This window comes from Aspergillus thermomutatus (assembly GCF_002237265.1).
Source record: "Aspergillus thermomutatus strain HMR AF 39 chromosome Unknown NODE_5, whole genome shotgun sequence".
NCBI lineage: Eukaryota > Fungi > Ascomycota > Eurotiomycetes > Eurotiales > Aspergillaceae > Aspergillus > Aspergillus thermomutatus.
Window position 1 is genome coordinate 40,723 of NW_020798053.1, and position 224,951 is coordinate 265,673.

Here is a 224,951-nt window from a genome sequence, read left to right on the forward strand (position 1 = left end):
TCCTAGGAAATGGTCCGTGGAAGAAGAAGTAGACCTTGTTGGTGGTTTGTTGTAGTGGTAGTAGTAGTAGTAGTAGATGTTGTTGTTGTTGTTGTTGTTGTTGGTGTTGCACTGCCTGATGGAGAAGCGCGTCCAGAACCCACAGGGAGATTGGTCCGATGATGTTTGGGATGAGGAAGAGATGTTGGATAATTATAGGAAGGGTTGACTGTTAAGGAGAGAGCCGATTGAAGAAGAGAAGATATATCCAAAATAATATGACAAAAACACAGAAGGAAAAAAAGAATAATACTAGCAGAAGGCCACGCAAACCAGAGAGAGAAGAAACAGAGATGATGAAGGGAAGTATAAGGGGAAGAGGGGATACGATTTATGATGATCAGGACGGCGGAGAGGCGAGAAGAAGAATAATAATAATAAAAAGAATAATGATCAATAATAATGCACTAGCATAGTAGCGCTAAATGTGTGGAAATAACACTTGTTGATTTACAGAGTAGAGTACCTTAGCCTTAGGGAGTACAGGCTCCAGGCCTCGTGGTCTAAACGATGCGTTTAATACCTAGTCAGTTAGTCACAGGTTAATAGTGGCCACATCCTTTCCCCCCCTAAAGAATCTTCGAATCAACAACCAACAACCAACAACCCACCCCATAACCACCGCCGCTAAGTCTAGATAACTACTAATAATAATCCCAGATAATCGCAGGCGTTGGGTTAGCTCGAATAATACGACAAGAGAAAGGCAAAATTGATCAACCAAACATTAATCCCAGACTTCCCCCATGTAAGAGGGCAGTTACATTAAGCGCAGGGCACAGGGCGAACGCTGATTGGAGAAAGTGAGTTGAGATGTGGGGATTTGTCCCCACCAGACTAAACATGTATGATGCTTAGACTAGGTAGTAGTTTAGGGTCCAGCTACAAATAGGAGACTAAGGAGAGGAAGGGGTGGGAGCAATCACTGTCTCCAGCCTTGATAACTAAGGTAGGTAGCTAGTCTAAATAGGTAGGTAACTATCTGGGAGCGGGCCAACTGGAACCGACCAGTCCGGGTCCCTCCTTCAGCACCAACAGAACTCAGAAGGCAAATCTGGTTCATGGAATCATCCAGCCGGGAAGGAAGGCGCTACTTATCCAAGTTCAACACTAGTAATGCTTCCAAGTTCCAAGATCTGAGTCTACGAACGATTGCTAGGGAGAAATCAATCAGGAGAGGGAGGGACAAAGGTGCACAAGTGCGTGGCTCAATGATGATGTCCTGAGGCGTCACAAGGTCTTACTGATTCTCTCTGCCATTCAAGTGCCATCGCTTCGTTTAATCTAGTAGGTAGATACTACTACTAAGGACGATATGTTGGGATATGCCTGCACCTATCGAGTCTGAATGTCTCTCATAGGTTGGGACGACCAGAGATGGCCAGCCTCCGTCTGGATCCGAATGATGGCAACAACACCGGTTGCCGTGGCTGTACAGACTCCAGAACCACAGGAAGACTCGATCCGCAGATCCTCTGATTTGCTGTTTGGGCTGATAATAGCCCGGGATGGTCATGATGGAGGCGGTGAAGGGTGTGACAGGTACACCTAAGCTATGCAGAAAGCCCCACCCATACCTGCGGTGGCGCAGCTCATCATTGGCTGAATGCGGAACCCCATGGATGAATACATCCGCGCTGTGTGTTGTGATTGGAGCGTCATCCAGCAGGATGCAGTGGCGATGGTAATGGACGGAACGCCCTGTTGCCTTTTCTTTTGCAGGTCATACGCAGGAGTCTCCTACTAGTACACTGCGTTCTTTGGCAGTTGTCTCAAGGCTTCAGCCTTCAGCCTCACAGATCACCATAGTGATCTCATTGCTCTGGATTTCTGATTAGGAGATATGTACTCCGTACTCCTTCAATAGGCGCTCCTTTAGTGAGACTGAGATTGGGGTTGACCCACTCTTTAATCTATGATGATGAAGACCATGCTCATAGCCTTATTTGATGATCATGCTGCAGCCTCGTTGGGTGTGAGATACTCTTTTTGTATCTGTACATCAACTTGGACGTACCACTCGAGTACTACAGTGTACGAACTTGCGGTCGTTGCCAGCTCAATTCCCCACAGTCACGGTCGAGATTGAAGACTGGACTCCGTTAGCAGGTCTAGAGTCACTTATCGACTCGCGTGTCAATCGGGATGAATGGAGACTAGCAGAGTTGAGATAGAGGAGATACAGAGTCAATCCTGTCAAACACAAATCAGGTCTGCTCCGCTGGGGCTACTGTTATCCACCGTCCATGACAACATATCCGTATCCAAGCCAAGCAGGCATGTCCTCCTCCGTACTTGGATATGATATGCTCTCATAATAGCATAATTACACAATTAGCTGTTGTATTTTGCGGTGGCCAATTCTGAAGTCATAAAGGACAGACAGTGGAATGATGATGAACGAGAACGAGACTACGGAGTATCAACCTTCCACACACCGTCTTTTCCGTTCCGATCAACGACAAAGAAAGACTAAAACCCCAGCATTATGAAACCTTGTTCCTCCTGGTTGAGATGGACTTGGACTTGGAAGTCGGTGGAAGTAAAGTGAGGCAATCATGGAGGGCCGCCTTGACCAATGATTAGCCCAGTTCGTCCGCTTCGAGAACGCCTAACCCCAGCGAATGACAGCCAGCAGAGGCGATGATTGGTTCTTTTGTTGCCACGTTTGCTGTTTGAGAGTTGCTGGTGGAGACGCCCAGATCCGAGGAGTGGATCACATTGGCCCTAGAGCCCACCTGAGTCTGGGTCCACCTCGATGCGGAAGTTGTCAAAGCAAGGCGTCCATTCCGTGTCTGAGTCTCTGCACGGGCCAAATGACACACTGGAAGTTTGAATGAGTTTGAGTCAATATGGAGTATGGAGTACGGATAATAGGATGGATCTTGAGATCAATTGATGGCAGGCACTGGCAGTAACCTTACCTACTACTACTACTACCTTACTGTATGCACCACCCAGTATCCAAGGTACTCCGTTGTCTAGGTACTCCTGTATGATATGATTCTGTCCTACCACCGGACATTTTCTCATTGGCCAAACAACCGATCTATCTGCTGCAGTGCTGCTAATCCCATTCTGCTTGTCGCTGTCGATCCTGATACAACTCCAGTCTCAAATCAAGTTTATGTTACTATCTTTATGACCGGTATCACTAAATCCCCCATAGATTGGCGCTGGATTATCTACCCCTTAGTATCAGCTTTAACGCCAGGGCCAGACAATCTGATACACCAAGTATGTCCTCATCAAGATCAGCTAATTTCCAGCCACCATCCATGAAATACCTATTCTATCTATGGAGCCCAGAGCAATAACGTACCCCAGACGCTCATGCATCACCTCCGTACATGCATACATATCTCATACTCCGTAGTCCGTACAGTGTCTGGCCTCATGCAGGCCTACCTAGGTACATAGCCTAAGTACATACGTATGGTACTGCTTGGTAGATTCTCTCAAGACAACACAGCAAGGGCAACATACCAAACGCCACAGAATATCTCCAGCTTGATTCAAACAACTATCTAGGTAGTCGTCTTCACTCTACGAAATCATCATCCAGAACTACAGCGTCATCATCCCCGTAAAACGCATAGCATCTATCTGGCTATGTATGTGCTCTGAGTATATTATATGTAGTCTCATAAGTACATATGTCTACTCCTTTGCCTCCACATACCACAACTCATACTGAAAACGGCCACTGGACGCAATTGCCTTTTGCTTTTTGTCTTTTGCCTTCTGCCTTTCTGCAATTTGACCCCCTTGATCAACTACTAACTAGTACATTAGGTATGAAGAGGCAATGTGCTTCGATCGTCTGCTCTGCTCTGCTCTCGAATGTCCATGACATGCCTGCCCATGGTTTGCCACCGCCCCCGATATCAGAGTCATCATCATTCCTCCGCTGCCTCACCAAATCAGATGGAGTTTCAATTCTTATCCCGTCTATCCGGGGGGCAGGGACAGCTAGGTTTCCCAATCTATAGCATCTCATGATCTACATGTTTTCCTCGAATTGGTGACCCACGGTAAAGCATTGCAGTGGCAATGGGCGAAGACCATAGTGCTGCCTGATCGGCCATGGCTTCCCGGTCCTCAAATTCCCACGTTGTAACGGCTATCGAACCTAGATTTATCGTCCGATCATACTACTCTGATTCGATGATCGGGATGCTCGATTGAATGTGGATGCCTACTTATGCCAAATTCATGCCAGAAATACCAGGTATATACAATCACGTAATAGTATGTTGCAGTTGTGACTCCCCTCCCCAATAAGCAGCTGCCTATGCCTTGGGCCGCGCAATAAACGGATGCTTTAACGCCTCAGCCGGCGTGCACCGCTTCTCCGGGTTGAGACTCAGACAGCGGTCCAATAGATCCACAAACAGCGCCAGTTCCTTTGCCTCACCATCCGTCATTCCTTTGGCGTTCTTGCCCATCAGTCTGGTTCTGAGGTCGCGCGTGGGTTTCTTGAAATCAAGGACTTTCGTAACCAGACGACCCGTAATCTTATCCTCTTCCGTGCTATGGAAATTGAGCATATCATCAAAGTGCTGGTGCGTCAGCGATCCTTTCCGGAGAAGCTTGGGAGGGTATTTGCCACGACATTCCATGATCGAGCGTAGCATCTGGTTGTTATTTCGACCGGTGAACAAGATCTTGCCTGTGTACAGTTCAAATAGCGTACACCCTATAGACCAAACATCGATTGCATGGTCGTACGGAATCCCAAGGATGATTTCCGGGGCCCGGTAGAATCGACTGACCAGATACGGCGTGATTTCGTTCTCCGTCGCCGGTGACGCCGATCCCAGGTCACACACTTTGAGTACGCTGCGCTGCTCATTCACGAGCAGGTTGTCCGGCTTCAAGTCAGCGTGAAGGATATTGCACTTTCGGAGCAGACTGAGTCCAAGGAAGATTTGCTGTGCATACGCTCGGATGGCGCGTAGATTCAAGCCCACATCCCGTCCGAATTTCTTCAAGACTTCTCGTAGGTTCATGCTGAGATTCTCAAAAACCATGCACAGATGCCCCTTGTGATCGAAATGTCGTTCGAATCGGATGACATGCTTCTTATCCTCCGGGTCGGCCTCGCGAAGCTGCTCCAAGATGCCAATTTCCTTCAATCCCGCTTTCCTCATGGTGTCGTTCTGGCGGATGATCTTGATCGCTACAAGACCGCCGGTTCTGGCGTCTGTTGCGCGCACCACAGATGAAAACATTCCCTTGCCCAAATTCTGCTGTACATGATATCGTCCATTGATCAACTCACCCAGCCGGACATTATAGTACCCTTCTGGATCGTCCCAGTTATCCATCATACTAATGTCGAGCTCTTGCGGCTGAGGCACCGGCACGGCCGAGGCATGTGTAGGTTGCATAGTTTCCTCCTTATCTTCTGCGAACATGTCATCGATGTCCTCTGCGAACATATCATAAGGATCTTTCGCTTTGACTTCGGGTGGTTGAACTTGGACGGCATCAGGCATCAGAACATCCTGCTTGGCGGTCTGCGTCTCATCGTAGCGAGCCGACGAAACGTCTCCATTCGAGTCTCCTCTGTCATGCCTCTGTCTTTCTGCTTTCATGTCAATGGTCGGATCGTAATCCGCCGCAGACGGCTCATCTTTGTCCGCACCGTCCGTAGGTGCATTGTGATTAGCTATATCAGCATCATTTCCAAACTCTGGGAAAGAATCACCAGCGCTATCGTTGGGTGCTTCGGAAGCCGACCGTTGTGGAGAGACTATTCATACACCAGGATTAGTTCAACAATTCTCCAAACCATCCTATGATTCCATGAGAATACAAGGGAAGGACCCACCTGAAGCAGCTTTGCTAGAGGGCATCGCATCCAAGCTCGGAGTCGGCGTAGACGAATCCGTATCAGCACCAATATGAAGTGCTTGCAGACGCAGAGGCGTCGCTTGACCTCTATACTTTGCCTTGATAGCTTCGCGTCGTTTGCGGCGAGCTTCTAACCGAGCTGCCTCATCGAGCGTTTCAGCAGGTTCTTCTGCAGTGTCTTGACTTTCTTGTACTGCGGGCATAGTCGCACTAGAGTCCGAGTCAGCTATTTATGAATGGCCAAAAAAAGACGTCAAGTAATACCTGTCTTCAATGTGTGAAGGAGCATAAGAAGGAACCTGCTGCACCTGATTCTTTCGAATTTCAGCATCTTGTCTAGAATCTTGAGCGACGACCCGAGGGTTCCCTCGTTCGCTCACTAACTGTTCAGTAGATGACCTTCGTCTTCCAGTATCCCAGGGAGCCACGCTTCCCTCTCTATGAGAATCCCATTCGTCGCCCGAGTACTGTTTGGGTTTTCGTATTTCTCGGTAGGGTGATCGGCTTCGCGTCCGGGGTCGCTTATCCCCACGTCGATCATAGTCGTCCGTGTACCGGAGACCACCACCGTAATAATCGTCTCGGTCATAGTCGTGGTAAGGTCTAGAGCGTATGTGGGAAGCAGGGCCTCGATTATAGTGTCTGTCATCGGTATGCCTGGGACCTCCGCGTCGAGGTGGTTCGTGCCGATAACGCCTCTCGTCATAGTCATCCTCGCGTCGACGTTTCTGCCCTCGGTAGTCTCGATAGGGCGAGCGAGAGCGGGATCGCGAACGCGAACGCGACCAAGTCCTCGTCCTGGACCTCCGTTGGCGTGGCGATCTGCTTACAGATACTGGAGACCTGGGGGCGGACGATGTACTGACTCTGGTTTGACGGTCAACGCTGGTGCCATTAAGAGGAAGTTGCGACGTAGTTGCCTTCGTCTCTGAACCTGATTCGATGATCTCACCCTCAGAAGGGGTCGATGGAGACCTCGACCTACGTGACGCCATTGCCAAAACGGAGCGCTCACGGGATTTGCAAGAAAAAGGGCCTGAGAATTTGATCGTGGCTTTCACGCGCAGCTTCAGAGAGAAGAGAGAAACAGAACTCCGGTTAGCAAGGTTGCTCCAGACAATCAGTTAATGGAGAGAGTGTATTGAGAAAGTCCAACCGGCTAGTGATGCCACGGCCTTTGCCAACTTGACTACCGTTTCGCACGAAGCATGTGCCTTTAAAAAATCTCGCTTCAAAGAGCACTCGGAATTCTAAGATTCAAGCTGAAGAGAATGAGAAGCTTAATAGCCTCTAAGGATGAGAAAAGAACTTTGGAGAGATGAACAAGAGAGAAGAGACAGGACGTGACGGAGAACTGTCAGTTGTTCCCTGACGCCAGGCGGTGACTGACTCTGACTCCGAGAGGTTTTCCCCCTTGGCTTGGCTTGCTCGGGCGCTAGTGCCACCCCGCCTGCCGCTGATAAGCATCTCTCTCTTTTTTTTTTTTTTATCTCTTCACTCCCCCACGTCGCTGCCATCTCTGTCTTTCATCTCGTTCTAGCGAATACTTTCATCTGTTTCTCCCTTAAGACATTCTACACAATGGGTGGTGCAAGCAGAGAAGGTATGCCATCCCCCCTTGTGGATCATGCGATACAGTCAGCTAACTCCTCTGCTTTCCAGGCGGCAAGGCCAAACCCTTGAAGGCTGCGAAGAAGGAGAAGAAGGACCTCGATGAGGATGACTTGGCCTTCAAGGAGCGACAGAGAGCCGGTATGTTGTTCTCTTGTGTTGATTCAAACCGCGCCAGGCGCATTTGCTGACTGTTGATGATGAACAATAGAGGCCAAGGCGAAGAAGGAATTGTTGGAAAAGGCGAAAGGCAAAGGCCCGCTGAACACTGGGCAGCAGGGCATCAAGAAATCGGGAAAGAAATAAATTGTTTCTCAAATGATCTGCGAATCATCGTTATGATATACAACGAGCCATGATGATCTACGACCGCACCAGTGGCGCGCATCCATGTTGGCATTGATTATGCAACTCTTTTTACCCGAGCATATTCGCTTCTTGAAAGATAATTATTTCAAATCAATGCATGTGCATAGCATAATATTGGACGAAGTGCGCATCATTTGCTTTAATCTGCAGAATGTATGCCGAGCCATAGGGCGCAGGCAAAACACAACACCTGATTTTCGAGATCACATATTCTTATCAGCATGGAATGGGTATCACTGGCGCCCTTTTGAATAATTGCAGGATTCAACCTAAATGCTCTGCCAGCAGTGTAACAGTAACGCGAAGAGCGAATCTCCCCCGACTGAGTCGCGCCAATAAAAAGGGTATTCGCAGAACGGAAAGGGGTATGGCTCAACCAACACACGTTCAGAGGCGGTGTACCGGAAATCAAAAGGAACATTAATTAGAAAAGGCGAAACTTGACCAACGCAAGCCGAATCATAGCAGTCGGAAGCAGAAATTCGAAACCGAAATTGATTGAAAAAAGGCTTTCCTTCAGCTGGTCACCCGCTTCACCCATAAACCGGTGTCTCCACCATACAAGTCTTGCTCGTCGCGTTTCTTCCAAGCTCTGAATAGTTTCATGCCGATCTCATGCTCCTCTCTCTTGATATCGGCTAATTCGTTGTTGAGACTGGTGACAGTCTTCTTGACCTCATCCCGGGCAGCCATGTCGTAGGCAATGGAGCTAGGCTGAATGACCTGGGTCAGTTCGTGAATAATTGTGTTAATGTTTGCCCTACGCCGTGCGAGGTTGTCCCTCCTTGCTTCCAGCATCTCAATGCGGTTTTGAGCTTGTTGTTCTGGCGGACATTGGGGAAGGTCCTTGCTATTGTCAGCCTGCGACGGGGTAGGCTTCCTTGTTGGCTTCTTCCCCGGAGCCACGGCACTTGGGATGGGTCTTTTGCGGGACATGATTGAGGGGGCATTCTCTGTAGACTGGGAAGCCGCATCAACGCTCTCGCGACGGCTAGGTGTAGAGCTACCGCTCTCGGTTGTGGCGAAGGTGGTTGCACTGAAGCGACTGACGGGTTCATGAACCTGGTCTCCGGTGGACAGCTTCAACTCAGCGAGGGTGGCTTCCAAAGTAGGCCCTGGGAGTTCGATACGGGGTGGAACATCGCTTGCCGCACTGACGGGTGCAATCGAGTTTTTCGGAATTGACGGTTGCTGACGACTTTTGCTAGGCTGGCGTTTGTCCGGCCCGGGGGTATTATCTGCGCCCCCTGTAATGGTTGTGACCACAGTCGGGACGAAACCGAGGTATGCATGGTCTGGAGATGCACGGTCGCTTTCCTCCGATCGATCGTTGCGATTGTTATTCTTCGATTGATGGACACGTGATGACGATCTCTCCCTTGGCCTCTCCTGGATCGGATTTATCATCGGAGATCGCCCACTTGGACCCTTCCAAGGTTCACGCACTGCTAGCGAAAAGGGATTATCATTTTCTGATGGTGACCGTTGCCGGCTCTCTGTGTACTGTTCTTTTGAATGACCATGGTCCTTGATCCATCTAGAGGCGTTGCGTGATCCTGTGTGTTGTGATTCAGAGGAGACATCTCTGGAAAGGTTCGGTGCGAATTTATCTGAGTGGCTTGTGGTCGGGGCGCCGGAGAAATCATCCCATGGTGTTGTGCGATTCTGACTTGGGAGACCTTGCGTCGACGGTCTGTCGTCTGGTTGCGCAGAGCCCGCCCGCTTACGCGGGACTGGCAAGTGGCTCGTGAACTTCGTGATGATATGTTCTCCGTTGGACGTCTGATTTGACTCAATCTCGAGAGAAGAGACGCGCGAACTGCCTCGACTGTGGTATGCGCGACCAGTAGAGATGGGCGAGTCCGGAGGTGAAATCTCTACACTCAGGTTTTCTGAGGCAGTTTCGGGGCCTCGATAAAACCTGCCTTCGTTTTGATGGTCCCAGGTGACTGAACGCTGGCGACTGTGGTCGAAAGTGTTCCGAGAATAAATGGACGAAGTAACACGATGGCCTGACTCTGGTCGATTTGCAGAAAAAGCCGAGTCTGATGAATACCTGTGATTGTCAGCAGACGATCCACTAACCTGAGAGTCACTTGCACTTTGCACTTACTGTGGTACAAACGGTAGGCCTTTGGGGGGTTTCTCGCCGTGTTGAGCACCGGAACCCGAAGACTGGTACACATTATCAACTGAAGATTTTTTGACCAGCTTGGGGGTCTCAGTTACAGGTTTCCGCGAGCGATGAAATGACACCTTTCCCCACATTTTGACAGAAGTTTGAAGTATTCTGATTGATTGGTCAGTGTTCTCCCCGAAGTAGTTATGATTGTGGTGATCCGCTTAGGTCAATCAGAGAAATATGAGAGAGCAGGGATATTCACTATGACATACCTCTTATCTATAGAGTCCGAGAACAAGGAATGAAGGCAACCAGCTTAGGGAAGGTAATCAGCCTGGTCTGACTGTACGCATGGACATGCCCGCATGTCACCGAATGAAAAAAGAGTCCAATGCAGCGGGAGAAGGCTCGAGCAGCTCCAATCAAGCTGGCTGGAAATGGAGTGAATTCAAGAAAATGCAAAGAAAGAAAGCAAGGAGTGACACAATATGAGAGAGCCTGAAAGAAAGACTGAGGCGTGATCAAGAAAAACCAACGAAAGAAAAGGACAGAAAGAAAGTAAGAAAGACAACGATGTGCTGCTGAGCACAGCCAACAGAACCCCTCCACAGATGATGAAAGCAATAATCAATTAATGAATCAGGAAGATGAAAAGAAGGAGTTGGTGGCAGAGTGAGCATGACAGCACTGAGCACATGCTTCTCTGTCGGCACTAAGTAAGATGAAGGGCCCTGTTTCAGATTTCAATGTAGTTTAGTCTGATCTCTGGCTGTGACAATAGTTAATTTTGAGGTGGTTATTATTAGGATCATCTATGCCCAAGGGAGTAGAGTCCGAGAAGCAAGATAGTTTAGGAGTCACTTGGCTGAACCCCATATCTTGCTTCAAATTTCAGTTCTAGACTTCAAGATAGAAATACATCCGTCTATTGAAGCTAAAAATAAGTGGCTCCTCAATTCAATAATGAATCAAGTCTACAGAAATCAAAGTTAGGAACATTGCTTCCTCAAAAATCAGGCCGCCACAGCCGGTGGTATTATTACGCTTGTAACAGCGGGCCGATACCTTACCTAACTAGGTAATCTCCGCAAATTCCACGGTCGGAACCCGAAGCTGACATCCGTCATGACGGCTTACTCTTAACTTCTGTACTCCGAATCATCATCATCACCATCATCACCATCATCATCCCGTCTCCACGTCGACTACTTGTCCCTGGAGTCATCCCAGAACTCAGATAGTCGCTATCTACACTATATAATGGCCTCAGCAGGTATTACTCTCATCGAAATTTGAATACAACCAAATGCTAACCATTCCCAGGAGACGGTGCGGTTCCCCCGCCCGCGGAAGTGTACGTTCTTCCCTCAGCACCTCTCAAAAAGCCCTGAACATGTCTGACATCTCCATCGGTCAAGAATGTCAATCGCGACCCCCATCAACCTCATCCTCCTGTCTCTCTTCGGAATCCTGGTCTACATGCAACTTCGCCCCAAGGCACCCGTCACCCTCCCGCAAGCCCCCCCACCCGTCGTCTTCCGCACTTTCACGCCAACAACCCTCCTCCCGTTCAATGGCGAAGGCAATAAACCCGTCTACCTGGCCGTCCGTGGGCGGGTCTTCGACGTGACCCCCGGCAAGAACTTCTATGGTCCTGTATGCTTGCGCCTTAGACCTTGATAACTCAAGACCGGTCAACTGACAACCGTTGTCTACTCCAGGGCGGACCATACGAGAATTTTGCCGGCCGCGACGCATCGCGTGGTTTGGCGCACCAGAGCTTCGATGTCGAGATGCTCACTCAGGATCTCAAGGGTCCTCTGGACGACCTCAAAGATCTCAATGAGGAGCAATTGGAGAACCTCCAGTCCTGGGAGGAGCGGTTCCTGGAGAAGTATCTCGTTGTGGGCAAGTTGGTTGCAGAGGGTGATCCAGAGGCGCCAAAGTCGTGAACGATATCTATCACTATTGTGGCAACTTGAAGAGTAACGTGTCCGGCTGCGCAGTTGCCCTCTGTCTGAGGTGTTGTCGCGTCCGGCTGTCGACAGGACGATACGAAGCGGAGGACAGGTGAAGTAAGTGTTTGGATCTCATGTCTAGTAAGGGATCTTCTTGGTATGATTTATGAAGTATGCTTGTTTTCAATCACTTTTCTCCCTTCAGCTGGCGGATGGCACTATCAAAAGCAAAGGATTATGGGCTCAGAGGCACTTGAGCTATAGCTCAACAGAACATCGGTCTACATAGTCTTTCGATAACTTTTCCTTGTCATTGGACTAAACATTGCATGGTTATTGTGACACTATAAAAGATTGCCCCAAAGATTATTTCAGAATCATCGTGACCTTCATAAAAACAAGACAAACTTAAGAAAACCTCCTATTCCAACATGTCCTGCAAACCTCATAAATGAAAGAAAAATATGCATACATCATTCATTCAGAAATCTAGAGTTCCGAGCGGACCTTCTCGGCTCCCTCCTTCACCTTCTCAGCGGCCTCCTGGCCTTGAGCTCGGCCACTCGAGGCTCCAATCTTCAGCTGGTCCATGACCCACTGGGACCATTCCTGGAGCTTGGAGTAGAGAATTCCCTGTGGGCTAGTGGTTCCGTATCTGAAGTATTGGGCATTCCGTCTGGCTGCGGCGCGGAGCTCGTTGACGCTAGAACCCTGGTAGACGGGGACGCCATAGGAATCAAGGTATGCCTTGAGCTCGGAGTGAGACCAGGTGTCAAATGTCGTGTCCTTGGCTGCGTCAGTGGCTTGAGCCATGTAAGAGGTGGCAGATGCCAAGCTCGCTCCTCCAGACTTGGAGGCTTTGGCGTATGCCTCCTGGGCCTGTTTCATAAGCTCGTCGCGGGTGATGTCTGCGCGGTGAGCAGCCTTGGCGTTCATGGAAGACAAGTATTTCCTATGAGCGAAGTCAGAAAAAGGTGATTTGACTTCGGGAAAGGGGGTTTCTTACTTCAACTGGTCGGTGTTCCAGGTGTCAAAGGTCCAGGCAGTCCATCCGGTCGCGGCCTTGTGCTTGTTCAGTCTCACCTTGGCAAGAAGCTCATCGCGCTTGCTCGACTGAGGAACAGGAACTCCTCGTGCGTCCAAGTAGGCCTTGAGACGAGAGTCTGACCATGTCTCAACAGCCGCATCGAATGCATCCTGGGCCGTCAAATGGGCTTGATCGGTTGCGCGGGCGTATTGGTTGCCAGCCTTGGACGTAGCAGCGCCGATCATGCTCGTCACGGACTCGGAAGCGGTCTTGGAAGCAACGGAGGCCTGACTCACAAGAGAGGCACGGTGCTTTCTGGCCAAAGCAATAAGCTCATTGCGCTTGGAGCCCTGGGGCACCTTGACGTTGTGCTCATCGAGGAACTTCTTCAAATCGGAGTCAGACCAAGCGTTGAACAAAGCCTCACTCAGGCTCGACTGCGCAGCTTCGGCTGATTTGGTGGCGGAGGCCGCAATGCTTCGCGACTGCAGACTGGCTAGTCTGGCATTGCGACGAACAGACGCGATTAGCTTGTCCCTAGTTGTTGGCTGAGGCACAGGCCAACCACGCTCATCCAGCCACTCCTTCAGATCGGACTCGGACCAGTGCTCGTAAAGCCAATTACCGGGGTAGTGCGCAGTCTCGCCAACTTTTCTCGCGATGGACTCGTAGTTTTCACGAGCAGCCTTGAGAAGCACGTCACGCTTGCGAGGCTGAGGAACAGGAACGCCATGGCGATCGAGGAATGCCTTGAGATGGGAGTCAGACCAACTATGGGCGTGTTAGTAGAGGTTGTTGCAATACTACGTCAAATCAAGACTGCAGCTACTCACGTGTCAAAAATCCATTCTTTGGCATGATGCCACTGGTCAGCGCTATGTTCGGCTGCATGTCCCAGAGGCTTTTGAACTTTCGAGTCCCAATTGGCCTTGACCAAGTTTTCGAGATCTCTTCGGTCGGCAGGGGTGGGGTAAGGGATGTCTGGATCATCGTCAGCCGCGTGTATGCTTGAGGCATCGATGAGAAAGATGCGAACCATGATCGGAGAGCCATCGTTCCAATTCAGTTTCGTGCCATTTGTTATAAGCTAGATTGACATGATTAGCACGAGAGTCCGAGAGAAGGTCAACTGAGATTAAGTGGAAATGGATTGCCTCAAAACACACCTGCTTTGCTGAGCCAGTTGAACGCTCCGACCGCCTGTGTGGTCGCGAGGAAGAACACTAGGCTGGAGCCTAGATTAAGTCTCATCCTGGTGGTACTTCCTCCTATTCACTCCTATATGATCGCAAATCTCGATCCGTATAGATCCTGTGTGGCGATGTTAATAGATTAAGCTCGATGGCGTTGAAGCTCTAGTTGAGGTATGAATCAAGGGGTGTCGCTTACAGGGAAAGACTGGGTGTTTCTCTTGAGGGAAAGAAACGATCAAAATGTCATGTATCTTTCAGGGATATCAAATACTTAAATCATATGAGAATTGAGGTTGGAAGAGTAACTGAGAGCGAGCAGATGTTGGCAATATGATGATGCATTTGAAGTAGATGATAGACGAGTGACGTAGTGCTGCTGGGTGGTGGCCGGTTTCCATGCTTCTGTGGTGCTCAGTACTGGCGTCATCGACAGAGCTTCCTTTGAGCTGATCGCCTGTGGATTACAAGCCTCATTGAGAATCAGATTGTTATTCTTCCACGGCTCTTTGCTTTTTAGGACCCGCTTGGCTTGATAACAACCGGTAAATAACTATACAAAATACAAATTATTTCTAAGATAGAGAGCGGCAGACGTAGATATGCACTAAAAGTCTCAAGTTCTCAACCGCCTAACGGTAATACTACTGATCACAATTAAGCTAGGTACCTTAGGCCGCCAGCTACTGATTTAAGTTAGCGTAGTGGATTGCCTCTCTGTGAAAAGCGGAGACCTCTTGCGATCACCATCTATGTTGATCCGCTGTAAGGAGTCCCCCTTCGTCTGCACCAACAGATATCACAACTATCATGAACTTTTGCTATTGGGATGAGCAAGAAGCACTGAAAATGATTATCTAGCTAGCTGCCTTATCCCAAAGGAAGTCGTCAACTCATTTAGATTTCTGGTCAGCAATGTGCTCTCGATACACTTGATCAGCAAGCTTGCAACTCTCCAAAGATAACATCTAAGGAGTCAAGCCTTACGTTACTCCACATTCGTCTGAACTGCTATATATTCTTCATCCGAACACTTTGAGCCTGCTGCGCTCGCTCAAGAAACATGGACACCACCGATCTCGAATGCAACCATCTCATCTCACCAGACTATAAGAACTTCATCCTGTCTATGTACGATCCCGAAAATGCTGCACTGGCTCCTGTGAGCTTCAAACTAATAAACCCAGTCTGATTATCTTCGGAATTCTCCTGTCGTACCTCCCTCAGCATATTCGCATAATCAACCTCAAAAGCTCCTTCGGGATCTCCCCATACTTCGTCCTTCTGGGAACCACTTCAGGAACCTCGGCGCTCGCAAATGTCGTGACACAACAACAGAGTTTACATGATGTGACATGCTGCAAGAATGTCAACGGACTAGCTTGTTTCGGGGGACTACTCGGCATCTTCCAAGTCGGGACACAGTGGCTCTGCTTTGTTACCATGTAAGCCCACCTACTCTGTGTCCGATGGATAGTGTTCGCGTGGCTCATGCAAGATGGTTTACAGCCTGCTTCTATTCGTCACTTACTTCCCCCGAGCCACCTCTCCAATCTCGCCTACAGAATCAGAATCTTCAGTGAGAGATGGCCCAACATATAGAACAGCCTTGGTCGTCAGCGGCATTTGTATACTCCACGCCCTAGTGATGTTCATCATCACTGTCGCACTCGCAGTCAACCGGCCATCTCAGCTCCAGGCATGGTCCAACTTCTCAGGGGTAATCGCTGCCATCCTCGCTTCGATTCAGTACTTCCCCCAGATCTACACTACTTTGAAGTTGCGGTGTGTGGGTAGTCTGAGCATCCCCATGATGTGCATCCAAACTCCGGGAAGTCTTGTGTGGGCGGGCAGTTTAGCTGCACGACTGGGACCAAAGGGGTGGAGCACATGGGGCGTGTTGATTGTGACGGCATGCTTACAAGGCACACTCTTGGTACTGGCCATCTTTTTTGAATATTTTGGCCCCAACAAGCAGCGCAACCATCGCCATGGCAAAGATCTACCTCCGAACGATACTGGAGAAGGGACAGAGGAAGGAGACCATGAGCAGCCGTCTGAGGAAACACCACTTCTCCAAGGTCAATGATCTATATCCCGCAGAGTCGGCCTAGCTTCCGCCTCAGGAACGGGCAACTGTCGACTCGTTTTGCTTTGGATTTTACCTAGACTGTATCCAGTTCAAATACTGGTCCTCCTCTCCAAGGCTGCTGAGCAGCTCGGACTGCATTTTGTTGGACGAAGGAGAGATTGTATCAGCGAATCAATTTCATGTCTTCTGACATGAAGAGTAGAAGTTTCATCCACTATATTCATTTGACGAATCAAAAATAGAATAAATGCGATTTCGGGTGCAGGAAACATTTGGACAGCCGTTGTGCGGCATCCATTCGAAGGCATGCCTTAGCTTCTCGCGTATTCAATATCGTAATGTGACCGTTTCCCTCCGACCACCAAGTACGTAGTACTTGTCCAGCGCCCCTACGGCCAACCCGCGATCCTTCCCCTACCAATTTCTTTACGCAGGGTAGATGAGTCGGAACATGTCGTTGAAAACGTAGTAGCTCTCACCCTCAGGAAGAAGCTGGAAGGTCTGAGAGTAGCTCATGGGCTTCTGCTCCTCATCGACCTGTTTGACATCAGTGACCACGACCCTACAACAACGAACCAACCGGATAAGGCCTAACGTACCAGCAGACCACCGGTGACCATGACCATGATACCGCCCTGCGTGTTCGAAGGTTGAGCATCGAAGGTCGCGATCTGGTGCTGCACCTTCTGGAAGGGAAGAGACTGTCGCAAGATTAACCCTCTTCTCCATCACCGAAACACACGAGAGGGGAGAACAAACTGTCAGCTTCTCGAGAATGCCGTTGACGCCCTGGACCGAGGAGGTTTCGAAGGTAAGCATCGAGTGGTCACGCTATAGTTTGTCCGTCGTGGTCAGTTTCCGCAGGATAGTCATTTTCGCAGATGGCGACTGTGATGCGGTGATCATACGTAGAGACCTGCTAAGGCCTGACGGTTGGTGTCGAAGGTCTGGTAGTAGAATTGCACGAACTGCTCTGTTGATTTGAGGAGGGGAGGGGTCAGAATCTCCTGGTTGTGTTTGTGCATCGGGAGGCAACAAGGGAATACGTACGAGCAATGTTCTGGAAGTCTAAACATTTGTGATAAGTTAGTCCACATTCTCTCCTAATGTATGCCTTGTAAAGGATTGTGGTCGTGCTTGCGACTGGTCTCAACCGCTGTGGAGGGGTTCAAGGAGGAGGGGCAGCAAAACATCAAGCAAAAAATATAGCCATCAACAAAGACATGACACAATCAGGAAATGTTGCGCGACAAGACTTACCGGCCATTTTGATCAATATACTCTATTCCGAGTGGACAAAACAAAAAAGAGGAACAAGAATGAGATCTTTTGTTAGCCGGAGAAGAGATGCTGGACGGATCGCAAGTTGATATTTGAGCCCGGGAGGGGAGAGGGTGTGGGCCCTGAACTGTGAGGCTTGGAGTGTCTTTTTATTGCCCACCCATGTTCCTGCCTGAACCTCACATAGTACCTACTATTATTACGGCCTTCTCTACGCCGCTAAATGCTGCCTACGAATAGAAATTGCCCAACAATGACACACAATATTTGGCAGGTCTACGAAGATAGTATGAAGTTGACACATCAATGATCGTCAATGCTACATAACCGTACATCACTCCGAGTCGGAATCCGCAAACATGTCCTCTGCCTTCGGTCGCGGTTTTCGAGCATGAGGCCGCGATTCGAGCTGAGATGGCGCTTCAGATTTGTCGGGCACCTCTTCTTTCGGTTCGGTCTCCATGATCGAATCCTCCTCCAGTGGCTCTCCATCTGGTGCTTCTTCTAGGTCGCTGTCTTCCATAGGCTCTCCGTCTATATCACTCATCGGCTCTACATCCAGGTCACCTCCCGTTGCGGACACGGCATGACCTTGGTTGATATCCATCCTATTCTGATCTGGTTGAGCAGGAGGACGCGAAGGGTCGAATTTCCCGGCTGTTTCGTCCTCCTCCAGAGTCTTCCAGCGACTCTTGCCCTTGGAAAACGCCCCAGCAGCCCGATCCGCCTCTACCTTCGCCTTTTCTTCCCGAAGTTCCTCTTCTGTAAGCGGCGGTTTTTCAAATACACGAGAGAAGTGTTCCTGACTCGACTGCGGAAACACGCACCACCCTTCCCAGAGGTGCAGCAGTGAGCCTACGCTTCGCTTCCATTTCTCAGCTCGTAACCGTCCCCAGTTCAGGTCTTTTTCGAGCCTACCAAGGTGCTCAAAGACTTGATGGGACTTTAATGCCGATTCAAAGAGCTGTCGATAGCGCCAAGCATGGCGCACACCGCTCGTGGCAGAGGACGAAAGAATGTCGGAGACAAGGTAAAGCCCGACCAGCTTGGCGGAAGATGTATCCATATTGCTTTTGGACGATGATCGGGCTTCCTCACCTGAAGCGTCATTGGATTCATTCTTTGTGGCTTCCTGCCGAGCGAGACCCTTTTCAATCTCGCGGTCAGGATTGGCCCCAGTGTATGCAAAGGGGTTGATGATGTTCGACACAATCATTTCCACCACTTCGTCAGCGCCTGCGCCAGCATGTCCAATGGCAAAGGCTGTGACACGCGCAACATCACCTTTCCGTAGCTTCGCATGAGTGGTCGGGAGCCGAGCAAGCAGGTGTGTGAGTTTGGCTTTCTGTAGCGGGTTCATGTAACCGAGTCCTTCGTTACCAGTACCCACTCCGTCGGCTGGCGGAGCGCCCCCTAGGTGTCGTCTCTCATCCTCCCCGTCTGACATTTCTTCGTCGGACGAATTGTAATCCTCATCGGAAACAAACTCATCCATGCGTGTGGTATATTCGAACTTGATGCCCGTCTCCGTCGATACCCAACTTGGGCCTCCGTCAAATAGTAACGATGCATTCTGACTCCTACCGCGGTGAGTCCCTTTAGGGTGGCTGTTAGTGAGGATATCCCACAGTTTCCAGCGATAGTACACTCCTCCGGCACTTCTTGAATCCCACAGCCACGCCCACTTCTCATCTCTTTGAACCTCCGGTCGACTCATAAGCAGAGCCTCAAACTCTGGGCCGTAATTCAATAGATTCTCCAAGGTCTTGTGTATAAGCCTCAGCTGCTTCAGATCCGAAGGCGTTTTCACCTCCACCTGCGTGACGGGTCCACTGCGACCATATGCTGCTCCATACGAGGTCGGGGGCGCGAAGCCACCACGGTGAGAGCCAGGTGGTGGCGCACGGTTCAAGCGGCCTCCATACTCCGGGGTAATGGTCTTCGCACCGAATGGAAGAGAGCTTGTTGACGACAGACCCACGGTGACTGGCATCGAGGAACTGATCGCGGCAGAGGAGAGATGCCTCGAAATTGAAAGATAGTATCCCCATCCTAGGTATCTGTTCTGTAGTGCACTGACAGTAGAGTCTATATCCGAGGCAGCCGATTCATTCGCAAGAGTGACGATGGCGGAAATCGACTTGCGATCGGTCGGGGACTGGTTGGAGGGGCGGAGGATTTTCACATTGTCGACAAGTAATACCGACGGAATGAGCGATTTGATTGCAGAAGGAGAAGTCCCTGGTGGTAATGAAGCCAGATAAAGCGTAGGTTTTGCCGCTGCTCTCTCGGCCTCTTTCGCATCCGCTGCCCTGTCCTCCTCCTCGTCCGAAGTGCGAAAAGCCGACGCAGCGGGGGACGATACTGAACCTGCATTTTCAAACCCCAGGATGCCCTGCGCTGACTCTCTATTCCTCTGGAACGGTTGGAATCCTTCATGAGTACGTTTGCGAGACAGCGAAGACGGGTGAGGTCCTAAAGTCCCCGGGCCGCTGCTTCTAGGGCCCGAACTGGTAAAATGGCGTTTCGCAGGTCCACCTCCAAACGCGGCGCTTCTTCCTCCAAAGTTGTTCAGTCTACTTCCGGTTGTGGTTCGATCGGACGGCTGAGAATCATCCTCAAACGACTTGACAAAATCCTCATAAACAGCAGCAGTCTCTGCTTGCTCTCGGGCACGCTTGGCTTCGGCTTCGGCCTTTTGACGTTCGAAGAGAGATTTCTTAGGGAGGGCGGAGAGTTTGGCCGAAATATCTGGAAAAGCCTTGGACTTTGCGTCATCAGGCATCGTGAAAGAGCTGCCGATGCAGCAAATCACTTGTCGTGAGCTTCACGATTAGCGGATGTAGTGTATCATACGGAGTAGTGGCTCGCAAGTTGCAATCGAGGAGAGGCTATCGGAGCGGAGGCGGAGATCGTTGCAGCCTGAGGCAGAAACAACCAAGGCAGCTTGAATCCGACAGTGCGATACGATCTTAAACAACAATTACTCTCATGAATAGCATCAGTCATGGCTACAGCTGAAATACAGTCTCTGCTGCGGTTTTTGTCTCAAGATGCCAAGGTACCATTGGCGTCTGCCATGGGCAAAGTCATGGATCTCCAGAAAGCCAACCTAATATCGTATGAGAACCATTTTGACTCTCTCCATCAGATGCAGCTATCTAACATCTGAGCAGCGTGGAGCAACTTTCAAAAGCAGACATGAAGTCTCTTCAGGAGATTTTCAAAGATGACAAAGTTGCTAAACAGGTGCTGAACGCTGCGAAGAGGGCCTCCAAAAAGCGTCAAGCGCCAACTGGCAATTTGGACTCGCCGCAGAAAAAGGCCAGGGGAGCAGCTCGCATTGATACCACACCATACGAGACTGAATCTGCACTTTCTTTGCCTATCTCGTCGGCGCCGGAAGATGAGCTGTCGCGGATCGTTCTGCTTACTAACAGGGCACCTCTCGTGCTTGCGTTTGCAGTCTGTGCCTTGAAATACACGATGCCAGAGCAGCCAATCTCCAGCAGACTCAGCCTTGCTCAAGCTGTGGTCAGTGCCAACAGCCGCTCGAAGGCTATCAGCCTAGGAATCGAAAACGGCAAAACCGCTGAGCAAGAGGGTTTGGGTGAAGGCCATCCTGTAATCAAAGTCCTAGGGCGAGAGATCAAGGTGTTAAAACGGTGGGATTATAATCCCAGAGAAGGCGGACCAACTGAAGAATCAAGCTTAGAGCAAGATGGTGGGACCGCTGCCGCCGCTTCTGCCGAGATCTTGGGCAGAGGAGATTCAGAGAGCTCAAACACTTCGCCCCCTCTTTGGGGCGTGGACCTTGAAGCCTTACGAAGTGCTCAGGGCAGCCCTGCTACCAGAGTCAATAAAAGTCTTCCAATCTTCACGCCGAATTCTGCAAGATCATATCTCTGCAAATCCTTTACTAACGCAGCTACTGAGACTGACAATGTCTCTAGCAAGACGAAACGCAAGTCGGTCAAGCAATTGGAAGCCGAGAAAGAGACTTGCTTGGGCCAATTACTGCAAGCTATCGACCTGGTCTGCCAGTCCTGGGCCAGCACTCTCAGCAAAGAGGAGCTGGATAGACGTGCTTGGGCCTGGTACCTTCGCGTGAGACCGGATGTTCAGAGTGGGCCAGGAGGTTGGGGCGAAAAAGGGCAAGTGAAATTGTCGGATATCCTGGCGCTCCGAAGAAATCCTTGAACAACGTGCCAGCGGTCACCAATCTGATGAAGATATGTCTTCCAGTCAAGCAAATGCTCGAATGCGGACAGCCGTTGCCGCCAGAAGCCAAGCGTGCCGCAGAGGCCAGAGCAACTTCGTCCTATCAGGAGAACCGCCCATCTTTGCTCGTCCCAAAGCCTCTGCAAAGCAAATCTTCAGGTGACGTCCGGACAGCCCGAGGACTCTCACACCGGCGTTTATATCTCCTAATCCCTAATGAGGCTAGCGATTCATTACTCAGTCGCGTTGAATCCTCCATTCCTGCAATCCATCGTGAGCAGATCCGAGCAAGGGCTTGGACTTCTATCCCAGGCCCTATTCCCTGTTTTCCTCATTGCCAACTTTTATAAATTGCAAGGAGGAGAGTGATCCCTAAAAGGGTTAGAAGGTTGAAATTTCTGCCTTCTCTGTCTATCGATAAAGACTTTGAGGACGAGATTCGATCTCCAAGCTCAATTTAGACAGTGACAGGCTCTGCTGGGAAAACGTACAAGCATCCTTAAGGTACTCAATTAATTGCATTTCAAGGTAGAATATTTCTTAATGGTTGAACCAGACTCGTTGGAAGGCCTCACGTTCTAGACTTGTAGAAAGGTGACTCGGTACTGCGTAACTGATTCCCAAACACTCATATTTGAAGAAGCAAAGAAAATACCGACGAGGTGGATCAAATGGATCAACTTTCTTTGAATTATGTTCTTATCCGGAGGAGCGAAGAGCAACACACAATGCCATTGGACAGAAGAGTCTGTTCCTGTGCGAAGCCCTCCGAACCACATTGTGAACTCTCTGGCTCTTATGTCCAGAACTTCAGAGTCCATGCCCTGATCCAATGAGGTTTCTGTCCATTTGATGATGCTACCCGGTACCTGAGGCAACCAAGTCACCGACCCTCGATCATCGGGTACATTGCCCTATGTAGATTGTAGACGGGGGTATTAGCCTTCCAAGATCTAGGTATATGCTTGTCTGGTGGGATAGTATTCATGGTTCCAATTGATTTTTCGTAACGCTCTTTACTGTCCCTAGGTAGTCTCGAACCCATGCGTTCACGCAGACTCCTGTATGAGAGATTCGATGACAGCAATTGTTAGGCTCTTCTGTCAGCTATGCACCCTTTTCGACTACTGTATCTTATTTGATGGATGATCTTGATGAACGACAGATTAACGGACAATTGCATTTCGCAGAACTTCCGCAGTGTCCCACTGTCTACTCAGATCCAGGTAGAAAGAGTTTGCCGTTCCAGGTTGGGTTCCACCAAAGGCCCAAAGAATCGCCCATCAGTTCGATTCTGGAAAATTAGTCTAGATAAGGTATCTAGTTCAGTTAGGCGTAGTCTGTTCTAGTGTGCTGCTTTGTCCCCTTCTTTTGTTCTTTTCCATGCCTTCTATGGAAATTAAACCGGGCCTTGAAAGTAGTGGGGGCTGGGGATAGGACTGTAGCGATCTTGCGAGAATAATCTCTCGATGCGGGTGTCCGTACTCTGTATTTTTCAACATCACCAAAAGCTGTCAGGATTCAGAACTCAGGAGTACCCTCTATAGATATCTTCAGACTGAAGAAACGTCGATCGGAGGAAGATGCCATAAATAGTATGTATCTCGTTCATCTTGTCATCATTGCAGGAAACGGACATCCGGGATGGTGATGCTCGATCCTCATAGGGTGCTATTTCCATGGCGTATTTTAACTTGTTTCAGATTCGGATGGTCAGGCTTGTAACCTAATTACAGCTTGGCTTCGTCATAATTCAAGGAGAGTAAGGTAACGGTGAAATCAGAGTCTGTACTCCGCGCACTTTATGGTATGGCTTCATCCTAGTATTCCTGAGGGTGGATAGTCTAGTAGAAGGCTAGAACCAACAGAAAACCAAGGATTGTTGGCTGTTGTATGATGATTTGAGCATCCGAAGCGGAGGATGTTAGAGACTAAGGAGGGCAGAGAAAGTGTCACAAGTGGCGAGTCTCCGCAAATTACCACGCTGTAAGGTATCTACTAGCAGGTTTTGATTGTATTCGTGTAAGAAATAAGAATGGATGGTCATCATCAGCAAATATCTAAACAACTACAGAGTACTCCGTAGTAGTATCATCAAAAGCGAGGATAGAGTCCTTCTCTGTAAGATAACTAAACTAGATAATTCATGGAGCCTAAATTTTTGTCTAGGCCAGAAAAAGAGCCCACATTGGATGTTCTGCGCCCCCCAAGACCCCGTCCCGCTCATTACTAGTAGTTAGACTGAGTCCCTCTTTTGCAGTCAACTCCCTTAGTTTAGTGTGTCTGGTGCGCTAACCTAACCAGTACCAAGCAGTAGTACCGATTGCCAAGTCTCCCTTCTCGCTCGCTCTCCCTCTTTCTCCTCCCAGTGAAACCCTTCAACACCACTACCACTAACACCACCACCCACCATCAACCTCAACATCCCTCGTTCCTTATCTTAATTGTCATAAACTTCCCTTTCTCTGGAGAAATTATTCATTTCTCCTTCTCGACGCCCCGACTCTTCGCTTCAGCCCGCTCTGATTTGTTCCTCTCCGTCATTCATCTGCCTAGATTCCAGTCAACCCGGAACAGTCTCGTTCAGGTGACTGTTTCCACCCCCCTCTCTGGCAGACTGACTGGACATCAGAGGAGGCCCGACAGGGCTGTGTAACGCCATGTCTGGGCGTCTCTCTTCCGATCACTCGCGTTCCTTTTCGCAATCCTCGCAGTCGCTCCCCCAACGACACTCTCAAGGGCCCGATTCCGACTCAATGCATTATCGTTCTCCCTCCGGTCGCTCCTCGAACCTCAATGTCTTTTCAGATGAATACTCGCTGGAACCGATTGACTATGAACAGTCTACCCTCACTCCTCGCAGCCCATCAATTTCGTCGACCGCTTCATCTCACACGCTTCGTTCAGCTCCCCTCCCCCAACAGAAAACATACAACACCGTACCCATTGATCCTCCAGATGTGACCGAGAATCCATTTGGCGACGAAGCTAGGGTCTCCTTCGATGACACCCCCCGTCGATCAAGTTTACCCCAGAAAGGGGGATTAGATTTTTCTACCCGCGACTCTACTGCGTCCAACAACACAGATGCCTCCGTGGCTCAGCGCAGTCAAAGTACATCCTCGCGTTTCTCCTTACCGCCTCGCGCAATGAGTCCTTACACCGGAGCCACTGGTCCCAGTCATCCCTATGCGATGTATCCGCAAGTCGGTGTCAGCCGATCGCCCAGCATTGCTACTACATCGACTGTACGACCGATGGAGCGACCGTTAGGCGATTCAAGCGCGCCCCAACACCCATATGCCATGTATTCGCAGGCTGTCGTGCCGGAGGAGGGATTGGATACCCCCATTCATGATCCTGTGATCCCGCTCGGGTTTCCCGGACACGAACAAGCCTATCAGCGACCCCCTGGCCGTGCTGATGACGATGTTGGGGATCTCATAGGGCCTGATGGCCATACCGAGCAGCTTCCTCCTTATTCACGGTACCCTGACGGGGTCGTACCGAAGGAGGCAGGGACCTTGGAGTCTGGAGTTGGTGCTGGCATCATCACAGAAGAGACAGCGCATAGTACGTCCCGAGAGCCTCCAGTGTCAGAAGCTTCCTCTGGGACGTTAGTGGCCGAGAATTCTGGAAACTTGGCGAATGGGAATGGGAATGGGAGTGGCAACGGGAATGGGAATGGGCATTCTCCTGGAGAACATGAGGAGCCGCCCGCTACAGGCGTTATGGCGTTTGAGGAAAAGTTGAAAAGCAAAGGCAAGAAGAGAGTTTGCTGCGGATTGCCGATCTGGACGTTAGTTCTTATAAGCATCGTTATCTTCGTGGTAGCATGCATTGCAGGTGTCATTGGGGGTGTTCTTGGGGCGAGAAAGGCGGCGAGCGAGGAGAGCTCGAAAGACAAAGGTCCTCACATCGTCACAGTGACAGCTACCCCCAAGGCGGATGCGACTCCCATCTCATCGATGCCGGCGAATGTGTTGCCTGTGCCTACAGGCGAGTTCGTCATTCCAGCCAGTCCCAAGAACCAGTCGAAATTTTGCATTGCTAAGTCGGATTACACGGCCTCATGGGGCTGCATGTCTCGCGGCAACATCCCGATCCTACTTCAGGGAGAGGATGGTCATCAGCACAATATCACTTTCGAACACCGACCCCTGAGCTCTTCATTTTCTTATGGTGCCCAGGCACCGATTCTGTCCCAGACCCAGGAACTGACCCCGGCTTATGATTCGGGCGACATGGCCCTAGGCCCTGCCCTTACTTTCTTCACCTTGTTTGACAAGCTGGTTATTGTCCCCCAGGACACCTTCTCTTCGAATGCTGCATCGAAGCGCTCCGTCTCAGAGCGCGACGTCATGGCTCAAGCTTTCCAACGCAAACAGGCAGTGAAAGCAGGCGATCGGCCTTGGTTTTGTTGGTGGAATGGCACCATGATAGAATTCTTTTTGTACACGAATCAGACATCCAAGGATGCTCGGCAGAGCTCGACGGCTTCATCCCCACCAACCGAAACGCCAACGGCTCAGAATGGGAAGAGAGGCACGACATCTCTTGATCTTTTACCTGACTATCCCCGCCGGATCAAAATGGACGAGAAGCGAAACCACCCAGGCTCCCGATCGCCCTACTGCCAACAGATGCAGGTGTTGGACGACGGATCGATAGCAACGGCTTCCCCCGAGACAATTGAGATCAAAGAAGTAGAACCAACACCGACAACGACCCTTAAAAGCTATGGCAGTGCGACTCAAACCTATACAGCCAAGGCACAATATGAAAGTGTGTGCTACTGCGCATCATTGACCGATTAGGTCGGCTTGTTGATATGCAAGTCTCTTATCATGAAATGTGTCTTTCGGTCGAGGCGTTGGCGTTCTCAAAGGTGGAGGTAGCTGTGTCATGCATGATCTTCACGACTTAATCCGCCAGGGGCGATTGATCCCAGTTTATTCTCTGACATTGGCGTGCATTTTTATTCCTACGAGGTTTCTTTCTTTTTAACCTGACGCGTTCTCGGTTTAGTCTCACTGCCACAGTGTTCTGACTCGACTTCTGTCTCGAATATCCCTTTCTCTTCTAGCATTTCTTTTCTGGGGAGATCATTTAACGGCGTTAACACGGAGGTTATAGTGCGTAAAAGGCACCACCCTTTCATTTATGCTTTGGGCTAATCTCTTCTGTCTATGCTTGATCTCCATGTTTTTTGTTGCAGCTACTGCTCAAGATATCTGGGTTACAGCGATATGGTATGATGGCAATATCATTAGGAATTGTCCTTTCCAGCGGTTAAAGTAGGGCAATTTAAATAAGCCTGAAATTTGATAAATTCTAAATTTGGAGCTCTGTATGTTTTTAATGTGTTGAAATTGGAGAGGTATGGGTTGGTTGGCCGCATTCAGGTGAACCGGCGATCAGCAACGGAGATGACTCTGTTCAAACGTCATTGTCCCCAGTTGACTTCTTCCAAGCAGGAGACGACACGCCACCGTGACCGGTATGAAATCGATCTCGATGGCAATTCCTTGGGAGGTTTAGCGATGATATAACCGCTTGTTGATGATCAGTTTCTTAATAAATGCTTGCCCGGGTACCTTACGCCAGTGGACTCCGACTATTTTTACAACAATTATCTGTAATATACTCCAATATATACTACAACAATGAATCCAATCTTCCGCAGTAGCCTCTCATCGAAGGCAATCAAATCCTCGACTCTTCCAATCTGCCGCCAGAGGAGCGTCTTCCCTCAACCATGGCGATTCTACTCTCAGAGCTCCTACGGCGAAGCTGAACAAAAACCAGAAGGTAAAACAGAAGCTCAAACGAGCAAGGCTACGCGCGATATCGAACACCCAGGTGAGTTTCCCACCTTTGAAGTACCTGAATGCTCTGCTCGATTCTGACCGTGGCACAGGACCCCCTCCCCCGGACGTCAGCAAGGGCAAGGGCTCGTCTTCACCTTCATCCGGCTCTGGCTCACGCTCTCAGAACCAACCCCCATCAGACGAGGAAACCCGCCGCAGCAACGACGGTGCAGAGGTCTACCCGCACGTCACAAGCAGGCCGTCGAATAACGCCCGGCCGACCCTCAACGACGGACGGTCGCCCAACGTCGACGAGGAGGGGAACCCGCGTCCGGACGTGCCAGAGGACGTGAAGCGGCATAATGCCGAGATTGAGAATCGGCATGACCGGGCGTATAATAAGATGGAGGATGATGGGAAGGTGCAGAAGGTGTCTTGGAAAAATCCGAAGTAGAGGGGCTGGGGTGGCTTGGTTGCTTGTTGTATCGGGGATGGTTGGTTGGGGCTGGGGGTTGGATGCTGATGGCGGTTGAGTAGTTCGTTGACTGATTACCTTACCGGCATGAGTCCGTGGTTTTTATGTGATGTTGGATACTTGTAGATGGCCCATGTTGAAGGTCATCGCAGAGGACACAATGTGCGCTGAATGACGTCTGTACCAGAAGTCTGATTTGCATGTAATTGCATATTGATGATGATGACTTTCGCGTATCCACCGACGATGTGATATTTGTAATTCCAGACTGGCTATCACTGTCTATGTTGATTGACCAACATTCGAGGGCGCATTGCAGTGGGAGTCGAGCCGAGTCCTGGCCTAAACAGCTGAGGCCACTTGTATGATTAGATACCGACGAACGCGGAGCTCCCGCACCAGTTCGAGTCTAATTTACAGCCTCTCAGGGGATTCGACAACACCATTTCACTCTCTGCATTTCGTGCTCAATTCCGGTGTTGATATAATTCTCGGGTTCTTATCTTTCTATTCGATTGTTCGTTTTTATTTCTTCAGAGTAAAATGGCCGACACAAAGAACAAGTACTCGGTCATTCTGCCGACGTACAATGAGCGCAAGAACCTCCCTATCATCTGCTGGTTGCTGGAGCGAACATTCCGCGAGAAGTGAGAGACATCTTACTGGCCCCCTCCTCAGTCAATCGCATGCTGCTAACTTTCTGCTCCTACAGCAACCTCGACTGGGAAATCGTGATCGTCGATGACGGCTCCCCGGACGGCACCCTCGAAGTCGCCAAACAGCTCCAAGCCCTCTGGGGCCCCGAACACATCAACCTCAAGCCGCGGGCCGGCAAGCTAGGTCTGGGAACAGCCTATATCCACGGGCTCCAGTACGTCCGCGGCAACTATGTCATCATCATGGACGCGGACTTCAGCCACCACCCCAAGTTCATCCCCGAGATGATTCGCATCCAGGCGGCGACGGACGCGGACATCGTCACGGGCACGCGGTATGCGAGCCGCGACGGCATCAAGGGCGGTGTTTATGGTTGGGATCTGTTCCGGAAGTTCACGTCGCGGACGGCGAATTTGATTGCGGATGTCATGCTCATGCCTGGCGTGAGTGATCTGACGGGGAGCTTCCGGTTGTACAAGAAGAGTGTGCTGGAGAAGGTCATTTCCAGTACACAGAGCAAGGGGTATAGTTTCCAGATGGAGATGATGGTGCGGGCCAAGGCGATGGGATTCAAGGTTGCGGAGTGTCCGATTACGTTTGTCGACCGGCTGTACGGGGAGAGTAAGTTGGGCGGGCATGAGATTGTCGAGTATCTCAAGGGTGTGATGAATCTGTGGTTGAAGGTTTGATCTCTCTCTCGCGCGTTCGTTGTTCGCAAGGCTTTTCGGGGGTTCTCTTCACGGTCGGCTTTGACCTCGACATACTTCACCATACCCTTATTCGTCTCTTATGTCTCTAATACTGCTACTGCCATGTTCCTTGGTTATTTACTTGCTGCTCTGTCTTCGGCCTGTGTGTGTACAATAAAACGCGAAAATTATGACATGATTTCATTCCACTGCCATCTCACATCGAGTGCAAAGCTAGATACCCTTCAGATAGCGAGTGACGCGCTCAACGAGATCAGCCTGTCCCTCATCCCTGACATTGTGGCTTGCCCCGGGTATGATCCCGCTATTCTGATCCCATGTCCCAGCCTTCCCAGCCTCAGTCGCCTCTCTCCACCGCGCCATCAGCGCCTCCTTATCCACCCACGGCGCCGCAAACTCATCATTCCCCGAGTACAGCACCAGCAGCTTCGACCTCAAAAGCCCCCGCGTCGCCACAGCCCCAAACGTCTCGCGCAGCCGCTGATCCGTCAAATCCGAGCTAAACAGATCATCCTCCGCCGGCCTCGCAGGACTATCCGGACTCGCCAGACTCAAGAACCGCCGCGCACTGACAGGGTCCGGGGGTAAGCCAACCTTGCTGCTCAGATTCAACGGCAGAATGATATCAGCCGCGGGAGCCTGACGCGCCAGCGAAACCAGCTGCTCGAACGCGCCCTTCGCCACGGAACCCTCCGCGCCTGGCTTGCGCGTCTCCGCGAGCATGGCTTCCCGGTCGGACACGGGCGCTTGCAGGATCGCACCGTCAACTACAGGCCAGTCCCGGTCTCCCTGAGGAGAGATAGAGTACAAATAGTGCAGTACGTCCTGGCTTCCGGTCGAATGGCCCATAATGACGATCTTCCCGGGTGCCGATGCCGTGGCGGCCGAGGCCTTGAGGCTGCGGACGAAGTCGACGCATTTCGCAATCTCCTCGACATCCTTGTCGAGATTGCCGGTGCCCCAGCCGCCGAAGGAAGAGGAGAGCTGGGCTTGGAAGACGGACCAGTCGGTTGGTTCGAGGGCGGCGGCGAGTGGTGCTACGTAGGGGACGGTGCAGAGGCCATCTGTCAGGCCGCCGATGAAGATGAGACTGTGTGGTTTTTGGGGCGTGGAGCTGGTGAATTCGAAGGCGACCAGCCTTGGGGCCTTCTCTTCAGTTAGCTTGTGCTTGATCCGTTGATGCGTTGATCGATGTTTATGCTTACGTATTCATGCAGTGTTCCTGGGTGTGATTTTGACATGATGACTAAAGTCTATCTTTCAGATATATAAAGGATGAACTAGCGAGATTCTGTCCTTGAGGGGAAATCTAGGAGATTTAAGTCTTCTGAGGAAACTGATCATCAGTTACTGTGTAGATATTGGTTTGTTTGTGGTAGACAGGCAGGTCTGTCATAGAACCGATGATATCAGGACGCAGCTCCACTATCCGTAGAGCGGGGCCTACTGAGTTTCAGTCCTCAACATGCACTGTTCCCAGGATAATGATCAATAAGAATGAATTCAGTCTTGTCTCAAAAATAGCATTCCTTCAAACATTTTTTTCTTGAATTATAGATATTTGTATTGTGATACGATCTTAATGCTGTGGGGTTATCAGATGTTGTCACTGGCTGTTTTGAGGAGTAAAATTACGCCAAGACCTCATCCAGCTCTTGATACGGAGGATCTGTTTTATATCAGATCAAACATTGCGACTGCATTCTCAGTCCCATATGCCATCACATTGATCGGACTTGATGGGTAGGATCAGTTTCGCCACTTGAGAGGCTCTGATAGCATGAAAGAGCTATTTTATCCGATCATTGGAATCGTCAATTTTAACATCATCCCAAGAAGCCAAGGGTGGTAAGGTAATATCGCCAGATGCCTCGTACACGCAGGTCCAACCGCCTATCCGGGGCGAGAACCAGATACACAAGCGATCCCTTTGAGATTGCGGGAGTCAGCGATGAGTCGGACTCTAGAGAAGGACCCTCTTCCTCTCGACGAAAAGAAAAGGAGCCTGTCCCTGCAGATGATTCCTCGGACGAGGAGTACAACGTTGTTCAGGACGAACAGGAGGAAGAGGAAGAAGGCGAAGATGAAGACGTAGAGATGCTCGATGAACCCGGCGACGATGATGAATTCGTCTCCGACAACGAAGACGGAACTGATTCAAAGAAGCCCATAAAGGCCGGGTCCTCGCGAGTCAAGAATCTCAAGCGACGGCACCAGGACGGCACGGTCGCTATTGCTGACGATGAGATTCACTTCCGGGGCACATGGAACCCCGGCGAGCATGTGGGAAAGGTGACCCACATGAAGGTGACCTTTGGTACTGACGAGAGGGATCTACTTTCCATGGCGTATACACGGGACCGATGGGCCAAGGGCATTGATGCGACGTTTCCTACGCGTTCTTCATTGAATGAAGCTCAGAAATTTCCTGACTACACGTATGGCGCGACCTTTGGCGCTGAACCGGAGGATGTCAGGAAGGAGAGTACCCGTGGTTGGGACTGGTACTACGCTGATGATGTTGGGGGGCTCTTCCGCAAGAGGCAGCGAGTTGAAAAAATAGACGAGGAGGAGGCTCGCTCACGGTATATGGCACAGCAGCAGCAGAAGCAGACGGTATTAATAGGGCCAGTGGACGTTCAGAAAAGGTTCCGGCTAGGGCAGAATGAGTCGGTCAATTTCGGCGAAGCCTGGAAATCTGGAGAGAAGAAGAGCGCGGCAGGAAAGAAATCAACAGAATCAAAGAAACCGCGACGCGAAGGGTGGCTGCTCAATCTGGGGAAGAAGATTCAATGCATGGCTTGGGCACCCAATCAGTCCGGTCTCACGCAGTACCTTGGCGTCGCGGTGCCCATCACCAAGGAGCAGAAGGAAAGTTACCCAGACCCCTTGAAGAATCAAGCCGGTCTCCCGTTCAGATCTTCTGCTCCTTACCCGTGTGCACTGCAGCTGTGGGCGTTCAAAGCCAAGCGAGACGACAGCTTTACGAAGACCCTTGATATGAGCTTTAAGCCGAGGCTGCGTTTGGCTCTTTGCACCGACTGGGGTGACTTGCGACGAATCGCCTGGTGTCCTATGCCTCGGGCTGCACGGGACGAGGATGACGAAGATCCTTTGAAGAACCTGGGACTCCTGGCTGGAGTCTGGGGAGACGGCTATGTTCGAGTTATTGACGTCAAGCTGAGCAGGAATCCGAATGCGACAGAGTTCAGTAAGTAGACTACAGAGCGCAATTGATGCTCCTTCGGCTGACGATCTGTAGACAAAATCTACACTCCAGTTTTCGAGGCTAAGCCCCCGTCGACCGTATGCACATGCGTGGCTTGGCTTTCTCCAACTGACATTGCTGTTGGCTGCGCCAACGGCTTTGTTGCTATCTGGAGCATTCTACCTTCAGAAGAAACCGCGTCAGCCTCTCTACCTTACTTCTACGAACCAATTCACCGCACTTACGTCCTGAACCTGGCATCGGCCTACCCAACCCATCCTCATCTGCTGTGTACGACATCTATGGACGGAGAAACCCGCCTGTCCTCAATCGTCGATTTTCAGAAGGACACCGTGGAAACGAACCGAATGCGAATGGCGTCGCCCCATGTGGCCTATTCTCCCTTGCTCCATGCATTCCTCTCAAGCGACGAGAACGATTTTGCTCGACTCCTCGCCGTGCGGCGCTTCTTCACCACAACGGCCGTGGCAAGACTACCAAGTACGGTCTCCGCTCTTGCGCCGTGCAGCTTCTGGCATCCAAGCGTCCTCCTGGGCTGCGCAGGCGGCGAAGTCGTTGCGACAAGCCCCATCCGCCGATTAGTGCACCCCAAAGAGAAACAGTGGCAGCAGACCTGGTTCATGCATGAATGGGCGCGCGGACAAGAGGCCGACAGCGCAGGGACAAGTCGATTCATTGACGGCTACCGTGCTGAAAGCTTCAGTCTCTTGCGCAACATGGTGGGTGATCGTAGGATGGTCAACGGCACGATGATGATTACCATCTTCGACGAAGCGACACACATTACTGCACTGACGTGGAATCCCAACCAGCTGTGTGCGGGATGGGCCAGTGCTGGGTTGGGATGTGGATTGATTAGGGTAGAGGATTTGGCAATCTAGATGATTCCGATGTGAAATGACCCCTTGAGATGGACAGCTGGTAGTTGATACAGGAAGGAATCCGCTAATCTTAGCTTATCCGGTTGTGACCAAGGTTGGAGTAGTAGTGTGGCCATCTAGAGCCATTGCAGCTCTCGCATCAGAGTATGGCTACGAAATACCTCTCTACCTGAGCCGGGAGTAGTCTAGGCAGACAGCAACAACCTATAGTTGCTGCTCTTTGTCGTAAGTCCCTGCGCTCTCCAAATTAATTCACTGGATCAAAGTTGCTGATGACATCAGATAGCATATTCACATATATAAGGTAGTTCTCATAGACGGTATATTCACATATTCTCTGCCGGCAGGAAAGATTAGCGGTGAATCTGTTGCGTGTTCCTGAGATGCTCTTTTGGTCGTCTTTCTCCTTCGCACCCGTCCGTGTATCCATAGACCTCGAATATCAGAATCAAGGCCACCATGAGTTCCAAGGAGGAATAAAAGGAAGCTCAGTGAGCAGCCTCTGCCTGCAGTCCAAGTGAAAAGCCCCCAGATAGTCGCTGCCAGCGGTCTATCCGAGATCTCTACAAATCCATCAGAACTATCTTGGTCAGAGTCAGAACCAAGAGCTAAGGAACGGATTCAGGCTTATCAGCTTTCGAACCGGAAACTGAAAGCTGAGGAGTTCCTGAAGCATTGTCTTCGCTCCTGTCTGGAATATTTACCACAGGACGGCCGAGGATCGTTGGTGAGAGAAATTCTTGCTGCGTCGACCGATCAAGCTCGACTGTCTGGAAGATGTGATGGCCGGAGATCTAGAGGGCACACATCATTCCTTATGCTTATGGTCATGGAAAGGCAGATCGGTATAAACCCCCCATGTCCGTATTTCCACTGATATGCTGATCCTTCATCCAAAAGATCGTACTACCATAGTTGATTCGTTGTCATCGAATACCATGTCAATCCATATCCCCGACCGTGCCGGTGCCATCAAGGCAGCTGAGAATGAGATCGTCCGTTCCCTTACCAAAAGCCAACGATCCTGCATAGACCTGCTCGATCCTGTTCGCAAACTGGATTGGACGGCCAAGAATGGAAAAGAGTTGTGTAAGGAGAATAAACATCAATCACATCAGGACGCTCTTCTACTTCAAGTTCGGGGTGACTCCAGCAGCGAGCCGTGTTCGCAATGCTCTAACGGTACTGGAACATTTCAAACCTGTGGAATGAGATCCCAGATGCGGTTGATGTATGGACGATTTTCTATCAATGCTTCCCAGGTGTACGTCGAGCTGGCATGAGCGTGAGAACTTCAGCGAAAGATTGGGATCCGATGGACGTACGCCCTTTTTTCATCGATCGCGTTATCGAGCATAACACGCCCACGCTGTGTCGGCAGCCACCACACGCTTGTTTCCAAAGTGTTTGCCACTACTCGCCTCTCCCACTAGAAGTTCGGTGATTATCAGTCATCTGCAGGGCCAACGGACATAAGTCAAGTACCTGATATCACGATGTTCAACATGCAGGGACCACCTCGCCTAGTGGCTGTTGGAGAACTCAAGTCTTTCTGGACAGTTGAACTTGCGCACTATTCTATTCGTGAAGGCTACATGGATTTAATCGGCGTCGAGCATCACATTGGTAAGTCCAGTTGAACCTGATTCATGACCGTGTCTGACGTTTCCTCAGGGCAACTCGTCAAGTACATGCGCTCTAGTAACCTCAAATTTGGGTTCTTGTCGACATACAAGAGCACTGTCTTTATTCGGAGAATGGGCCCTTGCCGTTTTGAGATATCATTACCTATTGGTGAAGGCGCAGCCTCCACTGCTCCCTCTCGCCGTGGTCGAGGCCGTCCCGCTGGTCGCGGTGGTCGTACGACTCGTGGCCAGCAGGGCGGTCCCCTAGCCGTCCGCGTGCCGCCCCCTCCGCGCAGCGTCACTCCGCCTGCTGCTCCTGCTGCGCCTGTGTTATTTTGCTATCAGTGCCTCCAAGCGCCGACAGTCTGCGTAATGGGGGTGCTTCCCCCCTGTTTGGGATACTCCCCGGCAGGGAAGAAGTACTCCCGTTGCGCGGGGATGCACCAACCCTGCCTCTTAGTATGTTGGTTTTCCGCATTTCTTGCTTGACGCATCTGCTAACTTTTGCTCTCTGGCAGTTCCCAGCCGCGGCTCTGCCGCTGGCATGTTATGTTGTTCTTTTGTCCCATGCCGCCGACTGCGCGCCCACTACCAGCAAGGCTGCGTCCTTGGCGGCCGTCATCACCGCGGCCCGCTACCTTGAGGGAGTGCTCCAGCCTCTGTTTGCCTGGCTGCCCCTGCCGTCAGGAACATGAACGATCCTTCCAATGGGGATCTTCATGCCTAATTTGGAAATTCATAATGGCATTCAAGTCAAGACCAAGAGGCTAGGGTGATCACCCTTGCCTTAAACCACATGACTCATGATCACATATGTCTTAACTTTTCTAAGAGTAAATACACCTCTTACCCCCTTTCGGCTTCTCTCCTTCTCGAAGGCGGTCATGGAAGTTGCTTATGACATCACATCACATGGATGGTTATCTGCCGGCAGAAAATATTAGCGGTGAACGTGCTATTTGTTATTGATACTAAGTAGTATCTTGCTCGCCTTTCCTCTTCATACACACACGTGTAGCCACAATTATCCGAGATCAGGATCAAGGCAACGGTGAGTTCCAAGAAACATAAGTGGAAACCTAGCGATCAGATTTCAGGGGCTTCTCCAAAGAGCCGCCGATCCCGTCGCCTGGCTGGACAGCCAGAGGATGACCAGCAACCTCTGCCAGCAGCTTTGTTTCAGAGCCCCCAGATGGTCGCAGCCCGTGGTCTGTCTGAGATCTCTACTAATCCATCAGAACTATCTTGGTCAGAGCTAGAACCAAGAGCCAAGGAACGTATTCAGGCTTATCAGCTTTCGAAATGGAAAGATGAGCAGTTCTTACAGCCTTGTCTTACCTCCTGTTTGGAATATTTGCCACAGAACGGACGAGAATCATTGGCGAGAGATATTGTTGCTGCGATAACTGACCAAGCTTTCTGGCAAGTTTACCATAGGATCTATACTGGCTTACTTGGTCCTAGTAAGTGTCCAGAAACCCACTTACATTTGTGCCTCTGACAATTAACACTTTGACAGTCAAAGCCCACAGCAGAACACCATCTGTTACGGCGAGTCCGCATGCAGATGACGAAGCCCAATCAAGAGACGAGGACTTCAGAAATGCCTGTCTACAACGAGATGGGTATCGTTGTGTCGTTTCCAATGTAATGGACGCCGACCGATGGAAAGAGCGCGGCTGTCTGGAAAATGTAAAAGCTTCGGATCTAGAGGGGGCACACATCATTCCTTATGCGTATGGTTCATGGAGATGGACACAGGTAGAGCACTCTCCATATCCGTGTTTCAACGGATATACTGATGTGAAATAGGGACCGCCCCGGAGTGTGGTTGATGTGTGGACCGTTCTTTACCAATGCTTCCCAGAAGTACGGCGAGCTGGCATGAACGTGGAGAACATCTATCATCCTTCCAATGGCATGATGTTGCTTCCCGATCTTCATAAGCAATTTGGAAAATTCCTAATGGCTTTCGAGGCCACAGTGTGTACTACTTAGGCTGGCTATCACAATACCCACTTTCTGATGGAATCCGTCTGTATAGGATGTACGGCACAAATACAAGTTGAAGCTTTACCGACGTTTCCGTTCCTATGCTCGAAACGCACTTCCCGAAGACGGCACCGTGACTTTCCGGAAGGCGGGGGGAGCCGAGAATATCCCTCTGCCAAATCCGGTCTTGCTCGATTGTCATTTTCGGGTTGCTGAAATTTTGAATGCGTCCGGAATGAACGAGTTCATAGATCGTAAGATTCGGGAGTGGGAAGACTTAAAAGATGGCCCCGACGCCGCCCAGCTTCGACCTGATGGTTCCACAGATGTTGCTCGTTACCTGAGGGCCGGCTTATGGGACTCTGTGGCAGTTTGAAAACGTGTTTCGTTTGTCCTCCCTCACACCGAACCCCTTCTCTCTGCTTCGTTTCTCTATTATCTACGGTAGGAAGCTGTGCACCCAACTTTCCTCTTAAGCTAGGTTCTTACTCGCCGTTGGAATAAAGTGGAGAGACAGTACCCGGAACATTGTGAAGGGCTTTGGATTACGGGAAGGCCAACTCAACGACCGCCAGCTGGCGTGAAGCAAGCCAACTACATGTTTATCACGAGCATAAAGGTCATGGTACACTTTTTTGACCAGGTGAGTCGGATGCACCTCATTCTTGAGGGCCAGCGCATGATGACAGTCTTGATCCGCAAGTCTTCCACCATGCATCATCGACTCCAGGATAGGAGGTTTTGGCCTATGGCGATTGCTACGCTCGTGTTGAGAGCTAGGATACTGTTGTCGAGGGAAAGTCAGGCGGCCTTGATCTCAATTCTCATACATGCAAGGGCGATTTCAAGACCAGTCTGTTTCCTGCGGCCTGTTTTCTCTTGTTGCTTACAATTTTAGAGGACAATCAATCGCAGATTCTGGATACAACGCGCCAGTAACACTTGTCAGGTGGTATAATTTGACTTGATGATTGTCCTCAGCATTCAAGACAGATGAACACCAGAATTCTTCCTTCACCGTCTGGCTCCTTATCAGCTCCATAGCTTCTGGGTCCCATCCAGCCATGGCGACTTAGTACAGCTGAGCGCACGGAAGTTCCGTCGTCATACTCAGTGGTCATATGTACTAGAAATTGCGTACATTAATCTGGATCTTGTGAGGACGATTCTGCTTGCTACATTTTCAACAACTGTTCTTAGAGCTATGTCATAATTACCTCTGCCTTGTTGCATACACCTCTGCTAGACGCGGCCTGAACAGCTGGGTCTTTTCTAGGGCTCATCATATTGTAGAAACTGGATTGCGCTGGCTATTTCTGGGTTCTGATATGGGACTGCCGAGTCGATGCGGTGAGAACATGCGAGGCGACGATCAGCTCCAGCCCTCTTGCAGAACGGTGAAGCAAATTGGCTGCTGCCTACCTCTCTATGATACTAACAATATCACAACTAACGTAATCGGACACCGAACGGGCCACGACACCGAGCGGGCCATCGGAAACCACGATTTTGATTTTGGCTGACGCCCAAAAACCATAAGATATCTTACTACCACACAGTCAATTTAACAGAAATTTTCGAATTATCTGGATCTACTAGGGCAGCTGGTTCTAATATGACCAATTTGATGGCAGTTACTGCATCGTGGTGGCGCACGCTTTCTGGGAACTGATTCCACCAAGTCCATTGCCTGCATGGCTTCTTGAGCAAGTTGCTGACCTTCGGATCCTGTCAGAACACCCCCAGTAGCAATAAAAGATCTTGGGGCTGTACACTTCCATTTTTACTTTTCATTCGCTGCGCGAAGCTCAGTCATCTGGTGTCGTAATAGAATGACTTCATGCATAGTGGATTCGGCTGCTTTTGCCAGCTGACGAACTGCTTCATTTGGCGGGCTTTCAGAGTTGCAACTGATAAGTTGTTTGATAAGCTGCATCTACTTTTGTACCTCAGCAGTAGTATAAGGAGTCTTTACTGTCCATTCCCTGTCTCCATCTAAAGGCCCATGAGCAGTAGAGGGTGGTGTGATATGCTTAATGGTAAGCCTATCCAACACCTGTTGACGATTCAATGGAACTAGTCCAGAAGCCCTAAATCCACTGCTGATATTGGAAGGTGATAATGCTTTTCGTGCTCCCTTGTAGAGATCCAGAAAGTTCTCTTTATTGATATAATGAATGCTATTTTGAATACTGCGCATCACCTCTGCACTATATGCCTCCTTTAGGGGTGCGAAGCAGCCAACATCAAGTGGCTGTAGTTTATCAGACGAATGGGAAGGCATATATAAAGGGATGATTTGATGATTCTTGCAGAATAGGTCAAACTTTGCAGATTCATGGCTAGCATGACCATCAAGTATCAGAAGCCGATATTTTCCTTATGCACGCGTCACAGTATGCTTCTCAAAGACTTTTTCCAACTATAATAAACTAAGCTCATTATTGGTCCATCCATTATCGCTCAGACCAATCAGCCAGTCAGGGTCTATGTCTTAATACCATTGAGATTAATGGACCTTGCCAGAGAAGATGATCATAGGGGGCAGAGACCACCCAGAAGCATTGATGCATTCAACAACAGTAACCCATTCGCGATTCCCCGGCTGTACAGCTCATACGCGGCTTATTCAATGGCAGGATGCAGTAATGACCTTTGCTGTATAGACCACACCCATTTAAAAGCCAGTCTCATCAAAGTTGTAGATATCCTGTTCGAGAATACCATATTTTACTATGGTATTCTGAACAAGATCAAACCACTGGTTGATGATCTCAGGATCCTCACATTTTGCGCGTTGATAATCATACTTGCGAGTATACTTGGATGTGAGCTCGTCATGTCGTTTAATGAATCTAGTAATCCATCTTTCACTGACAGATTCCCCATTTCTCTCATGTAGTAGTATATCCGCCATCTTGCATACCATAGCATGAGTAGGTGGGAGACCTCGCTCATCCATATCTAGAATCCACTTCTTTAGGGATGCTTCTTCTAGATTGGTAAGCTTCTGGCAGTTTGCTTGTATATTAACCCGTGCTTTTCAACCACTGATTCGATAGGTAAGGGTAGACCTTGGTATGTCGTATACTGCTGCTGCAGCTCGTATGCTTTTAAACTGGCCATTTTTATATGCTTTGACTGCAAGGCTGATTCTATCTTCTAATACGAGCGCTGATTCTTCTTGTTTTGATGCCATGTTGGATGGAAAAATTGATTTAGTCGTTGGAAGATTCAGGGGTGGGAGAAGTGGCCCGCTTGGTGTCGTGGCCCGTTCGGTGTCCGATTACGTTAACGTAATCCACAACCGAGCAGCACACCCAGCCGAACGGCACACGATCTTGACCATGGTTGGAGAATCATGAAATATCTTACAACTACGCAATAAAACGAAAGCCTTTTCTCAAACATAAAAGAATTGTATTATCTACTTGGGCAGCTGGTTCTAATATGACCAATTTGATGGCAGTTACTGCATCGTGGTGGCGCGCGCTTTCTAGGAATCGGATCCTCTAAGCCCATTCTCTGTATTGCTTCTTGAGCAAGTTGTTAACCTTCAGACCCTGTCAGAACGCCCCCAGTAGCAATAAAAGATCTGGGGGCTGTACGCTTTCGCTTTTGTACTTCATTTGCTGCACAAAGCTCCTTTACCTCCTGATCTAGTAGGAGGACTTTATGCATGGTACATTCAGCCAATTTTGCTAGCTGACGGATTGCTTCATTTGGAGGACTTTCAGAGTTGCGATTGATCAGTTGTTTAATGAGGTGCATCTGCTTTTGTACCTCAGCAGTTGTATAAGGAGTCTTTACAGTCCATTCCTGATCTGAAGGCCCATGGGCAGTAGATGGTGGTGTAATATGCTTGATAGTAAGCTTATCCAACACCCGTTGGCAATTCAATGGAACAAGACCAGAGGCTTCAAATCCACTGCGGATATTTTTGGACGATAAGGCCTTTCGTGCTTCTCTATAAAGTGTCAGAAAGTTCTCCTTATCAATATGATTAATGCCCTTTCAAATGCTGCTCATCACCTGCATGCCGTATGCCTCCTTTAGAGGTGCAAAACAGCCAACATCAAGTGGTTGTAGCTTATGAGATGAATAAGAAGGCATATAAAGAGGGATGATATAATGATTCTTACAGAAAAGATCAAACTCTGCAGATTCGTGGCTAGCATGGCCATCTAGAATCAGAAGCCAATGTCTCCCTAGCGTACGCTGCGCAGTATGCTTTTCAAAGACCTTTTCCAACCATAATAATCCAAGCCCATTATTGGTCCATCTATTATCGCTCAGACCAATCAGCCATTCAGGGTCAATATCTTCATACCATTAAGATTAATGGACCTTGCCAGAGAAGATAATCATGGGGGGAAGAGACCATCCAGAAGCATTGATAGATTCAACAACAGTAACCCATTCGCGATTCCCCGGCTGTACAGCTCGTACGCGGCTTATTCAATGGCGGGATGCAGTAATGACCTTTGCTGTAGAGGCCACACCCATTTAGAAGCCAGTTTCGTCAAAGTTGTAGATATCCTGTTCAAGAATACCATATTTTACTATAGTATTCTGGACTACATTGAACCACTGTTTGATGATCTCTGGATCCTCACATTTTGCACGCTGATAATCATATTTACAGGTGTATTTTGATATAAGATCATCATGCCGTTTAATAAAGTTGCTGACCCAGTTCTTTCCAGTTGATGTGCCAGGTTTCTGATGAGAAAGTAATAAATCTGCCATCTTGCGTACGGTAGCATGAGTTGGTGGTAGGCCGCGCTCATCCATATCAAGGATCCATTTCTTCAAAGAAGCTTCCTCAAGATTGCTAAGCTTCTGGCAGTTTGCTGGTACATCAGTCCGTGATTTTCGACCGTTGATTCGGTATGTAAGTGTGCGGTAGGGAACGTCATATGCTGCTGCTGCGGCACGAATACTTTTGAACTGGCCATTCTTAAATGCTTTTAGTGCAAGCTGTATTCGATCTTCTGATTTGATCACTGGATCTGCAGTCTTTTGTGGCATGATAACTAATGGTTGTCTGGCTCTGCGAAGCAAGTCAGGGGCGAAGGAGCTGAGGTGGCCGAAACTGTGTGCCACTCGGTTGGGTGTGTTGCTCGGTTGTGGATTACTTTATATAGCTATGCTGACCGATCACCCACCCTGACGAATCTTCTATCAATAGCAGAGTAGATAGAAGACCCACGAGGTTCGACGCCGGAGCAGCAGTAGTGGATCCCGCCAGCCACAACAGCCGTCCGTTGATGCTTGGCGGTGTGCAGCACTGTACCACAACGTTAATGCTGAGGTCAAGTCTACTGTTCAGTCGATCATTATAGTGCCAGGCTACTGCCAGCAGGATCAAGATGCTCAAGATCGGCAATCAATTAACTGCTCATGATGATTGAAAAGTCGAAAAATATGACATGACAGCTCAGAATCATCGTGGCTGGGCCAGTGCGATGCGCTGCTGCCTTTTCCCAGCCTCCTTGTGCGGATCTCGGATGAGTGGATTCACTCGATTCCGGCCGTGATGGCAGCCAGCCTGCATGAATTTTGGTCTTTTTTTCTGTTCAATCTTGATGATGAATGTGTAGATTGAGTTTGGCTTTTTGTGATATATATCGTTGGTCGCTGGAAGGTGTAGCGGACTTTGAGTATCATCAACGAAATCTCTTTTGCACATATCTTCTTCGCAACGGCCTCAGATTGAGAACATTTTGTCCTATCCTGTTTTATTTTGAAGGATCTATCTACCCCGTCTCAATATGCATTTCTCTCCTGCAGCCATTCTCTTCATCTCTGTCCTGGGTACACAAGCAGTACCCCTGGCCCTCCCCCGACAGGCAAACAACACCCTCGTGCGCAGACAGGAGGAACCCTATTCAGTTGTGAATGTTGGCGGCGCCAACATCAACGGAATCGAGACCAGCTCTGCGATCGAGACCGCGACCGAGACTGTGACCGCTCCCAGTATCCCTCAGGCTCCCGTGACCGTGACCGTGACTGATATGCCAACATCGACGTCGACACCAGTCATCACACCGTCTTCATGGGCTACACCGTCGTCCAGCTCCTGCATTCCATCATTGAGCAGTGTACCAGCTTGGCCGACGCCTTTGCCGGGGGACGACCATCCCGTCTACCCTCGGAGCTTCAACCTCACTCACAAATCTCCTCTGCCTCCTAAGAGCTTCCGGAGATCGCTCTCGAGCACCAACAGCACCGGCCCTCATGTTTTCAAAGCTCGCAGTGACAATGCAACTGAGACGGTGCCGATTTCAGCTCGCACATTGTTGAACGGCACAATCGCAGCTGGCAGCGGCCTCTTTGCGCGGGCTCTCAACCAGACAGGCCGTGTGTACTAGGCGATTTGCTGCCCACCTGCTCGTCCGCTCGAGGAAGACCAAAGGAGAACCCTGTACGAGTCTCTGTCGAAACAGTGGACTCTTCTCAAAGGCTGATATAATGACGAAAATGACTACTCGGATTGACGAATTTTCACTTGAATGTGTCCATTTGCGAATTCCGGACTTTGACGACTTGATGTGCCACGGTATATTTGAATGGACATACGACTTTCAGAGATGATCTCGGTTCATAGATTGTCCATTGTATTCATTTGGTTTCTGCATAAATAGGTATTTGTGAGATTGGATTTGTTACATAGATAGCGTCAATAGATAGAATGTGATCAACATAGGAGAATATCAACCACATTTCGGTTATGTTGTGCAAGTACTTGGAGAACGAGTCACTGGGCAATACGTCAGTACCTGCAGTGGATCAACTGCAGATGGGGAAGAGCGTTTTATATCTCGCATCGATTTTCCAAAGTATTGGGTTGAGATTAAAAAGTACTTGAAGATTTCTCAAGCAATCATTGAACTATCAACATCTGTAAATATATTCAGTTGATGTCTGGTGGATTCAGCCAAACATCTCAGAATAGCTCTGCCTAGCCATCCTCAGTCAGCGTTGGCAGCCTGAGGCGGAAAGAAGCTCGTGCGACCCGCAATAGCCTCTTGATCTTCTCCATTCACAAACACTTTCACGGGGCCAGTCATTCTGCGGTGGTCTCTTCTCTTTAAATGGACTGACTAACTCATCGGACTTTTTATAAACATCTATACAAGTACTTTATCCCCGCTACCGTCATTGAGGCTCCTCCTCCGCACCCCCTCGTCCTCTTCCTCGGCCAGGTGTTTACCGCCTGCATCCAGCCACGGAGACAGTCCCCTCATACACCTTTCGAGTCTAACCAGTCAATTCCGTCATGGCCAGTCCAGTATCCCCTCCTGAGGACCAAAGTCGCCTCCTCGAGGAGGCCCTGGGAGTGGTCCGACAGCAGTCGCATATGATGCGAAAATGCTTGGAGACTCCTGGGAAACTGATGGATGCGCTCAAATGCGGGTGAGTCGATAGAGGCTCCCCAGATATGAAGCGGAGTCCTAGAGCGACATGGCATAATTCTGCAATGGTAGAGCGTACAGATCAAGCTAACGGCGATCGTCAATTGCTCCAGGTCGACGTTGGTTTCCGAACTACGAACGCCCAGCTTGGGCCCCAAGCAATACTACGAATTGTACATGGCGGTTTTCGATGCGCTGCGCCATCTCTCCGTTTACCTGAAAGAGAACCATCCCGTCAACCATCTAGCTGATCTGTATGAGTTGGTCCAGTATGCAGGCAACATCATCCCGCGGCTCTACCTGATGATCACGGTCGGCACGGTGTACATGTCGGTGGAGGATGCCCCGGTCAAGGAGATCATGAAGGATATGATGGAGATGAGTCGAGGAGTGCAGCATCCCATCCGCGGGCTGTTCCTGCGATACTACCTGTCCGGACAGGCGAGGGATCATCTACCCATGGGCTCCGGGGACGGGCCCGAAGGCAACCTGCAGGACTCGATCAACTTCGTTTTGACCAATTTCGTGGAGATGAACAAGCTGTGGGTGCGGCTGCAGCACCAAGGTCCCTCGCGGGAAAGGGAAAAGAGGATGCAGGAGCGCCGCGAGCTGGAACTGCTGGTGGGCAGCAACATTGTCCGGCTTAGCCAATTGGTCGATCTCGAGCGCTACAAGTCGGGGATCTTGCAAGCGCTGCTGGAGCAGGTTGTCCAGTGCCGCGATGTCCTTGCGCAGGAGTACTTGCTGGAAGGTAGGAAATCTATGCTGGTGCTGTGTCTCTTGGGCAGTGAGCTCATGCTAAGTCGCTCTAGTGATCACCAAGGTCTTCCCCGATGAATTCCATCTCCATACGCTCGATCTCTTGCTCTCGGCTATTTCCCGTCTCAACCCGCACGTTGACCTGAAGAAGATCGTGATCGGACTCATGGATCGTCTATCGGCCTACGCGGCTCGGGAGACAGAATCCACCGCCGATCCGGAAACACGAAAGCAGAATGAAGAGGAAGCCCTCACGAAGTTCCTCGAAAATCTGAAGATCGCGGAGGAAACCAAGAAGGACGAGGCGGCAGCGACCCAAGAGGCTCCCACAGCCACAGCTCAGGAGAACGGCGTTGAACAGCCGTCACCCGAGCCGTCGAAGGAACCCTCGAAAGACACAATCGAACCAGAAGCAGAGCCCCCTAAAGGCGAGCAGATATCGAATGCAAACGGCGAGAGCGATGCCAAGCCTGGCGTCCCGGCGGATGTCAAGCTATACGCCATTTTCTATGACCAGGTGGTCAATCTGATCAAGACCCGGGGTTTGCCAATTCAAGATACCATGGCATTATTAGTGTCTCTTGTCAACCTGGCGCTGAATACCTACCCTGACAAGCTGGAGTACGTGGACCAGATCCTCGAATTCGCTACGCGTGAGACAGCTGAATACGCTGATCATGCGGATCTGCACGCGGCGCCGACCCAGCAAAATCTCCTTCATCTTCTCCTCGCTCCTCTTCGCTCTTACGTCTCGATCTTCACAGCGTTGGCATTGCCCAATTATCTCCCGCTCCTGACTTCTCAATCCTATCCCACACGACGATCTGTGGCGGGCGAAATCGCCCGGAGTCTGCTCAAGAACCGAACCCTGATCACGACAACAGAGAATCTCGACCGCGTCCTGGGGGCATTGAGAGTCCTGATCAAAGAAGGCTTGCAGCAGGCTGTCGGCTATCCTGGTTCCCAGCGACGAGGCGGAGAAACGGACGAGACCGTTGAAGAGCAAGGATGGCTCGCTCGGTTGGTACATCTGATACAAGCGCCGGAAAATGACGTTCAACTAAAGGTACGTTTCTCAGTGCTAGATTGAGATCGGTTCCACCGCTGACTGTTCATAGCTCCTTCAAGCCACCCGCAAAGCGTATGCCGACGGCAACGAACGCATCCGATACACAACACCGGCCATTATTACTGCATCCATTCGACTGGCGCGTAAACTCAAGTCTCGTGAACATTACGACGACAACTGGCAGTCACAGTCCTCCGCACTTTATAGGTTCATGCACCAGTGTGTAAACAACCTCTATCAACGCGCCAATCCTGGGTGCGCTGACCTGGCACTACGCCTGTTTGTGATGTGCGGCGAAGTGGCCGACCAGACAGGATTCGAAGAATTCAGCTACGAGTTCTTTGCTCAAGCATTCACCATTTACGAGGACTCCATCAGTGACTCGCGCGCCCAGTTCCAGGCTGTATGCATCATCGCAGGAGCGCTCCACGGCACCCGGGGTTTCTCCAAGGAGAATTACGACACCCTGATCACCAAGGCCGCGCTGCATGGAAGCAAACTGCTCAAGAAACCCGACCAGTGCCGTGCAGTGTACCTTGCAAGTCACCTGTGGTGGGTAGTCGAGAACCCCCAACGAGGCGAAGAGGACCCCAAGAACGTACGTCCACTCCCTCTCCCCTTTCCATCTTCATCGCAACTAATCTAGTCACTCAGCTCTACCGTGACGGCAAACGCGTCCTTGAATGCCTCCAGCGCGCCCTCCGCGTCGCAGACGCCTGCATGGACACCGCCGTCTCCGTTGAGCTTTTCGTCGAGATCCTCAACCGCTACGTCTACTACTTCGACCAGCAGAACGAAACCGTCACAACCAAGTACCTCAACGGCCTCATCGAGCTCATTCACTCCAACCTGCAAAGCAACGAGGATGAGCCGAATCCCAGCCTGGAGGGTCCCAAGCGCCACTTCCAGCGTACGCTGGAGTATATCCGCTCCAGAGACTACGAGGGCGTAGTCACGGACCCGAGACAGTGAATTGTCCCGGGCACCTTCGTGATTTTGGCACCGGAATGATTATATCATGTATGAATCGTGAAAGCGTGGTTATCTGTTTCTCTTCTGTATCCGTTTCGCCGTTTCCTGGCAGCTTTGATCAGTCGAAGCTTGTACTGAATGTGAATGTGAATGAATCCCGCGACGGTGTGTGTAGTGTAACATTTCCCCCTGGCTGGTTTGTTCTGTTCTGTTCTGTCAATATAGGTACAGCGTCGTTTTGACATGGCCTAGCCTTTCCTTTTTATCTTGTGCTAGGCGATTGAATGAATTGTCGCGGTAGACCGTCGAGCCCTATCAGAGTCCACTGTACGTTTACCTGGCGGTTACACACTGTGGGCAACTACAGCTATAGTTAAGATAGGAAATAATGACTTATCGATCGAAGCCGACCATGCAATTGTTTTGGCACGGAGGATATGTGTGCTCCATGGGAATCGCCGCATCATGCGCAATAGGACAATAGGACATACATAACATAAAACGCCCGTGGACGAAGAGGAAGATAAAAGAAAATCGACTCGGACAAACAAGAGGAGTATGAGAGAGACAAAGGTCCAAGACCCGAACAGAGTGAAGACGTGAGACATGACATGACGCTTGACAGACGCGGAAAGTGGTCATGAGAATGAAGATGATAATGGCGTATGATCAGTGAGTAGAGGAAAAGGAAAAGGAAAGGAAGAAAGGCATTTAGTCAGTTAATCGTCCAGAGCGCAGAAGTCCGATAATGATGATGATGATGATGAAAGTGGAAAACAAACATGAACCCCATTTACCGCCCCGTAGATGCTGGACCCAAACGCCATTAGAAACCCATTGGTGGAGAAGAATACTGGCGCAGCACTGATGGTGTACCAATGCCGCCAAACGCTGGCAGACTACTGCTCGGAACTGGGCTGCCAATCTCCCCAGGAACGATGCTGCCCCTGTGACCTGAGGTGGCACTGTTGTTGTCCGGCTCGAATTTGACAAACTCCCCCGTCTCGTCCTTTTTGGTCGAGAAGGTACCACCACCATTCTGTGTGTTGCCTTCCGTATCGCAAATGTCTAGCATCTCTTTCAAGGAGATCGAGGGCTCGTTTTGTGGCCTCAGCTGCTCAACCTGGTGAAGAACGAGGTTCACGTCATGATAGCCGTCGGCACCCTTGAAGGGACTCATAGTATTGAGCTGTTTACAGGCCTGGATGACCAACAGCCGAATAGCAACAGGTCGGGATGTGTGAGCACGGTGGTGACCTCCGGATCCGAATGCGTTGTTAGACCAACCGCTCGCTATGACCCACGTCAGTATTCGCTTCCATGGAAGGGCACAGGATTTCGCAGAGCAACTGACCATGTCCGGTTCCCCAAGTCTGAGCACTGGGAAAAGCAGACGTTCCGAAAGGGATCTGTGCACCCCATGTGCCACCACTTACTACAGGACTAACCGAGAAATTGGCGTGTTTCGATGCTACTCGATTTGTTAGGGCGCCCTGTCACACTACACAGTTTCAAAAGATATTGTGGCCTTATAGCAGCAGAACTTACCACTGAGAGGATCCGGAAACAGCGATGGTCCACCGAAACTGGCCCGCGCCGGTCCTGGAAAAGACCCGGGTGCTGTAGCACCGGGTAGTGACTGCGACAGATTCGAGGACAAAGGAACATCAGTGTCATCAAGGAGAGCACTGCTGCCTAGATGGGCGCTCAAATCATCCACATCTCGTTGTGTGGTCCCCTTCTGCTGGTCCTGTTGAGTGCTCGAGGGTCGTTTGATAGGGCTAGGTCGAGAAATTGGCATAGGCTGTGTGTGACTCTCCAGAGGTGACCTCTCAAATGAGCCGGAGGGTTGCCTGGAATGGCGGTGTGGCAATCCGCCCTGCTGCGTGGAGAAAGCTCCAGGAATCTGCTGCTGGCCATGGAACGCAAACCCATGTCCCGGCTCAAGCGGGAATCCGCGCCCAGGCGGCATTGGACGTGCTCCGTTAATACCTGGGGGTGCGGGAATTCCGTTTGGTGCTGGGTAGCCACGGAACTGACTGATGAAAGGTCCCGAATGCGGCGGATAACTGGGCAGATCATGACCAACGGGTGGTCGCGCGACCATTCCCGACAAGCCCGGGGGGTTAGGTGGTATTCCATTGACGCTCGAGAATCCAGGAGGAATGGACCTGCCTAGGGGAGACAATGGCGCAGAAGGCTGAGGTTGATGAAGCATTGCATGCAGTCCGTGGCCTTGTTTCAAATTCACACTGGCAACTCCCGATGACTGAGACACGGGCATCGAACGGGGAGATAGTGAGGCCTGCGATGGGTCGGTGCTAGGGGGTTGGGAGTGTGGCGAGGAGGAATGAGAGTCTTGTTGGGATGGCTGACGGGGTCTGGCAGGAGTAGGAGCTTTAGGTACGACAGGTGTCGCGGACTGGACGTGCGGCGAATGAGCGACAGCCGGGGAAAAGCCCTGAGGATGATGCAAATTCGACGGAATATGGACAGGTCCCTGCTGCGACAACCGTTTGGCTTGGTCATCACGCTTCTCATGATCCTTGGCTTCCTCTCCGCCCTTTGCTGTATCTTTCCTGGCTTGTTCCTCCTGAGCCTTGCGGTCCCGCTCCTCCTTTGCCTTCTTTTCCTGCAATTCGCGCTCTTCTTTTTCTTTGCGCCGGGCCTCTTCGCGTCGTTTCTTCTCCTCGCGCTGCTTCCGCTCCGCTTCGGCCTGTCGCTCTCGTTCCGAACGCTGACGTCGAAGCTTTTCGGCCTCCTTGCGCGCACGCTCCTCCTCTTGGGCCTTGCGTTCCGCTTCTTTTTTCTTCCGCTGCTCCTCCCGTTTCTTTCGCTGTTCCTCAAGCTTCTTCTCCTGTTCCGCTTTGGCAGCTGCTTCCTCTGCGGCCTTCTCCGCTTCCCGGCGCGCGCGTTCCTCTTCCTTGGCCTGTTTCTGAAGTCTCTTTTTGTCCTTCCGCTTCTGTGCTTCCCGAGCTTTCTTAGCATTTCGTTGTTCGTTCCGAGTCTCCTCCTCCAGGAGCTCTTCGATCAATTTCTGTTGCCGTTGCTCGGCGACCTTTTCCCGGTATGCCGTCAGGACGCGTTGCTCGAACATTCGGGCCGCAAATATTTGAAACATCCGTCGGCCTTCTTCCATGCGTTGTTCTTCAGTCATGGCATCCTGGAGTAGACGTTAGTAGTGAACTAGACTAGCGGCCGAATACGAGGGGGGGAACAACTCCAGGGCAGACCATTTCATCTTCCTCGTAATCCTCTTCCTCTTGACTATCATAGTCCTCGTCTTCCTCGTCGTCGTAATCTTCGTCGTCGAATGGACCATGATTGTGACCGCTATGAAGGGATTCGTGCGCAGCAGCTATGCCGTACTGGGTATCTTCCTCGCGTTGCATTCGACGTTCGGCCAACTGCTCCATCATGTCGATGAAGTGTTTCCCATCATTCTTCAGTAAATCGTCTGCAACTGTAAGAATACCATCTATCCCGGAGAGCGAGGGGGAAAAGCAAGAAATCAGTACAGGATTCGTTGGAATATTCGAAAGCTGGCGGCACATCAGCCTTACCTTTCACAGTTAAGCTATTGCCGAAGGCAAAGAAATCTGCGCGAGCTGCACGAGTTTCCTCGTCTTCTTCGTCAAGTTCTTCATCACTGTAAGGCTCATCATCCTCCTCCTCCTCATCGTAGTCCTCCTCCAGATCATCATCATCTTCTGTCAATTCCTGAATGCGACCTCGTGAAGGATGGAATTGGCCTTGCGTTCGGGTATGTTGACCGGGAGACCGTAGTGGAGGCTGGTACAACCGTGGAGGCGGTACCATCGGGGAACCTTTGTCAAACGATCCTTGATTGTGATTGGCGTACTGTTCAAGCTCTTCATAGTAGGCATCGTAGAGAACCTCGAGCTCCTCCTCGATAGCGGTTCGCTTTCGCCCACATACCGTACAACTGCACGAATGTCGTTGTTGCTCCTTCATCTTTTTCAGAACGGCATCCTTTTCCACTTTGACAAGCTGCCGACGCTCCTCTTCTCCCAGCTCGAGCCAGAACGTCTTAATATTCTCACGTTCTTCCTGAGTCGATGTATTCCAAATACTGCGATTCTTGGCAGGCTTCAAAATGCTGCGAGAAGCGAGATGTGGCGGGAGAGGCGGCGGAAGAGGGTGTGACATGGAAACGGACGGGGTGGACAAGGGAGTCGAGGTTTCGTCTCCTGGCGCGTGAGAATCATTACGCCCTTTTTTCCCTTTCTTCTTCTTCGATTTGCGGCCTGTCGATTTTTGAGAGCTCTCCGTGCCGTTGCTCCCTTGGGGATCTTGTGAATCAAGATGTGCGTCCACCGAATCCTGACCATCCTTATGATATGCGTCACCGTTCGTGGGCTGTTCTTGGTCGGCATCGTCAGCGTCAGCATCGTCGGAATGATAACTTTCTGGATTAGCGTGGCTGGAACCGTTTTGAGTAGCGGCATCTGTCGATACATGTCCGTTTGCTAGCTGACGTTCGACGGCCAGGCGAGCTGCCTGTTTTTGTCTGCGTTTCTGCTTCTTCCGGTTCACTGGTGTGGAGACTGTGTCTGACGGAGAGGGAAGGCGATGTTCTGTCGGCGCGTGAACGTCACCATTCATGGTGGGCGCTGCATGAACTATTGTTGACGAACTGTTCGGCATTGTGGAGTTTGGAGAATGTTGTGTATGCAGCGCAGGAGCCATGAAGATATCTGCTCCCGGAGGGTAAACAAGGTCGTCGAGAGGTGGAAAGGGTCGAAAACCCTAGATGTCCTTGATACTTCCACTTCCAAAGCCAACAACCTTACTAGAGCAAGATCAGAAAGGGTAGGGTACAGACGAGCAGAAAAAGAGCTCACCGGCGAGCAGTAAGCGGAGTAAATTGCGATCAAGGAAGGTGAAAGAAGAGGATATCCGATGTCAGGAGTCCCCAACAAGGGTGAGATACTTGCGAGTGAGAGGTGGAGAGTTAGGATAAAGAGAGGGAAGATCCTGGGCGGACAAAATGGGGAATATTGAGGGCGGAAGAGGGGTGGAAGAGAACCCTTTGGCCGCACGCAGGGGAGGCGGGCAATGTCCAAGGTGGGCGACTGAAGAATATTATATTGGAGGTCGCTCCGGGGTGAAAGGGAGAGGATCTCGCTGATTATTAGGATCTAGATGGGAGTTGGCGAACGAACAAGCGCAGCCAAAGCGGGATGGGTTTGAAAGGCTGGCTGCCACTGGAGAATGGAGATGGATGATTGATGGGCTTTGGATGGTGGATCTTGACGCCGTTTGGATGGCTGGCGTGCCGCTGGCCGCAAGTGGATAGCCGCTGCAAGCGAGATGGTGGCCTGAGGATTTGGGCATGAAGTTCTGTGCCTGAGGTATCCGTTACAATGGCTCTTTCCATCTGTTTTACTCTGTACAGTATGTAAATTTCAACCCCTACCTTACTAGGTACCTACCTAGGTACCTACCTACCTTAGATATCCCGTAAGGTAGCCAAGAGCTACCTTACCTGTCCATGGCAGACAGGCTAGAAGCAAGGCCTTGTAATCTAAGTGTCATATAGCGTACTAAGCATTATAAAGCAAGGAAAGTCTTGGGAATCCTTCTGGAACAATCTCCTTGTCTGTCAAATTCATCAGTGATTGTTCATTGTTGCTAAGATAGGTAGATACTGTATTATTGTCCACAGTGGTTGAGGCCAGTCCCTTCTTTGCTCTAGGCCCTATATCTAGAGGTACTAGCTCTGAAGTCTATGCGCATATCACCCACTTCTCCCGTCTCAGCTCTCTCTCCACATGCATCCATTTATAACAACAGTCATCAATCAAATGGGGGATGCTATCACCTAGTGTAAGCCGTTTGAGACAATTCTTTAATGAGGCCATTATTTGTGGGAAGATATGGGGTCTCTTCAGCTGTGCCACCTACGGGTCGATCCCATCCTTTGCTTTGATTAGCACTTCATGAATCAGCGAGGCTTTTGGCGGGCCACCTTTGTATAATTTAAAAGCGTTTCTTCCTTCTCTTCTCTTGACTTTCAATGTCTGTTCTTATTGTTATCAGGCTCATCTTGTCTCCCTATTTTCATAGGTCAGTTGTGGAATAGGCCTAACATCTGTACTGTACTATACCATCGGTACATTTGATACCAACCTGGTATTACCAAAACAGTAATCCCTCCACCAGAAGAGAAAGTGGTAAACTCCTCCCACTTCCCCCCCGTGTTGGTCGATCACCAATTGACTTAAAAGTCCATCAGCCTCACGTCGACCGCCTTCCAGAACGACTAATCCTCAAACTCGTCATCATCCTCCCTGTCACTCAGCAACCTAGGGGGAGGGGATATTATTCATATCGAAAGAAGCAATTTCACGCCCTCCTTCCATTCGTTTGGTCGCAAGCCGTCCAGTCATTCCGCATTACGGTCAGATCTTACGGTTGCCTGATTCCGCTAAGTTTCGATATCAGCCGGGGCTGAACAGTGAACAACGCCCTCCCCTTGTCGTTTCCCCATCTTGAATACCTTCGCTCGAATTTCTTCCACGCTCTCATCTTCAAGGGGAGCCGTGTCTCTCAGTCATTCGTGAGAAACAATGGCTCAACAACAGAATGACAATGTGATGCGGAGGTATGTACAAGGCCCCTTCTGGTTGTCGGGGTGGATCTCTGTCAAGGTCCACGTCCAGGTCAATCCAGGCGGTTTCCGGCCTCGTTAGTCGCACCATCCTTGTCCTGATTCGGAGGAAGCAAGATTTGATTTCGAATTGACATTCGCTCAATGACACAATATGCTGATTTCATATTCAATGCAGAAAGCTGGTCATTATTGGGGATGGTGCTTGCGGGAAGACCAGTTTACTGAGTGTATTTACGCTTGGCTATTTTCCAACTGTAAGTGCCTCATCTGGATGTTATCTCAAAAATTGATACTGGTTTGTGAACCGTGGCAGCTAATCTGTTCCGTTCCCAGCACTATGTTAGTACTCACGCATCCTCACTGCGCTTCCCTTTCGACCAGAATATAGCTTCTGACAGTATCACCAGGTTCCCACAGTATTCGAAAACTATGTTACGGATTGCAGGGTTGATGGTCGATCTGTTCAGCTGGCCTTGTGGGATACTGCAGGTCAAGAAGATTATGAAAGACTGCGACCACTCGCATATTCCAAGGCGCACGTTATTCTAATAGGATTTGCCGTGGATACGCCAGATTCCTTGGAAAACGTAAAGCACAAGGTCGGTTCATGTTAGAATCCGCCAAATTTCGTTACTAGTCAACTCACCGGTTCTTCTGCAGTGGATTGAGGAAGCAAACGAGCGATGTCCTGGAGTTCCGGTCATCCTTGTCGGATTGAAGAAAGATTTGCGCGAAGATCCTCTGGCCATTGAAGAAATGCGGAAGAAGTCCCTACGCTTCGTCACATCCAAGGAAGGAAGCGAAACTGCCACGCAGATCGGCGCCAGGAAGTACCTCGAATGCTCGTCGTTGACAGGTGAGGGAGTAGACGACGTTTTCGAAGCCGCTACACGAGCCGCCCTTCTTACATTCGATAAGCGGAAGAGCTCATGTTGCATCGTGCTATGATACTTGACATCCGATGGTAATACGACTCGAGCTACCACGGACTCATCGATCCAGATTTTATTCTGTCGGATCTCTCAAAAAGAAGGGGAAGAGAAGGATCATTTGATGGTCATTGATTGATCATCGCAACTTGCATTACTGGCGTTTGGGAGGTTCTCTGTTAATATTTCTCTCTTGCGTTGTCTTCTCTAGGGTACATCTTCCTGGGCACACTCTCCTTTACATGAACACATGCACTCCGGATTCCCCTCCTTTGGTATGCTTCCTTCTCGACTTTGGAGCGCTTTGTTTCGTTATGACTCTCACTGCACCTCAGTTTGCCTCCTTTTTTTTTATACTTTCCTATATTCATTCCCTTTCTGATGCCGTCTAGCGTCTTTTGCACTTCATCCATGTCTTATATCTAGCATTTTGACACATACTGAACATGCTGATGTCAATCCCGGCTGTACGCCATGCTCATGTCTCGTGTTCAACCTGAGCAACAGCGAGGGCGGAAATCACACAATATAGTTATTGGCTTAGGAATAGTCTATACCGGTGAATCAGATGTCCACGAACCTAGACACTCAGAACAAAATGACCTATAGTATAGTACATGCCAATACATACAAATGGACTCAACAAAATACCAATTCCGGGGAACCCATGCTCTCCATTGACCGCCCACCAACGCGGAAAAAAAACATGACTTATTTCTTCTCCATGCGCTTCCACTCATGATTCCACCCCTCCTTACTCGGGCCTTCGGTCTGCATCCGCCCATACTCAATCGGAAACATATCCCTATACACCCCGCGCTTATTCATCGAGATCCGGAACAGCTTGCCTCCATCCCCGGCGCCCGTACGGAGCTCCTCGCACGCGGAGTTCATCGCCTGCCACTGGCGCTGCAGCTCGAGCTGTCTCGCGCGGCGCTGCTGCGCTTGGTACAGTTGCCAGGCGCGGTGGATGGTCCAGTGCCGGAGGTAGCGGGTTCGAGAGAAGCGGAGGGGTCGGGGAGTAAGGGGGTGCCAGAGGAAGTAGCGGATTAGCGCTGTGATCCGTTAGCAACAGCGTCAATTCCCCGTTTCTGGTTTCGGTTCCGGCTCTGTTGGGGTCGGTGCTGGTTCGTAGGAAAAACTCCGAGGGTGGAACAAGAACTTACTGATTCTTTTATCGCCGCGGGGAGCATTTTTGCTGCGTTTCAGTAGTGCGCTTGTTGTCGAGAAGGTCCGGCTTCCGATGACTGCTGCTGCTGCTGCTGGTTGAACGGGTGCCGGGACGGGAGTGGTGGGTTTTCGTGTTAAGAGGTTGTCACTGAGCCGGCTGATGGCTGGTCGCGCGGGTGTTTGGGAGAGAGGGATTCTGAAGACGTTCGCCAGGGAGGCGAGGACGGGGAAGAGGGGTCGCATTGTGCGTGGTGAGGGTTGGATTGCGTGAGGTAGATGGGCTGGTGAAAGTGATGGAAGGCCTTTTGGTTTTCGGGGAATCGATGGCGGAAAGTTTGATTAGCCGCGCGCTTAGTCCGTATTTAAGTCTACCGACCATCTACTCCGAACCTACAGTCGAGATTGATCACGTCTCCTTTATATTATGGCTTATGCCATTATATTAAATCGATTGCATAATTCGCAGTTTTTGATATTGCCTGCAACAAATGCCATTGAGGTGCCTACCATGTGGGAATCTAAAACTCCTAAATCTTAGAAAAACCTTGGCATCCGTTGAAGATCCGAGTGCAATGAGAGTAAATCCTTCAGGGTAATCCCAACCAACGCCGGTGAAATGCATCGTCGTCATATCCGTAGTCATGAGAGTAGACAGAGCAGAAAGCGGAAGTGCCAATGTTTTAAAAATTTCGAAAACGCCAATCAGTGATCCACGACTTTCTTCTTCTTCCGGTCGTAGTTCAGCACCTTTCGTTTCCTGTGTGTCTGTGCAAGCTTCCAGCGGCAGTAAAGTACCAACGCATCCTTCAGCAGCACAAAGACGCATCCTCCGATGACACTTCGTCCCCACCGCGTCTGCAGCAGACCAGGTCGTCCGCGCTCCAAGGCTGACGGTGCGCTTGTCCACGACTTGGGGAGGATATACTTGAGCAGACCTCCCATAGACGCTGATATCGCTGGAAATGCGAGAGCTCCAAGAATGATATCCGCAAGATTGCTTGTTTCATGTATGAGGTCGTCTCGCCGTCCTAATCCCAGATTATTTCCATTTTGCCCGTCACCTTGGTTTTGCCCGTTGTTCTGAGCGTTCTCTCCAGCATGGAGACCTAGAATACCCTGGGCTTCATCATTGCCCATTCCGACCTGAAACTCCAGATCAATTTCCATCAATATCTGGCCATTCCCAGCATCATTTCTTCCCTCCGGATGCTCAGGTGGCGCATTATCATCGAACTCATTGATATCTGCTTGGCGCGGCTGCACTTCAGCAATCCACTTCCTTTCCAGCTTGCCGAATAGTCTCTGATAGATTGCGGTGTAAAAGCTCTTGACATAGGGAAGCGCAGCGAACGTCATGGCAGCACTGGGTGGCCAAAGGTCAAGATCGAGTTCTTGGCCCGGATTATGCGTCGCGAAGAATAGGACTGGGATGGCAGGTAGAAGACCCTCGGCATAGCGAGTCCGTGAGAAGATGAGCACTAGCGGAATCAGTGGCAACCCTAGATTCAAACTCGAGTTCCATGTGCCATCCGCTGTCTCTTCCAGAATATGTCTCGCTTCCTCGGTCCCGAAGACGAAATACATCGAATAAACGCCGTGTGCACAGCATCCCGCCCAAACGGTACCCGCCAGCGTAAACACCATACCCGGTAGAACCAGCCGTCCGGCGAGCCGTTCGAACATCCGAACGACGTCGACGATGTAGCTTCGCGGACGAGAGACTACAATTTCGGATTTACACTGCGGACACACCATCTTGGCTCCGTGACCGTTGCGTCTGCGGGATCGAGGGTTTTCGAGATCAGCGAGCCAGTCCAAGAGGCAAGCCTCATGAGCCGTCAGGGCACAAGGACACGGCGAGCGCCATTCGGAGTTCAAGGGCGAATCTTCCGTCTCGTCGGTGTAACAGATCCAGCACTTGCGCGGTTCTTCATTCGAGGATTCAGCGGCGGTCGAGCTCTGGACAGGAGATTTGCTGGCGGTGGCGGAGGCGGAGGCGGCAGTGTCGTCGTTGTTGCCTGACGCATCCTCGCTGGATGCAAGTGGTTTGTTGAGCAGAACTGTCTCGTTGTCCTCCATGGATTCTGTGGGTGAGGCAGTTGTAAAACTGCTTGTGTCTGCGCCTGAGATAGTCACATCTCGAGTGGATGTGGCATCTGATGATCGAGCTCTGCCAGTAGTGGCGGGATATCCGGGGACAGAAGCCATGATTGCGACAGAGCGTGGTGAAGAAGACGGTTGAGAGAAAGTATAATTCTAGAAGATGAGATGCGTGTCTAACATCCTGCAAATCGAGGTTGAAGCTGAGTCACAAACCAAACTACAGGACTGTTGATGATGGAAAGCGGGGAGATAGTTTTATCATCACTCAGTCGTCAACTGGAGGGCGGAATCAATCTAGCGCTTCCTCGGATACGAACCGCGGCTTTCAAGGACGAGGCAAACAGAGTGATGGCCTGAGGAATCACCGACGTCAGGAAGGGTCACGTGAGGCTAAGGGTATCTCGGCCCTCTTGGCATTGATCTTGCACCCGATCACCTCACTGATGGCGGATATGGTAGCATAATGGTGAGTCCCGTGCCTTTAATATCATTTGATGGGGATCGACAGGCCAATCTCAGTGAGAGAAAGAGATAACAATGGATGTACCCAGGCACAAGTACACAGACTGTTGTCCCAGCCATACTCCGGACCCCTGGTAAATTTAGTAGATGTACAAATCTTCGGAGACAGTTCGTGACTTCAATTATCGATTCGCCCATCCTTCCCTAAGACATACATAAAGATTTCCAACCTAAATAACGTTCAAAAGAAGTAATGATAATGTGCATTATATACAAGCTAATGTCCGACAGAAACCGGGGCAGATTTTTCGCGAGCCAAGATTACAATTGACATGCCAAGAGAACGCTGCTCAAAGAAATCGGACCAAATAGAGTGTCACTTTTGAGTCGCCTTACGATCTTTTTCCACTTTCATCAGGAAGAAGATTATGTGTGAGGCTGGATGTCTTTTCAAGCATACATCTCCGCCCAGTTGCGTTTTAGAACCCGCCAGAAACGCCATGGATATCAACAGAAAGATGAAAGATCAGTAAGCAACGTTGCAGAGCCGAAAGCGTCTGCATGATCACTTGTGAAGGTACTCGGGGGCGGTTCTGCTTCTCAGCAGGGCCTTTCTCTCCTTCTCCTTGGCTTCATCGTAGACCAGGAACTCGTGCAGGGCACTACCAGCGGGAACCATGGGGAGCACGGGCACCTTGCGGTCAGTGAAGACCTCAAGCAGGGCAGGACCATCACTTTCGATCAGCCACTTCAGCTTATCCTCAACCTCAGAAGGCTTAGTGCATCGCTCAGCGGCGACACCCATAGACCGAGCCATGGGCACAAAGTCAGGGTTCTTCTGGTGGGTATGTGAGTACCGGTCCTCGTAAAACAGGTTCTGCCACTGTGTCACCATGCCCTGCTCTTCGTTGTTCAACAGGAGAACCTTGACACCGATGTTGAACTGAGCAGCCGTGGTAAGTTCGGTGAGGGTCATGTTGAACGAAGCGTCACCATCGATATCAATGACAAGGCAATCGGGGCGTGCGACCTTGGCGCCGATAGCAGCGGGAAGACCGTATCCCATAGTCCCGAGACCACCAGAGGTAATCATGGTACGGGGATGGCGCCAACGGAAGTGCTGGGCGGCCCACATCTGATGCTGACCGACACCAGTAGTAATGATGGTGCGGTCTTTGATGGGGGCGGTGAGATCGCTGAGTTTCTCAATCAAAGCCTGAGGCTTGATGGGGCCCTCCGGGGTCTGCTTCTCGTAAAGAGAGAAGGGGAAGCGGGCTTTCCAATCGTTGATCTGAGCAAACCATTCTGGTCTTTCGGGGACCGGCTTGACATGGGGAAGCAGGAGGCGAATGTTCTCGGCACAGTCGCCCTCCACAGCCTCGTTGGCTTGAACAACCTTGTTGATGTTCTTGGGCATGATTTCGAAGTGAACGATACCACCACGGTTCTCGGAAGCAGCCAACTTGGCCTGGGGAGCGAACTTGAAGAGGTTACCAGTCACACGATCGTCAAAACGGGCACCGACGGCAATAATCAAATCAGCTTCCTGCATAGCCATGTTGGCGTAGGCAGATCCGTGCATTCCCAGCATGTGAAGAGCCTTGGGATCAAGCTCATCAAAGCCTCCGAGACCCTGCAGAGTGGTAGTGACAGGAATACAGGCCTTGTCCGCCAATTCCTTCAGCACTTTAGGACCATCTGGGTGAGCGAGAAGACCCTGGCCTACATACAGGACGGGCTTCTGGGCAACGTTAACCAGGCGGGCGACACGATCAATGCTGTTCTCGAGCTGCTTCATGCTGAGCTCACGAGCAGCCATGGTAGCAGCACTGGGGAGGGAAGGAATGGTGCTGTTCATGGGAATGGGCTTCCGAAGGATACCAGCGGTGATGTCCTTGGGAAGATCGACCAAAACGGGTCCCGGGCGACCGCTGGTTGCAATCTCGAAGGCCTCCTGGATCCGACGAGGGAGCTCGGCAACAGACTTGACCATGACATTCCATTTGGTGCAGGCTCTCGAGATACCGATGACATCGGCCTCCTGGAAAGAATCGGTACCGATCGAGCTAGTGGGAACCTGACCACAGAAAACAACCATTGGGGTACCGTCAGAAAGGGCGTCCTGCATAGGTGTAATAACGTTGGTGGCTCCTGGTCCGGAAGTAACAAGGACAACACCGGGCTTTCCAGAAGCACGTGCATAACCTTCGGCCATATGTCCGGCACCTTGTTCATGGCGAGGGAGAACGAAGTCAAAGTGCTTAGAGTTGTAGATGGCATCGAACACGGGGAGGATAGCACCACCGGGGTAGCCGACTAGTTCGCGAGTTCAGTTATACCGTCCTGTGGATGGGGACTTGACAAGAAGATGGTATGCGAGGGATGACTCACAGATGTGCTTAACACCAAGTCGGAGCATCATCTCGTGGAAGATCTGTCCACCACTAAGACCGACAAACCTGATCATCGAGATAATTAGACGTTTTCTGAACAATCAATTGAGGTGACGCCTGTGAATTGACATACGAGTCGTCCAGCTCGGGTAGCTGTCGATTTTGCAGAGGTGAGACTTCATTGCGATGTGGCTCCTGGTTGAAGGCGGGGCTAGGGATAGATCTTGAATTTCTAAAGCATTGAGATGTCAATATCTGTCGGCAAGAACTTTCTGGGAGTCTTATTCCAGAGAGAAAACTCACGAAGCCGGAGCTGTTGCAGTGCTCTGGTTGCGCTTTTGAGCAGAAAAGCGGTGGGGCGAAACAGTACCGGCCACGGACGAAGAGGTGAAAGGTCTTCTACCGGCAGCAATGTACTTCTGGTAGTGGAAGGAGCGCAGAGCGCTTTTTGATGGTCTTAGAGGCATCATCTTGATGGCGGATGACTGCCAGGCCAAAATAAGAGAGGAATGGAGGGTTTGGAGAGAGGAGAGAGGAGAGGAGATGGAATTGCTGGACCGGAAATTCCACAAGGGAAAAAGACGCCCAAAAGAGGCCGAGTGAAGAGTCAGACTTCGGGGAGAGCGTCTGGACCAGCTAACCGACAACGGCCTAGCACAGTCTAAGACCAATCACCTCGAGGCCATTATTGGACAGCGACTCCGATGTTCGGCGTCCATCCGTTCGTTTGTACATCACCTGATTGGCAGCATCCTCGGGTCCATGTCGTTTACTCATAATGCGGAGTATGTACGGAGACGGAGTACAAGTACGGAGTACTTTGACTCTTGCTCATACGCAGCTTGATGCTTGTCTACATATCACCTGGGAACATGTACACTTATCCCTGGCCATACAGGCCGAATTACGGAAGACAATTGACAGACGCACGCAATATATCGCTGGTACAGCCAGCTTAGCTTTGGAAATTCTTTGCACACCAACCATAACCTGGAGGAACGAGAGTCACCGCATTGATCAATTGAATTTCTGTCTTTCTGTGTGCGGCTTACCGTTGGCAATACATAGAATTAGCACTTTCGAAGGGCATGCTGGTGGTTCAGCATCGTGAGCTCGAGGATATGTGGCCTTCTGCGTCGAATATGTCGAAAGCTGTAGCCCTATTGACATTGAGTGTCACTCGACGTCTATGGCCCTTGGTCATTCTTGAGCTTGTAATGATTGTAACGGCAAAAGCCATGTTCCGAGAAGTGTTCAAAATGCCACGACAACTGATGAGCTGCGAATATGCTCCTCAAGACGGAATTGTGCAGAACCGCTGCATCAGCGGGGTAGATGCCTGCCTGGGTGTTCCTCGCGGATTCATGGCATCAGGAGAAGCCTTTTGGTTGCATGAAGGTATATCCATATCCACCACTGCTTCAATCCATTGAAAGCCACAAATGTACATCCTAGGTACTCGACCGTTAATAACTGAAGTTCGGGTCTGCGTCTCGAGCATGAGAATGTATTGGCCAATGCTACTCACCGACGCGAAGCTCGTTTCTTACTCAAGGGTTACAACTTCAGGATATTAGACATGCAGTCCAATATCAGGCCAGGCCATAATAGTTTAACATAGCACCGGTGCGGCCTGGTCATTCACCCAAAGTGGATCAATGTCTGACTAGGTTGAGCTACTCGGCGTAGCTACCGAATACCTTCTTCGAGCCCCGCATATCAGCTGTCATCGATAATTTCGCAGGTTGATTGATCGCTCCTCAGTAGTATTGAGTATCGGGGCCAATATATTTATAGGGCTCTTTCCGGCTCTTATAGCCTGAAGTACCTTCATGGTCATAGAGAATGAGCAAGCGCATGGTCTGACTTGGGTCCAAATAGGGGCAGAAGTGAACAGAGAGAAGAGCCTCTTCCACATCGTGGTCACCTTTTCTTGCCATGTACAAGCTTGCCAATGCCTCTAACGCCAAGCCGAATAATGGCTTCGATGTCGTTGATCCAGAGTTCTATTCGCTCTACGAGGGAAGCTTGAAAATCATCTTAAGCCTTGATGGGTACAAGCTTATTGGAGGCAATTACAAGAGATTTGGTTCAACTAAACAACAAATGTGAAAATCAGGAATTTACAACATGTCATTCTCTTCATTACTAATCTGTCTTGTTTAAAAAACAGGGTCCACAATTTCCCTAAACATCTGCGAGGTGATTATAAAATCCCTTTCAGTGGGACCAGGGGGCCGTTCGTACAGGGCCTCAAAAGGAAGAATCATGGGATCATCAGTGACAGTAGTCTCTGTCACTATCACTTCGTGCGCGGAGTAGGCGTATCGGTTAGGAGGAGCTTGCGTGACGGTTGGGGAGTGCTGCGCCGGGTTCGCCCTCAGCTGGTTGATGTACGCTCGTGTGACTGGCCTTGGGGCATTCTGCGGAACGAGCTGCCACTTTTCAAATTTGACATAGGCTCGTCCTATAACTATCACAATGACGATGCGGACATCACCTAAGGAGTTCGCGAACCACCACTTCGCATCAGCCTGAAGCTTGGTATACGATTCACTGACTCCGGTTTCGATGACCAGAGTAGGCCATCCTCGGATGCTCGCATGACGTGGCCGACGGGAGCCTGGGACGAAAATCTGGTCCGCCTGTTTTCCTGCTGCAGGCTGGGGTTTGTAGGTGGTGGTACCACCCCAGGCTCCATCGGTCATAGGAGTTCCCATGGCTGATAGCTGGTCAGTGATAACGGTAACAACGTTCATGGTAGTAAACTCAGGTGCAGCAGAAGGTTGGATCTTGATTATTCCAACAGAGCCGTCCCATTGAAACCGGTAGGTGACTTCAAGACTGGATTTGTCATTATCAAGTCTCTCAATAGCTGGCTTGGTCAGGCCACGGACAACAAGGAACTGGTTGCCCTGGTCTCCGTTCTGTATTAGAGTATTCAGGACATGGAGTGCGTCTTGCTTTAGCTTTTTCATCTGGGTGAATGTCCGAGTTTCATATCCAGCGGGCAGTGCTTCAAATATGTCGTGCTCCATAGTCTAGTAGAGGTACGGAGTAGAGCTTGATGTTTTTGCGCCGATCTCTCCCTCCTAAGCTGCATGCTAGGGTCTAAAAAAGGCTGAAGAAGTCCCGAGGAGACGGAGAAGTAAGCGAAACGGAGTAGTGAGTAGACAAAAGTACGGAGGAGGAATGGGATAATCTCCAGACTGATTTCAACTTGAGATGCGTCCAGTTTCTTGAAGCCCAAGGTCACCCAGTGGGAGCCACGTGACATCCGGGGCACTGATGCTGGCCTTACTGCCCGTCATTTCTGGCATCCCCGCCCTAGTAGGCTAGCATCCAAGGCATTAGAGAGGTATTCACTGTGAGTAGTAGTAGGTAGTAGTAGGTGGTAGTAGTAGTAGTAGTAGTAGTAGTAGTAGTAGTAGTAGTAGTAGTACGGACTACGGAGTACCCCTCTAGGGCTTGATGTTGTTTGCGCCGATCTCCTCCTAAGCCGCATGCTAGGGTAGGAACGGGATAATCTCCGGGTTGAATTTAACCGAGATGCGTCCACTTTCTTGAAGCTCAAGTTCCACACGACAACGAATTTCACCCAGTGGGAGGCACGGGACCTGGGCCTGCTGGCCTTGCAGTTGCTGCCGATCATTTCCGGCATCCCCGCCCTCCTAGTAGCATCCACCTCCAAGGCATTATTCTTGAGGCATCGCCGTGTCAAAATGTCCCGCGATTATTTTGTGGTCTCTGCCCCTCCCCACATTTCCCCCCTATGACATAGATTAGGATGGTAGTTTTCCCACCCAGGCACTCAAGCAATAATTTTGTGTGTCAGGTAGAGAGGTACACATATTTTTCTTTCTCTGCTCTCTTCAACTTCCATCTTGCTTTTCTTCTTTTCCCCGAACACCACCTCTGACGTCTTTCCCCTGATCTTGCACTCAGCTACCCCGCCATGGCAACCCCCCAGGAACTCGTGCCTCAAACAGACTCCATAGCTGAGGTCTACGCTACAGACGATGCCTCTGCTACCTCTGCTGCCTCCGAGCACCAGTTACGATTCAATGGATTGGTTTCTCAGTTCAACAAATTATACGGCCATCGCCCAGATTTCGTAGCACGCAGCCCTGGCCGTGTCAACATCATTGGAGAGCACATCGACTACAACCTGTACGACGTCCTCCCAACAGCTGTAAGCGTCGACGTGATTATCGCTGTCAAGGTGGTTCCTCCCGCTGGCTCGGAATCATTTGTCAAGATCTCCAATGTTTCACCCGAAAAGTTCCCCTCTCGCGAATTCACCGTGCCTCGGGATACCGATATCGAGATTGACCCCAAGAAGCATGAATGGGTGAACTACTTCAAGGCTGGTCTGGTGGGCGCGTTGAAGTTCCTGCGCAAGCAGAAGGCTGATGGCTCGTTTACGCCAGCGAGCTTCGAGGTCTTGGTGGATGGTAATGTGCCTCCAGGCGGTGGTATCTCCAGCAGCGCGGCCTTCGTCTGCGCAAGTGCGTTGGCCGTTATGAAGGCCAACAACCACAATGTTTCGAAGCAGGACTTGCTCGACCTGGCTGTTGTTTCGGAGAGAGCCGTTGGTGTCTACTCGGGAGGGTAAGTCATGAACCGCGGTGACATGTCGTATTGTGATCTAACTAGCGTCATGCTGTAGAATGGACCAAGCGGCTTCCATCTTCTCACGTCGCGGATATCTTCTCTATACCCAGTTCTACCCTAATTTTGCCGTTCAGCATGTCCCCATTCCCAAGGCGGATGAAGAAATCACTTTCCTCATGGCCCAGAGCTTCGTCACATCAAACAAGGCCGAGACGGCACCCCGTCACTACAACCTGCGCGTGGCCGAATGCACTCTCGCCGCTGTGGTACTGGCCACGCAGCACGGCATCACCTTGGCCAAGGACAACAGCTCGCTGGGATACAGTCTGCGCAACTTCCACGAGGAATTCATGCGCAAGGAGGGCCGCCTCGGGGATCCACTAGAATACCAGATCGACTCCGTGATCCAGTCCACTATGGAGCTCCTGACCCAGGAGCAGGGATACACCCGGGAAGAGATCGCTAAGCTCCTCGGCATCACAGTCCCTGAGCTCGAGGCCAAGTTCCTTTCCGCATTCCCGGTCCAGGCGGAGCGCTTCCTGCTCCGCCAGCGTGCCCTGCACTGCTTCAAGGAAGCCCGGCGCGTGCTCGACTTCAAGGCCTGCCTGGCCAAGGCCCACACCCTGGACGAGAGGCGCATCCACTACCTGGGCCAGCTGCTGAACGAGTCCCAGGAGTCCTGCCGAACGGACTACGACTGCAGTGCCCCGGAAGTCGATGAGATCTGTGCCATCGCCCGGCGCGCCGGGACCTGGGGAAGTCGACTTACCGGCGCTGGCTGGGGAGGTTGCACGGTCCACATGCTGCCGCAGTCTAAGGTCGAGGCCGTCACCAAGGCCTTGAAGGAAGAGTATTATCTGAAGAAGTTCCCGGATATCAGCGAGGAGAAGCTAGCACAGGCCATGGTTATCAGCAAGCCTTCTAACGGATCCTTCATGTATGTATACCCCTTGTCTGGATAATGTCTTTACGGTTCCAAGCGAGGACGTTGACTGACTGACTGCTTTCCACCAGGGTTACGGGAGCTGCCATCGCCAATGTCAAAATTTAGGAGATATGTGTCACAAGAAAGAAAAGAAGGAATTGAGCGATTCTGTAATGTTCACATTGATCTCTATGTTGATTGGGTTGCCCCCATCAAAATCCAGATTCACGAGTATATAATACATAAGTGTCTGTGACATCTATTGAAGCTAGGCATGATTTGAGTATGATTCCTTATATCTGACAATTCGGCACAGAGTCCATGCGTTCGGACAGCGACCGGTCGATACGTTGCATGGGTGGATCTGGTTGTGTAGCAGTATTGTCCTCAACCAACAGAAGGGTGTGGACTGCAAGCATGAGGGCGAATCATGCTTGGAATATTGCGCTTGTGAGGCCTAAAAGCTTGCCTTGGGACTGAAATATAGGACCCACGCTTGGTCTAGCGCTTTATCAGACTTCTCGAAGTCCGTACCAAGGAATGGCTTTCTTCTGGCTTTGCGGATGACTGAGGCTCTACCTTCCGTCACGTCACCTGCTGGGAACATTGTCGCGGTTGAAGCAGCTATTCAATCGTTGCGATAAAGCGAGAAAAACTCAAGATTTCTTCTTGGGCGCTGCTTTGGTGAAGAAATCACTCATCTTCTTCATTCCCGTAGTATTGACCTTCTTCAGGTCTCTCACACCGCGGGATTCTCCGGCCTTCTTCTTCTTCTCTTCCTCTTCTTTGCGGCGCTTTTTCTCGGCGCGGGACTCTGCAGCTTCGTCATCGTCCGCACCGCGCTTGCGGCTGAAATCCCCGAGCGATCGAGATGCGAGCGCTTGCGCCCGCAGCTCGGCTATATGCTGAAGATGATCTTGAAGTGGTTTGAAATCCACGGGTGTTTGAGGTGTAGCAAGTAGCTCATCTAGTCTAGCGCAAAGTGGCGGGGAGATATATGATTCCTTGATGAAGGAGAGGACGGTGGAGATTCTCAGCAGATGGGCCATATTGTCCGTGGTGGCGGATTCCAGAATTGATTCAGCGGAAAGTTCTGTGGCAGGCGTTGAGACACCTGAGGGTGTTGAGACAGAGGCAGTCGTTGTTGATTGTGTTTCCTGTTTATCTTGGGACTCTCCTTCGCCGTCATCAGAAGATGACGACGTGCCTTTGATGATGGTCTCCTCACGTTTGACAGACATCAAGGGTGTAACCAGTGCTTGATGCACAAATCGCTCCTCCAAGCTCGCTGGAAGGCCCTGAGCCACCATGCGCTCCGCTTTAGCGATCAGTTCCTGGAGAAGTTTGACCTCGTTGAAGCGGAACATTTTCTCATCCCCTGCCACGACCGAGTCACATACCGCCTCGACTCGCGATTGCAAGACACTGCGGAAATCCTCATTGTAGAGTAGGTGCCGTAGATGACTGGGCAAATAGTCCTGCGAATCAATGATATCGTCGAGCGGCTGGAAAAGCCTTTTGGCATGGGTCGATGTGGTTGGGGCCAGCAGAGGTATCATGAAGAACATGACATCAATTGGCGTTGCAACACACAGTTCGGCGAATTTGGAGATAGTCCCCGTGGCTTGGAAGCGTTCACCCTCGCTATTGGAAGTTTTTGTGTTCGTTTTGGAAGTGAAGAGTATACTCCGTGGAAACTGCGGCGTAGACCCTACGACGGTAAACTCGTATATGCCAAGTTTCGGGCAGAAGAAATAGCGATTGGGCTCTCCAGTTCGCGGATTGGGCAATTTTAGAAATCTGGCATCATCACTTGCAGCTGAAGGGAGAATAAATGTCTTGCTAGGAGTCTGCGCTGTAGTCGGCGCTTTGAGATTCTTTTGTTCAGTCTCGGGCTGCTCAGATGGAGCAGTTGATCGCGTTCGCATTTCGGCGGTATATCTCGAAGACGAAGTATCTATTAATTCGATATCGCTACTTCACATCGCAAGACAATAGACAGTTGGTAGAAAGAGCGCGTACAAGCTTGCTGCGTGATGGAAGCTCCAAGGGTTGCTCTCAACGCGTCGGAGCTTCAGTTTAATTTCCGTTTTGCAGACGCGACACGCGCAGGACCTCCTCGGCCAATCAGCGCTGTTGTTGCACACAACCAGTCACACTGCAGCAGAAGAATCAATTTCTCGTCTTGTGCCTTGCTGATGACAGGGGATCATCATAACAAAGAAACTTTTTGTTTTTGATTTTGGAACACGGAGTATTATTGTTATTGTTGGCTCACTGGATTCTTCAGTTTCTTGGTGTCCTCACGACCGGGCTCTCAATTCCAGATTCGACTTGGCGCTTTGATTCCATCCCCGCATCCCTACTTGAGCTGTCGAGATACCAACATACCATGGCCACGGTCAGCCAAGGAGCGTAAGAAACAGACGGTGACACAGTCACTCTGCCTTTATCGATACCACTTGACTGGGAGAAAGTCAGCAAGTAGATGTTGCCATGACCAGCAGTGAGTGCAGATCCTGTTTGTTACCAGCTTCTTCCATACTTGCGACGATAAACTAACCCAAAATCACCGCAATTGTTCAGTGGTTGAGACCTCATGGCCGCCGAAATCTCCTATGGAGGCACTTTTAAGCTCTCCCGATGGTCGGAGGAAATATCAAGATATGCAACGTCGCCAGGAGAATATGGGATCGCCCTTGAAATACTCGAGGACTACTCCGAATCTACGAGCAAACCAACTACTGAACGACGGTGTTGATGACCTGGATGACGAAGACGAGGACGAAGAGACGCTACAACTCAAGCTTGCCGCCATTGAAGCACGACTGAAGTTGAAGCAGCTTCAGAAAAGTCGCGCACGCTCAAACACGTTGGAATCGAACGATACACAGTCCAGACCAGCATCGGCAGTTAGCTTCTCGTCGCGGCCCCAAGAGCAGGTATCGAGACTTAGGAGCCCCATTCAAACGACTCGCAGACACGAGCCGGATGATGTCCAAGTCCCTTTGTCGCCTGTCAGACGAGCCGCTCCTCCAATTGAACCTGCATCCCCACGGAGATACCTTCTCGGCATCGACAAGGGTCTCAAAGGCAGCGATGTTTGTCTAAAACGTCCGCCAAGCTCCCGGTTGGGGACCCGGCCAACAAGCAAGCATGGGACTCGTGAAGCTGCCACGTCTCACTCCGGCGATATCTTCGCATCCCACGCACAGATGCTGGCTGCAGAAGAGGGTGGGAAACGGGGCAAGACGTTTAGTGAACGGATTGCTGAAAGCCGAACAGCTGAAAAGTCTCGCAGGGAACGAGAACTGAGACTTCAAGTCAATCGAACCTCCTCGTTCCAGTTCGACAAGACGGAGATGGAGGCCTTTAAGACAGCAGCGGCTGAGGCGAGAACAAACCCCCTCCCCAGGTCACCGACGAGAAGCCGTCAAGTCGAACCCTTCAGCAGAGATGATGTCATGCGATCGTTTCACAATCTCAAGCCTTCCCTCAAACGAAGCCAGACTGCGCCCAGTGTGCGTAAAGACGCAGGCTCTGAGGGATCCCGACCATTCTCCCATAGGCGACCCAATCAATCCGACACTGGACCGGCATCCTCTCAGTCTCGCGGAGATTCTTTCTCCGACCTTGACAACGGAACTCGAGACGAGGTAACAACGAAAACACCAGATTCATCCAAGTTTGAGCCGTACTCGTCGCTTCACTTATCGAATCGAATACTGCCACACTCCTTTTTGACTAGAACCCTCTCCGACAAGAAGATACTTCGAATTCCAGACCTTCTGAGGACAGTGAAAGCGCCAGACTTTGAGCTTCCCGAGGAGATTGACGGAGACTACGTTGTCTTCGGCATAGTTGCCTCAAAGTCTGAGCCAAAGCAAATCAAGGATACCAAAAATGTATCGGCAAAAGAAGTTGATCCTTTCGATGATGGGCTGAACAACAGCAACAGGTATATGGCTATCACGCTCACTGATCTTAAGTGGACAATTGACTTGTTCCTATTCGACACTGCCTTTCCTCGATATTACAGGTTATCGGAAGGCATCCTTATTGCCATCCTGAATCCTACCATCATGCCGCCTCCCAAAAATAAGACAGACACCAACAGGTTCAGCCTGTCTATCTCCTCGTCTGATGACAAGATTCTTGAGGTTGGATATGCCCAAGACATAGGCTTTTGTAAGGCTGTCAGGAAGGACGGCAAGACCTGCCAATCATGGGTGGATGGTCGAAAGACCGAGTTCTGCGATTTTCACCTCGATCTCCAGGTCCGTCGCGCACAGTCACAGCGGATGGGAGTCAACAGTGGAACAGGCATGTTTGGTCCTGGTGGCCGTTCAGGCCCACGGACTGGGGCTTTCGGTGGTGGGAAGATACCAGGAAACAGAAACGGTCTGAAGTCAAATGGTCCTCAATATGATCTTGGGTCTCAGTCCTTGTACTACATTGCACCCGCTCCCAAGTCTCATGGCGGCGGCGGGCAATCTTTCCACCACAGAGCACCCGGCCAATCTGCCGCCAGTCTCATCGACGCCGACGACGAAGATCCGTTCATCGCAGCAGGCATGATGGGCCGTGGGGCGGAAAGCAAGGAAGAACGCTTCCGGAGACGTCTTGTGGAGCAGCAGCGCGAACGAGACATTACTCAGAAGCTAATCACCTCTCGAGCTGGCAACGTGGGCGCCGAGTACCTTCGCGCAAGAGCAAACAAGCCGGTAACATCCTCTCGTCCCGAAAGCGCCGCCTCATCTTCACAAGAGAAATCAAGCTTCGAGGCCTCCACCCCTGTTTCTGCGACCAGCCTCGGCCTAACGGGCTTCAGGAGAGCAAACGCTGTAAAGCTCAGTCCACTGAAGCGCGCCTACGACGGCGACAGACAGCACAATGGCAGCGTCAAGAAGACTCGATTCATAACGTCAAAGGGTATCAAGGAAGCCGGACGGGACAGCCTGGGCGGCAACTCTGATGCCATGACAAAACCTAATGATGATGATGACGATGACGATGAACTAGACATCATCCGATAAATGAACCACATAGCATACTGTGCACCTCATTCTTCTCCCACACAGATACGAACTAGATACCCTATCCACACTCTCATTACTCCCTGCATCATTTCACTTGTCTGGACAAACAAAAGTCACACTGCCTTTCTTGTAATAGCGCACTGTCCAGGGTACATCGCTTCAATTCATACCTAGGAACGCTCATGGAGAGTTTGTCTTGTAAGCCACTATCTGCACTTTTTGTCGTTGGTCGTGTCAGTCATTCCTTCTTTGTAATTTTTCGCTTCTCCTTGTCATGCAGATTGATGATTCGGTGGTACTTGTAGCAGGACTACGGAGTACTATTCGATGTTTTATGACTTCCCAGCAATGATTGATCTTGGGCTTAAAGAGCCCTGAAATTCAAAGTGTACCTCTGTACTCCGTAGTTATCTGTCATCGGATCTACGGCACAGTATTGAATGTTTACGTAGATCAGCAGAGATGCCTAATGCCTGACTTTTGAGCTGTAAGGCAAGTTTACTTTTCAAGGATAAGTGACAATCTGAGTTCATGTTCATTGGGATATCTAATTCCGACTAGTTCAATCAACGCAAAGTGGAATCGACGCGCCCGAAAAGGTGAAAAAAGCAGAATAACTCCATCCCGCCAATCCTCAAGCGAGATTCCAGCCAAATAACGTACCCATGCTCCCATTCCTGCTCCAGAAGTTCAGCAGGCAAAGAAAGACCGATCTTTCGAAGAGACGAACATCAAGCGGAGACCATGAAAACCAAGCGCGTAGAGAAGAGATAATGATTCATGATTCAGGCAATGCGAATGAGCTCACAACGCAGGGGTAACTCTGTTCCCTCTCGTCTTCTTCATTGCCGGGCCACCAGGACTAGCAGCTGCGTCCGCGTCTCTCTTCTTCGCCTTGGATCCCGCATTCGCTGGAGTCTGCTTCTTGCGCAGCCAACCAGCAAATGGACTGACGCGCTTTGTATTTGTTTCGGACGCATTTGGTGTTTCGGTGTGTTCTGCGCCCTCTCGCTTGCCTCGAGGTCGCAGGGAACGTACAGTAGCACCTGGAGACGGAGGTGTCGCAACCATTGACTTCGGTGGGGGAGTCACCGGTCGCTGTGGCATTTCGACATCAGTGGCCTGATCGGCGTCATCCTCAAGGTCTTTGTGAAGCACGTGCTCGTCAATGTCGGTGGCCGCTTCTTCGTCAGCGTCACTCATGTGGTGCTCTGAATGACCACGGTCATTGGCGCCTGGGAAAAGTACACGCGGCTTGATGGATGAGCGGGTCAAGGGGCGAACGGTGGTGTTGATGGACGAGTCCATTAAGTCCGGACGCGCTGCGAACAGGCCCAAATCGTTCTCGTCTTCTCCGTCACTTTCGACGTCTTCCGTGAACCTGCGGAACATCTTCTTGCCTCGACTTTTAAGAAAATTAGAATAAGCCCAACGAGTAAAGCGGAAACAGGGTAATACTCACAATACGTAGACCATTCCATCCTCCCGTTTGATCGCCTCATCAACTTCCTGATCACGCTTCATCTCCTCCCTTCTGCTCCTTCTCGAAGCACGTGCAGTCATATGGCTAGTAGATTCCTGACGGTTGTGATTCTTGTAGAAAGGGTTTCCCTCACTTTCGTCGATCTCTGGGATTCGATCACGGGAGTCGGTGTAGATCTCAATCTGCGAAGCTCCCCGTGTGGCATTGTCGATGAAACTGTCCAAAGAGTAGGCAGTGTCCTTCTTGGTTTTCTTGCTTCGCGAAGACGCCGAGCTCTGAGCTGGTGGAAACAGGGTGCGAGCAGTGTCTCCGATGGCACCAACTACCTTCTTTCGTGGCGTTTTGGCAGGCGTGGGTAGCATGCCGTCAGTCATGGTGGGTCGGTATTTGTGGAGAGGACGTTGTTGAGTATGTGAGAGTTCTGCGGTGATGAAGGGGTCTGAGCTGTCTGACACAGAGGGGTCTTCCAGTGAATGTGTTGCAGCAGACGTTCTGGTCAGGCTCGAGTGCTTCTTCCGGGGAGAGCCGAAAACCGATCCTGGGGGCGACAAGGCCTCAAACTCATCGTTGCTCTGCTTCTTCGCGCTTCTGAGGCCTGACTTGGTGTGAGCGGTCGGGAAACTGGGCGGAGGAGTAGCACGGGATTCTCTTGAGGCTCGCTGACCCGCTAATCTCGTCGAATATCTAGTAGAATACGGTTCATATTGATCATAGCCTGCTCCATGTCGAGGAGTAGGAGGAATTCGCAAAGTAGAGGGCGGGGGTGGTGTCGTCGCCATTGTGTGTTGTGTGAGACACGTCAAATGACGGGGAACTTGGTTCCTGCAGTAAAGATGTAGAGATACACCAAACGTTCCAACAAGATCTCTATGACAATAAATCTGGATCAATGACTATCTGTGTCGCTAAAACGGAGAACCGTTGGTGGTATGATCGAATAATGGCTCGATGGCTGGATCGAAGGAGACAAAGGGAGGAAAAACGCGCGACTTGCAACACGCACAACACAACCCAACCGAAGGAGCGTCTAATCAACGAGGCTTTCTGACTGATAACGCGCAATAAGGAGCGGAGGAAGCCTTTAAGTTGATCAATCGATCAATGGATGTTGATTATCAAAGATGAGATAATGAGAAAATATACGATAGAGAGGTAGAAGTGAGGATTGATTGCAACCCAAGGGTGGATAGATGGTGAAGGGGGAAGGCCGCCCAAGAATGCCCGGTCGGTTGGTTGACGTCGACCAGCCACCGCTAATTATTAGCATCACAAGGGAAGAAAAAGAGGCTGAACCAATTGAATGCCCCACCACCACTAAAACAATCGATGTACGGAGTACCTAGAGAGACATTGATTCGAGAGCCTAACACAATAAACATTATCGCCCGAGAGATTATCGTTGTGTTTATGCAACCATCAACTTGCGATCTACTGCCAAATCACTTCACCACAAACATCAACAATTGTCTCCCCGACACGTTCAATCCCACTTTCGACGCGAGTTCCACATAACACCGGACTTTCTACAGGCCATGGCAGTACGCAGCACAGCGGAGGAGATGGACAGGCTGCAGCTATCGGATGACGATTCCGATGACCTCTGGAACTCTCCCTCAAAAAGGCGAAGCAACAAGCCAACTCATCATCACAAAGTCCCAGAGGAGCGCAGCACTACACCCGAGACCAGGCCCTCCCACGATGGGGAGACACTTTTCGATCGCCAGGAAGCGCGCGAAGCCGCGTTGCGACACGAATTACAGACGGTCCGAAATATCAATCAAGTGATCGAAGGACTACTGGGGAGTTTGGATCGTGCAAAAGGGAATATGGATGTATGTCAACGCACTTCTTCCTGTCGGTGAATGGGAAATTCTTGCTAATATAGGCCCGCACAGACTGTTGCGCGCACCGTTGACTCTGCTTCAACTCTACTGAACACATGGACCCGTATTCTCTCTCAAACCGAGCATAACCAACGACTGATACTCAATCCCAACTGGCAAGGCGCCATCCAGGATGTTGCGGATATGGAAAATGAGGAGCTTCTGCGCCAACAGGCCGCAGAAAGACGCGAACGAGAGCTACAACAGCAGAGAGAGGCAGCAGCACGAAAGGCAGAGGAGGAAGAGAAGAAGAGAGCTCTGGCAGCCAGCGCTAGAGGGACACGTGGGACAGCTTCTAGAGGTAGAGTTGTCCGAAACACTGGCCTGGGAAGAACTCCGAGCGTGTCCTACTCCGGAACCAGCTCAAGTACAACAAGAACTACAGCAACCCGAGGGGGAACTTCTACGACGACATCTACGCGCAGGCCAGTCAGTGGTATCGCAAGAGGAACTGGGGTCACGCGTGGACGCGGGAGAGCATAGAGCAGATGTCTGATGATCCTATTGCTTCATGTACTATACTTTTTGAAACGAGTAAAAACGCAATGACAGAATATGATACCCTAGCTCAATGGACAGATATATGTGCCTATTTATCAATTGCAGTCTGTTGCGACAGAGATCGTGTGAGGGGAAGAGCCATGTAAATAAAAGACATTCTCTGCCTGAGGCGCCAAGACACCAATACGAGCTTCCGATAAGTACGGATAAACAGGTGCATCCAGCAGTCCGATAAGAAGTTCTTTGATTGTGCTTCCTAACCTGGCTGCACTCCGTCTGCAGACATAATGAACTTCGCACCCTATCAGGATGAGTCGCCTGAGGTCGAACGAGCTCTTTCACCATCACTAGGCGACGCAAATCGCATCAAATCGCCTATTCTTCAGTCCCCACGCGGGTCTCCCCCGATCCCCGGTGTGCAATCAGGCGGCCTTCCATCCCCGAGTCATTTCGCAGGCGGAAATCAGATCCACGGCGGACAGGGAAACCCTGGGTATGGACGAGATGTTGAGGGTGGAAGATGGAATCTAGGAGCCTTTGAAACAAGCCTCCCGATCCGTATGGACGTTGAAGCTATGCTGGCATATCTGCTTCTCCCTCCAGCGGGTGGGGTATTCCTGTTGCTGTTGGAGCACAAGAGCGACTATGTTCGGTATAGACGCGGTCAGGAGTCCATCAGATCTGTGCATACAGCTGACATATGGCAGTTTTCATGCTTGGCAATCGAGTATGCTCTTCACAGTCATCTTTGTAAGTACCCACATACTCCTGGTACGATCATAGCACTCATCCCGGAGCAGATTATCCATCTTATCTTCTCATGGTCGAGCTTTCTTTCCTGGCTCCTGTTTATTTGCGACCTCGGCTTGATCGGATTTCTGAGCATGCACGCCTATCGGGATGGTGAGTCCTCACTGCGAATCATGGCCATCGATAATGTACTGACAGAAGCTCAGTCGACACGCTTGACTACTTCGAGGTTCCCATATTTGGGCGTCTTGCAAACTCCTTTGTGGATGATGAGTAGAATGTCTTGCTTTAGCGGTCTTGCATATCGTGTTGTAATACCCTTTTGCGTTCTCTCTCTCTCGATGCCGCGGAATCTGAGTTGCCTGGCAGAAAGTGAGGATCTATGTACAGCCCTTGTTTTGTTTCCTGTTGGTTTGTCGCCTGTCCTCCCTCAATGTTGCGATACTTCTGTTCTGCTTTGGTCACCATTTCCAGCGTTCGTTTGACATGTTCCTCCTGTTATTATTGGTGTACATTGCATTGTTCAGTCTGTAACACTAATGAAGGACATTTCTTGATATTAACAGGCATCTGAAAGTCATTCACGGAATCTTTATCCTATTTATAAGAGCATACTTCCAGACTAACAGTCTAACATGCGCTGACATGAGAGCATCTCGGCGCAGATTCAGGCCACAACGTGCCTCAATCAACCTTCTCCTTACCATCTCATCCTTCCTTCAACCTGTGTCTGCACTGCTTACTTCGCATTGCTCAATGTCCATCACAGATTCTCTGCATCCAGGCGTCATTACCCTTCACGCGGATGCCCAAGCCGAGAAGAACTCACTTCTCCATAAGAGATTCATCCAATCTTTCCCTGAAATCAGTCAGTCTAAAACCCTCTATCCCCATCCCATCCACACTGAGACCCCTAACCCCTAACCCAAAGAACCCATCCTACCAGCCCTAGTGACTCCAGCATGTGCCAAGTCCACCGCGTAACAAACACCTGCGGCCACCGAAACGACCATGTCCTCATCTCCTGCCATACGGCGAAATCCATCCTGGAATCCTCACCGGATTCTCCCAGCTACAGCCACAGACGCAGCCTCCTCGCCATGCCTATCAGCAGACGCCTTCTGGACGCGGTGAACGCAGGATCGATCACCATGCACGGTGGTTTCCATGCTTGCACTGAGCTGTATTGTAGGAGGGCTATAGTGCGGGAGTTGAGATCGGCCGAGGGCTTTGTGTGTATGGTTCCCGGGTGTGGGAGGGTGGATTAGGTGTGAGCGTTGGGGGTTTGGCTGGGATTGTGTCTAGCTGCACGGGTTGACTGGATGGTTCTTTCTCTTCTCTTTTCTGGCACTGCCAACGGGCGTTTTCCGGGTGGGATCAAGGACAAGGAGTTGGAGGAATACTATCTGTCTCACAGATTGGGGGTTTGCACAGAGTTTCTGCACAGTCGACTCACTTCATCGCGCAACTTGTGGAAACGATGCTGGCCTTATGGTTTATGGACATAGGCGGCGTTACCGGCTTTACTAGCAGAATGAATGAAAACAATCCATTGCTGCTTGACCTCGGCATAGTGCAACGCAGAAAGTTTGATATTATTGAACTTGTAGCATGGTCAAGCATATACTTGCCCGGGCATAGACACAACCTCTGGAAGGACAATCTCGTACAGAAGACAGACATAGTAAAGCGGGAAGGGAAAGTAATGGCTGGATTATGAGAAATAACATGGTGAAAAAGGAAGACCGACAGAAGATTGGGCCCAAGAAGAAACCATCATAAATGTCACATTTGCGAGTCAAGGGATAGAATCGAAAGTTTGTTCGTAAAGAGAACGAGCTGGGAAACGCAGGAGACAAGAATCATCGAGGCACAAAAGATTGGTATCTTCATCATTAACAAAAACATAACCAAGCATAAAGGGTCAAAAATCGTGGCTGCTCGTGAGATGATTATTCAGATGATTTGAAGGTAGTTACTCGGCACCAAACCTGTGCGGCCCCGAGTGGTGGTAATCTCGGCCTCCCACCAGCCATCGTCCTGAAGCCGAATAACGGACAAGACGTCTCCTTTGGTGAATCCGAGCTCTTCGGGTATGGCGGCGGTATAGCTGTACAAAGCGCGTGCTACGAAAAGAATGAAAGTTAGCTCAGGACTCTGTTGTCGACTAGAGACAGGTCTGGTTGCTGTAGGCACTTCACTACTTACCAAAATGTAGAATTGGACGTCCGTCCCGGCTAAACTGCCTGCTAGGGTCAGCAACAGCCACAGTCCTGCTCCTGGATCTGCCTCCCTGGCTACCACCGTCGCCGTAATATGACATAGGTCGACCAGAGTCCCTGCCCCGAGAGCCATAGCTGTCATAACTGGTGCCATACATATCCCCACTACCGCCCAACAGTTGCAACTCCATACCACCGGCGCTGGAAGGCCTGGTCCGCTGTCTGAATTGCGGTTGAGGAGACACGGCACGTGCCGCCGCCGGGTTTGGAGAGCTTCGCCTAGGGAATTCACGCGGGGATGGCGCTGCATCAACAGGACGCTGAGGAGGGGTAGAAACCGAAGGTGATTGGCTATAGCGGCTTCTGACACTGTTTGTCTGGTACGTACTCGGGCTTGGACTCGCGCCCCGACTGTAGTGGCTCATCCTTGTCTCCACACGAGCAGGCGCAACCTGAGGGCTGACTGGCTGTGGACTGATTACTTGGGGACTTGCAACTTGTGGGCTGGCACTGCGTCTCGGAACAGGTGACTTCGCCCGAGGAACTTCCTGTTTCGCTCGAGGAACTTCCTGCGCCGGGGCGCTGTTTCGGCTTGCCAAAGCTGGGGTATTACCACTTCCCCTGAGCATACTTTGGGTCTGACCAGTGTATTTCTGAGTTGTTTTCTGCATCTGCGCAGAAGTAAAGGCGGGTTGTGGTGCATCAAGTCTCTTGATCGACGTATCATTATATGCAGGAGGGGGAGTCGCTACAGGTGCATCGCTGTAGTTGGAAGAAGGAGCTGACGGCACGGGTGTGGCAATGCCATGATACCTGTCTGCAGACACTCTGGTCATGGACTGCTTTCCAGCGCCTTTCAAATCTGCAAGAGCACGGGCGATAGGGTCAAGCTCCTCCTCTCCAGCCTTGGCCTTTAAAGCAGCCTTCCTGGATGTGTCCTTGTCTGGGGAAGCGACATCAAAAACGTTGTTCCCAACATTAAGTTGGAAATTCGCCCTGGGGTCTACTAGCTCAGGACTCTCAATTGGCCGATCATTGTCAAGGACGGGCGCTGGCGGTGGCTGAGGCTGAGGTACCTTGACTGGAGTGACCTGCTTGGTGGGAGACTCCCATGTGCTGCGAGTAGGGGGGTGTGAGGGGCCAGAATTACGGTCCTTATCATGGCGGCTCTTGCGGCGGAAGGGGCTGTTGCTAAAGAAAGCACTTCTTCTCTTCTGGATCTGCTTGTCTCCACCGAGACCTGGGAGCGCAACCCCGTTGGTAGGCTTTGTTGGAGATTGCTTGGCGCTGGGAGCCTCCTGGCTGGACACTGAGGTTGGATTTGAGATCTCACTTTGTGAATCACGGCTCGAAGGCCGATAAGCACTGTTGCTTCCCGAGCTACGTTCTGAAGGGGGTCCAGTGCGGCAAAACATGGTCATTCCGTCCGTCGGATATGCATTGTGCGGCACCGTCCCAATCTCTCCGTGTTGGTTAGGGTCATAGTTGGGTGGAAGATGGCCTCCCCGACGAAGATCCAGAGGGGCGGGCGGTTGCGTTGGTTTTTGCGGAGTGACCGTAGCTTCCCTGCTGGCAGGCGTTGTAGGGCTATCGTGATCCAGCTTTGCTGCCAGGTCAGACCGCAGCTCATGATGAGATTCGTAAGTTGACGGTTGCGGAGAGGAACTGCGGAATGCTGGATTGATGGTACGCTGAAATTGAGCAACAGAAAATCCATCTTCTTCAGACAACTCCGAGCTCGTGTCGTTTACATCGCCCCGGGCGAAATTGATGAACTTGGGCGGATCCGGAATGTCTTGTCCAGTCCCTCTTTCCTTGATGAAAGAGACAATGTCTTTCTCAACTTCGCAATTTTCCAACGCGAGACGAATCTTCTCACAAGACTGATGACAGTGTCAGCTCCGATCATGTTAATGAGGAGGTCCCAACATACAGCGTCGTCGCTAACGCACACAGTCGATGCAATATTTGCGTACGTCCAGAGGCTGCTCTTGGTGAAATCGATTCGTTCCTCTTCGAGATCTTGAAATTTCTGATGGTCGATTAGCATCATTTCCCAGTAAACGTTTTCAGAGCCGGACGTACATCGCAGGCTGCCTTCCACTCCTTATTCCAACGACCGGTAGTCTCTTCAAGAATTTTGACAGCGGCCTCGTATTCGCTGCTGCTGGTTGCAAGCTGGATTTGTGTCTTTTCAAGCTTGGCCTTATTTTTACGCTCCTCCTGCCCCATGACCATATGTCCTTGCGCAAGGTAACCCTTAATCCTCAAACAATCCTGCTCGTATCGGTCTCGTGTCTGGGGCCTCGTCAATCAATGTTCGTTTACATTGGCATCTATTATGAAAAGAGCATCGTCGTACCTTGTTCACCGTTTGGGTCTGCTGTATCTTGGTCTTGAGAAGGCGCTCAATTCCTGTCTGAATGATCTTCCTTCTCTCCTTCGATCCGCCTGCGAAAGCAATCAATGGCTCCTCAAGTTCTCTCTTCATCTGTGATGCAATTGCAGCGTGAGACTTGGCTATCGATTCCGTCTCGCCACGGACAACATCGAACGACGACCGAAGAGAGCCCGTTTCGTGTGTTCCTAGCGGCTTCCGGCAAAGTGCCATAAGCTTCCGAGAATATTCATCTTCGATCGCGGCGCGGACTACACGGTGCGTTAGTTAGAAGTTGATCGACAAGGTAACACCTGCTAGACATCTCTAACGCACTGTTATAGAATGTCTTGAGCTCATCACAAGTCACTTTCGCGCCATGCATGCGATCTAGCATAGGCCCAACACCAGCATCCTCTTTGCCCCAAAAATTGTTGGCAACTAGGTAACAAAGTAGTTAGCCTCCGATGGCGCCAATGATGAGACTGCGACGCGGATCATACAGGATAGGGACACCGATGGAGTCTCTGCAACTGTTCCTGGCATTTTTGCAGACAGCAGTCCGTCAAATCACTTCTAAGTTTCTTTCATTCAAGCAATCTGTTAAGAAGGAATGGGACCGGAAAATAAAGTCGTGAAGACGGATATCACAATGCACGAGATAAGATATCAGACACCACGAGGAGATAAAACACCACCGCAATAGAAACCGATGCCAAAAGACAAAAACCAAACACTAATAATGATAAGAAAGAATAAGAGAAAGAAGACCTTCTGAAGACTTCAGCAGAACAGCACAGTTGAGCTGATCCGGACGAGTTGATCGTATTCGTTGCATCCAGAATGACAAGTGCTGGAAGGTTGCTATGTTTACTACTCCACGTCTCTCGGGGCAACCGGCAGCTCATGCAGCCCAACCATGATGGCTTCAGTCGGGTGTCTCTCATATGCGTAACAAGGGGGCGATTATTAGCCGCCCCAAAGAGCATGATTGGTGTCTTTTTCTACCCTGCTTTACTATTAGTATCTATGAATTTGTGAAAGCCTGCATAATATTAATGGAACCTCCCTGGCAAACTATCCGCACAATAGGGTCTCTTCTACCTTATCCCTGCATTCGTGTCTCTCTCACCCTTCTGTGGATCAGACTGACCCACGAAAAGCCGACAAAAGGGCTGCCCGTCCTTCTTATTTACCATAGATGAGATTGGTTTGATGATTACTTCCATGAGACTCACGGGCTCATAACGAGATCAGCTTGATGTCACGTGTGATCCACGGGCCACATAACCACGGTGTATCTGAAAAGACATTCCCAGAGAGAGAGGGAAGTTCCCAAACTCCTTGACTCTAGCCGCACCGCCTCTCTTATTTGCTCGTAGAACAGTGGCTCAACTGGGCTATGGGAGTTCCCAATTCACCTGCACATTACTCCGCCAGATGTGAAGCAATATCATGCTACTATGAAGTTACCCGATGATACTCCATACCACCTCTATTCTGGCTGGATAAAGGAAACACTAAGCCAGGTTGGGTTGAGGGTGACTCAGACATTACATCAGCAATTATCAAGAAGTAGCCACATCTGTCACGTGCTCTCTCGGAAACACATTCACTGTGGGGTGTTGCAGAGGGACGAATTGTTTGAGTGATCATGATCTGTTTGATGTGAGAGACTTGTCCTCATCTGCTCACCAGACTGCCAGTAGTAGCATTGGTAGTTTCCTAGGGTGTTTTTCTCGTACATGTTGCCCAATTTGCCTTGAGCCCTAGATAGTAAAAGAGCTTCAGCCTCCCTGTGGCCAAGCTAGTGTACCTCAGGCATCTCCACCTAACCGTCCACTAAACCTCGCTTTCTCTGCCCGTCGCTAACTCTCTATTGGAACTTCCAACCTGTGCCACGAAGCGACACCTTTCCATTCACATCTATCTTGCCTCCTCTGCCAGCGCAAGGTATTTGTCCTTAACGAAATCCGCCTTTGATATCAATATACTCGGTTTTATAAATCCTGGTCGTCGTCACGAATAAAAAAAAATTCTGTTACTCGCCTTACAGATCAAATGATCGCGTCTCCTAGATGACCTTCCCTCCCCCTCCCCCTTCCTCCCAATCGTCGATTGCTTCTGGCACCGATAAATTGTCTTCGAACAGGCCGGTAAGGACACAGCAATCTGCTTGGGGTCTCTCCGTGTCCCAGTCCAGCATTCGCCGTGGGTTGACTCCGCTTGCGACCAACAACCTTTCGTCGTCATCGTCGATTCCGTCTGCCAACTCTCGAGGACCAGTTCAGTCGGCTAGTCCCGCTCCAGGTGGCTCAACCTCTTCCCCTTTGACCTCTTCCTTCTCCTCCGTTCTGAACTCCGTAAGGGGTCTTCCTGGTGGACGGAGCGTACCCTCACCTGCCTCAACACCGTCACCTTTTGCCGCCTTCCAATCTGGCTCGCAACAGCATCAGCAACCCGGGCAGTCACTCTCATCTCCTAAATTTAGGGCTCATACCCCGTCGTCACATCTGGCTTCCGCAGCAGGCTCTATCGCGGGTGGTGGAGGCTCCGGGGGAGGCGGTGGTGGGACGGGACCTTCCAGAGGCGCCACCTTCTCTCCGTTGTTGTCCGGCAACACCGTGAATTCACCCACGGGGTTTCCCTCTGACAAACCGGGCTCAGCAGCTTCGGGCGCTGCAGCTCACGCAAGCCAGTCCTCGTTGACTAAAATATCCATTGCTCAAGTCTTTCTTCTTCTTGACTCTATCACGGAGAAAGAAGGTCGGGAGAAGTGGGAAACAAAAGCCGCTCAGATACACAAGGTAGGACAACCCATCATCCTTTACCTTGGTTTCGTGCAAATTTGACATGGAGTAACGTTGTGTAGCTTGTCGAATCGAACGGGATGGAGGTCTTTTCTAAGTATTTCCGGCGTCTTCTGACGGGCAACGCCCCTCAGATCTTTCCTGGGGTCAACAAGTCTGTGGAAAATGCTGGCAATTATCCTTTGTTGGTTCAAGAGATGCAGAAAGTCACTCAGGACATAGAACAGGCCCAGAAAATCGCGGAAACGGTTGATGCATCTGAAGGCGACATATTCCGGGATTTCGATCTTTCTACGTTCCTCGATCATTTTAAGCTGGACCCTGTCGCTAAGGTAGCCCTTGCGCTGGCCTTCAAAACCGCTAATAAGTCGGACTTGCGTGCGAAAGGTTTGTGCCCTCTCCGAAACTTCTTTGACCAGCATTCACCATCTAATGTGTGCTACCACTTTAGCCGATGCAATTCTTTCGAACTCCATCACGCCTTTCCTTCAAAGTTTGGCGGCGCCGTCTGAGGCAACTAAGGATTTCAAAAACTCCTTCATTGGAATGACGATTGAGCGTTTTATCCTCTACCCCCCTCGCAACTTCACCGACGATGTGAAAGCCAAATTGGTGTACGCAGCGAATCTACGCTACCAGAAGTTGGGTGTGGAGATGCCGTTCGAGGTCGCCTCTGCTCTACAAATGTTCAATTTCCTGAATCCAAGGTACACATTGGTCCGCCAGCTCCACTCGAAGGGACCCCGAGCCACATCGAACGTCGACGCTGTGAATGAAGCAGTCAATTCAGCTGGGCCTGATGCCTGGAACGAAGAGCATATCGCCAGCGCCCTCCTTTTCTTGGTTCTTTCTCAGTATTGGCAGGATTTCTCGTTGGAGACTTTCCTCCGAGCAGTCAAGTCACATTACGGTGACAGGCAGATTAATTGGTCTCTCATTTTCCGAAACTTTGATCGAGAAGGCCTGCGACTTGACTCGAAGCAATTCGCCAAACTTTATTCCGTCCTGCTGTCGGCGGCTGCGGATGATTCCACCTTGGACATCCAGAAGCTTTGGGGTGGAGATTGGGAACATCGGGACACACAAATGTCTTTCTTGACGGCTTTCATTGTTTCCCGAACCGATGTCTCTCAGATTCCCAATCTTCGAGCTACCTTCCCGGCGGACTTCTTCGTTGACGGTCCCGAGCTCGTTCGATTGCAAGGGGAGCGGGCAGCGAAGTCTCCGCTTCGTTCTCTGGACGCAATGAAAGCCATCTTTGACATTGCTTTGTTCTCTCAGGCTGCATGGGCAGCTGCGGAAAGCCAACTACTCATCAAGGCTGTCGTCCAGTATGATCTTCCTGTCTTTCTGTGCTCAGCTTTGGCTCTTCCTCAGCCCTGGACCAGCGTTCAGCAAAGCTTCGTTCTTCGGACGCTCGTTGTCTTTATCTTAAAACAAGAAGAGGGATATCAGCTTGCGCTTCATGGGGCTTGGCGCCAGGACCGCCAGTGGGTAGCTGAGCAGCTATTCACTACGTTCACTCAAGACCCAACCTCAACAGCCGCAATCTACGAGCATGCTGTCGAATTCAATTGGCTGGACTACTTGCTTGGCTACACAAACGGTCTTGCTATGGATCTGGCTTGCTATGCTCATCGCAAGGGACCCTTTGACCTCGAGCAATGGGTCCGCAACGCGGCTCAAAAAGGACCAATGGACATGGGTAACTTGTTGTCTAAATACCTCAGGATTAAGGCAGAAGATGAACTGCATGTCCAGAGGAAGGAACAACCCGCCCCTCAAATGGTCAGTCTTTCTGTGAAGACTGTCTATACATTGCTATCAGTTTTGGAGGAATATGTTGGCGATCGTGAAAATCTCACGCCGGTGCAACGAATCTGCATCCAGACCTATCCCCGGCTTATCAACTACGGCGAAGGTTTCGATGATATCATCGACGCGAATGGCGAAAACGGCAATGCGCTACCCGAAGCCATTGACAAACAGATGCAGGAGCTTTTCGGCAAGATGTATCACGAAGAACTTTCGTTGCGGGAAATATTGGAGTTGATGCGACGGTACAAAACATCTCGCGACCCGGCTGAACAAGATCTTTTCGCGTGCATGGTTCATGGACTCATCGATGAGTACCATTGCTACCATGAATATCCCTTGGAAGCTCTCACAAAGACAGCTGTGATGTTCGGTGGTATTATCAACTTCCGGCTCGTCGACGGAATCACACTGAAAGTTGGCCTGGGCATGATTCTAGAGGCAGTGCGAGAACATGACATTCACGATCCCATGTACAAGTTCGGCGTGGAGGCGATTGAGCAGCTGATCAGTCGTCTCCCCGAATGGGCTGGCTTTTGTCACCTGTTGCTTCAAATTCCGAGCTTGCAGGGCACGCCCATTTTCCAGAAGGCTGAAGAAGTGCTACGCGAGCAGGGAAGTCAAGTGAGAGATTCTGATAGTGGCAGGCTAGAGAATGTTACTGGTGCGTCCATGACCAACGGTAGCCTCGATGAGACTGCACCAGACGGGCCCACCCGCAAGTTCCTCTCTATCCATGTCGACCCACCTTTACGACCCGAGATTTACCATGATCCAGACGAGGAGGTACAGGACAAGATACTGTTCGTCCTAAACAATGTCTCGGAGCAAAATATTGAGGAGAAGCTGCACGATCTCACCGACGTACTGCGAGACCAGCATCATCAGTGGTTCGCATCGTACTTGGTGGAAGAACGGGCGAAATTGCAGCCAAATTTCCAGCAACTCTATCTTGATCTTCTTGACCGCATCAACGACAGAATTTTATGGGCTGAAGTTCTGAGAGAAACCTACTCCAGCGTGGGCAAGTTGTTGAATGCAGAGGGAACGATTAACTCGTCCACAGATCGCGGCCATCTCAAAAATCTCGGCTCATGGCTCGGTTCACTGACGATAGCGAAAGACAAGCCTATAAAGCACAAGGATGTGTACTTCAAGGGTCTTCTCCTGGAAGGCTATGACAGTCAGCGTCTGACCATCGTGATTCCATTCACTTGCAAAGTGCTGGTCCAGGCGACAAAATCCACTGTCTTCAAGCCGCCAAACCCATGGTTGATGGATATTCTCGCTCTTCTGCTGGAACTCTACCACTTTGCTGAACTAAAGTTGAATCTCAAATTCGAGATTGAAGTACTGTGCAAGGATCTTGAACTGGATCATAAGACAATTGAACCCTCCGTCGTTATCCGGGATCGCTCGGCTCACATCGAGGATGCACTGTCGACAGCAAATATCCCTGAAGGCCTCGAAGCCTTCGAAGACATGGCTCTCACCAGCATCAACCAAGGGATGCGGACAGAGAGATTGTCTCCCGCCGCTATCATGTCCACTCTTCCAAGCTTAGACAAAATCCTTGTTCTACCATCTTCAGCAAGCAGCATGGTTGACCCTAACGTCCTCAGGCAAATTGTCCACACAGCCGTTGAACGCGCCATCGCGGAGATAATCACCCCAGTTGTAGAACGCTCCGTCACGATTGCATCAATCTCCACTGTACAGCTAGTATCCAAGGACTTTGCCATGGAGCCTGACGAGGAGAAGGTGCGACATGCCGCCGGCAATATGGTGCGACAACTTGCTGGCAGCCTGGCCCTGGTGACTTGCAAGGAGCCCTTGAAGGTTAGCATGACAAACTATATCAGGATGATTCAGCAGGAGTACTCCGAGCAACCCATGCCTGAAGGCTTGATTTTGATGTGTGTCAATGACAACCTTGATGCCGCCTGCGGAATAGTCGAGAAGGCGGCAGAGGAGAAGTCTCTTCCTGAGATTGAAAAGGTTATTGAACCACAGTTGGAAGCACGCCGGCGTCATCGGGCTGCCCGACCTAATGAACCTTTCATCGACCCGTCGATGAATCGCTGGGGCTTGTTCATTCCTGAACCCTACCGACAAGCCCCAGGTGGTTTGAACAAAGAGCAGCTGGCCATATATGAAGAGTTTGCTCGTCAATCGCGTGGTCCAGCAGCAACTCATGTTCAGAACGTATCGACTGATTCCGGTCGACAACTCGCAGATGTTCTCCAGGATTCGTATGCGCAGATTCCTAACCTCTCTACGCCTGCGGAACAGCCGGCCGTACCTCATAGAACTCCACAGGCTCAGCAAGACTCGCGTCTGCAGCAAACCGGGCTCGTTGGCGCACAACCGCAACTGAATGGTTTTCTGGAGGCGCCAACCCCTCGTGACAAAGTCGATAGCATCGTTTCTGATCTTCAGCAAGCGGCTCGCAATGCACCTGAGGAGCGCGTGAAGGACCTTGGTAGAGATAGTACTGTGTTGCAGGAGTACAACCAGGCTTTACGTACTATCCTTACGTCTCCAAGCGGCGAAGAGCTGGCAAGATTGACATCGCTGAAGATCTGCACAACCTTGTATTCTCAGACACCGAGTAACCTTGAGATCGAGGTCCTCGTGCATTTGCTTGCGAAATTGTGTGATATGTCCTCACTTGTCGCAAGATATACCTGGGTTGTCTTGTCGGAGGTAGATGACGAGCATATATTCAATGTCCCGGTCACAGTGGCACTCATAGATGCTGGACTCCTGGACATTCGCCGCGTCGATATGAGTCTCACCAGGCTTATCTGTCAGAAGAACACGGGCGCGCTCGAAATACTGGCCAGTCTGATGGACCGAGTGCTCTTTAACGAAGAACCCTCCGCATTGCGCTCTGATTTTTCAGGTAGTCTCGAAGCGATGAGCCAATGGCTTGCAGAAGACGCAAATCTTCCTCCTGCAAATGAAATTATTCGCAAGCTACACGAGTCTGGTATCCCTGAAGTCGTCAATCCTCTTCTCAGCGACAAAGCGCGATCAAAGCGCGATCAGATGGAGTACATCTTCAGTGAGTGGATTGGTATTTACAAGGCCCCCGGCGCCACCGACCGTACCTATCATTCCTTCCTGAAGGACCTGCACCAGAGGCAAGTCATGGATAATCAGGAGGACTCTGCTTTGTTCTTCCGTCTCAGCATTGATATCTCCGTCGCGATGTTCGAGCATGAATCGCAGAATCCAAACGGTAGCCTTGACGAGGCTTTCCTCTATATCGATGCGCTTGCAAAATTGGTCATTCTGCTAGTCAAATTCCAAGGAGAGAGCGCCGGCTTGGCCAAGACCAGCAAATCCGTCTACTTCAACTCGGTTTTGTCGTTGCTCGTGCTGGTGTTGAATCATCACCACGTTATCAGAGGAGAGGCTTTCAACCAGCGCGTATTTTTCAGGCTCTTCTCTAGTATTCTGTGCGAGTATTCTTTGAACGGACTTCAGCAGAGTGATCAGCACCAGGAAATGATGTTTGCTCTAGCCAACAAGTTTCTATCGCTCCAGCCCCAGTACTGTCCCGCTTTTGTATACGCATGGCTCTCACTGGTGTCCCACAGATTCTTCATGTCAGGAATGCTGAACATGCCGGAGCGCGCTGGTTGGGGACCCTACTGCGAGATAATGCAGGCTCTCCTCTCGTACATAGGAGAACAGCTCAAGCCAGCAAACATCTCTTATGTTGCCAAGGACCTCTACAAGGGAGTGCTTCGTATCTTGCTGATCTTGCACCATGACTTCCCCGAGTTTGTGGCGGAAAATCATTTCCAGTTCTGCAATGTCATTCCTGCCCATTGCGCTCAACTTCGCAATCTTGTTCTGAGCGCATATCCGTCGTCTTTCCACAAGCTTCCAGATCCTTTCAGGGAAGGTCTGAAAGTCGAGCGCCTGGAAGAGATGCGTGAAGCTCCCAAGATTGCCGGCGACATTGCTGCTCCTCTACAGCGCGCCAACATCAAAGGCGTTGTCGATAGCTCGCTGCAGAGCAATAACCCATCAGAGGCGTCCATCCAGAAGATTTGCGATGCCATCTACAACCCTGTGAACAAGGATACTGGACTCTTCTACACTCCCATCAATGTCAATGTCGTCCTAGTGAACGCGTTGGTTCTATACATTGGTCAGGGTGCTGTTTCTGCCGGCGGGTCCAAAGGTAACACCCGCGCCGCGTTTGACAGCTCGCCTCATTCGGCGCTTCTGGAGAGCCTCGCCAAGGTGTTACGACCTGAAGCGCGCTACTACCTGCTCAGTGCGATGGCGAACCAATTACGCTACCCCAACAGCCATACTTACTTCTTCAGCTTTGCCATTCTTCGTCTCTTCGGCGTGGACAACTCCGAGCAGGATGAATTCGACATCCGTCAGCAGATCATCCGAGTCTTGTTGGAGCGGCTGATTGTCCATCGCCCCCACCCGTGGGGTTTGATCATCACCCTCCAGGAGTTGCTCCAGAACCGAAGCTACACTTTCTTCCACCTTCCTTTCATCCAGGCTGCGCCTGAGGTATGCCACTTTTTGGTTTGATTAGTGTCTTGTGCATAAAGCTAACGAACCATTGATCTACAGATTGGTCGTCTCTTCGATGCTCTTCTCCAACACATTCAGCAACAAAGCCCTAGGGCAATGCCTTAGGTTTCTTGAAAAGGAGATCGCTTCTCTCGCCATCTCCTATTAATATGAAGCATTTGATAATGCTTCGATGTCCTGCATTCGGCGAAGATGTCGTTTTCTCTCACGGTGTACTTGAAATGCCGCTTACGACGTTAGAAATTCGGTGCTCCACGGGGGTTTATGTTTTTAAAAGGAATTTTGTTTTCTTTTTTATTCTCAAACTTGTACTGTTTGTGTCCATTATCATTCTTACGGTTGGGTTTCTGGGGGTAACTATGCATTCTACGACATGTCAGCGCAGCATACAGTCACATGGAACCAAATGCTTTGCTTTGTATTGCTTTGTTTTCATTCTGCTAGATGTTTCTGTTAATTTACACTGCAAATGCAGTGCTTTGTAACGATATGTTTAAAAAAAGGGATGGGTAATGCTGCCATGAATTGATATCTGGACAACTCATTGAAACACACAAACGGCATGTTCAGTCCTAATACTTGTGAAAGAAAAGGGTTATAGACATAAGATAAGCAACAACTGACTGACTAGAGTACCTTATCCTTCGTAATAGCTGCACATTTGCTTCTGGTTGGGGGACATAGAAAAGGCCTTTGAAAGCTGTCCGTGGAGAAGCAAGCCTCGGTGACGTCGACGCGAGCTGTTGGAGCTCTCTGAAAACACAACTCTCATCACCCGTTCCCATTCCTCCTCAACCCCGCACCAAGCTTGGTCGCCGACATGTCGGAGCTTGATTATGCGACAGATGAGGATGTGGAGGATGGCAATGCCTTTTCCTTTTGGCCTACAGTAAGCCATCGCTCCATATTTCACTGATTCCAGCAGCTGACGGTCCGATAACCTCCAGGACGCGCTGGCAGCGTCCTTTCGCGCCCTTGTTTCGAAACAAGCACAGAAAGCCTATCTGGGAACTCTGTTATTCGTGATCACTACTATATGCATGTTCTTTGTTTCGTCGGTTGCATATGGGATATTTTACTATTGGTTCATCCCGCAAATTGGGCTTGCGCGACAAGTGCATCTACAGTTTGGGTAGGTCAACGACGGAGATTCCGCAGCCTCGATTGCTCTCATGTGATAGAAAAAGATCTTTGGCTGATTATCGAGATTTCGGTCTCTAGTGATGGCCAACCTTGGGGTACCGCCTCCCTTGGGCCAGAGCTGGTCTCTCAGCAAGCATACGATGTCGCCGTGAAACTCGAATTGCCGCGGACACCCTCCAATCTTGCTGCCGGAAACTTTATGCTAGATCTATCTCTCTTTTCCCGCCCTTCGACGTCCGCCACCACTGGCCAAAACACATCCTCGAATCGGATCGTTCACTCGCGCCGCCCGGCTATACTGACGTATACGTCGCCTATGGTGGATACCGCCAGCAAGATCTCTGTCATGCCGCTGTATGTACTGGGGTGGCAGCGTGAAGCGGAAACTCTGCGGGTGCCGATGCTTGAGAAGGTTGAGTTCGCTCGTGGCTGGCGCAACCTTCCAGCGAGTTTACGCCTTGAAATCCATAGTAAGGAGCTGATGCAGGTTTACTCGGCTCATGTGGAATTTCGAGCCAGGTTTACGGGGCTAAGGTACGTCACATTTACCGGCAAGGATTCTGGGCATCTTTTGGACTAATAGAGCAATAGATGGGTCATGTACAACTGGAGGATCCTATCGTTCTTGGTCTTCAGCTTCAGCTTCTGGAGCGTCTCCATGATCTCTTCAGGCGTTGCATGGCTTGTCCTGGCTTCGTTATGGAGCACGAAGCCAGTGAATCAGGTAAAGATCAAGCAAGAGGCTCGTGGGAAGACTCCAATCAAGGAGGAATATGATGGCGAGGCAACCGAGATTTCTGCTCTGGACTCACCTTCCGACTCACACTCACCGAAGCACCGGCTGACGAGTAGGGTCAAGAAGGAAGGAGACTTCGAAGAGGAGACGAAGCACTCTTATACCAGCGACACAGACGAAGGAGGTCATGATCCTGGTGGTGGAAGAGACGCTTGGCCTTCTGAGAGTGGTGCAGGGACTGGTTTAGAGAGCGCAGAGGCGAGGGGCGTCCAGCGACGCCGTAGCCGTTTATTTAGCGAAGGCCACTCATAGGCAGGACGTTCGATCTGCCTTTGGTGCTAGAGCTCTTAATGCTGACTTTAAGTCCTTGATACCCAAGTAATTGCGAGCGATGTATATATGTCTCATGGTGGTGCGGGTCCTGAGTCTCAAGTCGAACCATTTCGTTGCTATACTTTTTCCTATCATGAGGACGGTGTATAAGCCAGTAATAGACACAAAGTTCTTTGGTCCTCGAGCATTTACATAGTATACAATGCTATCGATGGAGAGGAATCCATCATCATTAACACAGGCCTCGGATGGGAAGACGAATGGGCTGCCCGAAAATGCGGAGTAAAATGGCCCACTCGCCATCAAGAAACTGCCCCTCCATGTGCAATCCAACTCTTCCACCAACAGACTCCTTTGGCCGCAATTAGTCGCAATGCACATTTTGGTAAGTTGAACTCTTGCGGTCCCTTCAACGCGGAGTTACCCAGCTCATGGCATGCTCCTCAACCTAGGTGGTCAACGATGACGGTCCTCCGTCGAACCAATCTTCGCCTTACGTCCATTCCCTTGTCCATACCCTTCAGTCCGCCGGCCACGTTGTATCAGTGGTCCTGCCTCATCAGCAGCGATCATGGATTGGTAAAGCGCACTTGATCGGTGCCTCTGTAAGACCAACCTACTTCCGGCCCGGAACCCTGCACGAAGACAATGGCACCATCCACGACTTCCCTCGCGGCGATGACGCCGAGGACGGAGACGAGTGGCTTCTCATCGACTCGACGCCGGCAAGCTGCGTGCAGATCGGTCTTTTTCACTACTTTCAGGAACGCGGCCCCGTCGACGTGGTCGTTTCAGGTCCGAACTACGGCCGGAATACGACTGCCTTATTCGCTTTGTCGAGCGGCACAATCGGAGGCGCTTTGGAGGCTGCGCACTGTGGGAAACGCGCCATTGCCCTTTCATATGCGTTTAGCTCGCGCAACCATGACCCTGTTGTGATCGCTGAAGCATCGCAGCACTCGGTGAAGCTGATTGAATACCTCTGCGAGAACTGGGCGGAGGGAGTGGATTTGTATAACATCAATGTGCCTCTGGAGCCGGGGATGAGCAAGTGCAAGGTGCTATATACCGATATGCTTGACAATAGGTGGACTGGCAGCTGCTTTCAGGCCGTCGATGCAGCGCTCCCGGATGAGACTCCCCAGCTGCAGGAGCAGAGGCTGCGCGACCAGGGTGAACGACTGGGGGAGAAGCCCACTGCCGCTCCGGGGACAGGGCCTCTCAGGAGGATCCGGTTCCAGCACAAGCACTTTCAGTGGAATCCTGATTTCACAGACGTGTGGAAGAGTGTTGAGGCGAGTGGACCGGGCAATGATGGTCGCGCTGTGCGTGAGGGAATGACAAGGTTTGTCCTCTCGACCCTGACTCATGTTTTACTCTGTATCGGCTTGTAGCTGACTCTTTGGGTCCAGTGTTACCCCTCTCAAGGCCACCTTTATGCGTACACCAGGCATCCAAGGCGAAATTAAGCTGTGAGTGAACCCTTATGACGAGCGGATCCGCGTCTAAACAGGTCCAGCTAGATCATGAGCGTGTCGCGTTGCTCTATATACGACCTTGATCATATTCTCCGTGTCTTTTGTCCCCTCCCTTCTAGCGTTCTTCTTGTTTGTTTTGGTCGATGGTCCATGGTCGTATTCTAGAAGACATGCATTCTAATCAGCCTAGACTCTGTAGCTCAGATAATGATGAACCTGCATTCTATTCCATCCTGGATAGCGACGATTCTTACGTCCAGAGTCTGATGGAACAAGCCTTACAGCGTCGCCTCCGCAAAGGTCATTGTCAAATCATATCGAAGCTGTCCGATCTTCCTTCCCCTTCCACCCCTCTCTTTCAATATCGCGAATACGAACGGCTGGACTTTGAGCATGCGATGATGAACTCGGCTACATCCTTGGTCAACGCCTATATCATCCGAAAAGCGCTGATCCGCAAGCACTACCTCTCCAACACAGTGACCAACTGGGTCACCAAACACCCCAACAGCGTACTACGGAATCATTTCAAATTCGCATACGACTTCGAGCTAGACTACGCCGAATTCCTCGACGAAGCCCTGCTCGAGGCATACGAGCTCCGCGAAAGCCTGGACAGCAACGAAGGCAAACCGGACTCAGAAAAGGAATGGTGGATTCTGAAAGCAGGAATGAGTGACCGCGGACAAGGCATCCGTCTCTTCAACAGCGAGGATCAACTGCGCGAGATCTTCGAAGAATGGGAGGAGGACTCAGATGACGAAAGCGGATCCGAGAACCCAGATACTGGTCGACCGGAAGACCAGGACCAGGACCAGGATAGGGACGGGGACGGACAGGGCGTCGTCACCTCCCAGCTACGCCACTTCATCGCCCAACCCTACATCGACCCTCCCCTCCTTCTACCCTCCTCATCGAACCGCAAGTTCCACATCCGCACTTACGTGCTGGCTGTCGGCTCATTGAAAGTCTACGTCTTCAAGGAGATGCTGGCTCTCTTCGCCGCGAAACCATACTGTCCTCCATGGGAGGACGAAGACGAGGTCATCGATCTCGCCAGACACCTCACAAACACCTGCTTCCAAGAAGGCGGCAGCACCAACGAAGGAAGCGTCCGACGGTTCTGGGAACTGGATCACCATGTACCCGGATTGAGCCACGACTGGAAGGAGAAGATATTCGACCAGATTTGCGCCGTCACCGGAGAGGTCTTCGAGGCGGCCGCACGAGGCATGATGGTCCATTTCCAGACCCTGCCAAACGCCTTTGAGCTCTTCGGTGTTGACTTCCTCGTCGACAATGATGGAGTTCCCTGGCTGCTGGAACTGAATGCTTATCCAGACTTTGGTCAGACTGGTGAAGAGCTCAAGGACCTCGTTGTTGGCCGCCTCTTTGAGGAGACTGTCGAGGTTGCCGTCAAGCCTTTCTTCGGTATGGGTGATTCATCAGTAAAAGGAACAAGTGACTTGAGACTGGTTGCCGACCTTGAACTGGGCAGGAAAGCCTAATGAGCTGGGCAGCTATTGCGCATATAAAGCATGGAGTTTTAGTAAGATCGTCTTCCTCTCTATTGATTGGATTATGTCTCATCATTGATCCATCCGAACACAGTCACGGGGTTTTTTAGAGGAACGAATTTTTAAAGAGGCGTCCTTGATCAAAGTGATTTGTAGTCTATATCTCTCGGTTAAAGGTTAGCCGTGTCTTTTCTTCCTGCTTCTGCCTTTTGTACACTCTGCCATTCTGTCCGCACTCGACCAGAAGCACATAAATTGTGTAACAATAGCATAGACTTAGAAATTCAATCATGGCGAGTGTCCCTGGCGTCAGAAGTGAGCAATATCAGTATTCAAGCCGATGCCTGCAGGCTCACTTTCCGTGCGCTTTCTACGACTATTGGCTTCCTTCCTCGACCCTTTCCCTCTCTTTCGTGCTTTCTTTGGGTATGCGATAATGACCCTGTCGCTTGCTTGCTGCGGTCCAGTCGCGGATTGACCATTGTCACCCTCAACTGCACGAGTCCGATGCTTCGTGGAAGCGGCAGGCCTGGGACTCTTGTTCTCATCGGTAACGGGGAGCCTTGGAACAGCACTCTTCGCCATCTGTGAGTTGAAAGTCCTCGACAAAATTCGCTCTTCACCTAAGCCTTGCTGTTGTATGTCCTTTTGGCCTGAGACATGCTGGCAGTCGACCTGCTGATTCCTGTTTCCGTCGAGTTGCTGCATGACGATGCGTTGCTGCGCAATAGGAATGAATTCGGGTGCGTCAGGCTTCCACTCACCCCTTCGGGATGATTTCTTGACACGCAAATTGATCTCAGAAGAATGATCGACAGACTGAATATCCTGCACTTCACCTTGGTCCTCATGCTTGGCTTTGGAATTGGCAAGCTTGTGACGCAGCTTGGCAATGCGCAAAGCAGGCATTTCATCTACAAGGCTTTGTTCATGATCATTCCCAGCGATATCATCCGTGTCTTCTGCTTGAACCTCCTCTTCAATCCCTTGTAGAGCCGAATGTGGTTGCAATCGTCTGCTCGAAACTGCTCCCATTGGTGGTCTCCTTCTCGGTTGACGTGACCAAAGATCATTGTGTGAGGGATCGCTTTCTTGCGCCGTTGCACCGTAATTCATACTTTCATCTCGTCTGTTATAAACGGCGCCACGGCGCACATGGTCATCCGGGATCAGTGACGCAGCTGCTTCTGGATCAGACTCGCAGTGGCAGGGTACCGTCCAAGATCCAACAACGACGCAGAGAAGCATCACAAGGCTGACAAAACGAATGGCACGAATGCATATAAGAAATATAGCCATTATTTTCCCTACTTGTATGGGATAAACAGACGACGTCACCAGAAACAGCTCCAGGACCATATATAGAAGAGAACAACCTCCGAGGGAGACGCTCGGGATTCCCCTTGGCTTCAAATAAACCAGCATTAAGAAAGACCAGAAGATCGCGGAGCCCGAGAGATATACCTAGCATAAGAAAGCCGCGTTAGTCCGGTAGGGTATCACTAGGGATGCAGCCAAAAAAGGTCCTTACAGCGCCTTCGACCCAGGTTACCACAGTTCGCAGGAAAGGAACGATTAGCACACAAGATAATTCCCAAGCCTGGCGGGTCAGCATTCCATAATGAGACTTGGTGAGCTCTGAATGAACTGGGAGACTGCCTTACATAGGTCAAAATGATCCCTCCGATGAGGACTTCAGTGAATACATAAAGAAGCCTACACCTCGTCTCGTTCAGATAGCCTCTGGGGCGCGAGGCGAAGATCCCCGTCTTCGCAGACAGGAAGTAGAACATGCCCGCAGCGAACGGCAGTGAGCAAAGGATCCCCGCAACTGCATGAGGGCTGAGGTCTCCGAGGCGATATATGTTCGAGGAGACCATACTGAAGGGCTGGAGAGCAGACGGAGAGGTTGAATGTGACAAGCGTAGGACACCAGCAGTACTTGCAGCAAAAGCTGATCCGGAAAAACTAATGAGAGCTGATATGGATTGGTGAGGACGAGGAAGAAGGACACGCGAAGTAGTTGTCAGGGACGCCTTCCTTTTTAGTGTGAAAGGTGTGCGCAGCGCACAAGTGACGCTTTCCTAGAGGGGAAAGGGCTATGGGTCAAGAGCCTTCACCATCAAAAGAGTATGGCATCGATGGACATTCCTATGAGCATTCAAATGGCGAGGGACTAAAGAAGTGGCATGATCATTGCAGCAACATCTATTGAATATCATCGCCGTTTAGCTCGTGGTCGGTCGAATGTAGGCTAATCAGCAGCTATGCCGTCTCTCAAGAAATAGTCACGTACATGGGTCCACGACTGATAAGTTGGGGAGAAGGGGGAAACATGGCACGTTCGAAGCTTAAGATGAAGGGACATGACAGGACTTCATGTGAGAAACATGCTCCAACAAGCTCAACCATCATCGAAGCATTCCAGGAGTTAAGAGCTCAGCCAAACCGTTGTTTAGCCAATGTTTTGAGCCATCCAATGGTCTCCTCTTCCTTCTTGCGATATTGTTGAAGTCGCTCTTCCCGTTCCGCTGCTCGAGCTCGGAGTATCTCTTCCCTTCTGATTTCACGCTCATTCTTTTTTCTTTGCTCTTTAGCTTGTGCCTTTTTTATGGCATCTAGATCGTTCTCGCCGGAGCCCATAAGTTCGTCGTCGGATGCTGCATCTACGGGTGAGCCACCTCGCCGTGATTCAGCGAAGGCACGGTTTGCAGCGGCCGCCTCTCGACGCTTCTCCATGCGCCTTTCATGTGTCCCAGGCTCCGCGCGGGGTGCAATCTCATCCTCTATCTGTCGCATCTCAGACTTGTGAGAGCGTGTCTCTGCACGGTGCTGCTTTCTTGCGTCCTGGCGGGCCGCGATGGCATCCTCTACGGCAGACTCTGCCAGACACACAGTGTTAGCCTCGTCATTGATAATGCTAGCGAGATGTGCGCACCTTTTCGTAACTCCAAGTCCTGTATTGTCGGGATTGTTGGTCCAGCGGACGGACCACCTCGATCCCTGGCTGACACCTCATGATGAGGAAGTATGGGACCGTACTCTTCCTCGTCCTCGGAAACGAATTCCCGTTCATTCTGCCTGGCTGTCGCCTCTGCCACGTCGCCAGTGTCGGCATCTTTACCTCGGCCACCTTGTTTATAATCTGGTGAATCATGACGTCGTCCAGGGCCGGATGCTGGGGGATGTTCTGGGGCATTGCGACGGGCTTTCTCGAGTGTGCTAGGGTCATACCACCCTTCGGCGAGTTCTCCACGGTTCCTATAATGTCAATCACTAATTCTGATTTTTCCGGCTATCAAGACGTAGTTCATCGCGTGCTGGCCAACGCAAGCGAACAATTGCACTGGCGGCACATTGCAGAAAATCTGTAGTCGCTCGAGGTAACGGGATCCTTACCATTTTCGAATAAAGCTCTTCCATCTACCCTTGATCTCCTCTTCGCTCAAGTCTTCCATTATTAGTCCCTTCTGGATATCGAGGTACATGGCGAACATGGGTTCGTAATGGATCAGATCCCGTTTCGAAAGCTCTCGTGCTTGGAAGGGAAGCACCACAGGCACCGAAGAGTCTGGCTGCGTATGCCGATCGCGTCGGTCTTGTTCATGACTGTGGTCTCGATGACGGTGATGACTATGACGTGAGCGATGGTGATGATGATGTCTTTTGTGTCTGTCACTTCGGTCTGGCGAGCGCGAGCGCGAATCGTGATCTCGGTGGGATCTGTCCCTATGGCGATGATCGCGGGTAGACATTGTGTGGTGTTTCTTAGGTGGTCACTTTGGTTCGGATCCTTAAAAGGTTGTCAAGGAAAGGGACGATCAATTTATCTGAGATCCGGGCGAACGATCGGAAGAGAAGCGGCCAGAAGCTGCGGGTCACTTGCCAAGCTTTTCTGGGGAAATGGGACAGGATTCTATGAGGATAAAGCCATAAATATCGCCCATGCTTCTTTTTTACTTTCATTTTCTTTTAGGAGTCTTCTATCCCTTCGACATAGAAAGGTCATTTCTTGGAATTTTTCAAAATATAAGCGAGGAGGTATGCAAATAGCTTGTTACCCTTCGTTTCCTCATTGATAATAAGCACGTGGTACTACCTGAGAATCCAGTACTCCTATTGTAAATACATTCAAGAAATAAAGGGCAGTGGCTCTTATTACCATATACATGGATAAATGAAAGAGTGTTCAGATTTTGCCAGCGCATACACAATCTCAGTATAAAATCAATCAGCTGGCTGGAGCGCTCTGTTGCTCCTTATTGTCAGAAGAGCTGTCTCCTGCAGGGGTAGGAGTTGACTGAGTAGTGGTCTTCGACCGGTTGGCAGCGGCCATCTGCCAAGCAGGAATGGAGGCGCCTCTGCCAAATTGCGCAAGAGGGCTACTAGCCGCGGCGCCGGCGGTCGTGCCGGCGCCTGGCTGTGCTGGAGAGGGCTGCGATTCTTGTGTAGTAGGAGTTGCTGTAACGCCGTTGGTAGTAGCGGGAGTGGTAGCCGGCGACGCCTCCTGCGCGGGTCGAGCGACGCTGGGCAGAGATGATGCGCTGATAGTCCTTCCGGCAACAGGGGCGCTGGATGCGCCGCTGCCACTGAGCCTGTTACCAAGCAAAGTCTTCAAGCTCTTCAATTCAGCGCCAAGTTCCTTCAACCGGGTTTCATTTCCTTCCCGAGCGCCCTCAAGAGCCTTGGGGATGGCGTCCTTCAATGATTTAACTTCATCGCTGATGCGGCGGGTTTCGTCATCCCGTCGGCGAGAAGCGGTCTTCAGATCGGCCACCAAGGTTTCAACTTCCCGAAGCGCTGTGTCCAGCCGCTCTGTGCGCGCTTCTTCAGCTGACTTCAATGCCGCAGTATCTGTGGAAAGTTGCTCAATCAGAGCAAAAGCGCGAGAAAACTGTTCATCGATGTGCTCCTTGTCTTGTTCCAATTGGGGTGGTGTAGGAGGGGCGATTAATGGCGCAATGTATCGCTTGAGAATCATTTGTTACCATCATCGCAAAAGAAGAAAAGTCGAGCGGACTGCGGAATCGATATACTAACCTTTGTGACGGTGTATAACCCATATCCCACACCTCCGACTACTGTAGCCATGATAAACCAATCCCGCCAGTCCCTCTTGGGAGGTCTACCAATTAACAAATCAGCTTTCAGGCTTTATATCTAAATACCACGGGTTGAGGGGTAATGCTCTTACTCTGGAGGGGCCTGCCATTGGCCATAGGGAGGGTAGCCATACCCTGGTGGTGGTGGAGGGGGAGGACGGTAGACAGCGTGTTGAGTAGAAGGTTGATAGCCTTGCGTCGAGGCGACAGCAGAAGCAGCAGCGGACGGGTCTTCACCGGTGCGGGATAAAGCGAGATTGATCTCTTCCTGTGTAAGGTTCTTTGACTGAAGAAATGCGACTCTCTTCTCAATGGGCGATGAAGCCACAGAAGGATCCTGTAGAACTGTTTAGGTGTTAGGCTTCACGTCCACATTCAAGTTGGAATGGTTTCGAGGTAGAGCACACGCACATGAAACCTATTCAAGAACAACGGTCAGCTCCGACTCCGATAACAGCATCAAACACTCGGGCACGGTACATACAGCAGAGGAGACAAGCTCCTCGCGAGGAGCCATGATGATAGTCTAAACAACAGCTTCAATCAAGATAGCCGTCCTCAAAATATTTTAGAGGTAGAAAGGTCGTGAAGAGAAGTCAGTTGAAGAATTGGAGAAGACGGATGGGGAAATTAATGCTCATGGCGACAGATGCTCATCGGCACCGGATGAGGCCTGTTCACCTGGACCTCGGAACTTGCGCTGCTTACGGTAATTACCGCCAATGATACAACCACTGGCGGAGTTTCCCCAGATCTCGTGATCTTGTGATCTCGTGATTATAGCCGCAGGAAGAACTGTTGTTCCGAAGTAACTCACCGCCTGCTGGATTGAGCGACATAATGGCATGTGCTTGTTTACATCTTTCGGTCGCTGTTTTGCACCTCATTGGCAACGCATCAAATCCCGTCCTTATCATTTTATGTGAGGGGAAATCGACTGTGTCATATTTCCGCGCATCCACAACTTATTTTTTTTTGGCTTTTTTGTATCCTTGGACCCTCAACCATTTTGTGGACATATCTCATTCGAACGTTCGCTTTAATCACGAGTTCATTGCCGCAGTCGCGGCTTCCATTTATCATGTCGCAGGATACGGGATTGTTCAGTATCAGGCGCCCCCGAGAAGTATGAGCGTCATGCCTCTCCCTTGATATCCTTGATACATCGTATCATTCAATGCGCGGTGACTGACTGCGACTAACATAATCCTGGATACAGACTTTGGGGAGCGTTCAGAACTATTCGGCCCTACCGCAACCCTCATCGGCCCTAAAGCGCACCAGCTCCATTGGGTATCAGAATCCTCCTTTTACCTCACAACACACGCGCTCTATGTCACTACTAAACTCTGCAAGTCGCCCTCAGCAACCGAATTTCCAGCGCTCTTCATCCGGCGGGGCGTTTGGTGCCGATGCTGGGCTTTCGTCGGTCAGGCGATCTGTATCGAGCAACATCTTTCATGGCGCCAGTGTTGGTCGCCCAAGCTATGCGTCGGGCTCACTATCCGCCAGCTCTGCATCGCAGAGTCTACAAAGGAGAAGCAGCGTCTTTTCGCGACCGTCAATGGGAGGGCCAATGGGACATCAGTCTTTTTTCACCCAAGTGCCCAGTGCTGCCGGTGTTCCTCGAGATCCACGACCTCTCAGGGATAGGTCCTTCCAGGCTAGAATTGGACAGGAGCTCCTCGAATACCTGACCCACAATAACTTTGAGCTGGAGATGAAACATTCGCTGGGTCAGAACACACTCCGATCGCCAACCCAGAAGGACTTCAACTACATTTTTCAGTTTCTGTATCATCGCATCGATCCGGGGTATCGGTTCCAGAAGAGCATGGATGCAGAGGTTCCGCCAATTTTGAAGCAACTGCGCTACCCATTCGAGAAGGGTATCACCAAATCGCAAATCGCTGCAGTCGGAGGCCAGAATTGGCCTACTTTCTTGGGCATGCTGCATTGGTTGATGCAATTAGCGCAGATGATGGATCGGTTCGTGCTTGGGGAGTACGATGAGGCCTGTGCGGAGATGGGTGTGGACGTGTCGGGGGACCGCATTATCTTCCGTTTTTTGACCGGGGCGTACCACGACTGGCTGCAGGGTGGTGAAGATGAGGATGATGAGACTGCTGAGAAACGTCTTGTGCCCCATATTGAAGCAATGGCTCAGGAGTTTGAGAAGGGGAACGAGAAGTACGTGCAGGAAATGCAAGTTTTGGAAGCGGAGAACCGGGCGCTACGCGATCAGATTGACGAGTTGGAGAAGAATGCCCCCGACATGGCTAAATTGGATAAGCATTTCAGAATTTTGGAGGACGACAAGCGGAAGTTTGAGGACTACAACCAAAATGTTCAGGGCAAGATCGAGAAGTACGAAAATCGCATCAAGTTCTTGGACGAGGAGATCCAGAAGGTCGAGGCGGAGCTTCAGGCAGCCGAAGAAGAGCGATCCAGCCTTCAGTCCAGCGTTGATCAACAAGGGCTTACTATTCAGGATATTGATCGCATGAACACTGAGCGGGATCGACTGCAGAAAAGTCTCGAAGATACTACGGCCCGGTTGGAAGAGACGCATGCCAGGGTCATGGAAAAGGAAGCCGAAGCTAGTAGGAAACTTGAAGATCTGGAGGAAATCGTTAAAGTTTATAATACACTCGGCTATCAGACTAGTCTGATTCCTTCCACTGCCGTCAATGCCAAGGGTCAGGATTACGAACTCAGTCTGAACATCAACGAGAATAGCTTCTCCGCGTCGCAGATTGGTGGTCTGCCGAACCGGATTTCTTCCGAGGCAGACCGGCTGCTAGCGGAGCCTTTTACGGGCTATCACCCGGCGCATCTGCTCAGCTTGGATCTTCGGGGTATGGTGCGCAGTAGCTTGCAGGCTCTTCGGAAGGAGATCAATGAGCGCCGAAAACGGGCGATTGATGATGACTTGGAGCGTCGCAATTTGCTAGACAATATCAAGGAAGCGATGGATGAGAAACGGAGCGAGGTTGAAGCTCTGGAGCATAAGCGGCGGGCTGCTGAGGAGGAGTTTGAGCGATTGAAGGAGATCACTACCACTCAGAAGCTTGCCTCCGACGCCCAAATTGAGAAGATGGAAAAGGAATTGGCCAAGATGCGAGCAACTTTGAGCGAAAGTGTGCAGTTGATGGAACAGCGGGAAATGAACACCAACATCGAGTACGAACAGCTCACACTTCGGGCTAATGCGTTACGAGAGGAACTTCATACCAATGTGGAAAGCATGTTGAACGACGTAATTCGATTCAAGGTGCACGTTCAGAAGGGTCTAGAGGACTATGAAAGCTTCGTCGTCGATGAGGTGGAGCAGGAGCTTGGAGGTGACATGCCTATGACAGAGGATGTCACTAGTCAATTTGAGGAAATCTGAGTTGCGAGAACGCTGACGATTCTGCTATAATCATGATTGACCATTGTTCTTGCGGAAATTCATCCTATGTCTTGTATTGTTGACAGTTGCCGTTACTCAGTTTCGGCTCACTCGAAGCCGAGGATGATCATCGCCAAAAACATCAGCGAAAGCGCGTATGTGTTCTCGGACTCATCAAATTTTTTTTTCGTTTGTGGCGTTGTTGGACAGGTGATATGGGTTCTTGTGGGTTGACATGTTCTATATCTGAATTGTTCGGATGCTCTTGATATTGACGATTGATACCTCTTTCTACATAACTTGTTGAGATGTTCGTTCTGTTCGTGATATCACTAGGCGAAGGTGTATATACACATTCCATACACGTTACCTCAAGTTCTCTTTCTTCCTGCTCAGTTTGTAACTCCAGTGTCTGCCTAGACAATGGACATACTCAGGCCGATCATCAAGGGCTCCTTTTCCCAATCGCGAGAAGTCCTTCGCTTCAAGGGTTGCTTGCCGATTGCCACCAGGCTTCAACTACTACCTTGCGTTCGTCATCATTGATAGCCAACCTGTGACCTGATGGTTCATATCATATCCTTCTCACTTCTGCTCAAATGTCCTGTCAGTATCTGTCCTTTGTTGATTCGCTTATCTCCAGCGATTATTGACAGGAAGGGGACGCGCACGCTTACGAGACTCGTATTTCCCACACACGGCGAGACAACAAGCCGACCAGTCGTAGCCAAAAGCAGGATATGACCGCGTCAGGAATCTCTTTTTCCCAGTCTCGTGTAGATTACACAGCGAGCAACCAACAATTTACTCATGGGGCCGGGTAGGGCTCGCAGCTGGCTGCGTATTCGTCAACCCGCCAGCAGCGAGTCACTATGCCCGCTTTTCATTGAGAGCGGCGGTAGTATTCCTTGTATAACATCTGCCTTAAGAGTGATTGGCATGTCTCATTGAAGCGTTGGGGGCCGATGGCTGTGCTCATCCGAAGTGCTGCGTACAGCTGCCGTGTTAGTCCTTGCCTTTTGGGATGAACGACCAATTGGCATCATATTGAGAGATAACGCTATATTGAGGATCTGCTCGTATCTTTGATAATCTGGGTTGATCCCGCGAGCTTCTAAATAAATCTGCGGCGCGGCTGTTGGATCTGCCTTTGGCCCTCTCGGCCCCCAGCGATTGGAGATAATGCTATCAACATTTCGGGTAAGAGAATGGCGAGGAACTTCATGGGCGCAAAATGATAAATGAGGACGTGGAGGAGCGGAGGTCATTGTCTAAGGTATATATACCACTGGAGACTCCAACTGAATCCAATTCCAAGCTCCAACCAGTGCTGTGCACAGGAAGATCGCGCCCAAAAATCTTATCGGTCAATAGACCTTGAGCAAGAAGTCTAGCTTGTGCTACTGAGCCACCATGAAAGCTTTCGCAATCGTTCTCAGCGCCATTGTGGCTCTCTGTGTCAACCCAGCTCTAGCTCGTGTACCTGGAAGGCCTTCTACTCCCGTTTCTTCCTCCTATACGGTAAGTCCAAATGTGAACAATCCTCCAGCCTGACTCCCAACTGATGTAGCTGCCATGAAGCCTTCGGGAACGCCGTCTTCGAGTTCTTGCATCCCATCAGCCACACCATCCATGACTCCGTCCACGACTCTATGGCCGTCGAGAGACCCTAGGCCCACAGGAGCTTTTCCCTGGCACTCTTCCACTTTCAGCCATTATCCAAGCGTAAGCTGCACACCGAGTGGAAGGCCTCCGCTCCGAGGACCTCACGGTGGTGGTCCTGAATGGGCCCCCGATCACCGACAGCCGCCTGCTGAGGAATTTGAAGACTTCCGTCCAAGGAAGTTCAAGCGCCTGTGAACTCTTGGGGAGAATCCAATAGAGTTGAAGAATTTGTGTCGCTTGAAGGCATCCGTTTGTTATATAAGTAGACCGTTAGTCCTATTGTTGATTTTGGGGGAAGTGATGTATGGTTCGGCTGCTGGATCAGTCATTCGTTATCAATTCTGCAGTTATCAGGCGTTGATGTATCTGAGATATTACATGACCATCAAAAGACATCCGAATAGAACAGAGCTCGTTTCCATGTCTCAGCTACAAGGGTAGAATCGAATTGAACACAGTCGGATGGTTCGTGGACAGCTTTATCTGATAGTACAAACAGCCGAGCTGTGGTTGGCTGAGGATTGATGACTAAAGCTACCGGCGATACTTTTTCGTTGCCGCCGACAAGCAAATCCCTCTGAAGATTAGAGAAAAATCTACAGCTCCCACCTTCACACAATTGTGGCCCACAGGACTTATTTATGGTGTCGTTCGGAAATGTGGAATCGGCTAAACGATTAGATATGCGCTGCAGACGTCTCTCGGACGGTCATATCGATTTTTGGATCCCCCTTCCGCAGGCCTCGTCCGCAACGTCCTCCGCCGTGTCATGAAAAAGTGCCTGGGTCCAGCTCGTCTGCCGTGTCTGGGCCGCAGGTTCTCCTCGTCCCATTCTCCGTTCGCTTGGTACGGTCGTTCATTCAGCTCTTCGCTTCGACTGAGTCTCCCGAGCTGTAGAATCTACCCAGGTAGGCGACAATGGAGTCGCCCGTTCTCCGCGAGGTCTGCGGCTATCGTCGACCGCCAGCTGCTGCGAGACTATGTTCGATTTGAGAGGAAGAGATGCCCAGTGTCGGGGCCAAAATCGAGACAGGAGGACCCCAATTCTTGGATTCCTCTACTAGAACATTACCTGCCGCCATCCCTGCGGAAAATCCCCGAGGAAGCCGCCGTGACGGATGCCGAGTTCGACGACGCAACAACCATAGGCCGGGAGTCCCTTGCGCAGACTATCGAGCTAGCCAATTTGCTCTTCTACGCTCGGACTGAGGGGAACATCGATCTACTGGCGTACTTGGGTTTTCGGTTGAACAATTGGCCTGCGGTGAATGTTCTTCTGACTCGGCTATTGGACGCTGCGGACACACTTGACAAGTATTCGATACCCCGCAGGCCTCTATCCAGCCATGACTGGGGCTCTGGCGCTGGTGTCTCGCTTGATGAGCTTACCGGTCAGCATGCCGAGAGGGCCCCCGAGCTCGTTCACCTTACCAAGTCGCCAGCGGCGTCGGACCTCACAAGCTTCGACTCGTGGACAGAGCGCCCATTTGCTGACGAACACGCTAAGCGCTTCATGGCGGAAGTCTGGCAAAGCTTGGGATCGATTGTGCTCGCTGCCGCCGATGCGTCCCCGAACGAGTCCAAGCTGGCAATGTCCTACGTCTTTCGTATCCTTGCTCGTCTACACCATTCTGGCGCAGTGTCTGACCGGGTGTACAAATACGATCCTCCGAGTGTGCATCGGGTGAACTTTCGGCCACCGGGAATGCACCTTCTGTCAACGCACATCATGAGCGCGTTAACGGATGCGGCTTGGTTGGCACATGAGGCAGAAGTTGCAGCAAAGGCTGCTGCCGCGGGCAAGGAGTCGCCCTACCTCCCTTTCAATTTAGGTATACGGGAACTTGGACACGAGATTTGGTTAGAGCTAATTCTTTGGTCTTGTGTGGAACATGGGTATATCCAGGAAGGAGTGTGGCTTATAGAACGAATGAGATCACAGACCGATTATCAAGCTTGGGGCTTTGAGAGCTGGAAGCCTCTCATTGAATCTTCCAGGTCGGTTTGGAAGACCAACGTGGACGCAGAAGTGTCTTGGCGTCGTCCCGAAGACATTGACCGTCAGTGGTTGTCACGGAGACACGACGGTCTTGCTCCCTTCAACGGGCTAGGAAAGCGAACGGTCAGCGCCGAAGTCGCCGCAGCGCTTTTAGATAGCCTTCCCAACCTCGTCTATCTGGGCCTCGGCTGGCGCGGTTTATCGCCAAGTGCGCTTCTTCGTCATGTATCAATGCTCAAGCCCGCCATTGTCTCGCCCACGGCTGATGCGAAGTTGCTACCGACGGCCAAACCAACCAACTGGTTCGTCGTTCGTGCCATCGAGTCTGGAGGCTTCAATGCCGAAAATGACCCTCGAGCCTTTGAGGCACTGCTCAAAGTTACTCCCCATGTTGTTCCGCCATGGAGTAACAATACCTCTCCTATGGAAGAAAGCATGGAATCATTGACATCGGGGCAGCTGTACGACGATACATCTGCATTCGCTGGTCTTATGGAGTACAATATAAGGTTCTTTGCCTCGAGACGCTTGTGTACAGATGCATTAGACGCCTTCTCCTGGCTTCAGGAAGTGGTGGACGCGAGCAAGTTGCGGCGAATCCGCGAGTTCTCTGAGCGAGTGGGCCAGTCGGATAATGCTGCTCTACCGTCATTTGACCTTGACAGCCTGGAATCTTTCAAACCATTTGAATCGTCCATGCCGCAGATGTCGATCGTTACAGTAGCTGAATTGCTGGACTTGGTCACGACATCGCGGGCGTTTGCATTCGGGGACTGGTTGTTCTTTTCGAACGACATTGACGGTCCTCCCATTCCTCCAAGTGCGTACGGGAACCAAGCCCTCGCGCCGTCGATCATCCGATTCGCAACCGCCACTAAGAACGAAGCACTGTATAATTCAGTCGTGCGTTCCCTCTCCCAGCCCCTCTCCCTGAACACCATGCGGGCGTTGTTGAATTTCCGGATCGCCATGGGACAGTGGGATTCCGCGATTATGATGCTGGAATACATCCGCGACTACCGATTGAAGTCATGGGGATGCAGCAACGTCACGGCGCTGGCTGCAGCAATCGTGCGAATGGACCACGCCATCAAGCAGCAACCCTCCACGGACCAGCAAAGCGACCTGGACCGCGCAAAGGACATTCTCCTCCGACTCCTTAACGGCGAATTCAACGAATCCCACCACTCCAAATCCAGCTTCCAAGACAGACTCATCCACAGCATACACCGCGTCTTCCTGACCATCCCAGGCTCCCTCCGCGAGGTCGCCCAAAAGACCCACCTCAAGTACAAAGCCACACCGCGCAGCAATCACCCCTACATCCCCGCCACGGCCTTCCACGCGCTCCTCTCCGCCGTCGTAGACACCCAGGGCAGCGTGGCCGGCAAATGCCTCTGGGAACAGTGGTGCCTGGACGTCCGCTCCCCGACCTTCTCCCGCCTCCAGGAAGGCGGCATCGCCCGCCTGTACCTCCACCGCGAGCGCGACCCGCGCAAGGGCGACCCGCACTTCGACCCACGGTACTTCGCGCAGACGCAGAAGAAGGCCGTCCTGCCGAACCCCAACACCATCCGCATCATCGCGCAGCAGGCGGTGAAGGAGTACACCGAGTTCGACGAGGCTCGCCGACGTCAACAACCCGGACAGCTCGAACAGCAAGACTCGAAGCCCCCTACGTCCGGCCAGGGGCCCACGAACCCCGCCCTTGAAGCTGTGGAATTCTGTATTCGGCAGTTCCAGGCTTTCCGGGTGCCGTGGAGGGAGATCAATAGGGAACTCGGGGGGGTCGTGTATCGCATGCACAGGGAGAAGAAGAAGGAGCGAAAGAAGATGGGAAGAGAGGGCGCTGACACTCTCAACAAGTAATATCCATTGTACCATATCATTTTATCACATGTAATCATTCGACTACAGCGTCTACATAGACCCCCTTTCTCTCATGTACATATATATATGCCTACAGAAGTACAATAATTACCAAAAAGCATCCTGTCATCTTTGCGAGTTTCGAATTGGCTACATCCCCAGAAATGTATCTGATATGATTCAATTGCACTCTGTAGGCCATACACGTGACCAAGTCTCGAAGTCATGGAATCAGTCTGTCCACACTACCTACGAGTCATGACACATTGAGAAGGCATCATCAAGACGAGCCTAGCTTAGACATCAAGGTGAAACCACTGAAACTCCAGTCCGTCCATCGCCGCATCTACCAAGTGCCGACCCGTACTCGCCCAATCATGACTTCTATTCGCAATTTGGCTGCGTCCCCCACAAAATCAACGCCATAGCTGTACTCCCAAAGTAAATCGAATCGTACGCAGAAACGGAAAACAATGCCTCTGGCATAGGTATAGGCAGTATGAGGATACTCGTTAGGTCAAGTGACGATTAACTCGCAATAGAACATGAAGACAAGCTAGTGGACGGTGATAGGTTGAGGGAAAGGAAAAGAGAAGAAAGGGATAAGAAAAGAGTAGACGTCCAATACATTGCACGTTTCGTCATTGCGTCCATGGTTCCTCATCGGCGGCCGCCGGGAAGAACGATCGGATGAATTCCCCGCTGATCGGGTCATAGGGGAAAAAGGCATCGCCTCCAGGAGGATTGCTGCTGGCCGAGGACAGCAAATCAAGGTTGGGAATCATTTGTGAATGCGAAACCGTAGATGGAGGCTGATTCTGGTAATATTGGTAGGTTCCCTGCGACCGGTCGGCGGCATTGAGATTTAGAAGACTGTCGTCCGTTGCATTGTAAAACATGGGTGTGGATGTCATATTGGTGTTTGGTTGATTGGGGCAATGGGGTTGCATGCTCATGGGTTGGTCTGGTCTGGTCTCGTAGACGGAATTGGGCATGTCGCTGACGTCGTAATTCATGCCGTAAGCTATCCGCCGGAGATTGCTATCACACAGCTGCCATGCACGTCGTGATGCTGCGCTGCACTCGGACATCGCATAGAGCCAGCGAACGGCCTTCTTGGAGACCGCCAGGAAATTCTGCTCCTCCTCGGGCATATGGATGCTGCCGAAGGATAACTCGAGTAGAAGGACAGTCGCTGCCTGCATCAAGTAGTGCAATATGCACCACCAGGGACAGATATGATAGAGCCGAATGGCGTTGGGCTCATCGGGTAGCAATTCGAGCATCCGACGCGCAGACTCAAGCGATAGCTCAGCCATTTTGTGACTAAAAGTCGGCTGTTTGCTCGGATCTCTCGGGCGTGCGTCACGGCGGCACAGACATGGCCGTCCGAGAGTAATTCGAGCACTGTAGAAGTGAAACGCGAGGAAGAGTTTCAAACGAAGCACCTCTTGATCCTGGTCGTCCGTCTTGCGGACAAAGTCAAACACCTCGGGAAGATTGTGATACCAGCGATCGATTCTCGCTCGAAGCTCCCCGATACGATTCTCAATGTGGGCCCACGGTGTGTTGACGCAATCTGGCGAGTAGACCCTATTGACAATCTCCTGACTGATGACTGCCAGGTCGGTATAGAATAAATAGCACAAAGCCTGGCTCGCAGGCTGACTCTTTAACCATCTGGCGTCCCGTGGCTTGTCCGTGAGTTGGGCATCTCTGCCACCCGGTGGATTCAAGGGCATTTGGCGAACATAAGAACTTGCCATTGCTGATCCCACATACGCCTCTCGCAATTCTTGATCCGCCAAAAGTTTGGCTGCGAACGGCTCGCGTAGCTGCCCCTCATCGAAGGGCAGGGGCATTGGCGTCGTACAGACGCCATCTAGGATACATGTTGACCTGCCCGTCATGATTCCAAGCATATGTTCGAACGTATACAGACACCACCAGACCTTATAACGTGCTTCTTTGGATATACTGGGCGTGGTCTCGCTGGAGTTCTTCATATTGATACCGAGCGCAATACCAGATCGAACAGCCAAAGATGCAATCCTCCACGCTCTAAAAGGGGTCAGTCACCACAAGAAAGCTAGAACTGGGTGCTAGGCGTGCTCACCGGTTGATCTGATCTGATGCAAGAAGATAAAACGCAATCAAACCTTCAACCTGTACCTGCTGCAGGTCAGGATGGTTGAAAAGCGTATCACCATTCATGCTGAGGATGCGAGCCCGTGTCAGATACACAAGATGATCACGTTCGTCTCCGCGCCACGGCGCCTGTGTAAGATGGGCATGCTTGGATGCAATAGCGAAAATCATGTTCAAAATGGCCAACCATTTGTCACCAGGCCGCGCTGCGCTCTCGAAAAAGGTCCTGTACTGTGCGCTAAACAGCGTGCGACTGATGATGGGAAAGAATGGGTGAACCGTAGTCAAGTAGTCTTCGAAAAGTTGGTCCGCCACATGGCGCGGCGGCATCCAGTACACTTGTACCGGGCCCGGGACGGTGATATCCATGTCATCCAGGTGATAGTTCACTGCGTGCAGAGCAAACTCACCCTCAGGCTTCGTTTCCGATGCCCCTGACTGTTTCTGAACGCGTTGCTCAGCCTCCCGTCGTAACCTTTGCATCCAGGTGAGCTCCGAATTCTTGCCCATGTACCCTGTAGCCCTCGAGCTCTCAGTCCGATTCAAATCTTCTTCCACCCTATCAATGGCGTCCAGCGATCCAATCGACGAAGGGGACGATGGCGGTTCATCCTGCTCCATTTCTTCATCTTGGGGCGTGACCGAAGACTGCGGATCATTCGAGGAACTTTCATGGCTATTGGTGTTCTCCACGGCATACTAATTGAGAGTCAGGTAATCAGTAGGGGCAAGCGCGGTACAAGGGAAGAATCCTTGAGGGAAAACGCAGCAGGCTCTTACCTTGTCGAGCATGCTCTTGATGCGCTCCGAAGTTCGAGTATCCACCACGCTCCCAATCTCTCGCAAGAGGTTCTCGTAGTCTTGAGTCTTGACCGACAATATATCCAATTGCCTGCATCCGTGGCAAAAATACGAATCAGTCGTAAGCCCACACAACACGACGAACCACGACCTACCCTTTTGTTTTCTCCCTCCATGACACCGGATATCGACACGTAACCCTCAGTTCTTTACACTGCCGGCATATAGGAGTATCACCGCTACATTTCGTCTTCCGCGCTCGGCAGGTTTCACACGCTCGCGGCACACGGCGACTGTAGCGCGGGGCGACATTCGAGCGCTGCCTGGGGATCGCGACTTTCGCATTTGCGCCTTCATTCGCTCCGGACCGATTGGGGCCTAGCGAAGACGGAGTTGAGATCTGCAGCATGTATGATGGGTCCTTGGGTGCGACAGCCGGCAATGAATTGGCCTCAGTTTTTTCGTTGCGATTGGGTTGTTGTGGTGGCGGATGCAAAGGCATCTGGCCCCGCATCGCGGCACTTCCCGACTCGGGAATACTGGAGGGGGAGTTTTCCATGCTGGTTTCCCCTCTCTAGATAGAGTCGACGATTGACGATTGAACGATCGTGTGCAGATGTAGGATGATGTAGATCCGGGCAAGGTTGACAAGATGAGTTGGTCGAGAAAAGCCTTGGCTACCGTTGTCTGTGTCTTAAGTGGCTTCCTGGTCCCTATCAAGACTCCATTCCACAAGAGTCTAGAGCGGCCGGCAATAGAATGAGCATTATGCAACGATTCGAAGCCGACGATCCTGCTTCAGACCAGTATGAAGAAGAGGCGGTTAAGAAACAGGACCCCTGCCGTTTCTGGACCGAATGTGACTTGGAGTATGTTATAATCGCGAAAGGAACCAGAGCGAAAATGAAACGAGGAAAAAGAGATCAAAACGACAGAAAAACGGATGGCAAAAAGAAAGGAATACTGCTTAATATTATTGACAAAAAATGTGGCGCGGGAAAGACACTTGACAGGCAGAAGAACAGGCGCCAATCAGATGGCGGAAGATCGGAAATCAGTATCTTCTGGACCGAGTCGAGATTTTTCTTACTCATGCGGAGGACCAAAGAGAGTTCCGAGCGGAGATGGTAGCTAAGGTACTTCGTCCTCCTCCACGAGAGCAGGATTGATAGATAGAGGGATCCCATAGCGACCGGACGATGCCAAACTCTGAGTGTCTTTCCGTGGGAAGGGATTAATTAGATAAGCTCTCCCCTCCTTACGATAAGGATACAGCAGATAAAGGCACCATGAGATATACTGATGATCCAGAACGACGATAGCTTCATAGAGGATATTGATGAAAGTGTTTTTGTGATGATGATGTTTCATTAGACAACGTACATAGGAGAGGCATCAGACCATCAACGCATCTCGCTTCCTCCCATTTTCTGTAACCGTTTCTCCTCTTTGAGAAATGCTTCTTCCCCTTTTGCTTTTTGCATGAAACGCAAAATGACTTTTCTTCCATAACTGGTGGATGAAAAGAAACATAGGAAAGACATAGATACATCAAGACCAGCTGGGGAATATTCGAACCGCCGTATAACGGAAACCCAAAAAGATGATAGATATATGTACAGTGAAGCCGGCCCAATGGCCATATAGATGGGAAGGTGCAGAGACCCAGCAAACGCGGAACGTAGAGCGCGAATTAAACAGATAATAATGGAAGTACAAGATTTTAACAAGGATATCGCTCGCAGCCACATGGCGTGAGAACGTAGAGGGTCGATTCGGCTTTGCGGAGTGGAGAGATAAAAACAGGTCCCGACGGACGTAGTGACAGCGGTGGGAGCATGCCCAGGGCGATAGGCTCTGCAATGCATGCGATGGATTGTGGACGTCGCAGTCACACAGGCGAGAGAGTCAATCTATCGCGATTGGCGATTGAAGTGCTTGCGAGACGTTCAGATCTCACCGAACATCTCGTCGAGCTCGTCGACTTCCACAGTCTCCGGATTCTGCAGCTCTCGCCACGAATCAAAGACCATGTCCATATCCATATCCTGGACTCTTCCAGGGAGCACCATTTGGTCTTCCTGCTCTGCTAGCTCCGACATCTTCATCTCAATATCCGGGAGCTCACTATTTAACATGTCGATAGATCGCTTCAGAGTCGAGACAGAGGGAACAGTAGGATCTTCGGGAAGGCTGATCTGAGGAGCACTGGCAAGGACATTCGCACGGTCCTCAACATCAAGACCGTCATCGGACGCGGCACTCGTCCCAGACGAGAGCGACGATGCGACCGACGCGAGCGATGGGGAGGGCGAGGTACCGAAGAGGGCGGACGCAGCAACATCATCGACATCAAGTTGCTCCAGCTCCAACTGTTGCTGTAGCTGCTGTTGGGCCTGATAGCTTCCATGAGAGAAGTAATCGCTGTCCTCGTGATCGGGCAGACGCTCCTCGTTAATAGAGGACAGAGGGCTGTTTTCGACTGAGGTCTCCGAAATGCTCATGACTCCGTTTTCCAACTCGCTGAGAGCATCCGAAAGAGCAGAGGAATTCCCTGTGGCCGCTTTCTGCTCCGAGGCCCGCTCGCGAACAGCACTAGCAGTCTGCGTGAACTCCTTCTCATCACCCTCCAGCGGCGGAGATGCGGCGCGATTCGAATGCATGAGGCGCGCATGGCTGTGATGCTCACTGAAACTGTGGCCAGGGCGTCCTGCATTTCCAACACCAGACCGTCCATCCAAGTCGATGTTCTCTTCCTCGAAGTCAGGCGAGGACAGGTCGACCTCGGGACTAAGCGATCGCTCCCGTGCCAGCATCTCCTCCTCATCCAGGTCAGCGTTGGAAACGCTGGGCGTCAGGTCTTTCCCATCAACGCCTGGAATGATCACATCGTCCGAGTTCTCGGGAATAGGCCGACGCGGTAATGTCGTGAGGTAGTAATACACTTTGCGTGGATGTATAGGAATTAATTCCTTTGCGATAGGGCACGGCGCCAGAGCAGTCCAAGGGCGCTTCATGTACGTGCCCAGTCGCGAAGACAAAAGAGCAGCGGGGTTGGCGGAGCTAAATGCACAAGCGAGACTGTTAGCTTTCGAGCACCAGACAGTTTGAAGAGAAGGGAACGGCGTACTTTGCGACATTGTCGTTGAGGGTAACGAGAACAGCTGCGAGCTCCTTAACAAGATGAGGGCGATTGCCCGTCTTCTCTAGTTGCTCAATCACACCAACGACGATGTCGTCGTTGATACCTTCCGTATCGATCTTGGGCGCGATGGTCCCGTCGGTAGGGGACGGAGGCGGCGTATGCTCATAAATTCCGCGCCTTCCGTTCGGCCGTATCGTTTGCTGGCCCTTTGCATCTGAGGAAGAAGTCGAGGATGGCGAAGGCTCCGGTGATGATGATACCGAGTCGTGCGACCTCTTTACTTTTTTAGATGGCGGCAATTGATCGTCGGTCGCGTGCGGCAGTTTCGACGCAGATGGGGACCGGCGAGATGAATTGGGAAGGTGAATACCCAGCGAAGGAAGAGACAACGACTTGCGGCGAGTATTGTAAGGCATAACGTTTCGAAATCAATTCGTGGATGGAGAAGGTAATACACAAGGGGGAGAACAATCAGTGAAGCAGGAGGTGAGATGTAGGTACGGTATAGTAGTACTAGAACAACCAAACAAAATACAGTTCGGAAAATAAAGGGAAGAGTTGAGAAGTAATATTACTTGAATCAACGACAATAAAGCGTTAATAGAGAGTAAGTGATTAACAACAAATGATAACAGAATAATAACACACAAGCGAGGATAGTAATAAGGTAAAAGGATGGAGAAGAGATGGGAAGCAGTTTACAAGGAAGGGGGCAGGAAGGGAGAACGACGGGGGGAGGAGGAAGATCAGAGAGAGGGAGAGAGCAGCCAGCTAGATGGGATGGATGGATGCGATGGTGATGATGAGATGCCGGTCGGGATCGCGGGAAAACAAACGGAAGGGGAAGAATAATCAGAGAGCAGTTCGTTGGCCAGTTGATCCAAGAATTCCCTATGATTGTTATGGGGCAGATAGAGGAAACAATTAACAATCGTTTTCCAAAAGGGAAAAAAGAAGGTCAAGGATGGAAAGGGTATGAAGAGTGGAGTTCGGGTTTGGTGTTTTCCCTTTCTTTTTCCTTGAGATTTTTCTTTTTTTTTTGTTTTCACGGAGGGGGAGGAAGGGCAAAAACAAAAAAAAAAAGTGCGAAAAAAAAAAGGGCGAAGAAAAAAAAAATCAGGGCGGGTGCTTCAGGGTGGCGTTGATTGGATTGGTACGCTATGGGCCGGCCTTTCTCTCTTTACTTTCTCCCACCAGGAATGCTTGCCTACGGAGTAGATCTCTAAGGAGAGGAAAAGCAAAGTGGCCGAAATTTGGGATTGTTCTTCATTTTTTCCGTATCTCCATAATAATAATAATACTATTAGTATTGCTAGATATCTCCTCAGGATGCGCTAGTCCGATAGAATTGATACAAGCTAGAGCAGTAGAAGAGCCTAGATGGTCATCAAGTCTTCACCGCCATAGCTGTCCCTAGGCAAAACCGCCAGGCGGTGGTTGTATGTGCATTTGGACTTTGGGGACTCTATATCTGTCTACTCCGTATCTGTCTGAATTTCTGAAGATGGATCACAGATTCACAGGCAAGTGACTGAAGGGGCAAAAGTACAGTGGGGCCAGCCATGTGAGTATGACGACTAGCAAGAATGGCTGATCATCTGATTGGTGAAAGGAGTCTGGGATCAACTGTGGTTCTGCATGGGCTTCATGGTGGAGTTATGCACCATGATGGAGTGAACCAAGAGGCGAATCGGGTAGCTACGTATTGCTTTCTAGGCTCCAGCAGTGGCAGCTAGACCAGCTGAAGACGGTCCAGGACTCCTGGTTGCTGAGCAGAGATTTTTCTTTTGGACAGATAGAAACAAACAAGAAGTATGCCGGTTACCTACATAGCCCAGATAGTACAGAGTACTAGAGTGCCTTGGAGCTCACTTTCACACACGCTAAGTCTGTGTTGGCTTGCCAATATCTTAGATAGTTGCTAAGTCCTATGGTAGTGTAGTCTGCCTCTTGACCGACTCGATAGATCAGCATTCTCCGATTGTCGCATGTTTACGTTTTGCTAACAGCAGTTATGCTCATATCTTTGAAGCTCCCAATCACAAGCTCGTATGACATCTATGGCGACGAATATCCGCGAGAATTTAGTCAGTGAATGCATCATAGCTTCCTTGGTTCCGTGGTTCTCGAGGACACAAGGAGGTTAGAAAGCGATGACCATAGTCCATACAAACAGTCGAGCTGAGGGCACAGGAAAAAATGGAGACCGAGAAGGAAAATAGGTTTGAGCCAGCATTAGCGCGTAGTATGTTGATTTCGGGACTAACCCAAGAAGAGAAATGGAATCTAACAGAAATTCAAACGAATGGAATTCGGAATTCTAGAGAGCTTCCAATCCCATCCAGAAAAGTGGACTCAAGATGGGACCACTCCTTCCTAGCGGCGCCGTTTTGGACATTGAATAACGAATTAAATTGTCAATGGTGGAGCAAATTCCAAGCCGTGCAGCAGATTGGAAGAGAATCCAATCGGATGGGCCACAGGGAGGCTACTTTCCAAATTCCAGAATCGGGTTGTCGAACCAGTTGCTTGCCACTCCTTGCTTTTTTTGATGCTGATAGCCTGTTGCATAGGTGTCGGAGGATATAACCTACCTACATTAAACTTCAAGCGTAATGATCTCAAACGATAATGTCGATAAAGAGTCGATTCATGCACCTTCTGTAAACCAGACTTGATCAGTAGACTGTACGCAAACAGATCTCTGTGATGTTTGATCGTAAGTTCATAACAAGGAGGTTGGAGAATACCCCAGTTTCAAGTGCATGCCTGGCAGCCTGGGTGAAATGTGATATGTATCAGCGGGGCGGCAAGGGATCAGCCAAATATGATACTCGTCCAAGAGGCCAGTAGTACACAGTAGATACCTCTCTTCACAGTAGAGTGGGTATCTCGCTGATGTGACAAAGGAGCTTTATGGATTATGCTTATCTGGGTATTTCGTCGTCTGTAGAGGTAGTCAAATTAAGTCAATAGAGACATTACGATCAAGATAATCCAATAATCCAGAGGATTATCTCCCTCTCGCTAGGGATGATTTCTGGTAACTAGACAGCCTCATGCAGCCAGCTATGCTTAAGATGCAGCGCAGACCGTTGATGTACATCGTCCTTGCTTAACCACCCATATTCAAACTCCGTCATATGAGTATCTACCATCCACTTACATACATTATTTACATTGATATTGCATGGTTTATCGATGCATATGGTGTACTCAATGATCTGTGCTCCATAAAGAGAGATGCACTATCAACGTCATATCGAACGGCCTCTATGTCAACAGTTTTGTATGAATCCACGCTCCATCTCCATAAATGCAGAACGGCAGGTCCACCAATAAAACAGACACTCACTTACCCCGTGCTATCAACATGTCAATTATCTCCTAATTGAGTTTCTCTCTGGGAGGTGGTTGATCTGTCAAGACTTCCCGTCATGATCACTATGATATATTCCAATAAACCAATGTCTCAAATGAGCACATCACCCAGCATATTAACCAGATACCAGCACTATCATTGGAGCAAGCGCCTACAATCCTGCCAATCGACCCGAATCCAGAATCCAGATGGGTCCTCTCTGGCAACTCTCAGCTCGCTAAACAAGATATACTTCCAGCGAGGGTCCCAAACTCCATGTACCCCGCATATATGATGCATTTGGGAACGCCACCTTGACCTCATTTTGGATTACTCTGTCCTAAAGAGCCTAAACTAGGCCGTCGAGAGACTCCATGATGCTATTCATTTTTAGTTCGGACTATTTACAGTTGATCGGCGGTGGTGTACGTGGTCAAACAGCAAGACGACGCTTCTCAGAAGCGAAAGGACGACGTCATGATTTATATATAGTGAGGGGTTGGGACGTCGGTCTACGGCGCTTTTCTCCATCTTATCACGTCAGAGTATGTATCATTCAAATCTCGCAACTCGTTAGAATACCCATATTGGTACTATCAAGAAGTCTATCATGATGCGTTGGCGCATATCAACAAATTTGGCCGGATATGGATGCACGGATCAATTACAGAACCTTGCCATACGCCATTATTTGTCTCTCATATAGTTACAGTTCATACAAACCCAAGTCTATCTAATATACAATGATATACCAATGCATCCCGACCGTTATTGCTTAGCATCTTGACTTTCACGCGCCGGCCTTAGGACATACTTCCAGGTTGTCCCAAAATGCCACCGTTTCTCCTCCACGATTTCCAAACCACTTTGCCGAACAATCTCACCAATATCCCGATTCCACCAGCATCCATGCCGGTCCGCGTGCGCAGGAGCCAGGTTGTCTAAGATATTGTTTAGCCAGGCGTAGTATGACCGACCATGCTCGAGCAGCAATATCTGCCCCTTCTGCGGCTCCGTAATCGATCCCAAATGGCGCAGGGTGCCCACAGGATCCGGCATCGAGCATAACCCCATGGTCTGCACGATGGTATCGTAGTACGCTGGCTTCGCTCCCGCCGACGGGGGAACAACGTCCTTTGCATCCTGCGCACGGAACGTCACATTCTTGAACTCCGGATGGAGTTTCTCGAACTTGCTCCGTGCGATTTCTATCATCTGCGGGCTGAGATCGACAAAGGTGACGGAGCGGCACCCCTGGATCGCTGCTCTTCCATCCTCATCAAGACCGCGTCGTTCCCCGAGATCGTAGTACTCCAGATTCCGACCAGTACCGCAGCTCACCTCCAACACATCCCCGCGTGCCTTGCGGACAAGGTCTTGTCGTTTCTTGCCCAGACGCATCACTTTCTCTGACATTTCTACTTCAGCATCAAAGGTGGGTGCGGTGCGGTTGTACCGGTCTGATACATCCTTGGGAACATCAAGCGACTGCGCCTGAGTCACCTCCCGTCTGTAGGAAGCGTAGAGATAGCCGCAGTAGGTGCTGATGGTGAGCGCTGTGACACCCAGAACGGTCATGGCTCGTGGAGACAGTCGAGGAGTCTCCGGCTCGGGCTTGAGATTCAATAGATGAGGGTTGGCCCGCTTCGGCAGCACAGGAGTCGCTGGGAGTTTGGAGCTGCTTTGAGTCAGATGTTGGATTCAGAAACAGAAAGTCAGGGGAACGAAGATGGAGAACAAGGATGAAATCCATTTTACATCCATGTACTGACCTTGGTCTTTCTACAGTCGGGATCTTGTTAGATGCTTTAGGACCGGACACAGGCACTTTAGCCTTCTTCAAGGCAGCTCGTCCTGCTCGAGATGCACTCATGATTGCGAGTGATAACGAGTCTATCGAACTAGCTCTCAAGTGTTTGTTCGCCTAAGTTGATAGGCCTCAACGATTTTTCGAGGTATCAAGGCAGTGATTTGATTCCATTCCTCTGCGATGCTCTATCCATCGAAGCTCAAATATCGCACAACCGTCAAGAGTAAATCATGTAGAGAAAGCGCAATCACCTCGATTCAAAATAGATGGTGGTATGATCTCTGTTGACAGCCTTGACTGGCCAGGCCAAGAACGGCAGGGCGTGAGGTTTCAAAACTGACATCCGACCGTCGGAGCCGTTTCGCGATTCCTCCACCGGGCCGGCTCTTATCTGGTGCTAATTTCTACGGACTTCTCCGCATTTCACATAAAGAGGGGGGGATTCTCTTCTCCAGTCGAGTATTTCTTCCCCTTTGGCTTTCTCGCGATCTTCCTGAATTGGCCGGTCAATTGGAATAGAGATCATACTGCAGCGAAGTCTCTATTTCGAGAAAGACATGGCGCTCCCTCAGAAAATCCTTATCGTCGGCGGGGGTGTCTTTGGCTGTGAGTCCTTCAACTTTTTCTCGGAGTATTGCAATTGTTACCTGAAGATGTGACACGGGATGATATTCCTTTCCGTTGCAAAGAGGTCGATTACATATTCGTCATTCCTATTTTAATTCGTGTTACTGCCATATATTCTTCGTCAATTGCATTTCGCGACCCCAACTTCTCTCCGCCCTCCTACATATCTTGAGACCTTAGTAACTGATCGCATATAGTGTCGACCGCCCTATCATTGTCGCAACGACACCAAAACTGCCAAATTACCCTGCTGGAAAAATCCCCTACGATCCCTAACCCGAATGGTTCCTCCGTCGACAGTTCACGAATCGTCCGTGCCGATTATTCGCACCCCGTCTACGCGAAACTCGCCGCCGCCGCCATTGACCGCTGGCGCAACACGGAATGGGGAAAGGAAGGTCGCTACACGCAGAACGGACTGATGCTCGTTTGGACCCCGGGCAATGAAAAGGCGAAAGACTATGCGACCAAGAGCTACCACAATGTCAAGCAGCTGGAGAGCGACAAGGTCGAACTACTCCCGTCGGCAGCGGACGTGATGCGGATCGTGCCAGAATATGGGAAGGAGTTGAATGTAGCGGGTGGATACATCAACTGGGGCTCGGGCTGGGCTGACGCCGAAGCGGGCGTGCGATTCGCAAAGAAGCTGCTGGACGAGCAGGGAAAGGTGGTTTTCAAAACCGGCGAGGTCGACACGCTCCTGCTTGCCGACAGCCAAAGCGCGACCTCCCAGCGCAGAGTCACCGGCGTCGTCTTGACGGACGGCACAACACTCACGGCCGACCTTGTCGTCCTCGCGACGGGTGCCTGGACAGGCAAGCTTGTCGACCTCCGCGGCAGGGCCATCTCAACCGGCCAAGCAGTCGCATACATGCGCATCACAGACGAGGAGCAGCGCCGACTAGAGAACATCCCCACCGTCCTCAACTTCGCCAACGGCATCTTCATCATCCCGCCTCGAAACAACCTCCTCAAGATCGCCCGCCACGCCTACGGCTACCATAACCCCAAGGCCGTCCCCGTCCCCGGCGGCAACGGCGCCACAATGCAAGTCAGTCTGCCGGAGAACGGCGTCCCCGTCCCTCTGGAGGGCCAGGAAGCCTTCCGCACAGCCCTCAAGGAGCTACTTCCCAGCTTCGCGGACCGCGAGTTCGTCACGACCCGCGTTTGCTGGTACACCGACACGTAAGTGATCCCTTTCTTTACCCTCCCCTCCAAACCAGTCTCATGGCTAACACTATCCCAGACCCACCGGCGACTTCATCGTCGACCACCACCCCGACTACGCAGGCCTGTTCCTCGCAACAGGCGGCAGCGGCCATGGATACAAATTCTTGCCCGTTCTGGGCGACAAAGTCGTCGACGCGATTGAGGGAAAGCTCGAGCCAGAGCTGCGCAATCTCTGGAAGTGGCCTGTGGAGGCCAACCAGACTGGTTTCGAGGGTGACGGGAGCAGATCCGGGGAGCAGGGGCTCCTCCTGATGGAGGAGTTGGCTAAGAGTAAGAAAGCTCAGCGGAAGAGCGTTTTATGATAGCTCTTTCGTCCTGTACATAACCGTACCACTGTATATATAAGAACAGACTAGTAGATTGTTAAGTCATCGTCCAGATAGATTGTTAAGTCATCGTCCAGACATATCTCCGACCGGTACCAAAAGTGTTCGAGAAGCAGTACTATGAGAGGGTGCCGCAGAGGGTGACGTCCTTGATACTCCCTAGTAGCGCCGTTTCTATGGAGCGCAGATGAACGTCAAATAAGCCTTGAGAGTTCAGGAGTTGAGAGCTATGTCGGGAGATTGAACTATTCAAAGGAACTCTCACAGATTTCAGTACTATGAGACTACCTCTTCATTTCATTCCTAAGAATGTCGGTAGTCTAATCAAGTGCCGCATAATTTTCTTTTCCTCCATGTCCCACGAGCTCATAAAACAAAGAGCAACCTCATACTGGACAAAGCCAGTGAGAGTTCAAGCCAATAGGCGAAGAACACGACCAGATATTAGAAAGGAGGCAACCATTCGACCAGCGCACAGTACCGCCCCCCGAGTCCGCGGATTGTGCTACTATCTAATTGTAAACATTTGAAATATTTGGTGAAACAGGGAACAACGACCATGGGGCAAAAGGGTCCGAATCGCTAGAACGCCGTACAAATGCTAGCATGAGGAATCATCATAAGCGAGGTCACAGCAAAAAGGCACTGAAAATGCCACCCGTCCCTCTCAAAAGGAAAAAAGAAAGTGTTAATACAGGTGGAATGTGTGAAAGATATGAAGTGGGTAATCTCCATATGCAGACCAGTATGCCGCGGGAGGTTCTTAGACCTTGCGGAAATCTGATCGAATCGTTAGCATAAGGTTCTGCTTCAAACAAGGAAGTAAATGACCATACCAGAAAGCACAGGGTAGATCAATTCGAACGCCTGATAGATCTCTTCACGGACTTTGGCGCCAGTCAAGACGATCTTTCCACTGACGAAAATCAAGAGGACGATCTTGGGCTTCATCATACGATAGATGAGACCAGGGAACAGCTCAGGCTCGTAAGAACTGAAGTTGTGATGGCGACTAGCCAGACCCTCCAGGCGGATAGGGAACTTGATGTCACATGAGCCGACGATGTTCTGGATCTTGAAGTCGGTGAACTTGGCATTGAAGCCCAGCTTCTGGATGATACGCGCGTACTTTCTGGATGCGAGCTTGGAATCATCTTCAGACTTCGCACCAGTGACGACCATCTTGCCGGAGGCGAAGATCAAAGCGGTGGTTTTCGGTTCACGGATACGCATGATCACGGCCGCAAAACGCTATTAGAAAAGCAGTTCAGCCACACTGTACCCTGACATAACCAGCTCAGGGAGGTGTGGAAATTAATACCTTTGGGTTGTACTCTGCATTCCGTGCATGAAGCGCGATAGTCTTGAGATCCAAACGGCAGTCAAGATTGACAGTAGCAACAATGTTTCTTGAAGAGAAGTCCTTGTTCAGCATTCTGGTGATCCAGAAAAACAGCAAGAGTATACTCACTGCAAGGTAGGCACGATACCACTTCCCGGAGCATTGGCACCAGGAGTCGCAGCGGGAGTAGCGGGCGTCACCCCATTGCCGTTGACGGCATTTCCCCCCTGCTGATGGCCGTTCACAGTTCCATTCGCACCCTGAGCACCAATCGCCATGTTTCCTTCTTTTTCAGAAGACGGAGGTGTCAAATCACCGGCACCACCGGGAAAGGACAGAGAAGCGGGTGAAGTGAAGGCCCGGGCCTGCTGCGCGGTGGAAGGATGGGTCGTGAGAGATTCCATTGCGACGTGAGCAAGAGAAATACTCAAGCTGTAGACCAGCCGAAACTGAAGTGGATATGCGAGATAAAATCGCGAGCCGAAGAGCTTGTAGAAGACGGCAGTCTGTCCTCTCAGAAGACCGAGTCAGTCAAAAAGCCAAAGAGATTGATGATCATGAGAATTCATGTCAAGAAGTATGGGCGGAGGTGAGGAGTGGGAGGAAAGAAATGAGAAATGAGGTGGCGAAGGAAGATGATGGAATAGTGAATGATGATGTGTTGCGACTGTGAATATTTTGTAGGCGCAGAAGAAAAGTGAGTCTCACCCTTTGTGGGAGATGAACAACTCAATGTCTCCCCTACAGCAATGCTGCCTTAGCTCAACTCAAGCTCGAAGTTTTGAGTCGATAGACGGACAGCAGCAAGATAGGTCTGGTGGAGATGACAAGAGGCAAAACCAACCAGAGAGATGCTCAACACCAGGGAGATGATGAGATACTAGAAAATCACAATCAAGTGTTTCCTAGTAACACTTATGCAGTAGCACAGAACCAGTGCAAGTGAGGGAATGAACAGTGACAGAAGCACGTGAAAGAGCAGAGCTTTTTCTTCAGGTCAAACAAACAACTTTTTTTCTTGGTTTTGGTTTTTTTTCCCTTTTTGGGTATTGGAGATGTCTATCTGCGTCTTGAAAGAGAGTGGCGAAGATGCACACCTGAGGCTGCAAGCTTCGTGTTTCAGGCGGTACTGAAACTGCGCAGAAGAAATTTTTTCTTTCTTCTGAGCGTCTTATTATCTTCTTCCCGGAATTCTTCAGGCCAAAGAAGCAGAGAATACTATGCTGAAGATAGCGGAACTCTGCGACTCAATACGAGTGTGGAGAGAGAGGGGAGGGAGGAGAGGTTGGTCGTCGGGAAGAAGGCGACTGGAAGATTAGTTTCGGCGTTCCGGGCGGTGCCAAGACCAGGGTCAAAATTCCAAGTGCAACAGGAAAGTGGGAGGTTGGGCCTTTATATAGGCTGACTCACAGCGCCCGGGAGTGCTGGCGTCAGGGGAGGCTGGGCCGGGCGGTGGCGGCAAAAGCAGCGATGGAGGTCGTTTCCATCCATGGGTTTGGCTGCTTTGGGGCATCTGTTTGTGAGTTAGCGTTCCACTAGTGGCTTCCGGGGTGGCCAAATCCTCGAGGCTGAGTGGCTTGTCTCTCCTTCATCCCAGCAAGCGCCATTCTGCCATTTCTGGTTGGCTCAATGTAAGACCCATCCAGCACATTTTCTTGGGAGCCCCACTAAGCCGTACACGCTCTGTTTGGCTGTTCATCAGACATCCCTTTTTTTCTTTGATTTTCCATGGTTGCAGCCACTTGCTGTTGCCCAGTCCGCGTCGCTCCTGCAACTGCTCGTCAGACCCACTGCACATATCCATCCATACCTGCTCAACGAATAGAAATGCAATATTGCGCTCGGTGGGTTTCCCTCGCGACGCGCCTCCTCTCATGCCGCTTTAGGGGATGGCAAATGAACAAAAGTCTTTCTTTTCGCCCAGTCACTTTGATTTGTTCCCTCCATGGTTTTGTACCTATCTTTCCCTGTTTATGAGGTTGTTGACCTGTCTATGATGGTGGCTTGACCCAACAATCGGCCTTCAGAATAGTTTGCAATCCTGGGTTTTGAGCTGAGATGGATCCGAAAAAAATCGCGTCTGTCTTAACCCTGGCCCTTGACTGTTGTCGGTGATAGGTCAAGGCCATTTGTAAGGTGTTTCATCATTTTCATGGTTTACCTATCTTTCCTCCAGACTGGAGCCTGACGCGGACCTATCCCCAGATCTCACGATTCGTGATCCACCAACTTGACTAAATTAAGGCTCTTGTGCTTTGTCCAATCGTCCTTCTCCTACGCCGTGCTTAGCATTAAAGGAAGATAATGATGAAATCATATCCATGAGCAAGTCTACATGGAGGACTCGGTAATTGAAGATCAACGGATTTTCTTGCTATTCCTGGTATCTATCGAAATCAAGCCTAGATAATGCATGGACCCAGCGAAAGTCATTGACATTATCCAATGTACCAGTACACAGGCTGGTGCTGAAATGCGTGTAAACACAGATATATATGGACTCATGATAGATTACAGTGGGCGACTCCTTTTTTCGACTATCACAATCAACATCTCTATCATATGAACCTACCTTGTTCGGCCTTGTTCGACTTCTAGTCTACATTATCCAGATCTCCCTCTCTCCAGAGTTCAGCCACGTGTAGAACCTTACATGATGCTGGTGGATAGCTAGCTGTCTGTACATACCTTCCCCTTCCGAAAGGTAAACGGTCATCTGCTTGTCATTTGGACGTGTTCAGCCTCACGCGTTTCATGTGATTCCACTGCAGAGCCTCGTGTGGCATGGAGTCAGGCACTAAGAAGCGAGTCTAATTTGCTCTGTGAACTCATTATGAATCATCACAAACCATAAGTTAATACTTTGGCAATATGAAGCTCTTTAACCTAGGGTTCATGTCCACTGTTGCTGTCGGGTTCCGACGGAATGACCAGTTTACCAGCGGAAAGACGAGGTAGGAGGAGGATGATTCGCATCGCCGAGATTCCCATTGGCTGAGCTTACCTCGGGTACTGCCAAACTGTCCAGGACCGCCAAATTCGGCCATCCCACGGAAGTCCCACCATACCTAGCCTTCTAAGTCGCACTTTGGTTTGTTCACAGGGCTTCTTCTGTTCCTTGAGGATTAATTAATTTCTTCTCCGAGTTTTTCTTCTTGGAAGGGCTGATTTGCCATGTCTACTCATCGTCTGTAGACTTCAGAAGTACTAAGAGTGGCAGTTCGAATCCCCTGTTGCAGTTTTCTCCGATATCGCTATGGCTTCGAAAGGAGCCGTCTTGCCTCTCTTGAGGCGCGAATTGCACACAAGTCGCACACGACTGAATAGAGCTGCCTCGTCCTTTTCGACTGTTGCTACAACCGTTCGAAACACGAGACCTGTGTCCACTAGGCATTCGGCCCGCCACACCGCGCTTTTCTCTCGGAGACAGCCACTCGGCCAATTTCGTGCGTTTTCGCAGTCGCTATCGACAAGGCTTACAGATGAGCATGGTCATTTCGATCCGCGTCAAGTAGAGAGGGAGTCGGATGAAGTAGACGTGTGCATTGTTGGTGGCGGTAAGAGCTTTCGTCTTTGCCAGCCATTTGTGGCTACTCATCGTCTGGTGGCTGACTCAATTGCTTTACCAACGCAGGTCCTGCCGGCCTTGCGGCAGCTATCCGACTAAAACAACTTGCAAACGAGGCTGGAAACGAGGAGTTCCGTGTTATTTTACTGGAAAAAGCGGGCGAGCTGGGCGCACATATACTTTCAGGCAATGTTCTCCAACCAACGGCAATGAATGAGCTTCTGCCCGATTGGTTGTCCGAGGACAACCCATCGCGATTTGAGGGCGCAACACCAGCGCGGGAGGACAAGATGCGCTTTTTGACCAAGAACTTGTCGTTCCCGATTCCCGCCCCGCCCCAAATGAATAATCATGGCAACTACATTGTCAGTCTGAACGAGCTGACCAAGTGGTTGGGTGAGCGAGCTGAGGAATTGGGCGTCGAGATTTACCCTGGATTTGCCGCCAGCGAGTTGGTCTACAATCGGGATGGCTCCGTCCTCGGCGTCGCGACGAACGATCTTGGTGTTGGTCGGGACGGCAAGCCCAAGGATAATTTTGAGCGGGGTATGGAGTTTCATGCTCGCGTCACTCTCCTTGCCGAGGGTTGCCATGGTAGTTTAACGAAGCAGGTGATCAAGAAGTACGACCTCAGACGCGATAGCCAACCTCAGACTTACGGTATCGGGCTGAAGGAGGTCTGGGAGATTCAACCGGAAAAGTTCAGGTCGGGAGAAATCGTACATTCTATGGGATACCCGCTTCCTTCGGACACCTACGGTGGTGCCTGGATGTACCATTTTGGAGAGAACTTGGTCAGCATTGGGTTGGTGGTTGGTCTGGACTATCCCAACCCGTGGCTTTCGCCTTACGGAGAGTTCCAGAAGCTCAAGCACCACCCCTTGTTCAAGGAGGTCTTAGAGGGCGGTAAATGCATTTCCTATGGTGCCAGGGCACTCAACGAAGGTGGCTTCCAGTCGATTCCCAAATGTGCTTTCCCAGGAGGCGCTCTCATCGGTGACACGGCTGGCTTCTTGAACGTTCCCAAAATCAAGGGCACTCATTCGGCTATGAAATCGGGCATGTTGGCTGCGGAGGCTACTTTCAATGCTCTGCAGAATGACAACAACGGTACTGTCTTCCTTTTCGAATACGAGGATGCTCTTCGAAAGTCCTCGATCTGGAAGGAGTTGCACGAAGTGCGCAATATGCGGCCCTCATTCAAATCCCCGCTCGGTCTTTACGGCGGTATCCTCTACTCCGGCTTAGAAGCCTTCCTGTTCCGCGGTAAAACGCCCTGGACACTCAAGCACCACGGCACAGATGCAGCATCCACCAAATCGGCATCTGAATGTGAGAAGATCGAATACCCCAAACCTGACGGCGTGATCAGCTTCGATATCCTGACCAGTGTGAGCCGAACGGGGACGAACCACGAGGAGGACCAGCCGGTCCATTTACAGGTCGCTGATTGGGACAAGCATACGGACATCTCTTGGCCCAAGTACCATGGCGTTGAAAACAGATTCTGTCCTGCTGGCGTCTATGAGTACGTCGAGGATCCAAGCAAGGAGCACGGCGTTCGCTTCCAGATCAATGCCCAAAAGTAAGTCTTTGTCTCTTGTGCGCATTTATGGAGCTGCATGCAGATACTAACGACGCACAGCTGTATCCACTGCAAGACCTGCGATATCAAGGTGCCGACACAGGATATCAATTGGCAAACACCTCAGGGCGGAGAAGGCCCTAAATACTTCAAGACATAAGCCCATACCCCTTGTAATTTCTCCTTCATTTTCATTGTCTTGCATTGTTTCTGTGTCGTTTGGAATCGATACTTCGAGCTCATTCCTCCGCCGACTTCCCTCGATCAACTCTACGGGTTAGAGCATCCTTTCACCCTGCTGACATTTTGTATTGACTGATATGTTCTCCCTCTTGGGTAATGTTTGTACTATACAAAAGGATATACACCAACTGACTACAGTACGAGGGGTGTACATGAAATGTACAGGTTGATTGGATATATCAATATTTACGCATTACGTACTACACTAGCATACCTCTCTACGGAGTAGAAATTTACATCTCTCTCTTGGCAAATTCCCACAAGAACTTCGGAGGCCCAGATTGATCTTTGGGGCTGAAGTTGAGCCCCGTGGGGACCGAAGAGCTGAACCATGGAAATAACCGCGATGTTTCCAGAGATGGCAGGATCTGGAAGAATATAGCTAGATTCTTAGATGATACCCTCATATCCGCCGCTATCATCACAACATTTGTAGTAGATTGAACTCTAGGTAGCGTCAAGAAGAACAATTTAAACTTTAGAAGCTTAGAGTCTTTCAAGGTGAGGCTGTCGAGAGTTCTCAAGGCGATTTGGGCGGAGCCACGTGGATCATCAAAGTGAGGCGGACCGGCCATTTCTGATTGATCGATCACTTTTCGCATTGTTTCGTCCACCGTCAGAAAGAGGAAAAACTGACTGGAAGAAACACATCTAGTCTACTGATTGCCAGACGATTTACTCTGTACTTAGGTAGGGAAAGACTGGATAGGCTGGTATCGCAGGTACGTAATCCTAGGCAGGTAGTGCTTTTGTTCTGGCGGTCAAACAAACCTCCACCCTCTCGACTTTCTCTCTCTTCAACCTCACAACTCTCACTCTCATCTTCCCTCTCACTCACCTTTCCTTCTACTCCGTATCTCACTGTCCTTTCTCGCCTGGTATATTGACCTGATTGTATCTAGCAACTTCTCTGTCCTTCCAACCTGGCCTGGTTTCCATTGTCCAACCCCGGTCGTACGAGCCACATCTGGAGAATCTACCCTTCCACTACGCGGGATAACAGGAATACGCTGCCATACTAATCTCAGGACCACAACTATCTGAATCCCAAGGCCCCTGATCTTTCGCTAATCTTTGACCTGGATCATTTTGGCCACTACAAGTCCATCGGAAGCCAGAATCATTCTGCTGTCTAACCGCCATGACTGAGGTTTCCTCCACCCGACTTTATCTTGGGAATCTTCCCCGCAACGGTATGCAGGCCTTTATCATCAATTCTACCCTTTCCTAGGAGATATTCCCGTGTGTGTCAACTTGGATTCTGTAAACCGTCAATTTGCGCCTTCCAAGACAACTAGGAGAGCCCCTTTTGGATCACCTGGTCTTCCCATAAGCCCTCATGGGTCTTCGAACTGTTTCCTGGGATCTTCCTTTGTTCTTGGACATGGAGATGTGGAGGGGGAACAAACATCTCCCACATCCTAAGTCTCCGTTTATCCCGGCCTGCAGCACCTCAACCTCTACGGATAGCGTTTTGTTTTGGCAGTTTAACCTTGCGCCTTTCTAGACTGCTCGTTATTTGTGTTGCGATGAGCTGACTTTTGCCGATGGCGCCCACGTTGGCGTCGTTGCCTTTCTATTCAGTGACCAAACAGGACATCGAGGAACACTTTAGTAGCCATGGCTCAGGGAAGATCACAGAGATCAAGTTGATGAACGGATTCGGGTTCATCGAGTACGAGGATGCGATGGATGCTAGAGATGTGGTTCCTGGTAAGATTTCCCTGAGTAGCAGCCCTACCTTCACTTTGGACAGGATAACCTCGCTAACAACCCACCATCTAGCATTTCGTAAGTTGTCGATGCAGATGATTGACGTTATTCGCTTGGCTGATTCTATAAACAGACGGCAGTGATTTCAAAGGCGAGCGACTTACAGTCCAGTTTGCGCGTGGACCACGGCGCAAGGAAAATTTTTCTGGCCCACCGGATCGTCCTAATATGCCTCGTCCTCGTCGTACGATTTTCCGCATGTTGGTTTCTGGTCTTCCGGAAACAAGCTGGCAGGTTAGCAGCCCATCTCTCCTTCTCCTAGGATTTCCTGGATACCACACAGCCTGGCCACTCAGTGTTCCATGAGCCTTCCATTGTTCTCAACACCTGTCCTTTGACATCCAGGAACTCGACCCCAGGATCCATGAGACCAGAAGTCAATACCCATATTTCAAGCTCATACAACCTATTTGGTGGTGACATTCCCTCGGCATGTATCCAAGGACATTCAGATGCCACAGTCCAGATGGTCGCCATCTGGATGTCCGCAATTTCCTTCTTGAATGGATGACGGTGTGATCACCATGGACTCAAACAAAGTCTTGGAGTCCTTGGGTTGCGACATGACCTGTTCCTGTTTCGTTCCTTTCCAATTATTTGTGTCTCATCTGTTTTTGACCACATCTCTACTTCTCCTGGCCTCCTTGCATTACCGGATCTTGACTAGGATCTACCCAGACTTGTAAGCGGATTCTCACCACTGGATCATATAGGACCTGAAAGATTTTGCACGTCAATCTGGTCTGGACGTTGTCTACTCGGAGACTGGCCGCGAACAAGGAAGAGGGTGGGTTGAAGCTTGAAATCTCACGGATTATAATTTCCAATCATTAACACAATCAAGGTTCGTTGAATTCGAAACTGCAGCTGACCTGAAAACTGCCATCGATAAGCTTGATGGACGAGAGTTCAAGGGCTCCCGAGTGAGCTGTGTCGCCGATGTAAGGACCTTGCCAGGACATGGGGTATCGAACCAGGATTCTTAATTGCTTGCTTCCAGATCCAGCCTTACGACGACCGCACTTTCCGTGATCCATATCGGTCTCGCTCACCGCGTCGCAGCTATCCTCCTATCGAGGAGTACGACAGGAGATTCCCCGCACCTCGTGGTTACAGCCCCCGCGCCCATTACAGGGAACGCTCACCTGTTGCGCTCCGCCGCGACTATTATGAACGTGATGGTTACGGCCGTCGCACTCCTCCCCGGCCTCGGATTGAAGACTACCCTCCTCCGCGTCGTCCTTACGATGACCCCTATGATGCCCGTCCTCCACCACCTCCCCGTCATTATGATGACCCATACATGGCACCGAGACCCTACGGACGTCCTCGGAGCCCCCCAAGAGGCGACTACCCACCTTATGACCGCCGTGGATACTGGTAGAATCTAATTTTCTGCTTCGATTGTGTTGCATACATGGCGGATACCCATTCAGTCTCGCTTCCTTTGTTCCATTTCCTTCTGCTCAAGTGTTTCCTCTTACTGGGATACCTGCCAACGCATACGAATACCTGGTCCGAATCGCAAAGATACCATAAAGATCCCAGATGGTGTGACTCTTTTCTACATCCGTGCTAAGGGTCGAGATTCCGGATGCGATGTGACAACGATCTCTTGTTTGCAGGTCCATGATGGAGCTCTATCCCGGGAATTGGAAATCAACAGGTGCATGATTGCAGGACTTACGACTTTCCTTAATTAATCACAAATCTCGCCAAGGCTTCTGGCTGCTAATGATACTGGCAATGTCGACTGAGATTCCATGTCCATTTCTATGTTTGCGAAGGGATCTTACTGGACTTTTTGACGATCTGGTCCTTGAAAAACGCGATACTGGCCGTCTCTCCTGTGCGGAGGAGCTTGTAAATTTGAACTAACTAATCCAAACATCTACATTGGTCGTTTTTAGGCTGTTTCCTTTTGAAAGTCCCGTACGCAGGTGTGCGTACGTGGCTAATTAACGTTCCCCGACATGATTGATTGATGGTATAGAAAAGACCCGAAAGAGAGAACCTAGATAAATTCTTCATAGGTGGAGTCTTTGCTGGATCCCTTGGGTGACGGCGATAAGCAGGTAATGGATGTGGGGAGCTCGCTGCCACTGAACAAGCCCACCAAAGCTTGACCCTTTGGAGATGCCGTTCGCATGATTTCAAGGTCGTCTTGGAGCTTAACAAACGATCATGCAAAAAGCCAAAAGGGAACGGGTTTTCCAATATCTATCCTGAGCGCTATTAGAGTTGTGTCGAGGTATCATCATTCTTCGTCATGGGTCTCGCCGCGCTACTAGAGGCGGAGCAACCCCGCTATCTTCACTGTCAAGAGCCAGGACTTCGATTTTCTCGAAGAATTGCTGTTGTCCAGCATCTTCAATAGCACCCCAAAAAATATTGCATGGACTGATGTGAAAGCTTTTTTCCCCCCCCTTTTGCAATTAATTCGAGTTTGTCTTAATTTTGCTCCAGCAGAGGGTCATTGCTCACCGAGATCCCCAAATACAGTCATTAACATCAGCCAAGCTACCGCTACCCCGTCGAGTTTCAAAGCCAATACTTCTCGAGTAGATCGATCTCCATACAAAAAGACACCTTACTCGCGATAAATCTTCTAGAATATGGCCGAGCAACGGGTCAACGTCCATATCCCCTCCCACCCAGCCGTCCTGGACAGCGTTCAACTTCGCAACATTCAACTCCCCTTACCCGTTGCACCAGACCCATGGCATCGTGACGGAAAACCACAACCATGCACCGCATCACTGAAACTATCCTACTCATCCGCCATCGCGGCCGCAGCCGCCGACGACGTCTCCCTCTCCCTCGACTACGGCAAGCTCTACCGCCGCCTGGAAGAAGACATCCGCAACATGGAAAAACACAGCCTCGCCCCGAGTCAACGGATGATCAGCGCGGACGGAAGCCGGAGGGACGAGATGATGCGCACAGAGATCGGGCAGGATGTAAGGCTGACTGCGGGGATTGTCGCGAACTGCGGCCTGGGGCTACTCGATGAGACGGCTGCCGGGATCCGGAGAATGTCGCATGTCCATGTCCATCCGGGCTCGAGGAGAGGGAGTGCGTCGGCCGAGATGCAGGCGCCGCTCGCGGGGCTGTCCTCGGCGAATTCGCCCATTGATGGGGTGTTTGGGCAGTGCGAGGTCTGGTTGCAGCTGCCCAAGGCGCTGTTGCGTGCGGAGGAAGGCTTGAAGTATCGGAGCCTCACCGTTTGGGGGTACCGGCAGGGAGATGAGAACACAGCGCTTGACTCGGAAAGGTGTCCTGTTGTTCTGGAGGAGGAGTTCCGGATTGATGGTATCAGGTGCCATTGTATCCTTGGAGTGAATTCCCATGAGAGGGTCGAGAAGCAGGCTGTTATCATCTCGTTGGAATTCAAGGGTCCTGGGCAATTGGCTTGGGGCTCGACGGTTATTGATACTTATCAGCAGATGACGAGAGGGGTTGCTGAGGTAAGTCGCTCATCGTCTTACTATTTCCTGTCAAGTCTCAAACTGACTTGTGACTCTCTGTCTCAGCGAGTAGAAGAAACCTCATTCCAGACCGTGGAGGCCCTGGCTACCTTCGTTGCGCGCATAGTCACCGTGGAGTTTGCCAATGAACGAGTCACGGTGAGGGTCGAGAAGCCAAGCGCACTGTCCTTTGTAGAAAGGTCTGGGATCGAAATTACCCGCTCACAGGCATTCTTCGAGAGATCAGACCTGGAAGGAGGAAGGGTATAGCCAAAGCCTCATCGGATTCAGTGGCTTTGTGCATATGATGTCCTAACATAATCAGTCTATATAACATGTCCCTGTCAGCTGGATCATTGGGCACATTTTGTGGACAAACACCAGAGAAAATCGATCTTGAACCAGTATCCCTTTGTCTGACTGTATGGACTTCTTTTTTGCCCCAGGCTTACTGTTTCGATGACTTGATCTCGGATCAGGACGTGAGTATAAGTACTAGTTCTTCCTGACGGTTACCTCCGCCTTGCCGTGTAGATCACTTACTGGTAACTCAGTAATATACACGCGCAGAACAGTCTAAGCTTGTCTATTCTTCTTCTTCTTCTTCTTATTTACCTCCAAGGGTACATGCTCAAATCCGATGAAGTATACAGAACATTATCATCATCATCTCGATCCAATGACGACAGCACGTGAAATCAGTATACTAAAAGCGGAATAGTCTCGCTTAGGTCACACGCGTTCTGATTGGCCCCGCAACTCCCGCATCATTTTCCAGGCCGATGGGGTCTTTTCCTTTGTGAAAGTTGGATCTCCCGACATTCAGCTTGCCAATTCTCCCTTTTCTTCTTGCTCTCAAGAACCATCACACCATTACCCTTCACTTGGATCCAGCTTCTCATCTTCATTCAACACGTCTGACGTTCCTCTATGTGCCTGTCTGCGCCCTCGCTGTCCTCGTCCGCTTTTATCCGCTTCGCTGGCTGCCTTGCCGACTCTCGCTCCTTGACCTTGAATAGAACCTTCGGGCTTGCTCCCCACGGATCCTTGGAGAAATACGCGTTATCTAACACTCAAGTCTTGTCGGCTCCCCTGCTGTTCGACTTCTCGGTTGCCGAGGTGGTTTGGCTAGGGGTCCCTGGTCCGTCCTGAAGAAGGGCGGACGGTAAACTGCGAGAGATTCAGAGCTACCAGCGTGACTTCCTGCTTTATTTCGAGTGGGGGCGGTGACTTCTGCTCTGAGTTTTTCGCGTTGAAGGTATGTCTTGGGTCCCTGGATAGTCACGTCACTCGCTCTTGTGTGATGTTTTGCGTTTCGCCTCGAAAATACCCCGCAATGTCTGGCAAGGGAGCTATGACGCTAACAATCATTTTGCACGGTCAGATTTCCTTCGATAGGCTAGTACCTGTTTACTGTTAGGGGTTGAGTGGATGAATTGAAGTCTGAATCACAAAGCGTGCTTGTTGGCGCTTTCCGATTTGATTGTTCGAATCTTGCCGTCGCTGTCCTCGACCGGGATTCTTTGCCGAAGACATGGATACACCGATGCATGATGATCTTTCCGTGGGAGACGTCTTTGCGCCCCAGGCAGACATGTCGCAACCTCGTGACGATGCCCTTCTCGACAATAACCCTGATACTCGCTTTCGCATGAGTGGTGGCAGTCCCACCCGCAAGCAGCAAGTTCCGGTCACCAAGGATCTCAATGAAGTTAGTCCCTTTCCGGCACACAATCTCAACGTTGAAGCCTTGTCCGGCAGACCAGACAGTCGCAGAAAGAAGAAAAAGCATCAGGCACGTGAGGTTCCCCGGGCCATCTCCACCGTCCGCGGGTTTACTCCACTTGCTTCTGGCGACGAAGACTCGGATTTCTCGACCACAAGTGCTAAGGCTCCTCCTTCAGCACGAGCACGCGCTCATGCGGAAAGCAATGGAAACAGCCCCATGGTCCAGCCTGCCGGATGTGGCGTGAGCGCTTTGAAGCTTCAGCTCGATTCGCTCAGCTTGTCCGGCAGCGGTACCGCTCAGGCTGCGCGGAGTGACCTGTGCTATGAAACGCCGAGCAATGCGAGCGTTTGCTCGGACAGCGATCAGACAGAGGTCCTGACTAGTTATGAAGTACCCCTGGAACATGATTTCGTCAGTTTCGATGCCGCGGCGGAGGAAACGTCTGGAAGCCTCTCCGGCGCGCAGGACGTCCGCACTCAGCTGTGCCGCAAAATGACAACCGCAGACTTTGAGCCATTGCTCTGCCTGGGCAAGGGCTCATTCGGAACCGTGCTGCTTGTGCGCCATGCGCTCACTGGAAAGTTGTATGCTCAGAAACAGTTCCGCAAGGCATCGCTCACCGTCCACAAGAAGCTCGTGGAGCAGACCAAGACTGAGCGCGCGATTTTGGAAAGTGTGAACCGTCACCCATTCGTGGTAAAACTGTTCTACGCGTTTCAGGATCACGAAAAGTTGTACCTTATCCTGGAATATGCCCAGGGTGGTGAGCTGTTCCACCACTTGGCGATGGAACGCATGTTCGACGAAGATGCCGCGGCTTTCTACATGGCGGAGATGGTTCTCGCTCTCGAACATCTGCACCAGAACGTGGGTGTGATCTATCGCGACCTCAAGCCGGAGAACTGTCTCCTGGACCGCGAAGGCCATCTGCTACTAACGGACTTTGGCCTCAGCAAGATCGCAGTCAACGATGACGATCGCTGCAACTCCTCTCTGGGCACCATCGAGTACATGGCTCCCGAAGTCATCCAAGGCAAACCGTATGGCAAAGCCTGCGATTGGTGGTCTCTCGGCGCCCTCGGCTACGATCTGCTCACCGGCTCCCCGCCCTTCAAGGCCAACAACAACGCCAAGCTGCAGGAGAAAATCGTCAAGCAGAAGCTCACGCTGCCCTACTTCCTCGGCCCGGATGCCAAAGACCTCCTCACGCGCCTGTTGCGCAAGGAACCGTCCAAGCGACTCGGCTACCACATGCCAAAGGACCTGCAGACCATCAAGAACCATCGCTTCTTCCGCAAGATCGACTGGAAGGCGCTCGAGCGCCGCGAGGCTGTTCCGCCTATCCTCCCCGTCGTCACAGACCCGGCTCTGGCAGAGAATTTCTCCGCCGACTTTACCGCTCTGCCGCTGAGTCCGGTTGTCACCAGCAACGGGTTCGACGATTATTACTCCCTTCGTCAGCGCCCCGGCCAGCGTGCAATGCCGACCGGTCTGGATGGGATGAGTTGCGACAATGACCCGTTCGGCGGATTTAGCTTTGTGGCTTCCAGCAGCCTACTTGACCATGGACTGGGTGTTATGACCCAAGGTTACTGATGGCTTTTTTTTTTTCTTGTTCAATGGGCATTTCACTTCGGCCTTGCTTCAATTCTACTACGATTTGCGTCTTTGCAGATCTTGCTTGCAAATCGTATATAGCGAATTCCATACAATTCAAGTATCAACGGAGCACAATATCCGTTCTATATTGTTGGATTCTCAAATCATATACTATCCAAATAAAGTCAACCAACCCCGCCAATGCATGCTCCGGAGGTAGTAGTGAATAAATGCAATGGACGCAGCAACTGGTGCAGCCGCTGAAATAATCATCTATATGAACTATGAGGTAGTGCGACGTCATACCAGGTCACCGATCAGCCACAATCAGTTGGAGAGACTTTCTCCTTTTCGTCGTCTGAATCATGTGTATTCTCTGCATTTTAGTAATTGTGGTTGTCGTAAGAACAAGAGGAGTTTCAAGTCTACGGCGAAGTCATAATCAGAGCTCCCCTTCTTCACTGCCCCCACCTTCGTCTTCCTGACCGGCTTGTTCCGGTTGTGATGGCGGGGGTGGAGGTGGAGGCTGAGGAATATCAGGCGGAGGTGGCGGTGGGGGTAAAGGTTGATGATGTTGGTGCCCTGGGGGCGGTGGATGCTGCTCCTCGAATGACTGCGACCTCCTTCCGAAGGACGGCCGCCGTCGTCTCGCGGGATCATCGTACCCGCGGTATCGATCGGGTCCGCGGCGATCTACTGAGTTTCGTCTGTTGGGGATCCTCGCTCCGCCTCCGGGTGGTGGTGGTGCTGGTGGACCACCGTGCGGCGGCATATTCTGTGAAACAATTTCGTCAATGCGTTGTTGGATTGGATCGGCTGCTCTTGCTCCTCCGCCTTTTCCGCCGCCGGGAGGACGGTGGTCGCTATCTCGACGTGGGAGTGGACGGGGAGCTGGTGGTAGGGGATGCGGGTGACGGTGGTGAGTGGGGGGATGAGGCAAGGATGGAGGAACCTGGCCGTTAAGATGAGGCCGGCCCTGAGAGGAGAAGGAGGAAGGGCTTCTTGCATTTGGCAGGCTCTGCGAGGAAGGTGCGGATGGGTTCTGCTGTTGATCCTGCGAGCTGCCGCCTCGCGCTGCATCCGACTCCCTGCGTGGTCGTTTTGGAGAACGCTCTCCGTTGGAGGGGGCTGGAGGAGTCTGCATGGATTCAGAGACACTTCCTCGAGGTTCGCCGTTGTCTTCTGGTTCTTTCGATCGTTTCCGTCCGCGATTGACGTCTGTCTCTGCTGGAGGACGATTTGCGGGACTGCCAGCGTGTGGGATCCTGGTCTTCTCAGTGCCCTCGTCCGACAGTATTGGGGTGGTCGGGTAGTACTGGCTATGTTTTTGCATGGCATTGTTCTCGTAGAGCTGTGCCATTCTCATGCAGGCGCGACGCACCTGCGACAGATCCACGTCAATCTGCTCCCACCACGGTCGACCGCGGTCGTCGTCCTGAAAACCCACGTCGCAGTGCCGCGCGGCGGCGTATAGAGCGGCGGCAGCGATGGTGCGTGCGCTGAATTGTAGGCAGAGGACCGTAAACATGGAGTCGTTGACAAAGGCCCATGCGGCGTTGCGGAGCGGTTTGTTTTCATTCACGCCGAAAAAGCAGATAAAATCGTAGAGGATGCGGTACGGCTGTTCGAGCTGTAGGTCGAAGCAGAGCGCCTCCAGGAGTAGGTCCTCATGATGCAGGATTGTGTCCCGCCATTTCCAAAACTCCTTGGATTGCTCGTCCACCACCAGATTCGGCTGCTTTTGCGCCACTCGACAGCAAGCCACCACGAGCTCTCTCATCCTTCGAACATTCTCTTCAACTTTCGTAGCTAAGAATAGCGCTGTGGCCGCGATGGGATAGGGATGCATGCCCGGTCGTTGCGGGATATCGACCATGCTGTATCGCATGAAGAACCGGTGGAGGTAGACGGCTGCGGTTGCCAAAGTGAGCTGGGGCAGCTTCAGCATGATGCCGACCTGGGTGATGAAATTGACACCTTTGCTGCGACTAATATGCTCCGCTCCCAACTTCATGCCGTCGAGTTGGGATGGCGTACGAGTGAGTTCTTCATCTGTGAAGAGCCATTGGGCTTGCGATGCGAGGAGGACGGGATTCGACTCAGCAGGCGCAGGTCGTTTCTCGGGGGAATGCGACGGTGCCGAGGCCATGACGTATTGGTGAGATTGTCTTATTACAGGTTAATCACTTAAAAGACAATCAAGTTGACAGAATGTTTTCTTCTGGTGTTTGTTGGAAAGTGCTATCTTTTCGAGGAGGACAGCTGAGCAGGGCGCGCTGACCGCACGTGGTGCTGCGTGTCTGTCCTCCCTCCACGACAAGGAGATGCCAGAATTGCGTGAATTATGAGTTCGCATCAATCATAGCGCATGGTAAACCTCGTGGTATCGCGAGTTGACTTTTCGCAATCAAGGCCAGTCTTGAAGCGTGTTGAGCCAAAAGATCGAGAGCAGATGGCGTTTGCTGAACGAGTGATCTGGTAGGCGTGGCAGAAGCTCCGAAGCTCTTCTGCTTGGGTAGGCGGAATAAACCTTCTGATTCGATCAAAAACGGCTCTCAATGATATGGTATACTATGGTGTTGTGAAGTCTTTGGATTGCTCACAGTGTCTCGCAACACTCCAAAAGATAATGTAGGAGTGCGGATGCGAAAGGCCCGGATCATCGAGTTGTTCCGGTCCATGTAGATCGGCTCTGGTTGACACAGTACAAGGGGTATCCGTATCGTACAACAAGTCAGGCTGATTTTGACATTGGAGGGTTCAATTCGGGGGGGTGGAAAAAGATTTCGTTAGATTTCTGTGTACAAGTATGATTCAATCGTGGTATCATTACCCTCTAGTGAAGTGGTGGACTGGGCTGGGTCCAGGGCCTCGCTCCAAAACTCCAAAACGACGCCATGCACGCAAGTAAATCTGATACATAAAAAAGCAGAATCATGTAGACAAAGGTATCGCGACAGGTCGGAGTTTGGGCCGAGATGCAAGATGTGGGAAAATAAGACAATAGAATAGAAAAGGTATCATTCCTCCTCGCTAACCTCACTTTCATCATCACTGGGAACATGGTACTGCAGAGATGGTGGCTGGTACTCTTGCTTCCTCGCTTCTTCCTCAAAAGCAGCTTCCATTTCAGCCGCCAGTGCATCGTCATCATCCTCAATCTCCTCCTGGGTTGCCGGTGCTGTTGAAGGGTGATCCGCACTCTCAGACGGGACACCACCGCGGCCGACAGGAGATGGTAGCCGCAAAGCTTCCATTTCCTCCTCCTCTTCATCTTCGTCGTTTGCCGGGGTATTGTTGGACGAGAAGTGCGCTGGATTAACCCTGAAAGCGGGACGAGATGGAGGGGGTGAGCCCATATCGATGATTAGATCTCCGTCAATTATGATATTAGAGCCCGGTGATGGAGCCGCCTTGAAGGACGATACCAATTCGGTTCCAGTGTCCGAAGGTGACGATTTCAATTCTTCAGCTGGAAACTCCTCCACTTCCTCTTTCTCTTCCTCCTGAGGCTCTTCCCGTTTAACTTGCGCCGGAGGCTCCAGAGTCGTTTTGGGAGCACTCGTTGTTTTGTTTCTAGGAGGTTTGCTCGGACGTTGTTTTTGACGGAGAGGATTGGTTTGAGGCTTAGGTCGAGCTTTGGGACTTGGAGTGGGTTTGGCAGCCGCGGTCATCAGAGGGGTGTTGGCTTTACTGGCATTGAGATGGGATGAGGTTGCGCCGTCCGAAACGGATTTGTCATCGTCAGCGTTTTCTTTTGGCAGGAAGTGACGATAGTCGTAGGGATTGCTGTCATCAGCGGGGCCGTCGTCAGTGTCAGCGGTTGTTTCAACTGCTCTGTCGTCACCAGAACCCTGATCATCATCATGCAATGTTCGCAGCTGCGCATACTGCTCCGTCACCTGCTTTTCAGTCTTATTAGGTGCCGACCGAAGATTGAAGTTCAATTGTGTCGCAATCTGCTCGAGAACGAAGACTTTACGATCCGGATCGAAAACCAAAACCAGATTCCGCTCGGCGGACTCAGACGTAGCATGCTCTGGATCCACGCTGCCTTTGTATGAGTATGTTAACGCACTATGTTCGGCATTCGGTGCCTTGTCAGTGATTGTGAGGTTATACAGGTCCGGATATTGCGCAGCTCGGGTTATATAGGTGCGTTGCTGCGAGGACGCGGACTTCGATTTATAATTGTACTGAATGTTGATTAATCTCGATTGCGTGTTCGCATCTTTTCTTGCCAATCGTTCACCCAAGATGATAGGGTAGTCTTTGGTGGGATCAATCATTCCGCCCGAGGGGAACAGAGCCGAGGTCGCCATTTGATACAAGACTCTGGTGGCTTAGAGAGGGGAACGAGTGCGCTGGAAGTCGACCGTAATGTAGATAAAACCAGTGCTCTTTAATATGACCTACAAGAAGGTCTCATTTCTTTGTGTGGTCAAGCACAAAGAAGAGGGGACAACTGCACACAAGAGAGCTTGTCACACCGGGGAGGACAAAGAAGGGGGAAGGAGATGGTACAACGAAGGCCAACCATAGAGGAAAAGGAACAGAGAAAGCGTGAAAAAATATAAGTATAGAAACAAATGCTGAAGAGAGCAGCTAGACATGTCAGCTACAAGCTGGCATCGGACTTGAAGCGCTGAAACGCGACGAGATGAGATGAGATGGGATGGGATGGGATGGGGGGAGGGAAGATGACGGCGGTCCAGACAACGTTGAAAGGCGGAGGCCGAACGGCGCCCGCAGCTAGTCCTGCACAGGATTAGTGTCCCCGGTGCCTCTCCTTTCCCGATGAGGATGCCCATCAGCCGATCACCCGTCGACCTTCAGCGGCAGATATAATTATCGTGAGCATCACTGGACGAACGCCATTTGCTGAGGCTCTCAAGTCTAGCCTACTGCTAGCAACCTCTATCTCGCGGCTATTGTTCAATGAAGGGGTGAAGTCACCCGCGGAGTCCCCTTGGAGGCAGTTCCGGTGAGTTGCTCCAACCGCCCTGCCAAGGCTCGGTGCTTTCGTGTAATCTCTTCCCACTCATAGGCGGCATTTCCCTTGTGTTCGTCTTCCGCGGTACTCATCTCCGTCAAAATCATGCTAAAGTCCCCTCCCAGTCTTCCTAAGCTAGCAGCGCAATATAAGACTTGAGTTAGAAGACTTTCGCGCGAGCTCTTATCTTGGACATTGGGTAGATAGGTGCGTAACGTGTCACTCAGTAGCTGGACGAGATGCATGGGGAAGGTTGCCAAAGCTGGTGGAAGGCATTGTAAGGGATCATCTTTGCGAGTTGGCTGTGACGAGCTCGTTTTGACGCGAGGATCAATCCCTCGCAGTCCTGCAATAACCGACTCCGACTCGGCTTGGTCAGGGGTGAAGATGTTCTTATACAAGGAAACAATTGCAAAGCTCTGCTCCCGGAAGATTTCAATGTATCGTTTCAAAAACTTTTCTGTCTGGTGGCCGTGAGACCAGGACGAGTTCGATGCCCCATCCTGGTGATCTGTATTCCGAGTTCTGCGCTGGGTCTCCTGGTCTGCTAGTTCTCGCAAAGGATCCAATGCATCTATTGTCGAAACCAAATTTGCCAATCGGCAAACCAGAAACAACGCACCGAGTGCGCCTTCTCCAGTGCCCGTTCCACCGTCGCTGTGCAACCCCTCCAATTCCGGAGCCACTCGACGTAACCAGCCTACCATTCGCATAGCCGCTGCCAATCGAAGGTTCTGCGTACGGAGACCCGCTATCAGATTCGTTGTCATCTCCTTCATCGCATCCTCGGCCTGAGAGGCGACATCCTTGACGAGGGGAGAATCAGGATACAGTGTTTGCAATCGCTTGATGTGAGCGTATAGATCCAAAGCAGATGAATAGGTTGTAGAAAACGAGGTGCCGCCCGCGGCACCAGAGCTTGCAGCCGCCGATGAGACAGCTGTCGATAGAAGAGAAGGAAGTTCTAGAATGTCGGAGAGTCGATCGACATTTCTCGCCAGCTGCATGACCTTCTTTCGCCGCTCCAGAGACGGGTTCTCTGCGGCTCGGCTGTACTTGGTGGAAAATCGGACCACCTCTTCGTCAAGTTTGGGGATTGCATCTCGTAAATTTTGTGCGTTGCGGTTCAATTGGGGAATCGAGGTACGGAGCTGAGAGAGGCTATCGGCAGATGTGATGAAGGCCTTGTGCGAGCGATTCGATAAGGCCTGGAGGGACAGGAGGGTAGAATGCGAAGATTGCGCCAGAGATTGGGGTTCCGTCGTTTCCAGGGCCTCAAGGGAGAGCGTTGATAGTCGGTTCAAGTATTGAACCGTAGTCGTGTCATTATCTGGAGCCAACGGTGTTGAGGCAGCATCTGCTGGAGGGAAATGAGGAGCCAATAAGTCGTAAAGATAGTCAGTCATGGTGAATCCCGTGGCTGTTCCCTTCTGTAAAGGGAGGGAGCAGTTGACAGAACGGGGTACAGCTGATCAATGGTGGGAGAGGAACTGGCTAGAAGTTGATGCGATGAAGTCTCCAACAGTGGTGATGCAGTACGGCAGCGTTTGCGGTAACAAGCGCATCTCCGCATTTCCGCCTTGACGCTACGCTACGCCAGTCCATCCCACTCCAACGTCTCAGCGTGTCTAGGTCAATCTTTGTCTCCCCGCGATAAAGTCGAACCCACTGAATATCCAGGCCCCTTCGATATTGCTATACCTTCTACTGGTCAGCACTGGTCTGCAACTTCAACAGTCACATTGAAAACACTAACCAGATTGAGAAATACTCAGGTAGTACTACCCGCCGCTCTCATCCCAAAGTCATCGCTTTCTGCCCTTGGGATAATGCTTATACAACTCCCGATTGCTCTGACTAGACAGAAGAGCTCCCAAAATCAAAGACCGCTTGCGAGTGTATTTTCGCCATTGCATGACCGCAACCTGATCCAGCGCTTGTGATTTGTTTCGATCCCCTCCCCAACATCAACCGATGTTGTATCAACAATGGGTAAACCGCGGGTTAGCTTTCCTCGGTCGCATTCTATATCTGACACCTCGGCGTCTCACTCATTCATTAGATGATCATCTTGATCCGCCATGCGCAGTCGGAAGGAAACAAAAACCGTGAAATCCACCAAACGATCCCTGATCATCGGGTCAAGCTCACACCCGAAGGACATCGACAAGCGAAGGAGGCGGGTAGCAAGCTGCGTGCCCTTCTACGGCCCGATGACACGATACACTTCTTTACCTCCCCCTACCGTCGGACTCGGGAGACTACAGAGGGAATTCTCGAGTCTTTGACCTCCGATACTCCATCCCCGTCGCCATTTCCCAGACATACCATCAAAGTATACGAAGAACCACGGCTGCGAGAGCAGGACTTTGGCAATTTTCAGCCATGCTCTGCGGAGATGGAGCGGATGTGGCTGGAAAGGGCAGACTATGGACATTTCTTCTATCGAATCCCGAATGGCGAATCTGCTGCGGATGCCTATGATCGAATCAGCGGCTTCAATGAGTCGCTCTGGCGTCTGTTCGGGGAGAATGATTTTGCCAGTGTCTGCGTACTGGTAACCCATGGACTCATGACGAGGGTCTTTCTAATGAAATGGTATCACTGGAGTGTTGAATACTTCGAAGATCTACGCAACATCAATCACTGCGAGTTCGTCATCATGAAGCTCAATCCAGACAACGGGAAATATGTGCTCCAGAACAAGCTGCGCACATGGTCGGAGCTGAGGAAAGAGAAGGAAAGCGAAAGACAACGGGAGCGAGCGAGCAAAGACCTCACGCCTGCCCCGTCTCCCCCGATCAGACGCAAATGGGGTGGATGTCCCGACGGCTGTAACCATGACCTCCACAGAAAAAGATCCTTACGATCTTCACGGACGACTGGCGGTGACCTGACGCGTGTTAGGAGTGAGGCGCAACTCTCCACGAGAAGTAATGTGAGTTATCCCTAGGTCGAAAACAAGCGTGGCCGAGTCACAGGAGGATGACGCTGACAGCGCAAACACAGGCCGATCAGCAATACATCACAGCCCCCGAGCCAGCTCTAGGAGACCGTTCCTCAGACATTAGACCTGTGGACCAGACTGTTGCCCCCTCTGACGATTCCTCGAAACGTGACTTGGAAGCTACTTCGCAACCCACAATTCTCCCCACAGACTGTGATGCCGACACCGACTTCAATACTCAAACATCCAAAAGCCCCAGCCCTCATCCCAGGCCACCCGCTGCTTCGAGCCCCAGCCCGATACCCAGGCGGCCCGACCTAGCCAAATTTCACCGTGACAGCGAAGATCATCTCCTGCACCCACCAAGGTCTAACTACGCTCTCTTCCACCTCGGCGGTCGCGACGGCGGAGGCTCCCTGAGTGGCGCGAACAGCGTCGCTCCGTCCGAGGACGAGCGCGAAGACCCAGGTTTTTCCGGTGACCGACTCGACCAGCACAAGCCGAAGTCCTCGCAGGATTTCGCAGACGACGGCGACGACGAAAGCCACAGCAAGCAGGTGCAACGACCGAAACGGACGCGCTCACATCATAGCCACAACCATAGCCGTCACAACCCCAGCCCCAGCCACAACCACACTCACCACTCAGCCTCGGTGAAACGCAGCAACTCCAAGAAGGGAGCAATGCACATCGGTGACACGGACAGATCGCAAGATCCCACGCACACCCCTGCCGAACCACCCGCCCAACAAGATATTCGTAACAACCACTCCCACTGCGAGCACCAATCTCGGCATGCCGACGTACACGCGAACGACGACGACGACGATGACACAGATGACGGAGACGACGTCCACGCCGAGCTCGAAGCCGAACGGCAGCGAGACCAGAGTATCAGAGGGAGTGTCTACTGACCGAACCCCTGTGCATTCTCACTCCATCGTTATGTCCCTTTTTCCACCTTCTGCACATGCACACACTCAGGCACATATTTCATGTGACCATCTGCGCTTCTCTAAATCTAATCCCCTATTATGATATTCACGATAGTTTGCATGTTGATACCTTGAAACGAAGCATATTATGAGAATGATACGCTGGTCCATTTCGACCAGAAAAGAAAAAAAAAAAAAACTCTCGCATCAATATCTCGTTTCATTCTCCTAGTGATATGGAGAATATAGACGTAGATGTACTCAGTATGTCATGTCCGTGAGCAGGTACAGCGACTGAAAAGACAGAGTCCCCAAAGGAGTTCATCCCGTTTTCATGAATTCGGGATCGAGGAAGCAAGGCACGGCAGATTCGACACGGAGCCTACGATGATGGTCTACACAGAGTATCTATAGTACTTGGAAAACGAGTATATGCAAAGAGGGGGGCGAGAAGATGTATTCTCGTCCCGGGAAAGAAGAAATCAATTGTCTTTTCTTTTTCCCCGCGATTTCAAGTTTGTTTGGTGACCTTTCGCGGTGCGAAACGGTCTTAGAAATATGGACCGTCTAACATACATTGAAAGGGCAAATGATGAGGTCGAACGGAAAAAGAGCATGCCACTTCAATCGCTGTGAACGGGAAAAAAAAAAAAGAAAAGAAAAGAAAAGAAATGTCCAGATCAGACGGGAATTGAAAGGGGAGTATCGCTTTTTCATGTCTGATCGACGACATTTGAACATGAGTATGTAAAACAGGGAGCGTCGAAAACAATTCGTCAGAAAAAAAGCAACAAAAGATAGACTACAATCACCGGGTCCTCAGTCCGCAATGCACTACCGTGCAGAGGGCAGTCAGCGCGTGCTGCAGCATCGAAGCGTATCCCGGCAGGTCTGATCAAAGCACAAAAAAACAAAATATGTTACTCAACCGAGACGGACAAATGCAGGAGTAGAATGGGGTCGAATCAAGGAGGGAGAACTATTAACGCCATTACACTCGAAACGACGAGTGTAGCCGGTGATAGAAAAGTAAAAAGGAAAAAAGAAAAAAAAAAAAAAGTTCCGAGCCAATAAAATGGAAGAAAGCGATCTATAGATGACAACCGCCAGGAGGAAAGCTCAAGACCAAAGAAACATGAAAAGGATGAGGAGAGAGAAAAAAGGGAAAAAAAAATGATAAACCGAAATCATTAGAATAAATGGACAAGTAAAGTCATGATCGTCGTGACCTGTCTTACTCCAAAGACCAAATTGATGGAGTAATATGCGACACGATGAGCAATCACTCTTCATGGGCGACGAAACAAGGTATGAAGCCAAGCTGAGATGAAGAGAGTATGCCGTATCGTAAATGCTTAGAAAAACTCTGTATCGTAGATAAGGGCAGACAGAGTTGTTCCAATATCGCTGGTGGGAAGAACTTTTTTTTGTTGCTTTTCACTTTTCCGACATGGAACAATGACGGCGGATGGGCACAGGTACTTTTCCGACAAATGCAAAACAACTGAAACCGAAGATGGAAAAAGGACATGCTGTCATCGCAAATGGAGGCGGTATCATCGGAAATGGATCAGAAGAAAAATATTTCGAAATGAAAGAATGAAAAAAAAGAAAAACCAAGAAGTCATTGATCGGAAAAATCTAGACAGGCGTTGAGCCGGCCGCAAAAAGAAGGCAGACTGCCATGGGAGACCAAGGGATCACCCGTCTAGGCGACCATGGCCTGCATTGGTCCGAATGCATTGGCACACATGTAGTGTTCGACATGCTTGGCACAGTACAAGCACCCGCAGGAGGAACCGTGTCCTGTCCATACACTTTGGGCAAATGGTAACGCGTAGGACGGCGTATGGTGGTAAGATGGAGGTTGCGACCGAGGCGCGGACTGAGGCATGTACTGCTGCGGCGGCGGCACCCAAGTTCGCGTGTACGGTGGTGGAGGGTTGGCATATGCCCAGGGTCCGACAGCGTAGTAGTCGGGAGTGTTCGGGCCGCTATGAGGAGCAGAAGGAGGCGAGTACTCGGACGCAGCGGGGTTGAGCCAGGAGTTCTCGTAGTGAGAGCTTCGCTGATACTGCGGAGGAATCGGCCCCTCGGGAGACAAGAGAGGCTTGGACACCATGTGCCCGCGTGAGACATTAGTATCAATGGGGGCAAGGGTGTGACGCGACTCCTGGGCTCTAGCAACAGCCTTGGCACGCCAGGTCTCCCAGTGGGACAACCACGACGCGAAGCCGTCCTGCTTGTCATGGATGCGCTCGTGGAGCTTCCACTCGAATGCAAAGAGCCACTCTAATTCCATGGAGTTCAACTCGCTGACCGGGATATTGCTGACTTCAGCCCACGACTTGTTCTGGAAGGTGTTGTCATCCAGAAACTTGCTTCCCAGAAGTAGGGCAACAGTCAGCATGCGGTAAACCTGTCCACTGCCAGAGGTGTACACTTTGGCCGAAGAAAGCATACGCATTCTGCTGGCCAAGTAGTAGAGACCCAACAAGATCGTGGAGCTGGGAAGGCGGGTCGATGAAAGGATCTGGAAGACGTATTTCCGAAACTGGGGAGGGACCGATGTTCCTGGGTAGACGCTTCGCGCGAAGTCAATATCTGCTATGTTGATCTTGGTGATGTACAAAGCATACATTCCCTGAGCCATCTCGGCCACGAAGTCGGACATCTGTTCCATCTCATAATCCAAATGGGCGGCTACACCTCCGGTGGCCTTTTCCTCTTTGCGTTGCTGTTGTTCGGGCTGCATCATGTCTTGGCGGCGATACTGTGGCGGAATGGCACTCTCCATAGGGGGCAGCTGAAGGCCGGCACGGATCGGAGGCAGTACGTTTGTGGTGGGCAAGGGGCCGAATGATTGGTTCAACGCGGGGTGAGCAGTGGTCAAATCTCTGCCAATGTGCATATGGTGGGCGGATGCCGGGTGCAGGTTCATCGGAGCGGGCTTGGAGTAGTGGGCGGATTGAGAGTACTGCTCGATGAATTCGCAACCATTCTGCGTATAGCGGGGAGGGAAGGCAGAGTTGTTGACGACGTAGAAAGGCTGCTCGTTTTCCATCCTGCCACCGGGCAGGACGTGAGGAGGAGTGGGAGGAAGGCCCTGAAGGCCAGCGGCGAAGAAGGACGGCATAGCGGATATGAGAGAAGAAAGAGAAAAGACCAGTCCAGGACGGCGAGGGTAGACGATCAAACGCTGGAGGGAGAAAAAAACAGTCAGTAAGCCACCCCAGCGATGGGAAAAGCGAAGCACAACGGCAGGAACGAGTGCCAGTATAGGGAAAAAAAGACCAAATACGAACCGTCTACACGTCCGCCAGGCCCTGATCCTGGGGAGAGCGATGCTCAGCGAGCCGCAGCTCTGTGTTTGCCGTGGAGAGGTTCTCTTAGTTGAATGACATGGAGGGGAGGAAATCCAACTAATTTAGCAGATGAAAGGAGCACGGGGAGCACGAGAGAAAGAGCGAGGAGAAGGAGCGATTGTGGACGGCGTGTTTGTGTTTGTCTTCCTTGACTATCGGATCCTTTCGCGCGGCGAGATTTGTGTTATTCCCTCACGGTGTAGCTGTTGGTCGAACACGAGACACCCAAAAAAGCACGTTTTTTTTAAGAATTTGCAGAAAAAACAGCGGATGGTCACCCAACGACGTGGAACGTGCCTCAAGGACCGTTAATTGTAGAAGGAGACAAGAGTAAGGGAGAGAGGGTTCGTGGAGCCAGGAGAGGCTGGGGGGAGAACGACGGGGGAAATTGTAGGGGATCGGAAGAGAAAAATTAATTTTCTTTCCCTCGCGCCAAAGTGAAAAGCCCCGAACCACGACGGCAACGACACTTAGTGAAAAGCTCGTTGAGAGAAAATGACAAGAGGAGATGAGAGAGATGAGACAGGGAATTTCACAGGCGAGAAATGCACAAGAAGAGAGAGTTGAGATGACGGAGGATGGAGAGGTGGAAGAGAAAGGGGACGGAGAGAGAGAGAGAAGGATGGGGAAAAAGGGTAGTAGTAGTAGTGGTGGTGGTGGAGGTGGTGGTAGTAGTAAGAGCGGTAGAGAGAGAGAGAGGATGGATGGAGTTTAGACTAGATGGGCCAGAAGGCGTAGCGGAGTCATGGTTGAGGAGTTCGATGTTGAGACGATAGTCAGAGTAATTTTCTCATGATTTTTGTTATTTTTGTTATTTTTCTTTCCCTTTTCTTTTTTTTTCGTAGTCAATGATAATAATTTATTATTATGATGGAACATGGATGATGATCTCTCTCTCTGGGTTTGTGTTTGGTTTAATTTTGATTTGATATGGGTTTGGATTTTCTCTGGCTTGATGGATCAAGCCATTTTCTTTTTTTTTCTTTTTTTTCCCCCAGAATCCCAAGCCCTTTCTTCTCTCCGGTCTGTGATTCTGTAACTTTTGTGACAGCGGACTTGGGGGCCAGAGCAGTTTGAGAGAGAGTATTATTGTCATAGAATTGCAGTACTACTGATGATGGAGTGTCGGCCGGCAAAGTCAGGAGGAACAAAATTGACCAATAGTGACGAATGGAAACTGGGAATGAAAAACAAAAAGAAAAGAAAATAAGAAAACCAAAAATAGGATAGTACTACGGAGTTAGTAGCAGGCAAAATTTTTAATGCAGATTATTAATACAAACGCCTTCACAGTTCACACCCAGACCAAATGAAAGGGTGTTCTGGGTGCTGGGAAGGCGGGAAAAAAAAGGAATACCGGCAGTATGACGGTGCCGTGGAAAGGGGTCCTTCCATTGCTTAGAGTTTTCTCTCTACTCCAGTTGCACAGAGTACAGTTTAGATCCTAGGAACTGTCCAATTGAAAAGGTACTTTCAAAGTGATAACTCATAAACTGCGATAGTCCCATTGAATCTTCTGGATGATCAATATTAATGTGAATCCATCTAATAAAAAAGAAAAAAATCCTTTTCCTCAGTGGGACTGTGTACTCGTACTACTCCGTACTTCAGAAGTATTCTAGATGGGTTACAAGGTAAACTTCTAAGAGGCAGTGACACAAACCATGGGAATCGACTTTGAGGTCAAGATTCAATTAGTAGTAGTGACTTGAAGAAACAGTAGTAGGATGATTATGTGTGGTACAGTGACTGTTGGACAATATAATCTGCTTCACAAATAGTTTGTTTGTATTGGATATATTATCTTAAGAAAGTGGCATTTAATGTAATGGGAATGCTGCAATGTCCCTGATCACCCTTACAATCAATGATAATTAATTGTGTTATCCCTTGGAAGAATTATTAAGTATCAACATGATTATTATTCTCAGTAAGTAACCACTAGATGGATACTGTGTGCAGTGTGCAGATGTTCGGGGCTTAGAAGCCTTCAACGGGGCATCAAGAGCCACCTGGATGGGTCACACTGACACCGGTGCTAAAACTAAGGTAAAAGGCCCCAGGTGGTGGGCTCGCTGGGTTGCCCTAACCCCTTGGGAAGTTAGGTTACTGGGTTACGCCTCTGCTGCCGGTTGATTCCTATTATTATTTCTCTTAAAAGTGTCTGCTGGTACGTATTCGGTAGTGGTACGGAAAATTGTCCAGAACCGAAGGAAATAATGAGTGGGATGGATAATGCCATATTTTAAGAATTATTATTGATTCGAAAGGTCAAGGCAACAGTGCCCGTCATAATGTTAGCCATCGATGATTGCAGGTACCCATCATCATCGTCATCATTGTGAACCTCCAAAGCAAGATCCAGCAATGACAGTCAGCAGAAAATGAAGGCGGTGCTTGACGCAGGCTGCCCGTAGTAGTACAGAAGTGAGAGCAGTGATGCAAAGTCGTTGTCACACACAGACCAGTCAAGGAGAGATTCCGTATGAGCCGTACTCCTCTAAGGTAAAAGTCACCAGTACTAGTGCTAAGAAAAGACTCGCCTCGAACTCAAAAAGGGCCAGATTGCCCAGAATCGATTGGTACGTGCACCGCATTCCCCGTGCTAAAATAAAAAACGTGTTTTAGTGGTACAGTCCAGTTACCAGTCTAGGCTCATTTAGGAAGGGAATTGCTGATGACCCACATGTTGGCGGTGACCGAGTGCAGAATCGAGTGTGGTCGGGTTCTTAAGGTACCTTCTTGAAGCTACGGAATACGTAGATACTTGTTGATAGAGGGCAGAGAATTATTTCTAAAGCGAATGGAACAGTAGAAACCATTTTACCATCACCCTTGATCTCATATCTCCGCAGCATCAGGGATAAAAGCTATGGATGGCTGTAATATGATACAACACACCCAACCTTGTTTTAGGTATGACACCATACGAGGTGGCAACAGTAAAAGTACAGTACTGTGATCAGCCTCAACATGAATCAGACATGACACCACTGCTTCCACCCAAATATCAGGCTGCAGAACCCAGGAAAATCTGTCCTATCAGATACTATGCTATGAATCAAATTTTGGATCTCCTCGTCCTACTGCTGGTGTTGATAAAAGGGAATAGTACGCCAGCCATGCACAGCCAGAACGCGCAGCGCTACATTCCACTGCCGTTCCTCAGCCAACAGCTCAATAATAACCTGCATCATCAGCGGAGTAACCAAGGCAGCACTAGCAGCTCCCTCGATTCTCAAATCCTGTTGAGTGTCAGCGCATTCGACATGATGCTTACATACAGGGCAGTTGGTGCTTGCATTGTACCTTTCTGCGTAGCCTCCCCAAGCATAAGCATACCATATACTGTATAACCAACGCAGAAACTCAAGAGGCTTGCTTGTACATGACCAGCCAACGAGTGACTGAGTCAAAGGAGTGCTTCGTCTGACTCATCCTCAGATATCATGGTCCTAGTCTTTCTACTGCCTAGAAAGGACCCCAGAGAGACGTTGCGTCAACCCTGCTTCTGCCTACAATCACTTGGGCTATGCTTGATACTGGTTGGACCGGATAGATGGATTTGGTAGAAGTGCACAGAGTAAGTCCGGCAAAATAATATCAATGATCAGATGCATAATGGTACTGCGCCAAAAGATATCGGGGATTTCTAGAATTTTCATCCCGTCGATCTCAGGACACTCGAGAGAGGTGCATCATCTGCTTGGAATATGTCGCAGCGTCAGGCATATAGCCACACGCTTTGAAGGATATCCCTATTCAACACCGATCCGATACATGTCCATACTCAAAATGAAAACCTGACCATCAATTATTGAACAGTCTCAGTCAGGCGGTGGGGTCAAAACAAACCTCCCTCTCTATCCTCTATCCAACCCAATCCTCCTCTATAAGCTACAGTGGTCTTCAAAAAATCACGCACATACTCATGACCAAACCCCAAGCAGTACTCCGTATCAAAGAGGGGTAAAAAAAATCATCATCGGGCTTCCATTTCTGCCCGAATAAAGATTATCTAGTCTACAACGAGAGGACTCCCAGCGCCAAAGCGGCAAATCCAGCTCCTGGTCTATCTATCGATCTACTGCATGGCACGACCGATATGGAAAAGTGAATCCGAATTCCCACTGCCAAAGTGGGATGTGACGAACACCCACGCCTCGACATGGCTATCGTACTTGGTCCCTGATACTTGCTTGATTTTACCAGGGCATAGATAGACAGAGACTCGTGCGCTAGTCCATCCTGATGAATGGCGAGTTTGGCTCGATACCCCGGGACGGGGCGTATGATGCAGGAGATCATATGTTGATTAACTGCCTCCCATCTCACTGTCCCCGAGATTCTCTTGCCAGTTGCCATTGCCACAGTGTAAATGACCTGTGACTTGTCAGTCACGGTTAGTTTCGGTTCTGATAAATGCAGACTCCTATAGTTTCTATGATCATCTGTCTCGTCTTGCTTTTTCTGCAACCCCGCTGTAGGGAATATCCGGAGCGACTCAAGTGGGGGAGGGGGTTCAGGTACACTGTACGAGCAGTCTACGGAGTACGGACAACAGGACCCGAGAAGTTTGTGAAACTCCAACTATTATCCCTCAAACTCAAGGCTCAGAGATATCGTTAGATTCGTCTATGTACCGGATCATCTCAAAAACAAACTCCTAGCTTTTCCGGCCCTGGAACGATGATTTCTACCCACGGGGTTCTAGCTTGCAGGCATTGCAGTATGGCAACCATAGAAAATCGAATAAGAAAAAAAAAGAAGAGCATGACGCTCATAACACAGTGGGATATCATCAACTGAAGGAAACTTCAGATAAGGAAGTAAATGGGAGAAAGAAAAAGAGAAAAACCAACCCAGGTGAAGGGCAAAAGATATCACCGAGTAACAAATACCCTCTGACTCCAGCAGGAGTAAGCAATAGATGAGTAGACCCTAGTGCTGATCTTCGTTCCAATCACATACCTTCCATCAACACCTTCCGAGTACGAAGAGTATAAAATGTTGTTCGCCAGAACAGTCATAAACATAAAATCTCGTTTCGTGAAATCGTTCAATCAAGGCAGCAGTCACAGCCAAAAATAATGATGCCAGACTCGCTGCAGCAACACAGGTTTACTGGTCTCTCAACCCTCCGATCAAGGTCCGAAGCGCGTCCAGAATGACAGCCTCGTCCTTGGGCTCCCCGCCGGGGAATGAGCTCTCCGTCGCGTGGCCCAGAGCACGAGCTCGTGCGCTCTTGAGCACTTCCTTGATGTGATCCTTGTCCTCATAGTCTTCCAGGAGAACAGCCTCAAAGTCATCAATGGCTTTGCTTGCCCGCTCCTCAAATGACACAGATTCGGGATCCTGCATCGGCATGGGACCAGCGTTCATGGGCGCAACATTGTAGTTGGGTTGCTGTTGCTGCTGCGGAGGCTGCATCGGTGGTCCCGGGTTCGGTTGCAGATACTGCTGTGGCTGCTGAGGGTTGCCCGGAGGCGGAGGTGGCATATGTTGCTGTTGTTGAGGCGGTGGCGGTGCAGTAGCGTTGTGTGGAGGGTACGGTGAGTGATGTTGCGGCTGCGAGTGCATCCCTGGTGGTTGCTGCGGTTGCTGGAACTGAGCCAGCTGCTGTGGAGGATCGGAAGCATAGGGTGAAGTATACGTAGAAGGTGTAGTCTGAGCAAAGGCGGGCGGAAGATTGTTCCGTAACGGACTGAGGATGGGGAAAGGGGCCGAGGCTGGGACCGCCTGCGGCTGAGGGTGAGGAGGAGGATACGGGTCTTGATGACGAGGAACAGCCGCAGCAGGTGTGGTAGCAGAAGAGGCAGGAGCTGGCGTGGGAGGAGCATAGGTATTCGGAGGCATGGTCGGGAACTGGAAATGCTGGTTCGCCAGATTCGCTTGTCCATTCTGTGCATTTACATAGGATGGATTCAACGGTGGCATGTATTGCGGCACGGAAGCCGGTACGGATGGAGGCTGTGATGGCGGTGGAGGTGACGGACGTCTCTTCTTTTCCTTTTCAACGGATGCCCCCGGTCGAAGCTGCCACGACCATCCTTTGCCATCTCGTTCGGCGTGCATGAACAGATGGCTGTTGCCGTTCAGGTTGTGCCGTACACTGGAGGTCCAACCTTCGGTCTCGCACTTAAAACGGAAATAGGGGTATTTCAACTTCAGAGCGCGATAGATCTGCTTCAAGGTCATCGGCGTGCCTGCTTCCGTGAGAGCGTCGAAGATCAGGACAGCGTAATTGTACGGTGGCTTTGCCAAATCCTCTGGCGTGTAGGCAGATTCGGGAGGGTAGTTGGGAGAGGGTGACCGTGAAGGTTTGCGCTTCTTGACCGGAGGCGCTTTGATGAACTCTTCCGGGCGTTGTTCCATGGGGAATGGGCCACCCTCGGTGGAAGGCAGGGGATAGTCCATGAGCGTCCCGTCCGGCTTCTTCCGCTTGGTGTACTTGCGCTTTTCCGGCTTCGATCCGGGAGACTCGCCCTCGCCAGGAAGGCTAGGTGTAGCGGCTGCAGTGCCCACCGTTGATGTGGTTGTGGTTGTCGTCTTACCGGCTTTGGATCGATTCGGCGGAGGAGGAGTGACGCCTCCGTTCGCTTCCCGCTTGGCGGCCAGTTTCTGTTCCCTTGCCAACTCCGCACGTTCGCGCTTGGACATGATACCGTCTTTGGGAGGTCGCCCGGGACCCCGGCGACGAACGGGGGGCTGAACGCCATCTCCGGAGCCTTCTATCGAAGGTACCGGTCTTGTGGGGTCGGGTTCTTTGGTCTTTAGAATGAGCTTGGTCGGCTTGGATGTGTCCTTGTTCTCAGCACCTTCGCTGGCACGCTTTTCTGCAGCCCCTTCTGCTTCATTCTCGGTGCCGACAGATGCCTTGGCATTTCCGTTCTCCTCTATCGATGGCTCCTCAACTCTGTCGGCCCCAGTCTCACCAATCGGTACATCGGGAAGCAGAAATCGTATGCGCACTCCGCCGATTTGTATGTAATCGCCACTATGCAAAGGGCGGACTTGACCCGGCGATAGCCAGTCAGCACCGATAAAAGCACCATTTCTGCCCATCACTTCCATTTCAAACAGGTTTTTATCAAAGTTGTAGGCAATCTTGACATGTTTGCGTGAAATGCCTCGGTGACCAGCGGCACTACCGTCAAGAGTAGCAGGAGGGTGAATGGGGATGGTCGGGCAAGCATCGGGTGAGGGTAGGAGAGCGAGTGCGTCTACAGGCTTTGCATCTCCGTTGGTTTCGTGCAGCGATTGCATCGCAAGCGCATTGTAGTCAGTAGTGGATTGGAGTTGAGCCGGCGTCGCATGTAGCGGAGCGCCCGGTTCGGAGGAGTGCGACGACCTCCGGCTGAGACGTTTAGGAAGATGAGCCGGAATGTCAGGGTCGAATCCCATGATACCACCTCGGTCGCTCACAACGCTTCCTATCATGCCACTGCCCTCGTGTTTTACCCGAATCGGCGTGTGCGATGCATTGCCACCGCTCGAACTTTTCGCCCTTGATGTCCTGATCGCCTGCCTGGCCTGAAACTCCCGCTGATGCGCCGCCCGAGCTGCTCGTACGTCTCGCCCCAGGATAAAAGAGTAAGTGTTGCAGTAAAAATGTCCGTCGTCGAATTCTAATTTGGCAAAAGCCTGGATGCGCGGTTCCGATCCGCCGAGCGAGCCTGGACCATCCTGCAAATGACCTGCCGAATACCCCAATGCCGAGAGGTCAGCAGATTGCGAAAGATAGGCCGCGGTAAGCATCTCATTGTCGAAAGGGTTCTTTCCGGCAGACGCGAGATCGAAAGGCGTGAAAAGGTCGGAGTGGTCTAGGCCCGCCTTGGAGAACATCATAGGATCCGTCAAACCCTCTGCAGGATCCGGCGTCTTGATCATTGCATCAACTTCATGATGCCCAGTTTCCTCGGATTTCGAGAATGACATATCGGCGGGCTTATTTTCGGGATTTTTCTCTCCATCTCCCGGCAAGCCTGGTAAGTCGGTTGATGCGGAAAATTGATCTTGGCCGACAGCCGACTCTGCGGGCGCAGAGATCTCCGCCGAGACACTTGTCGATCCTTGACCACCCAGAACTTGATCTGAATGGGTATTTTGAGAGCTTTCGGTCGGATTGGGAGGGTTATTTGTCGAGGATAAGGATTCTGCAGGTTGTGTTTCAGTGCTGGCGGGAGGCGCAGAAGATTGGTTGCCGAGGAGTTGAGCCAGAAGGGCGCTGGCGGCGGACTGACGGCGGAGATCGTTCTGATAATCTGGCTGAGCACCAGCGAAATCGTTTCCTGCATCACTGGGCTCCGATTTGATGCCATTCATGCCGGAGACGGAAGGTAAACTGTTGGGAGGAGAGACTGGACTGTTAAAGGTAGAATTGTGCAGAGCGCGGATTGCGGAGTCGCTGCGCGGGGAGAAAGGGCCGTTGTCTCGCTGTTGCTGGTGGTTCTGGTGTTCCTGCTGCGGCTGCTGTTGGCCCTCTTGGTGATGATGATGGTGAGGGCGGCCATAGTCGTACAGGGACGACATATCTGGACCAGCATCAGGAGGTCGATGGCCCACCGCTGGCGCTGTCATGGTCTGCGACGACGACATGACAGGCTGCTGGGTAGGGTACTTTGGATGCTCGATGCTGTCTGGAAGGAGACGGACAGGCAGGGAGAGGAGAAACAGGGCGGTGAGAAGAGGAAGCCATTCAGAACGGAAGTTTTGGCTGGGGAAGAATGGCCGGATGCAGATGCTGATTGGAAGGAAGTGAAGTTTTCTGCTGTTTTTTTTCTGCCGGTTTCTGGCGGTGCTGCCCTGGTCACTGTCGTTCGCCGTATATTCGTTCTACTTTATACCTACCTACAGAGTAACACATGCTACAATAATAGGCTTGGAATGCAGGCCTCCCATTACTTTTGTTCATCTCAAATCAATTCTGGAAGTTGGCACAGAAGAACTTGGCTAAATATGAAAACTTCATTGACTGTGACTGCTCATACTCTGTAGAGTATGAAATTTCTTTCTCAAGGCCCGCCCGCCCATGTTTCTTTCGCCTGATGAATCCACTTCTTCCCTATGGTTCACTGCTAATTCGTTGAGAGTGAGAAATTCAAGACTGAATCCGATCCTATTTCTGACCTTTGCTCCCATGGTCCTAGAAGTGAACTACGGGCTTTGAGATCTAGCTTTTCCTGACTATATCTCCTTGGTAGTTAGCTATAGTAAAATGATGAAATGTGTACACGAGAGATCCATCGCTATGTAGTGGAATCAATATGCCACGGAAATTCCGAATAGAATTGTTACATAGGAATAGGAGAGATACTGACTGAGAGAAATGCTCTTCAATGTAGAGGACTATAAATACCTGATGAATTTGTGTCGTACATTCTTTGGAGCTCTACTTCTACTTCTTCACCTACTTCAACATCGCCACAAGAATAAAAGATCAGTCTTTGCAGCTGTATATACTCAAGGGAACTTACTACAGAACCCAATCTCTACAAATCTCAGAACCAAAAATTTCGATACGTTGTATATCGAAGTATGTCTATGCCAAGAACTATCCTCCATCAGCTTCCATACGAGGAGCCTAATCTAACGACCACCACACCCACAAAAACAGCATCAAAACTACCTCAAACTTAGGTACAACACTCAGACGAAAAGAAAGAAAGAAAAAAAAAAAAAATGCCTCCCAAATCCAAAAAAGGACCCCCCAAGCCCAAATCCCAACCTCCAGAACAGCCAAAACCCAACTGGCCCCCCCTCCGCCCCCTCATTTCCTCCTCGGACCTTTCCCTAGAATCCCTCCTCCACGACCAAATCTACCTAATCCGCAATTTCCTCCCCTCCTCCCTCTGCAAAACCTACGCCTCCTTCCTAGCCTCGCTCCCACTCACCACCACCCCCGGCAAACCCAGAAAGGGCGAGGCCGTCCGCGTCAATGACCGGTTCCAGGTGCAGGATGCCGACTTCGCAGAGAGGCTGTGGAGCGGGACCGCGCTGAGGGAGCTGGTGAGCGGTGCAACTGACGACGACCAGACTGGCGGCGGGCGCTCACGCTCAAACAGGGAGATCTGGGGCGGGGAGCCGCTGGGTCTGAATGCGAATATCAGGATATATCGGTATTCGAGGGGGCAGTTTTTCGCGCAGCATTGTATGTTATCTTCCCCCCTCCTTCGTATTTTTCTTTTTTTCCTATAGATCCAGTGATGGGGACAAGATGGGCTGAGGGATTGCTAGACGATGACTCGAATGTGGTTACGTTCGAGTCCGCTCGAGATAAGCCGCAGCAGGCTCGCACGACCTGGACCCTCCTGGTCTACTTGACGAGCTGTACGGGCGGCGAGACAGTCTTCTACCCTGAGCCGACCCGCGCGGATCGCAACCCGGAGCCTATCGCGGTGGCGCCGGAGGTGGGCATGGCGCTGCTGCATCGGCATGGGGAGAGGTGTCTCCTGCATGAGGGGAGAGAGGTCACCGAGGGTGAGAAGTGGGTTTTGAGAAGTGATTTGGTGGTTGCACGGTGATGGAGGTGAGTTAACCTTTGTCTACTTCTCGCTCGGATCCTGAGTGCCAGAGGCTGTTGTGTTTATAGAGTTGCTTATTGGCGTGAGTCGAGAATTCTCTGGAGCCAGTCTGATCATTCAACGAGCGGAATATTTGTCAAACACTCGTTCAGAAACCAAGCCGAATAGGACCGGCTTGTCAACAGCATTCAGGCATGTATTTGCACAAGTAGGAAACTAGAGTCACAATACAGGATGTCGGCACACCACACGTCCTTCAATGCTCTTCAGACAACCCCTAAGGAACAATTTCGAATAGCAGGCACTGAGATGCAATGATAATAGGAAATGGTTTAGATGTTTCACCCGTGTAAAGAAGGACAGGATGATGGAAGCTGGAAAGAGACGAGGCCAAACCTGATTTCGACTCACACAAGCATCAAACCCACGCAAATGAAGAGTTATGCAACTTAGTCCTCGGTGTGATCCCAACACTTGAAAGGTAAACTACTATGTCGGTAACAAGACAGCGAAACCCGAATGCTCCATCGGAGAGCTTCTCATGTTCATCGTTTCATATTCCCAAGACCGAGCCTGCCTTTACCTTGTCCGATGAGCCCAAGAACGAACGATAAACGAGGTACAAGAACAAGAACTAAAAATGATGATGACCACGCGTGTCTCCACCTCGACCAGTTTATTCAATCTATCGGATCGCATCATGAGGGCGAAGGCTTCGCCGAGTATTCGGCCCTTCTCATAATATCCTCCACCGGCCCCAGTAAGCGTTTGAACCCATCGCGACCAAGTCGTGCAACCTTGACGTCGGTCTTGGCAACTACGCTAGCGGCACGAGGTTTGTCGTCCAACAAGGCGAGCTCGCCGAAGAAGTCGCCCCTCTTGTAAGACTTGACGGGACCCTCCACATCCTTCTTGAAAGCTTCCGCCTCCCCAGACTCAAGAAGATAGAAAGCATCGCCTGGATCGCCCTCGTCGATGATCGTAGAGCCAGCCGGGTATTTGCTCGCATCGAGCGCATCCGCAATCTTGGCGCGCTCATAGGGTTTGAGAGAAGATAGCAATGGCACCTCTTCCAGGAAAGCCTCATACATGCGGCGTCGCTGGAAGGCCGAGTCCATGAGAATCCGACGGAAAGTGATGCGGTCCAAAGCCCAAAGCGTGCTTTTGGAGTCTGCCGAGACAACAGTCGCGGCTCGGGGTGCGTTGTACATGAGGGCTAGTTCACCAAAGGAGCCCCCAGGACCAATGCTGCTGACCTTGTTGCCCATGCCATCGGGGCCTGGTTGGACAGAGCCCGCGGGGTTGATATAGACATCGAATTGGCCATCCTCCACGATGTAAAAGTAATCACCAGCATCTCCCTGAGAAATTACCTTGATATCCTTTGCAGGAATGGGTTTTTCGACCAAAGCGTCGAGTACAGTCTTGAATTGGTCATCGTCCAGGTGAGAAAACAAGAAGTTGTTGCTCACAGCCGTCTTCAATCGCGAGAGCTGTTCTTCGGTCTTCGGATGACATGGGGGCGTCCAGCTATCTGAGCCAGCAGAGGTAGGATTCAAGGACTCGGCGGATACAGAGGTGCGACGGCCAAGCGCATAGTTGTTAGGGAACCCTTGGTTGGCGGCTGCCGTTGGGCGAGCTCCTCCAGGAGGTTCCGGATGTTCGCCTTGACCTTCGCTCCCCTGGCCAAATCCTGCATCAAAGGGCCTGTTGAACTGTATCCCTTCACCCCCTTCACTGGAGCCACTACCTCCAGGGAACGTGTTTCCAGCTGTGGATGCTGTAGCGGCGGAGTTTGCACTGCGGAAAGTGGGATCGGTTGGTGACGTCACCTCATATTCATCCTCTTCGCATATCTTCTGAATGGGAGAATATTTGTCGTCTTTAGTGCTGAGCTTAAGGAACGGGTTTGTACCCGGGAAAGAAGAGCTATCAGCCATCCTGTAGGCTGTAGGGCCGGAGATGGTACAGCTCCGGCCAACTTTGGAGCGGGGGAAGGTAGAGAGGTCGGTTATTGCAGGCAAGAGCTGCTGGAAGGACAGAGAAGAAAGTGGTCTGTAGGAAGTTAGAAGGCAAGGACGACAGATCTCGAGCTTCCAATTGGGAAAATAGTGGATGACAGGTCTTTTATGATGGACAAATGTCGGTGTTGGAGCTGCAGAAGATGGTGGTGGTGAGGAGGGGCGGGGAGTTGAGAGACACACACAGCAACCGTCTCCGCCAAAGAGTGGGTGGGTATCTGAAAGTGAAGCCTAATTGGAGAGTTTAAGAACGCAGCGACCCGAAGATGATCGTATGCTTCCTTCTAGAGCTCCTTCTCTTTGAGTAATGAAACAGCAGAATGCGCGATTGCTTTTTCTTTGCTCCAGTGATCCGAAAGAGATGAAAGACGTTGCATACACAATTTAAAGCGGGGAGTTTTTGGAAGAAGGTACGACAAACAAGAAGTACGAAACCAAAGAAAGGAACAACAAAGGACAGTTGAAGCTTGAGAGAAACGGAATGGAGCTACCAGACCTAAACTCTGTCTCTTATATTGACGGGTCGCGTGAAGAGTTTCCTGAGAGACGGACGTATGAGGACTCTAAATGAGCCGAGACAAGGATTCAGAGAGGCGACACCCGGTAGCCGAGGTGAGACGGTTCAATCAGATAGGGGCAGGGGTAGTGGCAGGAGAAGGAGGCGAGGAAAGGTAGAGAGAAACTCTGAACAAAGTACAGAGGAAGATGGGAGAGGAGCAATACCTAAAGAAACTGATCCGGAGGGGTTGCAGAAAGGAGGAGGGGAAGGATCAGTGGAAAAGGCGGGGAGCAGCAGGAAGTGACGGAAAGCTTGCTATGGCTTGTGCTTCTACATTCTGGGTGGTAGAAGAAAGCCCTATCCAGAAGACGATCAATTTCAACAAGGGTAAATCAAGTATTCTTCAGCTACCTAGCTATCTACCATAACATCTACTCATGATCATCGCGATGGATAGACTTGATGGCAAGTCGTCGGCTTCTGCATCACACCAGGTTGGATCGACGTCACGGATTGCCTGCTAGCCCATACACTACGCCAATAGTCGATGGTGCGATGTGCAATAGTCTGATCTTGAAGAAACGATAGGAGGTTACGGAGTAGGGAGAGAATAATCAGCGCCTCCTTAAAGAAAGAAAGAAAGGGACCCATCTGACTTGGTTCTTTTCCTTCTTAGCTATCCGGAAAAGGCTAACAATGAAAATCATGGAATGGAAGTTTCCATTGGAAATGTAACTCTCTTCCAGATGTCTTCTAGAACATTTGAATGGGGCCCTAAAAACAGATTCAAAGTTTAGAACCATTCCCGAGAGGACTCCGCTGAGTATCTAGATTGCTGACAGACATTAGGGGATGAAAAAGGGGGTGGGGGGAAAAGAGATAGAGAGAGCTCTTATGCAGAGTTCATTAAATCATGTTTATCTCTGTAGTTATGCCTCCTATTAGTGATAATGAATCATTCTTTGGAAATCTTGAATCTATGATGAAGGATTTTGTGGCGAAAGCTATCTACACAAGCTTGGTGAGGTCATGAGTATCAAACGATAATAGTGCTGACGTCTGCTACGGAGTATTGGCTCCGGAGCTTCGTGGATTCATGGTACCAAAGTACAGCTGAACGTCCCGGAGGTTCATTACATCCTGGCTTCTGAGAGATTTGGTTCTCACTGAGCTCCCACCCGTGGATGGATGTCTCGTTAGTTTTTGCTCGAGATGATGGTTGATGGGTACCCAAGATCAAGTGTGGACTCGAGCGATTGGTTCGTGACAGCTTCTTTTCCAAATTGGGATGGATTTTTCCTGCTTTGAGCTGTGTTCTCTCGAGGAGGAAATCATTGCAACCTTTTTACTTGATCAAGAACAGTAGCATGAACCCGTGGTGAGTCTAATGCAACACATAGGCAATAATGTATGGCTCATGTGCGCTCTTTAGTGCGGTGTATCCGAGAAAGGCGACGAGGCGATGGCCGTTGTGACGAGGTTCCTGCAGTTCAGCTTTGAATACCTAATGTACCCCAATCGCATCATACATGTATACTCCGAAAGGAACTTGACTGTTGCATCTACTAAGTAATGATGCGCCTGTTAAAAGGGGAGGTCTTATTACTAAAGGGTATTGAGACTGGGACCTAAATTTCATCAAAATTTGTCCTGCCGCTCCACTGAGAGACTACCTTACTGCTGCACAGCGAAAAAGCTGTACAAAGCACATATTGTTTTTGTCCCGAGTCCAGCCCATCACTGATGAGTTGTACAATGTCCATCATGATAGGAGCATGTAAAACCAGAAGACATGGCATTTCCTCCGAGACCATACATACCTCGTGGATCTCCCGGGTAATCACCATGTCTTGTCTAGATATAGCTTATAATCACCGACCTTGCTTCTTTCACGTTTGGGATAAAGCGGTCTACATGGACTTCTTATACTCCAGCTAAGAACCAGGTAGTTATCAAGAGAAGCGAAAAGTTCCAACTGCCAATTGTCACTGATGCTATCGAGGCCTATCAGAATCATTTCTTGAGGCCGACCGATTCGCCCAAAGGGTCTGTGTCACCGCCACCCCGCTCCAAGTTAAAGCTCTAGATCCCCCGGCAAAAAAAAGGTCACTGTGCCCGATTTTTCCAGCCTCTCAAATATCTAATATCTAATAGCTTCGCTGAGAGCCAAAAGAACAAAGACGAAGAAAACAGAAGAGGATTTCGGTCAGACAGTGTCAACACGTTTTCAATAAAAGGCGCAACGCGGAAATTGAGGATCCCTTGCTCCTACAGCTGCAGCAAGTCTCTGCGCAATCCAGCGGAGTACTCGTTCGTCCGACTACCATACATCGCCATCAGTTTACAGTATACAACTACATCGAGCTGGAAGATGGGGAGCTACGCATTCCGATGGTGAGTGAATCGCAAATTTCCTCTCTTAAATCCCGTAGAATTTGTGCTTCTTTTTAGCTGTGGTCTACTACGCCCCAGGCGATGAGGCCCTACGTTGCTGGCTAAAGTCGGGAACTCGGTACACTGATAACGGTTTGTGGATTTGATGGCTGACTGCAACGGCTTCTCGCATACGACTTGATTATAGGCCATATCCTGCGAACGAGGTATTTGTCACCGGCAGCTTTGATGATTGGGGTAAAACGGTGAAGTTGGATCGCTATGGCGATGTCTTTAAGAAGGAGGTTCAACTTCCGTCGGCAGACGAGAAAGTGCATTACAAGGTAAGTAGCGATCTAAAGATTATTTTCTTTTTCCCATCTCACTGCTTGCACTTTATTTCTCTCACGTTCAATGCCTATCAATTTGACGCGGACACCCCGGGACAACCATATTTATTGCATGACCTTTTCTGTCTGCCTACGCACCCCCATCCCATCAATGACGCTGGAAGGCTTTCCGCTTACTCCCACTGACGTCATATCACCGCCTCGCACCTTGGTTTTTCTGGCTCCCCCGTCTTTCAGATTTAGCCTTATAAAACAACCTTCACTTCAGATTAGTTCCTGTCGTGGGCATAACTAACACATTTCTTCTGAATTCAAAGTTCGTCGTCGACGGCATTTGGACGACGGATAGCAGTGCTGCCGAAGAGGACGACGGAAGCGGGAATATCAATAACGTTCTCTACCCCGGTCAACTCAAACAAGCATCGAATTCATCACAAATCAACGGTACCACAATGGCGACCGTTACTCCAGATGAGACCAAGGATTCCGAGAAGAGGGCCAATGCGGCAACCATCTCATCCGCCGCCCCCGGATCGACATCTGCAGACCTCGCCAAGGCTGTGCCCCTTGAACAGAGATCCGACGTTCCTGGCACTTTCCCAGAAACTCCTGGACAAGAAGCAGAAACATTTTCTGTCAACCCTATTCCGGCTTCTGGTACCAGTGGCAACCCAATCAGCCTGAAACCAGGCGAGAAGGTGCCCGACCCCAGCACTTTCACCAGCAACACCGTCCAGTCCACTGCTCGGACAGATTCTGCCGGCTACACGCAAGATCCCAGTGCTGCAACTGTTCTCGCGGGCGAGTCGACGAAAGCCAGCGACTTCGCAGTGCCTCCTGTTTCCGGAAACATGATTCCTGAATCAAGCCTCCCCATGGGTGAGCCCAGTGCTACCATCCAGTCTGCAGCACCCACTTCCACAACTGCCGCTCTTGCTGCCGCTGTCCCACTCGAGTCTCAAAGGCACCAGGCGAACGCTGGGGGGATAGTCGATGAGGTTCCGAGAGTCGTGAGGGAATCAATTGCCGAGTCCCACAGAGACCCCGAGGCCGCTGTAAACAAGGAGGCTGTCGAAGAGAAGAAGGAAATGGAGAATGAACTTCAAAGACGAGTCAGCAAGGAAGAGTCTACTGGTTCACCTGCCCCGAGCACCACTGCTGGTTTTGCTGCAACTCAAACGAACGGCGGAGCACCTGTCGATGAAGTGCCTGAAGCCGTGAAGCACTCCATTGCCGAAGCTCACAAGGACCCCGAGGCCGCTGCTAATCCGGAGGCCGTCGAGGAGAAGAAGGAGATGGAGGATGAGCTGCAGAAGATGGTCCCCAAGGAAGAATATGCAGGCGAGCCTGCTCCCACTGCCACTGCCGCTACTACTGAGACCGCTCCTCGAGCCACAGGCGTTGAGCCTGAGTCGCAGTCAATGTCTCCCGGAACCGCCACCCCTCAGGGTCCCACCGTTACTACCGGTGTTGCCTCGGCGAAGGCCCCGGAAGTTTCTGGTCCCGGAGTTGGTCCCGAAGCTGGTCCTGGAGCTGGTGCCAGAACTGGTCAAAATGAGGGCACGACAACCCTCATGCCTAGCACAATTCCCGATAAATCTGCCGCTCCTTCCGAGCCCCAGACCGCTGCGACCTCGACACCGTCACAACCTACGACTGCTCCTGCCACCACCGCTCCTCAGGAACAGACAGCAGCCACCACTAACGGTCAGTCCAAGCCAGCGGGCCAGAGCAACGGCATGAAGAATGGATTCAGAGAGGAGAAGAAGAAAAAGAAGAGCTTCTGGTCCCGGCTCAAGGAAAAGCTCAAGTAGATGCGCACAGGCCATGTTGTTGGGCAGGAATGATGGATGATACCAATGGCGGGTTGATTTCTCTGGATACCTTTATGCTTGCACTTTGTTCATGATTGCTTCGTATACCTCTTGTCCTTTTCTTGTTCAGAATGGTAATGGTCGATAATATAATGAGCTGCAGATGATTTCTCACTTGCGAAGTTCCAACACTAATCATTGTCATTGTCATTACCTCGATGATTACGAAATATAATAAATAAAGCTAGACTGTGCCCCTAGTGGGAAGTAGAGCAAGGCCCGCTGAATTACGGCGAAACTTGATCTTTTCCAGAGCCCAATAACATGATGGTCCCACCTGAGTGTTGCTGTAATGAATATGCTAACAGCAATCGACTTGACAAGCTGAGAGTCTGATACATGTCAGAGACTGGTTTTTCAGGCCGTGGATCGCTGCCGGGACAATGATGATGTTGCAAATCTCATGAATAATGGTGAGGACATTTTCTACGGCTGGAACTTTACAAACCTCTACGAAGACAGAATCCAGACTGTTGAGTCTCGACGTGCTCCAAGTGTTGTTGCATATGACCAATGCATCGACTGGATTAAGCTTGTTGTTCACCTTGCCCAGGCGTCTCTGCAAGTAGATGCAGGGCTCCGCCGTTTCTCACCGGCAATGTTCCCGGCATCGATCTCGACATTCTGCATCGGATCTTTAACGGCAAATCAGGTCACTTCGTCCTCAACCTGTTGGCGATCTGACAGGAGTAGAAAAGAAAGCTCGGACGGAAAAAGGCAGAGGCAGAGAAGAAGAACGTTATCTCCGCGCGCCTTTCTTGGAATCCTGAAAAGACAATAATGATAGTAGATTGTCTCATCATTTGCCTTCCTGAATCTCAAGCTCTTTCCGCTTCAGCAACCAATCCCTTAAATCAAACGAACCGTCGCGAAGGAGGGACACATCGTCGCACCAAACGAATGTTTCCGCATAAGAGCTCGAACCATCATCAAACCATACAGTACAGCCGTCGACTCGGTAAACGTCGGTCTCATACGAAACCAACCTGCCGACCTCCTTTGCTGACTTGATCTTGCCGACTACACCGTGAACAGTTTGCTCTAAGGGCCCCTCCACGAGTGCTGGATATTCTCCCCAGAGCATAATTTTGTGTGCAAAGATGCAACACCGGCGAAGCTCAGGTGTATCGGAACGCCCCAGGACATGCGCAAGAGTCTTGGGGTCCATCAGTGTGCCGTAAAAGAAGTACAAGACGTCTCGGAATGAAGGTCTATATGGGGTGGTGAGGTCTGGCGGATTCTCAGCGGCTCGTATGAGACTTCGAACCATGAGCGAAGGTGGTGGTATGTCTTTGCTCATTTTTCTCTCTAACAGATGGTCGAACTCCGAAGAGATGTTGTTGCGTCTAGCAGCGATGTAGTGAGGAAGAGGATACGAAACTCGATGACTGTCGGCAGCGGCAAAGGCTACCAGTGGTCCAGCCCGCGCCTTCTAGCTCTATCATTTTTGTGCTCGATTCGAAGCTTATTTCTATTCTGAATCCTCTGTACCTGGTGAGAGACGGATCCCTCGCTTAAGTTGGGTTGGATACACTGAATTGTTTCGTCTACATATATATCAGAGCTAACAGTGCTACAATACTACCATTCATTTTTGATTAGATGCTCGAGATATCTGTTTCACTCAGTATATTTTAGATACAGATAGGGAATATACACCTGATATATACGTCAAGATCATCAGGAATAAGTCAAACTATATGGGTATCGCGTTAGAAACCATCCCATTCAACTTGACCGGGTACCCCAACATCCTATAATCAAGTCAACCAACAATCCCTTGAGCAGCTTGCACTTCAGCAAGAACACTTACTCCTTCCCGGTCTTCGTGAAGCAACATCCGCAGAAGAGAGACGCCGGGTAGCAAACAACCTGCGCATGTCAGTCCACGCTTTGCTTCCTTGTCGCGAAGTACAGCAATTTCATACAGCAGCCACAACAGTCGTAAAAAATCCTGTCGAAACGCTCGTGAGAGTCATCCCCTTACCCCTTGGAAGGATCCCATACCTAATGTTGGACCGACAACTTTACACCGGCAGGGATTCTGGTCCGTGCCGCATTGGAAGCAGATGGGGAAGATGGGGATGAAGGGGGCGTCGCACATATTGATCACTGAGTATAGAATAGACTGGCCCCAATCTGATATATGGATGAATACGGCTGGAAGTCGTTCGATGCAATTACTCAAGCGAAACTACTGACATTTGATACTTTGTATGGATGCTTCCTTAACATATGAGAGAAGTCGGTATTGCGCGGATGATTCATGATGACGACAGACAGAGTGCAGAAGGATACTGTTAGGAATGCTGTACACTATGTGCAAGTAGTTGGATCTTGAGGTATTTTAATCCTTCTAGTAACACTATAGCCTTGGAATTCACGCTGCAGGGCATTTTTGACGTGATATTCTGTATAGTCTTCAACTCTGATATCAAGGCGCCGTTGTTGAGTTGCAGCCACACCAGCCACTTCTACAGATCTACCTTAGCTCAGATCATGCCTTACCAATCAAAGCGAGATACCCCTGATCTGAAGAGTAAATATAAAACAACCAATAGGTAACAGGATCAATTGCTCTGTAGTCTCAAACCCTCATATTGACCAAAAAGGGGCATTTAATTACACACTGGACACAGATATCTAGGCACCAGAATTCCTATGCGCCACCCCGCTCACCAAAAAGCCTTGGCGATCAGATTGGCGATTCGCCCTACATCGAACAGAATCTGCCCTCTTTCTCACCCTTCCACATCTAAATTTGGGTATTTCCTCAAGGCTTCCATTTTCCCCCATTTAGTCTCTAAGTAACACTCTCGAAATCAAATCTCCGACTCGAAGCCACAGGTAAGTCTCATGTTCAAGTCATTCAGCCACCTCACCTGATCGACGTCATCCTCTCCACTCAGCTCAGCCCTACGCCTCACCAAAAGAAAATACTAATAGAACACAAACTTCCCCAGAAATCCGGCCTCACTCTCCTCTCAATTCTGAATAACTTACCGCTTCTCCAATTGCTTTGAGCCGAGGCAGAACAACAGGAAGATGCAATCACTTATCCCCCTCATTATCCTCGTCGTCGCCGTCATCGTTCTCTCCGTTGTCGGGTACATTGCGTACAGTATCGTCCAAGAAGTCAGCAAGAATACTCGCTCGAAAATGGAGAAGAAAAACGTCATGTTCACGAAGGATGGAATGAAAGTTGGAGTGAGGGAGCTGAGTGAGGAGGACTATGTGGATCGGAGCCAGAGGTGCGTCTTTCTTTTCTTCTCTGTAGTGAGACTACGTCGAGCGCTGCACGGTGTTGGCAAAACGTAGTCGAATAATTGAGATAATTGTGGCTGACTGTAGCATGTGACAGTATTCTGGTCAACATGTGGAATCATACCTCGTTTCCGGCGTATAAGAGTCGGCTCTGGAATATGACGGGTTCGACGGCGGGGACAGAGACAGAGAAGAGGAAACCGTGAGTTTGGATTTTGCGTTGTTGTGCGCGGCGGGCTCGAGGGCTAATGACGATTTGCAACAGGTACTCGAAATCGTGAAATCGAGAGGTTTGGATGAATTTTCGTCGATACCATTTTCCAAGTTGGAAGATGATAGTGCTGGGTGTTGTTTGGCCCGATGAATAGGGCGATTATGACTATTTTCTTGCTTTCCAAGGAATGAGCAGCATCTATGATGTGGCACGAATTCTTCTCTCTATCAATCATACTGTGCCGATGAGCCTGCTGCTATTTTTCTTTGTCCATGAGAGAATGATCGACGGCCTCGATCTGTCCGAACTGAATGTACAACGGCAACTCCATCTTTTGCTCCGCATGACTGCGGAATACAATTGACGTTGCAGCTCCATGGTGCATCTGTAAATGTCGTGTCTTGAAATCATATGCAAAGTCTGTGGCTACGGACACGATCAGAAGAGTATCGCATTAAGGTCATACCGCGCTTATATCAACTTAGGATGCGCAGTGTCTGTCTACACTCCGTCAAACCTTAATTTCGATACTTTCAAACGGCGAGAATCATAAATTCATAGGCTAGAAGAAATGCATAAATTACTCGGAGCCAATGTATTCAGAGCCCTAAGTCACATTACAGAGTGCGAGGACCCGCACTGCATCATACATGTGCTTGCTACCTGCGGTCAGTTGTCTCGCTGTTAGTCACTCCACAAGGCTGGTTGTTAAGCGTAGCACTGTGCCTGGAAGACTGAGTCTCATCACGACACCGGCATTCTGAATTCTTGCGAGATTCCGACTTCGTATTCTTCAAGTATCTTACCACAGTAAATCAAGTGCACCGCCTACTTGAAAAATTTATCTTCGTAGAGCATAGATATACTATGACTATTTTGTGGTCGTGTGAGATGATGCCACTTCAGGCACGGAACCTCTTTTGCTGTGGTCTCGTCAGCTGCTGAGAGATTGGTGTAGTCTGGGTGCATTGAAACACCAAATAGGTAAGCCAGCCCATAGCTGCTAATGCAATTCAAGAGATCCAACAAGATAGTCGAAAAACATTGTATATCTCTGGTGGTCGAGAGTCGAGACGAGATCAGGAGGAGCTGCGTAAACATGAACAGAGAGAAATATCCCAAATGATCTAACCGCATTAGAAAAAGTGGCTCTTTATCAGAACCATAACTCCAATCAGATAGCATTTGTAGATAAGAACGATTTCTGACTGGCCCTGCTCGAAGCAGTATAAGCTACGCTAATCCTGATACAGTAAATTGCATTATCACAAGCAACCTCAAGCTTTCAGGGGACCCCGCGGAAGAGTGGGTCTGGCTGACCATTTAGGCGTTGCCTCCCGCGCCTTTGGACGAATCACACGCCCACGTGCCAAGGAAATCCCCTCCTCCGCCTGCAGATGACTGCCAGAGCTGGCAGCACGTTGTTGGTCATGTTCTCTCGATAGGCTCCTCCTGCTCGTCCTGCGTAGCCGGTCGAAGTGATAAGCAAGGCTTTTCGGGACTTTCTATGCAAAAACGTCGTATCCAGATCGCATTATTCCCCTCTTTTTATGTCGCTTAGAGGACATGGTCTTTTCTTAGTTCACTTGGGTTGACCTACCGGGTAATGAGGTTGATTTATCTCCACTACGAGTGGTCAAGAATCTTGAATCCTCCTGCCCAGAGGTCCAGAGATTGTGCTTGTGATACTTTGATTCGTTCAGGATTTTTCAGGCCCGGAGCTCGCTTATTCACAAGAGATATAAGAGTGTCGGGACAGACACTTCCTGTTAAATAACTTGCGATGAGCTCGTGGATATTCGATCTAGTCAACACCAAGCCGTCACCTCAGTTTGCGTGAAGATCCGTCTCGAGTGCAACATCCGATTCTAAAATCGTTCGTCTTCTACCAATCCTCCGCACAAGAGAATCGACGCAACATGTCTCTCAGCTCCATTAAAGGATTGCTCTCCAACTACTCGCCAGTCACCGAGTCGCCGGACCTGGAGAAGGAATATCATTACCCACTTCGAAATGGATCCGAAGATCTGGAATCTGCCAGCGGGAGTGATGCAAACAAGCCAGCTCGGAGGGAAGGCACAGAGAAGAAAGAGTCTAAAATAATTGATGGGCGAACAGTTTCGGATGCCATTATCGGTCTATCGGATGGCTTAACGGTTCCTTTTGCTCTCACTGCAGGATTGTCTGCTCTGGGAGATACGAAAGTGGTTGTCTTTGGCGGTCTGGCAGAGCTCATTGCCGGGGCTATTTCTATGGGATTGGGCGGATATTTAGGCGCAAAGAGCGAGGAGTGAGTGCTGAGGTGTCTAACGCAGATTCTTTTAGACGCCTGGCTGATATTCCGCTTCCAGGGAATCCTACCGAGCTACCCTTAAAGAGACTCGAAACGAAATCGTCGCAGACCCATCCGCTACAACAGAGACCATCTCCGAAATCTTCGCGCCCTACGATCTCCCGTCTGAACTTGTCTCACAACTCACCGATCACCTGTCTGCCTCTCCCATGCTCCCTTCGTTTCTCATGAACTTCCACCACACGCTTCCTGAACCGTCCGGCTCCCGTGCACTCATCTGCGCTTTGACAATCGCGTTAGGCTACTTCATTGGCGGGTTCGTGCCGCTGCTTCCTTACTTCTTCGTCGGCCCGCATGATGCATTCATCGCGTTGCGCTGGTCCATTGCCACTATGGCTATCGCCCTGTTTCTCTTCGGTTACGGCAAGACATGCTTCGTGAGCGGTTGGAAGGGGAGACAGAATATCCGACGAGGATTCATTGGTGGCTTGCAAATGGTCCTTGTGGGGGGTGTCGCAGCCGGGTCAGCAATGGGACTGGTCAAGGGGTTCCAATTGCTCGCTTCCTCCGGTGAGGGTCATGACGAGCAATAAGGCTCCTCGTTCTTCTGTTTTATTTTGCTTCAGGCGTTGGATAGGCGGTAAAATAGTTTCGGTTCCGGTTGTAAATATTCATAAAGGGAATCTGATTATGGCGGGCTCATGGTCGAGAATGAACAGTACACGAAATCAAGCCAGCCTGTATCTCACCTAGCATATCCGGCAGACGCCTTATTGCGCAGATCAGATCCAATGTCGTTGGGAACCTTCTCAACCATGAGCATATATTCCTTTACAGCCAGCTGCAAGCCTCGCCTGAGTCATCTACTTCTGGCGGGCAATCATTATTCGCTGCGGAGCAGTCCTGAGTGTCCCACCCTAACTAACGGTTACAGCCAGCATGCCAGGCGGTGACATTCCAGAAGCAAGTGATTGCTTCCAAGTCTGTTCTCTACATTCCGCGCATCATCCTAGATGACATCATCTCACATCGAATCTACTATCATCAAAGGGCTGGTGAGGTCAGAAAAGGCGGTGGTTGAGGCAGTGCGGATACGTATGAAGCTAAAGCGTGAGATTGTTTACTGTGTAGAAAGGCATACCAACGAAAATAGATATTCTTAAGGACTTACGCAGGGTGTGTAGGATACAGATGGTTTGCTGATCAAGGTCAGGTATCACGGGATGTTCAGGAGCAATAGAGAGGTACCAGTAACATAATCCAAAACCCCTACAAAGCGGTAATGATATACTCGTTTAAGACGAACAATTTGAAATGTCTGTGAGTAATACATCCCTCGAAGTGAGGGATGAGTATCTGGTAATTAGCATGATATATCTGAAATCCCCAGAATGCAAGGTTGCGGCTTGCACTCCGTGTTTTGCCGTTCACCAGAGATTCAAATGGACGATGCATGTGGCTTTTAAATATGATCATGATTGGGAGAATTGATACGATCAGACGACGGTACGGAGTACAAGGTACAGCGCGATGCAATCACCTAACAGCTGTCAGCCACAGTGATGTTGCGATGACCATCTCATTTCAGATTTTGTCTTTTCAAGAACAGCTTGATCGTTCAGAAGGTCATTCCTCGATATGATGCATGATGATGTAGTCAGGAGGTGGAAGAAAGATGCGGCGAGTACTCCGTGCATCGATCACTGCATATTGAGTAATATTTCAGTCCGCCTCCAAATCAAAACATACTACTGATTTAGTACTCTCTCTTCCATATCCCGCATTATCAAGTTTGATTAGGGAGTAGTACGAATACTCATCCAGATGATGATTTCGTGGCTGTACCTGACTCCGTGGTGATTCCTTGATTCGGCCCAGATCCGCTGGATCGTGGCTCATCATGCTGGTCCAAGCTCCTTTCATCTCGGCGAATCCACTTCACTCCAGGCAACCGCCAGATAATCAATCACTATTGAATAATGAACGAGTACGAAGGGAACTCCTGAATAGCTGCGAGTAAATATAGATCTTCAAGGCTCAGCTTTTAGGAGTAACCTCATGTCTTTGTTAGTAGACCCAGTCATGCAGCAACTGACTCCTGGGGCCAAATTGGGCGAGGCGGTTTTCTGAAACTACCTTAGACAGTGAGACTTAATCTTATTAATGTCAATCAAGATATAACGCTTTGATATGGATTATTACTATGAGGGCTGTATGGCAGGTACGTAGCGCCAGAGACAATTTGTTGCTTACCTTACGTACTTCCATGCCATCACTCATCTGTCTGCCATTTCAAGCCGAAAGAGATCAAAAAAGGAATATGTACGGAGTAGGACCATGCATAAAAGTGTGGAGTTTGGGGCACGGAATAAAATCAAAGGGCCTTTGTGCACATTGGTCAAACATACACCTTCGGGTGCAGAACTTTTTTCATCACACATGCGGCTTGCCGGGTTTTCCAACTTGACGGCTGTAAATGTCTGTATTTGGTATTGTAAGTATGTAAAATATGTAATCTATCAGATACAAAACCACACTGTATTGTCATGTGCGATCCCGTTTTCCTTTTTTGGGAAAGAAACTCGTGTGCCCAATCTTTAGGTGCCTTTAAATGGAGAACTACCTTACTAGAACTCCTGCTCTCTAGAATTAGTGATCAATAGACTTGTTCATCATCACCGAGTCTGAACAATCAAGTCTAGAATAAGGCTTGTCATGTTCTCCACGCTGCAGATAGTCTCCTGCCGATATGAATAGTCTCAGGTTGTGCAATCAAGACTACGGAGTACTCCGTACTGTGAAAAGAAAAGGCTGGTCAGGCTGACTCTGGATAAGAAGCCTTGAGGCAGTACTTTGCCAAACGTGGCTAAGCCAGAAGTTGATGTTGGCTGATTGTTCACAACTATTTGTTGTTGCATGACATGATCGATGTGATCGAGTACCTCAGACTGCTGCTCCGCGGCTATGTCCAATGCTTGAAACTACTTTCTACGGCAAACATCCGATCATAAAACTCTTCGTCTTGTTTCCTGGTCTCGAACACAGGAAAAGAAAGAAGAACTTATTTCAGCGTTAATATCGCCGACTTTGATCGAGTTCCGAGGCCATTGTCTGGTTCGGTGGTTCCTCTTGTCGTTCCCCCGATCTGAGCTATGCCTTACTGAAATTTATCTTACATTATTACTCCGTACATAACCTCAGGATCCAGGGATGGTGGGCTCTTGGCGGCAAGGCATTCGGCGATTTCTTTGGTCGGCTACGGATGACTGTGTGACCGTTGTGGGTTAAGCGAAATTGATCTTGAAGATCCACAGCCTCCCATTGGTACCTGGCATTTTTACAGTGGATTCCAAATGCCAATCAGCAATCTGAGCCTCAAAACTGGGCATAATGATTGGATCATCCTCACAAGCTCAGAATTGAGCGTATCGCAGAAAAACCTTAGTACCTTTACCATACTGCCTTACCTATTTTTCTTTTCTTTTTTTCCGTCTTCTTACCTGTCGGGCTGCTGAGATTTTCCACATCCGCTTGCTGGTCGGCGACAGAACTTCCGTTTCCTCCGAGGCTTCCGCTGCATCCGACATAAAGCATGATCTGATAGTACTATGTATTTGTTTCTCACTCCCCGTAGGTAGGAGCAGCTTGGTTGATGTGATATACTGGCATTGTTTGTAGATCAGGTAAGGTAGCTCATAATGCATACAGTAGATAGCAAGCAAGATACCAAGGTCAGCTCATCCTCTCAGCAGTACAGTACTGAAATTTCCAAGAACAGTTAGGTTGTACCTGGGTCCTGGACAGCTTGGCGCCTGGGATGGTGAGCTGATGACCATGACGACATGATACCAAAAACAAGCGGTGTATTACCGATACCAGTGTATAGGCCCGTACTCGTATCCGTCGTTGTCCGTGGCCCCGTCGCCCTTCATCACTTTGTACTCGTCTTGGGCTTAGACTAAAGGCTGGTTGGGGCGCTTCTCCATCACAGCAAAATCCTCACCATCTCCCCATCTCACAACGTTCTTACTTCTTACTTCTTTTAATTCTCCTGCCTAGGTGTCTTTCGTCTCCTCCATATCAACTCTTCTCGCCCTTTCTCCGGCTCCGTGGCCAAATTGTCTTGCGCAGCGCCTCCTAGCGATTTAACCTCGTTCTCGTTGCCCTTGCCTGTCCGCCTTGCGTCAGTGAGGCCCTTGCAACGTGACCTTCCCCAGAGTATCCTCGTTTGGCCGCTGGAGACCGGAGCCGCGCTCTCATAAACGATTCAAAATCAATTCTCCGTTCGACAGAGATTAGCAACTTGAATCTTTCCGCTGTTGAAACGTTTCGTCTCTCGGTGGTCCTCCCCTGGAGTCTCGTCACGTTGAGGCCTTGAACCCCTGGCCGCCAGCTCCACCGGTAGGAGTTCACACCTCATTCTTCCTTCCGCTATAATTGCAGCATCCTCCATCTCCCTTTCGAGCTCCTCGCCGGATCATCGAGTCTGAAGGGATCAGACCCGCCGCAGCGATGAATACCACCCTTCCATCCTGGAAGGATCGGACGCAAAACCAGTTCGGCAAGCTCCAGATTCAAGTCCCATGGCGTTCCATACAACTCCTCGTGCCGCACCGTATGCGACGAAAGATTCGGTCCAAGCTGCGCAGTCGGATCTCGCCAACCTCTTCGATATCATCTTTGCAGACATCCTTCTCGCCTGTAGATACACTCAAATCGCTGCAAAGTCATCGATGGACACTCTATGACTTCCAGTATCTTTTGCTGCTGATTGTCGGCATATTCTCCCTGAGCGTCATGGAATCACCTGGACCACTGGCGAAGACCGCCGCGTTTACGCTACTCCTCATCTCTCTCCTTCTCCCGATTACGCGCCAATTCTTCTTGCCATTTCTTCCGATTGCCGGATGGCTTATATTTTTCTACGCTTGCCAGTAAGTTTACCCTCTCTCGAGAGATTGCAATATATGATGAGTACTCATGTCTGCCTGAAAGGTTCATCCCGAGCGACTGGCGCCCTGCAATCTGGGTTCGTGTGCTGCCGGCTCTGGAAAACATCCTTTACGGTGCCAACATTAGTAACATCCTTTCCGCTCACCAAAACGTGGTGCTTGACGTTTTGGCGTGGCTTCCCTACGGAATCTGCCATTATGGTGCGCCCTTTGTGTGCTCAGCAATCATGTTCATATTCGGTCCTCCCGGCACCGTCCCCCTGTTCGCTCGAACTTTTGGATACATCAGCATGGCTGCAGTCACCATTCAGCTGATTTTCCCCTGCTCTCCTCCGTGGTACGAAAATTTGTATGGCTTGGCTCCAGCCGATTACTCCATGCCGGGTAATCCTGCGGGCCTCGCTCGTATCGATGAGCTTTTCGGGATAGACTTGTACACCTCGGGCTTCAGACAATCCCCTGTCGTTTTCGGCGCATTCCCTTCCCTGCATGCTGCCGATTCGACTCTTGCGGCCTTGTTCATGAGTCAAGTGTTCCCACGGTTGAAGCCCTTGTTCGTCATCTACACCCTCTGGATGTGGTGGGCTACAATGTATCTCTCGCACCACTACGCTGTTGATCTGGTTGGCGGTGGCCTTTTGGCAACTGTCGCATTCTACTTTGCCAAGACGCGGTTCATGCCTCGCGTCCAGAATGATAAGATGTTCCGCTGGGAGTACGATTACGTTGAGTACGGCAATTCCACACCAGACTATGGGTACGGTCCGGCCAGCTTCGAAGGAGAGTTCAACCTTGATAGCGATGAGTGGACTGTTGGTTCTTCGTCATCGATCTCATCCGGCTCCCTCAGCCCAGTTGACGACCACTACTCTTGGGAGGGCGAGACTCTTACCTCTCCTGCTACCGACATCGAGTCTGGAAGGCATTTCTAATCCGGCTCAACCAGCCTTGACACGTACTCGACTGTGTTCGTGTTATTGCATTGACTAATGAGACGGCGTTTTCGACAAATTCTAACGACATGCTTGGTTTATCGCATTGAGCTGATTTCGACACATATATATGTTTAATACGGTTTTGGGACACCCCGGGGTTTAATGACGGTTGCTTCATCCGAACCTGGGATGAATTGACCCTGCTGTGCCCAATTTTCTTCCACCTGGCTTTCAATTGTACATGCATTTTTCACGAAACCAGTCGGCCCCCTTCAATCGTGAACCTCAACTTGAGCCCGAATCCTCCTCGGGGCTCCACCGATAATTCTTAATGCGGATGGCCTACTTTCTACGATATCTGTGCTGGTTGGTTAAATCGTTCCGAGGGTGCCACATCGGACATTCGCTTGTACAACCTTTGCTGTTTTGCAGCACGAACATTTTCACCGAGTCCAACTCAAGTCATTCGCTACTACTCTCAACTGGTCGAGGCACTTTGCTTCTTTTCTTCAGCTCGGCCAGATGCATAAATACTTTACATTCGTGTCGATCGCTCACATTATACGGCGCCTGGAATTCGGGGGTTTTAATTTCATTGGGAAGGATAAACAACACGGGCTGGGCGCCTTTTGCACGCACTGCACTCGCTCGTGCTTAGAAGGGTTCTGATGCTCTTAATGATTCTTGCATTGGCATATAGAAAGGGGCCCCTCCAGGTTCATTCCTGTGGTCCTTTCTCAAACCCACACTCGCTTGCTTTTTGATAGTGGGCACCCCGCGGAGTTACGTCTCCGTCGCATCGATTGTTTGGCATCAACCGGAATCGGGGGGTTTAGGAGGTCTGAGCTTGCTCACGGTGACCGTTGGGTAGAAGTTGTTCATACAGGACATCTCTTCTATCCTCCTGTACCCTCTGAAATGATTGGATTTTTAACTTACTGGAAGCAACACACCTCGCTGCACATTTTCGACTTCCCATACGACCTAATCATTCTCGATTCTCTTCTTCTTGGCTCGCCGGCGCCATTCATTATGGTGTCGGCTTGAGTCTGATGTGAGCTTTTCTCCTTTCCGGCTTTTACAACCTTCCTAGCAATTTCCTGTGCACAGCGAGGTGTTGTTGAATGATTGATCCATACCATTATCATTATTGTAAGCCGGTAGCGTTATGATTTATGAAATAACAGTGATGTACATTATTATGCTGTGATCATTTTTCTCGGGTATACATTTTTAGCCTACTTTGCCGAGAGGTATCGTGAGCAAGCCAGTCATAAGACTCATCAGTTTGATTTGTAGAAAGTCATATTCTTATTTTTTTTTATGACCGGGACTCGGGTCTCCCGTGAAAGCATTAATTCGAAATTTTCATTGGTATATATATATGTACACTGAGACCAGCAAAGTACAAGCTCGGAGTTTGTCCTAACACTGCAAGCCACCAATCGCAAACAGCGAACATTATAATAATATTAAGTGTCTACAGGAGATGGGGTCATTATTCTTCTTCGTATATCTTGACACGGTCGGCGTATTCCTTGATATTGGAGACAAAGGTTTCTTCGATGAGGTCTCCTTGTCCTCCTGCCACGCGGAGAATAAGATCGTTCAGCGAGGCGCGCCCTAGGATATCGACGTGATCACCTAGACCATCATCTGTCAGTAACCTCTGGAATCTTTGGTTGAATGAGGCAGAGAGGGAGATACCTGTATTGGGACCACCGCGGGGTGAGAATCGGTCTGGCTCATGGGGCATCTCGAAGACCTTGATTTTCACGCCCGCGGGGTTGTACCGTTTGATGTGCCATCCCTTGGCACACATATATCCTGTGCTGAGCAGGTTAACCGTGCCATCGCCCTCACCCATGAGGACGCCGCGATCTGCACCGTCGGGCGTGGTCACAGTGGTGTCGATGCTGACGTTGAGGTTGACTAGGGGATCGCGTTCTTCTTGGTAGAAGTAGCTGCGCTCGGTCGGCTTGCCCACGCCATAGAAGCAGTAGATCTTCATGTCCGGGGCGAGGGGCAGCCGTGTCTCGAGCGGGTTGAGCCATGTGCGCGGGTCGTTCTCGTTCGCCTCGACTTCCTTGGTTGTATGCGCGACGCCGTGCGAATAGCTGTTCAGCACCTGGTCGCGGTACCAATCCTCACTTTGGTCGAGCAGATAGGTCAGGCTTTCGGCCGTGGTGAGGTTCTTGCGGGTCCAGGTCGAGTTGGTTTCGCGAAAGTTGAGTAGGTTGCCGAAGGTCACGGCTTGGCCGGGCTGGTCGTCCGGTGCCCAGGTAGAATTGCCCCAGACTGCTTCGCCGCCCTTGGGGAGCATGCTGGATATACCCGGCATGGCGCGGAAGATTTCCGCACGCTCTTCCTTGGACAGGAACTTTTCCAGGCCGTACACGGCAAAGGCGTTGAGCTGAGCGGTGTCGCGCATTTCGCCCGACAACACTGCCGTCAGCCCCTTGACGGCGCCTAGCATGCACCCGCTAATGTTGATCCAGTTGGCAATGTGCTTGTTGACCCAGTCGCGGCCTCCCTTGCCGTGATCTGGATGTTCGACCCATTTGAAGAAGTAGAGAACCACCTGCGACCCCATACTGTGCGAGGCTAGAGTCACCTTGTCCCCCTTCACTAGCACAGCCGTCTCGATGTACGACTTGAGACGACTGAAGTACTGGTCGCGGATTTCCAGGTTCAGATAGGATAACCGCCAGTCATATGCCGCCGTGAAGGCATTGGTTGGGTCGTATCCAATCGTCGCCAGATTCTCAAGGATCTTATTCCAGATCCAGTAGCCCGTGATAAAAAAATCGGTCGCATCGAATCCCTGGGCTGCCCGTAGCTTGATCCCCGGAGGATCCAACCCAGTCTCCTTGTCCAGCATGATGTGATTCTTCCATTCTGCCTTATCCAAGACCAGCGCACGCATCATGCTCCAACTGCCCCAAAGTCTCCGACGAAAGTACTGACGGGAGGCCGGGCCGGTGCCCCAACTCTCCAGACCGGTTGAGATGACACCGGGGATCATGACGATTGGATGTTTGGCCTCGATCCCTTGCGCCTGGAGCTGGAGACCGACGGAGAAGGGATCATAGCTGACTGTGTCGCGCTCATGTTGCTGCACATATGCCAACGCAAGCAGATAAGCATGGGGGGACAACAACTGGCAACGGTATCAAGGTTCCAACATACCGTGAACTCCCGCGCATCCCTTACAATGCCTTGAGGAATCACGTCGATCAATATGTCCAGGTTCAGATCCATCAATGAGTCGAGACTAATCACATCCTGCTGATTGGCGAAGAACAAGGCAATAAAGATGCCGAAAATGCCTCCAAGCGCGAAGATGAGTCCATTGCGCCGTTTGCTCCTCGGTCGGTAGAAGAACGATCCGGTTTTCGGTTTTTCGTGAATGACGACTGTCTGAGTATCTGACGATGACTTTCCGTTGTCGTCGTGAGACTTGTCCGTAGTCTGCTGGACGTCGTCGTCCTTTGCCAGGCGACGGCGGAGCATGTGGGCGACCGCCAGGAACTGCCTTTAGTCGAACAAAATGCTGCAATTGATGTAGGGCCTAACTCAGGCTGAGGAGATAACTTGAAAACGATAGCTCTTAAACTCCGAGAATCAAAATGACAAAAACAAAGTAGATAAAAAGAGTCGAAAGTGAAAGCTGAAAAAAAAAAGGTACCCAAAAACAGCGACAGGCATCGGAATCACATGGGGAGCAGGAACCCGGACGTCATGCGAGAAACTCGAATTCCTCTAGGAAACTTTCTCGGACAACCAACCTCCATCATTCGACGCAGCGCAATCACAAGCTACTCACATCCGTCCTTTTACCGGTTCCCCCATCAGACTACAGAAAACAAGCTCCACCCTCAAGTCCGTCTTGTCCGTCTCCCACAATCACTCCCCCACCTCCTCCCCTCGATGACTCCGTAATGAGCCAGGATGTCTCTTCACCCGCAGAGCCCACAGCTACTGCTGCTGCTGCTCCTTCAGACCTCCGCTATGTGCGCTACGATGGCTCCCGCGAAAACGACTACGTCTCCGCAATGAGACAGCTTATTTCCAAAGATCTCTCGGAACCGTACAGCATCTACGTCTACCGCTACTTCCTCTATCAATGGGGTGATCTGTGCTTCATGGCCATGGACGATGCAAAAGAGAAAGACCACATGGTAGGCGTGGTGGTTTCGAAACTCGAACCGCACCGGGGCGGTCCCCTGAGGGGGTATATTGCCATGCTGGCTGTGCGGGAGGAGTACCGTGGGCGAGGGATAGCGACCAAGTTGGTGCGGATGGCAATTGATGCGATGATAGAGCGAGATGCCGATGAGGTAGGTTTACCTGCGAACAGGGCTTGCAGGGGGGAAGTGGGAAGAAGGTTGACTGACGGCGTTCTGCTTGCACAGATTGTCCTAGAGACGGAAATCACAAACACTGCGGCCATCAAGCTGTACGAGCGCCTGGGCTTTTTGCGGAGTAAACGTTTGCATCGGTATTACTTGAATGGCAATTCCGCCTACCGGCTGGTGTTATACCTAAAAGAAGGGGTAGGGTCCATCCGAACGAGCATGGATCCGTACAAAGCTCCAATTCCTCCTCCTGCACCGGCTCTACTGCGTGAGAACGGCCGTGGCTGATCTCGCAGCGGAACTGATGGAACGCTTCCCCTAACATATTGATGCATTTACGACACATTGGACGATATAGATGATTATACCTTACCAAATTGAACATACAATCCACTACTGAAGTACTGCTTTGCTAGATGTCGAGCTTTGGCTGACTTGAATGGCTCTCGGCGATCTATGATCCTCTCGGGCTCTATTCGAATTATATCTCTATACACGCTATATACATTCATGAAGTCGGGGGTGGAGGGGTGATATCTATTTACATGTAATGTACAAAAGAGGTAGCTGAAGTCCGATGACAACCCAACCAATATTCAAACACGCACCTTACACCCATGAATGTGCCAATCATCAGCAGTATGCAAGAATCCGCTCAACATGATATACACTCGGTGGGCTCCATAGCCACCAAATAAAATATGCAACGTACAGGCTCAAATGAAGATGTAAGAAAACAAGCCCTAAAAATGGCGGACTCCGGTGGGAAATGCGAATGAAAGCTGGACAATAGTACATCTTCCTTAAATTGACAAGAAAATGCTTTATGCAGGGGTGGCGAAGAGGTCCGCCTTGCGGACAGGTATGTGGATGGAATTCTGCATCACCCATTGCGTTGGCCTTGGGATGCCCTTCCATCCACGATCCATCACGGCGGCAGCCTCCAGCATGATAGAAAAAGGCACAGATGGCTGATATCGAGGTCCAATCTCGATATCACGCTTCACAAGCGCTGAGGCGAGGCTAAGTTGCTTCGCGCGTTCTTCTCCGCCTGGCTTATAACCGGACGCAAGATAAGCGACCGGATTGTCGAGATACTCGTCTGGCACATTGTCCAGAATAGCATCGTCGAATGGGTACACGGACTGACCAAAGTCGACACCAACAATGATGTTGCCGGCACTAGTGCTCCAAACGTTATCGATCAGGTCTCCTTTGTTCCGAGGCACATTCCGTGCCAGCGAGGTCAGAACAGACTGCTTCATCTTGTATGTCACCTGCCTGCGCATGCAAGCATACCGCCATAGCACGCGACAGATGTTATAATTTCGGCCTTTGAAAGCGATTAGAAAAAGCATCTCCCACGCCTTCTTGTCCAATTGCGTCTCGGGGCGATCCAGACAACGAAACATGTATCGAAGAGCGGACTGGATATCAGAGCGAAACAACGGCAGGATTGAGTTGACAGTGGCGCTGTCAAGCGCAAAGCCTTGCTGCTCGCATATTTCAAGCAACCGGTCAATTGCGTCGTAGTGTCTCAGTCGCACGGTGACACTTAACATCTGATTGATCAGAGTTGGGGAAAACCAGTTTGCCCCGTATGTATCGATAATCATATTAAAGAAAGCGTCGACACTTTTACCGTTTTGTAAATGCGCCAAGAATGTATCTTGGATCGTTAAATGCAGTGCCGTCCGCATCGCACCGGCGTCCGACAAGTAACCTTTCTGCAGCATGAAGTTGACAAGACTTGCTTTCGCATTGGGAGAGACGAGACAATCAAGGAAAGCGATCCAGGTGTAGGGGTTCGGTCGAATGTGCATTCGCGACATGGAATTGAGGAAACCACGAAAAACCTGGATGTCCTGTCTATTGGCCGCAGATTTCAGAAGCATATTAAAAGTATCAACGGTCGCGACATGTTCGGCCTTGACGAAAACCGTGCGAGCATCGTCCAAGATTTCATTCTCGAACAGATATGAGAGCGCTCTATTCAGTGCTGCAGTCGAAAAATATTCGCGGTTTGCGTCATTTTGGAAAAGAGCGACAAGCGCAGCAGCGACTCGCTCACGGTGATGAGTGCCGGGTTTCCCTCTAATGACTTTCGAGGACGGCCGAGACCTGGTCAATTCCTCTACATGTTCGGCGAACTCCCTGACACTCGATAGTTTGGCAGACAAGTTGAGAAGCGTGTCCAGTGGCGCTGGTTGCTTGAACGCCTGGTAAAAGTCCCAGACACCTCGGACAAGTGGAACTGGGAGATTCTTGCGTCGCATGGCCTCAATGGAAGGATACACCGGAACTGGGGGCTTCCTTATGTCGACTAGAGGATCACCCTGATCCTGTGACGTTCGTGCCCGCATGATGTGATCCCCGACCAATTCCACACTCCGCTTCGATCCTGACAAAATGACCCTCCTATGCTGCCCTTCGCTCTCTAGAGGGTGCAACACATGAACACGGCATCCGTTGCGAACTGGTACATACCAAACATTCTCCTTCATCGCCATGTCCGTGATGCCCGCCATGAGCGCTACCGTTTCCTCCGGTATAAGGAGCTCCTTTTGCACCGGCCCCTTCTTGGGCCACAGCCGAGACTCCTGTTGCATCTCTTCCAACAAGTCTCCCACTTTGGTCCACCGACCCCATTTATCTCGTGACCCATGGTCCCCGCTCATTCGCGAAAGATAAAGCCTATATCTCAATTTTTTCCGATCCCTAACCGACAAGCTTTCCATGATTCCGATCGCTTTGTCCTGGGCTGAGGAATTTGCCATCGACGTTTGCGTGTTCGTGAAGATGTTGGACGGCCGTCGGTCCTCTCTTGTAGCATTCGGTGACTTTTCGCCCGGCACTTCTGATGCATGCAGCGATGTTGACGACTCGTGGTCTGCATTGGCGGCCGTTTCACTCGCTACAGTGTCAAGGCTTCCACATTTATCGTCAGTGCTTTCTAGTCTCTGTGGTTTTGTAGGTCCTATTCTCCCTTTTTTTTCAACATTTTTACGCCCGGGTAGTGAGCCAGCTGGCTCAGCAAGGCCGGTCTCGACAGCGGAGTGAGTGGATATCCATCGCCTTGCGAGACTCCCGAAAGACGATTTCCGGCGACGAGACGACGCTCGGAAGACGAGACGAGCGGAGCACAACGGATTCTTCGCGGACGAAGAATAATGTATTGACGATATTGATCTTTCTTTTTGCAAGGTCGATGTAAACCAGCGAGGGTAGAGAAAGAGTAAGGGTTCTTCGGGGCCAGCGGCGACGTTGTCCAAGACGGCGGATAGACCACGTCTTCTCAGACACGGATTACCGCGCGAGAACATATGGTAAGAGACAGACAGATTCCCAGAGGCATGTGAGGTTGATACGTTAGGAGAATGTGTCTATTTCGTGTTGCGTGCGCACGCTGGTAGAAAGTCGATTAGAGGTCAAGCTCGGTCTGGAGTTCAGGAAAATTGTTTGCGGTGCCAGAACGGCAGGCGGTGAATATGGAACTACCCAAGCTTCCTCCATGCGGAGCATCGGAAGCATTGCGAATTAACAAATCTCAGCTAACCATCGATCTGACGCTGCACTGAATTATTCAGTCCTGGTGACTCCGTAATAAGCTTACTTGATGTTAGACTAGAAAGGTGTCTGGGCAACAATTTTGTCCACAGCATGTTGTTATTTGACCCTTGAAATGGGGTACTAGACGCTAGAAGCAAAAAAACAAGGTCCAGAGCTCAACAAGCTCAACACAACCGTCGACATGCCGTCAGTTGCAGCAAGCTAACTACCTCTTCATCGAAGGACTTACGTCCAGGGACTAAGAAGGACGGTGTATATGGCCTTCAAGGCCGATTTCCGCTGCCTCAGGGATACCCTTGATCTGTCCGCCATTGTCGACGGATCTGAACAAGGACCTTTTGGAGCAGTTCTCCAACAGATCATGCTTCGAGGCAGGAGTCAAGTTCATCGACTCGTGATGCTCGGAACCCAATAACTCGGGCCCTGTGATATGCCGTCTCACTGTCTCTGCAGCTTTCGTGAGATTGTTTTGTTTGCGGCGCATCTCTTCGGCGTCTGAATTATCTTTTTCGGCTCCTGCCTGGGAGAGCTCGTTGATGACACTCACCAAGTGGGTGAGGAACTGCCATCTCGAGTTTTGGAAGACAAACATCGACATGATTTCAGGGATCTACCAGGCAGTCAGTGGGCTGTTTATTAGAGATGAGAAACGAGTGATGGGGATACCTTGTCATCCAGGTAATGAAGCTCTTCGCCCCCCTCCTCGATGAAACGCTTCAGAGCGTCTATCTTCTCACGATCAACAATGGCAGCTCTCAGGGCATACATTAGCGTAGGAATATTTCCTATCTCTTCCAATGGAGCCTCCTCTTCCACTCCAGTGGTTGCGCGGCTCAGATGCCCCGACGTGGGCTGCCGGGACGCCGCTATTGAACTGGCGGCTTTGCTTTGCTTCCGTGCGGAGTGAATTGTGAAATAATCCTCATTGAGCATGTGAGCCATCTCGAACCCCGATCGGCCACGATGTGTCTTCTCCGCAGCGCGCTTTACGCGCAGTCTAACCCATCGCCGTCTTCGAACAAACGAATGGAACCAGGGATGAGATCCATGCCAGGCTTTTGAGCTAAACGAGAACGAATACTGCCAGCCCTGGTCGTCGACGTCGCCGGACATATCGACATACCATGACCGCCAAGCCCATTCCCAGCTTGGATCTGGCAGTTGAGCGTTGGTGATGTTGACAGGGCTCTCGCGGAAGTCGTGGGTGACCCAAGGGCTAGGGTCGAAATTGAGCAGCGAGCTGTGAGAGTACAACGGAATGCCGAAGAAGAACCAACCGCGCTGGTTTTCGTAGAGGATGTCCAATTCGCTGACGGAATGAGCACATTTATTGCTCTTGTTGCAGTCGTAGTTCTGCTGTTGGTGATGCACCGCGGAATCGCGCTCTCCGTTCGTTGAGGACGCAAAATCCGTCGCATCGATTTCATGCTGCTCGATTCCGGATTGAGAGGGGCCAGATAAAGCGCTCTCCCCAGATATGGTATTTGTATTCGTATCCATGTGAGACAGTGGATTCACCAACTGTGACGGCTTTCTGCTTGAGCTATTGTCCTCTGAGAGCCTCAATCGGTCTTTCTGCCATTTGGCATACTTTCGTCGCTTGAGTTCACCACGCACGGACACTCTGCTGAATCGCCTGGAGCCGGCTCGCGATCCTGCAGCCGTGGGGGTTTGAGACAGCGCCTCTTCATCGACTGGGTGATGTGAGGGGTCGGTATGGTCGATGAGGGAAATCCGGCGAATGTCTTCCATGGTAATGATTACTCCACGGATTACCTCGATATTATATCAGAATTTTTGTTGAAATAGGCCTCCAAGTTTGTCTTGGCAAGGCACAATGACATTATCACAACATGACCTTCAAAGAATCGGTATAGGGTATCAATCAATGTAAAGACAATAGCAAGGAGCGGAAGTAGATGAACCCGGCATCCACTGAAGCCTCGTGCCGAACGAAAGGGATAGGAGCATACAGCTCTTATAAGCTTGCAATCCAAGAAAATAGGACAAACAAACGCAGACCTAGTGGCGACTCAGTCCCCGACAAAATCAGTAGCGAATAGAAATCCCAGACAGAAACAGTAAATTAGAGACACAAACAAAGGGGGTAGAAGTGCAAGTTTTAAAGCTCAATGGAGAGATCTCTCACAAACCAGATCGATGACATCGTTGCGGGGCCTTGATCGACAGCGTGCCTTAGGCAGCAAACACATCTCCTTAAGAGCCTGAGGCATCAAGTCTCGACACCTAACAATCACTATCGATAGGTACCCAGCCCATCCAGAGTAAATAATGATAGAACATCCCGCACCGCGTCCACCATCAACAAATCAACAGAACCAACCAACCACAGCAGCATAACAACGATGTCAACCCCTCACTACCGCAAAATCGAGCTCCAATCGCCCGCAGACTTCACCTACCTCTACGCCAACACCGTTGCCCTCTCCCGCCAAAAGCTCGATCTCCATCTTCCCCCCTCGGCAAACACAAGCGATGGACCCGATCCAATGCGAGAACGCGTGAAGGAATTGGTCGACCAGGTACTCTCCTCTCTTCTCGCCGGGAATTAACATGTCGGCTCGATTCTCACACATTGAATAATAGTACATCAATAAAACATTCACCACCGCCTCCGCCTCAATCAGCATCAACGGCCTCGACTCCTCCTCGCCACAGTTCCCCTTCCCCGCTGCGTTCACGCAGCCAACAGAGACAATCGAGTACGAGCCTTACGATACCGAGCTCGCAGCGCGCGTGACATCGCTCTACGCCCAGCTGGAGTCACTTACCGCGACAGTCGCGCAGTTGAGGCGGGATGCGCCGGCGCGTGCGGCGAAGGCGTACGCAGATCAATTGAGCAAAGCTATCGAGGAGGATGAGGAGGATATTGACGAGGACGAGGATGTTGATGGTGGAGATGGAAATGAAAATGAGGATGGGGATGGCGAGAGGAAGGGCCAGGGTGAAGAGGACGTCCCTATGCCTGACGCGGATGCGCGAAGCACGACGACGCCGAACCAGCCACGCAGGCTACGCCGGAGACCCTCAAAATCGAAGTCTGCGCGGTGGAACTTGCAGATCCCCCTCGGGTCGGAGCATGAGGCGGAGCGCTGGCGCAGCGGGGAGATGGCGGAGGTTTATGACGATGCATTGCGGACTTTACTCCGGCTTCAGGGCGAGGGGGTCCCTGGCGAGCAAGCCGAGTCCAAAGCTGAGAGCGGGCCGGATGGGAATGCTCTGGCGTCGACGCTGGGAAAGGCAGAACGAGCGGGTCGGGCTGTGGAAGTTGTGGAGAAGATATGAAGCTGAAGCGTTTCCCTATTTCTTGTCTGTATGTTTTTTTTTTTTTATTATTATTATTATTTTTGGTTCTTGGCGATATCCCTCTGGTAGGTTACTTGGCGTTGGACAGGCTAGTGGTAGTGATACCAATCTCATTTACAGACATTATTTCCTGCATTTCTCATCAGATGTCTCGAATGCCGGTTGGGTTAGATCAAAGGAAAACAGTGTATGAGAACGGGCAGTCATTGTATTGACTATGCATAAATCATGTACCAAATTCCAGACGATGAACTCTTTATATTCAATCCAGCCATTCGTTATTATCCTTGCCCCCGTCTATAAAAGAACCGCGCCACTCAGTCGGAGTTGTTGACTATCTATGTTTGGAGATTGGAAAGAGGAAAGAGATATAACGTCCGGTCGGCTCTACAAGCCACTCCACCAGGGCAACATTTGACCAGTTATTGAATTTATGCGATGTTGAAATGCGAGCAGAAAGGACACGGTTGAAGGCACGAGAAGTGTGGCTGTCCCAGGGATGAGTGATAGAGACAGCGTGGTAAAGTACACGCAGGGCGACATGGATGATAGCTGAATTCCTTTACCACATGAATCCAAGAATTTATGTATGCAAGGCAAACGAGAAGAAAAAAAAAGAGCAAGAAGGACGAATGGCCTACGCAACGGGCTGAGAGACCTCTTGCGCGGCGGGATCCTTCACCTCAGGGCCTGAAGCTTCATTTTTCACGACATTCTGCTTCTCCTTAGGCAAAGCCCACTTGGGCGTCTTGGTCCACTCGGGCTCTTGCCAGGGACCCATATCGCTGAGCTCACAGCCTCCAGCGCACTGGCAGGTACCGCCGAATTCAACGGGGAGGTTCTCAGCGGGGACCTGCTCCAGCAATTCCTTCTTGTAACCGGAACCAAGGACGTGGATCTTCTGTACGGTGACGGGGTCGAGGAATCCCTTGACGACGTTGAACACGCTGCTGAAACCCCAAGGGGCGTTGATCAGGTACAGCTTGCCCAGTCGCTCGGGGTAGTAGTTCTGCGAGATGGCGGAAGCCTGACGCACGTATCCGTACACGGAGGGGACGCTTGTGATGCCGACGCCCTTCAGGTCCATGATGGTGCAGCAGGTCTCGAGCAACTTGCCGGCCTTGCGCGAGCAGGCGGGCAGCCGGGGGTCTGAGAGCTTCTCGTACTCGCACACGAGGTTCTGCAGCATGCGCTCGGCAGTTGTGATCTTGTACATGGCGTTGAGATCGATCTTGCCCAACTTCTCAATGTAGACAGGGCGTCCATCCTATCCCACAAAACTATACATTAGCACGTAGATGACAGACTACTATGCAAGCACCAAAAGGAGGCCTACCTTGTCTGTCTTGTGGTAGTATTGAGGGTAGTACTGGAAGACCTGGGGCTTCTCCTTGTAGTCGAAGGTGCGAACGAGGTCGTCGGTGCCGAATTCTTTCCGCCACTTCTCACAATCGATAAACCTGGCAAAAACAACCAATCCACGTATTAGTCCATGGAACAATGCTCAGCATCCACAGTAGCCTTTGAGGACAACGAGGCAGGACGGTCAAAAAACATACATGGTCTTAGCGGCAGCCACATCAAACTTCCGGGCTCTCAAGAAGCGCAGCATGGTCAGGGTGTCCAGTCTCTCCGTGTATCCCTCTTGCTCCAGCTCACTGCGGAGCTGCTCGACCTTTGCATCCTGCTCTGGGGTGGTGTGGCCAGGGTGGCCCGGCTGGGCTTCAGGCGCAGTGGTCGGGAAATCGTAATCGTCATATTTCGATGCCGTGACCGACTGGTTCTGAGCGACAGCAGCCATGTTTGCTAATATGGTAGGATCGAATTGAGAAGGACCCAAGGTGAAGGAAGGAACGAAGACTTGATATAGAAATCGAGGGCTGGTCAAGAGCTTTAGTGAGAAATTATCGAAAGGGGGAGTGAAGTGGGGAAATAGATAGATTGAAGGAGGCGGAGTTCAGAAAGTATAGGTAGTCGTTTTCTTGATCGCTTCAAAGGTGGCAACCTGCAGTCGAGTGAGAGGAGGAGGAAGATGGATCGTTGTAGATCATAGCATAACCACGGAGGAGAAGGATCAAATTGAGCTGACCGAGTAATAAGTTTCCGTCTTCCGTCCTGTCGACCAGCAAGAGACGGTCAAGAAATGCGAGAAGAAGGGAGGGCCTCTAAAACGAACCCGCTAGTGTATCAAGAGGACAGAAAAACTACGTATACCGTATACGTACAAACACTACTACTACGAGATCCACCCGTCTGAAGAAGTGTCGGTCTGCATCAAAAGCAAGATCAGAAAGATAGGAGTTCGAAGTCTTAGGTAGGTATAGATAATGGCCAACAGGACTATTTCCTCCCATTAATATAATATAATACCTACCGACCTTTGCGGGGCTGCAAAAAGCCACTTGGCTGGCACTTATCAGCAAGCGACCTACTATTGAGGAAAACCTGGCTCACACATGTAGAGATCATAAATAGTAGACATAGATATTGATACATATTTACATAGACAGTCAGTGCTAATTACACTGGCGTGTCTGTGTCTCACATTATCCTCATCAGAAGCAGGTTCATAGAGGGCATTGGTAGGGATCTGATCGACTCCAAGACCAAGGCAATAGCACATGGTCCACCCAAGCTAAATCAGGATGGAGAGTAGGGTGTCATTCAACAAGACATGAAGAAGAAAAAGACAAAAAGACACCAAGCCGAATAAGTTTACAAGCAGCGCAGAGACGCAGAAAAAGACCAACCACCCGGTACAAGGCAAGATGGGACAGTAGATGCAACTCATACCGCCGAAAAAGAATCAGAAACCATAGTCGTCAAACAGTGGTGTATCAAGAAGCATGCACAAAATATCAATCATCCAACAGGTATAAACGTTGCAGTAAAAGACAATACTGTAATAATAACGAAATAAAAAAACCAACAAGACAAGCTCAAGCCCTGGGCAGCTATGGCGTATTCTCGAACCAGCGAGACATCCATAACCGGGGCGAGATATGTGCTCACATCCTCACCATATTACAAAGATCCTCCCGAGTACCCGCAGGATAAGAGTATAAGGTATAAAAGAGAACAAGTCATAGGGTATCTGAAATATGTCCCCTGGTCGAACGCCTAGACCCATGCGAGGGACGTTCATTGCGACAGGGAACGGAGTAGAATATCGTCCATCACCGTTTCGTAACGCGGAGCAGGTCTTCTCATGTCGAGTCCGCGCCCAAGGTGTCCTTAGGCAGCGCGTCTGAGATCTCGCCCTCGCTCATCAAATGGAGGACTGTAACACAGCATGGCCTTTAGAATGAAGAATTCGGAATTTCGTCTGGATGCTCGCTGCCAACCATCTGCTCCATCTCATACACATCGTAATATCAAATTATGGTAAGACGCTGCGCCAATCGTCTTACCAGCCCTTCTTCCGCGCAAAACGCTTGTTCAGAAGCGTGAGCACCTTGGAAACGTTAAATTGGACATACTCGAGATCGAGATCTTCAAGGTTGTCCTTTTGCATCTCCAGCAGATCGTCGAGCTTGAGATCGAGCTCCAAAAGACCTCGAGCACGACCTAGATATACAACATGCCACGGTCAGCCATCGCAGTAGGTAAAGCGACATAGATGGACGGCTGCAACTGTACTTACCTTTGTAATGAAGACTGATGACAAAGGTACCGGGCAGGGGGCTCTTGAACATGAAGTAGATGTTGGCTCGCCGATTCTCCGGTACGTTGCTCTTCCGAATGACACCCTCCTTTTCGAGTTGCTGGTGGGTGAACTTGTATGGTCCCAGCTCCTGGTGCTTTTGCTGTTTGCGCTGCTTGCCCTCCGACTGACTGCGAACGTTGTGCAGGTAAGATTTGTAGGTTTCCAACTGGCCCACCAGATATGCGTTGTGGTCGCGGATCGTTGCGAAAACTTCCTCGAGCTTCTTTGTCTCTTCAAGGACCTTCTCTTTCAAAGAGCCAAGGTGGACCAGTTCCTGCTCCACCTCGTCTCGCAAAAGACTAAAGTCGTCAGAACGGTCAATCACGCCCATCTCCTGTAGCTGACTCAGCAGCTCCATGGTTCGAATGCCCTTTCGCACCATCACCGCATCGTTCTTCAGAGTGGCCGCCGCCTCTGCAATTCGATCCAGCCGGAGCGGCCGTCGGGCGATCGCCGAGTTCGGAGGCAATGTTCGCAGAATCTGCACGAAAGTCGATTTCGCTTCCATGAAAAACACTTCCTCCTGGGTAATATCGAGGGCGGCCGTCAAATCGTCAAGAGCAGTCTCCCATCGACTAAATAGAGGAACGGTGATGGTTCGGTTTTCCTTTCGCGGGACCTGCGCGGGTGCAGATCCCAATTCTTGTAAGAGCTCGTTGAGGTGAGAGTGCTGATCCTGTGCCAGAGCCAGGCTGTGCTTTTCCAGCAGAGCATGAGTAGCATACATCTCGTTCAGAGTAATCTGCAACTCAAGGTCGCGCTTGGAAAGAGCCACATAGTTATCCATTTCCAAGCTCTCATAAAAATCTTGGACTTCACACAGGTCCAGCAAGAATTTGTTGACACGTTCCTTGTTCTGCTGGATGAAGGGCTGGAGTTTAGCCATGTATGGCTCCTTGGCGTACGAGGGCTTGTTGGCCAAATTCTGGAGCATTTTCGCAATCAAGGTAAGGGTGCGACGAGGCTTGTCGGTCGGAGTCGATTCGATCAGCATGTAAGACCGGGGGGTGACAATAGCGGGATTGATGAATCGAAGGAAGAAGAAACCGCCAATCAGTGTGCAAATGGTCTGATCCTGAGCATCCGGGTACTTGCGGCGAGACAAGCTCCGAATCTGCTTGCAAATCCATCTGATACCGTAGGGAGCCTCGTCCACGGAGTTGATGATTGTCGTCAGGAACCCGTTCGCAATGTCGGTCAGCATTTTCAGCCGTGGCTCAATGATAGCCTGTACCTGTGCGTTCTCCGCAGCCACCTCGGCTGTGACAGACTTTGGCAGATGGCTGGGCAACGAGCCAGTTTCCTCCTCGATTTCCTTGACCATGTTCTCGTATACTTTTAGAGGATTAATCTCCAGGTCAACATCGCGCAGCTCAATCAGAGCATTGATCTGTTCCGCCAGCACTTGCTTCAAGTAACTTTGGCCAGGACCGCGACGCGTGTAGGTGGTCATCATGCGAGACACAGGCGTATTTTGTCGCAATAGTGACGAGTACTCAGGGGTGTTATCGAATTGGTAAGTGAGAACGGACTGGAACATGGTCAAAAGAAGATGCTCTTCGCGGCTCTCGTACTGGTTTCCGTAGATGGTGAACATGACCGTCTGAAGAAGGGAATCGATTTCCGACATGGAGACGAGTCGACACAAATGAGCGATGTGCCGGGGTTCGGATTGCAGAAGGAACAAAAGGTTCCCATATTTCTGGGTTTTCTCATCATTGGGGAAGAAGCCCTCTTGAGGATCTTCGTCATCGAGATGGTTCGCAACTTCGTTTTGCTGCGAGAGACATGAGCTATCTCTCAAAGGCATCCATTACGGGAAATGATGATAACATACCTCTTCGAGCGCCATCCGGTTCTGAATGAGCAGAGCTATCCGAGAGTCCAGATATCGGACATCTTTTTCGAGAACGAAATTCTTCTTCGATTGCGACGAGATTTTCGCTTTGAGTTCCCGTAGATATTTTTGAGCTGTTCCAGAACTGATTAGAAATCCGAAGCCGCAGGTTTTGGTCGAGCTAATTGAGGTAACTCACCCTTCGCCAAGTCATCGGATATTTCAAGATCTCTGTCTTTTGCGGACATGGAAAGGTATAGCGCGGTGACGGACAGCCGCTTCGACTGGCGAAGGGACCGTGTATCGTGGGACGACATTGTGTTTTGGCGGGTAACGGGCTGGAAAGAGGAAGACGAGGATGTAGATGCTCTCGACGCCGGTTGCAACATTGTTGCTACAGACATATTGTGAAAGAGTAGGTAGGGTGGTAGTTGTGCTAAATGAACCCACAAAAACGGACAATCGCACAAATACGCCTGTACTTATATCGATGAGAGTCCAGCCACCAGACTTGACGACACGTTCAAATCAAGGAAAACCACTGGGAACCGCCAGATATTTGTCGCTGGCTGGATTTTAGATATCGAAATTCAGAGCCTGACCATCTGTAGCTTGAGGCGTGGGCGCGCGCACGTAGCGAAGTTTGCAGAGTATACCTCCTTATCGCACGCGTCGAAAAGGGACCTGTCGGAGCGAGCGAAACGCGATCAATCGAGAATGACCAATGGATGATGAACGTCGCAGGCGTTTTCGACTCGTCCGTATGCTGTGCTGATATACTAGAATTAAACTGAGGGTCGACGCTTGTACGACTTTCGAGCAGGCTAGCAACAGGGGGGTTGATGGTTTTTGAAGGAGGCAGGGACGGTCGCGCGGTCCGGTAAAGCAATTGAGACAGTTGAGCTGAATTGTCTCAAGCGGAGAAGCAAAAAAAGAATGTCGAGACCGTTGGTATAGGTGATGGTTGGGAGGGAAAGATTATGCACAGTAAAGTAGGGAGCGCAAGGATGGATGGGAAGGAATTGATGAGTCCAAAGCGATAGAGTAAAAGGTAAGTAGAGAAGGGGCGGCGGGATGATCAAATATGGGGGTGTATGCGAATAACTTAGCAATGCCAAAATAAAAAGGAGGGTACAAGTGATGGTAGGATCTACTACTCCGTATATAGTATTAGTTGCATATTATAATGATATCAAATAATGTCGATGATGGCAAGTTTAATGGATATTAAGAATCAGGAAGCAGGAGGGGTTACAGAGGAGCGGGAAAAAAAAAGGTCAAATAAAATAACAAAAGGATAGATGTCTCATTTTGGGTTTAGATATGAGAGAAACAATAAGAAGAAAACAAGAGAACAAAGAAAAAATCCCAAAAAAAAAAAGAAAGTGGAAGGAGGGGAAACCAAGGCACCCTCGGATGGGGATTTCTGATTTTTTGGCTCAGGGATATTATTACAATTTACCGCCCATTATTATTGATGCGGTGGAGAAAGGCATATCTCACCATGCATTAATGTAGGAGACTGAGCGTCTATGCATATGCGACAAAATATAAGGCTCCAGAGCTGTTCAAATGAGTAAACAGAAATGAGTTAAATTCCTCATGACATTGAGCAATAATTAGCTGAGAAATAATGCTCATGATGATGTGTGATGATGATGATTGTAGTAGTACTCCGTTCCTGACTTCCCATACATGGTACCTGAGCTTGTACTCCGTACCTGAGTAGGGAAATGCAAGTCCATTCAATAAAGGACCCAGCAGTTTGTCCCGTCTTTTTCCTGGTACCTGGATCTGAGCGATGAATATCCAGTATTTCCCTTGACAGTTAGAGGTAATAGTTAATAGAATCTCTCATACTCCGTTCCACTCATCAATATTAATAAAAATCATCTTAATTCAATTCATGATGGCCCCATGCAAGTCATGCCATTCGGCATCTGAATCAGCATTCTTCCGCAAGGAATGTCATCGAGATAGCCAGATAGTGATGACATATCTACAAAGCACGAAGTGATGGTCAATTTTCCAAGCTCAGGATGATAGTACCCAGATACTTCTAAGGTACTCTCATATTATAATACTACTGACATAGGTACGTACACACATGATTGCACCATATCTACTCCGCACCGACTCACCAACAAATGCCAGGGTCTTCAGTAAGCACAGTAGACTTAAAATATCCAAAGTGGTCGCCAGGCTTTGACGTCGAGATAATCGACAAATTTTGACGAATTTATCTTGTTCACAGTTCCAATATATGCAGGGTTGGTTTTCCTTGTTTCCTGCCTTTCAAGGGAAACGTTTGTATCACTTGTCCTACTTCTGCCATCAGATCAAGGAAATCCTAATAATTCTACGACGTATCTTAAGGCAAGTTTATCCGAATCAACAGAACGGATGATCATCTCCCGCACTCTTATTTTCTCCTATTTCAGAGTCTGACGTTTGAAGTGTGCCGACTTGATGCAGGACGCCGCAAGGGGAATGTCTCCATCCGCTGGGGGCTGGAGCCACCTGCTGCACGCACCTAAAATGTCGGTAGGCAGATGCTGGAAACAGGCCTCGAGCTGGAGTTTTTACAGAGTAAAGTAGGTACTATCTAGGTAGCCTGTGCTCTTCCAGCGAATAAAGATGAAGATAGTACCTAGTTTTAACTTTCTTTCCCCTTTATGCTGATGAGTAACGTACGGACTACGGAGTACGGAGTACTGGGAAAATCAACAGTAAATTATGATGATTATCATTATGGGGCTAAGTTTTACCCCTGGCCCAGTGCGTTAACCTGTGACCAGCCGGTACACCCAGATCGCCACCCCTCAAACTGTAGGTCAGTTTAAAATGCGGTCTGTCAGACTATTATTTAGCAGCCAGAGACCTTCTGAAGCATACCTTAGTCATCCATGAAGATGAAATTCTGTAACTGTTTGGGAATTTACCTCTCGACTTTGGGCTCAATGATAATACCGTTGATTAACTTGATTCGATATTTAGATGGTTCATAAATAATGACGGATATGCAGGCTCACCAGTAAGGAAAAGTGGAGGTGGCTCGTTATCAAGGACAGAAATCACCTGGACTAGACTAAATGTCTCACAGACCATGTTGCACATCCCTAGTCTTACTCTTAATGCCTCCAGAGGTGTCATATGCAATGTTATCAACAACATCATCATTACATCTACTGTAGAGAGTAAAACCTGAATTCCTGAGTTCATTCCTCAGGGTGTTTGATGGTTTTCTGCCATGTGTGCTTGAATCCGTGGTGCTCATTGGCTCCGTACCATTCTGACCTGAATCATGGCTGTCTTGCTGCATTGGCCCATCGTTCTTTCCCCCCCTCTCCCCACCCTCCATTACGGAGTACCTGCTTCATGATGGTTGCTGATAAGAGTCCTTATCAGAACACTTATCTAGCATTCTTGGTATTTTTGGTTTTCGTGCTAGTGTAGTCGAAAATCAGACAAGGAAACTGATTAGCAATCAATGAGCAGCAAGTATTTTTGGTAGCCTAATCAATAAATATAGAATGTTGTCTCACACAGAACAATGAATTAATCCATCATGGTTTCTTAGGCAAACGATGATTGTGCTGGTACCTGACTGTCCCAACCGTGGTGCGACCGCACTGAGGCCTGGAGTCCCCTGGAAGACGAGGAACTAGCAGGTTAGTGCCCATGCTAAGTATCCACCTGATCAGACCGGGGCCTGGTACCTGCATCAACACTCATCGGCTATTTTATTTATTTTTAATTTTATCTCTACAGAATACGGAGTATATTACGGAGTACGGAGTAGTATGCAGCTAGACAACCACATCTGTGCTTCAATATCGAGTCATCAACATCAACATTTGTGATTCGTAATTAGGACCTCCGGTGTAGTTTTTGCACATATATTCCAAGGAAAAGAATCCGAAAACCCCCATTTGCTCATCTTGATTACCTCCCAGACTGTTTGTTGTATAGGTTCAGCTCGATATCAATTACATCATGACCGTATTTGAGAGGATGATCAGAAACTACCTAGTGATGTACGTAAACTGACAACCACAGATGTTTCAGGCTTGTACTACTACAGAAATGGGTACTGTGGACTGGTAGGACCACTGAGATAGGTAATCAGCTGCGTGATACCCCATATTCTTACGGAGTACTATTGTTTCTTAAGGCCGCTATAGAAGTGCAATGATATTTGGTCAAGGACTCGCATTGGAAGACTACGCAATGAACTTAAATGCATATGTCAAGGATTAATCTTGACGCTAGTTATGCCAAATGATGATCAAGTGACCTGTAGATAGACTACAGCCACTGCATGACTCCAGACTTGGTACAGGTACTTGCTCCGTAGTCTGTCCAGTGTAAACTCACGAACCATGACACACGCACAGACCTCAAGCCCACGATCATGATACGAGATCTTACCTTGGTCCTGGGATCCTCAGGACGAACTTCGTATTCTAAAAGCTGGAGATTGGTCGCGTCAGCAATCCGACTGCCATGGTCTTTGTCCGGGTTCAACCGGAGTGACCGTTGACGGCATCCACGGCACCAAAACTGCGGTACTGCTGAGTGACCGTGCGGAGTAGATGGTGGATCGAGATCAGACCTCCTGCTAACTACAGGGCTACTATAAACTCGTACATCACAAGTGTTGCAATTATGGGGTAAGAACAATAAGCACATTGCTTTTGCTTGCTGCGTGGTGTGTCGTGTCTCCTGTTCTATTGAACTCTGTTTCTCTCTCCAAGCAACTAATTTCTATCTTCCTCTCATCACCTATGTATTTCTCCTTACACGACTCACTTTTGTCTATGTCTGATAGTCAGAGGAAAATATCTGAAATACCATCTCGGTCGATAATTCTCCATACCCCATACTATCTAAGCGATTAAGCTAGTGATGCTGACAAATATTTTCACATGCAAATCTCCAGCCTTGAAGAGGAATCTCCACAATCATAATGCAATATCAACAGAAACAAGAAAAAGCAGACGCAAATCAAAGAATCTGTCGCTCTCACTATACGGAGTACACATCTCCAGATCTTAAACGATCAGCATGACAACAAAAAACAACTACCTCCTCCTCTACAACACCCTCTCCTCCACCCTCTGGCTCCGCATCTTCCTCGGCGTCACAGCCGCACTCCTCTCCCCAAATCAACCATCCACAGATATCAATGTATACCCTCACCTCGAACCCTGGACAAGATGGACCCAAACCCTCGCCATCGTAGAGATCCTCCACGCCGCAACAGGTCCTTTGCCCCTCCACCCCCCATCCAGGCGCCAAAGCTAACATGATACACACAGGAATCACCCGCGCTCCCGTCTTCACGACCTTCACTCAGATCTTCACACGCTGCGTCCAAGTCTGGGCCGTGAACTACCAGTATCCCGAGCCGACGGCGTCGTCGCCCGCCTATACGGCTCTCCTGCTGGCCTGGTCCGCGGCGGATGCGGTCCGGTATGTGTATTTCGGTTTTCTTCTGGCGGGGGTCAGGGTGGATGTTGTTAAGTGGTTGAGGTGAGGAGATTCGTTCACCCTGTGGGACCAGCTTCCGTATCGGAATGGCAGTGATTGATATTCGCGATACGTAGATACTCCCTCTTCATTGTCCTGTATCCAGTTGGGATCGGGAGTGAGTGGTGGTTGATGTACAAGGCTGCTGCTTCCACGGTCAACCCCATAGGTGCTGTGGTTTTCTACTTCTGCCTTGCGCTATATGTTCCTGGTGAGTTTACTCGGAGTGACCGACGATGCAAAACAAAGCTAATGGTTAGGCGCCTTCATGATGTACTCGTACATGCTTAAGCAGAGGCGCAAGGCTTTGAAGTGTGAGTAGTGGCGTCCAGCTCAGATTACTGATAAATCAAGCACAAATCAGGGACAGATTTCAGATCAATACAAGGCGACCTCTTATTCGGACACTATCGGGTATCGCTATGCTCAGAACCAGAATAACCTATATCATGACCACCAAAGGATGCATCCGACGTCCATGTATCATAGAGAATGGAAGATAGCCATAGGCGGAGTACGAAGAAGCAAACCACCCTTGCAAGCGCATCACCGGAATGTAAACGCCTTTCCTGCAATCTCTCTCTTGTGCTTACGGGCTGCTGCAGGCGCTTCCATTGCCTTTGCGTATGGGGCGAATGGTCGCTTAGAGACACGGCTTGGTGCTGCCTGCGCAGGCTGAGCGTGCAATACGGACTCGGCAGCGTCATAGTTGAACGGTACATCGTCTTGCGCGTCACCTTCGGGCTGTGGTTGCGACTTGTTCTTCTTGTTCTTCTGGCGTTGCTTCTTGGACGGCTTCTCCAAGGCATCCGCCGAAGACCCGGTCTCCAGATTAATCTCGTCCAACTCAAGCGATGGCGCAACCTCGGCCCCTTCTGCTGCTGCAGCTTTGCGTTTGCGCGGTCCACCGAGCTCCTTGACAGTGAATATTTTCTTGCTGTCTTCTTCGGGTGCTGGAGCAGGGGCTGCTGCGGGCTTCGATGCTGGTTTGGCGGTAGCGGTATCGCCGAGCTTCTCGCGAGCTTCGGATACAGTTCGCGGCATGGGCGGCAGGGGGAGAGAAAGTCGAAGAGCCTCAGCAGAGGCGATTGCAGAGTACTCGGGAGGCGTAAGCGGCTCCCGGACTTCCAAGACAGGTCCCCAGAATTGAGACAACTCGTAGCGCGCTGCAGTAGGGTATTCAATTGCCTCGGCGGTAAGAGGCGTCGGGAGACCCTTTTCTGCGGCCTGAGTTGCTGTTGTTTTCAATGGCCGTACGACGTCGCGCCATTCTGGTCCCGTAGCTCCTTCGATCTTCGCCTTCTTGATAACTTCCAGGAGATCTGCTACTCGGTTCTTGGCAATTGGCGTCATTGGAGATAACGTCCGGAACAAAGTACCCTGGTCGAGAGGCATGACATGGGCAATCTTGAAGAGAATATGCTTTGGAAACACACACTGAACGCCCTCGTCCTCTTCCCTTGCCACCTCGTCGCGCCACTGATGCACTGCTTTGAAGACGGCGAACTGTTCCTTGCTTAAAACGGCAGGGTTGCGGTACAGATAGTCATACCATCCACCTTGCCCTTGTCCTGTGGCAGCGTCGTAAACGGGACGCTCGTAACGTTGTAAAGCTTCGTTCTTTGACTGTTCCAATACGTAATCAACGAGATTGTGGTCAGGCGTGGAGTTCTCTAGGAGCTCGTTGCGCAGGTGGTCGTAAATGTAGAGTAGGTAATGAGTATCAGAGCGGGCATAGTCAAACATCCCAGATGGAAGAGGGCGGATTCTCCAGTCGGCCATCTGATATCTCTTGTCGGCTTCGAAGTTGACAAACTTCTGAAGGAGGAACTTCAAGCTCCGCTTCGGGTAGTTCAAGGCACAGGCGGCGTGGTAGGTGTCGAACATGCCTACAACGTAGAGGCCAAGATCGCGCTGAAGCCAAATGATATCCATGGACGAGCCATGCAGGACTTTGAGAATTCCGGGATCCGCAAATACCTCATTGAGAATCTGGAGCTCTTCTCTCCAGGGTTTCAACGTGTCAACAACCCAATCCTTGTCCCGAGTGCTGATCTGCATCAGAGACACCAAGCCATGATACGAGTGCACATCGTGATGCTCCAAATCAATAGCAATCTCTTTTGCCGACTTGAGCTCGCTCAACATCTCCTTCACTCCTTCCAGGGTGTCCACGAAAGTCGCAGCTGTCGATTCAAATGGCTGGTAATCAACCGGAGGAGAGACAGTATAGGTCGAATCCGGATACTTGGCAGTGCGGATCTCCGTTTCGTACGGATTCCTATAACCTTGCGCAGCATCTGTCAACTTCAAAGAATCTTCCAGCGAAACAATCGCATGAGGCTTGATTCGAAGAAGAGGCTTGAAAGGAGAAACATCGGCGTTATCGGGAGTTCGCTGAAACAACAATTGCGGCTTGGGAATCTTCGACGGGCCATAATCGTAAACGGAGGGAAACTTGGTGGAAGCCTTTTTGGCGGCCTTTGCTGCGCTCTGCTCCTGCTGCGACGGGCTCAATTTTTTGATGACTCCTGTGAATTCATCAAGACAGGCGTCTGCCCTCTCGAGCAGCGCATCGATAACATCAACGACACCGCGCCAGTTGTCTTCGACGGAGTCTTCATCGTGCAGTTTAGGTGCGCGTAAATCCGTCCCGGCTGTGGCAGCCTTGAGAATGGTCGAGGTCAACGACAGGATCCTATCACTCTGCTCATCCAAGGACTCCGAGACTTCGGCGCTCGAGGTCCGGTGGAAACTCAGATCCTCTGCAGAGAGCTGCCCAACGGTGCGCGTCATCTGCACCAGACTGGACGTTAACCGTTGCTGAAACGGTGGGAAATCTGCGGCAGATTCCATGATGGGCAGAGTATGTCTGAGCCCAAAGCGAACTCAGCCAAGCGAGAGATGAAGGGACAAGAAATGTAAAATAGCGAAACCTTGTCTCGCAGGAGCAAACTATCTGAAAAATTGAGGAAAGCTCGGAGGTGGAGAAATGCGCCCACCGGAGAAAAAAAAACACTGACCGCCTACCATGATAGGTCTAGCCGCGGTATCTCGGAGATCGTCTCCATCTACAAGTTCTCGACTCCAAAGTATCCATAGTGAGGACCGGTTCCACAGACAATCCCATTGACAGCGAGACATTGAATGCGGTGAAGGAGAGGCTTGAACATTGCAACCTCTTTGAATACATCATTCTGGCTCAGACACTGTAAGCTAGCTCACCATGGCAGCTTCTATAGCCCCCGAATGCAATGACCTGAAAGAGTATATTTCTCCCAAGCCTCTGCCAGTATCAACTACAGACAAAGAGCTCAAACTGACGCCCCCCAGAAAATATGACACTTGTTTTCTGAAATGGTACAGCGAAAGTACGCATACTCTTCCCCCTCTAGCAATGTAAATAATGCCCGCTAACTACAACAGAGTACCTGCGTGGCAAAACCTCATCAAACGAATGCGAAGAACTCTTCTCAAAGTACAAATCTTGTCTACATGTATGTCAAAGCAGATACTACCGTAAACCCCCTGAGACCTAGACTAACAATTCATTCTATCAGAAAGCATTGAAAGAAAAGGGCATCGATACCATGGTCGATGAGGCGAGAAAAAGTACTGCCTCGGAAAGCGATGCTGACTATCTCCGGAAAACGTGAAGTGACGTTGGTCATCGGTCCCCTCGACTGGGGACGCTCTTCTTCATCTCCGCTCTTGCAGGCAACCTCTCCTAGATGCTTACCTCCGAGGACTAAACCGGGTATTGCTACCATTAGTATCCGGCTTCTCTTGGACGGTTTCCGCTCACGCCCCCGTAAGCAGGACTTTGGCGAGTTCATGTTGACGACTTGAACATATATGATCGAATCTATTCTATCTGAGCTACATATATCCGCTGACCTGGAAGTGGCCTATCTTCGGGAACGAGGGGATTCTCTTATGTATATTTTCTTACGACATCCTCGCATGCCGTGTATCTTTATTCGCCTATGTACTTATATCCAGAGGTTGCGTTTTCGAGCGAAATGCCAGCCCAAGTCGTTGATCAGAAAATGGCCCCGAAGCATCGTGTGCCTATACTTGTAACTCTACGCACCGAAGGACTGATGGCAACCCAACCGTGCAACAGACTAGGCGTTAAATCTCTTGATTATATGCATCATAACATATTATTCACGTTACTAAGCATCAATACCGGTGTCCCCGTCGTCTGACATCTCCCTGTGCAAACCCAACTGGAACCTTAAGTAAACCATTGGCAGCCGCGCCCCCTCCCATCGAAGAAGAGCCACTGCTACCACTGCTCGTCTTTCGGGGCTGGGTCAGCAGAGACCATACCTCTGCCATACCTGCCCGATGCGCAGGGAGCATGCTGTACTGCATACTGTACAGATTACGGCGGTGGATGGGAGGTACGAAACGGCCAGTGAAGAGGCAGAATATCACGCGCGGAGAAAGATAGTGCTTCCGAAGACGATGACCGAGTTGGAAGTACTGGTCAAACATGGCGCGGAGAGGGAGTGGAATCGACTGTCTCAATCAGGACTTGATCTTACAGTAGTCTTGATAGTCTTGATGGAGCGATGAATTAGGTAAACATACCTCGAGATGGATGAAAGGCACAGTGGAGCGAGGGTGAAGAGACTTGTCTTGCTCCTCGCGGAGTTCGAAACGAATACCACCTCAAATTTAGTCAGCGACTGCTGATCAGGAAGATGAGCAAAAGCCAACATACCTGGTAACCGTCGGGAATCCTTCAGGCGCAGCATCAATGCAAACAGAGGGAAATGGTTGAGAAAAGCCAAACATGTGTCGAATGCCGCTTTTAGCGAGATGATCAACATTCTCGCGGACGCAAACGTTAGATAGAATACAATCACTGTCGGTAGAAGGAAGAAGAGGACTGTGAAGAGGATAGTGCCGAGCAGAAGCTGATCAAGGTCGTAATCACACGAGTCTATTCGATGCCGAAGGACGTTGCGCTTTTTGCCGCGGAAGAGATGAAAGAGAGACACGATGATAGTAAGTTGCCAATTGAATATGCGAGCCGACGCAACGTAGAACGAGTAGATATGCACAGTTAGAATGGAGACGAGATCTGAAAAGAGGGCGATCGGCATGCTCGCTCCGGCGAAACTCGAGCATCCAACGACGTATATGACATGCGGGAGGTAAGGCTGTAGATTCGCAATGCAAGCTACCCCATAATTAGTAAGAGAGAAAGATATGTCTAACAGAAGAAAATGCATACCGGCCCAATTCTCAATGACCCAGAGAAAGAGGTCACCCAAGAATGCAGCAAGCTCGTTATTAAGCTTCAAGCCGGCCGGCCAGTCCATCAACCACGAGATAGTCCGCTGCAACCCTTCTACTGTCCAGCCAGTGAGGACATTGTTGATTTGGAAAGCCACCCAATTGGCGTTGTCGATGATGTATGATCCCAGCGCAATACCGATGATAACATCATTGGCAACGAGCCACAGGCTGTTGTAGAAACGGATGTAATCCGGATGACTCGTAGTAACACTTTCCCAGTCATCTTTCCTCTGGCGCAGCTTAACGTACTGTATAGGCCAGTAGCAAAATTGCTGGAGTCGAATGTCAACCTGCTGAGCCGTCGCAGAGATGTCTTTCAAGGCAGCTGCATCAGGCCGAGCGCGCCACTCAAGTATTTGCAGAACAACCTCGGCAATCGTACGATGAAAGACAAGACCGATGATGAAAATACGAGTGATCACCGGCCAGAACCACTGCCAGAACACATACGAGACACCGAGGACGAAGAGGTCCCAGAGGGTTGTTGCGGATTCGACCACGCGCTCTCCCACGCTCATACTTCGCTTAACACGGATCCCAATCAGATGGCTATTCTTTTCCATCAATTTTCCCATTTCATAAGCACAATTGACCTGGTTGATGATGAGAGGTAGTGCTTGCTCCTTAAGCGAGGGCATATGCTTGACGACCGTGTGTAATTTCAGCTTCTCAACCAGCTTGTTCCGCACTGCTCTGTCCCGGCCCTCTTCGGCATCGATGGTCGCAGGTACGGCCTCTGGTTTATCAGCGATGAACACTTTATCCCCAAGAGCAAGGGAAATCGGATCCAGGGACATGTACTCCATCCTGGTTGGATGTGGACGATGAAACATGATAACCTGAACAGATATATTCGCCTCCGGTGGACAATATATCCGAGGGACTTTACACGACCCTTGCGTTGTCACATAGAGATGGGCCGGGTTAAATGCCGTTGGCGGGTCTTGCGGATTGGTTGATCCCAGAACATGCATTGTAGATCTGCCACAGAGCGTGAATATCCGCACGATTGGATGAGGGCTGTTGCGAAAGAGAATTCCAGCACGGAGTGCATTGTCGACATTTCGAGGCTATCCCCGCGAGTCAACCGTCAGCTCTCCAAGCCGACCTGCCGCTCGGGGGCAGGACGATAACTCACCTCAACATCCTCCAACACTGTGAGGACAAAAAGATCCAGTTCAGAGTTCCTCCATCCGATAATCACCCCCGGGGATGAGGACCGAGGGAGGTCGTATGGCCAGAATACCCGTAGCAATCCATCGCCCATGAGCATGTTGTCATCCTTCGATCCGGATTAGAAAGAGCCTCGGCGGCGTAGCTGTTCGCGAGCGGACACGCCGAGATGCGGCGGGCGAGGGTGCTGCCATACCAAAAGAAGCGTCAGCATACGATCACTCAACGCCAAGTGACATCAGACAGGGCCATTTACCAATTCAGCTTCCCTTGTCGCAAGATGGTTGATCGGGAGGACCAAGAGGAAAAAAAAGACCGATAGCAACAAGAAGCCTTTGGCTGTTCGTGTCTGACGAACAAGGGTCATTAGCCAGTTGTCTTTACATTTGTGGTCCCGTGGCAGACTTGAATTTCCAGGTAGGAGCGTTTGCGCGAACCAAGACACACTCACCACGACACCGTGATCCCACGCAAAAATGGCCAGTTCGTATAACCGCGTAACAAGATCCCACCTCGCGGTGATATAGCCGGCTACGAAGATACCGAGAGTGAGGATGGAAAAGGGGTGCATGAATTCAGAGCTGTTTAGCGTTTCCGCCTTGGTGATTTAGTCTGCGCGCATCGCTGAGGGGAGGTTGAGAATTGGTGATCCGAGTGAGACTTGGTGGCAGATGAGGAGAAAGAGCGATGAGCCAGTCTTGCGCGACAAGACAGCAGACTTTCGTGTTTGAGATTCGATATTGTGTGGTTGTGGTTGTGATTGCGGTTGCTTGTGTAGAAATAGAGTACCACGTTCTGGCCGAGATACATAAGCTCCAGACGGGAGCCGGGAGCGGTGTCTCCTCCATACTCCAGGTACCTCTGGCTTGGCTTGTATAGTCAAATTAAGTCAAAGTCTTCAACATCAGTCAACCAATACTGATGCTTGGGCACTGCTTACCTACTAAAGCAAGAATGGCAGTCATCTTACTGCTCGTAGTTTTTTGCTTGGTAGGCAAAATGCAGAGGCAACTACGGTTGAGAGAATCTAAAGTATAACCATAGACCAGCCCCTTGAACTGATGCAAGACTCAAAGAAAGACTAAGAACAGAGCTATATCATTGTAGACCCAGTACATCTAGTCCTTTGACCCATGTATACACGCCCAACGCCTTACGCTATACCCGAGACATAAAAAGTAGCTATATCGAAGACCATCACAACGCCTTGATACCCTGGAACACCTTGTTTGCCCGGAGTTTCTCATCAGCATTGACTAGATCACGCATGATCTGCCTCTTTTCCTCGACAGTCAACTTTCTGTCGGACGACTCAATCTCCGCCTTCCATTTCAGCAACATCCCCTTGAGAAGGGCGCTACCCTCCTCCACCTCTTCCTGAGAGTACCCGTCGATGGGCATGCTAGACTGCTGCCCCTGGGCCTCTGCAGACGTAAAATCCTCGAGCTCTTCGGCTTTCTGACGGGCCATATTGACCACCTTCTCCGGGAAACGGACCAGCTCCGCAACGTGGATACCGAAGGACTGGTCGCAAATACCGGGCTCGACGCGGTAAAGCAGAGTCACCTGCTCCTTCTTCGACTTCCGCTCCTCTGAGTTGTCATTGGTGCCGTCTCCGATGAACGCCACAACATGCAGGTTTTTGACCGACTTGGGGTATCGGTCCGCGAGGGCCGTGAGCTCGTGGAAATGTGTTGCAAAGAGCCCGAAGCAGCGGATCTCCGTGACGATGTGCTCGGAGATGGCCCAGGCCAAGCCAAAGCCGTCGTATGTGCTGGTGCCGCGGCCGAGCTCATCGATGATGATGAGGGACTCGGATGTCGCGGACTTGAGGATATTGGACGTCTCAAGCATCTCGGCCATGAAAGTCGAGACACCCTTGAGCTGCGAATCACTTGCGCCGACACGGGCAAGAATACAGTCGAAGATTGTCATCTCAGCCTCGGAACAGGGTACGAAGCACCCCGTCTGGGCCATGAGCGCAATGACGCCGATTTGACGGATATATGTCGATTTACCACCCATGTTGGGACCGGTAATGATGAGGAAGGAGGACTCGTCGCGGATCAGGGATACATCGTTGGTGATAAAGGAAATGTCGTCCTGCATTTCCATGCAGGGATGACGCGCCTCCTTGAGGATAGTATTTCCCGTGCCGCGCGGGTGCATCTTGGGACGTACATATGCGGTTGGAGCATGCACAGCAGCATGGGCGAAGCTCACGATGACATCAAGATGGGCGAGAACACCAGCAAGCTGTTCCAGCACGGGACAGTAGGATGTGGCCACGTTCACCACCTCGTTCACCAACCCTGTCTGAATCCGGTTGTAATTGGACGAGAGTTGATCATGCTCCCGGCGCAGAGCTTGCATCGTGGAAGTGGTAAAGTACACTCCATTCTTCTGGGTCGAGCATTCCTGGTACTCTTTCTTGTTTCTGATACAGCCCGCCTCGTTTCGAGTCAGACGGAAGCACCAGCCATGCACGCGGTGGTTTTCCAAGAACAGCTTCTTGTCTACCTCCTGATCCAGATCCCTGGCCACCCGCCGATGCTCCACGTCCATGTCATGTCGCAGCTTATCCAATTTCTTCCGAATGATGCGCAGACTGTCATCAAACTCTGGCTTGATGATGAATTCGTGATTCTCCAGCGCAGCCAGGTCGACCGTAGTCTCCACCATTTCCTCCAACTTGGCTAGGCTGTCCGAGTGGCTGCGCAGCTTGCTGGTGTACTCCGTCTCCAAGGGAGTCTGATATTGCTCGTCCATGACATTATCGAGCGAGCTGACAAAGCCCGGCAGACGAATCGCAACCTGATATACCCGCACCACATCTTCCAAGTTGGCCTGCTTCCGCTGGAACCGCTTCGCGAGCCTGTACAGATCCGGAATGGAGCGGAGATGCTCCTCCTGCATGGTCTGTCTCAATTCCGTATTCTCGACGAACGCCTCCACGAGCTGCTGTCTCTTCTCAATTTCAGCCAGATCCATGAGCGGCTGCTTCAACCATTGCGCCAGTAGGCGACTGCCAACAGGCGTCTTGCAATGATTCAATAAACCGAACAAGCTCATGGTCCTCGATCCGTCCCGCGGACCAGGCATGAGATTCAGGGCCCGGAGGGCAGAGGCATCCAGCTTCATAAACTGCGACAAATCATGCTGGTAGAGATGATACTGCCCGAAATTGCTCGGGTCGGACATGACACCCAGATACTTGATCAGGGCCGAAGCAGAGCCCATCGCAAGCTTCAGCTCGGTCTGCGGCAGCGTGGCCGCCGAGCGCTCGTCCCTGAGCAGCCGAGTGAGATCCTGCTCGATATCCTTCACCCCAAAGTCCGCCACCGGTCTCTCCGAGATAGCAATACCACAGTTGTCAGCGATGGCCCGAATCTTGCCAAGCTCAACATCCTTCCTGTTCGAGTCCATCTGCACCAGACACTCCTTGACCCCAAGCTGAATGATCAAGGACTCAAAGTTGGAATAGACATCGTTGTCCAGGAACTCGCTCACGCCGAGTTCCCGCACACTCGCATCCGCAAAGCAGACCCCGACACCCCGCGCCTCAGATGCCCTGGCGGAAATCTTCACGGCGAGAATCACCGGCGCCGACTCCATGGCGAGTCCTCCCACGCTGCCCAGCTCCTCTTCCACGTCCTGCAGATTTCCCGGACTCGCTTGTTTAATCAACTTCCACTGGCCTCTGCCCGCACCAACCGAGGCCCAGATTTCAATCCGTTTGTTGAGCTTGAAAAGTGCTTCCCGCAGGAAATTTCGGAAGACGGTCACGCTCATGGTCACGGAAGGCAGGCCGCCGGTCTCACTGCGTCCTAGGTTGCGGAGAACGGAGGTGGTTTTGTAGACCGTACGAGCGATATATTCGGCCTCGGCGCCATGCGCGGAGTACCAGTCGCCGCGGTCGAAGACTCGAATTGTCTCATCGTTGCCATCGGAGGATAGGGAACGGTAGAAGCGTATGAAGCCGACTTCATCGTCGACCTGTGAGTGGTTAGCCTGGTAATAGAATGACTTGACAGGTTCGGGCGACTACTTTGAGATCAGGTCGAGACGACATTGTGCTAGCGTATGTCCGATGCAATGAAAGGACAGTCGGGAAGCTAGCTGTCTTGTCGATTCGAAGCGTCTCGTTTTCTGTTGATGACTGATAAAGTAGAGCTACTGCAGACGCGCCTTGTGGCAACGCGATCACGTGAATGCGCGTCTCGCGTTGAAGTAGTTTCAAGCCAATCAAATACAACAAATAGTATAAATCATATCTACCAGGTCTTGCTCTTGAATTGATGTATTCCATTATTATAGTAGACCTTGAGGGATGTGTATGCAGATAACAGATGCAACGCTAATGTACATGATGCATGAGTGTACGCTCATAATGCAAAGTAATGCCGGACATGGTAGGTATGACTCCAGCGGTATCGAACAATGACACAAACATCCAAAAGAAAGAGATCGGAAGCTCATATGAAGAATCATCATCTAATCCAATTCCAGTTTGCAGATCTTGGCACTGATCTCCTTGGGGTGAACGCTGGCACAAGACTTCAGGACCACTGACTTGATTTGATTTACGGCAACGACTTCAATCCATTGTCCAGCAATGTCCGGTCGAGCCAAAAGTTCCACACAAATTTCCACCTCTCTTAATGATATCGGGTTCCGTAGAGAGTCCTGAACATTCTGCACAATCATCTCCAGCTGGAACGGTTTCTTTTGGGCAGCCAAAACAGCTTTCGGCCCGCTGCCCACATATCCAACAGGCCGAAGCAAGGCCAGAACGGCGACGACTTCCTCTGCGCGTTCAGCAGCCGCGCGCCGAAGCAGCGTTTCCTTCGACGGCGGGGGCGGCAGCTTCGACTGAAGGAGTTCCTTGCTCTTAATGCGTTCGAGAAGCCCCTTCCGCCGCGTGGTCGTCGCATCCAGCGGCTTGACCGGGACCTCATTCTGCGAGTCAGCTCGCAGCTTCTCGATCTTCAGCTTGATCACTCCGCCCTTTAAATCCTGCAGCCGCTGCTGGCCCTTTCGAAACGCCGTAAAGGGAGTCAGAGACTCGTGCACGGGGGAAACGCCCAGCGTCTCCAAGAAATCCACCCGGCTCTCGTCACCATCGACCGAATCCACAGCCTTCTCCCATAGCAGGTCCACAATCTGCTCGAATCGCTCTTGTAAACCATTGTCGTCGAATCGGTCCACCCGCTCCCCACCCCGAGCCACCCGTTCCAAACACACCTTTCCAAGCCCGTAATTCGCAAGCCGGTACTTCGGACCATTGCACTCGTCTCCCTGCTCCCAAGCCCATATCAACCGCTGTAGATCCTTAATCACAACCTTTCGCTTCTTCCACACCCGCTCGACAGCGTGAAGAAATTCTCGCAGATCCGCCGCGGTCCTTGCCCCGTTATGCGCAGAGTGGATCGACAGCGCCTTCAGAAAAGCCGAATGCAACCCCAAGAATTCCTCCACACAAGCCGGACGCTCAACGACAATCGGACTGCTTGAGCATTTGGCTCTGGCACCACCACACTTAGAAGGGGAGGAGGGCGGCGCAGGCTTCTCGCTCGCAGCGGACCGTGAACTCCGCGAAGGCGATGCCTCAGGTTTCGAACAAGCATAGTGACCGCTCCGGGGCGTCGAGACCGACAATTGACTGAAGCGGAGGGTTTTGGAAGGCGTGGCAGCTTCTTCCGGGATGGTGGTCCGGCGGGGCTCTCCTGCGCCGCAGTCGACGTTTTCGAGCTCATTGAGTTTTCTCTTCTTGGAAGGCGAGACGGGGAGCGGTGCAGTTGCTGCTTTTTTGGTGTCTTGCAGCGTTGAGCCTAGTTTGGTCGCTCTTGCGAAGCTCTGAATGCCGACCTGCCCTCGGGGAAGGCAGGTCTGTCTCGAGGAGGTGCGCGGCATCGCGGTTTCCCCCTTGACTGACGATGGGATTAAAAGATATGATAGTAAGGTAGGAGCATATGTAGATATTAAAAAGGTAAGGTAGGTATGCAAAATAGTAAACTACCAGTGGGTTTGTCAATCGATTATAGCCCTGAGTATGGGTCGAGGAGGAGACTGATGGAGATCGCCAGCGGTTAGTTTTTCTTAGTGGAGCGCGAACGCGTCAAGGCGCGTTTTGGCGTGACGTGCCGAATGCGGTTATATTACTCTGTAGATAACTGGGGATAATTCTATCGTGCTTATTTTCGTTCAAGATTGTTCTGTTGATAGTCAAGACACAAGTATACTTCGTCGACGAAGTATATGTAGTTTTCGAAGACGCCAATTCATTCCCACTTCGAGCCACAGCACACATACACTGGCATTCACATTCACTCGATCACTACAGTAATACCAACATGGAATGTCACATTCCACACGGGCATGCCGATCAAGAAATCTTATCCAAGTCTATCTTATCGAACAAACCCAATCTTGGTCCAATCGAAAATGCAAGTTATCATAAAGTTCATTATCGCAAGTTTGCTGCTGCAACCGACGAAGTGATTATCCATCAATAGTACGGAGTACACCATCCCATCTCCCAATATCATAACGTCATCCCAGATCCGAACCAAATCCATTCGAAATCCACTTGACTGCAAGCCCGAAGTAGCAGAGGAGGTAAGCTCAGCCAAAGCTTATTTCCCTCCAAACCAACTCGACAGAGTCCCCTTCGCCTCAGCCGCCTTCTTCTCAACCGTGCGATCAAACTCGTCGACCTTCTTGTCCATCTCGTCCACCCCAATACGGGCTCTATTCACCGCCTCCTGACGCAGCTTGTCAATCTTTTGCTTGCCATTCTGAGCGATCTCGGGGATGCGCTCGTCGGCCTTGGCCTTGGTGCGGGCGTTGTTGATCTACCCTCAACACATCAGCATCTCTCCAGTCACTCGGTAGCAGCAGCAGCAGCAGTAGTGGTCATGGGCTTACCGCCTCGTCAACAGTGGCACTCGCCTCCTTGCCGAATTCCTCGCCGGCTCTTGCGGCCTCTGAGCCGCGGGGGATCTTAGCTCTGGCTTTGTGGGCGTCGACTGCAAGCAACGCTCATCAGCTAACCTACACAGATATCATCAACCAACACCTAGAAAGGAAAACTCACTCTCCATCTCCTTCTTCGCGATCTTGGGATCCCCGCCGGCCCGGTACATGTAGTAACCCAGACCGCCGGCGGCGGCCAGGCCAAGGTACATGGGTGTACGGCTCTTCGACATGGTGAGAGAGTGTGCGTAAGAATGTTGATTTTGAGTTGATTTGAAATCCGAGTATAGAGGTATCCTGGTTGTGGAGTAGCTCTGCAGTCAATGAAGAAAGAAGGAGACTGAAATAAACCAGAGGCAAAATGAAACGCAATAAAAAGCTAGCAACCAAGGTCAGGGAGAGAGGTATGGGCGGAGAAATGGCCTTGGGTCACCGGGCTGGGCTGCCTATGACGTTGTTGACGAGATACTACCTATTCTCCAGCTCAAAGTCCTGCTACTACCCTTCCACTCGAAGTAGTTTTCTATTCTTTATTTTTCTTTTTCTCTTTTTTTTCTGTTTTTCATTTCCATGCTATCTCTGCTGTAGCTAGGTGAGTAATTGGCTAGAGGTATTTCCTACATGCTGTTAGACTTAATCAGCACCTGTTGATCGTTGGTGGTCTTCATACGGACATCTACCTATTCATGTGGGGTATCTAGTGTGTAGGGCAGGAGTATATGCACCAACGACGAGACTACCTTGCCATCGACCATCGACGTCACCTGATGATCATTCTACGGAGTCCCCCTAATATGGCCACGCCTCACAGAGTGCGACAGTTACGTAGAGAGCTCTGTACTGACAAAATGTACCTGTTTGGTACTTTGTGGTTTGACGTCGTAGAGTGTAACATGTGGGGTAGACGTCATGTATCCGTGAGCTCATCCCATCCTTACTCCTACTCCTCCATTCCCATCGGGACATGATACGACGTCCGATTTCAAGACCGTTGATTTAAAAAATAGTTTATCCCGCTCAGATTGCAATGGCTATACCCAGTCTCCCAGAGAGGCACAACAAATATACTAAAACAGAATCGAATCGTATCACAGGGCTGCAGTCAACCAATTGCCAGGAGATTCAATAAAACAAACAATTCAGTAGGTGAAATTCCACCGCGACCCGAGTAGGAAACCCCGCTTCCATAGTAGCTATATCCGAGATCGAGGCCGAGGGTATCTTCATGCCATAGAGAACACACAATTCCTCAATCAACGCCGAAACATGCAAAAACAACATCACCGCAGCTATAGATCAATCGAGAACACCCGAACGAGTCCTTGCTATCCGAAAGAGCAAGCCTCCACAGCGATCAATTTCAAAGATAAAACCCATGCATCAATCATCAGTCGTCACTTCATAAGCGTCTCCGCGTTGATGCGGAACCGTAGGTGCAAAAGTGCATAGTTAAAAAGTATTCGGATTAAATCGGCAGGATGGTCTGGTCAAAAGTTTCAAGGATAAACCGAGGGAGAATAGCCGCTATATCAAAGTAAGACGCCATCTGCTCGGGTAACAAACGAAAGCTGGGGTCGAGGATTCGGTTGGCGTGGGTCATCATCGGAAAGAAGCTCTTTATACGTATAACTTTGCAGGACTTTTATTTTCGCTCGTTGCGACTGCAACAAGTGCCTCGAGTCTTCCCATCCCAGAGTCTCGCGTGGACGGATTGTGATAGAAATCCGGTCGTGGATCGGGTTTGACAGTGTGTTGATAGCCATCAGAAAACTGTGAGAGTGGGGGGCAAGCCTGTATTGTACATTAGCGACTATGGCCGGGCATCGAATGTCCAGGAAACGGGGGGCGTACTGAGTGAGATGTATCGCAGGTCATGGAAGGTTGATGGGACTCGATGTAGCCGTTGTTGTGCACAATGGCGGGGTGGTACTCAAGCGATGCTGTAGAGGGTGTGTGAACGCCTTCACTGCTACTCGAGTCTTCGGGGGATGTCCGCGTCGCCTGGGAACCCGAGGTATTGCTGCCATACCACCCTTGCATCTTCTCATACGAAGAATGCCCAGTAATTCCCCGCGACTCCTGCACTTGTTGTTGATACGACGAAGACGGCCGGGACGATACATTCTGTAGCTCTGCAATCGTCTGCTGGCTCCAGTGCGATGCGTCTCTTGGAAGAGGCTTGTCCCTGATATGCAGTCCTGTGAGATTGGTGTGTAGTGACATGTCCCAGGAGACATGACCGCGGCGATGACCGGGCCCGGATATCGGAGGGGCTGGTCGGTTCGCGGGCTGTGTATAATTGAAACCTCCTCCTAAAGCGTAACTCGGCGATGGCTTGCTGTGGCTGTCAATCTGCATCGGACTAGGCTTTCGGACGGGAGGAGTCAGAGGCCTCTGGTGTAACACAACCTTGTCGAAGCTTTCGATGCCGGGCAACCTGGGGGGCTGTTCTGTCGCACCACTTGCGCTGACCGGCGCCTGAACGGTATCAGGAGTTTGGTAATGGGACAATCCGCTGGTGGCAGGTCTGGGGAGTGCAAAGTACGTTGAAGGATGCCAAGTTCGTCTCCGCAGGTCCGCATCAGCAGCACTGTAAGCATTTTCCTCTCTCGAAAACGAATGAGTCGAGCTGACGGGGCTTGCGAAGACCCCGCCGGGCGGCGGATACGCCGCCGTTGTAGGAGTCGCGACAAGACTGGGAGGATAATTGTGCGGTTGTTGCGACAAAAAGGGATTCGCACTGGTGGGCACTGAGAGACGACGAGCTGCCGTCTTTCCGTCCCAGAACCCCGACATGTGAGCTGCGGCGGGCCTCGCGGAAGCTACGTGAGGACTTCCGTTGCCACCAGCAGCAAAGACATGATGGGAAGGCGTGTAAGGGGAGCCAACTGCAACAGCAGGACCTGGAATGCCGTGCACTTGGCCTGGGGGAGTTGTCGGGACATCTCCCATCGTGTCCAGAGTAAGACGAGCCCTGGCGCTCCCATCATTGGCCATGATTAATGGCGGCGGTCGACGGCGAAGCTCCGGAGGTTGACTGTACGTCGATGTCGTCGATGCGATACTTGAAGTTGAAAGATTTCTGCTGTGACCCCGACTATGCGCTCCCTGGCTACCCCCCGTTCCTGCTCTAGCTCGACCTTGAGGGCGGACCCTGTCGGTGCGAATCTGCCGTTGGAAACGTGTTCCAGTAGCTGCAAGCGAATCCCCAGGGATCTCCTCGTTCACATGCACGGTCTGGGCATGTTGACGAAGGTTATCCAGGCGTGAGAATCGCCTGGAACAGTGACATTGAAACGGACGCTCCCCAGTGTGTTTCCGGATATGTCTGGCAAGATGTTCGCTTCTTGTAAAACTCAAGTTGCATGGCGGGAAGTCTGTACAATAGAACCGTTGCCCCTTCTTCTTCTTCGATGGGGGAGCGTTGCCTCCGGCGTCGCTCTCATGATCGGAGCCATCACGGTCTGCATCGGATTCCCCATTTGAAGTTCCATTGTGTCCTAATGACGGTTTTCGAGAAGACGAGTCCTCTTGGATCTTATGCACGTTTCGCGGAGTGGTATCTTCGGTGCCACTGTTCATAGTTTGCGACCTGTTCTCCTCTGCAGCCGACATGTTCGTATGAGGCCGAGGTGTGGTTGGAGTTGCCGCCTCCTCCATCGTCCGAATTTGCGGCGAAGACGTATTATTTACTGGTAAGAAGGAAGTCATGTTGACGGCGACGAAGGGGTGGGGTGATGTTGTGGCTTCCGCCCTAGAAATTGAAAACGAAATCTGTCGAAACTCTATGCACGCACAATATACCGACGTAGTATTTGATATTTTGACGAGAAAAGGCTAAATGGTGCGATAATGATAGCGCGTAATGGCGACTGGACGAGGTTGCGCATATAAATGTCAGCAAATTCATCGCATCGCAAAGACGTAACGACGAGCGTGTCAACGTCGGCCACAGGAGAGGGAATCCAAGAGGGGTAGACAATTTTGCCCTCCGGAGTCACATACAAGGGAAGGAGGGGAAGGAGAACGAGAAGAGAGCCGTTACGTACTGGACCGCTAGCTCGAAAGAGGGGAGCCTGGAATGTAAGAGGAATGTGGGAGATGACGGTCTATCCGAGTGCCTGACGAGGATGACGAAGCAAGGGTAGCGGGTTTGTACGAGAGAGGCGTAAGAGAGCAGTCATCCGTTGAGCGGGAGCATCTCTCGATGATGGACCGAAGGAAGGTAAAAGAAGTATATACCGATGATGAGGGTGAAGACGAGAGGAAAGAGAGTGAAGGAAGATGGAGGGAAGGGCGGGTTGTGCAAGGAGCTCAGGAGGAAGTTTGGTGGACTGGATCGATCAACTTTCCCAAGCTGAACCACTCGTGCGGTTTCGAGTCCTTTGGTTGTGGGTTCAAGACAGCTCGGAAAGCCGACGAAACTGATCCAGGAGATGGAGGACTGGGTCCGGGTTCCTCGCCTCAGATGGCACCGTCCGTAAGTAAGAATAATAAGAAGAAGTCAAAATTTGATTATCGGAAGATGCAGAATAGATTAGGTATTAATGATCAAAAGAGGAAGAAGTCGAGGAGGCGAAATGGAGTAAGCGGCTGAAGTACCTACAGGAACGGATGGAGCCGCGACGACTAGGGGGAAAGAAGAGAATAATAGGGTGACTAAAAAAAGTAAAGAAGAGAGAAAAAAAGCAATAATAATGGGAAGTGGAAGATAGATCAGAAAAGGTAACTCGAGAGGGAGGAGTCGAGACTGCAGGAAGGTCAGCAAGATGCGACAAGTTAAAGTAAGAGGAAGTGATCGGAAGGGGAGATCTGGTAACAGGATGTTTGGATGACGGCAACCCACCACCGCCCCCAGGTTCCAGACAAATGCAAATAGGCCGGGTGGATAAAATGGTGACGAGGATATACTTACTAGGTAGCTATCCAGATACTACAGATTCAGTAAGTATCTAAGCCAGTTATCGAGTCTTCAAAACCGAGGCTTATCGGAAACAACGGTCGGCGCGGGATGGCGGCCGAGCGAGGGGTAGATAGATAGTAGATAGATACTAGGAAGTTAGGCACTAGGTAGATAGATAGACAGACGAGGATGAAGAAGAGAGAGGGGGGAAGAGTACCTTAAAGAACAGATCAGCAGAATGATCCAGGTACCCTAGGCTCTGAGAACTATTATTACAGTATTTGGCGGAGTCGCTATATTCAAGCAGGGACAAGAACTGATGATAGTATGGTAGATAGTGATACCTGGATAGATTTTGGATAGAAACGTACTCCGTAGTAACTACTACTAATAATAAGGTAGCAATACCTACTTCTCTGTACCTAGGTACTAAGGTATTGCTGTAAAAGACAGATGGACCCTCGAACAGTCCAGTTACTGACCACTCCAGTAATGACTCAATTATGTCTTAGACTAACTGTCTCACACCAATTTAGCTTCATACTATCCTACAAATATACGCATATTAGGTTAAGTTTGTTGAAAATCACTAGGAACTCGCAGAAAGTCAACAGCTGGGACTGGGAGTAAAATGGGGATTATGGCATATGATACGGTGATCGCTAAGAAAGACTAAATGCGAAACTTTAGCCCCAGGAACTGACTCTTGGTCCGAACCAGCAACACGAATCATCGACCAAGGTAACTATGGGTCTTGGATGGCAAATTCTGGAGTGGAGTCACCTCGAGGACTCAAGTGACAAGTCCAGAGTCAAGACTGAGGGATTGATGATGATGATGATGATGATGATTATCTCATGGATCGCTCGGTTCTATTTCTCATGAGTCCTCATATGAGTGAAAGCGACCATGGAAAGGGCCAAAGTGTATGCAAGTAGCCCATATCTATCTATCTAGACTGTTGCAAGCAAACACTTCATCAACCTGTATTAGCAACCATACCGACTGGGAAGGGATGAGGATAAGGAAACATGGCACTACGTATCGAATACTCCATCACGATGTAATCAATAATAATAATCTCGAAGAAGCAGGCAATGAATGCAGTTAGTTGCCAGTAACATGCTAGGCGCTGTTGGTCCAGTGCCCGGTATGTCTCGGATTACGGGACCCCCATCAGGAACAAGGCGCTTAACGACCAGACTGGCAGACAGCGTCCCTGTTGCGCAGTTCTTGGCTGCTGACCTTGGCTGACAACCTCACTGATATTGTCCTGGGACATGATCATGACCATTAATATGCTATGACAATCAAAAAGAGGGTCCGGGTGGCTGAAAAGACCTGGTAAGGCTGGGCCAGGCCAAAAAGGCAGAGACTGAGTCTCGAACCAGGTCCGGTTGGTGGCGTGTACCATGGGCGCTGGCTCGAGGGTCTAACAAGGAGGCACCAGGAACTTTGGATCCAAAAACTACATAAATACATGCAAGTTGATCGGCTAAATTTTCCACCATGCTTCGACAAATCTCTTTTGCCAGTTGTCGATAAATATGGCCTCGCGAGATGGATGAAGAAAGATCAGAGGCATGGCATGATTATGCCGGAGCTGGTGAAGAATAATACCTTATGGTACATGCCAGTTTGCAGCCCACGGACTGGAGATACCGCCGACCGGGCGATTGGACTCGTTGACGTTGACCATCCTGATCTTTGGTACAGAGTGGCCTTCAAGTCTCGGTAAGTTTGGGGAACCTCGATCATGCTTCTCCCGACGCAATCATGGGCGAAAGGTATCTATGAGGTATGCAATGTGTGATACGGTACCCCTTACTTCACACCCATGTGTACACTGTACAGCACAGTCTGTGCGACATACTGAAATAGTATTCCGTACTAGACCTGCAGCCACTGTTGGCTGTAAGAAAGAAGAAAGGTCAATGAATGTAGAGGTTTATGACCTGTCTGGTTGTTGTTGATTAGCGATGCAAGGGGAAAGTCTAGATATGTCGCAACCAAATTCCCAAATGGTCTGTCGAATAATAGGAAGTACTTTGTGACTGCATATGTATTTGACTACAACATAAAGGACACGAAGACACGAGGTTTTACACAGATTCTTCAGCTTGATAAGCAAAAGCATCAGTTTTGAAATAATTCTCCGAATCCGTCCTGAAGCTCAACGCTGGCCATACATCATGTACTCTATCTCTGCAGAAGCCCAGTAACTAACCACCTACATAAGCTGACAAACCATCTTGGAGTGTGAATACAAATCACCTGAACAACTCAGACTTTGAAACTGAGTTATGATGAGAATCTCTGACCGTGTATGGACTATGCTCGACTGCACTACCCTACTCTTACCTCACATTCTCAGCTTTGCGGGGGACACGGACCATTATGGAAAGCTTGTTCCTGTACCCATTTGGTCGAAGGCTGGCTGGAACGAACTGCCTTCAGACCGTGGAACTGAGCAGTGAAGATCTAGACAAAGGATTCCAGAGATTCGAGAGAGTAGGAACGAAACGACCTATTGTCGAGGTTATCATTGATGTCAACAAGTCGGGAGCATCAGCAATCTGCAAACGGCATGCCGGATAACCACGGAAGTCTGAACGGGGCCTATTGACATCTGTCTGACATCGATGGGGGGGTCATTGCTTGGTAAACACCGTGTGGTAGACCACAAGGTACGTATGGCTTGAAGATTTCAACTTGAGGTCTTTACGCCACTGGGAGGGTCGATGATGTGCTTCATCCATCAGAGCGACCAAGACAGAAAGCAACTGTCGATAACATCACTTTCCGAGTGTCCCCTACTTGGTCCTGACACCTCCAGATAATGTACAGCAGGCTAAATGCACCTATCTCCAGTCTCAACGCAGACTGTGCATTAGTCTCGTCTGCAAATTCCAAGGTGTCCTAATTGGTCTGACGAAGGATCCGATCGTAGAGGTATCTGTACCTTACCTCTCTTCTTTAACTCGCTCTGGAAATCGCCTCTGCATCCTGACAGGCTGATACGGGAATCCGTTGACCATCTGCCATGCACTGGGCAAGAAGGTGGCGGCGATTCCGGATCCTGAGGGGTAGATCGACGTGGCACTGGCCAACTAGACCTGGTTGACCGGATATCCATGCCCCTGCTTACGCGCATGCTTGCTGCCTGTCCGCCGAAAGGTGTGGACAAAGGAATGGCAAATGGAGTCTGGGGTTATCAGTGATGATATGATATGCTCAGATAAGCTCAGCTGGTTGGTTTGTGCCTTTGAGAGGCGGGAGGGGGGTCTGGTCTTACCCCTCATCCTGATTCCTGGATTTCTCACGGCGCATCGAGACCAGGGGACTATCTCCGGTACTGATACTGATAAGAACGGTCATGCTTGTGAATCCAGAGTAACAAAGTAAGTAACAATCTTCATCCTGTCTCAAAAGCAGTTGAGTCTTCATATCTCATGCTTGTAGGGGGTACTCTGTACTACTTGAGAAGCGGGGTATCGTTCGATGGCTGTAGATACCAGACAGCTGGTGATAGTACCAACAGGTACCTGCTTAAACCTTGCTTGTTTCTCGGTTCTGATCGACATCGGGCAAGGTACGTGGCCAGAAGTACTCCCTAGATAGGTACCATTCGAGCTATTCAGATTAATTAGCATGGATATCTCACACTCACACACCCTAGTCCTGCAGGTAGGGAGATATCTGCATTTTACCCCTCCGGCAATATCACTTCCTGATCCTTTGTTGGGACTGAGTATCTGAATGTCGCCTCTCAGGCGGTCAAATATGCCTGACTACCCATCCTATTAATCCAGATCATGAATCATGTCCCTGCTTTAACAAAGTTTCAACGTCGAACCCTGGTGGAATTCATGCGGGGTAGAAGTAAAGGTTGACTTGCGCTCTGTGAGCCTTATCTATCCCTACTCTCCATACACCTATCCAAGAAACCAGATACACCCAAGGTCACAAACATATTGACCTACCTCCATCTCCCCTGCAAGACGTATGTCGTGCGTTGATAACAGCGCAACACAAATCAGCAGTGCAGCCCGCCGAGACACAAGACGCAAGCCCGAAAATAACCGCATGCTATACTCGAGAGTATCGCCCATGCATCCATCTTCTTCTGCTTTTGGTCCTTGTCTGGCATGTGGCGAGTAAGTGGCATGTGGAAGGTTTATTTGTTAAACCGCCGTAGACTCCTGAAAGTCAATATGGGAGCTTTTACTTTGAGGGAACTTTATTGTCTGAGTCTGTGCTTAGTATGGCTTTTATATCAAGCTTAGGATTTGTTTGGCTTTCCACAATGAGGACTTTGGAACAGGTTGACAATGGATGAAGGTCTCGAGCTGAGACTTAGTACATTAGACCAGACGGTGTTATCTGCATAATATTCCGTCTCTCAAGCGCGCTAATGACTATACATGTATTATGGAATCGTACACTACACAATCAAGCATTTCTCAAACGCGAGGCACATGTTTACAACACCATGGCCAGCCCCAGCAACATAGACAATACAGTTCCCTCAACCATCACTCCCAGCCCAGCAGCAACACCCTGCGAAGAACTCGCACTCGCAGCACCCGCCGTCTTTGTCCCCGTCCCGTTTCCCGTCCCCGTCTCAGATGCCACCCCCAAGCTACTCGGCGTACTCGTAGGCGTATACCTCACCCCT

The 224,951-nt window shown here is 50.5% G+C and overlaps 74 protein-coding genes across 74 annotated transcripts; 35 read left to right on the top strand and 39 right to left on the bottom strand.

Moving 5' to 3' along the window:
* Positions 1-4,331: 4,331 nt before the first annotated feature.
* Positions 4,332-6,893, bottom strand: CDV56_105377 (putative serine/threonine protein kinase (Prp4); the record flags this gene model as incomplete). The annotated part of the gene is made up of 5 exons (XM_026758996.1): positions 4,332-5,797; positions 5,876-6,108; positions 6,163-6,229; positions 6,283-6,640; positions 6,729-6,893. 5 exons carry the CDS (start codon positions 6,891-6,893, stop codon positions 4,332-4,334), a joined length of 2,289 nt encoding a protein of 762 aa, XP_026618652.1.
* A 586-nt stretch (positions 6,894-7,479) lies between these two features.
* On the top strand, positions 7,480-7,815 carry TMA7 (translation machinery-associated protein 7; the record flags this gene model as incomplete). The annotated part of the gene is made up of 3 exons (XM_026759237.1): positions 7,480-7,501; positions 7,561-7,650; positions 7,721-7,815. 3 exons carry the CDS (start codon positions 7,480-7,482, stop codon positions 7,813-7,815), a joined length of 207 nt encoding a protein of 68 aa, XP_026618653.1.
* A 579-nt stretch (positions 7,816-8,394) lies between these two features.
* Positions 8,395-10,146, bottom strand: CDV56_105691 (uncharacterized protein; the record flags this gene model as incomplete). Its single annotated transcript, XM_026759310.1, has 2 exons — positions 8,395-9,934; positions 9,992-10,146. The coding sequence occupies 2 exons, from the start codon at positions 10,144-10,146 to the stop codon at positions 8,395-8,397; spliced, it is 1,695 nt and encodes a 564-aa protein (XP_026618654.1).
* Positions 10,147-11,260: 1,114 nt separating this feature from the next.
* CDV56_105898 (cytochrome b5-like heme/steroid binding domain-containing protein) lies at positions 11,261-11,952 on the top strand (the record flags this gene model as incomplete). The annotated part of the gene is made up of 4 exons (XM_026759517.1): positions 11,261-11,273; positions 11,324-11,354; positions 11,419-11,656; positions 11,722-11,952. The coding sequence occupies 4 exons, from the start codon at positions 11,261-11,263 to the stop codon at positions 11,950-11,952; spliced, it is 513 nt and encodes a 170-aa protein (XP_026618655.1).
* Positions 11,953-12,447: 495 nt separating this feature from the next.
* Positions 12,448-14,236, bottom strand: ish1 (double-strand break repair enhancer MSC1; the record flags this gene model as incomplete). The annotated part of the gene is made up of 5 exons (XM_026759593.1): positions 12,448-12,910; positions 12,965-13,756; positions 13,819-13,966; positions 14,022-14,072; positions 14,152-14,236. 5 exons carry the CDS (start codon positions 14,234-14,236, stop codon positions 12,448-12,450), a joined length of 1,539 nt encoding a protein of 512 aa, XP_026618656.1.
* A 1,002-nt stretch (positions 14,237-15,238) lies between these two features.
* Positions 15,239-16,264, top strand: CDV56_106159 (PQ-loop repeat-containing protein; the record flags this gene model as incomplete). Its single annotated transcript, XM_026759778.1, has 3 exons — positions 15,239-15,306; positions 15,363-15,620; positions 15,685-16,264. 3 exons carry the CDS (start codon positions 15,239-15,241, stop codon positions 16,262-16,264), a joined length of 906 nt encoding a protein of 301 aa, XP_026618657.1.
* Positions 16,265-16,693: 429 nt separating this feature from the next.
* On the bottom strand, positions 16,694-17,292 carry NTF2 (nuclear transport factor 2 family protein; the record flags this gene model as incomplete). The annotated part of the gene is made up of 4 exons (XM_026759868.1): positions 16,694-16,804; positions 16,867-16,968; positions 17,027-17,098; positions 17,176-17,292. 4 exons carry the CDS (start codon positions 17,290-17,292, stop codon positions 16,694-16,696), a joined length of 402 nt encoding a protein of 133 aa, XP_026618658.1.
* Positions 17,293-17,882: 590 nt separating this feature from the next.
* CDV56_106336 (SWAP/Surp domain-containing protein) lies at positions 17,883-20,333 on the bottom strand (the record flags this gene model as incomplete). Its single annotated transcript, XM_026759955.1, has 1 exon — positions 17,883-20,333. One exon carries the CDS (start codon positions 20,331-20,333, stop codon positions 17,883-17,885), a length of 2,451 nt encoding a protein of 816 aa, XP_026618659.1.
* A 222-nt stretch (positions 20,334-20,555) lies between these two features.
* On the top strand, positions 20,556-21,748 carry CDV56_106504 (uncharacterized protein; the record flags this gene model as incomplete). Its single annotated transcript, XM_026760123.1, has 2 exons — positions 20,556-20,668; positions 20,725-21,748. The coding sequence occupies 2 exons, from the start codon at positions 20,556-20,558 to the stop codon at positions 21,746-21,748; spliced, it is 1,137 nt and encodes a 378-aa protein (XP_026618660.1).
* Positions 21,749-24,429: 2,681 nt separating this feature from the next.
* CDV56_106729 (uncharacterized protein) lies at positions 24,430-26,586 on the top strand (the record flags this gene model as incomplete). Its single annotated transcript, XM_026760348.1, has 1 exon — positions 24,430-26,586. One exon carries the CDS (start codon positions 24,430-24,432, stop codon positions 26,584-26,586), a length of 2,157 nt encoding a protein of 718 aa, XP_026618661.1.
* An 849-nt stretch (positions 26,587-27,435) lies between these two features.
* Positions 27,436-28,033, top strand: CDV56_106892 (uncharacterized protein; the record flags this gene model as incomplete). The annotated part of the gene is made up of 2 exons (XM_026760511.1): positions 27,436-27,631; positions 27,690-28,033. 2 exons carry the CDS (start codon positions 27,436-27,438, stop codon positions 28,031-28,033), a joined length of 540 nt encoding a protein of 179 aa, XP_026618662.1.
* A 564-nt stretch (positions 28,034-28,597) lies between these two features.
* DPM1 (dolichyl-phosphate beta-D-mannosyltransferase) lies at positions 28,598-29,400 on the top strand (the record flags this gene model as incomplete). Its single annotated transcript, XM_026760575.1, has 2 exons — positions 28,598-28,701; positions 28,767-29,400. 2 exons carry the CDS (start codon positions 28,598-28,600, stop codon positions 29,398-29,400), a joined length of 738 nt encoding a protein of 245 aa, XP_026618663.1.
* A 234-nt stretch (positions 29,401-29,634) lies between these two features.
* On the bottom strand, positions 29,635-30,662 carry CDV56_107010 (uncharacterized protein; the record flags this gene model as incomplete). Its single annotated transcript, XM_026760629.1, has 2 exons — positions 29,635-30,567; positions 30,627-30,662. 2 exons carry the CDS (start codon positions 30,660-30,662, stop codon positions 29,635-29,637), a joined length of 969 nt encoding a protein of 322 aa, XP_026618664.1.
* Positions 30,663-31,287: 625 nt separating this feature from the next.
* On the top strand, positions 31,288-33,531 carry CDV56_107089 (transcription factor TFIIIC subunit TFC6; the record flags this gene model as incomplete). Its single annotated transcript, XM_026760708.1, has 2 exons — positions 31,288-32,632; positions 32,684-33,531. 2 exons carry the CDS (start codon positions 31,288-31,290, stop codon positions 33,529-33,531), a joined length of 2,193 nt encoding a protein of 730 aa, XP_026618665.1.
* Positions 33,532-35,036: 1,505 nt separating this feature from the next.
* Positions 35,037-35,851, top strand: CDV56_107262 (uncharacterized protein; the record flags this gene model as incomplete). The annotated part of the gene is made up of 3 exons (XM_026760881.1): positions 35,037-35,157; positions 35,206-35,615; positions 35,675-35,851. 3 exons carry the CDS (start codon positions 35,037-35,039, stop codon positions 35,849-35,851), a joined length of 708 nt encoding a protein of 235 aa, XP_026618666.1.
* A 955-nt stretch (positions 35,852-36,806) lies between these two features.
* CDV56_107354 (HNH endonuclease signature motif containing protein) lies at positions 36,807-37,524 on the top strand (the record flags this gene model as incomplete). The annotated part of the gene is made up of 3 exons (XM_026760973.1): positions 36,807-36,917; positions 36,969-37,139; positions 37,201-37,524. The coding sequence occupies 3 exons, from the start codon at positions 36,807-36,809 to the stop codon at positions 37,522-37,524; spliced, it is 606 nt and encodes a 201-aa protein (XP_026618667.1).
* A 5,398-nt stretch (positions 37,525-42,922) lies between these two features.
* Positions 42,923-43,522, top strand: CDV56_107611 (uncharacterized protein; the record flags this gene model as incomplete). The annotated part of the gene is made up of 1 exon (XM_026761230.1): positions 42,923-43,522. The coding sequence occupies one exon, from the start codon at positions 42,923-42,925 to the stop codon at positions 43,520-43,522; it is 600 nt and encodes a 199-aa protein (XP_026618668.1).
* A 908-nt stretch (positions 43,523-44,430) lies between these two features.
* On the top strand, positions 44,431-47,366 carry CDV56_107681 (uncharacterized protein; the record flags this gene model as incomplete). The annotated part of the gene is made up of 5 exons (XM_026761300.1): positions 44,431-44,567; positions 44,680-45,317; positions 45,379-46,391; positions 46,444-46,992; positions 47,049-47,366. The coding sequence occupies 5 exons, from the start codon at positions 44,431-44,433 to the stop codon at positions 47,364-47,366; spliced, it is 2,655 nt and encodes an 884-aa protein (XP_026618669.1).
* Positions 47,367-48,192: 826 nt separating this feature from the next.
* Positions 48,193-52,076, bottom strand: NST1 (putative stress response protein Nst1; the record flags this gene model as incomplete). The annotated part of the gene is made up of 4 exons (XM_026761440.1): positions 48,193-48,659; positions 48,915-50,529; positions 50,600-50,829; positions 50,930-52,076. 4 exons carry the CDS (start codon positions 52,074-52,076, stop codon positions 48,193-48,195), a joined length of 3,459 nt encoding a protein of 1,152 aa, XP_026618670.1.
* Positions 52,077-54,154: 2,078 nt separating this feature from the next.
* On the top strand, positions 54,155-54,951 carry rho2 (putative Rho GTPase Rho 2; the record flags this gene model as incomplete). Its single annotated transcript, XM_026761639.1, has 4 exons — positions 54,155-54,257; positions 54,317-54,342; positions 54,411-54,602; positions 54,664-54,951. 4 exons carry the CDS (start codon positions 54,155-54,157, stop codon positions 54,949-54,951), a joined length of 609 nt encoding a protein of 202 aa, XP_026618671.1.
* A 692-nt stretch (positions 54,952-55,643) lies between these two features.
* Positions 55,644-56,345, bottom strand: CDV56_108071 (mitochondrial 54S ribosomal protein mL40; the record flags this gene model as incomplete). Its single annotated transcript, XM_026761690.1, has 2 exons — positions 55,644-55,987; positions 56,099-56,345. The coding sequence occupies 2 exons, from the start codon at positions 56,343-56,345 to the stop codon at positions 55,644-55,646; spliced, it is 591 nt and encodes a 196-aa protein (XP_026618672.1).
* A 459-nt stretch (positions 56,346-56,804) lies between these two features.
* Positions 56,805-58,310, bottom strand: CDV56_108107 (RING finger domain protein; the record flags this gene model as incomplete). The annotated part of the gene is made up of 1 exon (XM_026761726.1): positions 56,805-58,310. One exon carries the CDS (start codon positions 58,308-58,310, stop codon positions 56,805-56,807), a length of 1,506 nt encoding a protein of 501 aa, XP_026618673.1.
* Positions 58,311-59,232: 922 nt separating this feature from the next.
* ILV2_3 (acetolactate synthase catalytic subunit) lies at positions 59,233-61,530 on the bottom strand (the record flags this gene model as incomplete). Its single annotated transcript, XM_026761799.1, has 4 exons — positions 59,233-60,983; positions 61,059-61,126; positions 61,194-61,292; positions 61,364-61,530. The coding sequence occupies 4 exons, from the start codon at positions 61,528-61,530 to the stop codon at positions 59,233-59,235; spliced, it is 2,085 nt and encodes a 694-aa protein (XP_026618674.1).
* A 1,692-nt stretch (positions 61,531-63,222) lies between these two features.
* On the bottom strand, positions 63,223-64,098 carry CDV56_108288 (uncharacterized protein; the record flags this gene model as incomplete). Its single annotated transcript, XM_026761907.1, has 1 exon — positions 63,223-64,098. One exon carries the CDS (start codon positions 64,096-64,098, stop codon positions 63,223-63,225), a length of 876 nt encoding a protein of 291 aa, XP_026618675.1.
* Positions 64,099-65,015: 917 nt separating this feature from the next.
* On the top strand, positions 65,016-66,725 carry CDV56_108336 (galactokinase galE; the record flags this gene model as incomplete). Its single annotated transcript, XM_026761955.1, has 3 exons — positions 65,016-65,671; positions 65,730-66,611; positions 66,689-66,725. 3 exons carry the CDS (start codon positions 65,016-65,018, stop codon positions 66,723-66,725), a joined length of 1,575 nt encoding a protein of 524 aa, XP_026618676.1.
* A 530-nt stretch (positions 66,726-67,255) lies between these two features.
* Positions 67,256-68,527, bottom strand: CDV56_108393 (uncharacterized protein; the record flags this gene model as incomplete). The annotated part of the gene is made up of 1 exon (XM_026762012.1): positions 67,256-68,527. One exon carries the CDS (start codon positions 68,525-68,527, stop codon positions 67,256-67,258), a length of 1,272 nt encoding a protein of 423 aa, XP_026618677.1.
* A 690-nt stretch (positions 68,528-69,217) lies between these two features.
* On the top strand, positions 69,218-71,635 carry CDV56_108442 (Mcm10/DnaG-type zinc finger protein; the record flags this gene model as incomplete). The annotated part of the gene is made up of 1 exon (XM_026762061.1): positions 69,218-71,635. One exon carries the CDS (start codon positions 69,218-69,220, stop codon positions 71,633-71,635), a length of 2,418 nt encoding a protein of 805 aa, XP_026618678.1.
* An 807-nt stretch (positions 71,636-72,442) lies between these two features.
* On the bottom strand, positions 72,443-73,900 carry CDV56_108519 (uncharacterized protein; the record flags this gene model as incomplete). Its single annotated transcript, XM_026762138.1, has 2 exons — positions 72,443-73,043; positions 73,101-73,900. 2 exons carry the CDS (start codon positions 73,898-73,900, stop codon positions 72,443-72,445), a joined length of 1,401 nt encoding a protein of 466 aa, XP_026618679.1.
* A 753-nt stretch (positions 73,901-74,653) lies between these two features.
* CDV56_108583 (uncharacterized protein) lies at positions 74,654-76,532 on the top strand (the record flags this gene model as incomplete). The annotated part of the gene is made up of 7 exons (XM_026762202.1): positions 74,654-74,953; positions 75,017-75,310; positions 75,367-75,517; positions 75,788-76,157; positions 76,213-76,255; positions 76,306-76,408; positions 76,462-76,532. The coding sequence occupies 7 exons, from the start codon at positions 74,654-74,656 to the stop codon at positions 76,530-76,532; spliced, it is 1,332 nt and encodes a 443-aa protein (XP_026618680.1).
* A 1,679-nt stretch (positions 76,533-78,211) lies between these two features.
* CDV56_108660 (formin-binding protein HOF1) lies at positions 78,212-81,400 on the bottom strand (the record flags this gene model as incomplete). The annotated part of the gene is made up of 7 exons (XM_026762279.1): positions 78,212-78,381; positions 78,464-80,360; positions 80,411-80,509; positions 80,563-80,775; positions 80,840-81,126; positions 81,191-81,295; positions 81,358-81,400. 7 exons carry the CDS (start codon positions 81,398-81,400, stop codon positions 78,212-78,214), a joined length of 2,814 nt encoding a protein of 937 aa, XP_026618681.1.
* Positions 81,401-82,932: 1,532 nt separating this feature from the next.
* On the top strand, positions 82,933-90,156 carry CDV56_108766 (CCR4-NOT core subunit CDC39; the record flags this gene model as incomplete). Its single annotated transcript, XM_026762385.1, has 4 exons — positions 82,933-83,661; positions 83,727-84,051; positions 84,116-90,027; positions 90,091-90,156. The coding sequence occupies 4 exons, from the start codon at positions 82,933-82,935 to the stop codon at positions 90,154-90,156; spliced, it is 7,032 nt and encodes a 2,343-aa protein (XP_026618682.1).
* Positions 90,157-90,871: 715 nt separating this feature from the next.
* On the top strand, positions 90,872-92,242 carry CDV56_108894 (seipin; the record flags this gene model as incomplete). Its single annotated transcript, XM_026762513.1, has 4 exons — positions 90,872-90,940; positions 90,999-91,183; positions 91,273-91,728; positions 91,786-92,242. The coding sequence occupies 4 exons, from the start codon at positions 90,872-90,874 to the stop codon at positions 92,240-92,242; spliced, it is 1,167 nt and encodes a 388-aa protein (XP_026618683.1).
* A 394-nt stretch (positions 92,243-92,636) lies between these two features.
* Positions 92,637-95,249, top strand: CDV56_108917 (putative acid phosphatase; the record flags this gene model as incomplete). The annotated part of the gene is made up of 4 exons (XM_026762536.1): positions 92,637-92,648; positions 92,716-93,608; positions 93,676-93,735; positions 93,941-95,249. The coding sequence occupies 4 exons, from the start codon at positions 92,637-92,639 to the stop codon at positions 95,247-95,249; spliced, it is 2,274 nt and encodes a 757-aa protein (XP_026618684.1).
* Positions 95,250-95,567: 318 nt separating this feature from the next.
* On the bottom strand, positions 95,568-96,293 carry CDV56_108961 (uncharacterized protein; the record flags this gene model as incomplete). Its single annotated transcript, XM_026762580.1, has 1 exon — positions 95,568-96,293. The coding sequence occupies one exon, from the start codon at positions 96,291-96,293 to the stop codon at positions 95,568-95,570; it is 726 nt and encodes a 241-aa protein (XP_026618685.1).
* Positions 96,294-97,697: 1,404 nt separating this feature from the next.
* CDV56_108989 (uncharacterized protein) lies at positions 97,698-98,746 on the bottom strand (the record flags this gene model as incomplete). Its single annotated transcript, XM_026762608.1, has 3 exons — positions 97,698-98,140; positions 98,197-98,519; positions 98,658-98,746. 3 exons carry the CDS (start codon positions 98,744-98,746, stop codon positions 97,698-97,700), a joined length of 855 nt encoding a protein of 284 aa, XP_026618686.1.
* A 743-nt stretch (positions 98,747-99,489) lies between these two features.
* pex14 (putative peroxisomal membrane anchor protein (Pex14)) lies at positions 99,490-100,877 on the bottom strand (the record flags this gene model as incomplete). The annotated part of the gene is made up of 5 exons (XM_026762637.1): positions 99,490-100,227; positions 100,299-100,383; positions 100,453-100,705; positions 100,772-100,778; positions 100,845-100,877. The coding sequence occupies 5 exons, from the start codon at positions 100,875-100,877 to the stop codon at positions 99,490-99,492; spliced, it is 1,116 nt and encodes a 371-aa protein (XP_026618687.1).
* Positions 100,878-101,441: 564 nt separating this feature from the next.
* Positions 101,442-103,754, top strand: NDC80 (kinetochore-associated Ndc80 complex subunit NDC80; the record flags this gene model as incomplete). The annotated part of the gene is made up of 2 exons (XM_026762660.1): positions 101,442-101,486; positions 101,580-103,754. 2 exons carry the CDS (start codon positions 101,442-101,444, stop codon positions 103,752-103,754), a joined length of 2,220 nt encoding a protein of 739 aa, XP_026618688.1.
* A 1,413-nt stretch (positions 103,755-105,167) lies between these two features.
* CDV56_109090 (uncharacterized protein) lies at positions 105,168-107,284 on the top strand (the record flags this gene model as incomplete). Its single annotated transcript, XM_026762709.1, has 3 exons — positions 105,168-105,275; positions 106,114-107,225; positions 107,275-107,284. 3 exons carry the CDS (start codon positions 105,168-105,170, stop codon positions 107,282-107,284), a joined length of 1,230 nt encoding a protein of 409 aa, XP_026618689.1.
* Positions 107,285-109,928: 2,644 nt separating this feature from the next.
* On the bottom strand, positions 109,929-112,795 carry CDV56_109141 (Zn(II)2Cys6 transcription factor; the record flags this gene model as incomplete). Its single annotated transcript, XM_026762760.1, has 4 exons — positions 109,929-111,348; positions 111,404-112,134; positions 112,216-112,327; positions 112,392-112,795. The coding sequence occupies 4 exons, from the start codon at positions 112,793-112,795 to the stop codon at positions 109,929-109,931; spliced, it is 2,667 nt and encodes an 888-aa protein (XP_026618690.1).
* A 1,390-nt stretch (positions 112,796-114,185) lies between these two features.
* Positions 114,186-115,797, bottom strand: CDV56_109184 (uncharacterized protein; the record flags this gene model as incomplete). Its single annotated transcript, XM_026762803.1, has 2 exons — positions 114,186-115,299; positions 115,367-115,797. The coding sequence occupies 2 exons, from the start codon at positions 115,795-115,797 to the stop codon at positions 114,186-114,188; spliced, it is 1,545 nt and encodes a 514-aa protein (XP_026618691.1).
* Positions 115,798-119,510: 3,713 nt separating this feature from the next.
* CDV56_109238 (class I SAM-dependent methyltransferase) lies at positions 119,511-120,615 on the bottom strand (the record flags this gene model as incomplete). The annotated part of the gene is made up of 2 exons (XM_026762857.1): positions 119,511-120,420; positions 120,515-120,615. 2 exons carry the CDS (start codon positions 120,613-120,615, stop codon positions 119,511-119,513), a joined length of 1,011 nt encoding a protein of 336 aa, XP_026618692.1.
* Positions 120,616-121,109: 494 nt separating this feature from the next.
* On the top strand, positions 121,110-122,711 carry CDV56_109258 (NAD(P)/FAD-dependent oxidoreductase; the record flags this gene model as incomplete). The annotated part of the gene is made up of 3 exons (XM_026762877.1): positions 121,110-121,158; positions 121,377-122,364; positions 122,426-122,711. The coding sequence occupies 3 exons, from the start codon at positions 121,110-121,112 to the stop codon at positions 122,709-122,711; spliced, it is 1,323 nt and encodes a 440-aa protein (XP_026618693.1).
* Positions 122,712-123,498: 787 nt separating this feature from the next.
* CDV56_109280 (TBP family protein) lies at positions 123,499-124,481 on the bottom strand (the record flags this gene model as incomplete). Its single annotated transcript, XM_026762899.1, has 4 exons — positions 123,499-123,515; positions 123,572-123,986; positions 124,057-124,144; positions 124,207-124,481. The coding sequence occupies 4 exons, from the start codon at positions 124,479-124,481 to the stop codon at positions 123,499-123,501; spliced, it is 795 nt and encodes a 264-aa protein (XP_026618694.1).
* Positions 124,482-127,333: 2,852 nt separating this feature from the next.
* Positions 127,334-129,390, top strand: CDV56_109312 (electron-transferring-flavoprotein dehydrogenase; the record flags this gene model as incomplete). Its single annotated transcript, XM_026762931.1, has 3 exons — positions 127,334-127,634; positions 127,712-129,230; positions 129,291-129,390. 3 exons carry the CDS (start codon positions 127,334-127,336, stop codon positions 129,388-129,390), a joined length of 1,920 nt encoding a protein of 639 aa, XP_026618695.1.
* Positions 129,391-131,020: 1,630 nt separating this feature from the next.
* Positions 131,021-132,630, top strand: CDV56_109345 (putative pre-RNA splicing factor Srp2; the record flags this gene model as incomplete). The annotated part of the gene is made up of 5 exons (XM_026762964.1): positions 131,021-131,264; positions 131,320-131,480; positions 131,960-132,033; positions 132,091-132,187; positions 132,247-132,630. 5 exons carry the CDS (start codon positions 131,021-131,023, stop codon positions 132,628-132,630), a joined length of 960 nt encoding a protein of 319 aa, XP_026618696.1.
* A 1,231-nt stretch (positions 132,631-133,861) lies between these two features.
* On the top strand, positions 133,862-134,983 carry CDV56_109362 (dihydroneopterin aldolase family protein; the record flags this gene model as incomplete). The annotated part of the gene is made up of 2 exons (XM_026762981.1): positions 133,862-134,713; positions 134,780-134,983. 2 exons carry the CDS (start codon positions 133,862-133,864, stop codon positions 134,981-134,983), a joined length of 1,056 nt encoding a protein of 351 aa, XP_026618697.1.
* A 1,264-nt stretch (positions 134,984-136,247) lies between these two features.
* On the top strand, positions 136,248-138,038 carry CDV56_109377 (AGC family serine/threonine-protein kinase; the record flags this gene model as incomplete). The annotated part of the gene is made up of 1 exon (XM_026762996.1): positions 136,248-138,038. The coding sequence occupies one exon, from the start codon at positions 136,248-136,250 to the stop codon at positions 138,036-138,038; it is 1,791 nt and encodes a 596-aa protein (XP_026618698.1).
* A 445-nt stretch (positions 138,039-138,483) lies between these two features.
* CDV56_109391 (putative cyclin) lies at positions 138,484-140,190 on the bottom strand (the record flags this gene model as incomplete). The annotated part of the gene is made up of 1 exon (XM_026763010.1): positions 138,484-140,190. The coding sequence occupies one exon, from the start codon at positions 140,188-140,190 to the stop codon at positions 138,484-138,486; it is 1,707 nt and encodes a 568-aa protein (XP_026618699.1).
* Positions 140,191-141,061: 871 nt separating this feature from the next.
* CDV56_109412 (ELL-associated factor) lies at positions 141,062-142,363 on the bottom strand (the record flags this gene model as incomplete). Its single annotated transcript, XM_026763031.1, has 1 exon — positions 141,062-142,363. One exon carries the CDS (start codon positions 142,361-142,363, stop codon positions 141,062-141,064), a length of 1,302 nt encoding a protein of 433 aa, XP_026618700.1.
* Positions 142,364-142,976: 613 nt separating this feature from the next.
* Positions 142,977-144,440, bottom strand: CDV56_109425 (Dor1-like family protein; the record flags this gene model as incomplete). The annotated part of the gene is made up of 1 exon (XM_026763044.1): positions 142,977-144,440. One exon carries the CDS (start codon positions 144,438-144,440, stop codon positions 142,977-142,979), a length of 1,464 nt encoding a protein of 487 aa, XP_026618701.1.
* A 582-nt stretch (positions 144,441-145,022) lies between these two features.
* Positions 145,023-146,895, top strand: CDV56_109437 (acid phosphatase DET1; the record flags this gene model as incomplete). The annotated part of the gene is made up of 3 exons (XM_026763056.1): positions 145,023-145,037; positions 145,097-145,972; positions 146,044-146,895. 3 exons carry the CDS (start codon positions 145,023-145,025, stop codon positions 146,893-146,895), a joined length of 1,743 nt encoding a protein of 580 aa, XP_026618702.1.
* A 1,729-nt stretch (positions 146,896-148,624) lies between these two features.
* CDV56_109461 (putative cyclin-like protein (Clg1)) lies at positions 148,625-150,052 on the bottom strand (the record flags this gene model as incomplete). Its single annotated transcript, XM_026763080.1, has 1 exon — positions 148,625-150,052. One exon carries the CDS (start codon positions 150,050-150,052, stop codon positions 148,625-148,627), a length of 1,428 nt encoding a protein of 475 aa, XP_026618703.1.
* A 5,350-nt stretch (positions 150,053-155,402) lies between these two features.
* CDV56_109498 (forkhead domain protein) lies at positions 155,403-158,879 on the bottom strand (the record flags this gene model as incomplete). Its single annotated transcript, XM_026763117.1, has 1 exon — positions 155,403-158,879. The coding sequence occupies one exon, from the start codon at positions 158,877-158,879 to the stop codon at positions 155,403-155,405; it is 3,477 nt and encodes a 1,158-aa protein (XP_026618704.1).
* A 1,083-nt stretch (positions 158,880-159,962) lies between these two features.
* CDV56_109518 (uncharacterized protein) lies at positions 159,963-160,804 on the top strand (the record flags this gene model as incomplete). The annotated part of the gene is made up of 2 exons (XM_026763137.1): positions 159,963-160,431; positions 160,518-160,804. The coding sequence occupies 2 exons, from the start codon at positions 159,963-159,965 to the stop codon at positions 160,802-160,804; spliced, it is 756 nt and encodes a 251-aa protein (XP_026618705.1).
* A 698-nt stretch (positions 160,805-161,502) lies between these two features.
* On the bottom strand, positions 161,503-162,744 carry CDV56_109527 (cyclic nucleotide-binding domain-containing protein; the record flags this gene model as incomplete). Its single annotated transcript, XM_026763146.1, has 1 exon — positions 161,503-162,744. One exon carries the CDS (start codon positions 162,742-162,744, stop codon positions 161,503-161,505), a length of 1,242 nt encoding a protein of 413 aa, XP_026618706.1.
* A 2,951-nt stretch (positions 162,745-165,695) lies between these two features.
* Positions 165,696-167,861, top strand: CDV56_109540 (carbohydrate-binding module family 48 protein; the record flags this gene model as incomplete). The annotated part of the gene is made up of 3 exons (XM_026763159.1): positions 165,696-165,718; positions 165,906-166,041; positions 166,365-167,861. 3 exons carry the CDS (start codon positions 165,696-165,698, stop codon positions 167,859-167,861), a joined length of 1,656 nt encoding a protein of 551 aa, XP_026618707.1.
* Positions 167,862-168,720: 859 nt separating this feature from the next.
* Positions 168,721-169,191, bottom strand: CDV56_109547 (gamma-glutamylcyclotransferase family protein; the record flags this gene model as incomplete). The annotated part of the gene is made up of 1 exon (XM_026763166.1): positions 168,721-169,191. One exon carries the CDS (start codon positions 169,189-169,191, stop codon positions 168,721-168,723), a length of 471 nt encoding a protein of 156 aa, XP_026618708.1.
* A 1,775-nt stretch (positions 169,192-170,966) lies between these two features.
* On the top strand, positions 170,967-171,466 carry CDV56_109555 (uncharacterized protein; the record flags this gene model as incomplete). The annotated part of the gene is made up of 3 exons (XM_026763174.1): positions 170,967-171,172; positions 171,283-171,387; positions 171,451-171,466. The coding sequence occupies 3 exons, from the start codon at positions 170,967-170,969 to the stop codon at positions 171,464-171,466; spliced, it is 327 nt and encodes a 108-aa protein (XP_026618709.1).
* A 1,852-nt stretch (positions 171,467-173,318) lies between these two features.
* On the top strand, positions 173,319-174,285 carry CDV56_109560 (VIT1/CCC1 transporter family protein; the record flags this gene model as incomplete). The annotated part of the gene is made up of 2 exons (XM_026763179.1): positions 173,319-173,689; positions 173,751-174,285. 2 exons carry the CDS (start codon positions 173,319-173,321, stop codon positions 174,283-174,285), a joined length of 906 nt encoding a protein of 301 aa, XP_026618710.1.
* Positions 174,286-178,204: 3,919 nt separating this feature from the next.
* On the top strand, positions 178,205-179,576 carry CDV56_109568 (phosphatase PAP2 family protein; the record flags this gene model as incomplete). The annotated part of the gene is made up of 2 exons (XM_026763187.1): positions 178,205-178,626; positions 178,688-179,576. The coding sequence occupies 2 exons, from the start codon at positions 178,205-178,207 to the stop codon at positions 179,574-179,576; spliced, it is 1,311 nt and encodes a 436-aa protein (XP_026618711.1).
* Positions 179,577-181,077: 1,501 nt separating this feature from the next.
* On the bottom strand, positions 181,078-183,092 carry CDV56_109574 (phospholipid:diacylglycerol acyltransferase; the record flags this gene model as incomplete). The annotated part of the gene is made up of 2 exons (XM_026763193.1): positions 181,078-182,694; positions 182,769-183,092. 2 exons carry the CDS (start codon positions 183,090-183,092, stop codon positions 181,078-181,080), a joined length of 1,941 nt encoding a protein of 646 aa, XP_026618712.1.
* A 428-nt stretch (positions 183,093-183,520) lies between these two features.
* CDV56_109578 (peptide alpha-N-acetyltransferase MAK3) lies at positions 183,521-184,225 on the top strand (the record flags this gene model as incomplete). Its single annotated transcript, XM_026763197.1, has 2 exons — positions 183,521-183,919; positions 183,995-184,225. The coding sequence occupies 2 exons, from the start codon at positions 183,521-183,523 to the stop codon at positions 184,223-184,225; spliced, it is 630 nt and encodes a 209-aa protein (XP_026618713.1).
* Positions 184,226-184,761: 536 nt separating this feature from the next.
* Positions 184,762-187,260, bottom strand: CDV56_109583 (uncharacterized protein; the record flags this gene model as incomplete). Its single annotated transcript, XM_026763202.1, has 1 exon — positions 184,762-187,260. One exon carries the CDS (start codon positions 187,258-187,260, stop codon positions 184,762-184,764), a length of 2,499 nt encoding a protein of 832 aa, XP_026618714.1.
* A 485-nt stretch (positions 187,261-187,745) lies between these two features.
* On the bottom strand, positions 187,746-189,259 carry CDV56_109585 (uncharacterized protein; the record flags this gene model as incomplete). The annotated part of the gene is made up of 2 exons (XM_026763204.1): positions 187,746-188,117; positions 188,174-189,259. The coding sequence occupies 2 exons, from the start codon at positions 189,257-189,259 to the stop codon at positions 187,746-187,748; spliced, it is 1,458 nt and encodes a 485-aa protein (XP_026618715.1).
* A 614-nt stretch (positions 189,260-189,873) lies between these two features.
* On the top strand, positions 189,874-190,813 carry CDV56_109588 (uncharacterized protein; the record flags this gene model as incomplete). Its single annotated transcript, XM_026763207.1, has 2 exons — positions 189,874-190,050; positions 190,115-190,813. 2 exons carry the CDS (start codon positions 189,874-189,876, stop codon positions 190,811-190,813), a joined length of 876 nt encoding a protein of 291 aa, XP_026618716.1.
* A 658-nt stretch (positions 190,814-191,471) lies between these two features.
* SEC14 (SEC14 family lipid-binding protein) lies at positions 191,472-192,635 on the bottom strand (the record flags this gene model as incomplete). The annotated part of the gene is made up of 3 exons (XM_026763211.1): positions 191,472-192,101; positions 192,171-192,294; positions 192,394-192,635. The coding sequence occupies 3 exons, from the start codon at positions 192,633-192,635 to the stop codon at positions 191,472-191,474; spliced, it is 996 nt and encodes a 331-aa protein (XP_026618717.1).
* A 1,605-nt stretch (positions 192,636-194,240) lies between these two features.
* CDV56_109595 (Ras GTPase activating protein IRA2) lies at positions 194,241-196,694 on the bottom strand (the record flags this gene model as incomplete). Its single annotated transcript, XM_026763214.1, has 4 exons — positions 194,241-194,401; positions 194,478-196,317; positions 196,378-196,511; positions 196,577-196,694. 4 exons carry the CDS (start codon positions 196,692-196,694, stop codon positions 194,241-194,243), a joined length of 2,253 nt encoding a protein of 750 aa, XP_026618718.1.
* A 4,750-nt stretch (positions 196,695-201,444) lies between these two features.
* On the top strand, positions 201,445-202,231 carry CDV56_109608 (putative membrane protein; the record flags this gene model as incomplete). Its single annotated transcript, XM_026763227.1, has 4 exons — positions 201,445-201,643; positions 201,699-201,852; positions 201,987-202,120; positions 202,170-202,231. 4 exons carry the CDS (start codon positions 201,445-201,447, stop codon positions 202,229-202,231), a joined length of 549 nt encoding a protein of 182 aa, XP_026618719.1.
* Positions 202,232-202,455: 224 nt separating this feature from the next.
* Positions 202,456-204,765, bottom strand: CDV56_109612 (exosome nuclease subunit RRP6; the record flags this gene model as incomplete). Its single annotated transcript, XM_026763231.1, has 1 exon — positions 202,456-204,765. One exon carries the CDS (start codon positions 204,763-204,765, stop codon positions 202,456-202,458), a length of 2,310 nt encoding a protein of 769 aa, XP_026618720.1.
* Positions 204,766-206,094: 1,329 nt separating this feature from the next.
* CDV56_109621 (phosphatidylinositol N-acetylglucosaminyltransferase) lies at positions 206,095-208,966 on the bottom strand (the record flags this gene model as incomplete). The annotated part of the gene is made up of 6 exons (XM_026763240.1): positions 206,095-206,436; positions 206,509-206,588; positions 206,642-207,103; positions 207,158-208,292; positions 208,361-208,504; positions 208,847-208,966. The coding sequence occupies 6 exons, from the start codon at positions 208,964-208,966 to the stop codon at positions 206,095-206,097; spliced, it is 2,283 nt and encodes a 760-aa protein (XP_026618721.1).
* Positions 208,967-209,592: 626 nt separating this feature from the next.
* MSH2 (mismatch repair ATPase MSH2) lies at positions 209,593-212,467 on the bottom strand (the record flags this gene model as incomplete). Its single annotated transcript, XM_026763247.1, has 2 exons — positions 209,593-212,391; positions 212,444-212,467. 2 exons carry the CDS (start codon positions 212,465-212,467, stop codon positions 209,593-209,595), a joined length of 2,823 nt encoding a protein of 940 aa, XP_026618722.1.
* A 422-nt stretch (positions 212,468-212,889) lies between these two features.
* Positions 212,890-214,308, bottom strand: CDV56_109637 (DNA replication factor Cdt1 C-terminal domain-containing protein; the record flags this gene model as incomplete). Its single annotated transcript, XM_026763256.1, has 1 exon — positions 212,890-214,308. The coding sequence occupies one exon, from the start codon at positions 214,306-214,308 to the stop codon at positions 212,890-212,892; it is 1,419 nt and encodes a 472-aa protein (XP_026618723.1).
* A 722-nt stretch (positions 214,309-215,030) lies between these two features.
* CDV56_109641 (uncharacterized protein) lies at positions 215,031-215,603 on the bottom strand (the record flags this gene model as incomplete). The annotated part of the gene is made up of 3 exons (XM_026763260.1): positions 215,031-215,249; positions 215,323-215,423; positions 215,492-215,603. The coding sequence occupies 3 exons, from the start codon at positions 215,601-215,603 to the stop codon at positions 215,031-215,033; spliced, it is 432 nt and encodes a 143-aa protein (XP_026618724.1).
* A 1,384-nt stretch (positions 215,604-216,987) lies between these two features.
* CDV56_109642 (uncharacterized protein) lies at positions 216,988-219,081 on the bottom strand (the record flags this gene model as incomplete). Its single annotated transcript, XM_026763261.1, has 2 exons — positions 216,988-217,161; positions 217,222-219,081. The coding sequence occupies 2 exons, from the start codon at positions 219,079-219,081 to the stop codon at positions 216,988-216,990; spliced, it is 2,034 nt and encodes a 677-aa protein (XP_026618725.1).
* Positions 219,082-224,951: the final 5,870 nt, after the last annotated feature.